This window comes from Rhodnius prolixus, unplaced genomic scaffold, assembly GCF_049639745.1.
Source record: "Rhodnius prolixus isolate KJV_2025 unplaced genomic scaffold, Rpr scaffold_7, whole genome shotgun sequence".
Classification (NCBI taxonomy): Eukaryota; Metazoa; Arthropoda; class Insecta; order Hemiptera; family Reduviidae; genus Rhodnius; species Rhodnius prolixus.
The window spans coordinates 17,044,288-17,260,006 of record NW_027411582.1 but is presented as its reverse complement, the minus strand read 5'-3'; the positions used below and the strand labels follow the sequence as shown (position 1 = coordinate 17,260,006).

The 215,719-nt window shown below is 33.4% G+C and overlaps 3 protein-coding genes and 2 long non-coding RNA genes across 8 annotated transcripts; 4 read left to right on the top strand and 1 right to left on the bottom strand.

Moving 5' to 3' along the window:
* The first annotated feature begins 1,327 nt into the window (after window positions 1-1,327).
* On the top strand, window positions 1,328-3,878 carry LOC141447091 (uncharacterized). Its single transcript, XR_012454137.1, has 2 exons — window positions 1,328-2,300; window positions 3,479-3,878. It is a non-coding gene; the product is annotated as an uncharacterized lncRNA (long non-coding RNA).
* Window positions 3,879-4,299: 421 nt separating this feature from the next.
* Window positions 4,300-191,211, bottom strand: LOC141447079 (protein Skeletor, isoforms B/C). 3 transcript variants are annotated; one of them, XM_074114269.1, is made up of 15 exons: window positions 190,876-191,211; window positions 62,013-62,165; window positions 61,624-61,705; window positions 41,613-41,724; window positions 26,793-27,031; window positions 26,487-26,697; window positions 19,817-19,837; window positions 17,165-17,340; window positions 15,025-15,128; window positions 13,610-13,846; window positions 13,356-13,532; window positions 13,170-13,268; window positions 12,926-13,081; window positions 12,673-12,836; window positions 4,300-7,894 (listed from the first exon to the last, which is right to left on the bottom strand). In XM_074114269.1, exons 1-15 carry the CDS (start codon window positions 190,919-190,921, stop codon window positions 7,742-7,744), a joined length of 2,130 nt encoding a protein of 709 aa, XP_073970370.1. In that variant the 5' UTR covers window positions 190,922-191,211; the 3' UTR covers window positions 4,300-7,741. The 3 variants fall into 3 exon arrangements, with proteins under 3 accessions (XP_073970370.1, XP_073970372.1, XP_073970373.1); XM_074114271.1 differs by having other exon boundaries at window positions 26,517-26,697; XM_074114272.1 differs by lacking the exon at window positions 19,817-19,837 and having other exon boundaries at window positions 26,517-26,697; window positions 190,876-191,210.
* On the top strand, window positions 124,626-127,247 carry LOC141447084 (UPAR/Ly6 domain-containing protein crok-like). Its single transcript, XM_074114278.1, has 3 exons — window positions 124,626-124,784; window positions 125,680-125,865; window positions 126,862-127,247. The coding sequence occupies exons 1-3, from the start codon at window positions 124,736-124,738 to the stop codon at window positions 127,095-127,097; spliced, it is 471 nt and encodes a 156-aa protein (XP_073970379.1). The 5' UTR covers window positions 124,626-124,735; the 3' UTR covers window positions 127,098-127,247.
* LOC141447083 (UPAR/Ly6 domain-containing protein crok-like) lies at window positions 129,252-142,770 on the top strand. Of its 2 annotated transcripts, XM_074114276.1 has the most exons (5): window positions 129,252-129,455; window positions 136,561-136,636; window positions 140,166-140,347; window positions 141,242-141,430; window positions 142,429-142,770. In XM_074114276.1, exons 3-5 carry the CDS (start codon window positions 140,299-140,301, stop codon window positions 142,662-142,664), a joined length of 474 nt encoding a protein of 157 aa, XP_073970377.1. In that variant the 5' UTR covers window positions 129,252-129,455; window positions 136,561-136,636; window positions 140,166-140,298; the 3' UTR covers window positions 142,665-142,770. The 2 variants fall into 2 exon arrangements, with proteins under 2 accessions (XP_073970377.1, XP_073970378.1); XM_074114277.1 differs by lacking the exon at window positions 136,561-136,636.
* Window positions 145,303-212,828, top strand: LOC141447090 (uncharacterized). Its single transcript, XR_012454136.1, has 2 exons — window positions 145,303-145,892; window positions 211,032-212,828. It is a non-coding gene; the product is annotated as an uncharacterized lncRNA (long non-coding RNA).
* Window positions 212,829-215,719: the final 2,891 nt, after the last annotated feature.

Below are 215,719 nucleotides of genomic sequence, written 5' to 3'. Positions count from 1 at the left end.
CGAGAATGCTAGCTGCTGCTGCTAGCTACGGTCTGAACCGCAGCAATGCATAGCAGGGTACAGCTGTTGTCTAATAGCTATGGAAAATATTAACCAGTTAAGCGTGGAATTTAGTTTAAAAAAAAAAAAAAAAAACTCACAGTGTGCGGAATTAAAATCAGACAATGACGTGGCATACACAGTCGAACGCAGGGCAAAAACAACCAAACGTTTACAATAGTCTTAATAGTCACTGCAAGCGACTTTTTCTGCAATCTCTCGGGGCTTAAGATTACCAGAGCATTCTGTGCTCATTCAAAAATCTTGCACCGCTTCACGTCATTGCATTGCTCCTAGTTAACTAGAGACGCAAGAGTTTTTACAAGGAAGAAAAAGAGCTTTGAATTCTTGAGCAAAATTAAATCATGCTCGTACTGAGGTCCTGAACCTCTATCTAAGAGGTAAAAACGGCATTGCACAAGGGTTGAGAGCTTCTATTTGTATGCGGTAATTCCCCAATCTCTAATGCGGAGACCAAACATTGACCAACCACTTATCATTAGGCTGGCTGCCACCGCAGTTCTATTGGTAAGATAAAGGGAAACATCCCACCAAATAATATTCTTATTGTATTTGATTAAAATTTCGAGTTTTTATAGTTAATGACAACTTTATATTTTTTGTAACGTGTATACACGTCAACCACACTGAACAGGTTAATATAAAATTAAAGTAAAACTTTTGCAGTAATATAAATTATATTAATTATAAATTCAGCATACTTTTTCTCCATTTTTTTTTAAAGCAAAAATATATTTTCAGCAGAGAGTGTTATCAAAATCAAAAAAAAATTAATAAAACGGAGATAAAAGAGAAATTCAAATTAAATTGACCAACTGTTATCAAAGAACAAAATATTAGAACAAAATATTGTTCGTTCATTCTAAATCTTTTTTTTTTATTAAAATACAATTTCCAGTAAACAGCAAACAATTTATCTTAATATAGATGAGAGTTTATATAATAGGCCTTTTATTTATTTTATTCTAAACATCAAAAAATGCTCAATTAACTTTTAAGTTCATTAAATTTCCTGCATCAATTAATACAGCATATTAAAAACTCCACGATATATTTTATTAGTTTTTGTTTTTGTTTTTAAAGAAATAAATTTAATATTTTAACTAATAAAAGAAACATAACGTGGAGATTTAATCAGCATTATTGTCACGTTCTTAATGCAGTATATTGGTGATTTTTTAATAATATTATTTATAATATATATTTATTTTTACCAAAAAGGCACTTTTCGAACATCTAAATAATGGACATCTGATAAAATGAAAAATTGAAAATAAAATTAACAATATATTATGTAAAATAATAAAACATAGCTTTAAAAAAATAAGATTTTATTTAATGAACAAATAACTAATCAATTCGTTAAACAAATAACTTAACTGGATTAAAAGTAAACAATCAGTTGATTTTATAAGGTCCTGGATATACTTATCAAGGTGAATTATTATTTTATACATCTGGTTATAATAAAAAAAATATATAAGATTTAACGTGTAAATCAAAATTAATTTTTTAAAATTATGAGGCGAATGAGTGAATACCTATAGATATAAGAGATTGGCACACTTACAAAATTTGCTTCAGTATCGCACAATAACCTGGATCTCTGACAATAATAAATAAGACTGAATTCTAGGAGAATGAAACGAATATTGGAAGTTTTTTGAGTTTTGAAACAACGTATTTCAAAAAAGAAACAAAATGACTTAAGTTTTGGTAGTTATAAAAGCGCAAAGCTAATTTTTTTAAATCTTTACAACTTATTTCATAAACGAAATATGTTTATTTTATTTTTTCGGTAATCCCCCGATTATTGTTGGCCTATAACAAAACAAAATGGATAGCTTGTTTGTGAGAAATTTAGTGTTACAGCAAAACTGTTTAGCTTATTGACAACGATTGGCTTGAATACCTGTACTGATGGTTCTGCTGATGGGGCATTGTTGGGCCTGAATTGAAATGCAGTTCATTATCACCAATCTTTTTTTTGTTTTTTAAAATTTATTTATTAAGTTACACCAGCGCTAGATGCACTATTAGGAACAATGGCTGACACTACTACACTTTACTAACTGTGGTCAGAAGTTACCCAGCAGTAACCTGTCCCTAAATCATCTCCAGGATTAACTACTCTTCAGAAGAAAGAAAATCGTGAGGCCTCTGGCGTTTTAATCGCCTAAGAAGATGTACTGGAATGTGGAGAGATGATAAATGGCGAACAAGAGGATTGGGATGTGACTGTAAGTTCTGATCTAAAGTTTTTATAGAGAATTCGAGTAACTTGATTTACAAATGGAATTTCTAAGACTGTGTAGAAAGTTAACGATGGTGCGGAGAATTTTAGACAGAAGCGATTGAATTCGTTTCGTTGAATACCATAGTTAAATATCGTACGTCAAGGTAGGTTTTAGTATGAAATTGTAAATCAGTCGTTTGTTTTTAAGTGAAAGAATTGATCGTTGGTCTAGTAGTCTTTTAAGTAGTCGATAATGCCTGTTAACTTCAGTTCGTTTAAGTCGAACATAAATCTAAATAGTTTTTGCTTTAAAGCCACATTTTCTTTAGGATTATTCAGCCGTAGGTGATTTGGAAATATTATATTAAAAAACTGGACTTAATTTAATGGAAAAAATTTGCTATTTTTTTTTAAAGAAAATAAATAATCAATTTAGACTTATTTCAGGTATAAAACTTTTTGTTAAATCTAAAACAGTTTTGTGTAATTTTTCTGCACTCAGCTTCTTTTTTTTTCTCACTTTTTGAACAAATAAATTGTTTAGAGATATAACAAAAGGCTGGATATTGATTTCAGAATGAATTGAATAACCATGGCTTCTTACAGTTTGACGTTACACTCTGTCTTTATTTATCTTTTCCTTATTCGTCGTAATAACAAACATTATAGATAATTTGTTTTATTGTTATAAAATTGTTTAATTATATGGATAAACGGAATAATTTTTAAGTGGCAATCCCTTAATTATGATTTTTATGTTTGTAATGTAATTGTTGTCAATGTACTCACGTTTCATCAAAATATTTCGTCGTATCTATGTCTTAATAAATATTATTGGTTTCCTCGATTACTTTGTAAATTGAAGTAAAATTAATAATAAATAAATCGAGGAATATCGTCGTAATAGAAATAATCAGTATATAGTACAATTGTTTTCAATATTAAGTCTCCTATTGCCTCTATCCATTAGTCTTTATAGCAAACTATGGCTGATTATTTATTTCATGGATTGTGAGACTCTGGTCCAAATAGTTCTAGAACTTTTGCTAGAAACATTTTCCCAAGACAATACCTTCTTTAAGGCATTTCTGTAGGAGAGGCGAGGTTACAATTATTGTTACTCATGAAATTGAGATTAGCAATATTTTGTTTTTGTTTTATTCTTTTTTTTTTTATTTTAAGACATTATAGAATCTGAAAGATTTGCACCTGATACCTTTTGAATGCAACTGCCAAGCTCTCAATACTAACTACGATGCCCTTCACTGGAAACAATGAAGTATCCTAGAAAAGGAAAACGTAAGAAATCAAATCCATGATTTCTGAAAGCCAACAAACAAATCTGGATTATCAACTTAAACAAGGCCATATCCAAAAAGAAATTTCTCATATTGCCTTCGCTAGTACCACCAGCAACTTAATGATAACTGCTATTTCACTTAGTATCTGCGCTGAATCAGTAATTTATTTTTATCTTTTAAATAAACTTTTAGGCTGATCAAAGAATAAATGAGTTTTTACTTAATTGGAGGAGACTGAAGCCCATAGTTTTGACGTTTCAATATTTAAAAAATTATAATGAGTTCTGAGAGAAATTCTAATGACTATTAATTACTATGTTTTCTCCTAAAATAATCAACAATATTTTTTAAGAATCACTGAAAGATTTGGATTTTTAAAATAAAATTAAAAATAAATTAATTTACATTTAGAAGATCCAATGAAAACATTTTTTTTTATAAAACCTCGTCTATTTTTTTATGTGTGCCAAACTTCCACATTTTGTACAAGAGCTACACACATTTTGAATATTTCATTACAATTTTTTTTTTATTTAATTTTTTGATTTTTTATGAAAAAGATCTTTTTGACTTAAAGATACAATCAATTAAATGTATTTTTCATATAATTAATAATATATAAAATATGTTATTCATTTTACTTTCTATATAAGTACATATTTTTTATAATATAGAATTAATTTTAAAAAATAAGAACATTAATTTTTTTTCTTTTTTTTTTTTAATTTTTTATTTAAGTACTTTTTGATTACAATTTTATTATTAAATATTAAGCCACTATTTACAATTTTTATTATAATTATTATTGTCTATCGTTAAAATTTTATTGTCAGCACAATCACAAACATTTTGTCACTGTATGAGAGTTTTTCTTTAATCTCTTCTTAAATATATTTACTTACATTTCTTATTTCTTTTATTAAATACAAATTCAGATATTATTTAGTAGAATGAAACGAAAACTTAAAATAACATTTCTAATTTTATTTTATTATTATTTTTAAACAAGAACAAAAGTAAAAAAACAAGTAAATATTCATAAATATTTGGCTACATCATAATCATTTTGTCAAGAAATATGACAAAATAAAAGTATTAGAATCAAAGTACAATTGTTTATTTTTTAAAAAAAGTTAGGTGTTAGGTTAAGTTAAGTGTCGTGAAATTGTGATTATTTTACTTTGAATTGTTTTAATAAACACGTTCAGGAGATTTTTGAAATTAGGAATGCAGCAACAATGTAACAAATGTAACTAAACGCTTTAAAAAAAATAAAATAAAATAAAAAGACTCTCGTTAAATTACCGATTCAATAAATTTATAAGATTATCAACCTAAAGGTTTTATTATTTTTGCACAAAAACGGCAAACATAAATATGCTGTCGATCTTGTAATTGAAACAAATAAAAATATAGATCTAAAATGGGGGGAAAAAAAACTATATATTTCTTTTTAAAAATGATTATGAATTATTGGGCAACAATTAATAAAATCAAGACAATTCTTAATTTATCCTAATAATTAATTCAATAAAGTTATGAGAGATAGAGATAATTTGGGTTACTATTTAAAGTAATGTTATATTGTAAATATACAATACCCTAATTTATTACAGTTTTTAATTTTATTAAAAACTTCTTAATTTAACTTATTTAATTAATTACCGTAAATATCTAATTATTGTCAAAGTTTCCATAAATCTTTGTTTACTTTTTCTGTTTTGATATTTGTTTTCTTTCTTTTATTTTTTATTAAATTTAATTAATTTTTTTTTTTTTTAAATAGTAACTATAAAAATCGAAAATGTGAATGCAAAATGAGCATAGAATTATTGTCAATGTTTTCAAGAAAGATATTTATTTTTTAATGTAAGTAATTAATTGAAAATATTAACTTACAAACTAGAGTTTCTTTTTTTCTTTTTTTTTTAATTGTTACTCAATTAATTATCGCTAATCATTATCATTATTTCTTGGTAAATTTGTTTTTCTTTCAATTTTGTTTGTTCACATTGTAAATCTGACGAATGTATTCACAGTTCTTGGATTTCTGTTAATTTTAACTAGAATTCTTTTATAATTATTAATTTTTAAAGTATTTTGTCCAATTTTTTTTTTGTTTTGTTTTATAAATCTTCAAAAAATATTAGTTTTAAGAAAATTTAAAAAGACGACATAATAACAATCATTCTCCAATGATGCACATCACCCACATTTTTACATTATCACTGATATGTTTTACACTGATATTCTTAACATGAGGTTGTTATTCTTAAAATTCATTTATTAATTTATTTTTATTAATTAAAAAAAGTAATTATTAAATTTGGAAATTAATTTACCAACTATTTATTATAGTCTCAAGGATTTATTTGTATTTCGTAAATTTTTTAAAAAATTAAATATGAATTCTGATGAACATACCTTACTTTACTTTAATTACAAATTCTTATATAAAAATTACATAAGCAACACGCGTACTTTGTATGTTGGTTAATTTGTAGTTCATTTTGTTAGTATTTATGTTTAAACAAATCACAGTTTGATATAGTTTGTTTTTTTTTTATTTCAATATTTGGGTCATTTCAACATTTAATTAAAAGTATTATAAAAACAAATTAATTTATAATCAGTGCGTTTCTTTTGGAAGAATCTAGGTTATAAACGATGACTACTGCTGTAGAGAAGTGATTCTAAACTGAAGGCGATCAATATAACTTTAAAATTTCTCTCGCGCGTCGTTTTTTATTGTCTTCGCTCTTTCCTTCTATGGGAAAGGTATATTTTCTCAAGATTTTTTTAGATCGTAATTCAAAAAACAAATGTATAAGGCCCGGATATTAATTAAAGAATTATTTATATGGGTTGGTACTTTAAGTCGGCCATACATACTTAAGGTAGAGCTACGTCTGATTACTTTTATTGCAAGAAGTTAGGTGACAAAAAAGACTTCATCTTGAAAAAAGGGGATGTCCCGTCTTGAGATTCAGGGGATGTGTTATCAAGGGAATGCTCCTGATTCATCAGCAAAATTCATGCAAGAGCTTAGAATGAATTATGGAAGAAACTGTCGCTATTATTCCCTTACTTTAGGATGTCACAGAATTTTTTTCAATATTAGTACAAATTTGCATCTTGCTTAACTCAGCTTCTACACATGGACAATCTACAAGATAGGCTTGAAGAAAAGTGCACTCTATTTTTTAGGCTAGCGATAGCTTTAAAAAAAAATTGGGACGACCCTCTGAAATTACGTAGTAGTTAGACGAATAACTAACAAAGATTTGTTTTCTATTTCTTTAATTTTTTTTTTATTACAGTGATTTCCAAAGAATCAATCTTAATTCGCTTCAAAAGAAAATAATTTGTAAGCAATCATTCATTTATTCAAAAAATGAACAGTCTTCGAAGTACGAGTATTTAAATACCTCCAATATTTAACATAAATACACTGGTCCCAGTAAAAGATGGGAGATCTTAGAAAAAAATAAGTAATCAAAATGGTGCAAGAATTTAAACGATAAAAAAAGATTCGTTCCATACCTACTTCAAAAAAAAGAAAAATTATCTCTTATCTTCGCGATTCTCATAAAGACTTAAATAAGACTACTTTTTAAAATCAAAACCACTGAATTAAACTTTTTTCATGCTAAGTACTCAACTTATTTGCAGCTGCAACTAATTGAATTACAAATGAAAACTAAAAGGTAAAGGTGAAATGATTAGAAGCACTGATTACAATGGAGGCTAACTAATTTAAAAAAACAAATGACAATGAATTATTTTTAAACAGAAATCTAAACGAAATTACAAATAAACCCTTCAAATATTTTTTATCTTCAACTAAAACACAGGTAAAAATGTTCATTTAATTTTGACTTTTTTTTGAAAAACTTTTCTACAAAAGGACTAGAAAACAGAAAATATTATTTTTATTATGTAGATTTTTTTTAGTCCAATTTAATTAACGCTAAAATGTTTTTTGTATATATTTATATATTTTAAATATATATTTCCCTTTTTTTTTTTATTACTTAATTAATTTTTACCTGTGTTCATCTTGTATTTACAGAGAAAAAATGCTAATTAAAGCATTTGTTTTCGAATTATTATTATTTTTCTTTATTACAAATTACTGTATGGTTCAGCTCAATTCAAAATTTGAATTTAAAATAATTATAGGTAAAATAAGTGTAAGAAACATACCAGTGACTAAAGTTGGACTTGAATTTAATGTAGCTTTATAACCTTGATCGTGTACATGTATTTTCCATCCAAGATTATTATGTGTGTAACACTGCAAAATAAAAAATATTTTATGAATATAGTTCGTGGGAGTAAATACAATCTAATTTTCTTTTAATGAATAATTATTAATATATTTTTGATGTGAATACGTCTTTAAATTTGCTATCATGTGGAGGCAATCCAAAAAACCTAATGATAACAAAATCGGGGGATACAGTTTGGCATTATAGTTTCGAATCTATCGTCTACATCCAAAATTAAATTAGACCACTGGATAGCTAAAGGATCAAAGAATTCATTACGATAAGCGAGGACTGTGACGCATCGCGCGCGGTGGAGGGGAAAGCGCCGCCATTTTGAGATCATTTTGCTGCGTATCGAGATTTGCAATTAGTATAACTTTTGACTCGGAGTAGCTACGATGTTCGTTTAAGTTTTAATCGTCAGCTGTCGTCACAATCTATCGATTGTATATAAAACATTAGTGTAAAATAGTGACAGTGAATATAATAAGGTGTTAGAATAAAAAAATATATAATGTCAGCCTATACGCGTCGAAAAGCCAAAACCAAATACAGAGATCGTATACGGTTGGAAAGGGCTTCTCAGGAACAATCGAATAGTAATATAATAAAACACCATATGACCGAGTCAAGCTGTGCCGGGAACGTAAAAGAATGAATGCGGCCGAGCGGATCAACGACGTGTCCAGTACATCGGCAGCTGGGGCGGTTGAAATTATGCAAGAGGATGATGAAATCGCTTCTACATCGACAACGGACTGTATAGGCATAGATTGTGTTCGAAAAGTAGATTATAAAGACACTTTGGGCAGCAGCTAGTGCACGTTTCACTAAGACGTTTGTCAACAATCCATTCGGACATAAGTGTGATATGTGTGATCGTCTATTGGTTTCTGCGCTGTTTGAAGTTAACAATAGAAAAACGCTTACCGCTGCTTAATAATACTTTCCATGAAGAGCGAGTAGCGGACTTTAAACTGTGCGGTACGTGTAAAAAAATCACTGGATTCGGACAAAGTGCCCACGTTGTCACGTTCGAATGGATTTGTGTATCCACCTAAGCAACACGGGTTGCCCGCTTTAGATCCCATCAGTGCACGTCTAGTATTACCGCAACTGCCATTCATGCAGATACGTAGGTTGCGTTAAGACGGCAGCTATGGTATCATCGGACAAGTCATTAATGTACACGTGGATGTGGACACAATGGTGCAACAGCTACCGCGTCAATTGGACGATGATCAGGCGTTCAATGTTAACATAAAAAAGAGCATGTTTCGTTAGCACTCAGTGTAAGGAACATCGACAGCTTGCCCAGCTGGCGTATCATCGCGGAAAGATCCTTCTTGCGATCCATCCAATACTCCACAGAATTTGGTAAAGCTTTGAGAAATGCAAGGTTCTTATGGACACAGCCACAGTTTTTTTAAATTAAAATTTACGCATAATTTCTTAACCTGTACTATCTCGAGAATCCTAAGATTACGCAATTTACCCCCTCGCCTCCAAAGAGATATTCCTGCTTCTTTGTTTTCTAAATTAGGTTTTTTAATTTACTGGGAACTCAATTTCAAAACAGCAAAATTTCTTATTTTTTTATAATAGTTTTTGTTTTATTTAACTAGCAGTTTATAAAAAAGGTAACAACAACAACAACAACAAGATCAGTTTTTGAAAAAGCCGTTTTTGCTCATTTTCAGCAACTTTTTTCTCAAAATCTATTTAATCTATGTGGTTGCAAAAAAAAATTACAGTTATAAAGGAGGGTTTGCCCTATATTATAAAGAAAATTTGAGAATTTTATCTTTTATAGAAAAAGAGAAAAAAATTGTCAAAGTTGAGTGTATTTCAACGTTACGCTTTTTCGTGCAGTTTTCGACGATCAACCCTTATACAACTGTCCTACCGGACAGTTTTAACCATGGGCTGAAAAGTCCCGGGCCTAACACATAGATGGCGCTAGTTGTATTTTCAGTTAGTACTAACCTTCAAAAGACAGCTGTTAAAATTTCATGATATTCTATTCATTAGTTTGTGAGTTATTACGCTAAGAGTGACGCTACTTTTTTATTTTCAAAACAATGGATCAAAAACAATTACGTGTTTTAATTTTACACTGCTTCTTGATGGGAAAAAAATACCGTTCAAGCGAAGAAGCAATGGCTTGAAAAGTGTTATGGGGACTCTGCTCCATCAGAAACAACAATAAAACGTTGGTTTGCTGACTTCAAACGTGGTTGTATAAACACCAATGATGCAGAACGCAGTGGACGTCCAAATGAGGCGATAACACCAGAAAACAAAAAGAATCCACAAAATCGTTTTGAATGATCGAAAAGTGAAGTTGCGTGAGTTAGCTGACATCGTAAAGATATCAAAAGAACGTGTTGGTTTTATATTGCATGAGCATTTGACTATGAGAAAGCTCTGTTCAAAGTGGGTGCCGAGTTTGCTCACTGTTGACCAAAAACAAGAACGTGTGGGTGATTCTGAGCAGTGTTTGGCCATGTTTAAACGTAACAAACCGGAATTTTTGCGTCGATATGTGACAATGGATGAAACATGGAACCATCACTTCACTCCGGAATCAAAACGATGGTCATCTGAGTGGACAGCAACTGTTGAAGCTCGTCCAAAGCGGCCGAAAGCACAACAGTCGGCTGGAAAGTTATGGCCTCGGTGATTTGGGATGTGCGTGGTGTAATATTCATCGACTATCTTGAGAAGGGAATACCATCAACAGTAAATATTATATAGCGTTATTGGAGCGTTTGAAGGCTGAAATTGCAAAGAAACGACAGCATATGGCAAAGAAAAAAATTTTTGTTTCATCAAGACAACGCACCGTGTCACAAGTCAATCAAAACTACATGAATTGAACTTCGAATTGCTCCCACATCCACCGTATTCGCCAGATTTGGCTCCCAGTGACTACTTTGGCTGTTCGCAGACCTAAAAAAAAAAAAAAAAATGCTCGCCGGTAAGAAATTTCGCTCGAATGAAGAGGTTATCGCTGAAACTGAGGCCTACGAGGGTCGTTTGAAAAGTCCGTGCAAAAATAAAAACTACTTAATTTTTTGGGGTAAACCTTTTTTATTTTTCAACATAGTCTCCTTTTAGGCTTATACACTTCGTCCAACGCTGCTCTAGTTTGTTGATCCCTTCCGAATAATAGGATTTGTCCAAGTCTGAAAAATAGCCATTCGTTTCTGCAATCACCTCCTCGTTTGAATAAAATCTTTTTCCCGCCAGCCATTTCTTCATATTGGGGAACAAATAGTAGTCCGAGGAAGCCAAGTCTGGAGAATAGGGGGGATGTGAAACGAGTTGGAACCCTATTTCCATTAATTTTGCGACCACAACTGCTGAGGTGTGAGCTGATGCGTTGTCGTGATGGAAAAGGAATTTTTTGTGGGCCAATCGTGGGCGTTTTTCTTGCAGCTCGGTTTTCAAACAGTCCAATAACGATGAATAATATGCACCTGTAATAGTTTTACCCTTTTCCAGATAGTCGATGAGGATTATTCCTTGCGAATCCCAAAAGACAGTCGCCATAATCTTTCCGGCCGAAGGAACGGTCTTCGCCTTTTTTGGCGCAGATTCCCCCTTGGTAACCCATTGTTTAGATTGTTCTTTGGTCTCAGGAGTGTAGTGATGTATCCATGTTTCATCCACAGTGACGAAACGACGCTTAAAGTCCTGCGGATTCTTCTGGAACAGCTGCAAACCGTCCTTGCAACACTTCATACGATTCCGTTTTTGGTCAAGCGTGAGCAATCGCGGCACCCATCTTGCGGATAGCTTTGTCATGTCCAAATGTTGATGCAAAATATTATGTACTCGTTCATTCGAGATGCCCACAGCACTAGCAATCTCACGCACCTTCACTCTTCTGTCATCCATCACCATATCATGGATTTTATCAATGATTTCTGGAGTAGTAAGCTCAACAGGGCGTCCAGAACGTTCAGCGTCAATTGTGCCCATATGGCCACTCCGAAAATTTTGAAACCACTTATAAACTGTTCTAATCGAAGGTGCAGTCACCATAATGTTTATCAAGCTTCTCTGTAGTCTCCTGAGGCGTTTTGCCTTTCATAAAGTAGTGTTTAATCAACACACGAAATTCTTTTTCGTCCATTTTTTGAAAATCACTCGACTTCCTCGATTCAAACGAATGCCAAACACAAAGAAATAGACCGATCTGGCTGAAACTTGGTGTGTGTTCTTCCAAGAGATGCTACTAACTAAACATAACCTCGATACGCGCCAGTAGTGCTATCTCTCTGACTTTGCACGGACTTTTCAAACGACCCTCGTATTTTGAGGAAAAAGATAAATCGTTCTACAAAAGTGGTATTGAAATGTTAGAGCGGCGCAATGATTGCGTTGTTCTTGATGGAAATTACGTTGATGAATAAAGCTAATTTTGAAAAAAAAAAAAGAAGTGTTTTCTTTGTTAGGCCCGGGACTTTTCAGCCCATGTTAATAATGTTGCGCTAGACTTGAGGAATTAAAATACATCACCCATGCAAGAGGATGTCTAAAACAGCGGCCCTCGAATTGAATACACAGTCCATCACTGGGCAGTGAACTGTAAGAAGCTCTTAGGAAGAGAGAAAATCTAAGGACCCAGGATCTACGCGTTGGAATCCAGTATACGCTAACCACTGTGCTAATTATTTTTCTACGCAAGCGCATTATTAGAATTTTTCTTAATTTCTGTCAAAGTAATTGCATCAGAAGCAATATTATGCGATAAAACGATTAAATTCAACTAAACAATATTTGCCAACCAATTTACCTGATAGTAAACAATGTCTGGTGTTTCAACTGGTACTGTCCAGTTTAGTAACGTAGCTTCTCCAGGTTCGCATTCCAGTCTTAGTGTTTGGAAAAATTCTGAAAATGTTTCAAATTCTGCTGATCTGTCTATAGTTTTATGCTGCCATTCACAATATCTTCCAGCTAGAAATATCACAGTAAAAATAAAGATTATCGAAAGCGCTTTTTTAAAATTAAAAGATGAATAACAAAATAAAGATTCAACAATTTACCAGCAGTTGGATAAGGATAGCCTTCAGAATCGTAACTAACTCCAGCAAAAACTCTTTGTTTTCTTCTTTCTTCTTGGCTTTTCTGGCCGAAACCTCCTTCACTGCTATCTGTTATATACAAAGGATGATATCTAGCTGGCTGTGTTCGATCGTTTCCTAATATCAAACAACATTTTCAACAATTTTAGCCAAACTCTTCTAAAAATGGAAAATTAATTGCGAATATTCACTAAAAAATTCTTACCTCCTTCAACAATAAATGTATAAGTTTCACCACGGCGGACATAGATTTCTGGTATTAGAAGATCATTGACATAGAAAGCAATACCCCAAGAAGGATGGCCTGCAGAAAGAAAGGATATATCCTTGTAAATAACTGCCGTTTATTTTCTCGACTTTGCTTCTACGCTAAGATGGCGGCTAATAATACCTGTAATCGGGGTATATCCTCTTTTTCCTCCAGTTGGTCCAATTCTGACAGTGAAGACATTTTCATCAAGGATCACAGCAGGTTGCCAAGGATGTAGTGCATCTTCATCGGGCAAATTGTACAAAGAACCGCTACACTGTCCGTCATGCTTACTACTGAAGTCTATACGTACATCATCTGCAATCCCCTTAATTCATTTTCTTCAAATTCAACCAAAAACCGAACAATAAAAATAAAACCATAAAATACAATACCATTAGTCTTATCGTTAACCGCATGCGCATTGGCTTCCATTCTAGCATTTAATGGACCAATGGCGGCCACTACCGATGTCTCGCCTTGTGCTGAAACTGGTCTATCATTTATTGGTTCATTAGTGTGAAGTGGTCTTCGATATGTGACTGTGGTCACGCCGCCACGTCTATCTCCCGATAGTAGTTCTACATCATTTCTTCCTCCAAGTCTTTCATCCGGGCAAACTCCATTTTTTCCTAAAAATTAAAAGCGTAAGCATTTATTTAAATTAGAGGAGCCACGGTAGCCGAGCGGTTAGAGGCGAGACTTGTAAAGCTAATAAGGTATTGTGGTACTGGGTTCGATTCCCCCGGTCTTAGGCCTTGGATTTTATTTAATGGTTAATAAAAACAAATTTACAGTAAAGTATGTTTGTTAGTCGCCTCCGTCCACGACACCTAATTGGTAGTTGGACATTAAGCCCAGCCTGAAAAATAGGCTATTACTTTACTTTACTTTACCTAAAAAGCGATCTCTCGCGGTGCCTCTAGACAAATGTTCTTAGATGCAGGCCAACTTAGTATCTTAAGATCTTTTCCTCTAATCTTCAATAACACACCTCTCCACTAGATTGTTGGGGTTCCTCGCCCAGAACATAGTGTTCCTGGAGAAGATATTTGAGGAGGGAAGAGACAAGATATCTTAAGACTACTGCTTCTCTGGAATATCCAACATTTTTCTAGCTCAATCTAAGACGATTCATGCGAGCTACCACGAAAGATGAATGGCAATGTGGAGGATGGATTATGACTGTGCCAATACTGAGCCTTCGGAGATAACAAACCTCTTCTCAGATGGTAAATTAATGCGCTTGGTAGGACAATTGACCTTCCTAGTAAGACTCCGTAAGTATGGGACAATAGAAAAAAGGTTATACACTATATAAGGGATATAGGAAGAGGGAATTTAGGCTTCAGAGAGTGGTTACTCTAATCTGCAATACTTAGCTGACAATGACCTTAGCTTTAAATACGAATTTCTTTATTCATATACCGTTTCAGGTACTGGTGATGGTCTTCATCAGTAGATTCTTACGGTACGCCGTAACCGTACAGTATACTGAAGAGAATACTGGAAAGAGTATTCAAAAAAGTCTTCCTCTGTCCATTTTACACAAAACTTGTAATTAATAATAAAAACTTTCGAACAAATTTGAAATTTGAAAAGAATCTTGATAACGAGTAAACCAACAAAACTTTCCGAAACAATTTGCATTGTTAAAATGTTTTCTCTGACTTAAAAAATAAAGAAGACTAAAACTGAAGAAGGAACACCACATTTTCTAATAACCTTCCTTTTTCTTAGTTCGCGGAGGTTCTAAAACTTATGATATGAAATAAAAGAGGTAAAAAAACTGATTCACAAATTATATTACCATCACACTGAGCTGTTGCAGTCATATAGTAATCTATTGCTTTAAATTGCCTGTCTTTGGTATCCCAAAATGCAACCACAACATCAGCGCCTACCATTGATGACCTAAAAACAAGACCAAAAATTAATATAAACAAAATCATTAACGAAGGAAAATGCAATTCGTAATTGTTTTTATAACTAGTATAAATATTTATATTACTAGTATATAATGGGATGAAAAAATAATTGCCATTTCAGTCGAGTAAAATTTATTTTGCCGAGCTTTCGACCTAGGGACTAGGTCATCTTCAGGGCTGTAGAACATATTTACAGATTGTTAACAATGATTCTATTAAAATGAATATGTATAATATAACGAAATTTACAAAAATTATTTACCTAGTTTACAAAGTGATATTCTTACATTACAGGGTTGGTGTGTCTTCTGTCTTGTCTGTTCATGGACTGAGTGTGATCGGTCTGTGTTTGATATGTGTTAGGTTGTGTGAAAGTCAGTGTTGCCAATTGTCAAGTATTTTGTAGTAAGTTTACGTATACGAGGGTCGTTTGAAAAGTCCGTGCAAAGTCTGAGAGATAGCACCACTGGCGCGTATCGAGGTTATGTTTAGTTAGTTGCATCTCTTGGAAGAACACACACCAAGTTTCAGCCAGATCGGTCTATTTCTTTGTGTTTGGCATTCGTTTGAATCGAGGAAGTCGAGTGATTTTCAAAAAATGGACGAAAAAGAATTTCGTGTGTTGATTAAACACTACTTTATGAAAGTCAAAACGCCTCAGGAGACTAAAGAGAAGCTTGATAAACATTATGGTGACTCTGCACCTTCGATTAGAACAGTTTATAAGTGGTTTCAAAATTTTCGGAGTGGCCATTTGTCCAGAACGTTCTGGACGCCCTGTTGAGGTTACTACTCCAGAAATCATTGATAAAATCCATGATATGGTGATGGATGACAGAAGAGTGAAGGTGCGTGAGATTGCTAGTGCTGTGGGCATCTCGAATGAACGGGTACATAATATTTTGCATCAACATTTGGACATGACAAAGCTATCCGCAAGATAGGTGCCGCGATTGCTCACGCTTGACCAAAAACAAAATCGTGTGAAGTGTGGCAAGGACGGTTTGCAGCTGTTCCAGAAGTATCCGCAGGCCTTTAAGCGTCGTTTCGTCACTGTGGATGAAACATGGATACATCACTGCACTCCAGAGACCAAAGAACAATCTAAACAATGGGTTACCAATGGGGAATCTGCGCCAAAAAAGGCGAAGACCGTTCCTTCGGCCGGAAAGATTATGGCGACTGTCTTTTGGGATTCGCAAGGAATAATCCTCATCGACTATCTGGAAAAGGGTAAAACTATTACAGGTGCATATTATTCATCGTTATTGGACCGTTTGAAAACCGAGCTGCAAGAAAAACGCCCACGATTGGCCCACAAAAAAGTCCTTTTTCATCACGACAACGCACCAGCTCACACCTCAGCAGTTGTGGTCGCAAAATTAATGGAAATAGGGTTCCAACTCGTTTCACATCCCCCCTATTCTCCACACTTGGCTCCCTCGGACTACTATTTGTTCCCCAATATGAAGAAATGGCTGGCGGGAAAAAGATTTTATTCAAACGAGGAGGTGTTTGCAGAAACGAATGGCTATTTTTCAGACTTGGACAAATCCTATTATTTGGAAGGGATCAACAAACTAGAGCAGCGTTGGACGAAGTGAATAAGCCTAAAAGGAGACTATGTTAAAAAATAAAAAAGGTTTACCCCAAAAAATTAAGTAGTTTTTATTTTTGCACGGACTTTTCAAACGACCCTCGTATGTTGTTTAAATTGTTTGTGTCTGTTTTGAAATTTAAACTGTTCTCTGTCTTAGATATGTATATCATTTCTAGCACTTTCCTTTTTTGTGTGTTGGTTTCTGATTTAAGTATCGATTTCCCAAACACAAAGATACTTAAATGAACCCCGAGTTGACGTTTCCAAACGATTACTGCTGCCTCAATGTAGCTTTCTTAAAATTGCCATTAGTGTACAATACTTGGCGATTGTTTTAAATAGGAGGAGGAAATTAGGCGCAGGGGCGAAATTTGGACACTTCACCCTATTTAAACCTTTTTTGTTTTAAATAATCAACTTACCTGTAATCTTCTCCAGAAATACCAAACGCCATGTATTGATCTTCCCGTATTCTTGCTGAAAGTGTGATCTGCAACCATTCACCTTGTATAAACCATTCAACTTGCATTCTTTCGTCTAATAATTCTCGACAATTTGAAATTGTTTCCATTTCACCATGAGGACTGCTGCTACTTGTCTGTAATACAATTAAATACAATAACAATCATTAAAAAGAGTATCTATATCCGACAGTAACTTAAAGTATATCGTAAATGGTTAACATTACTGGAAACATCTTAAAGGTAACCTTGGCAGGTTATTTTTCCCCCTCAACCTTATTGGTTAGTACAAAACAACAGATTTTTGAATAATGGTTTATTTATGTAATGAAAGGTGCTATTTTGTGAGTACTGTCACCAGAATTATGAAATTCAAAGGTTGGAAAAAGTGGCTATGAAAGTTTAAAAGAGTTAAAGCCAAGGTAGGGCTCAGACCAGACACTAAATCACATCCAGGCATTGCATTCACACTGACGATTCATTCTCTTCATGACGTAACTCTACTTGTCATTCAATTTAGGCAATTCTTTTAGAAATAGTTCTTTAATAATCCAACTAGGCAGTTGGATTCGTAATTTACGTTCATTCACCAGTTAGTGTTAATGCTAGCCATTAAACTATTAGTCTGCAATTTTATCTTTTATTCTAAACCCTTATATCTAGAAAAAGGTTGCCCAAGTCGTACCACTGCCTAAATTGTAACCTATTCTTTACTGAATGAAAAACCGCGACAATAGTTCTATTAGAGAGATTAATATTTACTCTTTACACAACTAAATTCGTTCAGACTATAGGTATCAGTTGCTCACATTTAGCCCTTCTGCCTTCCAAATCAAGTCTAAAATTCTGCTAGTGCTATAAACTAATAGTTTTACTTAAATCTCCCTTTAAGAGGTTCAAGACACAAATCCAAATCTATTTCTAGTTTGTGATCTCTCAAAACCAAAAAAAAGAATCAATAATACACTCTTTCAACTATAAAATATTTGGTTTCATAATTAAAAACAAAAAATGAATAGCTACGATAATTTGTCCTAGCTAAAGGTAACCTAACTGTAACCTTCCTTTATTTCCTTTACTATTACATCAACAATCATCATATTTCACTCAATTGTAGAGACAATTATAGCTAGGGTTGCCAACTGCTCTTTTTTGGTAAGGACAGTCCTTTTTTAACACCTGGTTGTCCTTGCCCTTTCTTAAATTAGGACAGGACGCCTTTTGTCCTTTTTTCAGATATTATTCACACAAATCTAATTTATTTTATTGTATTTTTGATTTAAGTTCTGACTTCCGAGACTTCTTCATTTGGCGTATTGTTTTTCTGTTCTAACTGAACCGAATAGGTCAACAGGTTATTGATGTAACGATGAACAAAATGCAAAAAATGGTACTGGATTTGATGATTCTGATCAGTTATATTCTTGTGGTAGGTAAATTCCATTCATAATGCCGACGCTGTTTTGAGGCCTACTTTTTTGCAATTAATCAGAGATTTCTGCATCAATTTTTAAAAGAACAACTATTCATGGTACACCCTTCGAAAAGTGTTCGTATGTAGATGTTTTTCATGAATAGTCCACGTTTTAAACTTATATAATATTTTTGAGAAAAATGAAGTCAAAGTTTTTGGGAAAAAATTAGAGACTTGCTATTTCTTATGTTTGGGCCACAAAGTAAAATACTTGATATTATTATTTTGGAATATAAATTAGCTTATTTAAAAGGAAATTTGACCTTCTTTCTAATGAGCTTATTGAAATTGCTGTAGCTTTAATAGTTTGAGAAATATAGACAAATGTTTGCTAAAAAGTATTAATACCTTGAAAAAACATAAAATTAAAAATATCTGTAAAATGGAGCCGAATCGCGCCACAGTTTATATAGATTATTTTGTTGCAAATGATGGCCCAGAATCGTCTCCCGAAGTAACCGGTAGTCTTAATGCTGGAACACCCTGTATATTCCCCGGGCCCCAAAATCCTGTCGACGGCCCTGAATGTATCTAATTTTTTTTAGGGTGTCCTTTTTTTGGAATTTTATAGAGTTGGCAACCCTAATTATAGCCTACAATTGTACCAAAATCCATGGAATTCCGTACAATAGAAATGGAGATATTGAATATTGTTAATTCCTGCAGAATTTTAAGAAAAGTATGTAATTGTCCAGTAGAGCGCTCCATGATTCCGACCATGAACGCGAGTGCAGGTTAGAAGACTGTGAAGGTTCTTAGAAACTTAGAGAGTGACGCTTAGTGACTTGATTGTTTACATTGTGTAATTTTTATTTAGTTGGTTGAAACAACTTGTAATTTAATTATTCTTTACAGGTTTGTTTTATTTATGTATATTATATTTTGCAGGATTTATTTGTAACACTATTATAATAATTTGTATCATTCTTTACAGAATAAATAAATCTGTGTTTACCGACTTTTACAAATTAAATTACACAATGTAAACAATCAAGTCACTAAGCGTCACTCTCTAAGTTTCTAAGAACCTTCACAGGCTTCTAACCTGCACTCGCGTTCATGGTCGGGATCGTGGAGCGCTCTACTGGACAATTACAAGTATTATATCAATAAAATTTTTTAATAAAATCCTCACTTACCGGAAAATACCACCACGGTGGCTATTTGAATCCAAAAGTAGTAAATTCCAATGCAGCATAAAATTAGTTACATACATTATGTTCTATAATATTCATATCTATTTAAAATAATATTGTGTATTTTTATGTAAAGGAAATTATATAATGAGAAGTTGTATTGATTTTGTAATTTTTGTGTTGGTAGGAAAGGAGAAAATGGGATATTATGCACAGTTACTACAGTATGATTTATGAGTACAGTTTCATTTTATACTAAATTATAATTTCTAAAAAAAAAGAAGCATAACTAACATGCCCATGATTACAGTATGATAAAAAATTTAAGTCAACCATAAAAGAATTATTTATAATTTTTTTTATGTTATTTATGTAAACAAATGTAAGCCAGTAACGCACATTGTATATCACGGAAGGTTGAATTAGAAGTAATACGAGGGTCGTTTGAAAAGTCCGTGCAAAAATAAAAACTACTTAATTTTTTGGGGTAAACCTTTTTTATTTTTCAACATAGTCTCCTTTTAGGCTTATACACTTCGTCCAACGCTGCTCTAGTTTGTTGATCCCTTCCGAATAATAGGATTTGTCCAAGTCTGAAAAATAGCCATTCGTTTCTGCAATCACCTCCTCGTTTGAATAAAATCATTTTCCCGCCAGCCATTTCGTCATATTGGGGAACAAATAGTAGTACGAGGGAGCCAAGTCTGGAGAATAGGGGGGGATGTGAAACGAGTTGGAACCCTATTTCCATTAATTTTGCGACCACAACTGCTGAGGTGTGAGCTGGTGCGTTGTCGTGATGGAAAAGGACTTTTTTGTGGGCGTTTTTCTTGCAGCTCGGTTTTCAAACGGTCCAATAACGATGAATAATATGCACCTATAATAGTTTTACCCTTTTCCAGATAGTCGATGAGGATTATTCCTTGCGAATCCCAAAAGACAGTCGCCATAATCTTTCCGGCCGAAGGAACGGTCTTCGCCTTTTTTGGCGCAGATTCCCCCTTGGTAACCCATTGTTTAGATTGTTCTTTGGTCTCAGGAGTGTAGTGATGTATCCATGTTTCATCCACAGTGACGAAACGACGCTTAAAGTCCTGCGGATTCTTCTGGAACAGCTGCAAACCGTCCTTGCAACACTTCACACGATTTCGTTTTTGGTCAAGCGTGAGCAATCGCGGCACCCATCTTGCGGATAGCTTTGTCATGTCCAAATGTTGATGCAAAATATTATGTACCCGTTCATTCGAGATAAAAGCTAAACTGAAATATTTGACAAAATGTTTGAGAATATTTTAAACAAGTGCTATTTTTATAATCGAAGGCTAATTTGCTTAGTTTCAAAATCTAACATTTTGATATACCGTTTAAAAGCCCATTAGACAAGGAAACTTTTGTAAAAAGTGCCAGCACTTAGGTCTGATAATGATCACGTAAGGGCCTAATGAGTTTTCTTAAAAATTTCGATTACTTTTATTTTCCTAGGTTCCGGCGGAAGATTAAGGCAGTTTGGAGAATAATTTATGCTTTAAAGTGGTGTCAATTTTTAGGAAATTTATCTGTCATTCTAACCATGTCAACAGAATCGAATTCGGACTAAAACTTTCTGAGTAATAACATTTTTATTGAAAAAAAGTAATGATTTTAGAAAAAAAAATTAAAGTGACGTCACTCAAGAACAGAGGAAAATATGAAGTTGGCCAATACGTCATTGAACTCCACTTTAGATGTACTACACGCAGTAGGCCTATTGACAATACTTACTGGTTCACCCTGTATATCTTCATACCACATAACTGGGATCCCTTTGCTCTTTAAATTCCATTCTGATTGGCCCAGATATCTAATCGCTGACAACCTTATAGTGGACATTACACTTTTATCTTAGAAAAAGGTTGCCCAAGTCTTACCACTGCCTAAATTGTAATCTATTCTTTACTGAATGAAATATCGCGACAATGGCTCTATTAGAGTGATTAATATTTACTCTTTAGTCAACTAAATTCGTTCAGACTGTACGTATCTGTTGCTCATATTTAAAATCTTAACAACAAATACTTTTATCGATTCATTTTTATTTCATGCAAATGTTTAGTAATTTTTTGGTGGCGAATAGAACATTCTTAAATCCTTATTTCTTTCTAAAGTATTTAAAACCAGGGGTGCCAACAAACTTAATTTAAACACGGTCCAATTAATGCTACAGGCAAGATTCACGCGGGCCACATCACGTTCACAAATTTTGTTAAATTTATATTCTGAAATGAGGATTCAGCGATTTCCTCGTACAAATTTTGCTATATCTGGATTCAAAGACTGAGAACGTAAGAATGTATTTTGGGAATTCCTACTTCTTTTTGTATTTTAAAACCTAATCATTCTGGAATACCACTTCGAGTGGCAGACATATCGCTTCCAAACACCGTCGGAACTGAGTCAGCGTGTTTACGAGGGTCGTTTGAAAAGTCCGTGCAAAGTCAGAGAGATAGCACTACTGGCGCGTATCGAGGTTATGTTTAGTTAGTAGCATCTCTTGGAAGAACACACACCAAGTTTCAGCCAGATCGGTCCATTTCTTTGTGTTCGGCATTCGTTTGAATCGAGGAAGTCGAGTGATTTTCAAAAAAATGGACGAAAAAGAATTTCGTGTGTTGATTAAACACTACTTTATGAATGGCAAAACGCCTCAGGAGACTAAAGAGAAGCTTGATAAACATTATGGTGACTCTGCACCTTCGATTAGAACAGTTTATAAGTGGTTTCAAAATTTTCGGAGTGGCCATATGTCCAGAACGTTCTGGACGCCCTGTTGAGGTTACTATTCCAGAAATCATTGAAAAAATCCATGATATAGTGATGGATGACAGAAGAGTGAAGGTGCGTGAGATTGCTAGTGCTGTGGGCATCTCGAATGAACGGGTACATAATATTTTGCATCAACATTTGGACATGACAAAGCTATCCGCAAGATGGGTGCCGCGATTGCTCACGCTTGACCAAAAACGAAATCGTGTGAAGTGTTGCAAGGACGGTTTGCAGCTGTTCCAGAAGAATCCGCAGGACTTTAAGCGTCGTTTCGTCACTGTGGATGAAACATGGATACATCACTATACTCCTGAGACCAAAGAACAATCGAAACAATAGGTTACCAAGGGGGAATCTGCGCCAAAAAAGGCGAAGACCGTTCTTCCTTCGGCCGGAAAGATTATGGCGACTGTCTTTTGGGATTCGCAAGGAATAATCCTCATCGACTATCTGGAAAAGGGTAAAACTATTACTGGTGCATATTATTCATCGTTATTGGACCGTTTGAAAACCGAGCTGCAAGAAAAACGCCCACGATTGGCCCACAAAAAAGTCCTCAACGCACCAGCTGACACCTCAACAGTTGTGGTCGCAAAATTAATGGAAATAGGGTTCCAACTTGTTTCACATCCCCCCTATTCTCCAGACTTGGCTCCCTCGGACTACTATTTGTTCCCCAATATGAAGAAATGGCTGGCGGGAAAAAGATTTTATTCAAACGAGGAGGTGATTGCAGAAACGAATGGCTATTTTTCAGACTTGGACAAATCCTATTATTCGGAATGGATCAACAATCTAGAGCAGCGTTGGACGAAGTGTATAAGCCTAAAAGGAGACTATGTTGAAAAATAAAAAAGGTTTACCCAAAAAAATTAAGTAGTTTTTATTTTTGCACGGACTTTTCAAACGACCCTCGTATACACGCCCGCAGGCCTTCAGGTAAAGTACTGGGGCCACTTGTATACTCGTCTTTAGTAGTTCAAGAGTTAACAGAGGGAAGTATGTGTCTCCCTTAAGCGATTTTTTCCACAAAGAAAATTACCTCGCGGGGCCTCCACTTTGACACTCCTGATTTAAAGGAATCCTACGCTCGAAATTACGTTCTAATAGCTTTATTAACAGCTAACTTGGAATTTAAACCCATGTTTCTCACTTAAGTCGTACCTAAATAAGATTGATACCTAAATCTTACTGTACGATAAAAGCACGAAACTTACAGATAATGTGAAATAAAAATTTAAATAAACCCAAAATAAGAAAAAGTAAAGTAATTGTCTTATTTTTTTTCTGGCGAAGGCTTAACGTCCAACTACCCGATTAGCACTCGCATTTTACATAAATTGCGAGTAAAATTTGTGACAAATTAATTAGAAGAATTTAGTTCCAGTCGCGTATGTTTGTTCGCAAGATTTGTTTATTTTTAATCAACGTTTTTAATTGAAAACAGTTTAGAGGTATATTTATTAGTATTTTTCTTTTTTTTTAAAACAAAAATAATGTTAACACCTTTTTAATACTAATAAGGCAATTGTATTAATATTCAAATATTACAAAGTAAGTACCACAATCATGCTTAAAACTAATGCAAAGCATTGTGAAACTTAATGTCTTCCAAAAAGATATTAAACAGACGATTATCACATCACAATAGTTCGAACATTTATTAGTAGAAATAATTCAACTGTAATTGACATACTTCTAAACTTGCCTTTTGGTTAGTAGTAAATATGTCAGAAAAGAAGAAGTTTTAATAATAATAAAGCTAATACATTAATGGATGTATAAAAAATACAAAAGTATCAAAATTAGAGTTAATAAATACACATGCAACTAACTGATCATGCAAAAAAAGTATAATTTAGTCATAAATAGAATTAATTTAAAAAAAGGTACTTATTTGAAAATGAAATATTCTTATAAATCGTTAATAAGCAACTTTCGTTAATAAAATACATTTTATGAGGTTTGACAATTTAATCTTCAGAATAAATATCTTATGATCTCGTATAAATATATTTTAGATCGCTAAGGAGATCTAAAACTCTGATTATTTTTTTATATAAATCTGGGAAATCCATTGGGCAAATTCGATTACGGTTTGTGAACTATATTCAGTAATGTCCATAAAAATAATGTTATCTTAAACACTTTTTCAAGTTAGAAGTTTACAGAACTAACTAATCTGGTTGCTTCTTCAGTGCCATAAGTTTTCCTGCAATAACTGGAAATGATACCAATTGACTACAATATCGATATTAATCATTTAGGAATGACTCTATACGTAAGTAGAAGACTTAAATCGATGCAAAAACCATACGTTCAAAAAAGACACAAATGCTTAACTGAAGATGCATTTAAATATAAACAACGAAAATGTATCCTGCATTCATCTTCCAGAATTTTGAGGTAGCAAAAGGAGGAATGATGACGTAAAAAAGTTAGCGTATCCATAAGAAGAACAAATTTTTCTTGCCCTGGTGAAGAACAAGGAACAAAAAACTTTAGAAATACTGGCGAAGAATTTGTGGAGTTTATAAACTTCTGTCTTGAGCCTAATAAGGGCTCTCTTTGAATGCACTTCGATATTGCCATAATGTACCAAAACTAAACATAGAGAAATTGAAGGAACATAATCATGCAAACATTTCTTATCTTCTGTAGCCAGAACTAGTGTCCTGCTTAAGCAAATGATCACCGTAATGATGACTATTCTGTCTTTAATTAACAACGTCTTTCATTGGACTAACAAAACGTAACGAAATTGAAGGAACATAATCATGCAAACGTTTCTTATCTTCTGGCTAGTCCTACTTAAGCAAATGATCACCATAATGATGACTATTCTGTCTTTAATTAACGTCTTTCACTGGACTAACAAAACATAACGAAATTGAAGGAACATAATCATGCAAACGTTTCTTATCTTCTGGCTAGTCCTACTTCAGCAAATGATCACCGTAATGATTATTATTTTGTCTTTAATTAACGTCTTTCACTGGACTAACAAAACGTAACGAAATTGAAGGAGCATAATCATGCAAACGTTTCTTATCTTCTGGCTAGTCCTACTTAAGCAAATGATCACCATAATGATGACTATTCTGTCTTTAATTAACGTCTTTCACTGGACTAATAAAACATAACGAAATTGAAGGAACATAATCATGCAAACGTTTCTTATCTTCTAGTTAGTCCTACTTAAGCAAATGACCACCGTAATGATGACCATTCTGTCTTTAATTCACAACGTCTTTCATTGGACTAACAAAACATAACGAAATTGAAGGAACATAATCTTGCAAACGTTTCTTATCTCCTGGCTAGTCCTACTTCAGCAAATGACCACCGTAATGATGACTATTCTGTCTTTAATTCACAACGTCTTTCATTGGACTAACAAAACATAACGAAATTGAAGGAACATAATCTTGCAAACGTTTCTTATCTCCTGGCTAGTCCTACTTCAGCAAATGATCACCGTAATGATTATTATTTTGTCTTTAGTTAACGTCTTACTAAACTACACCAATTCAGCGAAATTTCTAATGATTATTGTAATGATGGACGTTTTTATCTGTCAAGGCGTTCAATTTACTTCTTTCAATTGAACATTACCGAAACTTTTAAAGATTTCATTTCAACTAATTTATCACTGCCTCCACTTCAGGTAATTTCTAATGTGATTGTTTTGTTTCGAGATCTGCGAAGTATTTAAATCGCCATACCTTTTCAAAATTTTAATCCATTTAAGTATCAATAAATTTGTTAAGAAACACTGAAAAAATCTCTAAATTTTTTTCCATGCGATTAAACAACAAAATCACATCAAACTAATCCATCTAAATATCAAAGGTTTCCAATGTAATTTAACCATTTGACTTGAAGAACGTGGTCTACTAACAGTGATCTTAGTCTGTCCCAGCGCTGGTGGTACGTCAAGATCACGTGGTATGTTGACATGGCCAAAATTGTGTTGATACTGGACACACCATACGGCTAACCATTCTATATCGTATACAGTTAGATTTTTGGGTAATTGTATTTCAATATCCTCACCTTGGTAACCACGTAACGGTTCTAAACTATAGATTAATAGATTAATAATAATACAAAAGACAAAAATCATCAAAATTTATTAGAATTCATTTTGATATACACCAAAAAGTATAATGCATACCTTCCCATTTCATTGGGCACTTTCACCCCAATATGCGATGGTTCTGTACCATTTCCAACCCAAAAGTATGCATCCGGCCCAGCGCCGTCATAATGTAGATTTGGTATATAGAATGTTTTTGCATCTAATATGGTCACATTTCCAGATCTAAGTCCATGGGCTAGTCGTCTAAATTCTGGTAAAGTTCTTGCACGAGGAGGTTCTAGATTAGGTGGTATGAATACATCGCCGAAATTTACCTGTAAAACAAAAGGTTAAATGATGGTTATCATCTAATAAAAAAAAGAAAAATATCTATTGTAACGACCGAAGAATTCTATAGGAAATTTGCATTTGCGATCTCTAAAACCATTAAAATAGGAATTTTGGTTAATTAAAGACGATCACTTTAATTTCCATTAAAATCATACTATTACAAGTAAATGCTTTTAAGCCAACTTAATATTTACTAAAAATGTAAATTTCAAAAAAGAATTTTGATAGAAGCCGCTGTCAAAATTATGCAAAACAAACTATAAAGAAGATATTAATTTTTTTAATTATAATAATCTTTACAGAGTTTAATTACCATATTTTTTGAAAGGAGTAGGTGGGGGGGCGCGACAAAATAAAAAACCAAAAAATAGAACTGTGTTTAAAAATTAAAATAAAAATTTGAAGAAACGAGAGAATACCAGCAGTTTAAAGTACGAGGGTCGTTTGAAAAGTCCGTGCAAAAATAAAAACTACTTAATTTTTTGGGGTAAACCTTTTTTATTTTTCAACATAGTCACCTTTTAGGCTTATACACTTCGCCCAACGCTGCTCTAGTTTGTTGATCCCTTCCGAATAATAGGATTTGTCCAAGTCTGAAAAATAGCCATTCGTTTCTGCAATCACCTCCTCGTTTGAATAAAATCTTTTTCCCGCCAGCCATTTCTTCATATTGGGGAACAAATAGTAGTCCGAGGGAGCCAAGTCTGGAGAATAGGGGGGATGTGAAACGAGTTGGAACCCTATTTCCATTAATTTCGCGACCACAACTGCTGAGGTGTGAGCTGGTGCGTTGTCGTGATGGAAAAGGACTTTTTTGTGGGCCAATCGTGGGCGTTTTTCTTGCAGCTCGGTTTTCAAACGGTCCAATAACGATGAATAATATGCACCTGTAATAGTTTTACCCTTTTCCAGATAGTCGATGAGGATTATTCCTTGCGAATCCCAAAAAGTCTTCGCCTTTTTTGGCGCAGATTCCCCTTTGGTAACCCATAGTTTAGATTGTTCTTTGGTCTCAGGAGTGTACCATGTTTCATCCACAGTGACGAAACGACGCTTAAAGTCCTGCGGATTCTTCTGGAACAGCTGCAAACCGTCCTTGCAACACTTCACACGATTTCGTTTTTGGTCAAGCGTGAGCAATCGCGGCACCCATCTTGCGGATAGCTTTGTCATGTCAAATGTTGATGCAAAATATTATGTACCCGTTCATTCGAGATGCCCACAGCACTAGCAATCTCACGCACCTTCACTCTTCTGCCATCCATCACCATATCATGGATTTTATCAATGATTTCTGGAGTAGTAACCTCAACAGGGCGTCCAGAACGTTCAGCGTCACTTGTGCCCATATGGCCACTCCGAAAATTTTGAAACCACTTATAAACTTTTCTAATCGAAGGTGCAGAGTCACCATAATGTTTATCAAGCTTCTCTTTAGTCTCCTGAGGCGTTTTGCCTTTCATAAAGTAGTGTTTAATCAACACACGAAATTCTTTTTCGTCCATTTTTTGAAAATCACTCGACTTCCTCGATTCAAACGAATGCCAAACACAAAGAAATAGACCGATCTGGCTGAAACTTGGTGTGTGTACTTCCAAGAGGTGCTACTAACTAAACATAACCTCGATACGCGCCAGTGGTGCTATCTCTCTGACTTTGCACGGACTTTTCAAACAACCCTCGTATGATAGATATACTTCATTCTGCTACGCAATACGTGCGTGTTATGCCGTTATAGTATAACTACAACGCCAAGTTTCTGATTCCAATATTCTAAAGCAATTATTAATTTAATCTATTACCTACTTCTATACAAAATACGTAATACTTTTATATTTTAATTAATACTATCTCACAAAGATAAATTTTAATAATCATAATTTTGGAGGAGGAATTTAAGACGATTCTAATTTTTCTTTCTATAGGAGTAAGTAAATGAATACAAAGATTATATTTCGGATGTTAAAATATTTTTTGAATAATTACTATTATTATTTAACGGGTTGTCCGGAAAATAATGAAGGATAATGTTTTAAAAGAAAAAAGAAAAATTAATGTTTTATAACTGGAGATATGTGGCCGAGCGTTTTCATGCAACAGAATGGGCCCCTTTCGATTGGCTAAAGATGGCTTCATTATTGCCAATTGCTTGATGCATTTGGTTACAATACGATTCGGCATTGATGGTTTCTGCCAGGATTCAAGAAGCTGTAATCAATCAGACCCACCAAACAGTAACCATCACCTTTTTTTTTTTTTTTTTGATGATTTGGTGACTTTGGAAAATGTCTTGCTGCTCCTCCTTTGTCAAGCCACTGTCCAGAGCGTCTGCTGTTGTCGTAGAGGATCCACTTTTCACAGCAAATCACAATTCTGGACAGAAAAAGGATCGCTGTTGTTTCGGCAAAGAAGTACAGCACAAATTTTATACCGCTGATCATTTTTGGCGCTCGTTTAATGTGTGGAGGAACCCAAAACTTTCAAGCTTTTTTCACCTTCCCAATCGCCTTGAGATGGTCATCAGACGGTTGATTTGCTGACTTTCGAGTTTCCCTGCCAGTTCTCGAACAGTTTTTCTGGGCTTTTCTTCCACCAAAGCTAGGAGAACAACGTTATCAAGGGGAGAATTTCTTCCACGGCCGTTCTTTGTCTTCAAGGCTCCAAGTCTCCCTCTCAAAATCTTCCTCTGGAACCACCGTTGAACAGTGCACTCCTTATACTGCCTTCGCCCCAGACATCGTTGATATTTCTGGCCGTTTGGGCCCCATTTCGGCCGAGTTTTGAACTCGTAAAAACAAAATTATGCGAAAATCACGCTTTGACGTCTTAGTAAAGACTGAATTATTTCCAAGTAGCGAAATGTTAAGGAGGTAAACAAACATTTTTGTTTGAAAGAGGATTAATAAGTGTTTACATTTATAAAAGTCAAAAGTCCAACAAACATAAACAGTTTACTATTTGGAGGGGTATTTTAAAGAAAATATAAAATCCTGCATTATTTTCCGGACAACCCAATCATATAACTAATATATATTACGCTAAATATCGCTGATTTTCTTTATAAATTTTATAAATACCTCCAATTCTAATATATTTATCGTATTGGCTTAAATAAAATAAATAAATCTCTAAATATTGTAATGAGAAATAAATTTGTAAGTAAAGTAATTGCCTATTTTTTCAGGCGAGCTTTACGCCCAACTACCATATTAGATGTCATGGAAGGATGCGGCTAGCAAGCAAAACCTACTTTACTACAAATTCCTTTTATTAACCATTTAAATAAAATCCAAAGGCACTGTCCGAGGGAATCGAACCCAGTACCAACTATTACTTCTAACTTTTTTGCGGGCCTCGCCTCTAAACGCTCAGCTTTTGTAAAGGAAAATAAAGTTAAATGATAATTTTTTAATTTATTTTTTTGATTTTTTTGCAACTTTATGTGAGAATAGAGGCAACTGTAACCTCTCCACTTAGTATAACGATGTTTACAAGGTTGCCAACCTTTGTTTTTTAGTAGAACTGTTTGTTAACGTATAATGTTGTTAAATGCTATTCTGTACTAATCAAACGTGGGCTAAGTTTTTGTCACCTTATTCTCTAGTTGCATACACTTTTAGTAAGCTTCTATCATAGTAAAATAATCAATATATTGTTATGAAGTTTAAAAGAATCACCTGATTTTTAAATTCATATTAGTTGCTTACGCATTCAGTTGCCTACTTTGAGAATTAGTCTTCTGCTTTTATGATCAACTTATTCTGATTTTGTCCAAATTATTTTTTTAATCCTTCAGTTTTCTCATTATCCTTTTGACTTCTAGTCTTTCCTTTAAGATTATTCATTAGTTTCTATATTTCTTGGTATAAGGAAACTTTGAAATTGGACCAATTTCTTTCTAAGAAGAATTTGTGGAAATAAAAGAGGAAAAAAAAGTATCACATTTGCTTTTTCTCTCACTTACACCCTCCCCCTTTTAGAAATATAACAAGGAGGGGCTATAATATCACTACGCATGCGTAAAGTTGTGGGAGTGGCTAAAATAGTGGCGAAGGAAGGGTAAATATAACGAGTCTGTACAACCCTGTTGTGTCTCAACCAGACAGGGGTAGTTTCAGAGAAACAGCTGAAACGGGATTTATTTTTCTTTATTTTTGTTCAACTCTTTCTGGAAAAAAAGGGTACATCGTGTAAACTACCAGACACTATTCACCAAACGGGACATTCTGTTCTCTTCATTAACAAAGCCTGGGTGATGATCATGTCTATTTTGTGAAGCCCAACTGGAGTGCGTTCTTCTTACGTATTCCGCATGTTTCTTTCACAATTTACCTTTCTGAAATAAGTATTTTTGGATCCTTCCAATGTCATTTTGGTACAATAACCTGCCTCTCTTAATCTTCCTCGCACCATTCTAATATAAGTACCAAAATATTAGAATAACCGGATGGACTGATGTTTTTAATCCATTAAATTCTCTTTACCAATAAATGCCCAGTCATAATATTCCTCAGAACTAGATTATTTCAGTTTTCCTATCTTTTTGCTAGGTTTTTTTTGTAAATGTGAAATGATTACCTAGCTTTAGTGTTGTTAGATGAGGTTTTTATCGATGATTACAGCCACAGAAAAGATGGATTTAAGTAGCTGTGGATTTTGTTGGCAGAAATGGGTAATTGTTGATCAAGAAGGCTGAAGGGCTTATTAGAATAAAAGATAAAATTACTGACTCAGAGATTATGGTTAGCATTAAAACTAACTATCTTAGAAATAAGTAAAATTAAGCCCTAAAGACTCACTTAATCCCTAAGTAGAAACTGTTCATAGTAAATAATACATATATTACTAAAAACTGGGTATAATTTTTCTTCACTTTCTGTTAAGTTAGATTATTATTTAATAGTTTCGAATCAGCAAGGTTTCGAACAGCTCCAAAACAGAAGAAGGGCAAAGCCGCGGTATACGGAGCTAATTCGAGGCATGATATTTCTAAGAGGATAAAAAACTAGCTCTCACAGAGTAAATTTTGTACTTCAGTGATTATAAGAGAAGATTGTAGTGTCACAGAATTTGACAAATTTGGAAGTTGGCAATAGTGGATGCCAAAGATTTAAAAGGTTAAAGCCCCCAAATGGGCTAAAAAAAACAATAGAAGCTGCCCAAGAAGGATCAGTGTATATGAAGATGCCAGAACAAACGTTTTTGGACGCTAAATCTCATTTAGGTATTGCCAATTATTCACCGCGAACATGCCAAAAATGTTATGATGTAATGTAGCGATGGCAAGGCTACCTATTGTGAATTTGATGAAAACAATCTTTGCCTCATTTGCAACTCTTTATCTCCTGATTCAGTTGTTAATTTTCTTTTTGAATGTACCTCAGTGTTAACCATTAGAAGTCATTTTCTTAACTCGTATCAGTCTTCAAATGAATCTTTAAAAGATAAGTTTCTCAAGTTGTTAGATATAAATAGTGTGAATCAGATTAATGAAGTTTACAGTTTTATGTACCAAGCTCTGAAGCTCTGAAGTTGTTTGCTCTTAGAGTGATAACTGTTGAGTAAATTATGTCTAACTAATTAAGTTATTTTTCACTTATGTATGACAATGAGTTATGTTTTAGTTTTTCAATTTTGTAACTCATAAAGAATAGTTTCCTTTATTTTACTACTGTATTAATGTAATGTTATTCTTCTTTTTTGTGCAATGTTGTTGCAACTCCCAGCTAAAGGTATTTACCTATAAGCTTGTAAATAAATAATAATAATAATAAATAATAGCAAGGCTAATAAACATGGTGCTAGCAATTATCTTCCTCTTTGTGAAATAGTTTTAACAGGACATCTAGGATAATCAAGCCCATCAAACTATGTTGCAAATAGGCTTATTTCCTATCCTTTTTAAGGCCCGAATTTTCCAGCAGCCAGTTTTGTGTTTTCGTCTCAATCTAGTGCCAGAAGCCTATACGTTGCATCCTGTGAAATGCAATCGGATGAAGTTTTAGAGATATTTTACACCTTTTCATGCCCAAGTCACCGCACAGGCTACTGCAGAACTTTCTGTGTCTAGCTTGCCTCTTAAGATAAGTATGGCTGGCCAGATTAGGGTAGGGCATGTGTTTGAAGACTCCCGACTTGGTGTTGAGAGTATAGAGTTAGGTTTCTACGAGTATGACACATCCTAGCTTCTATGTAACTTATCACACACAAACTCAAAAGCTCCAGTCATCCATTTTGTACACAACAACCTTTTAACCATTTTCAGTAACTTTAGACCAATTGACTGGAACGGAGAACAAAAAGCCAGTGCCAACAATATCTTTTCTTTATGCAATTAATCGATGAGTGACATTCAATTTTTTAAAATGATTTTCTAGGGATAGTTATTCTAAAAATAAAGATGCGATACGTATTATCCATGCTTTATTTATGTAACAACTACACCAAACTATTGTAGTTTGTACACATTTATTTTAGCCACTGACTGAGCTTTCTACTCATCCTAACAAGTTGATCATGACAACCGCCATAACATAAACGGCTACTGGACACCAAACTACTCGCCTGTCTTGTATATCGATTGTTATTATGATTCATTGCTGACAACCATCTACAGTCGAGCCCAAACAGTACAATAACAATGAACTGTTAGCCTCTCTTCAACACTTTAGCCGACATGACGTCATCCTCCAACCACCACTACAGTTCATATTACTGCAGACTATTATGCACTTTTTATTCCTCCCTTACTCGAATAACTTCTCGTTTCCAATCATTACTTGTTGTAATTCTAAAGAACTTTTGGTGGAAAGATTTGTTCTATACCTGCTACAATAGTTTAACTTCCTCAACCCCTTTTGTTCCATTTTAAGTAAGAAGACAAACCCTCCGAAGTAAAAGTTCATTGAGTATAAAATGTAAAGACAAAGTTTATCGAAAATCCTAAGAACCATGTTCGAGTAAATGTCAGCAAATCCATTAGAGAATTAAGGAATCCATTAATCTATTGGGTTGTCCGGAAAATAATGCAGGATTATGATTTTAAAAGAAAACAAAATAAAAAATTAATGATTTATAACTGTTTTTATTAATCAAAATAGTCTCCATTACTTTCTATACTTTTCTGCCAACGTGTGGGTAACGTTTTCCACACCCTCTGTATAGAATTTGGAATCCTTAGAATTTATAAATTCAGAAAACGCATTTTCTAATGTTCTTTGGTCAATAAATTTTTTTATTTTGCGAATAGCGGTCCAGGTGTCTAAAAAAAAGTGGTAATCAGTAGGCGAGAGGTCCGGTGAGTAGGGCGGGTGTGGCAGAGTCTCATAGCCAAGCTCCACAACTTTCGGGAAGTCAAACGTGAGATATGTGGGGCCGAGCGTTGTCATGCAACAGACTGGGCTCCCTTTCGATTGACTAAAGATGGCTTAATTAAATGTATATTTCTTGATGCATTACGTCAATTTGGTTATAATACGATTCGGCATTGATGGTTTCGCGCCATGATTCAAGAAGCTGCAATGAATCAGACCAAATGAAGCCCACCAAACAGTAACCATCACCTTTTTTTTGATGATTTGGGGGCTTTGGAAAATGTCGTGTTGCTTCTCCTTTGTCAAGCCACTGTCCAGAGCGTCTGCTGTTGTCGTAGAGGATCCACTTTTCATCGCAAGTCACAATTCTGGGACAGAAAAAAGATCGCTGTTGTTTCGGCAAAGAAGTGCAGCACAAATTACATACCGCTGATCTTTTTTGGCGGTCGTTTAATGTGTGGGGGAACCCAACTTTCAAGCTTTTTCACCTTCCTAATCGTCTTGAGATGGTCATCGACGGTTGATTTGCTGACTTCCGAGTTTGCCTGCCAGTTCTCGAACAGTTGTTCTGGGATTTTCTTCCACCAAAGCTCGGAGAACAACAGCCATCAAGGGCAGAACTTCTTCCATGGCCTTTCTTTGTCATCAAAGGCTCAAGGTTCCCTCTCGTAATCTCTGGATCCACCGTTGAACATTGCATTCACTTATACTGCCTTCGCCTCAGACATCGTTGATATTTCTGGCCGTTTGGGCTCCGTTTCGGCCGAGTTTTGAACTCGTAAAAGCAAAATTATGCGAAAATAGCGCTTTGACATCTTAGTAAAGACTGAATTATTTTCAAGTAGCAAAAAGTTACAGAGGTAAACAAACATTCTTGTTTGAAAGAGGATTAATAAGTGTTTACATTTATAAAAAATCAAAAGTCCAACAAACATAAACAGTTTACTATTTGAAAGAGTATTTCAAAGATAACATAAAATCCTGCATTATTTCCCGGACAACCCATTAAACGTGAGAAAGAATAATGCCAATTTCAGACATAATTTCTATTTTATTTTATTGCCGAGCTTTCGACCTAGGGACTAGATCTTCTTCAGGGGCTGTTGGAACATATTTTACAAGTAACAGATTACAAATTTTCTGTTTCGGTATTTCAAAATTAGGCCAGCATCGTCTAGGTGCTTGTCACTAAAATATCACTCACTCTCCATTTTTACTTATAAATACATTCGCTTCACACATTCATCCCTCCAACAACTATATACAACTATTTACATAAACCTTACAACTAATGGATGGATTAGTACTCTATATTCCTGCCATCCTTATAGCTTAACCGAAATTAAATTCACGTAATCCTCCTCTAATCATTTTCTTGCATTCATTCTAATCGGCTATAACTTTTAAATACATTCATATTTCATTACTAGCTCTGCTATAGACTTAAGCATATAGATATTGGTGGAGAATACTATGTCTTCGTAGCAAAATGGTGCATCTAAATACCAGTATAGACATAACAATCTTAAAACTGTATCGATAACAACAAAATTTGTAAGAAGAATTAAGCTGAGAGATTAGTGCTCTGTATTCTCATGGGTTCGAATCCAGCTGCCAAGTTCTAGATTTTCTCCTCCTAAGAGTTTCTTACGGTCCTCTCAGTCAATGAAGAACACTTTCAGAGGCCAGTAAAGCAATTAATTACTGAAATCTGGGCGCTAATTACTTCAAAAGTTGATGCGCCTTAAATTAATAAAATAAAATAAATAGACCATTTATTCACGACAAAGTGCGTAATTTTAATCTTAAATAAGGAGCTTCTTTTTTTTTTTGGTGAACTAGGAAATCTTATAAAGTAAAATGAGACTAAGTGCAAATGATATGAAGTTAATATTGTTAGCAACGACTGATGTTCATCATGATCATGATGATGATGATGATGATGGGGGATGTTTAGAAGAAGAAGTCTCCTATTCTTCTTCTTCCTACTACACACAACAGTACACATAGCTTAAGAAGATTGAAAAGGTTTGCTGAAAAGAGAATGAGAGAACTTGCAACAGAGAGAGAGAGAGAGAGAAGGATGATAGACACGGGTAGTTGAGGAACAACAGTTAAGCATGGATGATGATGAGGGTTAGATATCCACCACTAGCAAGAGGATGCAAGGGGTGTCTTGAATAGGGACAATGTAGCGTAAAGGCTGATCAGGAAATGAAAAGGGGATCAAGGGGAAGGCGTGACGTCACGCGAGCGTGCGCACCCTGAATTTACCACCACACATACTCACTAAACATTTATATATATATATATATAACATAAAGAAACTACGCATATTTCTAACCTAACGTACCATTATTTTCTTGAAGGAAGTAGAGATATTCAAATGCTTACCATATGAGTTAATTCATACTTTGGAAACACAAAGGAAATATAAGTGAAACATATTTTATTTATAAGTTCCTTCTTCCTAAATCATCTATAATATCCGGTGCTAGTATGATATCAGGAAAAAGAAGATACGATTTGTCTAGTTAGGGGAGCCCAATCCACGGCTAGCCGAATAATTTTATTACTTCCTCTTTCATTTTTATCCCTACTTGTCCCACAATGGTCTAAGTTGATTTTTCTTTATAAAATTGTTTTGTCCTGCATTACAATTTTTTTTATTGCCAGAATTACAGCAAATAAATGAAGTAATAATTTATTATTGATTTTTTTATTTGTTTTATTGCTTATAAGAAATGATACATTTCTATAGCAAGAGTTTGGCCTCGGCTAGTAATAAAAATTATAAAAAGAAATAGGCACTACCAATTACTTCCACTTGTGAAAGATAAATACAAAATAAAAGTATGAAATACAAAATCAAAATCACCCCTCGTTACAATTATTTCTTAAAAAACAAAGAATAATAATGAAAACTGATATATTTACAAAAAATAACTTAAATTTGATTCTGATAGGAGTTTAATTATTATTCGGCGGCGGAATCCCTTTACAGCTGTTAAATACAATTCTTACAAATCTATACCTCTCTTTTAGAGCACCAGAAATGAAATGGAACAAACTGTTTAATTTATATTTGCTGTCAATATCAAGTAGATTAGTGTAAACCTCAGTGTTATTGGAGCTTATGTACCTACTTAACAATATTTTCCTTAGTGAATTATAGAAAGAACATTCCAGTAGAAGTGATTGATATTGTCTCTTTTTCTTTCAGCACAAACCCTTACATGGACAAATACATGGTTTATTCCTTTATGAAAAATCCTAGGATACTTAGTACTGGCTACCCTAATCTGAGCTATCAGTCTGATTTTTGAAATATTACACTTGAGTTTAACATATGACTTGCCATTGGCCATAGGACATATCAATCTATTGGTATTAAATGAAGTAATACGAGGGTCGTTTGAAAAGTCCGTGCAAAGTCAGAAAGATAGCACTACTGGCGCGTATCGAGGTTATGTTTAGTTAGTAGCATCTCTTGGAAGAACACACACCAAGTTTCAGCCAGATCGGTCTATTTCTTAGTGTTTGGCATTTGTTTGAATCGAGGAAGTCGAGTGATTTTCAAAAAATGGACGAAAAAGAATTTCGTGTGTTGATTAAACACTACTTTATGAAAGGCAAAACGTCTCAGGAGACTAAAGAGAAGCTTGATAAACATTATGGTGACTCTGCACCTTCGATTAGAACAGTTTATAAGTGGTTTCAAAATTTTCGGAGTGGCCATATGGGCACAAGTGACGCTGAACGTTCTGGACGCCCTGTTGAGGTTACTACTCCAGAAATCATTGATAAAATCCATGATATGGTGATGGATGACAGAAGAGTGAAGGTGCGTGAGATTGCTAGTGCTGTGGGCATCTCAAATGAACGGGTACATAATATTTTGCATCAACATTTGGACATGACAAAGCTATCCGCAAGATGGGTGCAGCGATTGCTCACGCTTGACCAAAAACGAAATCGTGTGAAGTGTTGCAAGGACGGTTTGCAGCTGTTCCAGAAGAATCCGCAGGACTTTAAGCGTCGTTTCGTCACTGTGGATGAAACATGGATACATCACTACACTCCTGAGACCAAAGAACAATCTAAACAATGGGTTAACAAGGGGGAATCTGCGCCAAAAAAGGCGAAGACCGTTCTTCCTTCGGCCGGAAAGATTATGGCGACTGTCTTTTGGGATTCGCAAGGAATAATCCTCATCGACTATCTGGAAAAGGGTAAAACTATTACAGGTGCATATTATTCATCGTTATTGGACCGTTTGAAAACCGAGCTGCAAGAAAAACGCCCACGATTGGCCCACAAAAAAGTCCTTTTCCATCACGACAACGCACCAGCTCACACCTAAGCAGTTGTGGTCGCAAAATTAAAGGAAATAGGGTTCCAACTCGTTTCACATTCCCCCTATTCTCCAGACTTGGCTCCCTCGGACTACTATTTGTTCCCCAATATGAAGAAATGGCTGGCGGGAAAAAGATTTTATTCAAACGAGGAGGTGATTGCAGAAACGAATGGCTATTTTTCAGACTTGGACAAATCCTATTATTCGGAAGGGATCAACAAACTAGAGCAGCGTTGGACGAAGTGTATAAGCCTAAAAGGAGACTATGTTGAAAAATAAAAAAGGTTTACCCAAAAAATTAAGTAGTTTTTATTTTTGCACGGACTTTTCAAACGACCCTCGTATACGAGGTGTGGCTATTAAATAAAGAGACAATTGCTGTAAAACATTTTATTTTAAATTAAAACATTTGGTTTTCCTGTGAACTTCAACGGACTGAAATAGTGTTCCTTTTAATGCAGATTTGACTTTGGGGAAACAGATAAAAGTCACATGGGGCCAAGTTAGGCGAATAAGGCGGATGGCCCTAAAACTGGGACTGTTGTACTTGGCTAGAAACGTTTTGACAGACAATGAAGTGTGAGCCGGCGCGTTGTCTTGATGGAGAACCCTGAGGACTTGTTCTTCCACAAATCGGGTCGTTTTTTTCCTTACTCTTTGACGGAGTTGAACAAGCACCTCACGGTAGTAATGTTTGATTAATTATAATCGATATTTTCATCCGTTTTGGACGTGGAAGGGCGAAACCGGGCAGTCATCATCTCCGACGTCTTCTCGGCCATCTTGGAAACGCTTCAACCACTCAAAAACTCGCGTATGTGATACACATTCATCGCCATAAACTTCTTTTAATAAAAGATAAGTTTCAGTAGCGGTTTTACCCAGTACCATGTGAAATTTCAAGGCAATTCGTTGCTCTCCTACAAGTGTAGTATCATGTTTTTACACAAACGACGGTTCCGGTCAGACAGATTTCTCTATAAACACGTGAGACGCTGCAATCGAAAGAGAAGGCTTTACGCTGCACAGCTGTTAAGGCTTTTGAATAAATAGGTTTTTTTTTAAGACAAACTCTTTTACGTAGTTTAGGGATTTACCCTTTATCGAGTTATTTTTGCGACATGATTTACCGTGGTTTCAATCGCTAGAATTCTCGTATCCAAAAAAAAATATTATCTCATGCGATACAAGTAAAAGCTAATAAACATTTCGTGTAAAAGATGTTTTTTTAAAAAAATGCTGAGACAACTCAGTAAAAAACGTGGTCTTAAATTGAACGTTGGGAAATAAAGAAAAACTTTGAATAGGTTTTTCTCTTTTTGGTTCAAAAAATAAATGCATAACCACAGGAAATTAGTTTTACGGAAATGAAAGGACGCAATGGAGAAGTTAGTATTTTTACCAAAGAGTATATAATCTCGTGTGTCCTAGATTTATTAATATTTTAAGAGTTTTTCATTTTTTTTTATTTATTTATTTTTTTTTTACTGAAAAGTTTCTTTTCAAAGAATAAATGAATATTTTTGTAGAAAATGGCCGACAAACTTGAGATGTTTCTGTTATATACTCGTAGTTTTATCTTTGAAGTTGTTTTTTATTCAAATAAGTAGCTGCTCAACTCATTTCTGAAAGATCAGTGCAGTAATTTAGGAATAATATTTTGTGAAGGGAATAATTTTTGGTTGTAGTTATTTTGAATTAAAAAGCTACAATTAATTTGGATGATAAATAGTTTTCTTAACAATTCCTACAAAGAAAAATATGGCTCGTAAGTTGCAACATAATAATTGAAAATAAAGATAAGTCTATCTATAATTTAATCTTCATTATCAAAGAAATTGAATTGAATGGGATTTTAGGACAATTACAATAAATAATCCGGATTGTCTGCTAGTAACCAATGGGAGCACATCTCCAAAATAAACTCTTTTATCTGGATTTAAAAATCAATTAGACTAAAGTCTTAAGGCTTTCTACGTCAGTCGTAATTAATGTCCTTATGGATTTATAACCTTCTTTGTTATTTAATAACTATAACCATAAAGTTATCATATAAACTTCTGCTCTCTTGTTCACTTATATTCACAAATCAGATCAAATAATTTGTTTCTATTAGTCTGGAAACTCATTCAAAACTTTTGAGCTGTTTAAAGAGCCAGCAGAAAATGGAGAGCTCTACTTAAAAATTAACTAGTTTACAAAAATAATTATTATACAATTATACAAAGAAGATAATTATTCAAAAATTAAATTGAAGAATAATTCTGAGTTTATTATGGTAACAATATTTCGTACCAAGTGTTCCATCATTTAATACCCATTTGTAAGTAAGTCTGGTTGAAGAGTGTGTATATATAAACTGTGTGCTATTTCTCGATAGGCTCTTATCAGAGCTGGAACACACACCGCAAGTAACTGGAGCTCCTCTAGTTATAACCAGAATATAACCTTCACTAACGTTGCTAGCTACAAACTAATATCCTTATCTATTACTTTGAGGTTCTTAGTCGCGTCTCATTAAACAGTGAGTGTGATATAGTCTTTTCTGTCCCATAAAACATTGTCTAGCCGTCTATGTTCTATTTACGCCTTTAGAATTTATTTTAAGTTAAGGGTTCTTATTGTTTAGTTTAAATAAAAAGTGATTTCATTAATAATATTCAAAATGTTGACACTAAACGCTACTGTTTGGTTTTTATATTTTTACATGTGGCACAAGCTTTTAATTCAAAATATAACGACTTCTTTGCAGCACATCTTATACTTCATCTTAAATCCAATCTGTCCAATCGCTACTTTAACGTAAGATGACGCATTACATTACAAAATAATTACCAACTAATACAAGTCAGTATATCTACCAAATAAAGTATAAATAGAATTTAGCAAACTTACAGTAAATCTTCTACACCATACAGATAGCCACTTTATATCTCTAATTTTCTTTCCTTGAGGTAACCTTAATATTACGTCAGTCCTATTGTATGCCCTCAGTATTGGAGGATCCCTGCAAATAAATAATACATATATTTATTTAAATATATTCAGATTTTAAGTAATGAAATACATTTTTTTAGAAATAGATTTTAGACCTTTTACAATTCCTTCAAATTTCAAACCTCTATATCTCTATTCCTATTGTTCAGATTTCAATGGTTTTTTTTGCCGAATTTTAGAGAAACGTTACCTTTAAAAACTGATATAAATTGCAATGTTTTAGTGTTAATAGTTATTGAGATACTGAAGGTTATATTTTGGAGGTTTTGCAAAATGGTTCAACTTTTCAAACCACTATATCTCCTTTCCTGTTTTTCCGATTTTAATGATTTTTTTACCAAATCGTAGAGAGAAGTCTACTCTGTAGCTGACATAAATAGCAATGTAATAGTGACAATAGTTAACGAGATATAGAAGGTTAAATTTTGGAGGTTTTGCAAATCATTCAAATTTCAAAACCTCTACATCCTCTGTTTATATTGTTCCGATTTTAATGAATTCTTTGCGGAATAGTAAAGAAAAGTCTTCTCTACAACTGGTATTAATAGCAATGTTTTAATGATAACAGTTATTGAGATATAGAAGGTTAAATTTTGGAGGTTTTCAAATACCTTTAAATTTCAAACGTTTTTATCTCTTTTCCACTAATTCCATAAAACTGAAATATTGTCTACTAATAGTCAAATATCTAAAGAAAACCAATAATAATGACGATTTTACATGGAAACAAACTACAATACCATCTTTGCGTTATTTTAGAGAGTTTTTTTGAGAGGCAATAGATTGAGACATTAGTTCTTTAGGCCAACAGCCAATAGCATAATCATGATCATATCCTATTCTAATATGCAACGTATGCAATCCTACAACATACGAGGGTCGTTTGAAAAGTCCGTGCAAAAATAAAAACTACTTAATTTTTTGGGGTAAACCTTTTTTATTTTTCAACATAGTCTCCTTTTAGGCTTATACACTTCGTCCAACGCTGCTCTAGTTTGTTGATCCCTTCCGAATAATAGGATTTGTCCAAGTCTGAAAAATAGCCATTCGTTTCTGCAATCACCTCCTCGTTTGAATAAAATCTTTTTCCCGCCAGCCATTTCTTCATATTGGGGAACAAATAGTAGTCCGAGGGAGCCAAGTCTGGAGAATAGGGGGGATGTGAAACGAGTTGGAACCCTATTTCCATTAATTTTGCGACCACAACTGCTGAGGTGTGAGCTGGTGCGTTGTCGTGATGGAAAAGGACTTTTTTGTGGGCCAATCGTGGGCGTTTTTCTTGTAGCTCGGTTTTCAAACGGTCCAATAACGATGAATAATATGCACCTGTAATAGTTTTACCCTTTTCCAGATAGTCGATGAGGATTATTCCTTGCGAATCCCAAAAGACAGTCGCCATAATCTTTCCGGCCGAAGGAACGGTCTTCGCCTTTTTTGGCGCAGATTCCCCCTTGGTAACCCATTGTTTAGATTGTTCTTTGGTCTCAGGAGTGTAGTGATGTATCCATGTTTCATCCACAGTGACGAAACGACGCTTAAAGTCCTGCGGATTCTTCTGGAACAGCTGCAAACCGTCCTTGCAACACTTCACACGATTTGAAAATCACTCGACTTCCTCGATTCAAACGAATGCCAAACACAAAGAAATAGACCGATCTGGCTGAAACTTGGTGTGTGTTCTTCCAAGAGATGCTACTAACTAAACATAACCTCGATACGCGCCAGAAGTGCTATCTTTCTGACTTTGCACGGACTTTTCAAACGACCCTCGTACATCTTCAGCACTTCATAATGAATACATCTATTCCACTAACAAGTAAATCTTAAAACAATTTTGTTATTTATCTAAAAGTCACACTCTCAAATTAAACTAAATTTCATTTAAACTATTTTGAATTAAAAAGCTACAATTAATTTGGATGATAAATAGTTTTCTTAACAATTCCTACAAAGAAAAACATGGCTCGCAAGTTGCAACATAATAATTGAAAATAAAGATAAGTCTATCTATAATTTAATCTTCATTATCAAAGAAATTGAATTGAATGGGATTTTAGGACAATTACAATAAATAATCCGGATTGTCTGCTAGTAACCAATGGGAGCACATCTCTAAAATAAACTCTTTTATCTGGATTTAAAAATCAATTAGACTAAAGTCTTAAGGCTTTCTGCGTCAGGCGTAATTAATGTCCTTATGGATTTATAACCTTCTTTGTTATTTAACAACTATGAGGTGTGGCAATTTAATAACGAGACTATTGCTGTAAAACATTTTATTTTAAATTTATACATATTTAGTTATTATCACCTTCAATATACACCCCTCCCCTATCCCTACAACGCTCCATGCGAATTTACCATTGTTCGATACACTGCTGGAAGTCTTTTTACTGTGAGCTCCTGCATGACGCGTGCCGCTTTTTCTTTCACAACTTCAACGGACTGAAATCGTGTTCCTTTTAATGCAGATTTGACTTTGGGGGGAACAGATAAAAGTCACATTAGGCGTGTTTTATGTTTTAGTTATAAAACTAGAATTGTAGGCGCCACGGTAGCCAAGCGGGTTAAGAGGCGAGACTAGTAAAGCTAATATGTATTGTGGTACTGGGTTCGATTCCCGGTTTTGGCCTTGGATTTTATTTAATGGTTAAATGAGAAATAGTAAAGTACGTTTGCTAGTCGCCTCCGTCCACGTCACCTATTGTACAATTCTACAGGTTTTTCTGTCGCGATAGTGGAGTTATTACAGTGGACTACATTGTTTTTCTTAGCTAGCTAAAATTTACGACGTCAAATTTCGACCAAAACTTTGTAAGCAGAGTAGAATTACCTAAATGGAATACTGGACTTTTATCGCTTTTATCATTCGCTAAAACTCAATTTCGATAAAATTATCGGAAAAGATCGTAAAATTCCCTCTTACTAGAGCCGGAAATAGTAGAAAAGAAAAGATGAACTAAATAACTGCAACGATTGTTAAGACTGGACGAGCCAGAAAGCAACTGCCAATCTGGATTTACAAAAGAAGAGGGGTAGGACGATGCTAAGTTATAGCAAACCAACTTGTGACTGGTTTTATGTTGATCTATGGAGGTTGGTACTCCTGAGGAGCCCTGCTTGTACCCACTCTAGTTATATAAGCACCATGCTTTACTTTCTCCAATCAGTATCCAAAAGCCTTAACCCTCTTATACGTATATATACACACAGTATCAATCGCACACATCGATGCTACCCTATCGATCATTTCTACTCTCTAGAGATTTATCTCTTTGACAATGCTTTCTGTTCTTTTTATAATCATATACAAGCCTTGCTCATTATTCTAAGCTTTCGTACGTTCTCATTATTCTGGTTTTATTCAATCTTTTCTAAATACAAACATTTGATAAAATCTACTTGATCAGAAAAAAGTATCTGACAAAAATCACGACTATCTCTTTCTACAAAGCCCTAAACCAAAAATTATTGTCTTGAAACAGCACGGCAAGGTGCGTTGAAATTAAATAAATAATCTCCAATAAAAGTGAAAATAAAATATTATAATTACAAAACAAATACAAAACTATATAAAACTACTATATGTGCCGTTTATTTTGGAAGTGGGGCAAGTCCATTTTCTGTTACTTCGAGATATTTAAGGTTTTGCGTTTCAATAAATTTAAAAATATTGGTAAATATTAATAGACATATTTTTTGCATTTTGTGGTGTTAGATAATGTAAGTTTATAATCCAATAGTGTTTATAGTGCTGGCTAAGAAAAATAAAGGTTTTATTATAACTAAATGGACTTGCCTCACTTTCAAAATTAATGAATTATTGTAATCGTTGATTTAAATGGATAATATATTTCCATATTATTTTTAATATTATTTTTTTGAATCATTTTGGTCCGAATTGCCTTCGTATTCAGATTCTGATTCCAAGATTCTTCTTTTATTACCGATTATCATGGGTCTTATTTCTACAAACATAATAAAATTACTTGGCAAATGAGGATTTCATTGAAATGGCGTTATTACCCAGAAAAGTATTTTTATTTTATTTTTGTTACCTATCAAATTCACTTTCAGATGCATCAGAGTTATAATTACCGTTGTAATCGGTTTCAGCCATTTTTTTCTTTTTATAAAATAAACCACAATCCGTTATTAATTTTCAAATAATGAAACTTTTTCCGTACACCGAGCACAAAACAACACAACTTACTTGATAGACGATAATATAAGTCGAATGTTATACAATTTACAGTTTTTCAGTGTTGCCAATAGTACTAAAATTTCCCGATGTTGGTGTTATTATCGAAACACAAAATTAAGATGTACTTATTATTATTAAATATTGTATAATCACCGATTACCAATACCAAAGATAGATAGATAAGACATGATGTTTAAACCATCACATTTGCTTCACCATTCAGCAACCGGAGTTAAATTTTGCTGTACGGTTAAATAATTTCAACCTAAGATGGACTTGCACCATTTTCAAATTAAACATATTTACAATATTGTTAAGAGCTAAAACTTTCATCTCCCAAATATTAGGTTCTGAATTTTTTTTACCCTAAATTGTTTACAGATAAAAAGATCATACTAAGTTTTATCTATAATTACCATTATCTTCATTTTTTGTCAAAAATGGGCTTGCCCCACTTTCAAAATAAACGTCTCAAATGTCATTTCAAAATAAAAATAGATTTTAATAATAAAAAATTATTAAAACAAAGCGACTGAATAGCTTGTGACCAAAATTAAATGCTGGAAGATTAATATTTTAAATCTATGAATGACTTACAATTTGAGAATTCTGATTTCCATTATTATTAAGCTAATAGATTGAGGCATTGTTTGTAAAAGAATTACCTAATAATAAAAAAAATGAAAAGTTCAACAAACTAAAGTAATATGAGCTACAAAGAGCTATATAGGGGAGTTTTCAATGAAATACCCAAGCAAAAAAAGCAAAACTGAAAAAGAAAATGTAAAATATTTACGCATAAAGCTACCGTACTCATGGGACAACAATAACTAAACTAAAACAAGGTCGCATTAATGACAACAAATATATAAATATGATGCCATCTAGTGAGAAACAAGGCAACTATTCCACTGTAAATCTGGTATAACAAGCACACATCTACCACTAATTTAGCAGGAAAAACAAAAAGTGATAAATTTTTACCCAAACAAAAGAATAGAGAGATAAGAAATAATAATTGCAAGCTAAATGCAGTTTAATGCTTTAAAAAAAAAACATAATTAGAAATAGAATCTGCAATGCAGAATATCACTGAACAGGGTCCAATAGTTTAGGTGAACAGTCCTTGTCGCCGACAACCTACAGAACCCTAACTAATTAAGAACTTCACTTTGTAAGCATTCCCGGCAATAAGCTTTCAATTTTCTCATTAAAGTAAATAGTAAACTGGCCAAAAATTGCATTTATTTATGAACAAAACAGCAATCGATAATTCGATTATTAGTAACTTATTCGATTATTGTGGTAACTTGACAATTGAGTTGTAACTGAATTATTGAGTACTAACACTACTAGTTCAGCTATCGATGGGTTATGAAGTACAGATAAAATCGTTTTCATTTTATTTTTTATGGTTATGAATTATTATATTTTGAAAATACTAGCGAATAGCAGGATTCAAGAGCAAAAACCTTTCATTAGTAATAGTTAAAATTAGTATTTCTCCAACTTGTGACACAAAACCGCAAATTACTAGAAAGTGATTGCAATGGAAAACATAATAGTTTGAAAATAAATTCTATATTCTCTCTTTCTCACAGTCAAAGAAGCTTGTAGACTTTTTTTCTTTGGTTAGATTAAAACAGAATATACATATATAAAAGGAGAGATCCTCAAACGACAGTAAAATGAACCACATCTAAAAGAGGCGTAAAGTTTGGTAGAACTGGCCACCAGCCTGCGCTGAAGACCGCAGACTTGTGGCTTTCTAAAGTGTGCCAGGTAAGAGGGAATCCAAAAATATGTATTATATTAATATTTTACAAAACCTTGCTTAATGTATTGCTTCATAAATTTTTTTTTAATCTTTTATTGCAATTTACCACTGCAACAGTTGTTGCAACAAGCAAATATGGTAAAAGAAAAAAGAAATGAAAGAAAATCATGAGTGGAGAAGGCACCCAGTGGTGCCACTCCAGTAACGTGCTTTGCTCTCACGATAAGAGTAGATCACGAGGCCATCTTCTCTTCAATCTCCTTAGAGGATTACCTGGCGTAATGTGGAGGAAGATAGGTGTTCTATGAGAGGGTTAGGATGAGCTGCTGCAGAGTAGAATGAAATTTTAAGAAAACGAGTGTTAGCAAGATCTGTAATGAAAGGGATTTTGAGGTCATTATGGATGGTGAGGTTAGATACTGCATAGAACGGACCGTTTAAGAAGTTTTCGAAGTATTTTTGGACTGTAATGTCTGGAGGCATAGCGAGTTGGATCGCTTAGTCGATCCCCCATACTTCGATGGCCGTATGACCAAATAGGTCGCAGTAATAGTAGATATAAGAGCCTTTTGTTATGTAGGTTGAGTTTCGAACGTTTCACAAGTAGTCTGGCGAGAAGTTTTGTAGCGTTGGTTAGTTTCTTGTCTTTTCAGTCTAGTCTGAGATGTTCCATGCCCAACCGTTTGTCTAGGTACAGTCCAAGGTAGCGCGTACTTTGTCCACAGTTGGTATAGGAGTTTGGTTCAAGATGATGGGAGGTAGGATTTTCCGCTTGAGAGTAAATACTATAAACTTTGATTTCGTAACGTTGGTTTTGATTCTCCATTTGAAAAGCCAGTCCTGTAAGTGGTTGATGTGTGTTTGTAGAGTTCGTGTAGCGATAAGAGGATCGGAATGAGGAGATAAGATTGCAGTATCGTCAGCAAAAGTAGAAAGAATGGTATTTGGATGATGTATCTAATTATTTTCTAAGCGGCTAGTTCACAATATGTCCACGCTGTTTACTATCGCCACCGATTCTTACTCATTAAAGGAGGAAGGTATTCTTATGGTTTCCAACTTCTGATATTTCATTTATCTCCGTAAACAACACGTACGCCGAATACAAATAACCATTTTAAGACAACAAAATCCATCACCGGAAAGAAGTGAGTACACTAATTTTTGTACTTTACTCTTTTGTATAAATTGGTGCAGAGTTTTTTGATTTTGCTTATAACAGAGTGAAATTAAAGCTTAAATTTTGATTCTAACTTTATAAATTAGTATTTGAATCTAAAATAATTTTGTAACTTGATACCTTGAAAGACAAATTTCTATAAAAATACGAGGGTCGTTTGAAAAATCCTTGCAAAGTCAGAGAGATAGCACTACTGGCGCGTACGTATCGAGGTTATGTTTAGTTAGTAGCATCTCTTGGAAGAACACACACCAAGTTTCAGCCAGATCGGTCTATTTCTTTGTGTTTGGCATTCGTTTGAATCGAGGAAGTCGAGTGATTTTCAAAAAATGGACGAAAAAGAATTTCGTGTGTTGATTAAACACTACTTTATGAAAGGCAAAACGCCTCAGGAGACTAAAGAGAAGCTTGATAAACATTATGGTGACTCTGCACCTTCGATTAGAACAGTTTATAAGTGGTTTCAAAATTTTCGGAGTGGCCATATGTCCAGAACGTTCTGGACGCCCTGTTGAGGTTACTACTCCAGAAATCATTGATAAAATTCATGATATGGTGATGGATGACAGAAGAGTGAAGGTGCGTGAGATTGCTAGCGCTGTGGGCATCTCGAATGAACGGGTACATAATATTTTGCATCAACATTTGGACATGACAAAGCTATCCGCAAGATGGGTGCCGCGATTGCTCACGCTTGACCAAAAACGAAATCGTGTGAAGTGTTGCAAGGACGGTTTGCAGCTGTTCCAGAAGAATCCGCAGGACTTTAAGCGTCGTTTCGTCACTGTGGATGAAACATGGATACATTACTACACTCCTGAGACCAAAGAACAATCTAAACAATGGGTTACCAAGGGGGAATCTGCGCCAAAAAAGGCGAAGACCGTTCCTTCGACCGGAAAGATTATGGCGACTGTCTTTTGGGATTCGCAAGGAATAATCCTCATCGACTATCTGGAAAAGGGTAAAACTATTACAGGTGCATATTATTCATCGTTATTGGACCGTTTGAAAACCGAGCTGCAAGAAAAACGCCCACGATTGGCCCACAAAAAAGTCCTTTTCCATCACGACAACGCACCAGCTCACACCTCAGCAGTTGTGGTCGCAAAATTAATGGAAATAGGGTTCCAACTCGTTTCACATCCCCCCTATTCTCCAGACTTGGCTCCCTCGGACTACTATTTGTTCCCCAATATGAAGAAATGGCTGGCGGGAAAAAGATTTTATTCAAACGAGGAGGTGATTGCAGAAACGAATGGCTATTTTTCAGACTTGGACAAATCCTATTATTCGGAAGGGATCAACAAACTAGAGCAGCGTTGGACGAAGTGTGTAAGCCTAAAAGGAGACTATGTTGAAAAATAAAAAAGGTTTACCCCAAAAAATTAAGTAGTTTTTATTTTTGCACGGACTTTTCAAACGACACTCGTATCTCCTTAAAAGTTTATCGAGAGATTTATATCTGCTGATTTGACTGGCAGTGACAATTTACTTTCCTCATAACTAACTGATCAAAGAGAGCCGACTGAAAAAGGAAAACAAATGAAGTGTGTTTAAAAAATAAATAAAAAAGGAGAGAATACAAAAAACAAAAAAAACATTCTACTGTGTTATTTAGGAGGTGTTGTATCAAAGTGATTCCCAAACGTTCGATCAGGAACGTTAAGAATTTCCTTTTAACCCCCTTGTCCCCCCCGTCATGGGAGAACTGACTAGTCTGGATTCCAGCACAACTTCATTAATGCATTCTTACTATATACCAGCATAGTAGGGAGTAAAGGTTCAATGAACTAAACATACTACTATAAATGTTCATTCATAAAAAGCATGGTATATTACATCATAATCACCTGTTGTCATTATTTACATACAGCTAATTTGAATTGTTTTTTTTTGTTTACTGTTACGCTGTATAATTTTTCTAATATTTAGTTTTTTTTCTAATAGTTGAAATAATTGTGTTTATTAAGTCTTAACTAGCCGCTAAAAGTGTTACTCAATATTCGCCACGGTAGCCGAGCGGTTAAGAGGCGAGACCTGCGATGCTAATATGTATTGTGGTACTGGGTTCGCTTCCCGGTCTAGAGGCCTTGGATTTTATTTAATGGTTAATAAAAATAAATTTACAGTAAAGTATGTTTGCTAGTCGCCTCCGTCCATGACACCTAATTGGTAGTTGTACGTTAAGCCCCGCCTGAAAAAATAGGCGATTACTTTACTTATTGTGTTTTTAACTAAATAAACGGATCAATAATCCAATTGTAAATTTACAAATTACAATTAAAGTTTGAAAATGATTGAATTATAATTATAAATATTATTTATTTGAAATTAACCATGTAATTTGTGCACACTTAAGACGAAATCAAGACTGAAATTTCGTTTTAACTCCTTTATTCAAATTACAGCAATAAAAGACCAACTCCAACTTTCCCTATTTCTTCCTTAATATGCGAGTGAATGTGATGATTATTCAGAATAAAGATAAATCACAAGAATAATTTGGAATAGAGTTAAAATGAAGTGCCTTCTTTAATACTAACTATGATGATGAGATACATCTTTTATTAATCTAACAGAAAAATATTTATGGGTGATAAAAGGCCAGCACAAGGGTCTGTGTGACGTCTAATACATTCTAAAAATTATGATACTTGAAGTATGAAGTTGGGTACTTACTGATTTGTGTACCTTTTGGCGTTTAATCAACCCTTATATTTAACTTTTCAAACTGTAAGTTTTTGTCAAGGAGATTACAAAACAACAAGTAATAATAATAATAATAATATAATTTAACGAATATCTGGTTTTATTTATAAATTTGTCTGTATCAGTGCCAAAGAAATCTAATTCAAAATGATTGGCTGTCCGCAGAAGTACGAAAGATATGGGAGTAAAAAACGTAATTATGTTTGCAGTACGGTACATTGAATGGTGAAGAATGTCGTGTAGTACGGGATGAGATATTAAAAGAAATTAGAGAAAGAAGGTAAGGACAGTCTATTTGAGAATGGAGAAGTTTGCAGAGGAAAGAGATGTCATAATAAATTCTTCTGGTGGCAAGTGGAGGAATATTGAGAGTGAGCTGTAGATCAGAATAGATAAGGGTTTCTTTAGGGGATTTTCAAACGGCAAGCTAACCACCGAAAGAACTTGCCCTGAACAGCCTCAATAGAAGCCATATGTAACTTGTAAAATGGACTCCAAATTATTGGAACCATATTCAAGATGGAGTCTTACAAGAGATTTATATAATTTAACATGACGTCAGAGAGATACCTCGTGTTTCTAAAGACAAATCCAAGATTTGCCTCTGACCCTATTGATGGCCTCAATGATAATTACTTCTTTTTCTAAAAAGCTCTTATCAGCAAAAAGAAACACACAAATACAAATGATGGGAATCATTTGATAAAATTATAACAATCAACTTGTTTATTGTTTGATTGTTAATTAAATAATAGTGACAGATAATCAAACCAATGGTTTATAGTTAACGGTAGTTTATAACTGTTGTAATGAAACTTTAATAGGTGTTGTTTAAATGGACGCTTATCTCTAGGGAATATGACGCTGCTAATGTATATAACGGGCCATCATTTTGGTCGTTATAAACACTATAGTCGTTAAGTTTTAGTCGATAACATTACCTTCTCAATTGGTGACTTATTGTGTATTTCTATTTACTTTTAACTTCTGTAAGATACTTTTTAAATTTTCTCTTACCAACTAATAAGAATAATATATTTGAATCAGTACTCGATGGATGGTAATGGCCTCCACAAAATAGATTCCATTAATGAATTATACAGGGTGATCCATTTAAAAGGCACCAATCGCTAATAACTTTATAGGAAAGCGGAATTTCGAAAAAACCCACGAAGTAAACTACAGGGTGGAACCGGATCAGTGACGAAAAAATTTTTCTGTTAAACTACATTCAAAATGTAGTACAACGCCGCCTCAACGAGTGTCCTATCTCTATCTGTTAGAAAGTTATGATTTTTTCAGGGTTTTTTCGACTAAACCCGACCTTACGTCATAAAAACACTATTTCTCAACTTGTGCCTCATTTATTTACATTTTTCACCTCATTTTCGGATTCGGCATTAAATTTCCTATAATAATAGATCAATTTCGTAGTTATTTAACTTTAATCAGATTCATTTATTACAATAAGAACGTTACTTTTTTTAGGAATTTAGAATTTTCATGAATTTTCAAAAATTAGCCTCTTCGACAAAATTGGTCTTAGAGGCCGTCAAATTTCCCAAAAACTGCTCCTTTTAATACTCTTTCCAATGGTATAATAATCAGTTTCAATAATAGCTGTTTCCTTTGGTCTATTACTGAAAAAGTGCTGAAAAACACGGTGTTAGCGAAGGAAGCAAAGGGGACTGGATGAAGCGTACTCGCATATCAATATTATTATTTATTAACAAAATCATTTCTTTAAGCATGTAAAATACATAATTACTTAGTAATTATTGATGTATCATGTTCTCTAAATGCCGACCTCGATTCCTGACGTATAACCGAGCGCGTTTTCGCATTGCTCCCACTGTTGCTGAAAATGATAATCGTTCTTTCAGTTTTTCTGAAGCAGCAATTACCCGTCTTCTCACCTCTTCTCCACTGTTGACCTTACCCTTGTAGACCTCACTCTTAAGAAAACCCCATACGAAGTGGTCCATAGGGTTGAGGTCAGGAGATCTCGGTGGCCTCGCGGTAGTTCCACCTCGCCCTATCCACTCAGGAAAACATTGCGACAACCATCTTCTGACGTTCACCGAATAATGAGGTGGAGCTCCGTCTTGTTGATAAATTAAATTTCTGCTAACGTTGTGAACTGGTTTTGACAATGATTATGAAAACTACATAAAAAAACTGAGAAAAATGACGTTAACCCTGTTTCGATATCCCTAATATTAGTCGAGATATTTAAGATCAATGTTACAATTTTATCTATTCGTGAACGGTTTTTGATATTAATTTTCCACCAGAAATACACGTTTTGAGAGGTCCTCTGACTATAAAAAATGTTATTTGTGACGCAAAGAACAAAAATAATAATAATTGAAGATTTTAATGAATGTAGTGTAATGTAATGGTTGTGGGTGAATCAGAATAAATTTGTTTTATCATCAAATAAAAGCAATCATCACATCATTTTAATGCACCCAGTATGCAAGACTTCTTGATTTATAATTACGGTAAGATTCTCTTGCCAGGGTTTTGGCCTAGTGGTCAAGAGCGTGGCTTTGTAAGTGGGAGATCCCCAGTTCGAATCCCGCGTGTGACTACACTTTATTAAAAAAAAATATTATGATTTTTTTAAGTAATAAGAATGACTGCATACGTGGGATTCGAACTGGGGGTCTCCCACTTACAAAGCCACGCTCTTGACCACTAAACCAACACTCTGAATAGATAAAATTGTTACTATGATCTTAAATATCACGACTAATATTAGGGATTTCGAGACTTTTCCAGTCTCTGAATTCCACCTGCCATTTATGGATTCCTTAAATAATGGTAGCAAACGTCAAGATTTTAGACCTGACAAGACAGTAGTATATGGATTTCCTTGATGTTCCTTCCTTTTGGAATCCTTGATGTCCCTCCCCAGCAATATCATAATTTGAAACTCACGCCTTCTTACATGGCTATTTAATAACGAGACTATTGCTGTACAACATTTCATTTTAAATTTATACATATTTAGTTATTATCACCTTCAACATACACCCCTCCCCTATCCCTACAACGCTCCATGTGAATTTACCATTGTTCGAAACAGTGCTGGAAGTCTTTTTCTGTGAGCTCCTGCATGACCACGTGCCGCTTTTTCTTTCACAGCTTCAACGGACTGAAATCGTGTTCCTTTTAATGCAGATTTGACTTTGGGGAACAGATAAAAGTCAAACATGGGGCCAGGTCAGGCGAATAAGGCGGATGGCCTAAAACTGGGATGTTGTACTTGACAGACAATGCAGTGTGAGCCGGTCCGTTGTCTTGATAGAGAACCCGTGACTTGTTCTTCCACATATCGGGTCGTTTTTTTTCCTTACTCTTTCACGGAGTTGAGCAAGCACCTTACGGTAGTAATGTTGATTAATTATAATCGATATTTTCATCCGTTTTTGGCCGTGGAAGGGCGACCCGGGCGGTTATCATCTTCGACGTCTTCTCGGTCATCTTGGGAACCACTCAAAAACTTGCGCACGTGATACTTCTTTTAATAACAGATAAGTTTCGGTAGCGGTTTTACCAAGTATCATGTGAAATTTCACTGACAATTCGTTGCTCTAATACATGTGTAGGTATCATGTTTTCGGCAAAACGAAACTAACACCTCTTACACAAACGATGGTTCCGGTCAGACAGATTTCTCTACAAACACGTGAGACGCTGCAATCGAAAGAGAAGGCTTTACGCTGCACAGTTGTCGGTCGTTAGGATTTGACGCATGCATAGTTCTTCTGTAGCAGCATCAGTCTCGTTATATAATATTATTATGCGAATAATCTTTTAAGTAGACAATCTCAAAACATCAGTTTATAAAGGATACTATTAGTGTGCTAACAAGACCTCAATTTCCGATTAAAACGCATATTGAAAGGTTGCAATACTTTATTTTACGAGAGGTTATGTGAATGTTATCATAAATATTTTAAAAAAATCAATGCATCTAGTTTCATTTGGCAATCCTGCAACGCTTTCTAAACGTTACGGAATTTTTCGCCAAATACTGTCATGGTGAAGAAAAAGTCTTTACAGATAACAGATAAAAATCATTGAAAATGACGGCTAGTATAAAATATTATTTTATCTCGGTAATGAGTTGGACAAAAAGAATATATATTCATTTAATAAGAAGATTGAATAAAAAAGATTAAAGGTGCCATTTTAAGGCAGAAAAAAAATGTATAAATATTTAGGAAGTGAATACAGAGACCGGAATATAAAAAGTAAATTAAGATATTAACTCTATCTTAGATGGGGGTACACGGAGGGTTAAAGGGAATATTAAACGGCCTTGTGAGAATGACGAGGGGTGAATTTGATAAAGTGAATGGAACATTTCTATATAGTAGTAGTAAGCTGCAGGGTGAACGATGATGGGGGAGACACTGAAGATCGAACACTGTAAATCGATCTGATGGTATTATCAAGGACAATCAAGAGTCTTTAAAGGAAGGATAAAAAAAGGAAAAGGAGAAGCAAACGGTTGCCGTTAGGGGAAAATACTGCTGAAATCTTCTTTCCATGTTCCTCAATGAGATTTACTGTCATTAAAATATAAATGGCGTGAAATGATTTTAAGAAATTACTGTTTCAATATTTTCTGTTTAGTAAATCCTTCGCCTTAATAGGAAATTAATTTAAAAAAAATACAATTGTTTAGAAAATGGGGAAAATCAAAATGAAAACACAAAAAAAGGGGAAGAATTTAAATTTCCTACTAAAACAAATAAACATTGACCAAGTGATCTATTTACAACAAAATAAGGCACTACGATAGCCGTGGCGGTTAGAGGTGAGGCTGGAAACGTAGTGGAGCGGCGATGATAGCGAAGAGCAAAGCGGCGAAAACAAACGCCATAGTCAACATATGGGACCGCGCATAGCGGGGAGCAAAGCGAAGATAGAGCAACGCTACCAAGAGAGAGTAGAGCAACGTGTTGTGACATGTTTGATTTCTTCGCTCTCATCGCGCTCAATTTTTAAAGGTTAAAATGGATATTGCATTTATTGGTGTAGTTTTTTTTAAAGAAACCTCTGTGGGACCAAAAGGATCCTCTACATCACAACCGATTTGTGTTGGATAAGAAATGGGACTGGATTAATGGGGTTAACATTGAAATTCGTCCTTTTCTTCATTAACATGCCTTCAACTCTGGTTAGTATGTAATCAAATGTTGAAATAGACACTCAAAAATACGCATGAAACTTGCCAGGATCCTCCCGAAGTTGTTGGTACAAGTGATGGAATTCACCAAGTACATGTCTAGTCCTGTTTATATCATGAACACTGCAGCCTCCTGCTACTAAGCTGCTGTAAATACCAAAATTTTCAAGGAAGAATTTTCGTATAGAAATAATTCCTCAATCATGTCTCGTCGAAAGGAGAAACGCGACTTAAACTCGTCACTATGTGCATGCGACTCTTTGCTCGGTGCTCCTCGGTCTCTTTGATTTGAAGCAACTATCATCGCCGCTTTGCTCGCTGCTCCACTATGTTTACAGCCTGAGACGTGCAAAGCTAAGATGTTTTTTTGGTACTGGGTTCGATTCCCCGGTCTAGCTCTTGAATTTTATTTAGATAAATAGATAGATAAAGATGTTTATTATTTTTTCTTATACAGGTTCATAAAGAAACATACAAAACATCACAAGATCACATGATCTTTACGACCGTCTGTCAAGTTTTTATCAAACTAATAATAATAAGAAACGAATATATACATGATTCAGTAAAGAGAAAATAAATGAAAAATTATGCTCCAATTTAAAACAAAAGAAAGGCAAAAAACATACAAAATGAACAAAATGGCCCACTCGTGAAGCCAATAATAATTCTTCCTTTGTAACTAAAAAATTAAATTCTGTAATTAAAAAAAAATTCTGTACGAAGATGCTGTTTTAATAGACTTAATTAAACTTATCTAGTCTCCGCCATTTAAATAAAATAAACATTGCTTTATTTATCCAATTGGCTCCTGTTAAAACAGGTTAGTTTTAAATTCTTTTAAAGTTGGGCACACTGCCAAAAAAAAAAAATAAAATGAAACGTATCTTCAATGAATATATGAATATATACAAAGTATTTGTAATATCCAGGCCCTGAAGAGGACAATATATTTGTCGAAACGTTTGCAAGAAGAGTTTGTTTTTTATTTGACCGATTCCTCACCAATCTTGAATCCTAAGTTTACGTGTCTTCAATAACGTTTAGATTGCACAAGGAACAAACAATGAATTTTAGTTAACAGTTAATAAAAATGAATTTACAGTAAAGTATGGTTTGCTAGTCGCCTCCGTTCACGACATCTACCTTATTTGGTAGTAGGACGTAAAACCTGCCTGAAAAAATAGGCATTACTTTAATTTCAATTTTTGTATTTAAAATAATAATGAAACCGATTTGGACTCGAAACACGGGAATAGCCAAGTATTCGAACATCAATCCTCCACTCTTGTCTCTCCCAAGTCCCGAGCTGAAATTAACAGCCATTCAGTTCTTCATACTGACAACAAATACTCATATTTGTAGTGCAGTTACTATTGCATTCGGATAGTCTATCTGTGATCAGGTTCATGTTACGCATGTTATATAAAACAGCCTTCTAGAACGCCTTAAGGAGGAGCACAAATGTTCTTCCGTCTTTGTAGGAGCGATAACTTAGTGAACGAGTAGAACATTTTTGACTCAAATCTGAGGATTCACCCATCTGATGAATTAGCTTTTCCACTTCTTCCTCGTCAATGAAATATTGCCCAAGATAACGGGTAGATCTTTTCCATTTGTTTCTTCTACATGACATCCACGACTTAAAGGTATTTTATGTTTATAGTTTCCTTAAATAACGCAATGAAATTGAATGAAACACAGAGTTTCCTTTTATATTCCTTGAAATTAGACGCAATGTGACTTAATATTTAATGATTATATTATGAAGTGACAAGAGATTGTCATCAGTGTGACTCTGTGCGAAATTACTAGAGACACGTTGAAGTCTCTTTTTCTAACAGCCTCATAAATCCTGTTTTTACTAATGAATTTATTATAAATATTGTAGCTTAGATTAATTTTTGCGCTACAAGGAAATCGTAAATAGTACTTTTAGGAACATGACTCTTTATTACTTGATTATATGTTTAATTAAAACTGAAGATTTAATGGAGATAAAAAGGAAGTTAACAATTAACTCACTGCTCACTATATCAGTTATCTATGGTTCATCGACCACCCTATTTCCACTTCTGCTCTATACATAAATTTCTTCCCCTAGCTAGCATCAAACTAACACAATTCTTGCTCTCTTTATCATTTTTTTTTATACCATTACTTCTAATAAGATGCAAGGGGGTTAGTTTCCCCTTTATTATAAAGGAGGGTTTGTAATTTATGGGGAACACTTGATGTATTTCGTATTGCCTAGTAACAAATCTGCTACCGATGTAGTTTTTGTACTGTTTCGCTTATTTATACCAAATCATTTGAAGATAGAGAGTGCATCTGGAAGTTTTTCCGGCAAGGATCTTAGTTTAGGAGACAAATGCATTACTTTTATATGCATATAACTCCACTGCCCACTCTACACGAGCAAGAAATTTTTTTTTTTGCGTTTATTGTGCTATAAGTAACAATGATACAATAGAGTAATAAATGATAAGGTAACGAGTGGAAAAGTTACCCCCAGTGGTAACACTCCCAAATATTAGATGGTTAGCTTTTCACTGGAGAGGAGATCACGAGGCCACTGTCTTTTAAGGAGTCTTGTCCGGGTTATCAGGAAGAGTTCTTGAAGAAAGATTTTGTGAGCTAGAGGATTTATATGAGATTGCAGGTTGAAGTGGAGTTTTCTGTATCTTGTTTTAGCAACTTGTGTGACAAAAGGAATGTTAAGGTCAGTGTGTATAGTCCAGGTTGGCAGACTTAAAATGGAGCGTGTCCAATTAGTTCGAAGTATTTTAGATTGTAGAGAATCCTTTGGAGATTGGAGCGATTGGTTGAACCCCATAGCTCTATTCCTTACGCCCAGATAGGTTTCAAAATAGTAGTACAAAAATCAGTCTTTTTGTTGTCCAGAGAGAGTTTTGATCTATCGTCTCGAGAGTCTTTTAAGTAGTCGACAGCGTCTGTTCAGTTCTGTTCTTTTAAGTCCTTGTGTGAGGGTAAGAAAATTATTAAGAAGTTTTTCTTGTTAGAACTCAAAATCAAAAATCTGCTGGATCAAAATATTTCCTCTTAGTTGAAAGTAACAGAAAATAAAAAAAAAAATAAAAAAATAGAAATTAGAAGAATAACAGTATACTTTTAGAAGGATGACTTTCCACCATGTTTAATTAAAAATGTTCAAAAGCTTTAATAAAAAAACACAAAAATTTAAGTATAAACTTAGAAAAGGATGAAAAGATTAATGGATACAAAAAAAAAGGCTTTCATACTGTTTAAATTTCCCTCTCTAGATGATTATCATAACCACATCCAAAAAGAAAATTCGTTACTCCAAAATTCTGTTTTCTATTCAAATAAATTCACTCAATTTATTCAATAAATTTAAAAACATTTCGGTAGTGCTATGAAAATGTAGAAATTCTCTCAGCTGTTGACGCGCCTCAAATTAAGAAAGAAAATAAAATATAGTATTTAATTAGTTACTGAATGGGGCAATATAGTTAGTGGGCTTTAATAATGAGCACAAAATAACACTGTGGTTGTCTTTCTCTTTTCATAAAGTAAAATCAGCATTAACTGCTTATAAAATTTAACAGAGGTTGAAATAAATTCTTTAAATTATACACTATTAAATTAAAACAGAGGTGTAATAATCTCATATTTTCTCCCAAGTTTGGTCATTACAAGAATATAACTTCCAAGGTCTTTCATTACAAGAATATAACTTCCAAGGTCTTTCATTATAAGAATATAACTTCCAAGATCTTTCATTACAAGAATATAACTTCCTAGGTCTTTCATTGCAAGAATATAACTTCCTAGGTCCTTCATTACAAGAATATAACTTCCTAGGTCTTTCATTACAAGAATATAACTTCCTAGGTCTTTCATTACAAGAATATAACTTCCAAAGTCTTTCATTACAAGAATATAACTTCCAAAGTCTTTCATAACAAGAATATAACTTCCAAGGTCTTTCATTACAAGAATATAACTTCCAAGGTCTTTCATTACAAGAATATAACTTCCAAGATCTTTCATTACAAGAATATAACTTCCAAGGTCTTTCATAACAAGAATATAACTTCCAAAGTCTTTCATTACAAGAATATAACTTCCAAGGTCTTTCATTACAAGAATATAACTTCCAAGGTCCTTCATTACAAGAATATAACTTCCTAGGTCTTTCATTACAAGAATATAACTTCCTAGGTCTTTCATTACAAGAATATAACTTCCAAGGTCCTTCATTACAAGAATATAACTTCCAAGATCTTTCATTACAAGAATATAACTTCCAAGATCTTTCATTACAAGAATATAACTTCCAAGATCTTTCATTACAAGAACATAACTTCCATGGTCTTTCATTACAAGAATATAACTCCAAAAAATCTTTCATTACAAGAATATAACTCCAAAAAATCTTTCATTACAAGAATATAACTTCAAGTTCAGTCACTTACTAAGAATATATTTACTCCTAAATTCAGTCATTTATAAGAAAACTCCAAGGTTAGTAAGACCAAAAATATTTATACATTCTGCATTAAAAGTTTTGTCCAACTCTAATGCAGTAATTTTTTCATTAATTCATTTCTTGAAATAAAGATATTAGAAATACACTTAGTACTGGAAAACCATAATAGTATCAATTCACCGATTAGAACAGTTTTCACGACCTTAATTTTACCGTATACAGTACGCTTTTTAGTTAAGTATAACATTTTGGTTGTACAAACTTGCTCTTATTATGTTTATGAATACTGGGCTCTTTATTTTTTAAAGTCTTCTTTCATTATTATAATTATTTTAGAAGAAGTAATGTTTTGCAATTACCTGCTATTGAATTCTTCAGGATATGGAAGTATATAGCCGTCTGGTGATGGTCTTGGAGTATTGCCAACCCAGAAGAAGGCATCTGAAAATGATTGAATTATTAATTAGATATTGCATGGACAAACAGCAATTGATATTCTTTTATTTTGTAAATCTCGGTCAATATAATATAGTCTTCTAAAATCTTTTGGATACACGAAATTTATATGATCATAAAACAGTTCGCTGTTGTTGCACAATAATTTGGCCAAAAAGCTAACTACCATTTCTCAGTTTAACAGGCTGACTTACAGAGATTAGAATTTGGCGACCAATTATTGTACTAATTATTAATTTTCTCAGGTATAGATTTAACATCTATCATAAATGAAAACAATAAAGAAGTTCACCTGGTCCAGTGCCATCATAAGAGAATCCTTTGACGAAAATAGTTGATTCATCTACCGCATAGGCTGTGCCACGAATACCGTGCGCATATTCTTGTAAAGTTCCAATCAGTCTACCGTAATAATCACCAACTGGTGGTCTACTACGACATTCCCCTAGAACAAGAAAATTGAAACAAAATATTAGTTTAGTTGCCATTAAAAAAAAAGGTTTACAATGGTTAACATGATTTTTGGTTGTGTTTTTTTAAGGGAATTGATGTTTAACCAAAAATATTCATGACAGTTTACGATTATAAAGGCCAGCCAGGGCCGGATTTTCCTATAGGCTAACTAGGCATCAGCCTAGGGCCTCAATATCAAGAGGGGCCTACATTCAAATTGTTAGCAAATATAAAATTACACTATTCTAAAAACATAACATATTATATATTAACATTTAACATATTGGTGTACAGGGTGAACGAGTATACCTTCGATTATAAAAATAGTAATTGATTAAAATATTTCTAACATTTTCTCAAATATTTCAGAGAGTTTAGAAGTATTTTTTTTTTTTTTTTAAAGTGCAATTTGTAACCTTTGACTTCCCTAATTTAAGACAATCTAATTTAAAAATTGACTACTGGTCCATCTAAAAGAGTTTTCAATGAATTACACAACTTGATAAACTAACAGTGTTGGTGTGCTCGTGAACACGTTTTCTTGCAAAACAAACGTAATTTCTCATACGAAGATAAAAGGAATCCTGGAAAATGATATACCGTTTGAAAGCCCATTAGACAAGGAAACTTTTACAAAAAAAGTGCCAGCACCTAGGTCTGATAATGATCACGTAAGAGCCTACTGACTTTTCTTAAAAATTTCGATTACTTTTATTTTCCCAGTTTCCAGAGGAAGAGTGAGGCTGTTTGGAGAATAACTTATGCTTCAAAATGGTATCAATTTTTAGAAAATTTATCTGTCTTTCTAACCGTGTCATCAGAATCGAATTCAGACCTTAACTTTCTCAGTAATAACATTTTTATTAGAAAAAAGTAATGATTTTAGAAAAAAATTTAAAGTGACGTCACTCAAGAACAATGGAAAATATGAAGTTGACCAATACGTCATTGAACTCCACTTCAGATGTACTACGCACAGTAGGCCTATGGACAATACTTACTGGTTCACCCTGTATATCACAATAGTGATGTATTTTATTATCTCTCATGTAATTTACAAACTTAAAAATGGGAGGTGAAAGGGCCACATAAGTGGAATAGCCTAGGGCCTCTTTTCATCTAAATCCGGCCCTGAGGATTTTCAATCAATTCAAACTCCTGTCCAGATCACTTTCATTCAACTTGCACACTGTACTAAATTGAATACAGTATTAACAACCTAGGAGTTAGAAGGATGGTTAGAATCAAAGAATATTCGAGAAGCAAATAACCAAGGCATTAGTTATCTCTTCAAATAAAATGCAACTCTATTTTGTATAGAGAACAAATATTGAAAAGTAGCTTTAGTATAAGTGTTTCAGATCTTTTAAGAGGTTCCAAAATATGTTGATAAGGGAGTCAATATCTTTTATGTCAAGGTAAAATTTAAAGATAATAGTGTCTAGGAAGAAAAAGATTTGTACAATAAGAAATATAAGAAGATTTTATTGCACTTTATTTGTATAAACACAGAGTAGGTTACGTTACTTCATACTAAGAACATTTTGTCTAAGATTATTTAATTAAACGAAGGATGAGATTTTAACGATCAACTAAAGATTACAAATGAAAAACGAGGAAAATTAGAATAAAAGAAATCATATAAGAGTGGATGTTGATAGCTCGGATGTTCGACTAATTCTGCCAAGTTAAAAGGGCTTTTTGCAATCTCCTGCAACTACTGGATAAAGAGTCAACACTTGTACTCGTATGACGTAGTATTGACATGTGTTATTACCAGGAGATCCCTTAACACGGCTCAACATTTTGTGATACAGTTATTATCACTGAAAGTGAAGTAACATTTAAATTGCTGTTAAAAGTTAATATTTTTTTTTTTTTAATTGAACAGATTAAACAAAATATAAGTAGACTAGCAGCTAGAGGGATTCTTGTCCAAGTGGTCTAAGTAAAAGCCCATTCCGGGATTGAGGGCAACAAAATGGCGGATATCAATGCTAAGAGTGCTGCTTTGGATGATCTTCTATTTCCTGTAGAATACAGGGTGAACCAGTAAGTCATGTCCATAGGCCTACTGTGTGTAGTACATCTGAAGTGGAGTTCAATGACGTATTGGCTAACTTCATATTTTCCACTGTTCTTGAGTGACGTATCTTAATTATTATTTTTGTCTAAAAACATTACTTTTTTGCAATAAAAATGTTATTACTCAGAAAATTTTAGTCCGAATTCTATTCTGATGACACGATTAGAAAGACAGATAAATTTTCTAAAAATTGATACCATTTCGAAGCATAAGCTATTCTCCAAACAGCCTCAATCTTCCTCCGGAAACTGGGAAAATAAAAGTAATCGAAATTTTTAAGAAAACTCATTAGGCCCTTATGTGATCATTATCAGACCTAGGTGCTGGCACTTTTTATAAAAGTATTCTTGCCTAATGGGCTTTCAAACGGTATATCATTTTCCAGCATTCCTTTTATATTCGTATGCGAAACTTACGTTTGTTTTACAAGAAAACGTGTTTACGAGCACTCAACAGTGTTAGTTTATCAAGTTGTTTAATTCATTGAAAATATTTCCTAACATTTTCTCAAATATTTCAGATAGATCAGAAGTAAATGTTTAAAGTGCAATTTGTAACCTTTAACTTCCTTATTTTAAGACAATCTACTTTAAAAATTGACTACTGGTCCATCTAAAAGAGTTTTTAATGAATTAAACAACTTGATAAATTAACCCTCTTGAGTGCTCGTGAACACGTTTTCTTGCAAAACAAACGTAATTTCTCATACGAAGATAAAAGGAATCCAGGAAAATGATATACCGTTAGAAAGCCCATTAAACAAGGAAACTTTTATAAAAAGTGCCAGCACCTAGGTCTGATAATGATCACGTAAGAGCCTAATGAGTTTTCTTAAAAATTTCGATTACTTTCGTTTTTTCAGTATTCGGAGGAAGATTGAGGCTGTTTGGAGAATAATTTATGCTTCAAAATGGTGACAATTTTTAGAAAATTTATCTGTCTTTCTAACCGTGTCATCCAGAATCGAATTTGGACTAAAACTTTCTGAGTAATAACATTTTTATCGGAAAAAAGTAATGATTTTAGCACAAAAAAAAATTAAAGTGACGTCACACAGTAGGTCTATGGACATTACTTACTGGTTCACCCCTGTGAATTTCCCACTTCTTACCTAAAGAAAGTACTACGTGAAAACACCCTAACATTGTGGGAACAGTTATGGAGCAACAGCCCAAAAACTGTTGTTACAAGAAAATACTTATCCCTCTGTGAGAAGTAGATTGCAAGCACTGCACTACAAATCTGATTACATTATAACACAATATGTAAACCGGACACGGTACATTCAGTAAATATCTGTTCAGGCTACAACTATTTCGTTTTCCTTGCGCTTGTTCTTGCGGCAATGAAAATGTTAAGTCTCCGAACCACATTCTGTTTCACTGCAGGCTCTGGGAACAAAAAATGGTCACCACTAATTAGAGAAAGATATCACTAGAAGGAGGTAGATTGGCCAACTGAACACAGTACTTTATTACGCAGAGACTGTTACGAGGATTTTAAAAAATTCTTTTTTTAGTATTTCACCGCAAAATTATTAACCATTAATCATAGTAAATTGTGCTTTTCGTATTTGTATGTATAATTATTAATAAGGCTAGAAACATAGTGGAGCGGCGAGCAAAGCGGCGATGATAGCGAAGAGCAAAGCGGCGAAATCAAACACAAGTAAACATATGGGACCGCGCATAGTGGCGAGCAAAGCGAAGATAGAGCAACGCTATCTCTAGAGAGTAGAGCGAAGCGTTATGACATGTTTGATTTCTTCGCTCTCATCGCGCTCAATTTGTAAAGGTTATTTTTCAAAGGTTATGGATATTGATACATTTATTGGTTTAGTTTGTTTAAAGAAACCTCTGTGGGGCCATAGTATTTGTGAAGCTACAATAGTTTTTAATAATTAATAGTTTAAATTAATTAACAATTAGTAGTTAATGGAGAATTCAGGTAATTTTTGCTACATTTAATTTGGTTCTCAATCCCTTAATGCTAACTTTCATCTAAATACTAGGCAAAATTAAATTACATTTTCACGTCCTACTACTTCTGATCAGGACGAATTCTCCAATCCTTCTTCTGTAGCGTCGTACTACTCCAGTTTTTCAGATTAACAACATTAATTTACGACAAATCATGGTGTAGTGATTTAATAAAATTATTGTTTTTTTTTTAATTGACTAATTTCTTTTTATCTGCATATATTTCTATTTTGTTTTTATTTATTCTTTTCTAACCTTAAAGTAACTGCTAGGATTAATGGGGTTACACAGATTTGTATTTAGTAAATAACCTACATAGTTAATTTTTCTACATTGTGCCTAACTCTTGTTATGAGCTGTATTACTCAAAAACAATAAAATTTGATTTTGATTCATGGGCTAGTATGTAATCAAATGTTGATATAGACATTCGAAAATATGCATGAAACTTGCCAGGATGCTCCCGAAGTTGTTGGTACAAGTGATGAAATTCACCAAGTTCATTTCTAGACTTATTTATGTCATGTACACTGCAGCTCCTACTACTAAGCTGCTGCAAATACCAGTTTCAACGAAGAATTTTCATATAAAAATATTTCCTCCATCTTGTTTTGTCAAAAGGAGAACGCGACTAAGCTCGTCACTATGTGCATGCGAATCTTTGCTCGCTGCTCGTCGCTCTCTTTGATCTGAAGTAGCTATCATCGCCGCTTTGCCCGCCGCTCCACTATGTTTCCAGCCTAAGTACAAATAATAATAATAATGCATTTTTGAAAAATGTATACCTTTCATTTACAAAGGATGGACATTGAAATAATTAATGTTACTAAGACTGGATTGTACATCGTCACTGATTCTTCACCAAAAGTATTAATTTCAAAAATAAAAATAAAAAAACTCGTAAAATTTTAAGCCAAATGTTTCCAAAAAAAAATTGAAGAAGGACATTGTTAGATTTAGTCTTGATGTTTACTTAAACTGTAATTTTACAATTATAATTTATATGTAAGCTATAATCATATGATCGATGTGGAATCATTAAATCGCTAAAAAATAAATTAATAAATAAAAAATGAGTTGGAAATGTCGTATGAATAAATTAGGGCCGAAAATCTGCGGGATGAAGTTGTCGGCTTGTTGTACCCTGATCAATGCATGGGGAATAATTCAGCTGGGCTTTTTGGGCTATTTTTTCAGCGTAAAGAGTGTTGTACTATTAAAAAGCATTATAAACAATGGGGCACATGATCCAGAATTAAGTTTCCATAATGCCTCTAAAACTGTAGATAAACTTTACAAACAATTCAGTGAAATGTAAGTATCAATTATTTGCATAATTAACATGTACTACTATTTCTTGAAAATATTAACTTATTAGAGGAGAAGGTGGTAATTTGGGACACCTTCGTTTTTGTGAAACCAGTAGTGGCTATCTGTTAGTTTTTGGTGCCTTACTACTCTTTTGGGATAGGCTTTGTCTGCTGCAGAAGGCAGCGCCGTCAATCGAGTGGCAGCTTTGTCCAAGAGAGGACCATGTTGATTGTGTCAATGCTAAACAAGTTTTCTTAAGGTTGATTTTCCTCTGCTTTTGGTTAATACCGAGGAAAGTTAGAATAATTTCCCTTAGACATTAAAAATGTAGAAAGGAGAGAGTTTTAATTGCCAGTATTATTTCGGTAAATGTAAAGAATAGTTACCCGGAGGTGTGGCCTAATTCGAAGTGATTCTGATTCGCTGTTACTATATAACCCGCCATATTCAAATATAAATATAAAACTATTTCTTTATTTTATATTTACATTTAAATCTGGCGGGTTATATGGTAACAGCGAATCAGAATCACTTCGATTTATTTGTTTAAGATTGATAATTTTATTTAAACCCCCCTTTATGTGGGGGCTTTGCCCCCACACCCCGTGATTTATTTATTTCTTAATGGGGGGCTTTGCCCCCACACCCCCTTCTAACCTACCTAATTACCCTCAATTTTTTAATTTGAGTCACAAGATTCATTACATTAATTACACAGAACAACACAAAAGAAACTTACCTTATTCTGTGGAGTCCTTTTCCTGAGGAGGGTATACTTGGCGGACTCCCTCCAGAAAATCCAAACCAACATCCATACAAAATTTTAAAACATTCATTACTCCATCCTCACTCACACTACATTCATGCTTTAATTTTAAAAAAAAACGGCAAATTTAAAACGCTCATGCTCATAAAGTTACAAAAAAAAAGGCACCTCAAGTCACAAACAGGGCACTCGCGGGAACTGATAATACATTAAAAAGGAAGCAGTTGCTATGCAGTAAGTGTACTGCGCATGCGCGCGAAACATAAGAAGTAAGAAATTCAAACAAATTATATACAGTACATTGGCGGGAAGTAGTTTAAAAACTCAACGGTAAGTGTGCTGTACTGCGCATGCCCTAAAAATAATCAGGCCACACCTCCGGGTAAATATTCTTTACATTAGCCTGGATTTCAAATATGAATGAATATTGGAAAAAAAATGAGGTTATATTGTACGCGGTGTATGGTGGTATTATGGGACAGCGTTGTCCCATGTAACAACCACGTTAATCGACTGCCGAACAAGTGTGAAAAGTGGCACTGAGGACGAAACTAGTGTCTTATAAATATTTCTTTTTCAACAGTGTACTATAAAGGGTCTAAAAAGATATGCCTAGAACAAAATTAGGACCATCGCCAAAAGGCAAACGTAAAAACTTGGTAAAAAAACGACATGATTGATGCTATTAAAGCTGTAAGGGAGAAAAAACATGGTATTCGAGAAGCTGCACTTCACTTCAGGGACCCAAAGTCAAAATTGCGTCGCCTATTATCAAAACAAACAGATTCTGAAGACGATTCTGATGTTTCAGTTTCATCAGGTGAATCGGATTTGTCCACTCCACCCCAAAATTCGACACCAGATAAAGAAGATGCGGATTGCATTTTTTTGCGGAGAAAAGTTCAAGAACTCAAAAAGCCCGGAGAAATGTGGATTGAGTGCATTGGTTGTCGTTGGGCTCATATGGAATGCACTGCCTATGAAAAGGAGTCATTTGTTTGTGATTTTTTGTGTCCAGTCCACACCTATCATGTCTTGGACATTTCTCTAAGAAAACTGATTACACCCTAATTTTTATCCTTAATGTACGAGAATTGTATAAAATATAGTTTTGTGGCATATTTAAGGCTTATTTTTACAATTCATGGAGAAACGAGAACATTAACTATAATTATTATGTGTGTCCCATATTACGGACCACACTTTCTGAAAACCCAATATGGCACCACGACAGACTTTTTCAGTGTAACTCCAGACTCCTTGTTTGTAATCCACTCAGGACTCCATATTTACAAAGTCAAATAATGTTATGTCTATGATTTTACTTCAGAGTAGATTTTAAATTCTGTAGGGTTCAAAATATGCAAGGTAAAAAAAGACTGTCCCATATTACCACCTTTTCCTCTATTATTACTTACCAAAACTAATGCAATAAGAGAATTTGATAAGATGCATTTGTCTTTAAACTGCCCTGAGTGAAGGTAGCCACCATCACCTTCTTCTGGCAGGAGTTCTTTAATCTAACATCGTATCAAACCGACTGGAGGATTCCCTGAGATAATCAGTGAGGACAAGTTTGTGAGCCTAGTTACTTGTGGAAACTTCTGTAAAGTCGTTGGTTTTTTGGTTTCTTACGAATGAATGATGTTTACGTTAAAATGTTAAAAGTCCAATTTTGTAACACAGTTATTCTTCTTCATGTTGTGTTTTATGCATTTAGGTTATGTCGGTCTGAAAATTGAAGACCGTAAGTCCAAATTGGTCTAATTATGGCTTAGCGCCATTGGGTATACGAGGTCTGTAAATTAAGTAATGAGACTGATTTTTTTAAAAAATTTTATTCAAAAAGAATTACATTCTATATTGTCACCTTCAAAGTAACTTCCTTCTGAAGCCACACAGCGCTGGAGACGATTATTCCACTCCTCATAGCAGTGCTCGAACTCCGATACTGGAATAGCCTTCAGCCGTTTGAATGTTTTTGACTGTCCCAAAATGAGTTCCCTTGAGGTGATTTTTCAACTTCGGGAAGAGAAAAAAGTCACAAGGACTGTCAAGGCAGGCGAATAAGGAGGCTGAGGAGCCACAGGAATGTTTTCACTGGCCAAAAACTCTGTTTATCGAGATTGCTGTGTGACAAGGAGCATGCTGATTTGTTTTTTCGATATCCACGGAATCGTCCACAAAGAGTTTCTACCTCAAGATCAAACGGTCAATCAACACTTTTACTGAGAGGTTCTTGAAAAAACTTCGAAAAAGGGTCATTCGTGTGAGACCAAACATCAAGAACAAGTGGGTGTTGCATCACGATAATGCTCCTTGTCACACAGCAATTTCAATAAACCAGAGTTTTTGGCCAGTAAAAACATTCCTGTGGCTCCTCAGCCTCCTTATTCGCCTGACTTGAGTCCTTGTGACTTTTTTTCTCTTCCCGAAGTTGAAAAATCACCTCAAGGGAATCCCATTTTGGGATAGTCGAAAACTTTCAAACGGCTGTAACCGACCAGCTGAAGGCTATTCCAGTATCGGAGTTCGAGCACTGCTATGAGGAGTGGAAGAAACGTCCCCAGCGCTGTGTGGCTTCAGAAGGAAGCTATTTTGAAGGTGACAATATAGAATTGTAATTCTTTATGAATAATTTTTTTTTTTAAAATCAGTCTCATTACTTAATTTACAGACCTCGTACATTCTCAGTTTTCATTCTATGTCTTCCATTATGTTACTCGTCTAACCAAGAAAGAGTCCAGGGTAGCGAATTTTTTTCTGGTGTGTTATGGTTGATGTAGACACTCGTGGCCAGTATAAACCCCTAAGAGAAAATTTCTTTTTTTAATTAATTTTGATCATCCAAAGTTCGTAATGTTACTGAACGAGGTCTTATAACTATTGGAGATGCTCACGTAACATCTTTGTAAATTGAAAGCATTTTGTTGATAACATTTGCATAAGTTGTGATCAGCAGTGTGTCAATTGATGGATTATAGACTTAATCCAAGAATGTTTCCTTGCAAAACTCCTACTTTGATGGGGCAAAATGGGATAGAATATTCATTTGCCATCTTTAACAGGAAAGTATCTGATTGATGGATAAATTTTGAATTACTTGGTAATATAAGTTAGTTAGAATTTGTTTCTTCTGAAAAAGAGGAGTGCCAGTCTGAAGGAAGCCACCAGTAAGAAGTACTAGCAACAAGATGACACGCCATTACTGTGCCATTGATGCACAAGTTGAGTGTCTAAAGCCATACTCAGAACATAGCCAGTATCACCAAATCCTTAAAGGAGTATTTGGCAGTAAATTTGTATTTAAAGTAATAACAAGAATATTTTCCTTTTTGTTTTTTACAGATGCTATCATGCATGTATAATGGCCGCATTCATTTTTGTAATAAGTATTTGGCAATTTTTCGTTAATCTATTCCCTAAAAACATAACAGTTAAAGGACCAACTAAATTGGAAAAGAAACAGGATTATTCTAGAGCACTTAGAATGAGCCTGACGAAGCGTTTAACGAAAGCAGAAAGTGCAAAGCAACCTGATTCCACTTTGAAATACATTCATACTCATTAATTTATTAATTTTGTAATTTGTAATTGTTTTGTAAAAATAATTTTTATTATTTTTTGTAAAAGAAAATTGTAATATTTTCATACTCATTAATTTATTAATTTTGTAATTTGTAATTGTTTTGTAAAAATAATTTTTATTATTTTTTGTAAAAGAAAATTGTAATATTTTCATACTCATTAATTTATTAATTTTGTAATTTGTAATTGTTTTGTAAAAATAATTTTTATTATTTTTTGTAAAAGAAAATGTAAACAGATAGTTGCAAAATAAAAAATAATCGCTTTTTATATTTTGTTTAGTTGTATTTTTAATGATTATGGCGCTTTAACAGCTGAGGTTATTGGCGCCCAGAGCTTTTTTCTCTTTGCCTGCCTGTCTCTGGACAGTGTTCTCTCGTTACGGACAGCAATTTCCATCAGCGGAAAGTGTAATTTAAGTGGCAATATGGTGGAGCGTAGTATCCAGCAACGCTGGTAGCTTTTCAGTGAATTCAAATGAAGATTTGGACTAATATTCTTTGTTACTCCGAATCAAAGCATTCCTCTTTTGGACCGCAACTCTAGCATCAACCATCTTAATAAAAAACTAATCCATTATCTTTATATCCGTTCCGTACTCCTATATGCAGCCCCTGTGTGGTCCAATACTTGTAGCACCAACTACGGGAAGTTACAATAGAGTCCAAAACAAACGGCTTAAGACTAGTTGGGTCCTATCCCCGGTGGACACCCATAGATTATATACATGTAGCACTTGATATTGCCAGCTTGTCTACATTTATCTGTAGCGCCACGGAAAAATTTGTAACTTCTTGTGCACATAGTCTTTATCTTCATGTGAAGAGTATTGTAGACTATAACTTGAGTTCTCTTGGTTATACAAAATACTAGAACAAGCACAAAAGGCTAAAGCATATCTTGTTTTAATAACTCTACTTAGTTAAGGTTTTTTTTTTTGCCTTAGTATGCAAGTTTAGACCATTTATAAATTTGGACCAAATATTAAGGTTGTGGAGTGTACATTAATTTGAAATGAAACCTCCTTTTGTACAATTTGTATCTTTCTTTTAAGTTGTAAATAAATTCTCATTTCAATTCCAATTCAATTCCGAATCAGCATCAACGAACCATGTCAAAAACAAATAGAATCAACTTGCTAAATAGTCCAATAAAATCTAGTAATTTTCAAATGCATACCACTGATTAAAACGATTCTTGAAACTCACTGCTCTTTTCTCGCTTCCATTACTAATTCTTTTCATTGTCTTTCCAAATTGCTATTAACAAAGTTTTTATTAAAAATAGCGAGTGTTACCAACCTAATGAAAATAATTATCATTATTTTGTTATAATAATACAATAATTATTATTATTGAACTTTCTAAAGTGCATTTTAGAAAATAGTATTTCCTCTTCGTCATGCCCTCTCGAACCAAACACGGCCACAAGTGCCTGGTTACCGCAAAACCAAGCTGACGACGTCACGCTTTCTCCTTAGCATTCCTTACAAGGCAAGTAGTGGCAGCACTGCATTACCATTCACGATCGATACATCAAGTATAAAGTTATTTTAATCATAGTGTATCTAGTTTGCAGTTTCCATCTTGCTAAAGCAAGATGTAAAATATTTAGGGCGGGGCAGAGGGGAAACTCAAAAAAGTGCCCACTCTAAAGTGTAATTCCTCTTTTAATGCAATAAGTGGCTTCATGTATTAAAATCTGCAGTATTTTGACGGAATTCTGAATAAAAAAGTTTATAAAAATGTATAACGCAAGCATTTTATGTTTCTAAAATCTTTTAACTAGATTATTTATTTTTTATTTTGCATTGTTCTTAATAATGAAAAAATAATTTTATGTCATAGTAATTCCTGAAATCGCCTATTCTGTGCGTCGTAACATTCAAGTTTATGGTGTCCTGAGCGGTTAGTCCATTAACAATCTTAGATAAACTTAGATCTTAGATTCTAGACGTTTAAAGGATTTGACTTCTCTTAAGTTTTCGTATCACACAACAGATTTCTCTCATAAAGAAGCGTGCAAGTTGTGCAAAGTGTAAAGTCGAAGGGTCAAGTAGATAATAGTGTCAGGAATCTCTGATAGAAATCTGAATGAGTATTTGTAATATAGAAAGAGCATGCAAGGGATGTAAAAAAAGGCAAATGCTCAGGAAGATAGTAGTGTCAGGAAACTCTGATAGAAATCTGACAGGATTTATAATATAGAAAGAGCATGCAAGGTATGCAAAAAAAGGCAAATGCTCAGGTAGATAGTAGTGTCAGGAAACTCTGAGAGAAATCTGACAGGATTTATAATATAGAAAAAGTATGCAAGGTATGCAGAAAAAAGGCAAATGCTCAGGTAGATAGTAGTGTCAGGAAACTCTGATAGAAATCTGACAGGATTTGTAATACAGAAAAAAAAAACGTGCACGGCATAATTAAGGCATAACTCTACCCGTTATTTACAGTGTAGCCATGTTTTTCTTAATTTTAGATTGTCTTTTAGTTCCCTAATTAGTTATTGTAATTGTAACTTATTTTTAAGTTAGATCGGCGGGTTTTTCATTGAACTACTACTATTTACTACTTAATTTATTCGTTATGTCTACTAGCCCTTTTTCTTTTAAATTATTCCTCGTGATTATAAGGAGACTCTTCAGGAATATGTTAACAATAAAAATTATCAAGACTATACCCGTTGCATAATAGAAGTTAAAAAAATAATAGTAGAGAAACTGCACTATAATAGTTGAAATAATGTAAACACTAGCGCATCTAATGAATTGAAGGGTGAAAATCGTTAACTAGGGATAACTCACTCAGCACCCTGTATATAGATTCTATCCCCTCACCCTGTTGTCTTATCGATGTTTAATTCAGTACGTGCATTATAACCAGCAATGTGTAGGGGGAGACGGATCTCCACCAGTAGTTCGTGTTATGGTCTACCCTTCCAGTTTGGGTTCTGCACGTTTATGAGACCGGTTTAGAAAATCCTCTTACCGCTCTTTTAGTCCTCAATACAATGATGTGATCGAGAAGGGAACTGAGTATAGATAAGGGGGTTTGGGCGGGTTGTGACTGGTTGCGCTACTAAAAACCCTACTCAACTTACACACTATACACTTCTGTTCTTCCACCACTTCGATACCCTCTCGCAGGTTCAACCCTCCTAAATACCGGATTTATATTCCCTAAGGAACGACGATGACACGTTCCGCTGGTTGTCGTAATAATGAAGAGAGAAGTTGTTTGCTGATGTTTTTTTTTCCTCACTTACTGCTGTAAGAGAAAGTGTAACGCCATTTTTTTTTATCTTACAACCTTCTAGAAATAATGTTTAACCTGTCCAGTTTAATGATGCTTCCTTATAATCTTATGATTCACCTTTCATTTCAGCATTTATTTATAGTTCTTCAAACTTGTTTTATGAATAAGAAAAATTTAAACATTTTTTCGAAAACTCGGAATTTGAAGGAAATGTAACTTATTTTTCGAAAAAAGTAGGCTTTAGAATTCATCTAGTAAAATAAAGTAATAATTATTTATAAATAATTATAAATACAAAATATTATAATAAATAATTTGTAGGGAAAGGATTATTAACTTGGTTGTTATCGTATAGTGGATTTCAATGCGGAGATTACTGGTTCGAATCCAGCTGTTGACCCTTTACTTTTTCTCTTTCTAGGAGCTTCACTGTCCTATATGTTGTCTGTATCAGGAGGCCAGCTGTGTACTGAAAAAGGAGCTCCTTTCGTTGTCAATAAACTCACATTTTCACGCGCCTTAAATTAAAAATAAATAATTATTATAAAAGCAGGCCATGTAAGTGTTCTTGTCAAAATTTTTAAAATTTATTAAATTCTTTTAAAATACAAGGGTGAATTGAAGAAAAGAAAAAAAATTGTTGGTGATGCAAAAGAGTCCAATAATTTTATTTATACGTATTTTTATAATAGTTTTGTAATAATTAAAAAAAAAATAATTAAAATAAATAAATAAATAAAAATAATTAGAAAAGATGTTAGAGTTAATCAGAGTTTATAGACTTTAAGGTAAGAAATAAAGTTTGGTCTGAACAAAATGGGATAGCAAATGAATGGTTCAAAATGGTGAAAGAGTTAGTTGCTTAATGAGAAATCTTTTCAATGTAGCAGCAGCAGCCCAACCTGGCTATTTTGTGCCTTCCCATAGACATTAAGGAAGTGACGATTGAAGTCTCCTAATTTCATCTCCTCCATTTTAATGGACAGAGATGTTTCACTCTAGCCCCTCTTTCTCTCTCTGATCTACAGGTTGTGCCAGTAACTAAACCCCAAAGAGTTTAGCTTAGAAATCGGAAAAAGGAGCTAAGCAACAGTATTGATCAATAACTAATATATTCTTTCCTTAAAGTTTATAAAATAGCTGTAACTCCAGGGGAATAAGTCCAGCTTATAAAAATGTGAAGTTGGTTAATACAAAAAAATTGTAGCAGCCACAATGTTTAAAGAATAACACAAAAAAAAGGGAAGGGGATTAACTATGTGGTTAGCGTACTGGACTCCCACGCGGAGGACCCGGGTTCGAATCCAGCGACTGACCCTTAGATTTTCTCTTCCTAGGAGCTTCTTACAGCGCACTGTCCGGTGATGGACAGTGTTGTCTGTAACGAGAGAACACTGTCCGGAGGCCGGCAGTGCACTGAAAAAAGTTCCGGGCGCAAATGACCTTAGATGTTGACGCGCCTTAAATCATTAAAAAAAATTAAAAAAACAAAGCGAATTTTACTTCTAGCAATTATAAGGGTTTATTTCACAAAATACTTTTTCTCATTTCAAGTAAGACAAAAGAATCGTTTTAAATTTTAAACTTAACTGAAAATACTCGTAAAATTGAAACCTTACTTCCTGGATTTGATGACTTGGGTGGTTCGCAGAATATTCAAACCAGTCACATTAATCGATTATACGTGGATTTGATTTATTACTTGCTTATTACAACGATCATAATATCAAGAATAATGATATTTCAGAAAAAAATCAATATAAAATAAAGTAATCGCTCATTTTTTTTTTTTTTTTGAGGCGGAGAATTAGGTAAACGGAAGCAAATACTTTACAAATAAAAAGTAGCTACACCCAGGATCTGAACCGGGGATTTCCCACTTACAAAACCACGTTCGTGACTACTTCACATTTTATACTTAACAATTGAAGTATTAAACAAAACAAAAAATCTAAGTTACCACATTAATTTAAGATTAATTAAGAAGTACGCTTTAAATTTTTATGACCTAACAAATAATAAAAGAAATAACCTAATTAATATCTAAATGGTTGACATATTTTTATTTAAGGACAAGGATCACTTGATATAAGTGTTGAAAATTCATTTTACATTTAAATATTAATTTGCATTTAAATACAAGAGGTCACGATATTAAAAGAGACAATAAGGATGTTTTCATGGCCAACTTAATTGTACACTTATACCAGTTTCTAATATTCAGATGGCATATCTTTTAAATATTTTGTTTATTTCTACAATTACGCTATTGCAATTTGTAAATTATTACTGTTTAATTGCATTTATTACTTGTGTTGTACATTGTTTTTGGTGACTGATAGATTAATCTAAAAGGAAGAAAGAATGTCAAGTCTTCGTGAGCAGAACAGGACAGAAGAAAACCAATTTTAGAATAACAATTTAAAAATATTGTATTGTCAATAAGCCCTGAAGATGACCTTTATTTGTCGGCTGATTTAGTTGGTATAACTGCAACATAGCGGTACGAGGGCAAAGGAGTCACTATTTGAATAAACGAAGCAAGAAAATTCATGAACTAGCTTTCCCTGAGTCCAAAACCAGTCAGGGATACAACAAGTGTGTTACAATCGATAAAATCAACGATTTTCAAACTTCAATGTGGAATCTGGAATATATTTTTGGACTTAGTCGCCTAAAAAGAGCGTATCTGGGGTCCAAGTAAATACGGAGGCCAATTTTCGGTTCGATGTTCACATTAAATTTAAAAAAAAACTGTGGCAGTGTCATGGACACGGCCGTGTGTTGTACGTGAATACGTTTACGGTAACGGGTTATATTTTGAATATAAAATATTTTTATTTATGTATTTAGGATGAAATCAAGGAAACAAAAAGCAGCGGTAAGTGTTTTTCTTTTGTTAGCTTCAATGAGCGCAGAAACCATAGACGATCACACACATCACACTTATGTCTGAATGGATTGTTGACAAACGTCGTAGTGAAACGTGCACTAGCTGCTGCCCAATGTGTCTTTATAATCGACGATCGAACACAATCTATGCCTATACAATCCGTTGTCGATGTAGAAGCGATTTCATTATCCACTTGCATAATTTCAACCGCCCCAGCTGTAGATGTACTGGACACCGTCGTTGATCCGCTCGGGCGCATTTATTCTTTTACGTTTCTAGGCACAGCTTGACTCGGTCATATGGTGTTTTAATATTACCATTCGATTGTTCTTGAGAAGCCCTTTCCAACCGTATACGATCTCTGTATTTGGTTTTGACTTTTCGACGCGTGTAGGCCGACATTATATATTTTTGATAATATTTTTTTTATTCTAACACCTTATTATATTCACTGTCACTATTTTACACTAATGTTTTATATACAATCGATAGATTGTGACGACAGCTGACGATTAAAACTGAAACGAACATCGTAGCTTCTCCGAGTCAAAAGTTATACTAATTGCAAATCTCGATACGCAGCAAAATGATCTCAAAATGGCAGCGTTTCCCCCTCCACACTCCTCACTTATCGTAATGAATTCTTTGATCCTTTAGCTATCCAGTGGTATAATTTAATTTTGGATGTAGACGATAGATTCGAAACTATAATGCCAAACTGTATCCCCCGATTTTGTTATCATTAGGTTTTTTGTATTGCCTCCATATGATAGCAAATTTAAAGACGTATTCACGTCAAAACCAGCGACATAAATGAAGGGGAGAAGAGAAAAATCGATAACAAATTATTTCCTAAGCCATGAATGAACTTCTAATAGAAATATTATAACTATCACTATGCTAGCACATCCGGAGATACCACTAATCACGCTAATATTGGGTTGTAGAGGTCACCGCTGGTATATTGCCACTAATGCTAGCATTGAAGATTAGTTTTACTGGTGCAAGGGGGAAAGAGATATTTGTCGACAAGAGGGAAGCGGACTTAGAACATTTGTAATAGTTGAAGAGTTTGGTAGAATATGACTCATGAGGTGACATTCACTCCCTACACTTCTAATTCTGTTGGGAAAGGGAAGTTAAAGGCACACAGACAACGGTTTTGGAAAGCTGCTGGGATGATGTATATGGTTTTTGGTAAAGTGGAGAAGGGATAGCTGCTGTGTGAGATAGAGGATAGATATAACGGTTATTTGATCTGACATTCTGTTGTGGGTATATACTACAGGAGACCCAAGCTGAAGAACTGAGTGGTATGAGTGAACCCACTTTAGTGAAGATTGCTCTTCTACTCCAACCAGCTTCTCCCTTCATCGTCCAGAAAGGAGACAGTGACAGAGGGATATTCCCTTCCCTTTATCTTTCTAACTGCTGTCTCATTATATTTGAGACGTACGATTTATTATATGACCGTCATGTCCATACTCTTTTCTACCTAATTTCTTGGCATCCACTTTATCTTTCTTTCTTTACTTTCTAATCTAATATAAATTAAAGTCGAAGTGCAATGAACCATACTTAATAAGGAAGAAAATGTTAATGATATAAGAATCTCAAATCCTTGATAAGATTTATGCAACATAGCCTATCTTTGTTTCGAAATTCTGATAATAATCTGAAAAGGCTGATATGAATTCCTCCCCAAGGTAAGAAATGACAAAAATATTTCGGAAAATGTTTTAACGATCAACGTAAAACACTGGAGTTCCCTTTCAATGCAAGGAAGTCATTCAGTTTAAGAGAATTTAGGAAACTGTCTCTTAGTGAAATTAAATACGTAAAAAGGGTTTAAGCAAAGCTGAACCACTAATTTCGTTGAAGCGTGCAAAAGTTAATAAGAGATTGCTAGGGAATAGATTAGCTGAATGGTTAGGGAATACTGGTTTCCAACGCGGAGATCACTGGTTCGAATCAATTGTCTCCCTTTATCTCTGTAGTCCATCTAGTTTGCATTTGTACTCCTTTTAAGAGATTAGGTAACAAGGAACGACATATGAATCTTTTAAGGGTCGTAGAGGATATCATGGCCCACCTATTTCCATTCTGAACTATACATTCTAACTTATAATCTATTAAAAAACCTTAGTACTTAGAAGGTAAGGAAACCTCAATGAATTAGTAAAGTAATTCGCCTATCTTTTTCAGGCCAGGTTTAACGTCCAACTACTAATTAGGCTTCGTGGACGAAGGCAGAAGCTCATACTTTACTATAAACAATTTTTTTCTAATAAATAAAAAGTAGTCATACACGGGATTCGATCTAGCGATCTCCTGCACATAAAGTCAAGCTCTTGACCACTAGACCAGCACTCGCCCATCAACCTGAATGAATTATAGAACATACTTTTTTCTATAAATCCAAAAACATCAAACAAATAACTTTAAAAATATATATAGATACATCTATATTATTTCTAGCAAGTGTGAAAGTAAGCAGACTCTTAGGATGATTCATTTTGTTCTAAGCAATGTAAGAAGAGAAGAAGTAATTTGTGTAAGTGGTATAGTACAGAGTGGTGTGCGCACGTTAGAGAAGATGTTAAGGTCTTTTTCCATTCACTATGTTCGCCCACATATCCTTACATGTAGCTGGGGGTTATCCAACCTCATCTGCACCCCCATTTCTACACGCAGACGCGCGCACACATACCTCCTCTACCCGTAACACATACTAAAACTTCTTCTTCCCCAGGGAAAACAATTGTCTTCCTTAATCCCTGTAATCCCCGCTAGCTTGCATTACTCCTTTTAAGTCTAAACCATCATTGAATTGTGCCAACATATAATCACGAAATTTCCCTTCTTACACTGCCTCTTAAAACTAACCAAAATTAATTATTTGTACATCTATCAATATTTTTTGGAAATAATAATTGTTACTAGAAACATCTAGAATATTTTTTGTTTTTCCTTGTTATTGGCCTCTTGAGTTTAACAAATCAGCCATTTAAATTCTTCTTTCGAAGCTTCTTTAGTGTTCTGAATATTCACAGAGTTATCCTGTTGTTTTTTATGAACTCGAGTTCTGTGTTAATGCTGCCTTCATCAGAACAGTAGTTATATTGGCAGGTAAAACGGACATCCAGTTGCTGTAACAGCCCTCCACAACCATTCTCTTCCTTTAGTGTTGTTAGCACATTCCAGGAATAGATGGTTGGCGACTGCTATTATTCCAGAAGTACTTGAACATTTGTCCGTTGTTTCCAAACCAATTCTGGCTAGATGGTGCGGCGAATAATTGTGATTAAACCGCATTCTAATGACTGAGCTAACAAACTTCATATTGTTGTTCTTATATCTGAAAAACCATGGTCTTTTGGGAGACACTAGATTGGATGGATGTGTAAAATTGGGCCTTTTCTCGCCTTTGACAATTCGTATATCCGCTGCCATTCTGTGTAGCACTCCGCTTTTGCATAATTTTTAATATCGGAGACTAACATTGAGTATGGAGATGTATGTTGTAGGGAGATCGCTTCCTTGGCTTCATCCATCCACAATTTCATTTCCTCTCAGATCTGTGTGGCCACTTAATCCAGATTAAATGTATCGATTTGCCTTTTCTTAGAATACCATTTTAATAATTGGGAAGTTTCTAAGATTAAAGCGGGTGCATTATTTCCGAAATTTTATAGTTTTTTGGAGAACACTTTTGCTGTCGGTGAGAATTAAAACAAGAGATTTGTCTATTGAAATTTGTTTAGAGATTTGTAAATACGTTCAAATTTCAAACCTTTATATCTCATTTCGTATTCATTAGATTTCAATGAATTTTGTACCAAATTGTAGAGGAAAGTTAGCTCTATAACTGGTATGAATCGCAATGTTTTAGTTCTAATAGTTAATGCGATATAGAAGATTAAAGTTTAGAGGTTTGTAAATACGTTCAAATTTCAAACCTTTATATCTCATTTCGTATTCATTAGATTTCAATGATTTTTGTACCAATATACTTTAAACATTGATATACGAGGGTCGTTTGAAAAGTCCGTGCAAAAATAAAAACTACTTAATGTTTTGGGGTAAACCTTTTTTATTTTTCAACATAGTCTCCTTTTAGGCTTATACACTTCGTCCAACGCTGCTCTAGTTTGTTGATCCCTTCCGAATAATAGGATTTGTCCAAGTCTGAAAAATAGCCATTCGTTTCTGCAATCACCTCCTCGTTTGAATAAAATCTTTTTCCCGCCAGCCATTTCTTCATATTGGGGAACAAATAGTAGTCCGAGGGAGCCAAGTCTGGAGAATAGGGGGGATGTGAAACGAGTTGGAACCCTATTTCCATTAATTTTGCGACCACAACTGCTGAGGTGTGAGCTGGTGCGTTGTCGTGATGGAAAAGGACTTTTTTGTGGGCCAATCGTGGGCGTTTTTCTTGCAGCTCGGTTTTCAAACGGTCCAATAACGATGAAAAATATGCACCTGTAATAGTTTTACCCTTTTCCAGATAGTCGATGAGGATTATTCCTTGCGAATCCCAAAAGACAGTCGCCATAATCTTTCCGGCCGAAGGAACGGTCTTCGCCTTTTTTGGCGCAGATTCCCCCTTGGTAACCCATTGTTTAGATTGTTCTTTGGTCTCAGGAGTGTAGTGATGTATCCATGTTTCATCCACAGTGACGAAACGACGCTTAAAGTCCTGCGGATTCTTCTGGAACAGCTGCAAACCGTCCTTGCAACACTTCACACGATTTCGTTTTTGGTCAAGCGTGAGCAATCGCGGGACCCATCTTGCGGATAGCTTTGTCATGACCAAATGTTGATGCAAAATATTATGTACCCGTTCATTCGAGATGCCCACAGCACTAGCAATCTCACGCACCTTCACTCTTCTGTCATCCATCACCATATCATGGATTTTATCAATGATTTTTGGAGTAGTAACCTCAACAGGGCGTCCAGAACGTTCAGCGTCACTTGTGCCCATATGGCCATTCCGAAAATTTTGAAACCACTTATAAACTGTTCTAATCGAAGGTGCAGAGTCACCATAATGTTTATCAAGCTTCTCTTTAGTCTCCTGAGGCGTTTTGCCTTTCATAAAGTAGTGTTTAATCAGCACACGAAATTCTTTTTCGTCCATTTTTTGAAAATCACTCGACTTCCTCGATTCAAACGAATGCCAAACACAAAGAAATAGACCGATCTGGCTGAAACTTGGTGTGTGTTCTTCCAAGAGATGCTACTAACTAAAAATAACCTCGATACGCGCCAGTGGTGCTATCTCTCTGACTTTGCACGGACTTTTCAAACGACCCTCGTATGTATGTATGTAAAAACCCAAAATATGGTGCAATTCAAAGAGTAAAAATCAAAAATGATCCAAATATTTGTTTTCTTTTTTATAAAAAAAACAAAAACTGACGTAGAGAATTTTCCCTATTGTTACGCTGGTTAAATTTTCCTATATTGATGCTAACATATTGTAGATAAGTTTTATACTCGTAGAACTAGCAGTAAATGTTTAACTTGAAAAGCTAGTCGGGAAGTTGGTATATACCACGGTTAAAACAGTGTGTTTGAGTTTTAGTTCCGGTTACGCGGCTAGTAGATGGCCCCTCCGGACATCAGTTATTCACTTTGAACTGGTACGCTAACTACTGAGTACAACGCCATCATGAGATTGTTAAAACCATCGTTCCTCTTCTATATCCTCGGAACGGTCACTTATCTCTATAAAACTTTTTCACAATCTCGTATTTTTTTGTCGTTTTATCGTTTTAAATATATATGTATATAAATATGAATAGAAATAAACAAAAATCCATACTGTTCATTATTTTTGGTGATTGATTCATAGTTTTAATAGGATGACAAAAATAATTGCCATTTCAGACTTTTCAATCATTTGCTAGAAATGATATACATATCTAAGACGGAAAACAGTTTAAATTTCAAAACAGACACGAACAATTTAAACAACATATACGCAAACTTACTACAAAATACTTGACAATTGGCAACACTGACCTTACAACCAAACACAATTTTCATAGGTTAAATTGGATATTGCTGCATTTATTGGTATAGTTTTTTTAAAGGAACCTCTGTGGGACCAAAAGGATCTTCTACATCAGGATTTGTGTTGGATAAGAAATGGGACAGGATTAATGGGGTTAACACTGAAATTCGTCCTTTTCTTGATTAAAATGCCTTCAACACTGGTGAGTATGTAATCAAATGTTGAAATAGACATTCAAAAATACGCATGAAACTTGCCAGGATGCTCCCGAAGTTGTTGGTACTAGTGATGGAATTCACCAAGTTCATGTCTAGTCCTGTTTACATCATGAACACTGCAGCTCCTGCTTTAAACTGCTGTAAATACCAAATTTTCATGGAAGAATTTTCGTACAGAAATAATTCCTCCATCATGTCTCGTCGAAAGGAGAAACGCGACTTAAACTCGTAACTATGTGCATGCGACTCTTTGCTCACCGCTCCACTATGATTCCAGCCTTATTCTCCACTTCCGGTACTATGGTTCCAGGATGCAAAGATAGGATTGGAGATGGCGAATAGCCATGACGGGGATCTTTACTACGAGGGAAGGATAGCTGTATTGTCAGCCTAGGTAAAGGTAGATGGTGTTTAGGATGAAGTGGGATATCTGCCGTGTACATTTAACATAAAAGCGGAGAAATATTGCTTCCTTGAGGTATGTTTTTGAGCTTAGTTGCTGGACGCAGCACATTCGCTGAAAAATATTTTACAAAATTACATTTAGTCTCACAAATCTACGAAAAATATATTTCCTATTAAAACACCTCATCAAATATTTAACACGACACATTGTAGAATATCTCCTCTTTTTGGGGAAAATTAGAGAGTAAAAAATACAAAATAATTCAACTCCTCAAACTGGAATATATTTTGGAAACATAATTAACAAAGAAATTTTAATAAAATTTGATACAAGTTATTCGTTTTAATGTTAAAACATAGGAAATTTAATTGCAACGAGAATAATGAAATATGTAGGAGATATAAACGTTCACCATTATTTGTGAATACTTCTTTGTTTGTCAAACTTATCTAAAGAAACTCTATGTGTAGGTTGAATTAATGAAATGTGAACTATAAATGTCAAAGGGTAACCGTTATAATTTAAGTTTGATGCAATATTTACATATTTGACTTTAGCAAAAGTAAGAATAGTAATATAATGTAACAAATTACAACTTAGCGCACTAACTTTGTGCAAGTTCATAACTAAAAAAAAAAAAAATTACATTGCACAACTACATGTTAAAGATGCTCTTCACTCGCTGTAAGAAGTTCCAAGGAAGAGAAAATCTATAATGGCCGGAAATAAAAAGAAATTTCCACGTTGAAATCCACCGGATTTACATTTTAATTGAGTGAAATTTCAGTATCCCCCTAAACTTTAGAAGCGAAAAATTGTAACACTAAATTCTCCCACACCATTGTACCAAATTAGCTAAAATTTATCTTAATTAGTTATAAAGTTACAAAATTGTTTTTCAATTGAACAAAATTTCATGGAATTCTGTTCAACACAAAGCTAGAAATTACGTTCTAAATTTTGAATGTAACGTATGACTGTTAAATTTCAAAATGTGAACTATAAAGGTCAAATGGTAACCGTTATAATTTAAGTTTGATGCAATATTTACTTAATTGACTTTAGCAAAAGTAAGAATAGTAATATAATGTAACAAATTACAACTTAGCGAGATTAAAATTTGAGAGATAGAAATTGTTTTCAATTGAGCAAAATTTCATGGAATTCTATTCAACACAAAACTAGAAATTACGACCTAAATTTTGAATGCAACGTACAGTGGCTACAAAAAGTATTTGCACACCTACGATTTTTGTTATTTCCAAAAGGCAAATGAAATAAATTATATCGTACTGTCTTATATTTTTTTGTTAGTCATTTTAGATACATATTTTATAGAAAAAATTATTTAATTATATTTATGTTTGCCAAAAAAAATTAAAAACTACATTTTAAAACACAAAAAGTATTTGCACACCAAACAATATTCTTGTTTGTTTAATTAATAAATCCGTTCAAAGGTTGATTTAAAATTTTAAATTAGAAATAATTATGTTTTGGTTCCAATTCAGTTGTTAGCAAGATTAACATGGCAAAAACAGCAGAAATTTCAAACACAATTCGCTTTAAGGTAATTAAATTGCGGAATAACAAAAAAAGTTATCGGCAAATCGCTAGTATCTTAAATATGAACATGTCCACGGTGCGATACATCATTAAAAGGTACGAAGATAGGGGAACTATTGAAAATAAACGAAGAACCGGTAGACCTAAAGTGTTAAATGAAAGACAAAGAAGAGGCATTGTTCGTCAGGTAAGGGCCAATCCATTCACAAGTGCGGGCGAGTTGGCGAATATGGTCGCGACAACATCTCAGCGAGTGAGTGAAAGCACTATAAGGAATGTTTTGCACTTGACAAATTATTACGGTAGAACTGCTAGGAAAAAGCCATTCATTAGTGAGAAGAATAGAAAAAAAAGACTAGAGTTCGCAAAGAAATATTCAGGCAAGTCAATAGAATTTTGGGAGAATGTGCTCTTCACTGACGAAAGTAAATATAACATTTTTGGAAGTGATGGCCGGCAATATGTTTGGCGAAAGGTAAATGAGGAATTTAATCAAAATATAATTCCGACAGTGAAACATGGGGGAGGCAACGTGATGGTTTGGGGCTGTGTTTCTGCAAAAGGTGTGGGTAAACTTGTGTTTATTGAAAAAAATATGAATGCTCGAATGTATGTAGATATTCTGCGCCAAAATTTGGGCCAAAGTGTTCGTAAGTTGGGTATGGAAAATTCATTTTTATTCCAACACGACAATGATCCGAAACACACAGCGAGAGTTACAGAGGAGTGGATGCTCTATAATGTGCCAAGGAGACTTCACACACCTCCTCAATCTCCAGATGTGAACATCATTGAACATATTTGGCAAATGCTACACGTTAGAATACGAAAACATACAATTTCTAATAAAGATTCACTGAAAAAGGCTTTACTAGAGGAATGGGATAAAATAAGCCTTGATGATATTAAACCATTAATTTGTTCGATGCCTAACAGACTCAAGGCTATAATAGAAGCCCAGGGATTAAATACTAAATATTAAAATTAATTTTTTTATTAAATTTTATATAGAATCAAGATGTGTGCAAATACTTTTTGTGTTTTAAAATGTAGTTTTTAATTTTTTTTGGCAAACATAAATATAATTAAATAATTTTTTCTATAAAATATGTATCAAAAATGACTAATAAAAAGATATAAGACAGTACGATATAATTTATTTCATTTGCCTTTTGGAAATAACAAAAATCGTAGGTGTGCAAATACTTTTTGTAGCCACAGTATGACTGTTAAATTTCAAAATGTGAACTATAAAGGTCAAAGGGTAACCGTTATAATTTAAGTTTGATGCAATATTTACTTATTTGACTTTAGCAAAAGTAAGAATAGTAATATAATGTATCAAATTACAACTTAGCGAGATTAAAATGTGAGAGATAGAAATTGTTTTCAATTGAGCAAAATTTCATGGAATTCTATTCAACACAAATCTAGAAATTACGACCTAAATTTTGAATGCAACGTATGACTGTTAAATTTCAAAATGTGAACTATAAAGGTCAAAGGGTAACCGTTATAATTTAAGTTTGATGCAATATTTACTTATTTGACTAGCAAAAGTAAGAATAGTAATATAATGTAACAAATTACATCTTAGCGAGATTAAAATTTGAGAGATAGAAATTGTTTTCAATTGAGCAAAATTTCATGGAATTCTATTCAACACAAAACTAGAAATTACGACCTAAATTTTGAATGCAACGTATGACTGTTAAATTTCAAAATGTGATCTATAAAGGTCAAAGGGTAACCGTTATAATTTAAGTTTGATGCAATATTTACTTATTTGACTTTAGCAAAAGTAAGAATAGTAATATAATGTAACAAATTACAACTTAGCGAGATTAAAATGTGAGAGATTGAAATTGTTTTCAATTGAGCAAAATTTCATAGAATTCTATTCATCACAAAGCTAGATATTAAGGACCCAAATTTTGAATTTTTCATTGTTAAAACTCTTTTTTTTTTAATCACTTATTTAGTTACAATCAACACATTTTGCGTTATAAGCAACAATGATAACAATAAATAACATTCACTCATATCAGAGTGGAGAAGTTACCCAGCGGTAACACTAAAACATTCTAAATTCTACTGACTCTCTACTTCAGAGAGGAGATCGCGAGCCCACTGTCTTTTAAGACGTCTGGAAGGTTGTCTGAAAAAGTTCTTGAAGATAGTTGCTGTACAAGTGGATTGTGATGAGATTGAATGTTAAGATGGAATTTTCTGTATCGTGTTTTCAGCCACTTGTGTTGCACGAAAGGAATGTTGAAGTTTGTGTGAATGGTTTGATTGGTGACATAGAAAGGAACGTTTACTATAGAGCGAAGAATTTTAGACTGCAAGGCCTGGGATCCTTTGCAAATTTGAGCGTTTGGTCGATGCCATAAGCCCAGCCTGGCTTTAATATACTTACATATATAAGTCTTTTGTTGTCCCAGAGTGAGTTTTGATCTGTTGACGAGTAGTCTTTTCAGTTGTCGGAAGCGTCTGTTGAGTTCTGTTCTCTTAAGTCGAGTATGAGGATTCCATGTAAGTCTTCTGTCAAGGTAAAGCCCGAGGTAGCGGACTACGTTGACTACTGGTAAAGGAATTAAATTGTAAAAGATAGGAGGAAGAGTGTTGCGTCTAAGAGTGAAGGTGATATTTTGAGATTTAGTTTCGTTCAATTTGATAGCCCATTTTTTGAACCAATTTTCTAAGGAGGTGAGGTGAGACTGAAGGTTTCTATGAGCTATTATTGGGTCTTTGTTAGTAGATAAGATGGCAGTATCGTCAGCATAGATGAGAAGAGTAGTTTGAGGATGAGTAGGTATGTCTGAGGAGTAGATTCGTTAAAACTCAAAATACTACATCTTCTCCATTTATTGTACCATCAATATCGATAATTTTCTTTATTATTGAATTCCAAGTAGGCTTTCAAAGTAGATTTTTTTAGAGTTCTTAAATGGAGCTCAAGATTTTGTTTTTGTTTTTCGGTTAATTTGACGGAGATAATGTTACAGATATATTTTATTTTCCATGTTCGATATTTTGTAATTTGATGAGCTCTAAAAGTTTTATTTACTTAATTTTTTTTCAAAGAAAAAATATTCAAAATTTAGGTCCGCAATAACTAACAATTTGTAATGAAATTTCGCTATCTCAACAATTGAGAGAAATTTCAGCTTTTTAGGTGCAATGATGTGGAAGGAATTTTGAAATTTAACCGTCATACTTTTACATTCAAAATTTAGGTTGTAATTTCATTTTTTAATTTTTACATTTCTCACTTATCATTTGTTATAACTAAAAATTTGCATTTGGTTGTTTTAAATTTCTCAATTTTAACCATTCTTCTTCAGTTTCATTGATAAAAATGGGGGAAAAAACGCACAAGTTGAGTGGTAGGCGGATGTTCTTATTTTTCGACAGGATTCTAGTTTCATTTTAAGGTTAATCTTGTTAAGCGATCCTGAAAATGGACGCATACAAATAGATGTATGACTTTAAAAATGGAGCTAACTCCAATGTTCTATCTCTTCAAGAATAGTACATCAAACGAATATGTTCATTGAGTCAAGTTTTAAGATTAAAACCAGTAAAAAGCACACCTTTTATTAGATTAAATTCACCAATCGAATTAAATAATTTTGTTTAACATTCTCCTACTTTTTTCGACCAAGAATTATTGAACTAAAAGTTTTAAGAAGTAACATACTGTGAATAAGATAGAAGTCTTGTATTTGGGAATTAAACTTACCATATTTAGTAAACTAACTTGCAAGTTTCATATTATCAGCGACTAACTTTATATATTCGTGTAGAGTTCGGTTGACTGATGACATATATGTGCCCTAAAGGAAATATTACAAACTAATTTGAAACTTATCAACACTTTAAACAAGTATTATAAGCCATATTTTATTATGAGGTTATTTTGTTTTGAGGAAATAATTTAGTTATTTTTCTATTTTATGGTAGGTTTCAAAGAAAGGTTAGGTAATGGGTCAGGAAGCGATTATTCTCCTTTCTTTTGGATTAAAAATGGAAATTGGTAAGAGTTGAAAACAAATTATTTTTGGATTTTTTATTGGGAAAGATCAATTTTCAATTTTTAACAATTCCTCAGGAAAGACAGGTCTTCTTTATCCCGCTCAAACTTTCTTTAAAAAAAAATCAATCTTCCTTAAAATCCTAGGATTGACTCACTTAAAAGATATACATTATTCAACAAGCATTATAGTTAAGGGAATTCCAGTAGTTTATGCACAATTGCAGTTTTAAGTAGATCAAGGTAAAAAGAAAAGGTAAACTGGATTAAATGCAGTTTAAGGTTAAATTAGTCATCCTTAGACATAGAAAATTTTAAATTTATATAAAATAGCCTCGATTAACCGGGCTGACCTCCGGAAAACTGAAATCCCGGTTAAAAACCGAATACAAAGCATTAGTGTTTCGATGTGGATTTTATCTTCGTTAGTTAAACAAAAATACGTTTACGTTTAGCACCAGTTTTCTTAACGGATTCCATTGCGTAAGTGAAATAAAAATTCGACCGAAAGGGGGCAAACGAAAGATGTTTTCTTGTAGGACGAAACACTGAAGACTAGCTTGAGAATTAGGCTGCTCTCTGGGAATATTAAAAATAATGCCGGTAATTATCCATAAAAATATTACATATAACAGCGAATTTGAAAATCAACCATTTACAACACGTAAATCCCATAGTCTTTTGTAAGACCTTGGTAAATCCCTTCGAAATTCAGTACTAATTGCACCATATTTTGGGTTTTTACATACATACATACGAGGGTCGTTTGAAAAGTCCGTGCAAAGTCAGAGAGATAGCACCACTGGCGCGTATCGAGGTTATTTTTAGTTAGTAGCATCTCTTGGAAGAACACACACCAAGTTTCAGCCAGATCGGTCTATTTCTTTGTGTTTGGCATTCGTTTGAATCGAGGAAGTCGAGTGATTTTCAAAAAATGGACGAAAAAGAATTTCGTGCGTTGATTAAACACTACTTTATGAAAGGCAAAACGCCTCAGGAGACTAAAGAGAAGCTTGATAAACATTATGGTGACTCTGCACCTTCGATTAGAACAGTTTATAAGTGGTTTCAAAATTTTCGGAGTGGCCATATGGGCACAAGTGACGCTGAACGTTCTGGACGCCCTGTTGAGGTTACTACTCCAGAAATCATTGAAAAAATCCATGATATGGTGATGGATGACAGAAGAGTGAAGGTGCGTGAGATTGCTAGTGCTGTGGGTATCTCGAATGAACGGGTACATAATATTTTGCATCAACATTTGGACATGACAAAGCTATCCGCAAGATGGGTGCCGCGATTGCTCACGCTTGACCAAAAACGAAATGGTGTGAAGTGTTGCAAGGACGGTTTGCAGCTGTTCCAGAAGAATCCGCAGGACTTTAAGCGTCGTTTCGTCTCTGTGGATGAAACATGGATACATCACTACACTCCTGAGACCAAAGAACAATCTAAACAATGGGTTACCAAGGGGGAATCTGCGCCAAAAAAGGCGAAGACCGTTCCTTCGGCCGGAAAGATTATGGCGACTGTCTTTTGGGATTCGCAAGGAATAATCCTCATCGACTATCTGGAAAAGGGTAAAACTATTACAGGTGCATATTATTCATCGTTATTGGACCGTTTGAAAACCGAGCTGCAAGAAAAACGCCCACGATTGGCCCACAAAAAAGTCCTTTTCCATCACGACAACGCACCAGCTCACACCTCAGCAGTTGTGGTCGCAAAATTAATGGAAATAGGGTTCCAACTCGTTTCACATCCCCCCTATTCTCCAGACTTGGCTCCCTCGGACTACTATTTGTTCCCCAATATGAAGAAATGGCTGGCGGGAAAAAGATTTTATTCAAACGAGGAGGTGATTGCAGAAACGAATGGCTATTTTTCAGACAAATCCTATTATTCGGAAGGGATCAACAAACTAGAGCAGCGTTGGACGAAGTGTATAAGCCTAAAAGGAGACTATGTTGAAAAATAAAAAAGGTTTACCCCAAAAAATTAAGTAGTTTTTATTTTTGCACGGACTTTTCAAACGACCCTCGTACATAATGACCCTTCAAAAAAATCAGGTATAAAAGAGTTGCTGCCACGCCTACAATTATGTTACAATTGGAAGACAAAAATTTTTCCTGTCGCCACCGAAAATTAACTTTTGTTCCGGCGCCGATCCAGGTGTTCTTATGATGACTCAATATGATCTCGGTTATTCCGAATCCCGGTTAATCGAGGTTGTACTGAATTTTGTAATTTTTGCTTCGTAAAAATCAATTTGAATTTAAACATAATTGCACATTTAACTAGGAATTAATTAATAATCTTCAGTAATACAACTTTAGTATACGTAAGTTTATTTCATTTAAAAACTCACCAATCCTTTGAATTAGTTCCTAATTAAAAGAAGTTCCTAAATCATAACTAATTTATTGAACTCTTTTAAAGAACATTTGCCAGTTACTACTGAGAGAAATGTCAGTACTTTCTAATTAGGACAGTAGCATATTCGACATTTTTAAACAATACAATCAATCAAAAACCAGCAAAATTAGTGTTGTGATTAAAACGTGATTTTGAATCCAAATCCTCTTCACCAAACTAACGAATCAAACTCTGTTAAAAGAGGAAAATCCGAAATAGGTTAGAAACAAGAAAAAACATGCATACTACCACTAAATAATTTTTGTTTTTCAAAGTTTTTCAAAGTCTTCTAGGTTTTTAAATACAAGTTTGGATGTATTAATAGATATTTAGTTTGGTTCCTCGTTCGTGGCAACGGTTAAAGAAGCTGTATTGCCGTGACGTTTTCAACTAACAGCAGTTTCAAAAGATAGCAGAACTTCTATCGCCAAAACAAGAACAAAAAATCTACCACGATTTGTACAATAATTTCATTTTTTTTTTTAAATTAGGTATCATTTATTTAAAGCGCATAAACATCTGAGATTATTAGCATTCACAGCATTTTTCAGAGCATTGCAATGCTTCGAACAATTATAGAATGTGCATCACTGACAGTAACTTGGCTCACTACAAAAAGGAACGTAAAATCCAATGCACAGAGCTAATCTCTTCTCTGGATCCAAATTGTGTTGCCACAAGTTTTAGCTTACTGAATTTGGATACATTTCAAATTGTGGAGAAGGAAACAGGACATCCATCTTTAAATCAATTCAAATTCTTGCATCATAGATGCGGTACATGTATTGAACAAATTTCTTGAATAAATTATTCTGTTCCATTTTCTTGAGCTATAATTTTTAAATAAAGATAACCTACTACACATTGTACAATAAAGCAGCAATCTTCCTACGTAACGATTCTCATAGCATGCAGTAGAAAATATAATACAGGAAATAAAATGCACTCTCACAAATAATCGGTTACTTCCTTAAAACAATCACAATATCTTGAAATCTGGTAAATTAAGACACAATAGATTCAACCAGTTCTTTCTTCCAGAACGTTTACTGTGTTGCACCTATTGTCATGCTTGCGGTTTCTAAATTACATTTTGCTTATTTCCTTATTTTATACTTTGCATTCGTGAGGGGGGAAAAAAATGCCCCTGAATTAGGGATTTGGCTAACCTGTTTTTTGGGAAACTACATTGTCTAGCGATTACACATCTAGGTATCGATATATACTTGTAAGAGAATTGAATCGATATCATTCAGTTACATATTATCAAGTTTAACCAACACAGATCATCAGTTTATCGCAATATTTATAGCCGCTTACAGATTTATGAATAAGAATGCAATACGAGGTGTTTGTGTTGCAACCAATAGGAGCGTAATTTCTAACTTGACACATTTCGATTGGTTAATGCAATATTGGCTGATATTTCCGGAGCTATTGTTGGCTTCAACTGGCAATAGACAATTCTAGATTGGCAATTTGAAGGTAAACACAGTTATTGCATTTAAGTAAAGTAATTTTGTTTGTTTAAGTACTTTGACTTTAAACATTAAACTGTTAAATAAATCTCCTTAACAAAAACTTACAGTTTAAATTGTTAAGTATAAGGGTTGATTAAACGCCAAAAGGTACACAAATCAGCAGTTCCCAACATTTCATTAATACTTCATTGATATAATTTAAGTAATTTTACTGCATTAATTTTCATTAATATTTTTTAGAATTTATAAGATGTCACAGACCCTTATGCTGGCCACTTCATTTATAATATTTTTTTGTTATAATTATGATAAATCACATATACGTATTTAGTAAAAATCTATCGAGCAGAAAACGAGATATATAGTGTTTAATTTTATTTCCGTTCTATAAAGTAAAAACTATAACTTCAAATATCTCGAAAACTACTCGATAGATTTTTACTAAATACGTATATGTGATTTATCATAATTATAACAAAAAAATATTATAAATGAAGTGGCCAGCATAAGGGTCTGTGACATCTAATAAATTCTAAAAAATAACTTATTAATGAAAATTAATGCAGTAGAATTACTCAACTATTAATGAAGTATTAATGAAATGTTGGGTACTCACTGATTTGTGTACCTTTTGGCATTTAATCAACCCTTATACTTAACATTTTAAACTGTAAGTTTTTGTTAAGGAGATTTTTGTACCTTTTGGATAGATTTTTCTTTTTGTCTATTTTGCAAAGTTACATATCTGCTTTACAGATTTTTTTAAAATTTGGAATAAGCAATTCTATCATTATAACCTGATAAGGTGTTAAGTCGGAACCGTAACTACCGCTGGAGAGGTTTTTTTAAAGAATGATTATAGTTGCGGTCCCCAAACCATTCTCAATAACAAATTTTTTTTTGAGAAAACGTTTTGAATAACATAGGAAGGTATTTGTACGTTAATAGCAAAATTAAACTGCGATTTCAGTACTTCCTTTTAAAAGGAGTAAGAAAAATAAACTACGATTGCAGTACTTCTCCCTAAAAGGCAAAGAGGCAAAGATTTTTTAATCGAACGACAATTCATTGATTTAAATCGGTTCACTCATTGATAATTTAAACGATTGCAGTGCTTCCTCTTAGTAGGTGCAAGAGCATCAGCAACGTAGAGGAGCTTTAACCACTTATTTGAGCTGAATTTTATCAAAATCGGACTAAGCGTTATAGAAATATTGGTAGTAATAGTTTTAGAAAGGGCCTTACTTGGGTAGGGCAAACTCCCCTCCTTATGAGGCACAGCGTCGAGACCTCTAAAATGCAAATCTACATAAAATTTTGAATAATATGACGCTTCATTCATGAAAATCGGTTCACGCGGTGATAATTTGAAACGATTGCTATACTTCCCCTTAACAAGTGTAAGAGCAGACCGTCGCTTTATTGTTACAAAGGGGAGCCTTAACCCTAACATCCTACCAAATTTTATCAAAATCAGGCCAAGATTTACAGAGTAATTAGTAATAATAATTTTGGAAGGGGCCTTACATAAAGGGGGCTAACTCCTCTCTCATTCGATGTACAGCGTCGAGACCCCCAAAAGGCACATCTACATAAAATTCCGAATTGAATGACACCTCATTCATGAAAATCGGTTGGCGCGTTTAGGCGCTACGCAGTTTACAAAAAAGGTAACAAGAACAAGAACAACAACAAGAAGAAGAACAACAAGAATTTTTGAAAATGTTGTTTTTGCGCAATTTTCACATTGCTTTTCTCGAAAACTAATAAATCTATGTTATTACGAAAAAATTGCAGTTATAAAGGAGGATTCGCACTATATTTTAAAGAAAGTTTGGGAATTTTATCTTTTATAGAAAAAGAGAAAAAAATGTCAAAGTTGGGTGCTTTTTCGTGCAGTTTTTGACGATCAACCCTTATACAACTGTCCTACCGGACAGTTTTAATACACATTAAGCAAAATTTTCTGAAAAACTAAAAATCTACAAAAATTGAGGTTAACGTACTTTAAAAAAGTGGTAAAAACTAAAATGGCATACTAAAGGTCATACCCAATATACTTATTTCTCTTTGGTACCAATTTTAAATTAGCAATTATCGTGCTCAGTTTCAAGAAGCTAACTGTGTACTTTTCTTTTTTAGAAAATTACGGAAAGTTAAAAAAAAAATACCTTTAGAAAATTCTTACATTGTAATTGAATTGAATTTTCTTAATCATAGATATTAAATCTTGGCTGATAATTGGGAATAGCATTTTTAGAAAGAAGATTGCAACACCTATCCTTTACCTGAAATGAAGTTTTTCGGTTAAAATGCATCAAATTATTTTACAGATAAGCAATTAGTATTCAAAGTTTAATTTAAATTTTAGGGAGCCATTTTTTGGAGGGGAAATATTTCTCAAATAACTGAAGTATCCAAATTAGTAAATACGTAATTCCGGTTAGTAGGTTACTGTCAGGTTTATAACCTTTCTTTCGGTATCAGAAAATTTTAAATTGTGTACATTAGGTGGAAACAACAATTATTTGGTACGATCACGTTACTTCTATTTTATTGTATCATGCTTATTTTTACTAAGCATTTACAGAAAGCCAAAAAATTATTGTTACGTCTTAAAACCACTGAAATCGTCCAATCACAGATTCATCTGAATTCATTTCTTCACTCATGTATTCTTTGTTCTATTTTTTCCCCATCCTGGTCTGTCTGCCAATCCTCCGAAGTTCATTCATTTCTTCTTCTTCTTCCCATGGTGCTACAGTCCTATAGTAGGACCTGGACCTCATTCAAGTGAGAGTGTCACTCTTCCCTGTCTTCAGCTTTTATGCACCATCTTCAAACACCCACCTTTCGCAGATCTCTTTCTGCATCATCCAACCATCTTATTCTGGGACATACTCTAGGTCTTGCGCCCTCCTGGATGTCCATATAATTACTTTTCTTGGAACTCGATGATCGGGCATCCTTTCAACATGACCGAAGCCAAAAAGCCACCTCAGCCTGCCTTTTTTTATTGATACAAGAAACTATAGTCGGGTTCTTCGTATAGTTTTTTGAGTTCTTCGTTCTTTCGGAGCCACCCATTCACCGTCAAGGTACATCGGGCCGTGGATTTTTCGCAACACATTCATTTCTACAGCCTATAATTGGAACTTCTTTGGAACCGTCTAGTGTCCAATACAAATGCAAACGCTAGACAATGTACTAATTTTACCCACTGCTTAGAGGGTTATCTTCTACAATTGTCTGGAGATTACCCAGGACCAGATAATACTGCTCACAACTAATCACCTGTACGTTCTTTTAGAATTAAATTTTTTATTCAAATTAATCTTTAAACACAGATTACATAATTGCCAAAATCTGTTCTTTTCTGTTTTTTGTAATCAAAATGAAAAATACGAGCTTCAAGCAAAAAAATATATATACATTTTGATTATAAGAAATCTTCCATTTTAATACTGACATTAGAAATTCTTGTTATTTCTTCCCCGAACTAAGTAATATATTTCAATAACACAAAATCCCTTCCAGATTTAAATATTTCATGTCAAGAAGAGAAATCTCGTAACAAAGTAAGCTAAGTCACCAGTAAAGTTGTAACAATGTCTCAAGCATCAAAAACTTAATTGCTTCTCTGCTATTACTTTCCTATTCCTCGAACTTCAATGCATTACTTTATTGCTTAGAGTTGAAACATTTAATATGTTACTAACATTAACAAACTAACTTACTTACCGATTACTTAAAGATGTTAGTCTTTTCCCTTAACTTTTCAGAACTTCTATTAAGTGAAATACTGTAGTCCTTCTTAAAAGTCTTGTTTCGAATTTGGATGAGTTCTCAAGCTTTAGGTCCTTCTTATAAAAAATACAAGATTGGTCACAAAACTCATGGTGTTCCGCTGAAGTTGATTCGACAAGACCATACGGCAAGTAGTCTCTAAAATCTAGAATTCATCAGTGTCTGATGAAGCCTCTGGTGACTCAAGACCAGAAGAAACAACTTCTTAAAGCTACAGGAGAGGAATCCAGGACTTTGTTTAATAAAAAGGCAAGGTTTTTTTCCATCTAGAAACTATAAGAAAACGTTACTAGCCCCTTTTCTTTGCAGGATAGAGTTGAATTACTTACAAGCTCTTGGCAAACTGTGCTAGAAAGAGTTCGCTACGTTGAAATATGGAATTTTTTTTGGCGATTTGAGACTTGAGTACATCATGCTTCACTAGTGGATAGAACCCAGGATCGTAAAGGTTGGATCCTAGTTTTACTAAAACTGCAAGGAGATGTACTGTGGTCAAAAAAAGTATTCATACACTAAGTTTTCTTACTTTATCTACTGAACTTTTGTTTCTAGGATGACTATTTCTTCAGCACTGAAATCGAAGATAGAAACAATGAATTTAATGCTCTCATTTTCTTTAATAAACATAAAGAATTACGAACAATTTGGGAAGAATTAAAAAGCTGTTCATTGGCAAACTTTTGTGTGAAATCCAGTCTCTTAATCCCATTGATTTCACTAATAAATGGTTTCTTCCTTGCAGTTCTACCTTTGTAGCTCGCTGCATTCAGGCGATTTCGGATGGTCTGTGGCGTAACAAGGGTCCCTGAAGTTGACGCGAGCCTTACCGAGAGTTGGCGTGCTCATCGGTAGCGCATACTTCTTTCAACAGGATAACGATCCCAAACGTACAGCCCAAAAAACGAAGGAATGGCTGCTTTATAATGCCCGGAAACAACTTGTCACTCCTCCACAGTCTCCGTATATAAACCCTATTGAAAATTTATTGTCTTATTTGGAGCGAAAAATTCGAAAATTGAAATGTTCTTCCAGAAAAGAGGTCATAACCAATTTAAAGAAATCATGGGCAGAAATCACTTCTCAAGAGACACTAAACCAGGTGGAATCTATGCCAAGGAGGCTTCAAGCAATAACAAATGCAAAGGGATTGCATACAAAATATTAGGTCTTTAGTTTTGCGTTAATTATAACATTCAGACTGAGTGTATGAATACTTATTTTGCTTACAATAAATTATTTTTCTGCTTTTTAATCAATTCTTTATGTTTATAAAAGAAAATGAGTGCATTAAATTCATTGTTACTATCTTCGGTTTCAGTGCTGAAGAAATAGTCATCCTAGAAACAAAAGTTCAGTAGATAAAGTAAAAAAACTTAGTGTATGAATACTTTTTTTGATCACTGTACATCCTTGGAGATCAAGTTCCCACATTGCTTCCCAACAATAATAATTGATAGAGGAGGGATTAGCCTCAATGAGTTAGCTTATTGGATTTACAGATCCCGGATTCGAATCCCAGCTGCTGCCCAATTGATTTTTTTTCTCTTCCCAGAATTATTCTCTCACTGTAACGAGAGAACCCTGCCCGATAGCCTGCATTACATTAAAAAATAAAAGCTCCGGTAGCTCTCTCTGATATTGACTCGCCTTAAATAAACATTAATAATAATAATTGACATATACGAGTATGTAATTTCTAATAATATGTTTGATTCGCGCACAATTTTGAAGCTATTACGGCTTCAATGTATTACACTCAATTTTCACAGCAATATCAATAATGAAATACAAAATACAGTATCATCCTCAAAGTATAATTACTTTACCTTTCAGTGTTGCCAACATTGTGCCTAGACTTTACTAAAAACAAGCTTAATATGATGTAAAAGAACTAAAAAGTCAACATGTAAGCCGTTCACGTGTATAAAACCATTCCTACCATTTGCAACAATATTTAATTATTGCCAGGAAGCAATCAGCAATATTTTCAAATGAAAAATTGTGATATGATTCTCGATTATGTAATGGAGGACAAACAAATTTGGTAGACAGATTTTTTTTTCGAGTTAAAATGGTGAGGAATTATCTCCGAGAATGTGAACAAGAAGAAGTACCAAAAAAAGAAGTGATTTTGTCAACGAATTGAGCCGACTTAGACTTTTATATATGTACAATACTTATAGGTAAATATATATATATATATATATATAGTTATGTGTATATTGGTTTGGATGCTGGCTGCTCGTATGTACTGTAGCAGCGCAGGGTTGCCCGCCGGTGGGTGGGGCCTTCTACGGGCATCGATCCGCAGTCAACAAATCCAACATGGCTGCTGAGAACGAAGCGCGGGCCAGCTACCCTCCAAGACGATACACTTTATCACTAGCGACTCTACCTCATTCCCAATTTCTACCCTAGTCCTCTAGGGTTTACCGTACATCCAGCCAGCCAGCCCCAAGCTTTCTTGCGCAAGAGGAAGAAGGTATCCTCAATTTTTACCCCAAAGAAAAGGATAAAACAAAAGCTACCATTCTCTTTCTCTATCTCAAAAAGTACAACGTTATGTACAGTTTGTAAAAATGTATATATTATGCAGCACGATCTATGCCTTCATTTAAGAAACATTAGATTGAAGGACCAGTAAAAGGACCATCGTACTATCTTGTAACATATGACGTACATAAAATTAGAATTATTTAGAGAATTCCTGGTTGGTAAAAGAGGCGACAAACTTGTATGTTAAAAACCACTAAGAAATTAAACTTTTGAACGCGTTGATTGCAGCAGGTTACAACAATCAAGAGAAGGTTTAAAACATTTGCTGAGAAAATTTTATAGGATTACCAATCATGATTTTAGAACTGAAAGATCCATAATTCCATAATATATGTCTCGGTGAGAATGAAAGTGGCGTTAAGTCCATTTTGAGCAGTTTTGAGATAAAACGAGTTTTGTGTTTTGCTCTGTAAAAAAATGCAGATAATAAAAATAGCTTTATTGGTTTTGTTTTTGTTTTTATTATTATTGCACAGAATCAAATTTTTTTTGGTGCTTATTAGAATGGGATTTTAAATTACTTTAGAAAATGCAAAATTGTGTCCTTATTTCATTGTCATTTTCAACATATCTGGCGCAAGGATAAACAAAGCGGCATTTAAAACCATTTTTAAGGGTTTTTATTCCATAAACTAATGCTTCAAAATGCAGAAGACTCATCACAGAGACTCATTTTACCAGCAGATCTCACTACACTATCCACAGAACTGATCACCCTGATGACACTGCCCATAGAGGGCGCTGCGATTCTAATAAAAAAACTGTCTTTAACACAAACTGATCCCAACTAATCCTACCAATTCTCTTCAATCAACAGTCATCTCTCTCCCAATAAACTGAACAGACGATTCAAACTTCTCTCTAGACTTCTCGACAAGCGATGTAAACTCTTACTACAGAATAAATGACTTATCTACACTATGATACTGAAACCTGCCCTTGGACTTACTGAATGGAACTTTGGGGCTCAGCCAAAGCTTCCAGTATCTACAAAATCCAATCCTCCCAGTCAAAAACACTCCATAGAATCGTTAATGCTCCTTTACTATTCCCTAACTCTACCTTGCACAGAGATTTCCTTGTTCCCCTATGTTTCAGAAGCTGTAAGATCCCGTTATATTAAATTCCACACGTCAATCACCTCACATCCTAATTCACTAGTATCCCTTTGGATAAATTTATAAAAGTAACATGACTACGGTGTTCAACTGCATAAACTCTTCTATTCGTACGCAGCAAACTTATGACAATCAACTTTGAAGATAAATGTTACTGGTGATTTGTTTGTGGGGCGCCTAAAAAAAAAAATTAATTTTGTCTAGCTAGATCTTAGAAAGTTCTGTGTTTCATAGTAGTTTTTAGATCTAAAGACAGTCGGTACAGTTAATGCATTGTTCAAGCATAATGCAAGGTGCATTCACCACTAACTCCTGTAGTTTTTGGTCGCAATATTAGCGCGCTCCAAGTAGCAGTGAAAGAGTTCAACAACTACTAAAAAAACCAATGAGATCTTAAGTGAATTAATAGAAAACTAATTTCTACTACGATTTGCAGGGAATGCCATGAATAAACTGCAAAGAACCTGAAGTTAGAATAGAAATCAGGCCGAGAAAGTTGAAATATATGTTACTATTCTTGTTACAAAAGGTCAATTCGTACACCTGAAGAAGCAATTTAACTTTTCTTCAATTATTTAATGGGTAACAGAATTAAATATTAAAGATAGGCGATAGTTCCAACAAAATTGGTAACTCTCGTCTACAGTCTACCCACATAAGTTAAACACGCTACGCAACTGCATGCAATCTTGAAAAATAAAGTGAGATTACTCTCGCAGATCTGTGGTAATCGTTCCTTCTAGTTTAGCTTCTACTCAGACACCCATGATTTATGGGTAACATTTGATTAATTTGATAGATCATCAGGGAAGTAAAATATTAACATATGGTAATTACAAATTGTAATTTAGTCACTAAAATTATTTATTTAGTTCTACAAGTGAACAAAGTAATTAGGTAACAATTAGTAGTATTTTACTTGTACAATAAAGATTTGGTGCAAAGAATTTTGGCGGCCCCCTCAAAAAAAAAAAATAAAATAAAATAAAGATCCAAAAAATGAATGAAAAAAATGTAAATTCAGATAATGAAAATTATAATCCAAAAAAAGAAGGTAATAAAAATTTATTAAAACGTTTTTATTTGTGGTTGGGAATGGATAATGTTTGGTACATTATGGGAATTGGTTTCATTATCAGCTTAACAGTGGCTGCACTGTTTACTACTAATAATGCACTGAAATCAACTCCATATCATGCTTTAGTAAAAGAACAAGGTGCCATAACGCAAGAAACTGTCATGGAAGCCTATAGATATTTGCCATATTAAGTTTTATCTTATGTGGAAAGTAATTCTAATAAAAATATGGCAAAAGATGCTAGTAAAAAATATATAATTATTTAAAAAATTAAATAAAATAATAAAAATTATATTTCTGAGATAACATCATGAAAACTTTTGATTTATGAAGTCTTTTAACTAAAAATGTGTGTCACATATTATCATGTATTTAATAATGAAAAAAAGTAACTGAAAACTGAAAAGAAAACTAAATGTATTTAGGTTTTGAAATAAAATGTAATTTTTCGCAATGATTGATTTTTTTCAAAGGTCACTAGTGTTTTAAAAGTAAAACTATACCAATAAATATTTTCAAAATCTTCATTTAACTGCAATTATTTGCATTCATTCAAGTTGAATTAAAACAAAACAATGGAGCCAAAAAGGATTATGACTAGAATTCTAGATTAAATTAGATTTGAAGTGGACGTTAAATTTTCTAAATGCAACAAAACTCTACCTTGTTTTCTTCGTCATCTAAAAATAACCTCCACGGAGCAGCTTTCACAAATATTCAGCTAGCAAAAGGAAACCTCAGTTTGCGGTTTTCAAAGTACTTCCTCAAGAAAAAGAAAAATATTGTTTCCATATTTTAAATTCTTGAAATCAAAATAGTACGTCCATATTTAATTAGGCCAAATTTTTCTAGCTAAATATGAATTAGTAAAGTTTCCCTAAGTGAATGTTCTATTACATCTTCGGTTCCACAAATTTCAATAAAAGACAAACACTAAAAAAACAAAACAGTGAACTTACAGTTCTGAATAAATTCACGAAATAAGCAGTAAGAACAGATGAAACTGTTCGTATTCGTTGACATACGACATACTTCCATATTAAAGAACTTTAAAAAAAAAAAACTAGAAAGATTCTAAGTACCTTGCCTGTCGAGTAACCAGGATAATGAACACCCTCCAGGCTATGGGCGGAACCCATAAGGCGCAACCTTGACAGAAATTGGTCCAAGGATAGCCAGTTAAAATTTTACTATGTAATGACATAGTCAATCATTTGATGATGTGTCAAAAGACTTGAATCATTACTAGAGCACATTTTCGTAAGGCTATAAAGCGATTGTACAGGATCTGTTGGGAGATTAAAATGGCTACTTATTGTAGGACATCTCCTGCAACATAAGATAAACTTATTGAATTTTTAACTATTCCAATGAAGAACCAATTACTCAGACTCTGAGATTAAATCGCCAATATGTTATGGGCCAGAGTTTTTTTCGTCATTTCTTCAGTTTTAAAAGAACTGGATAAACCAGCGATCTTTCAGGAAGTGGGGACCTGAGGAATCTGTGAGCACTGAAAAAGCCGGTGGAAACTGAAGGCAGAAAACTCTTGAGGATATCCGTCTCTTTCTATCGTCGCTTTGCTCAACTAGGCATTGTCGTAAATATCGCTTCAGAAAATTCTGAAAGTGGATTTAAAAATGTTTCTATTTAAATGATCCAAATTTGTTGTAGAATAATGAATTAAAACTAAGTTGTAGTCAAAGAATAATTTTAAAATATTATGAATACATTTGGCTTTTCGTTGGCCGTTCCAGGAGTGGAAAAAAAAAGCGATTCAAGAGCTTAAGAAAGACATTCGATCCTGAATCCGATTTTTAGGAACTGAAACCTTGTCTTGGAAAATGCTGTGGAAATTATATTTGTTACCAAGAAAATTTTGGTCATTTTGGGGACGTCTCAGTAATGGCGAAAAATATCTATTAATTACAATTAAAATAAAAAAAATGTGTTTATTTTATTTTTGTTTTATATCGTTTGTTTTATTTTTGTTTTATATCGTTTGTTTTATTTTTGTTTTATATCATTTGTTTTATTTTTGTTTTATATCGTTCGTTTTATTTTTGTTTTATATCGTTTGTTTTATTTTTGTTTTATATCGTTTGTTTTATTTTTGTTTTATATCGTTCGTTTTATTTTTGTTTTATATCGTTTGTTTTATTATTGTTTTATATCGTTTGTTTTATATCATTTGTTTTATTTTTGTTTTATATCGTTTGTTTTATTTTTGTTTTATATCGTTTGTTTTATTTTTGTTTTATATCGTCCAATCTTCCAGTGGTGTAACAATCTCCACCATTTTAAGTAATGCTGTGTAGTTAGAACTCTTCTTCAAGAAGTAGAATTACTTATCGAAGAAGGCAGCTCTGCAAATAGTAGTTCATCAGTAACTGATGTAAACTATAACTCTTCAGTTAGCTGCGGTTTTGCTCTACTCAGGCACCCACCTGTTTAAGGTGATAAGATGAAGCCAGCAATAGTAACTCCTAGCTGCTGTATTCAATCAGCTAATATTTGAGTAGTTTTATCTTAAAAACTAGCAAACACGTTGCATGATCGTCGTTATTAATTCCTGTTCTCTCGGTTTTTAAATAATATTAAAACATTTATAAAACAACCCTTATACAACTGTCCTACCGGACAGTTTTAACATGAAATATATTTGTGAATCTTGAATAGATAATTTCAGACGTCCATTAAAATGCAATTATTTTCTCTTATTGGGCAAGGAAATAAGGGCGAATCATTTCAAAAATTTTCGTTATTAAGTTTAGTTTTTTAATTTTTAAGTTACGAGCTTCAGTAAGACCAAACTTTTGTTCGTTTTCAAAAATGTCTTTTTTAAGAAATGGAATAATCAAATGTAATCTCACTAAAATCTCAATTTCTAAGCGGGCAAACATAAAAAGGAAAAGATAAATTTAAATTCAATACATGTAGATATTAACATATTCATGTACTCAACATATTTATTTAGACAGTGTGGAAAATGAAAAGGCAGCATGCTAAATGGTGACAGATATAGAGAGAGGTTAAACAGTAATGAAATGAAAAGCGCCAGAATGAAGCGCATTTCACTTAAAAGTTAACTTAAATAAATAACTAGCGAAGATCTCTCAGTTTTATTCACAAAGATTCGCAACATTGGCCAAGCAACTTTAATATACTTAGTTTTGTATTCCATTGCTGTAGTCGCATACAGTAAAATATTAGAAGAAGGAATCAATATCAAACATTTGGCGTTTTTTGTTTATTTACTACAACCTAAAGAAAAAATGGCGGAAATTCCATTAAATTCTGGAAGAGAAGGTTATTTATGTTTCCCTCTAAATGGCTATTTCTGCTTATTGTACCGGCTTGCCACCTAGATAATATTAGTAATAATCAAATTTAGAACCGAATTTCTAAATTTACTGAAAATCAGCTACATCAAAAAGTGCCACATCACCGTATAGAACCTTCCGTTTTTTAAAATTGCCTCGCTAACAGCACCCTCGATTTTATACTTACATTTTATTGTGATTAAAAACAAATAATTTTTTCTGCAACCATGTAGGGAGGTTCTCATTACTCAATTAAAATCAGCTGTGTAATGCCCAACTTCCCACACTAGTGGGGAAAAATTCCCATTAGTGTCACTTTCCGCACTAGTGTGTGGAAAAACTTTATTGTGCTTCCTTGATATAAGAAGTTTTGTTATTAACATAAATATTTTCTGTAAAACTTTAATAAGCTTATTTAACGTAACTAAATAATTAAAAAACGAATATTAAAAAATAAAATAAAAATTGAAAGGAATATAGAAATAAAAATAATACTTTAATAAATAATTAGATATTTTTAATTATAACAGTTAAAAAGGTTATAGTGTTAACTTAAAGAAATTTAAAATGGATTCTAGTGATTCCTGTTTAGAAAACACTCCTCCATCAATAAAAGAAACAGCAGAAAATGTAATAAGTAATGTAAACAATTGTAATATAACAATAAATGTTTATAATAAATAAATTACTTTTTGTAGACTGTAAAAATGAAATTTTTAATTTTTTTAGTTAATAAATCTAATGGTTGCAGAAAAAATATAATATTTAACTCGAGTGTAAAGTATTTTCCTCACACTCGGCAATTTGCACTCGCCTCGCTTCGCTCGCTCGTGCGTGCAAACCCTGCCTCGCGTGAGGAAAAGTACTACTTTCCACACTTGTTAAATAAATAACTATTATTAAACATTTTTTTTTAGCAGTGATGAAGTGATTTCTTTTTTATGTGACAACAATAAAACAAGAACCAAACGTTCAGAGTTTGTAACATTTGAGAGTATTTGATAGTGAAATTCTTGTAATTGTTCTTACCAGATTTTTAGCACCATAGATTCATTAAAATATATATTAGAATCACTTTTAGGAATCGAATTAAAAATTAAAATCTATTTATATTGCGAAACACTATCTACAAATCTCTTTATTCTTAGCATATAATTTTTTTTTTTTTTTTTTTCACTTTATTAGCCATATTATCTACAACTACAACAAATGTTGCATCAAGTAAATTTGATCATACAGGTTAAATTCACATGAAAGTCATGATAAGAGTAATCACACATTGGTGAAACTCTTTCTCGGTGGATATTCACAGCAATAGTTCCCTAGGCCACTTCCGCTTTAAGCCTTCGAGGAGGATTGCCTGGAAGGTGTATAGAGGAGAGTTGTTGCACAAGAGAATTAGGATGGAGAGAGCTAGGAGGCTGTGAAAGTTGCGGTAGTGAGACTTTATTAGATCAGAGACCAAAGGGATGTGAAGGTCAGTGTGTATGGTAAGGTTAGAAATGTAGGATGGAGCATTAAGGATTTTAGACTGTAGTGTCTGCAGGCGTTTGGAGTTACGTGGGTTTGGTAGTGCCCCATACTTCTGCTCCGTTTGTCCATATGGGTCTTAATAGTGTCTTGTAAATGGTCAGCTTGTAAATTCAAGTCGAATTTGGATCTGCGGTCAATTAGTCTAGTAAGTAGCTTGTAGCGTCTGTTCACGTTCTTGTCGTTTCAGTCGAGTATGTGGGTTCCAGGTGAGTCTCTTGTCAAATGTACAGTCCTAAGTATCGTACTACGGTCAGCTGGAGGAATCGTTACACCGTTCAGTTGAACTGGTGGACTCGCAGATTTTCGTAAAGTAAAAGTAATGTGCACTGATTTTTGTTCATTAATTTTTATTTTCCATTTTCGGAACCAGGTTTCGAGAAGATTTAAATGGATTTGAATGTTCTGGCTGGCTTGTACCGGATCGGAGTGGGATGAAAGTACAGCAGTATCGTCGGCGAATGTTGAAACTACTGTATTTTGGGATAGACGTAAGTCAGCAGTGTATATTAGAAAAATGAAAGGGCCCAGAACATAATTAATAGTTATTTATTTAACAAGTGAGGAAAGTAGTACTTTTCCTCACGCGAGGCAGGGTTTGCCCCTGTGTGAAGAAAATACTTGACACTCGAGTTAAATATTATATTTTTTCTGCAACCATTAGATTTATTAACTAAAAAAATTAAAAATTTCATTTTTACAGTCTACAAAAAGTAATTTATTTATTATAAACATTTATTGTTATATTACAATTATTTACATTACTTACGTATTTACATTACTTGTTACATTTTCTGCTGTTTCTTTTATTGATGGAGGAGTGTTTTCTAAACAGGAATCACTAGAATCCATTTTAAATTTCTCTAAGGTAACACTATAACCTTTTTAACTGTTACAATTAAAAATATCTAATTATTTATTAAAGTATTATTTTTATTTCTATATTCCTTTCAATTTTTATTTTATTTTTTAATATTCGTTTTTTAATTATTTAGTTACGTTAAATAAGCTTATTAAAGTTTTACAGAAAATATTTATGTTAATAACAAAACTTCTTATATCAAGGAAGCACAATAAAGTTTTTCCACTCACTAGTGAGGAAAGTGACACTAATGGGAATCTTTCCCCACTAGTGAGGTAAAGTTGGGCATTACACAGCTGATTTTAATTGAGTAATGAGAACATTCCTACATGGTTGCAGAAAAAATTAATTCTATTTTTCATAACCTACTAAATAACGGACTGACTTAATAGTTGAAAAAAAACGCTAGGCACAAATTTAATCTGTTACAATTCCAATCAGAAAGTGGCTACTGTCCACCACAATGTATTTACTAATAGAGATCCTTAATTAAATCAGTTAAAAACGTGGGCTGCCATTTTGTGTTCATTGCGTCCGTCCACATTGTATAGCTACGATTTATTTAATTGAAATATGCAAAGGGCTAATTTAAAGTGTTATTCTGTGTCAACTTCTCACTGAGTAACCTATTAATTATTTAAAAATTTAAAAAAGTCAGTTTTTTATTACGATTATTTCAACTTAAAGGAAGTCGCATATAATTAAATATTTTGTAAAAATTACGTAATAGAAGCTGTTCATTTTGGAGGAAGTCCAACATTAAAAAAACAAAAATCTGGTTCAAAATTTGTAAATAACTAAAAAATAAATGGTTCTCTGAACGGTTGCACATCCTGAATTTTAATTTCATAAATTTAATCATTATTTTTTGTTTCTGGTGAAGGAACCATAAAACAATTTCAATTGAATCAATTGTAACAACCTGATAAATTGAAAAATATTTGCTGCGAAGATTCAGACGAATTACTCTTTCAGTCATCACAATTCAATTAGATGAAATGTTCTAAGGAATCTGGTCAGAATTAGGCTGAAGTCTCTATGTATACAGGGTGTCCCAAGCTATATGGATAACGACTTTTTCTCAGAAACTAAGATAGCTAGAAAAAAACTAAAAAATACGTGTTCCCTTAGTTTTTTGTTAGGAATCCAAATTTACTTTGTAAATTTTTTTCGGTGCTTCCAGAAGCGAGATACAGGCACCAACTTCATTTTTTCAAATGGGAAGGTGCGGTTTTTATTTCAGAAATAGATTCCTCTATTTTTTTAAAGAAAAATTTACTTGTACGGTTTTTTTCTGTGAGCGATATTTTAGAAGTTATGAATGAAAACATGATTCTTATAAGAAATGTCAAAATGATAATATTATAACGGTATTTTGATTGAATAAGAAGAAAAGTACTATTTTATTATAAATTTTACTCCTCATTAATATTACAGATCATGCTCGAACTGGCCTCCACCATTAGAGTTGCATAGACATGCTGTTTCTTGCTAATTGTCCCTTGCTGCCAAAGAAATAGATTCGGCTTTAACCGAGTTACTGGCATCTATTTTTCTCTGCATTAGTTCATCTACAGATGCGATTCCGGCTTGATTCTGATGCACCTAGATTTAGAAATGCTTTTAGATAAGCAGAAATAAGGAAAGAAAGAAAAAAGTTATGAACAATCACCTTGTTTTTCGGGTATCTCCAAAGGAAATAGTTCATAGGTGTCAAGTCCGGTGAACGAGGTGGCCACTGAATCGTCCCCCGTGTCGATATAACAATAAATAGTATAATAAAATAGTACTTTTCTTCTTATTCAATCAAAAAACCGTTATAATATTATCATTTTGACATTTCTTATAAGAATCATGTTTTCATTCATAACTTCTAAAATATCGCTCACAGAAAAAAACCGTACAAGTAAATTTTTCTTTAAAAAAATAGAGGAATCTATTTCTGAAATAAAAACCGCACCTTCCCATTTGAAAAAATGAAGTTGGTGCCTGTATCTCGCTTCTGGAAGCACCGAAAAAAATTTACAAAGTAAATTTGGATTCCTAACAAAAAACTAAGGGAACACGTATTTTTTAGTTTTTTTCTAGCTATCTTAGTTTCTGAGAAAAAGTCGTTATCCATATAGCTTGGGACACCCTGTATATGAGCCGTTTATTTATTTTTTGAAAGTGGGGCAAGTCCATTTTTGAAAAAATGAAGATAATGGTAATTATAGATAAAACTTAGTATGATCTTTTTATCTGTAAACAATTTAGAGTCAAAAAAAAATTCAGAATCCTAATATTTGGGAGATTGAAGTTTTAGCTCTTAACAATATTGTAAATATGTTTAATTTGAAAATGGTGCAAGTCCATCTTAGGTTGAAATTATTTAACCGTACAGCAAAATTTAACTCCTGTTGCTGTATGGTGAAGCAGATGTGATGGTTTAACATCATGTCTGAATAATGTAGGGTGTTTTTATCTATCTTTGATATTGGTAATCGGTGATTGTACAATATTTCATAAAATATAATAAGTACATCTTAATTTTGTGTTTCAATAATAACACCAACATCCGGGAAATCTTAGTACTACTGGCTCTGAAAAACTGTAAATTGTATAACATTCGACTTATATTATCGGCTACCAAGTAAGTTGTGTAGTTTTGTGCTCGGTGTACGAAAAGAAGTTTCATTATTTGAAAATTAATAACGGATTGTGGTTTATTTTATAAAAAGAAAAAAAATGGCTGAAACCGATTACAAAAGGTAATTATAACTCTGATGCATCTGAAAGTGAATTTGGTAGGTAACAAAAATAAAATAAAAATACTTTTCTGGGTAATAACGCCATTTCAATAAAATCCTCATTTGCAAGTAATTTTATTATGTTTGTAGAAATAAGACCCATGACAATCGGTAATAAAAGAAGAATCTTGGAATCAGAATCTGAATACGAAGGCAATTCGGACCAAAATGATTCCAAAAAAAGAAGAAGAATAGTTGAACTATTGATTAGTATTTTGTTTTTATTGTTAAAAAAAGACTGATGCGACTGAAATATTATCCATTTAAATCAACGATTACAATAATTCATTAATTTTGAAAGTGAGGCAAGTCCATTTAGTTATAATAAATCTTTATTTTTCTTAGCCAGCACTATAAACACTATTGGATTATAAACTTACATTGTCTAACACCACAAAATACAAAAAATATGTCTGTTAATATTTACCAATATCTTTAAATTTATTGAAACGCAAAACCTTAAATATCTCGAAATAACAAAAGAATGGACTTGCCCCACTTTCAAAATAAACGGAACATATTATTATAAGGGCAAAAAATATAGCATTACATCGTTGGTAATTGAAATGCAATTTATTCTTTAAGATGTTACAGGAAATTACTATAAATTACTTTTAGAATCTCTCAGATATTTTCAGGCGGAATTTTGCTCCATGATTTACAATTAAAAGTTTGTGTATTTGAAAAAGAGTATGGATTTTAATGAAAATGGATTTGATCGTCAAAAAAAATGCACGTTTGATAAAAAAAAACGCCCAAGAAAATCATTTTTTTTCCTCTTTTCCTTAAAAGATAAAATTTCCAAATTTTAAATGAGTATTTATGGAGTAGAGTTGTTGGATGTTAATAGGCTTAGTCGGGGTCGTCCATCCCCACGATGAGAACTTTAAGGATAGGTAAGAGAGAGATGATGACAAAGAAGAGTATGATAGAAGAGACCTATAGAGGCAGAAGATACAGAACTGACACTTCAAAGAGTTCTTCCATTTCAGTCAGTGGGAGAATAAATAGCTTGTCCATTCCTCTATGTTCTTCACAGAATGAAGAAGGCAACAAGAACTATGGTAATAATGAACTGAAAAGGGCCTGAAATCTAGGTTTACAAAATATGCCATGCTGATGATAGACATGGCAGAACTGAACCTTTGCCCAGTTTCATAATAGAAGAATTGCCGACAATCTCTAACTTCTATAATAAAAACATAACCTACTGTTATGCAATAATACAGTATTTCACAAAATATATAATAATGAATAGTTATTAATAATAGTGTAATAGATTTCTAAACTCGTCTGACTACTGCTAAATAACATCTAATTTTATTGCTAATTATAGTAATTATTTCGTTGAAAAATTACAAAATACCTGTTATATAGCTTACTAAATTTGTACTAAAAAAATGTAATTCTCTCTAGTGAAGCACATAAACATTTTACACGAAAACAAATTTATGAGATTTTAAAATATTGAAGTCTAAAAGTAAGTATCTCTTTATTCAATAGATTTTTGTTTTTCACTTTTTTGAAATTTTCATGAAAGATGGTCGGCGATATTGTTTTAATTATTATATAAATACATTCTTCACATTTCTCATAAAGAAATTGCTACATACCTATACTCGAATATAGATAAATACCATCCACTTTTATTCGAAACATTTTATCAAGAAAAACCTTTCTTTGAAGTTCTTTGGAGACAGCAACTTGTAAAGAACATTAAACAAAAAAAAAAAAAAACTCTCTAGTAGCAGATTAAGTTCCATTGGTACACAATATCAAGCCAAAGTGGGCGTGGCATGACATATATGAAAGGTAGGCGTGGTTTAATAAATAGTTCTCGCTTCTGATTGGCTCTGCAACCAAAACTACTTTTCACACTTCCATTCTTTGCTGTGGTTGGCCAATTCTTTATTGGGATTTATTTCTATGAAAAATACATGTTTAAATTTTTTTCACTAATTTTTGCCTCCGTAGGTATTTAATGAAGAGTCAAATTATGCAATAAAAAAATTTTCTCAATTAAAACATAAAATATAAAAGATTTTTCTAGCTTAATGTCTGGTTATCTATAATAATAATGTAAGGGTAAACAGAAACTTGGGAATAATGGTTATTTTATGGAGTAGGAAGTAAAATAAAATTATTGGTCATGATTGACCTAACTTGATACCTCCTACTACGGTCAATCTAACTTAAATAGTGTGCTACTCCTTAGTAAACAAATACTTTGTATATGAAAATGGCTAGCACAAGGGTCTATTTGACATCTAATAAATTCTTAACCATATTAATGAAAAATAAGCTTTTTCTGAACGTTTCTAAATGGATGAAGCATTAATAAAATGTTGGGTACTTGCTAATTCGTGTACATTTTGGCATTTAATCAACCCATTATACTTAATTGTTCAAACTGTTAGTTTTTGTTTAGATTTCAAATTTTGTTACATAAAAATTCGAGTTATAAGAAAATGCCTGAGTTAAAACTCGAAGTATTTGTAGCAAAATAAATAAAATAAATATAATAAAAGACGATTGAAGTTTAATTTGTTTTTCAAGCTGAATTGTGAACATAAACTAATCACTTAGATTAAAAAAAACATTGGTATTATTATACAAACAAGCAATTATTATAAACTAAGAGCCACATTTCAGCTATTTCCTAAGCTGTGGATGTAGTTTAAGCTCAGATGTAGCTTAAGTGAACCTAGTAACATGTTTTGCTCAGAATCGTAATCACCCGTCACATCATTTAAACTTAATATTGAATTCTATAAACGTCAATCTATTATATATAGTTATATATTTATATATATCTCTCCCAATAACACTTATCTTATATAAATAAACACAAATAGAAAACTTAATTCAGCTTTCTCGCGTAATGTTAAAAAAACTTTAGATTATTATCACAAATAGATGAAAGTAAATTGAATTATGCCTTTGGTACATAAATTTTGTTGAATTCTGGTTCTTTTATAAAAGAAAGGATTAAATTCTGAAAGCGATTAATTGAATTTAAATTCTCAAGATATCTTAATACTTGAAATTTCAAGTTTACTTTTTTTCTAAAAGTAGGGGGGGCCCACTATAAAACTAGGTTACTTTAAAGAGATAATTCATCTTTTAAAATAAGAGCAACGGATACGTTAGACGTCTAAGAGGAGTGTTTCTCGCCTGTTGTTCGCAATAATTTAATTTGGTCCACTTTTCAGACTGGTTAGCATGAACGGTATAATTAAGATAATTTTATTCAAATACCTTTAACAGTAAATCGATATTGACAAATCGTTAGCTATAAACATGCTGAGGTTATATTCTTCTTTTATTTATCTTTCTAATACTACTAAGGGAGGTTATTGTAACCGTGCTGGTTTTTCCATTTTAGTTTTACGCCAAAGTAGGAAAAAATTAGTGTTTTAACAAATTGGTCTTCGTGTTCCGAGTGTTACACAAAATGACAAAACAAAATCGCAAAAAAATGTGGAAATTTGTTATCTTTTCTTAACTTTTCACAATAAGCTTTTGGGTCAAAATCGATCTCGTTTTTTTCTTCCCAATATTTTGAGATTTTTCACACCCCCCAAAAAAAAACAACATTCATTTGATTTTCTTTGACTTGTCAATTTATTTTTCGTGCATTTCTGGGACAAAATGGTACATTCCATCTTAAAAAGTGCTATTTCTTACTAATTTACGGTATTATCACTTCTTCTTTTTTTTTAACTGTTAAAAATGGTTAAAATTTTGGCTAAAATCTAGTTTTAAGGTGTATTCTCATCCAGAAAAATCATTAGCATCAGTATTTTTCATTTTTTAAGGTTTTAAAAGTACTTAATTTTTATAGTAGAATAATCCTAAGTCCGCGATAAGTCTCCAGTAATGATCAAAGTGGTTTTTATAGAGAGAACCCAAAAATCAATGCAAAAATTTGAGCACATTATATTTACAGATAAAGATAGTTTAATTTCCACTAAATATTTATAGTTAACACCAATTTAATTTATTATGAAAGAAAAAAACAATTAGAGAATTGTATTTTTACCTCATAAAAATGTATGACGTCTACTAGTCGTCCCTTATAAAACTGTTAACACTTGATATATAGCATGATTTGCTTAACAATGTAACTCTGGGGGATTCGTATCACCCCCCATTGTATAGCGATAACATCAAGGGATATATGTACATCTTTCATCTTCTTCTAAACCCTAAAGATTTACAGAAGCAAGAAAATATTAGGGAAAGTTATTATTCCTTGTTATTGTGGCAAAGTTATTTATAATGTTGGAAGAAAACAATATTATTAAATATAAGTGAACATTTTTTTAGTTTTATGAAATGTATCGTAACTAAATTATAGGAAATAAATAAAACTTCAATTTCGTTTTAAACAGTATTTACTTTAAACAGTAAAAGAATTACTATCAGTGATGGCAACCTAAATTTTAAGGAACAGACTGCATAAAGTCAAGTGATATCTAGGAACCAATTCTTTATATTTTTGTAAGAGTAAAAACAAATCACTTTTAGCCTCACTTTGCATTAAAAATACCATTTTTCTCACACAACATATCATTTGATTTGGGGCGCTAATGACCGCAGTAGACGGTGCGCCAAAAAGGAAAAAAAAATTAAAATATAGAATCATATTACAAAAATAACGTTTTAGAACCACTGACATTTGTAGTTCAAATTTTTTTGACTAGAGATGATTGACAGGGTCTCTAATTTCCACATTTAGCCAAAATTTAATGGTAAAACATGACTTGAAATCGAAACTAAATAACCACAGACTCCGATCTCCATGGGCCATTACAAGTTTGAAACAGTTCGTAGCTTCGTTTATCTAGGATCCCAGGTGAATTCTAAGAACGATATTTCTGCAGAAATAGCAAGTAGGATCGTAGCAGCGAATAAGTGCTATTTCGGCCTAAAACGGCAGTTAGGTACCCGCTTTGCTTCCAGGAAGACTAAATGCCTACTCTACAAAACTATAATCCGTCCCGTCCTTACCTACTGCTCAGAAGCATGGTGTCTCACCAGAGCGGATGAGAACAAATTGTTAGTGTTCGAGCGCAAAATTCTCCGACGCATCTACGGACCAGTTCGTTCCGACGATGGCGAATGGAGAAGGCGGACGAACGCAGAGTTAGCCACCCTCTACAAGGAGATAGATATTGTTAAATGGATCAAGTTGGGTCGGCTTAGATGGGCAGGACACGTGGCCAGAATGAACAATGATGAACTGCCTAAGAAGTTGATGCTGGCGCGACCTGATAGAGTTAGGCGGGTAGGCAGGCCCAGGCTACGATGGGAGGACTGCGTTAGTGAAGATTGTCGAGCCATTTTGCGGGTAGCTAATTGGAGGACGGCTGCACAAGAGAGACAAACATGGACGAGACTGATTGAGGAGGCCAGGACTCAGCAATGAGTTGTAGCGCCCATGATGATGATGATGATGAGCCAAAATTTAATGGTAAAACATGACTTGAAATCGAAACTAAATAAAAAAAAAAGTTATTCTTTCATAACGAAATCTCACGAGCACGAACGAAAGATAAATAATAAGTCGAAAACAAAACTAAGGGATATTTCTTCATCTTTTTCGATCCGTTGAGAACTTTCGCCCTAACCACTACCTCTCCAGTGTTCAACTATTGCGACCCAGAATTACGGCATGGTTGCAATTTTTGTACGGCTCCCTGACTTAGACAGCCAGCCTTACAGTTCCGACCCTGCAAGGCATGGCGTACGATTTAAAACTGAAGTCAGAGTAAACGATTCACGTGAACCGGTAGGACGCTGTCACTGATAACCGTTACTTAGACCGAAGACTTTCTACACTAGACTAAAAAGAACAGAACTAAACAGACGCTATCGGCTACTTAAAAGCCTCTTAGACGAAAGATCAAAACTCTTTCTAGACAAAAAGAGACTAATTTATACTTCTATTTTGAAACCCATCTAGGCGTATGGAATAGAGCTGTGAGGTTCAACTAAACGCTCCAATCTCCAAAGGATTCAATCTCTTCAATCTAAAATACTTCGAACTATTGTACACGCTCCATTTTATGTCTCCCAACCTGGACTATACACACTGACCTTAACATTTCTTTTGTCACACGATACAGAAAACTCCACTTCAACTTGCAATCTCATATAAATCCTATAGCTCAAAATCTTTCTTCTAGAACTCTTCCTGATAACCCGGACAAGACGCCTTAAAAGACAGTGGCCTCGTGATCTCCTCTTCAGTGAAGAGAGTGACTAATAGCCTAGTGTTTTGGAGTGTTACCGCTGGGTAACTTCTCCACTCGTTTACTTCTACCTGCAATCACACGCGAATCCTCCAGCTCAAAATCTTTCTTCTAGAACTCTTCCTGATTACCCGACTGGACGCCTTAAGAGACAGTGGCCTCGTGATCTCCTCTCAAGTGAAGAGAGTGACTAACAGTCTAATGTTTTGGAGTGTTACCACTGGGTAACTTCTCTACTCGTTTACTTCTACCTGCAATCTTACGCAAATCCTCTAGTTCAAAATCTTTCTTAAAGAACTCTTCCTGATAACCCGGACAAGACGCCTTAAGAGACAGTGGCCTCGTGATCTCCTCTCAAGTGAAGAGAGTGACTAATAGCCTAATGTTTTGGAGTGTTACCACTGGGTAACTTCTCCACTCGTTTACTTCTACTGTCCACTGTTTCTTCTACAACCCTTCTTGGCAACCCGACGAGACGCCTTAAAAGACAGTGGCCTCGTGATCTCCTCTCCAGTGAAGAGAGCGACTAACAGTCTAATATTTTGAAGTGTTACCACTGGGTAACTTCTCCACTCGTTTACTTCTATAATTCATAGTTACTTATTGCACCAACGCGCTGATTGTAGCATAAATAAACGCCAAAAAAGAAAAATCCCCAAAATCCAGAAAATCAAATCCTTTTAATCCAAAGTAGTATGCCAAATTGATAATGAATCCAGCTAAAAATAAGAACTAAATAAGATCTGTAACCTTTCATAATTTCTACAATAGTCTAGTGACTCGTATCATTCCTCTGATGCAAATTGTATCTACATCCTACCCATGCCTATAATGATGTTAACTACGCAACATCCTAATCACTTCGCTCCCCCAATTCATGTGTTTAATGTTGGGAGCACTGGGGCTGACTGCTCCACAACTGCGTCTCTCTGATTGTGGCACCGGGATCTAGAAGAATCAGTGCACAAGTTACATCATTGACATTTACAGAAAAAGAAAAATGTATGTGATTGAGTGGTCTAAATGCATGAATTGTAATAAAAAGTAATTAAAACTTATACATAAGAAATAAATTAAACTTAATTTCCATTACATTGAAAATTACTAACAATGTAACTAACTCTACAATGATTTTTTTAAGTTTTTGTTTTTTCTGTTTTGTTTCGAAATACGCCTCATAACCAAGAATAACTATTTACAGTTATAAACGCAATCAATTCACCTTACAATGTGGACATCAAAACTATTTTTATAAACATTTTGCAATTTAGTTTTCATAACATTTATAAAACAATTTACATGCTTTGAAAAAAAAAGTGAACACACCACCTTGACCCTGATTAAACAATACTTAGCAATAAATAATACCTTTTTTTAAAAAAATGTTAACTCAACTGAAAACTAATTAGTATTTTCTTTAGATTATTTTCATTTTAAAAAACACTTTACTTTCTTTTTCTGATCAGGAAGTAAATTATCCTGAAGAGGTAATGTTTTCTTTCCCTTTATTATTTATTATTTCTTAGACTAGAATTCTGACAAGAGGCTTTCCTCTTATTGCGGTGATTGCATTTTAATTTTCTCATAACATTACTTTAAAAAACAAAAATGAAATGCACTAATCCTGAATTAACTGATTGGTGAGGAGCCCGTCGTGTCCTACAGGTTTTTGCCAGACATTCCTTGTTTGTAATTATTTGCAATTAGAAATATGCCCTGTAATAAATAGTTAGTGGCTTCTAGTAAATGAATTCAATTCATACATAATGTAATGCTACAATGTACAGTGGTCAAAAAAAGTATTCATACACTTAAGTTTTCATACTTTATCTACTAAACTTTTGTTTCTAGGATGACTATTTCTTCAGCACTGAAATCGAAGATAGTAACAATGAATTTAATGCTCTCATTTTCTTTTATAAACATAAAGAATTCATTAAAAAGCAGAAAAATAATTTACGAGTATACATTCTGAGGCAACTGTTGGCCTCTAAGAATAACCAAAACAGACTGAGTGGGTATTAATTTAACCTCGTTTGTATCTTTGTCCACTATTTTCCGTTTTAATCTTCGTAAATCAGTTATTTCAAAAATTTACCCCAGGTGGACCCCTTATAACATCCTTAATTTCATTTTCAGTTAGCTCAGTATCTACGCCCCTTATCACTTCTCTCCTTTGTAATAAATAACTAGGAAAATAAGCATCTAGATTTGTATGCAAAATAAGTATTCATAAACTCAGTCTGAATGTTATAATTAAAGCAAAACTAAAGACCTAATATTTTGTAAGCAATCCCTTTGTTATTGCCTGAAGCCTCCTTGGCATAGATTCCACCAGGTTTAGTGTCTCCTGAGATGTGATTTCTGCCCATGATTTCTTTAAATTGGTTATGAGCTCTTTTCTGGAAGAACAGTTCAATTTTCGAATTTTCCTCTCCAAACTAGACCATGAATTTTCAATAGGGTTTGATTTTTCTACTTTATAATCAATACTTTATGTTTATAAAAACAAAAAAACTTATTCGGGACTTTTATTATACTTGAACTAATTAAAAAAAAAGATGATATTATCTGGTACATCGGTGGCTAAAAGTAAAATCCAGATTACTCGTATATACTTACAACTACTTGGGTTATAAGGTTTGCAATTGTCGTGCAAACTGTTTGGTGCCTACCGTTTAAATCATTGTACGAGTATGTTAGTTATGAATACCCGAACTGCTGTTTAAGGCAGCTTTAGTCTAGAGGTTACGAAACGTGGGTTTCTAAATGGATCGATTACTACTTCCTCAAATTTGTTATAAATTTATTCATACACAATTGATTCTCATTTAGGGTTGCCAACTCTTAAAAGTTCCCCCCCCAAAAAAGGACACCCTAAAAAAAATTATAGGTACATTCAGGGCCGTCGACAGGATTTTGGGGCCCAGAAATATACAGGGTGTTCCAGCATTAAGACTACCGTTACTTCTAGAGGTGATTCTGGGCATCATTTGCGACAAAAAATTCTATATAAACTATGGCTCAATTCGGCTCAGTTTTATAGATATTTTTAATTTTATGTTTTTTTCAAGGTATTACTACCTTTTAGCAAACAGTTGTCTATATTTCACAAACTATTAAAGCTACAGTTATTTCAATAAGCTCATTGGAAAGAAGGTTAAATTTCCTTTTAAATAAGATAATTTGTATTCCAAAATAATAATATCAAGTATTTCACTTTGTGGCCCAAACATAAGAAATAGCAGCAAGTTTCTAATTTTATCCAAAAAACTTTGACTTCATTTTTCTCAAAAGTATTATATAAGTTTAAAACGTGCACTACTCATGAAAAAACGTCTACATACAAACACCTTTCTAAAGGTACACCATGAATAGTGGTTCTTTTAAAAACTGATGCAGAAATCTCTTATTAATTGCAAAAAAGTAGGCCTCAAAACAGCGTCGGCATTATGAAAGGAATTCACCTATCATAAGAATATAATTGATCAGAAACATCAAATCCTGTATCATTTTTTTGTTCATCGTTACATCAATAAACCTGTTGACCTATTCAGTTCAGTTAGAACAGAAAAACAACACGCCAAATGAAGAAGTCTCGGAAATCAGAACTTAAATCAAAAAATACAATAAAATAAATTAGATTTGTGTGAATTATATCTGAAAAAAGGACAAAAGGCGTCCTTTCCTAATTTAAGAAAGGACAAGGACAACCAGGTGATAAAAAAAAGAGACTGTCCTTTCCAAAAATGGGCAGTTGGCAACCCTATTCTCATTAGAAGTTTTGACTTATGGGATTTCTGTAAATAATAATATAGCCTTCTAGGAAGGTTTCAGCACCAGTATAACCTACCTTTGAAGTTATATTCTAAATAGAAAAATAGGGATTTTTTAAACAACTTGTTGCCAAATTAGTTTTACTTTTTTTTCACAGAGCTTTTACGAGAATATTAGAAAGAAAACTATTTATCCAAAGCTGTGTTGCTGATCTAAAGTTGGTAACAATGAAAGTTAGTATTTTATTGAAGGTAGTGACCTAGAACGGATAAAATTATGAGTCCACTTCTCTTATAATCTAGTGTAAATCTTATCTCTTAAGGGGCAATCTTTGGCAAGCCTTTCTTTCTCTAAGGATATCTAATTTTAGCTGGGGAGTGAAAGGTGAAAGGATGAAGAAAGTTGTAGATCTTGTTTACAAATACTACGAGTATGTATGTAAACAGTGTATGTAGCTGTATGTGGAGCTATGGTTAGCAATCTTCGTCTAGAACAGGGGTCGGCAACCCGCGCCTCTTTATCCAAATTTTGTGACTCTTTAGCCTGTCCAAAAATAAATTGTATATTTTAATTTTATTGGAAAAAATGAAAATTTCATTTATTAAAGTAAAGATATTTTTTCAAAAAGAATTTTAAATGTAATAGGTTTGAAACTGAATAGAGTTATCTTAAAATAAAGTACATAATTATACAGGGTGTTCATTTTAAGACGGAATTTCATGCTTAAACGGTTGAACTGAGCGAAAAAATGGTAGAGGAAAAATTTGTTGCCCGTCAACTCTAGTTTCAGAATATGTAACTTAATTTTAGATTACTGCCCGCATACGCGGCTGATGCATGTACTGTGCCTTTGAAGGTGCCTCCTCAGATACAAAGAGCAGTTGATAACCTCCAGGTTAACCTGGCTTGCGAGCCAGAGGAGGCACCTTTTAAGACACAGTACATGCTTCACAAGTTGAGTAAAGTGCATTATTTGATAAATTAAGGAATAAGTTTGATCCTTTACATGAAAGATATTGATCACTTAAATATGTGACAGGAGGTTTCCAATTTTTTTGGCAATTAAACGCAACTCTCCCAAAATTACCAAATAATTATTAAACCTTGTTTGTAACAGATGTAAAATTAATTTTTAGCCATTTTGTGTATGCTTGAGAACATCTAAAGCTCTTAACATTTGATTTTTCTTAGAAAAATCACTCGGAAAACGACTTATTTCCCGATATTCAGAAAAATACTAGCTTTACTGCCTTGGCAATATTTTTAGTAAAAAGGGGATGAAAAAATACATAAAAATGACCTATCGTGTGCACTTCTTTCTCTTTGATAACAAGTTAAAAAAATTGAAATATGATTAAAAATACCAGTTTTTGAAATGGCCTAGCACCATTAATTTTGAAGATATCAAATTGCGGTTTCCGGTTTCTTTCATAACTTTTTATACTCTTTAAAACTGTGTATATGAAAATGGGGGTCAACTGCAAACCCTCACTTTTGGACGCGCGTCAGCCGCGTATGCGAGCAGGAATCTAAAATCAAGTCACATATTCTGAAACTAGAGGCGACGGGCAACAAATTTTTCCTCTACCATTTTTCGCTCAGATCAACCGTTTAAGCATGAAATGCATTTGAGCCGACTTAAAATGAACACCCTGTAAAATACTTTCATTCAAACACAGGTTTAGTTATTATTTATTTGTTTATTTACTTTGCAACATGTGAAAATAAATCTATAAAACATTTAAATGTTATTGAATATCGCAAAATAATAATTTGTGAATACAAATGATCTACAGAGTTTTTTACTCTATCATCCTTGCGGATATTGGTAAGATTTATTAAAATTATTTAAGAAGAAATGGCTCTCTACTTGAAATAGGTTGCCGACCCCTGCCCAAATTTGTGTATTTGTTTTCGTTATTCTTAATCGCCTAATTACCGTTTATTACATGAACCCACATAGATACCGCGACTTCCTTACAGTCTGAAGAGACCATAGTAATCATCATTGTCAGGGATATCCTGTAGTCTAGAGACTGCTTCTCCTGCATTACACGCATCTATTTATCTTTCGTGATTTCTAATTTACATATTGTATATGTTTATAAAGATTGTAAATTACTAAATAAATAATGAAAAAAAGGTTGGACCATATGGAAGTTGTATTGAAGGATATATTTGTTCAAAAGTAAATTGATTACATTCGCATAGAATATGTAAACATAATATTAACCAATAAATAAAATCCAAGGCCTAGACCTGGGAACGCAAAGTCCACGTTACATATTGGATGTGGAAAAGTTAATTATCTAGTTTCCCTTTCGTCCTTAGATTGTTTTTATTTGATAAGTTTTTATTGAAATTACCAGCACTTATTAACTTGCCAAATATAACATGCACGCAACTAATTTCGAATTGGTATTTTACCACGAGTCTGGAATTGCTTTTAAAATATTCTAGGGCTTTTACAGTTATCGAAAATGAGAGCAAAAATAAAGTAATTGGTTAGTCATTGTAACCAATATTTTCTAATTTTCTATTGGTTTCTGAAGTTAATTCTTATGAATAAGAGCAACCCAACTTGTATATTTTCTTAAAAAACTTACATTTTAAAAAGTTAAGCGCGTTCGACTGTTGTGAAAAATATAAAATGGCCATTAACTATAAAAACTCGAAATTTTAATAAAATACTATAAGAATATTGTTTGGTGGGATGTTTCCTTAATATTACTAATAGAACTACGGTGGTAGTCAGCCAAATGATAAGTGGTTGGTACATGTTTTGGTCTCCGCATTAGAGCTTGGGAATTACGCACACAAATAGAAGCTCTCAACCCTTGTGCAAAGCCCGTTTTTACCTTTTAGATAGAGGTTCAGGACCTCAGTACGAGCATGATTTCATTTTTCACAGAATTCAGGGTCTCTTTTCTTCCTTGTAAAAGCACTTGCGTCCTCCCTAGTTAACTAGAGCAATGCATTCGTGAAGTGGTGCAAGATTTTTTGAAAGAGCATAGAATGCTCTGGTAATCTAAAGCTCTAGAAATTGCAGAAAAAGTGATTGCAATGACTATTATGACGTTGTAAAACGTTTGGTTGTTTTGCCCTGCGTTCGACGTGTATACACTGTGGGGGGGGGGTTTAAAACTAAATTCCACGCTTAACTGGTTAAAAAGTTTTGTATTAGGGTTGTTTAGAGTACAAAAAATACGAGTACACAAATCAAGTACCTTTTGAGGTTTAATCAACCCACATACTTTTAACTTTTAAAACTCATTTTTGTTTTTCAATTGTTAATAAATCTTATTTTACAGATGCACTCCTAACAACCCTTCCCATATGTCGTTTATTTCTATTTAATTGCCTTTCAATCATATGTATGCATATTTTGTACGACATTAGTCAAGAAACTTAAGCATTAGCAAGATTAACTAACATACACTCGCAATGTACGCCTTTATCTTGTTTGTCATCGTAGCATTCACCATAAATACTGGTAATATATTTTTTAATTTAAACTTGCAAATATATGTATATATTCTTACAAGCCAATGTATAAGAGGTTTGAGGTTTATGAGGTAAAAGTATACTTCAGAAAATTAACAATTTTAATTCAAGAGATGCATTTTCGCTTGGACCAGTCGATATCTATAGCTGAGCTAGATTATGCAAATAGCCATAATTGGGGGAAAGACAACTTCAAAAACAAAGAGAACTGAGGGAAATATTTGCTGAAATGAGCACCAACTTACTTTATTTTGGCAAATCAAAACAAAGAAATAATTGCTGGAATGACATAGAATTGATTTTGGCACTCAACCGATATATTTATACAAGTACTGGTACACTACGAAATTGATAGAGTATCTTAAAGCATCATACTCAGGGGCGGCTTAACCTATAGTGCAGGGTGTGCAATGCACAAGGGCGCCGCCGTCTCAGGGGGCGCCGCGGCGCTCCCTGAGACAGCTAAGAGCATCGTCTTGGACCATCATGGTACAACAATGATATGACAGAAGCGGCCAGCCAGCGCGGTGGCGGCAGTTATCAAACGCGATAACTTAGTTAATAGTTATAGCCGCGGGGTGGGGGGGTCAGGCCTAGGGGGCGCCAGGGTTTCATTGCACACGGGCGCTACACGAACTAGAGCCGCCCCTGATCATACTCAAATATCCTTTTTCAGGATTAAGTTCATAGTCTTTGCGAAAAGGTACGGGTAGCTAGGTAGCCTTGTTATTTGTGCCATGAATGGCGTACTATTATGGAGAATTATTGTGTGACATATGTAGATGAGTTAAAGAATTTACGTATTTGGGAATCTATGTAATTTCTTTCATATTTTGTTGCTTAGTATGTGCACATATATCTTTTTGTTTTTTTAAATTTTGCAGGATGCTGTATTAAATGCTACGATTGTAGTACTGAAAGGAACAAGAAATGCTTCGATCCATTTGTAAAAAATGATATGGGTCAAACAGAGTGTTCTAGTTCTATTACCGCGAAGCTGACGGACGTATTTGGTCCAATAACTGGGGGAGCTCCCAACGAATATGTCTGTGTTAAAACCAACACTAGCAGTAAGAAATTTGTAAAATATAATTTCAATTTAGTTTATAAAAAGAGGAAAGTAATGATTTTATACTGTAATGATTTAATATTTTTGTTTTATTTATTTATTTCAAATATTTATTTAATTTATTCTTATTTTACCAGATTGTTTCCCTTAAAAAGATTTGCTCAATTCAGGTCGCTCAGCCCTGTCCTCCTGGGGACGATCATTTTAATCCAAAACGTTCCTGTATTGCCTTCGATGGTTACCATCTGACAAGTGCTCCATCTCCTCATGCCCCTTGTTCTTTTGTTTTTGAGCCGTTTGTATATCTTCTAACCATTTCAACGGCGGCTAACTTCAGAACCTAGTATTCTCTTAAGTCCAGGTGTCTCTCTTCCTATTTTGACCCTTTACTCTCCTCATCTGTTGATAATTTTTTCTTTAAGTTTGTTTTTAACCTAGAGTTGAGGAAACAATCCTCTTTAATCGACTTTGGCATTGAATTCTACATTCTTATATGATATACTCTTTAAGAAGAAGTAGCAAATTGAAAGTTTGTTCTATTTCTTTATCCCAATCCCTGATTGAAAATGAAGGTGCTCTCGGTCAGGTATGTAAAATCCACTACCGTAGAGACTGTCTGTCGCACTTCATTTCCAATTCCCAGGTACTTTTGCAAAGTCTAACCTATAGAACTAGGCTAACCAACAGAACTTTGGACTAGAAAAGGTAACATCGCTTTGATAGTGCTTTCAATCAGTACGTGATGCCCGTTTTACTTACTCCAGCTGTACAGTGTTCGTGAAGATTGCAAAGAGAACCGAGCAATTATGGGTTTTCCCCTGTAAAATCCGTTTGTTCGTCTTACGAAGAATGAAAATATGGTTTCAACCAATTGGTGTCTCTCTCTCTCTGATGGTGTAAACGAAAAATTGAAAAAATAAGATAAAAAATTTTATCTTTCACTTCTTACACAGGTGGTAAATAATATTTATAAATTCCATAAATTCTTGTGTTTCAGCTGCTGGATCAACAAAAATAGTACGTAGCTGTGTTGATAAATTAGAAAAAAACAACTATTGCGAAGAGCTGAAAAAATCATGGTTGACTGGCACTGTACACTTCTGTGGAACGTGTGAAAGTGATGGTTGTAATGGTGCTGGGAAATTAAAAGAAATATGGTTAGCGATAATTGTGGCTAGCTTAGTTTGCGTTTTCCAAAACTTTTACCAAATTTGTGGTGAAATTTGGATATGAAGCCTTTACGCAGCCCTATTGTGCCCAAAATTTCTCGTCTTTTTTGTTTATCGAAATTTGCCTCAATTCTTTGTTCTAAAATTAAAGATTAATTTTATTACTAAAATATATTATTTTTTGTAAAATGTTCAATGTTCAATATAATTGATAAAACAAGTTTTTATTATTTCTGAACTACTGGACTTTAATTAAGAATTAAAATTTATAATATTTATAACAAAATATCTAAATACATTTGTAATAACTTTGTAGACTTTGAAGGAATCAGAGACACAGTCAATATGTTTGCTATTTATAGACTAATAACTTATACTTTACTGATGGACAAACATACATAATAATAAACTAGACCTGAACAGAATTTCAACATAAAACACTTGAATGAACTAAAACAGTAACAAAAAGTACAACTCTAAATAAGGAAAGATATTAAATGAACTGAGACGCTTTTCACAATAAAAGTAATGAAAATTAAAATCTGAATACACAATAAAGTGGGAGTCTTGCTTGTTTCAGTATTGTTGATGTAATTAATTGGCAGTTAAATCAAAATTCATTAACTATCTTGGTGAAAGCATTTTTTTTTTTAAGTTTTGAATTCGTTTCATTAAAAAACTGTGTATTAATAGATAGTTTGATAACTCGTTTTAAAATCAATGTAAATAAGTGATTAGGGCTTCTCTTCGCTGCAAAAAAAACCAGCGTAAGGCTGGAAACATAGTGGAGCGGCGAGCAAAGCGGCGATGATAGCGAAGAGCAAAGCGGCGAAATCAAACACAGGTAAACATATGGGACCGCTCATAGTGGCGAGCAAAGCGAAGATAGAGCAACGCTATCTCTAGAGAGTAGAGCAAAGCGTTATGACATGTTTGATTACTTCGTTCTCATCACGCTCAATTTGTAAAGGTTATTTTTCAAAGGTTATGGATATTGATACATTATTGGTTTAGTTTGTTTAAAGAAACCTCTGTGGGGCCATAGTATTTGTGAAGCTACAATAGTTTTTAATAATTAATAGTTTAAATTAATTAACAATTAGTAGTTAATGGAGAATTCAGGTAATTTTTGCTACATTTAATTTGGTTCTCATTCCCTTAATGCTAACTTTCATCTAAGTACTAGGCAAAATTAAATTACATTTTCACGTCCTACTACTTCTGATCAGGACGAATTCTCCAATCCTTCTTCTGTAGCGTCGTACTACTCCAGTTTTTCAGATGAACAACATTAATTTACGACAAATCATGGGGTAGTGATTTAATAAAATTATTGTGTTTTTTTAATTGACTAATTTCTTTTTATCTGCATATATTTCTATTTATTTTGATTTTCTTATCTTAAAGTAACTGATAGGATTAATGGGGTTACACAGATTTGTATTTAGTTAATTTTTCTATATTGTGCCTAACTTTTGTTGTGAGTTGTATTATTCAAAAACAATAAAATTTGATTTTGATTAATGGGGTTACACTGGGCTAGTATGTAATCAAATGTTGTTAAGACATTCGAAAATACGCATGAAACTTGCCAGGATGCTCCCGAAGTTGTTGGTACAAGTGATGAAATTCACCAAGTTCATTTCTAAACTTATTTATGTCATGTACACAGCAGCTCCTACTACTAAGCTGCTGCAAATACCAAAGTTTCAACGAAGAATTTTCATATAAAAATAGTTCCTCCATCTTGTTTTGTCAAAAGGAGAACGCGACTAAGCTCGTCACTATGTGCATGCGAATCTTTGCTCGCTGCTCGTCGCTCTCTTTGATCTGAAGCAGCTATCATCGCCGCTCAACTCGCCGCTCCACTATGTTTCCAGCCTAAAGGTATCTAAGAAATTCTAAAAAAATATTAATTACAAGTTAATGCTGTGAAATTGCTTAAATGATATCAATTAAAAATGAATGAATTAACTAACCAGAACATACGAGTCAAGACAAAACAGTAATATTCATTTTTAAGTAATTATGAAATAATAAAATTTGCATGCAAGAATAATAAAAATATAATTGAAATTTAAAATTAACAATTAATAATCCCTAAATCGCTAATTACATATTTACTAATAACATTTTATTTTTGGTTATCAAAAAATTAATGAATACTTTGGTCACTCTGCTTAGATAACCTTCCTTTACCAGCTGAGCTGCCATCTTTAACTCGTTACTCGTGTCTCTTTATTAAGGTGATTCTTTTAAGTGAAGTTTTATTTCTAAATTGTGTTTAAGTTATACTTAGTGCGTGATATACAGTTTTAGTGCGAATGGTGTTATGAATTATTTTAAATTGTGTCAAGTGTCAAGTGCTATTGGGCTGGTAATCTAGTGAGATGCTGATGAACTTGGATATTTTTTAAACCAGGTAAGACTTTATTATCAAATATTTAATTTACATTTATATCATGGTTACATGATAATATGTAGCATTTTGTCATTTATTACCTACAAATTAATATTGATGCTACGTCATGACCACTTACAGTGTTGGGTTTATTCTTTTTAATTTTGAATGTAACAAAAAGTGTTTAAATGGATTTCTAAACGTGTCGATGTATTCTTTAATCTTTTCTGTTTAACTATCAGTTTAAAAACAGCATTGTTAAAAACAGCTGGGTTATGATTGTTGCAGTTTTGTGTTTATGTGTCGACGACCTGAGTTACGTCGAGCTAAAACACTCCTTGATCTTCTTGATTCTAAGAGACTTTTCGGTTGTTTAAACGGATCTTGGATTTTCATAACCTTCTAAGAGGGAAGATTGCATCAGCAACGTAGAGGAGCTTTAACCACTTATTCGAGCTGAATTTTATCAAAATCGGACTAAGCGTTATAGAAATATTGGTAATAATAGTTTTAGAAAGGGCCTTATTTGGGTGGCGCAAACTCCCCTCCTTATGAGGCACGGCTCGAGACTTTTAAAGTGCAAATCTGTACGAAATTTCGATTCGAATGACACTTCATTCATGAAAATCAGTTCACGTGTCGATAATTTGCAACGATTGCTATACTTCCCCTTAACAAGTGTAAGAGCTGATCGCCGCTTTAATATTACGTAGGGGAGCCCTAACCCTATCATCCTACCAAATTTTAACAAAATCGGGCCAAGATTTACAGAGTAATTAGTAATAATAATTTTGGAGGGGGCCTTACATTAAGGGGGCTAACTCCTCCCCCATTCGATGTACAGCGTCGGGACCCCCAAAAGGCACATCTACATAAAATATTGAATCGAATGACACCTCATTCATGAAAATCGGTTCACGCGTTTAGGCGCTACGTTGTTTACAAAAAAGGTAACAACAAGAACAAGAACAAGAACATTTTTTGAAAAAGCCGTTTTTGCTCATTTTCGGCAACTTTTTTCTCGAAACCTATTAGATCTGGGTGGTTGCAAAAAAATTACAGTTATAAAGGAGGGTTTGGAGTAAGATTTAAAGAAAGTTTGGGAATTTTATCTTTTATAGAAAAAGAGAAAAAAATTGTCAAAGTTGGGTGTTTTTCAACGTTACGCTTTTTCGTGCAGTTTTTGATGGTCAACCCTTATACAACTGTCCTACCGGACAGTTTTAATAGGAAGGTATTTGTACGTAAAAAGCAAATTTAAACTGCGATTTCAGACCTTCCTTTTAAGAGGAGTAATCAACCCTTATATAAAATAGGAAGGTATTTGTACGTAAAAAGCAAATTTAAACTGCGATTTCAGACCTTCCTTTTAAGAGGAGTAAGAAAAATAAACGGGCGATTACAGTACTTCTCCCTAAAAGGCAAAGAGGCAAAGATTTTGAATCGAACGACAATTCATTGATTTAAATCGGTTCACTCATTGATAATTTTAACGATTTCAGTACTTCCTCTTAGTAGGTGTAAGAGCATGATGGCACTTCACAGCCATGTAGAGGAGCTTTAATCACTTCTTCGTGCTAAATTTTATCAAAATCGGACAAAGCGTTATAGAAATATTGGTAATAATAGTTTTAGAAACGGCCTTACTTGGGTGGGGCAAACTCCCCTCCATATGAGGCGTAGCGACGAGACTTTTAAAGTGCAAATCAGTACAAAATTTCGATTCGATTGACACTTCATTCATGAAAATCAGTTCACTTGTCGATAATTTGAAACGATTGCTATACTTCCCCTTAACTAGTGTAAGAGCAGATCGCCGCTTTAATGTTACGTAGGGGAGCCCTAACTCTATCATCCTACCAAATTTTATCAAAATCGGGCTAAGATTTACAGAGTAATTAGTAATAATAATTTTGAAGGGGGCCTTACATAAAGGGTGCTAACTCCTTTCTAATTCGGTGTACAGCGTCGAGACCCCCAAAAGGCACATCTACATAAAATTCCGAATCGAATGTCACCTCATTCATGAAAATCGGTTCTCGCGTTTAGGCGCTACGTAGTTTACAAAAAAGGTAACAACAACAACAACAACAAGAAGAAGAAGAAGAAGAAGAAGAAGAAGAAGAACAACAATTTCTGAAAATGCCGTTTTTGCTCATTTTCGGCAACTTTTTTCTCGAAATCTATTAGCTCTGGGGGGTTGCAAAAAAATTACAGTTATAAAGGAGGGTTGCCCTATATTTTAAAGAAAATTTGGGAATTTTATCTTTTATAGAAAAAGAGAAAAAAATTGTCAAAGTTGGGTGTTTTTTAACGTTACGCTTTTTCGTGCACTTTTTGACGATCAATCCTTATACAACTGTCCTACCGGACAGTTTTAATTATTTGCAATAGAATTCTGACAGGAGACTTCCTCTTATTGCGGTGATTGCATTTTAATTTTCTCATAACATTACTTTAAAAAACAAAAATGAAATGCACTAATCCTGAATTAACTGATTGGTGAGGAGCCCGTCGTGTCCTACAGGTTTTTGCCAGACATTCCTTGTTTGTAATTATTTGCAATAGAATTCTGACAGGAGACTTCCTCTTATTGCGGTGATTGCATTTTAATTTTTTCATAACATTACTTTAAAAAACAAAAATGAAATGCACTAATCCTGAATTAACTGATTGGTGAGGAGCCCGTCGTGTCCTACAGGTTTTTGCCAGACATTCCTTGTTTGTAATTATTTGCAATAGAATTCTGACAGGAGACTTCCTCTTATTGCGGTGATTGCATTTTAATTTTTTCATAACATTACTTTAAAAAACAAAAATGAAATGCACTAATCCTGAATTAACTGATTGGTGAGGAGCCCGTCGTGTCCTACAGGTTTTTGCCAGACATTCCTTGTTTGTAATTATTTGCAATTAGAAATATGTCTTGTAATAAATAGTTAGTGACTTCTATTGAATGAATTCAATTCATACATAATGTAATGCTACAATGTACAGTGGTCAAAAAAAGTATTCATACACTTAAGTTTTCATATTTTATCTACTGAACTATTGTTTCTAGGATGACTATTTCTTCAGCACTGAAATCGAAGATAGTAACAATGAATTTAATGCTCTCATTTTCTTTTATAAACATAAAGAATTGATTAAAAAGCAGAAAAATAATTTATTGTATGCAAAATAAGTATTCATACACTCAGTCTGAATGTTATAATTAAAGCAAAACTAAAGATCTAATATTTTGTAAGCAATCCCTTTGTTATTGCCTGAAGCCTCCTTGGCATAGATTCCACCAGGTTTATTGTCTCTTGAGATGTGATTTCTGCCCATGATTTCTTTAAATTGGTTCTGAGCTCTTTTCTGGAAGAACAGTTCAATTTTCGAATTTTCCTCTCCAAACTAGACCATGAATTTTCAATAGGGTTTGATTTTTCTACTTTTTAATCAATACTATATGTTTATAAAAGAAAATGAGAGCATTAAATTCATTGTTACTATCTTCGATTTCAGTGCTGAACAAGTAGTCATCCTAAAAACAAAAGTTCAGTAGATAAGTAAAAAAACTTAGTGTATGAATACTTTTTTTGACCACTGTATTTAAGTTGCATTCAATGCACGAACTTTGTAACCATAAAGTTGTTTTCTTTAATTTCAAATTGACATAAAGAGCAATAAACTGAATAAGTTGAAAACTAATTGCTGCAAATTATAAGCATTACTAAAACTTATTCGGGACTTTTATTATACTTGAACTAATTAAAAAAAAAAGATGATATTATCTGGTACATCGGTGGCTAAAAGTAAAATCCAGATTATATACTTACAACTACTTGGGTTATAACGTTATAAGGTTCGCAATTGTCGTGCAAACTGTTTGGTGCCTACCGTTTAAATCATTGTACGAGTATGTTAGTTATGAATACCCGAACTGCTGTTTAAGGCAGCTTTAGTCTAGAGGTTACGAAACGTGGGTTTCTAAATGGATCGATTACTACTTCCTCAAATTTGTTATAAATTTACTCATACACAATTGATTCTCATTTAGAGTTGCCAACTCTTAAAAGTTCCCCCCCAAAAAAAGGACACCCTAAAAAAAATTATAGGTACATTCAGGGCCGTCGACAGGATTTTGGGGCCCAGAAATATACAGGGTGTTCCAGCATTAAGACTACCAGGTTACTTCTAGAGGTGATTCTGGGCATCATTTGCGACAAAAAATTCTATATAAACTATGGCTCAATTCGGCTCAGTTTTATAGATATTTTTAATTTTATGTTTTTTCAAGGTGTTACTACTTTTTAGCAAACATTTGTCTATATTTCACAAACTATTAAAGCTACAGTTATTTCAATAAGCTCTTTGGAAAGAAGGTTAAATTTCCTTTTAAATAAGCTAATTTGTATACCAAAATAATAATATCAAGTATTTCACTTTGTGGCCCAAACATAAGAAATAGCAGCAAGTTTCTAATTTTATCCAAAAACTTTGACTTCATTTTTCTCAAAAGTATTATGGGTCATTCCATGTCAAATCAACACGGGGTCTGAACCTCACCATCTCCGATTTTCTTGAAATTTGGCACATGTGTACTATTGGTATGGACTTGGAAAAATATGAAATTTTACTGTGATATGTCAACTGGTTTATGAGTTACAGGGCTGTAAAGTTGCCAGAAATGGGCTGAAAAACAGGGAACCCCGTGTTTTTGAATTACTGTGGAAGCTTTCCTAATTGAGCTACAGACTTGGGATTGGTGTCATTTTGTAGCATATATAATGCCCTTTCCTGTAATATGCGACACCATATGGGTTAGGATAAATAAAGTTTGTTAAATTTAAATTTAAAATTTAAATTTTTTAAAAGGTATATAATTTAAAATTTTAAAATTAATTCTATGAATAGCTAGTAGTGTTATGAATCACTGGGCAAAATATTAATTTGGGACGATAATGGCGTCATTGTTAAAAAAATTTAAGACTAAAGCTCCAATCCGATTAATTCAACTCTGAATTCATGTTAATACAATAATGCTAATAATAATTCCACTAATAAGTCCCAAGTAAAACATACTGTTAAGTAATAGGATCTCTTTATTATTTTAAGCTTGAAAAGGCTTCATTTGTTCGACATGCATCACTTTCTAGTAGGACATATGTAAGTTCTTCCTGTCAGAGTCACAGGATCAATTTTTATCAAAACATCCACTACTGAGACCCAAATAATATCGGCATTTCTTGGATGCGAGATGATTTAGAGGGTCCAGCTGGATGAAGAAAAGTTACTTTTACTTCATCAAGTTCTTCATTTTTCTCTAAAACATATCCAAGCCACCAGTTTCTTTATAGACTACACTGATATAACCTGATATGTCGGCTAATTTTAGTTTATCAGGGAATTTTGAAACTTCCATTTCGCAAGCTTCTGATTTCATAGAAACGTTTTTAACCAATATTTTGGATTGACTTCTGGGAATGAAAGCATGGTATTGCTGTGTTCCTTTAATAGCCAATGCTTGAGCAAACCGATTTTTTAAAAAACACTCAGATTCAACATAGTCTTCCTGGGTTGAATATGCAGTCTATGTTGGTGATGTTTTCTACTGCCCACTCAAAAAGTTGTAGTGAAGTTTGGATTTGATTTTCATAGGGTCGTTGCAAACTGGCACGAGCTGCCAGTCTCTTTACCGAAACCCCTACGCCATCACAAGGCCCTTTGCCGACTTAAACCAACTTAAAGAGGCTGTTATCTGAGCCAAAGAAGACTGTTCTTGAACAAAGATATTGAATTGAATTATTTTTGTATAATTTGATTAACTGCATAATTTCATTAAAATAATATATTATAATTAATATGAATAATTACTGTAATCATAATTATTAATTCTAAAAATGATTTCAAAATCAATATTTTAAATCTTAATAATTATTAATTATGATTCATTGATTCATTATTACTATTTTCAATTTATTTATTACTTTAATTTTATTAAAATATATTTTCCATGAAAAGGAGCTTAAGTCTTAATTTTTTTTAACAATGAAGCCATTGTCGTCCCAAATTAATATTTTGCCCAGTGATTCATAACACTACTAGCTATTCATAGAATTAATTTTAAAATTTTAAAATATGTACTTTATAAAAAATTTAAATTTTAAATTTAAATTTAACAAACTTTTATATCCTAACCCATACGGTTTCGCATATCACAGGAAAGAGCATTATATATGCTATAAAATGACACCAATCCCAAGTCTGTAGCTCAATTAGGAAAGCTTCTACAGTAATTCAAAAACACTGGGTTCCCTGTTTTTCAGCCCATTTTTGGCAACTTTACAGCCCTGTAACTCATAAACCAGTTGACATATCACAGTAAAATTTCATTTTTTTCCAAGTCTATACCAATAGTACACATGTGCCAAATTTCAAGAAAATCCGAGATGGTGAGGTCAAAAATGGTCTTTTTTTGTGTTGATTTGACATGGAATGACCCTTATATAAGTTTAAAACGTGCACTATTCATGAAAAAACGTCTACATACAAACACCTTTCTAAAGGTACACCATGAATAGTGGTTCTTTTAAAAATTGATGCAGAAATCTCTTATTAATTGCAAAAAAGTAGGCCTCAAAACAGCGTCGGCATTATGAAAGGAATTCACCTATCATAAGAATATAATTGATCAGAAACATCAAATCCTGTATCATTTTTTTGTTCATCGTTACATCAATAAACCTGTTGACCTATTCAGTTCAGTTAGAACAGAAAAACAACACGCCAAATGAAGAAGTCTCGGAAATCAGAACTTAAATAAAAAAATACAATAAAATAAATTAGATTTGTGTGAATTATATCTGAAAAAAGGACAAAAGGCGTCCTTTCCTAATTTAAGAAAGGACAAGGACAACCAGGTGATAAAAAAAAAGGGACTGTCCTTTCCAAAAATGGGCAGTTGGCAACCCTATTCTCATTAGAAGTTTTGACTTATGGGATTTCTGTAAATAATAATATAGCCTTCTAGGAAGGTTTCAGCACCAGTATAACCTACCTTTGAAGTTATATTCTAAATAGAAAAATAGGGATTTTTTTAAACAACTTGTTGCCAAATTTGTTTTACTTTTTTTTACAGAGCTTTTACGAGAATATTAGAAAGAAAACTATTTATCCAAAGCTGTGTTGTTGATCTAAAGTTGGTAACAATGAAAGTTAGTATTTTATTGAAGGTAGTGACCTAGAACGGATAAAATTATGAGTCCACTTCGCTTATAATCTAGTGTAAATCTTATCTCTTAAGGGGCAATCTTCGGCAAGCCTTTCTTTCTCTAAGGATATCTAATTTTAGCTGGGGAGTGAAAGGTGAAAGGATGAAGAAAGTTGTAGATCTTGTTTACAAATACTACGAGTATGTATGTAAACAGTGTATGTAGCTGTATGTGGAGCTATGGTTAGCAATCTTCGTCTAGAACAGGGGTCGGCAACCCGCGCCTCTTTATCCAAATTTTGTGACTCTTTAGCCTGTCCAAAAATAAATTGTATATTTTAATTTTATTGGAAAAAAATGAAAATTTCATTTATTAAAGTAAAGATATTTTTTCAAAAAGAATTTTAAATGTAATAGGTTTGAAACTGAATAGAGTTATCTTAAAATAAAGTACATAATTATACAGGGTGTTCATTTTAAGACGGAATTTCATGCTTAAACGGTTGAACTGAGCGAAAAAATGGTAGAGGAAAAATTTGTTGCCGGTCAACTCTAGTTTCAGAATATGTAACTTAATTTTAGATTACTGCCCGCATACGCGGCTGATGCATGTACTGTGCCTTTGAAGGTGCTTCCTCAGATACAGAGAGCAGTTGATAACCTCCAGGTTAACCTGGCTTGCGAGCCAGAGGAGGCACCTTTTAAGACACAGTACATGCTTCAGAAGTTGAGTAAAGTGCATTATTTGATAAATTAAGGAATAAGATTGATCCTTTAAATGAAAGATATTAATACTTAAATATGGAGGCAGGAGGTTTCCGATTTTTTTGGTAATTAAACGCCTCTCTCTCAAAATTACCAAATAATTATTAAACCTTCTTGTTTGTAACAGATGTAAAATTAATTTTTAGCCATTTTGTGTATGCTTGAGAACATCTAAAGCTCTTAACATTTGATTTTTCTTAGAAAAATCACTCGGAAAACGACTTATTTCCCGATATTCAGAAAAATACTAGCTTTACTGCCTTGGCAATATTTTTAGTAAAAAGGGGATGAAAAAATACATAAAAATGACCTATCGTGTGCTCTTCTTTCTCTTTGATAACAAGTTAAAAAAAATTGAAATATGATTAAAAATACCAGATTTTGAAATGGCCTAGCACCATTAATTTTGAAGATATCAAATTGCGGTTTCCGGTTTCTTTCATAACTTTTTATACTCTTTAAAACTGTGTATATGAAAATGGGGGTCAACTGCAAACCCTCACTTTTGGACGCGCGTCAGCCGCGTATGCGAGCAGGAATCTAAAATCAAGTCACATATTCTGAAACTAGAGGCGACGGGCAACAAATTTTTCCTCTACCATTTTTCGCTCAGATCAACCGTTTAAGCATGAAATGCATTTGAGCCGACTTAAAATGAACACCCTGTAAAATACTTTCATTCAAACACAGGTTTAGCTATTATTTATTTGTTTATTTACTTTGCAATATGTGAAAATAAATATATAAAACATTTAAATGTTATTGAATATCATAAAATCATAATTTGTGAAAATACAAATGATCTACAGAGTTTTTTACTCTATCATCCTTGCGGATATTGGTAAGATTTATTAAAATTATTTAAGAAGAAATGGCTCTCTACTTGAAATAGGTTGCCGACCCCTGCCCAAATTTGTGTATTTGTTTTCGTTATTCTTAATCGCCTAATTACCGTTTATTACATGAACCCACATAGATGCCGCGACTTCCTTACAGTCTGAAGAGACCATAGTAATCATCATTGTCAGGGATATCCTCAGGGGCGGCTTAACCTATAGTGCAGGGTGTGCAATGCACACGGGCGCCGCGGCGCTCCCTGAGACAGCTAAGAGCATCGTCTTGGACCATCATGGTACAACAATGATATGACAGAAGCGGCCAGCCAGCGCGGTGGCGGCAGTTATCAAACGCGAGCGCCCTATGGGCGGCTTCTTTTTCGAACATTTTGTTTCAACTCGAAATAAACCTTATTTCACGTATTTAAAATTTAGAAGCGGCCAGACAGCGCGGCGCCGGTAGTGCGGCGGTGTCAACCGCGAGCGGCTCCTTTTTCGACCATTTTGTTCAACTTAAAATCAACCTTATTTCACGTAATTAAAGTTTATACTATTAAGCGGGGGGGGGGTCAGGCCTAGGGGCGCCAGGGTTTCATTGCACACGGGCGCTACACGAGCTAGAGCCGCCCCTGGATATCCTGTAGTCTAGAGACTGCTTCTCCTGCATTACACGCATCTATTTATCTTTCGTGATTTCTAATTTACATATTGTATATGTTTATAAAGATTGTAAATTACTAAATAAATAATGAAAAAAAGGTTGGACCATATGGAAGTTGTATTGAAGGATATATTTGTTCAAAAGTAAATTGATTACATTCGCATAGAATACGTAAACATAATATTAACCAATAAATAAAATCCAAGGCCTAGACCTGGGAACGCAAAGTCCACGTTACATATTGGATGTGGAAAAGTTAATTATCTAGTTTCCCTTTCGTCCTTAGATTGTTTTTATTTGGTAAGTTTTTATTGAAATTACCAGCACTTATTAACTTGCCAAATATAACATGCACGCAACTAATTTCGAATTGGTATTTTACCACGAGTCTGGAATTGCTTTTAAAATATTGTAGGGCTTTTACAGTTATCGAAAATGAGAGCAAAAATAAAGTAATTGGTTAGTCATTGTAACCAATATTTTCTAATTTTCTATTGGTTTCTGAAGTTAATTCTTATGAATAAGAGCAACCCAACTTGTATATTTTCTTAAAAAACTTACATTTTAAAAAGTTAAGCGCGTTCGACTGTTGTGAAAAATATAAAATGGCCATTAACTATAAAAACTCGAAATTTTAATAAAATACAATATGAATATTATTTGGTGGGATGTTTCCTTAATATTACTAATAGAACTACGTTGGTAGTCAGCCAAATGATAAGTGGTTGGTACATGTTTTGGTCTTCGCATTAGAGCTTGGGAATTACGCACACAAATAGAAGCTCTCAACCCTTGTGCAAAGCCCGTTTTTACCTTTTAGATAGAGGTTCAGGACCTCAGTACGAGCATGATTTCATTTTGCACAGAATTCAGGGTCTCTTTTCTTCCTTGTAAAAGCACTTGCGTCCTCCCTAGTTAACTAGAGCAATGCATTCGTGAAGTGGTGCAAGATTTTTTGAAAGAGCATAGAATGCTCTGGTAATCTAAAGCTCTAGAAATTGCAGAAAAAGTGATTGCAATGACTATTATGACGTTGTAAAACGTTTGGTTGTTTTGCCCTGCGTTCGACGTGTATACACTGTGTGGGGGGGGGGGGGGTTAAAACTAAATTCCACGCTTAACTGGTTAAAAAGTTTTGTATTAGGGTTGTTTAGAGTACAAAAAATACGAGTACACAAATCAAGTACCTTTTGAGGTTTAATCAACCCACATACTTTTAACTTTTAAAACTCATTTTTGTTTTTCAATTGTTAATAAATCTTATTTTACAGATGCACTCCTAACAACCCTTCCCATATGTCGTTTATTTCTATTTAATTGCCTTTCAATCATATGTATGCATATTTTGTACGACATTAGTCAAGAAACTTAAGCATTAGCAAGATTAACTAACATACACTTGCAATGTACGCCTTTATCTTGTTTGTCATCGTAGCATTCACCATAAATACTGGTAATATATTTTTTAATTTAAACTTGCAAATATATGTATATATTCTTACAAGCCAATGTATAAGAGGTTTGAGGTTTATGAGGTAAAAGTATACTTCAGAAAATTAACAATTTTAATTCAAGAGATGCATTTTCGCTTGGACCAGTCGATATCTATAGCTGAGCTAGATTATGCAAATAGCCATAATTGGGGGAAAGACAACTTCAAAAACAAAGAGAACTGAGGGAAATATTTGCTGAAATGAGCACCAACTTACTTTATTTTGGCAAATCAAAACAAAGAAATAATTGCTGGAATGACATAGAATTGATTTTGGCACTCAACCGATATATTTACACAAGTACTGGTACACTACGAAATTGATAGAGTATCTTAAAGCATCATACTCAGGGGCGGCTTAACCTATAGTGCAGGGTGTGCAATGCACAAGGGCGCCGCCGTCTCAGGGGGCGCCGCGGCGCTCCCTGAGACAGCTAAGAGCATCGTCTTGGACCATCATGGTACAACAATGATATGACAGAAGCGGCCAGCCAGCGCGGTGGCGGCAGTTATCAAACGCGATAACTTAGTTAATAGTTATAGCCGCGGGGTGGGGGGGGGGTCAGGCCTAGGGGGCGCCAGGGTTTCATTGCACACGGGCGCTACACGAGCTAGAGCCGCCCCTGATCATACTCAAATATCCTTTTTCAGGATTAAGTTCATAGTCTTTGCGAAAAGGTACGGGTAGCTAGGTAGCCATGTTATTTGTGCCATGAATGGCGTACTATTGTGGAGAATTATTGTGTGACATAGATGAGTTAAAGAATTTACTTATTTGGGAATCTATGTAATTTCTTTCATATTTTGTTGCTTAGTATGTGCACATATATCTTTTTGTTTTTTTAAATTTTGCAGGATGCTGTATTAAATGCTACGATTGTGATAGTGTTTTCAGCAAGAAATGCTTAGATCCATTTGTAAAAAATGAGATGGGTCAAACAGATTGTTCTAGTACTCTTACCTCGAAGGTAACGAACTTATTTGGTAAACTACCTGGGGTAGTTGCAACCAACGAATTTATCTGTGTTAAAACCAACACTAGCAGTAAGAAATTTATAAAATATAATTTCAATTTAGTTTATAAAAAGAGGAAAGTAATGATTTTACTGTAATGATTTAATATTTTTGTTTTATTTATTTATTTCAAATATTTATTTAATTTATTCTTATTTTACCAGATTGTTTCCCTTAAAAAGATTTGCTCAATTCAGGTCGCTCAGCCCTGTCCTCCTGGGGACGATCATTTTAATCCAAAACGTTCCTGTATTGCCTTCGATGGTTACCATCTGACAAGTGCTCCATCTCCTCATGCCTCTTGATCTTTTGTTTTTGAGCCGTTTGTATATCTTCTAACCATTTCAACGGCGGCTAACTTCAGAACCTAGTATTCTCTTAAGTCCAGGTGTCTCTCTTCCTATTTTAACCCTTTACTCTCCTCATCTGTTGATAATTTTTTCTTTAAGTTTGTTTTTAACCTAGAGTTGAGGAAACAATCCTCTTTAATCGACTTTGGCATTGAATTCTACATTCTTATATGATATACCATCCTCTTTAAGAAGAAGTAGCAAATTGAAAGTTTGTTCTATTTCTTTATCCCAATCCCTGATTGAAAATGAAGGTGCTCTCGGTCAGGTATGTAAAATCCACTACCGTAGAGACTGTCTGTCGCACTTCATTTCCAATACCCAGGTACTTTTGCAAAGTCTAACCTATAGAACTAGGCTAACTAACAAAACTTTGGACTAGAAAAGGTAACATCGCTTTGATAGTGCTTTCAATCAGTACGTGATGCCCGTTTTACTTACTCCAACTGTACAGTGTTCGTGAAGATTGCAAAGAGAACCGAGCAATTATGGGTTTTCCCCTGTAAAATCCGTTTGTTCGTCTTACGAAGAATGAAAATATGGTTTCAACCAATTGGTGTCTCTCTCTCTCTGATGGTGTAAACGAAAAATTGAAAAAATAAGATAAAAAATTTTATCTTTCACTTCTTACACAGGTGGTAAATAATATTTATAAATTCCATAAATTCTGTGTTTCAGCTGTTCTATCAACAAAAATAGTACGTAGCTGTGTTTTGAAACCAGAAAAAAACAACTATTGCGAAGAGGTGAAAAAAAAATGGTTGGCTGGCACTGTACATTTCTGTGGAACGTGTGAAAGTGATGGTTGTAATGGTGCTGGGAAATTAAAAGAAATATGGTTAGCGATAATTGTGGCTAGCTTAGTTTGCGTTTTCCAAAACTTTTACCAAATTTGTGGTGAAATTTGGATATGAAGCCTTTACGCAGCCCTATTGTGCCCAATATTTCTCGTCTTTTTTGTTTATCGAAATTTGCCTCAATTCTTTGTTCTAAAATTAAAGATTAATTTTATTACTAAAATATATTATTTTTTGTAAAATGTTCAATGTTCAATATAATTGATAAAACAAGTTTTTATTATTTCTGAACTACTGGACTTTAATTAAGAATTAAAATTTATAATATTTATAACAAAATATCTAAATACATTTGTAATAACTTTGTAGACTTTGAAGGAATCAGAGACACAGTCAATATGTTTGCTATTTATTGACTAATAAGTTATACTTTACTGATGGACAAACATACATAATAATAAACTAGACCTGAACAGAATTTCAGCATAAAACACTTGAATGAACTAAAACAGTAACAAAAAGTACAACTCTAAATAAGGAAAGATATTAAATGAACTGAGACGCTTTTCACAATAAAAGTAATGAAAAGTAAAATCTGAATACACAATAAAGTGGGAGTCTTGCTTGTTTCAGTATTGTTGATGTAATTAATTGGCAGTTAAATCAAAATTCATTAACTATCTTGGTGAAAGCATTTTTTTTTTTAAGTTTTGAATTCGTTTCATTAAAAAACTGTGTATTAATAGATAGTTTGATAACTCGTTTTAAAATCAATGTAAATAAGTGATTAGGGCTTCTCTTCGCTGCAAAAAAAGCCAGCGTAAGGCTGGAAACATAGTGGAGCGGCGAGCAAAGCGGCGATGATAGCGAAGAGCAAAGCGGCGAAATCAAACACAAGTAAACATATGGGACCGCGAATAGTGGCGAGCAAAGCGAAGATAGAGCAACGCTATCTCTAGAGAGTAGAGCAAAGCGTTATGACATGTTTGATTTCTTCGCTCTCATCGCGCTCAATTTGTAAAGGTTATGGATATTGATACATTATTGGTTTAGTTTGTTTAAAGAAACCTCTGTGAGGCCATAGTATTTGTGAAGCTACAATAGTTTTTAATAATTAATAGTTTAAATTAATTAACAATTAGTAGTTAATGGAGAATTCAGGTAATTTTTGCTACATTTAATTTGGTTCTCAATCCCTTAATGCTAACTTTCATCTAAATACTAGGTAAAATTAAATTACATTTTCACGTCCTACTACTTCTGATCAGGGCGAATTCTCCAATCCTTCTGTAGCGTCGTACTACTCCAGTTTTTCAGATGAACAACATTAATTTACGACAAATCATGGTGTAGTGATTTAATAAAATTATTGTGTTTTTTTAATTGACTAATTTCTTTTTATCTGTATATATTTCTATTTATTTTGATTTTCTAACCTTAAAGTAACTGCTAGGATTAATGGGGTTACACAGATTTGTATTTAGTTAATCTTTCTATATTGTGCCTAACTTTTGTTATGAGTTGTATTACTCAAAAACAATAAAATTTGATTTTGATTAATGGGGTTACACTGGGCTAGTATGTAATCAAATGTTGATATAGACATTCGAAAATACGCATGAAACTTGCCAGGATGCTCCCGAAGTTGATGGTACAAGTGATGAAATTCACCAAGTTCATTTCTAGACTTATTTATGTCATGTACACTGCAGCTCCTACTACTAAGCTGCTGCAAATACCAAAGTTTCAACGAAGAATTTTCATATAAAAATAGTTCCTCCATCTTGTTTTGTCAAAAGGAGAACGCTTCTAAACTCTTCACTATGTGCATGCGAATCTTTGCTCGCTGCTCGTCGCTCTCTTTGATCTGAAGCAGCTATCATCGCCGCTTTGCCCGCCGCTCCACTATGTTTCCAGCCTAAGGCTGGAACCTCTGTGGGGCCATAGTATTTGCGAAGCTACAATAGTTTTTAATAATTAATAGTTAAAATTAATTAACAATTAGTAGTTAATGGAGAATTCAGGTAATTTTTGCTACATTTAATTTGGTTCTCAATCCCTTAATGCTAACTTTCATCTAAATATTTGGCAAAATTAAATTACATTTTCACGTCCTACTACTTCTGATCAGGGCGAATTCTCCAATCCTTCTGTAGCGTCGTACTACTCCAGTTTTTCAGCTGAATAACATTAATTTACGACTGATTTAATAATTATTAGTAATAATAAAGTGATTTTAATTGACTAATTTCTTTTTATCTGCATATATTTCTATTTTGTTTTTATTTATTCTTTTCTAACCTTAAAGTAACTGCTAGGATTAATGGGGTTACACAGATTTGTATTTAGTTAATTTTTCTATATTGTGCCTAACTTTTGTTGTGAGTTGTATTATTCAAAAACAATAAAATTCGATTTTGATTAATGGGGTTACACTGGGCTAGTATGTAATCAAATGTTGTTAAGACATTCGAAAATACGCACGAAACTTGCCAGGATGCTCCCGAAGTTGATGGTACAAGTGATGAAATTCACCAAGTTCATTTCTAAACTTATTTATGTCATGTACACTGCAGCTCCTACTACTAAGCTGCTGCTAATACCAAAGTTTCAACGAAGAATTTTCATATAAAAATAGTTCCTCCATCTTGTTTTGTCAAAAGGAGAACGCGACTAAGCTCGTCACTATGTGCATGCGAATCTTTGCTCGCTGCTCGTCGCTCTCTTTGATCTGAAGCAGCTATCATCGCCGCTTTGCTCGCCGCTCCACTATGTTTCCAGCCTAAAGGTATCTAAGAAATTCTAAAAAAATATTAATTACAAGTTAATGCTGTGAAATTACTTAAATGATATCAATTAAAAATGAATGAATTAACTAACCAGAACATACGAGTCAAGACAAAACAGTAATATTCATTTTTAAGTAATAATGAAATAATAAAATTTGCATGCAAGAATAATAAAAATATAATTGAAATTTAAAATTAACAATTAATAATCCCTAAATCGCTAATTAAATATTTACTAATAACATTTTATTTTTGGTTATCAAAAAATTAATGAATACTTTGGTCACTCTGCTTAGATAACCTTCCTTTACCAGCTGAGCTGCCATCTTTAACTCGTTACTCGTGTCTCTTTATTAAGGTGATTCTTTTAAGTGAATATTAGTGCGAGTTAAAGTGAAGTTTTATTTCTAAATTGTGTTTAAGTTATACTTAGTGCGTGATATACAGTTTTAGTGCGAATGGTGTTATGAATTATTTTAAATTGTGTCAAGTGCCAAGTGCTATTGGGCTGGTAATCTAGTGAGATGCTGATGAACTTGGATATTTTTTAAACCAGGTAAGACTTTATTATCAAATATTTAATTTACATTTATATCATGGTTACATGATAATATGTAGCATTTTGTCATTTATTACCTACAAATTAATATTGATGCTACGTCATGACCACTTACAGTGTTGGGTTTATTCTTTTTAATTTTGAATGTAACAAAAAGTGTTTAAATGGATTTCTAAACGTGTCGATGTATTCTTTAATCTTTTCTGTTTAACTGACTATCAGTTTAAAAACAGCATTGTTTGTTTCCACAAATGGTATTTGGAATTGATTTACAAATCTTTTTGATGGATTTAAGTCATAAGTAACAAGTCGAAAATTCTTATCATGTGCTCACCTTTAACTTTACAAGTAGAAGTAACTTTTATACTAACAACAAGTCAATTATTTGGTACCAATGACCATATTAATTTAGTTTTTCTCAAGTGTAATGGTTCTCCAAATGCATCAATTATATTGTTAGGAGACTTTTGTATTTTATATTACAAGAAATCCATTGTACTATATTGTATGACTTAGTGTGTTCTTGGTGAACGAAGTGTGTTCAGTGAATTATTTTCTGTAATCTCTTCAGTTGTTTGATCAATCGTTCACTGTTATCCAGCTTTGATAGAGCTGAATTAGAATAGTGTCTTATAGATTATTGTTGGTGTTTTTATGTTAATAAGTGGGGCTATAACTGTCTCAGCTGGGTTATGATTATTGCAGTTTTGTGTTTATGTGTCGACGACCTGAGTTACGTCGAGCTAAAACACTCCTTGATCTTCTTGATTCTAAGAGACTTTTCGGTTGTTTAAACAGATCTTAGATTTTCATAACCTTCTAAGAGGGAAAATTGTGTGTTAGGTTTAAAATCATTGAATTTTCTTTTGCTTTTTTTTTTAATATATGGACCTAGATTGTTATAAGTTGATGTCTGTAAGCCGGTGATGGTTTTGTTAATGGTAATGTCAACTTTGGTTTATGACATTGTGTTGTAAGTAAATACCATCGTAATGCTAGGTTTAAGGGGTTATAGGCAGCCGGAAATTTGAAAAAAATAGATTTTTTTATATTAAAGTATAGTATCTCAGGAATGTTGTCCTAAAATTTCAAGTCGATCCGAGCAAAATTGTAAGAGTGAAAGTGTTTACAAGCCCCGACCGAGTTTGCAAGCTGAGCACAGAGCGCAACTTGCTACGAAGGAGGGAAGAATCCTACGCAGACAGCAGAAATCGGAAAACTTGGACATTTTGGAAGACATGGAGGACTTATTTTATGGGCCTGGAATCGATGACACTGTCTAAGTTGAAAACAAACTATCCTTTGTTTCCTTCGCATCTTGGAAAATTGAAATAATTTCTGCATAAAATCCCCAGGAATAACATTTTTCTTTTCTTTCTACCTTTTTTTGTCCAGATAAAAATTCGGCGAAACTGTGCTCAAGGAAAAAGAGTACTGCTTAGTATGAACTGGAGTAATACGAGGGTCGTTTGAAAAGTCCGTGCAAAGTCAGAGAGATAGCACTACTGGCGCGTATCGAGGTTATGTTTAGTTAGTAGCATCTCTTGGAAGAACACACACCAAGTTTCAGCCAGATCGGTCTATTTCTTTGTGTTTGGCATTCGTTTGAATCGAGGAAGTCGAGTGATTTTCAAAAAATGGACGAAAAAGAATTTCTTGTGTTGATTAAACACTACTTTATGAAAGGCAAAACGCCTCAGGAGACTAAAGAGAAGCTTGATAAACATTATGGTGACTCTGCACCTTCGATTAGAACAGTTTATAAGTGGTTTCAAAATTTTCGGAGTGGCCATATGGGCACAAGTGACGCTGAACGTTCTGGACGCCCTGTTGAGGTTACTACTCCAGAAATCATTGATAAAATCCATGATATGGTGATGGATGACAGAAGAATGAAGGTGCGTGAGATTTGCTAGTGCTGTGGGCTTCTCGAATGAACGGGTACATAATATTTTGCATCAACATTTGGACCATGACAAAGCTATCCGCAAGATGGGTGCCGCGATTGCTCACGCTTGACCAAAAACGAAATCGTGTGAAGTGTTGCAAGGACGGTTTGCAGCTGTTCCAGAAGAATCCGTAGGACTTTAAGCGTCGTTTCGTCACTGTGGATGAAACATGGATACATCACTACACTCCTGAGACCAAAGAACAATCTAAACAATGGGTTAACAAGGGGGAATCTGCGCCAAAAAAGGCGAAGACCGTTCCTTCGGCCGGAAAGATTATGGCGACTGTCTTTTGGGATTCGCAAGGAATAATCCTCATCGACTATCTGGAAAAGGGTAAAACTATTACAGGTGCATATTATTCATCGTTATTGGACCGTTTGAAAACCGAGCTGCAAGAAAAACGCCCACGATTGTCCCACAAAAAAGTCCTTTTCCATCACGACAACGCACCAGCTCACACCTCAGCAGTTGTGGTCGCAAAATTAATGGAAATAGGGTTCCAACTCGTTTCACATCCCCCCTATTCTCCAGACTTGGCTCCCTCGGACTACTATTTGTTCCCCAATATGAAGAAATGGCTGGCAGGAAAAAGATTTTATTCAAACGAGGAGGTGATTGCAGAAACGAATGGCTATTTTTCAGACTTGGACAAATCCTATTATTCGGAAGGGATCAACAAACAGCAGCGTTGGACGAAGTGTATAAGCCTAAAAGGAGACTATGTTGAATAATAAAAAAGGTTTACCCCGAAAAATTAAGTAGTTTTTATTTTTGCACGGACTTTTCAAACGACCCTCGTATAACTATTTCCAGCTGCTGACCCTTAGATTTTCTCTTCCTAGGGAGCTTCTTACAGGTCACTGGCCGGTGATGGACAGTGTTGTCTGTAACGAGAGAACACTGTCCGGAGGCCCGCAGTGCACTGAAAAAAGCTCCGGGCGCCAATAACCTAAGATGTTGACGTGCTTTAAATCATTAAAAAAAAAAATTATAACTATTGTAGGAAGTCCTTACCCAAGAATAGAAAAGGAAATGGTACTAAGTTGGCTGGTGGCAAGAAGTAAAATTCATCGTCTAATAAATAAAGTACCCAACTTGTGTGTAGTGTGGCTCATGTATACATATGGGAGGCTACCAACTCAGATGTTGTAATCTTTCCTTGCTTTAAACTATTTCTACAACTGCATTAATGCTCCTAGTTAACCTACTTTTCACTATATATTTAATTTGGTGTTCCTGAGAAGGATAGCTCCTTTTTTTATTCTACTTTTTTACGTCGGGAAAGGAGTGCTCCTTCCTGCAAGTACCCCCTTCTTGTTAGCCCTTTACCCTAGAAGATTTCATTTTACATCTATGAAGACATTCATTTAGATTTTTTTTTTTTTGTTAATTTGATTACTTATTTTACAACCGTATCCTAGTACAATAGGCAAAAGTGATGAGAGATAGGAATGGCGCAAATACACATCCACGTGTATATATGTGTGTACATACATTCACGCGCACATGCATTTGCGCCAAGGGCCACTCTCTTACTCAAGAGAGCCACGACCATCCAGTGATGGAAGCTGTTAGATCGCCAGATTGGCATGCTTACACAGCAACCATTCTAGGAGGTCGGAGTTATGTGTTGAGATGGTCGCATGGCCACCGCCGCTTTAGTCTGCGCTGTAGATTTGAAGGAAGTGTTGTTGTAGACATGTTGTGGATCAGAGGGTTGTAATGACTGTGTAGATTTGAGTGGAGTTTTGTGTATCGAGATTGGGGCTATTTCCAGAGACGAGAGGAATATTTAGATCAGAGTGTATAGTATGATTGGGGACGTAGAAGGGAGCGTTAATTATTGTTCTTAGAATTTTTGATTGTAAGGTCTGAAGTCGGTTATTGTTCGATTTTTTGGCGCTTCCGTAGAGCTGTATTCCGTACGTCCATATTGGGGCAAATAGAGCGGTATATAGTGTTCGTTTGTTCGTCAGGGTCAGTTTTGATCGTCTGTCGAGTAGTCTTTTCAACATTTTATACCTCAGATTGAGGTCAGTTCGTTTGAGTCTCGTGTGGGGGTTCCAAGTTAGTCGTTTGTCAAGATGTAGTCCGAGATACCGTACTTGGTTAGTAATTGGTGCAGAAGTATTGTTGAAGGAGAGAGGAGGGAGAGTTTTCTTGTTTAAGGTGAATACTATGTATTTAGATTTCAATTCATTCACTTTTGCAGCCAAGGCTCGAGAAGATTTAGGTGTGATTGGAGTGCACGGCTTGCTATTACAGGATCTAGATGAGGAGAAAGAATTGCAGTGTCGTGAATGTGAAAGTGATTGTAGTCGGGTTAGTTGGTAAGTCGGCAGTATAGAGAATATAAATTAAGGGGGGCTAGAATGCTTCCTCGAGGAACTCCAGCGAGTATTGGAACGATAAGAGAAGAAGAAGAAGAGCCTTGTTTGACTTGGAAGAAACGGTCGGAGAGATAGGACTTGAGAATGAGGTAAAAGGTAGAAGACAGTAGGCGTTTGAGTTTATAAAGCAGTCCCGTGTGCCCATACCCGGTCGAATGCCTGAGATATGTCAAGGAAGAGACTCGGGCAATACTGCTTTAATTCAGGGGAAGTAGCAATCACATCCACCACTCGATGTGCTTGGAGAACAGTCGAGTGGCAACTCCGAAAACCGAACTGATGGTCAGGAATTATTTAGATTATTACTTATTTATTATTTTTTTAGCTAAATCTGAACGATTTTCGGGAAAGGAGATAATACCTAGCTTTCTGAAGCAGGATCGTTTAAAGAAGAGGATTCTTTGTTCTGTAGTGGGGGACACGTGAATTTAAGCAGATAGTCTTACCCAGCGGGAATACGCTCTGGTTAATCTCTTAAAAATGGAACTTTTTTTAGTCCATTGCAAGTATCTGGATAGTGTCCTCTTGTTTTAGTAAATATAGTCCATTAAAGAAATTGCGTATTGTCAAGGTTACAATATAGAAAATAAACTATGGCTAGCAAGGCCTGGGGACTAAGTCTGGCGCTGCCATTAAGCTAATTCACTTCTTCTAAATATGTTATAATAAGAAATTTTTAGCATGCACTAAAAGTAAAAGAAGTTTGACTTTCTGGGCACAACTGTTCATGGCAAAAAAACAAAAAAAGTGATGGGTTACACTTACATGAGGAAAGCGGCTAAATCGCAGAGGATTTCACAATCAACGGCTAGCTTTTCACGTAAAATGTGGTCTTAGATGCTTGAGTAGCGATAACTTTTCACCTTCTGGAATTACTGACAGATAATTTGTCGGGCATTAGAAAAAAATTGAGGGAGCTATCCAAGGAAATGAAATAATCAACATGGTATATCTAAGATAATTAAAGGTCAACTTTAAGTAAAGCGAGACTTGAAACAGCAGAAACTAGTTGGTTATGATGATAGAGCTAAATAGATCGGGAGCTATCAAATCTAAGTTAGCAAGCCCTATTCCCAAATCCACCTAAAAGAGCAAAGCTACCCAAAAAAACTTCATTATATCTTTTTTATTAACTTCTAATACGCAATAATTTTATACTTTCAGGAAGTGAGTAATCTAGCAGGAAAAAAAAGACGGAAAAACAAGTCGAAAATTACAGGAAAATAGTAAGCAATTTCCGCTAAAGGCAGCTGTTGATGTCCAGACTGCTCTTCATCGATTACAAACCTAATTGCTGCGAACAAAACATAAAAAATCTTGTTTTTCAAATTTAATAGGGTACGGCTTTTCCTTCAAAAAATTTAAATGGTTCCTTTTATTTTCAACTCTAAGAAGGAAAAGATCGGAATTACTTTTAACTCTAAATTGAAAAACATAGATATATTTATTTATGTCTATACTTTTATATTAAACTATTAGTTCCGATTTTAAAAAATTCTTCTCTATAACAGGCATAAAGAGCAAAGTTTTAGTGATGATGGTTATTGAAATATAGAAGGTTATATTTTGGAGGCTTTGTAAATCGTTCAAATTTCAAACCTCTATATCTCTCTTAGCATTCTTCCGATATTAATGAAATCTTTACCCAATTGTAGAGAAGAGAGTTCTCTATAAATGATATAAATAGCAATGTTTTAGTGATAATGGTTATTGAGATATTGAAGGTTATATTTTGGAGGCTTTGTAAATCGTTCAAATTTCAAACCTCTATATCTCTCTTAGCATTCTTCCGATATTAATGAAATCTTTACCCAATTGTAGAGAAGAGAGTTCTCTATAAATGATATAAATAGCAATGTTTTAGTGATAATGGTTATTGAGATATAAAAGGTTATATTTTGGAGGCTTTGTACATCGTTCAAATTTCAAACCTCTATATCTATCTTCGTATTGTTCCGATTTTAATGAAATCTTTTCCGAATTGTAGAGAAAAGAGTTCTCTATAAATGACATAAATAGCAATGTTTTAGTGATGATGGTTATTGAAATATAGAAGGTTATATTTTGGAGGCTTGGTAAATCGTTCAAATTTCAAACCTCTATATCTCTCTTAGCATTCTTCCGATATTAATGAAATCTTTACCCAATTGTAGAGAAGAGAGTTCTCTATAAATGACATAAATAGCAATGTTTTAGTAATGATAGTTATTGAGCTATTGAAAGTTATATTTTGGAGGCTTTGTAAATCGTTCAAATTTCAAACCTCTATATCTCTCTTAGCATTCTTCCGATATTAATGAAATCTTTACCCAATTGTAGAGAAGAGAGTTCTCTATAAATGATATAAATAGCAATGTTTTAGTGATGATGGTTATTGAAATATAAAAGGTTATATTTTGGAGGCTTTGTACATCGTTCAAATTTCAAACCTCTATATCTATCTTCGTATTGTTCCGATTTTAATGAAATCTTTTCCGAATTGTAGAGAAAAGAGTTCTCTATAAATGACATAAATAGCAATGTTTTAGTGATGATGGTTATTGAAATATAGAAGGTTATATTTTGGAGGCTTGGTAAATCGTTCAAATTTCAAACCTCTATATCTCTCTTAGCATTCTTCCGATATTAATGAAATCTTTACCCAATTGTAGAGAAGAGAGTTCTCTATAAATGACATAAATAGCAATGTTTTAGTAATGATAGTTATTGAGCTATTGAAAGTTATATATTTAGAGGCTTTGTAAATCGTTCAAATTTCAAACCTCTATATCTCTCTTAGCATTCTTCCGATATTAATGAAATCTTTACCCAATTGTAGAGAAGAGAGTTCTCTATAAATGATATAAATAGCAATGTTTTAGTGATGATGGTTATTGAAATATAAAAGGTTATATTTTGGAGGCTTTGTACATCGTTCAAATTTCAAACCTCTATATCTATCTTCGTATTGTTCTGATTTTAATGAAATCTTTTCCGAATTGTAGAGAAAAGAGTTCTCTATAAATGACATAAATAGCAATGTTTTAGTGATGATGGTTATTGAAATATAGAAGGTTATATTTTGGAGGCTTGGTAAATCGTTCAAATTTCAAACCTCTATATCTCTCTTAGTATTGTTCCGATTTTAATGAAATCTTTACCCAATTGTAGAGAATAGAGTTCTCTATAAATGATATAAATAGCAATGTTTTAGTGATGATGGTTATTGAAATATAAAAGGTTATATTTTGGAGGCTTTGTACATCGTTCAAATTTCAAACCTCTATATCTATCTTCGTATTGTTCCGATTTTAATGAAATCTTTTCCGAATTGTAGAGAAAAGAGTTCTCTATAAATGACATAAATAGCAATGTTTTAGTGATGATGGTTATTGAAATATAGAAGGTTATATTTTGGAGGCTTGGTAAATCGTTCAAATTTCAAACCTCTATATCTCTCTTAGCATTCTTCCGATATTAATGAAATCTTTACCCAATTGTAGAGAAGAGAGTTCTCTATAAATGACATAAATAGCAATGTTTTAGTAATGATAGTTATTGAGCTATTGAAAGTTATATTTTGGAGGCTTTGTAAATCGTTCAAATTTCAAACCTCTATATCTCTCTTAGCATTCTTCCGATATTAATGAAATCTTTACCCAATTGTAGAGAAGAGAGTTCTCTATAAATGATATAAATAGCAATGTTTTAGTGATGATGGTTATTGAAATATAAAAGGTTATATTTTGGAGGCTTTGTACATCGTTCAAATTTCAAACCTCTATATCTATCTTCGTATTGTTCTGATTTTAATGAAATCTTTTCCGAATTGTAGAGAAAAGAGTTCTCTATAAATGACATAAATAGCAATGTTTTAGTGATGATGGTTATTGAAATATAGAAGGTTATATTTTGGAGGCTTGGTAAATCGTTCAAATTTCAAACCTCTATATCTCTCTTAGTATTGTTCCGATTTTAATGAAATCTTTACCAAATTGTAGAGAATAGAGTTCTCTATAACTGACATAAATAGCAATGTTTTAGTGATGATGGTTATTGAAATATAGAAGGTTATATTTTGGAGGCTTGGTAAATCGTTCAAATTTCAAACCTCTATATCTCTCTTAGCATTCTTCCAATATTAATGAAATCTTTACCCAATTGTAGAGAAGAGAGTTCTCTATAAATGATATAAATAGCAATGTTTTAGTGATAATGGTTATTGAGATATAAAAGGTTATATTTTGGAGGCTTTGTACATCGTTCAAATTTCAAACCTCTATATCTATCTTCGTATTGTTCCGATTTTAATGAAATCTTTTCCGAATTGTAGAGAAAAGAGTTCTCTATAAATGACATAAATAGCAATGTTTTAGTGATGATGGTTATTGAAATATAGAAGGTTATATTTTGGAGGCTTGGTAAATCGTTCAAATTTCAAACCTCTATATCTCTCTTAGCATTCTTCCGATATTAATGAAATCTTTACCCAATTGTAGAGAAGAGAGTTCTCTATAACTGACATAAATAGCAATGTTTTAGTGATGATAGTTATTGAACTACAGATGGTTATATGTTGGAGGCTTTATAAATCGTTCATAATTCAAACCTCTATATCTCTCTTAGTATTGTTCCGATTTTAATGAAATCTTGACCGAATTGTAAAGAAAGGAGTTCTCTATAATTGACATAAATAGCAATCTTTTAGTAATCATAGTTATTGAGATATAAAAGGTTATATTTTAGTAAATCGTTCAAATTTCAAACCTCTATATCTCTCCTAGTATTGTTCCGATTTTAATGAAATCTTTACCTAATTGTAAAGAAAACAGTTCTCTCTATCTGACATAAATTGCAATGTTCTACTGATGATAGGTATTAAGATATAAAAGGTTATATTTTGGAGGCTTTGTAAATCGCTTAAATTTCAAACCTCTATATCTCTCTTAATATTGTTCCGATTTTAATGAAATCTTGACCGAATTGTAAAGAAACGAGTTCTCTATAAAAGACATAAATAGCAATTTTTTAGTAATCATAGTTATTGAGATATAAAAGGTTATATTTTGGAGTCTTTGTAAATTGTTCAAATTTCAAACCTCTATGTCTCTCTTAGTATTGTTCCGATTTTAATGAAATCTTTACCCAATTGTTGAGAAAAGAGTTCTCTATAACTGACATAAATAGTAATGTTTTAGTAATGACAGTTATTGAGATATTGAAGGTTATATTTTGGAGGCTTTGTAAATCGTTCAAATTTCAAACCTCTATATTTCTCTCTAAGTATTGTTATGATTTTAATGAAATCTTTACCCAATTGTAGAGAAAAGAATTCTCTATAACTGACATAAATAGCAGTATTCTAGTGATGATAGTTATTGAGATATAAAAGGTTATATTTTGGAGGCTTAGTAAATCGTTCAAATTTCAAACCTCTATATCTCTCCTAGTATTGTTCCGATTTTAATGAAATCTTTACCTAATTGTAGAGAAAACAGTTCTCTTTATCTGACATAAATTGCAATGTTCTAGTGATGATAGGTATTGAGATATAAAAGGTTATATTTTGGAGGCTTTGTAAATCGTTCAAATTTCAAACCCTGTATATCTTACATTAGTATTGTTCCGATTTTAATGAAATCTTTACCTAATTGTAGAGAAAACAGTTCTCTATAACTGACATAAATAGCAATGTTCTAGTGATGATGGTTATTGAGATATTGTAGGTTATATTTTGGAGGCTTTGTAAATCGCTTAAATTTCAAACCTCTATATCTCTCTTAATATTGTTATGATTTTAATGAAATCTTTACCTAATTGTAGAAAAAAGAGTTCTCTATAAGTGACATAAATAGCATTGTTTTAGTGATAATGGTTATTGAGATATAGAAGATTATATTTTGGAGGCTTTGTAACTCGTTCAAATTTCAAACCTCTACATCTCCCTTAGTATTGTTCCGATTTTAATGAAATCTTTACCCAATTGTAAAGAAACGAGTTCTCTATAACTGACATAAATAGCAATCTTTTAGTAATCATAGTTATTATGATATAAAAGGTTAAATTTTGGAGGCTTTGTAAATCGTTCAAATTTCAAACCTCTATATCTCTCTTAGTATTGTTCAGATTTTAATGAAATCTTGACCGAATTGTAAAGAAACGAGTTCTCTATAACAGACATAAATAGTAATTTTTTAGTAATCATAGTTATTGAGATAAAGAAGGTTAAATTTTGGAGGCTTTCTAAATCGTTCAAATTTCAAACCTCTATATCTCTCTTAGTGTTGTTCAGATTTTAATGAAATCTTTATCCAATTGTAAAGAAAACAGTTCTCTATAACTCACATAAATAGCAATGTTTTAGTAATGACAGTTATTGAGATATTGAAGGTTATATTTTGGAGGCTTTGTAAATCGTTCAAATTTCAAACCTCTATATTTCTCTCTAAGTATTGTTATGATTTTAATGAAATCTTTACCCAATTGTAGAGAAAACAGTTCTCTATAACTGACATAAATAGCAATGTTCTAGTGATGATGGTTATTGAGATATTGTAGGTTATATTTTGGAGGCTTTGTAAATCGCTTAAATTTCAAACCTCTATATCTCTCTTAATATTGTTATGATTTTAATGAAATCTTTACCCAATTGTAGAGAATAGAGTTCTCTATAACTGACATAGGGTGAAGGGACCAGTAATTGACTGCTTAAGAAAAAATTCGAGTTTAAGATAGAATAACTTCCGTTATTTTGGCTCCAGGTGAAGGTTGTAAAATTGTACCGCTCCAGTAGGATGTACTTTATTTTATTAATATTTTAAATGCAGTAAATTCGATCTTTATGTGAACCAAAAATGACTTTATTTGTAAGTATGTCAGTGACCCAGTAATTGACATACCGAATTTTCGGTGGAACCAGTGTTTGACATGGGGTGGGACCAGTAATTGACATACAAATATATTCATGAAACGACATAAGGTATGCATTCAAAATCACTTTTAAATCTAAATAAATCACTTAAATCACCTAAATCACTTTTTCAATTGGATTTATAACAAAAATTAGTCTTATTCATAATTAATTACAATCAGTTTTTAAATAGGCAAACCTAAATAATCTAATATTTTTTCAACATTGCCCTTTTTTATGCAGTTTTTGACGATCAACCCTTACACAACTGTCCTACCGGACAATTTTAATTAAGTCTAAACCAAGACAGGTAATTTGAAGAACAGCCCTTACTTTCAATAGTACCAAGGAGATATTAGCTAAAATGCTTGTTAGATCGTACACAATGTCTGTCGGCTCGCTTTTATCTCTTTCTCTCAACTCTTCCGCTCTCTTATCCTTTCAAGTTTCCGCTAAATATTTTGTTACTTAAACCCTTTTTTGGGAACTTTTTTGGTTCTCACTTTACCAAACTACCCTCTCTACTTCCGATTAGACTATGTGGTCATATCCTTGTTTCATTCATTCCGCCTATAACGCTGCTACCGATGGCATCTACGCGTCTTTGGGTTCGAGTTGTTGGTGCTTTCTAGTGAACCAAATTTCTCCTAGCTTCCCTTCTTTTGGAGCGCTTCGCTAATATTTTCCACAATCTGTGCTGCCAGTGTCATTTGCTTCGAAACCAAACTATCTGAATGTAATTCATTCTTACTTTCTGCATCTATTCAGTATTTTATTGTTTATTATTACTGAGTTACCTCTTGGGCACATGTATATATACATTGTGTGCACGTTCATCGCGTCCCGCCACAGGTTGTAAGCATTCGCACTTATAACAGTAATAAATAAATGAAACGTCAATGAAGAAACAACTAGATTAAAAAATATATATCTGTTATTGACTCTTTAACTTGGAAAGGATAGGTATTAATATACACATACCTACAAATAAACCACTGATATTCACATAACTAGGTAACCAATTGACAAAAATATGTGTTATTAAAATAGGCACACCATAAAAGAAAAAATGAATGAAAAAACAAAATATTCTTTCGGAATACATAGGAAATGAACATCATAATATATCTTATGTAATTGATAATTAGCCACTTGAAATCACAAGCCATTTGAAAACCTCACACATCAACGGTTTTATTAAATTGGTAACGTTCTCCATAAAGTAGTAAAGGGCGATCCAACCTTCACCTATTTAGGAATTAAAAATGGTTTTCATACCGATTTCATTTTTTTTTAATACAGTTTAGCCTATTTAGCCTATGGGATGCTAAATATTCGTCTTCGGTCAACATGTCTGTTAATTGGTAAATACAATAGATCTTACAAACATTTTTATGTTATTAATGTGTAACATCACAAAGTCACCAACTCTCCACGTATGTTTGATTTCGCACCTGGTACTTCTCTTGAGGGAGCTTCATTTTTCCCCTGGCCGTTTTATTTGATGGAATTCTATGGTTCAGCCATTTCCTCCCTTTCTTCTTTGTCATGTGGCTAGGACCCAAAACTGAGGGAGAATGAGAGATTTTCCAACTCCGATAAGTGGGCGTCGTTTTTATCAATCACGTAGGTCTCGTGAAGCTGTTCGGCGATCACGATTATTCCAGTTTGTAGTCCATATATTGTTGTTCTCTACAGAATAATCATTCTGCATGCCCTCTTGAAATAAGGCGTACATTTGCTAATTCATTAATTTAAACATATTTTGTTGGAAGTTTTACTATTTATTTTGCCGATTTTTATCAATGATTTTATTTTACAATGATTGAATTTTTAATTATAATAAAATTTATCAACCTATCTTATCATTTTCCCAGGATGTCAATCACTGGTCTCAAACAAAAAAGCTGTAGGACTAGTAATTGACATACATGTCAATTACTGGGCAGATTGCCGTTTCAAGGACCAGTGATTGACAGCCCCAGTTTAATCCTCAATGCTTCTTATAATTAAAAAAAAAACTACATAAATGAAATCTACAAGTAATACTAATTATAACAGAACTTTGATAACCACACGAATATATGAACAAATAAACGAAAAATAAGAAAAAAGGAAAATTGTTTTCTTATCAATCCTCCTTAGCAACGGCTTGTTTTTTCCTTGATTTTGAACTTTTACCACAAATAACCTTCCACTGATACCAAGGAACCTTCCAATAATTAATATTTTTCTGGAACTGCTGCCCAAAGGCTTCTCAATAACGAAATTGAAAGAATCACCACTAAAAACGGCTCATATCCCTTATAACACCAGTTTATTTCTGGTATGTCAATTACTGGTGCCCGGTCAATTACTGGTCCCTTCACCCTAAATAGCAATATTTTAGTGATGATGGTTATTGAGATATAGAAGATTATATTTTGGAGGCTTTGTAAATCGTTCAAATTTCAAACCTCTATATCTCTCTTAGTATTATTCTTATTTTAATGAAATCTTTACCCAATTGTAGAGAAGAGAGTTCTCTATAACTGACATAAATAGCAATGTTTTAGTGATAATGGTTATTGAGATATAGAAGATTATATTTCGGAGGCTTTGTAACTCGTTCAAATTTCAAACCTCTATATCTCTCTTAGTATTGTTCCGATTTTAATGAAATCTTTACCCAATTGTAGAGAAACGAGTTCTCTATAACTGACATAATTAGCAATGTTTTGGTGATAATGGTTATTGAAATATAGAAGATTATATTTTGGAGGCTTTGTAACTCGTTAAAATTTCAAACCTCTATATCTCTTTTAGTATTGTTTCGATTTTAATGAAATCTTTACCCAATTGTAGAGAAACGAGTTCTCTATTAATGACATAAATATCAATGTTTTAGTAATGATAGTTATTGAGCTATTGAAAGTTATATTTTGGAGGCTTTGTAAATCGTTCAAATTTCAAACCTCTATATCTCTCTTAGTATTGTTCCGATTTTAATGAAATCTTTACCCAATTGTAGAGAAACGTGTTCTCTATAACTGACATAAATAGCAATGTTTTAGTAATGATAGTTTTAGAGATATAGAAGGTTAAATATTGAAGGCTTCTTAAATCGTTCAAATTTCAAACCTCTATATCTCTCTTAGTATTGTTCCGATTTTAATGAAATCTTTACCTAATTGTAGAGAAAAGTGTTCTTTATAACTGACATAAATAGCAATGTTTTAGTAATCATAGTTATTGAGATATAAAAGGTTATATTTTGGAGCCTTTGTAAATCTTTCAAATTTCAAACCTGTTTATCTCTCTTAGTATTGTTCCGATTTTAATGGAATCTTTACCCAATTGTAGAGAAAAGAGTTCTCTATAACTGACATTAATAGCAAAGGTTTAGAGATGATGGTTACTGAGATAAAGATGGTTAAATATTGGAGGCTTTGTAAATCGTTCAAATTTCAAACCTCCATATCTCTCTTAGTATTGTTCCGATTTTAATGGAATCTTTACCCAATTGTAGAGAAAAGAGTTCTCTATAACTGACATTAATAGCAAAGGTTTAGAGATGATGGTTACTGAGATAAAAATGGTTAAATATTGGAGGCTTTGTAAATCGTTCAAATTTCAAACCTCTATATCTCTCTTAATATTGTTCCGATTTTAATGAAATCTTTACCTAATTGTAGAGAAAAGTGTTCTTTATAACTGACATAAATAGCAATGTTTTAGTAATCATAGTTATTGAGATATAAAAGGTTATATTTTGGAGCCTTTGTAAATCTTTCAAATTTCAAACCTGTTTATCTCTCTTAGTATTGTTCCGATTTTAATGGAATCTTTACCCAATTGTAGAGAAAAGAGTTCTCTATAACTGACATTAATAGCAAAGGTTTAGAGATGATGGTTACTGAGATAAAGATGGTTAAATATTGGAGGCTTTGTAAATCGTTCAAATTTCAAACCTCCATATCTCTCTTAGTATTGTTCCGATTTTAATGGAATCTTTACCCAATTGTAGAGAAAAGAGTTCTCTATAACTGACATTAATAGCAAAGGTTTAGAGATGATGGTTACTGAGATAAAGATGGTTAAATATTGGAGGCTTTGTAAATCGTTCAAATTTCAAACCTGTTTATCTCTCTTAGTATTGTTCCGATTTTAATGGAATCTTTACCCAATTGTAGAGAAAAGAGTTCTCTATAACTGACATTAATAGCAAAGGTTTAGAGATGATGGTTTCTGAGATAAAGATGGTTAAATATTGGAGGCTTTGTAAATCGTTAAAATTTTAAACCTCCATATCTCTCTTAGTATTGTTCCGATTTTAATGGAATCTTTACCCAATTGTAGAGAAAAGAGTTCTCTATAACTGACATTAATAGCAAAGGTTTAGAGATGATGGTTACTGAGATAAAGATGGTTAAATATTGGAGGCTTTGTAAATCGTTCAAATTTCAAACCTCTATATCTCTCTTAGTATTGTTTCGATTTTAATGAAATCTTTACCCAATTGTAGAGAAACGAGTTCTCTATAACTGACATAAATAGCAATGTTTTAGTGATGATGGTTATTGAAATGTAGAAGGTTATATTTTGGAGTCTTTGTAAATCGTTCAAATTTCAAACCTCTATATCTCTCTTAGCATTGTTCCGATTTTAATAAATTCTTTACCCAATTGTAGAGAAGAGAGTTCTCTATTAATGACATAAATATCAATGTTTTAGTAATGATAGTTATTGAGCTATTGAAAGTTATATTTTGGAGCCTTTGTAAATCTTTCAAATTTCAAACCTGTTTATCTCTCTTAGTATTGTTCCGATTTTAATGGAATCTTTACCCAATTGTAGAGAAAAGAGTTCTCTATAACTGACATTAATAGCAAAGGTTTAGAGATGATTTTTACTGAGATAAAGATGGTTAAATATTGGAGGCTTTGTAAATCGTTCAAATTTCAAACCTCCATATCTCTCTTAGTATTGTTCCGATTTTAATGGAATCTTTACCCAATTGTAGAGAAAAGAGTTCTCTATAACTGACATTAATAGCAAAGGTTTAGAGATGATGGTTACTGAGATAAAAATGGTTAAATATTGGAGGCTTTGTAAATCGTTCAAATTTCAAACCTCTATATCTCTCTTAATATTGTTCCGATTTTAATGAAATCTTTACCTAATTGTAGAGAAAAGTGTTCTTTATAACTGACATAAATAGCAATGTTTTAGTAATCATAGTTATTGAGATATAAAAGGTTATATTTTGGAGCCTTTGTAAATCTTTCAAATTTCAAACCTGTTTATCTCTCTTAGTATTGTTCCGATTTTAATGGAATCTTTACCCAATTGTAGAGAAAAGAGTTCTCTATAACTGACATTAATAGCAAAGGTTTAGAGATGATGGTTACTGAGATAAAGATGGTTAAATATTGGAGGCTTTGTAAATCGTTCAAATTTCAAACCTCCATATCTCTCTTAGTATTGTTCCGATTTTAATGGAATCTTTACCCAATTGTAGAGAAAAGAGTTCTCTATAACTGACATTAATAGCAAAGGTTTAGAGATGATGGTTACTGAGATAAAGATGGTTAAATATTGGAGGCTTTGTAAATCGTTCAAATTTCAAACCTGTTTATCTCTCTTAGTATTGTTCCGATTTTAATGGAATCTTTACCCAATTGTAGAGAAAAGAGTTCTCTATAACTGACATTAATAGCAAAGGTTTAGAGATGATGGTTTCTGAGATAAAGATGGTTAAATATTGGAGGCTTTGTAAATCGTTCAAATTTCAAACCTCCATATCTCTCTTAGTATTGTTCCGATTTTAATGGAATCTTTACCCAATTGTAGAGAAAAGAGTTCTCTATAACTGACATTAATAGCAAAGGTTTAGAGATGATGGTTACTGAGATAAAGATGGTTAAATATTGGAGGCTTTGTAAATCGTTCAAATTTCAAACCTCTATATCTCTCTTAGTATTGTTTCGATTTTAATGAAATCTTTACCCAATTGTAGAGAAACGAGTTCTCTATAACTGACATAAATAGCAATGTTTTAGTGATGATGGTTATTGAAATGTAGAAGGTTATATTTTGGAGTCTTTGTAAATCGTTCAAATTTCAAACCTCTATATCTCTCTTAGCATTGTTCCGATTTTAATAAATTCTTTACCCAATTGTAGAGAAGAGAGTTCTCTATTAATGACATAAATATCAATGTTTTAGTAATGATAGTTATTGAGCTATTGAAAGTTATATTTTGGAGGCTTTGTAAATCGTTCAAATTTCAAACCTCTATATCTCTCTTAGTATTGTTCCGATTTTAATGAAATCTTTACCCAATTGTAGAGAAACGTGTTCTCTATAACTGACATAAATAGCAATGTTTTAGTAATGATAGTTTTAGAGATATAGAAGGTTAAATATTGAACGCTTCTTAAATCGTTCAAATTTCAAACCTCTATATCTCTCTTAGTATTGTTCCGATTTTAATGAAATCTTTACCTAATTGTAGAGAAAAGTGTTCTTTATAACTGACATAAATAGCAATGTTTTAGTAATCATAGTTATTGAGATATAAAAGGTTATATTTTGGAGCCTTTGTAAATCTTTCAAATTTCAAACCTGTTTATCTCTCTTAGTATTGTTCCGATTTTAATGGAATCTTTACCCAATTGTAGAGAAAAGAGTTCTCTATAACTGACATTAATAGCAAAGGTTTAGAGATGATGGTTACTGAGATAAAGATGGTTAAATATTGGAGGCTTTGTAAATCGTTCAAATTTCAAACCTCCATATCTCTCTTAGTATTGTTCCGATTTTAATGGAATCTTTACCCAATTGTAGAGAAAAGAGTTCTCTATAACTGACATTAATAGCAAAGGTTTAGAGATGATGGTTACTGAGATAAAGATGGTTAAATATTGGAGGCTTTGTAAATCGTTCAAATTTCAAACCTCTATATCTCTCTTAATATTGTTCCGATTTTAATGAAATCTTTACCTAATTGTAGAGAAAAGTGTTCTTTATAACTGACATAAATAGCAATGTTTTAGTGATAATGGTTATTGAGATATAGAAGATTATGTTTTGGAGGCTTTGTAACTCGTTCAAATTTCAAACCTCTATATCTCTCTTAGTATTGTTCCGATTTTAATGAAATCTTTACCCAATTGTAGAGAAACGAGTTCTCTATAACTGACATTAATAGCAAAGGTTTAGAGATGATGGTTACTGAGATAAAGATGGTTAAATATTGGAGGCTTTGTAAATCGTTCAAATTTCAAACCTCCATATCTCTCTTAGTATTGTTCAGATTTTAATGAAATTGCAAAACATAGGTATTTATTTATATCTATACTTTTATACAAAACTATTAGTTAGTTATTATCCTTATTTTAAGAATGAAAGTAGGGAAAGGTCGAATTTAATTAAGATTTTTCTATCTACACTTTGGCAATTCTCCTTAAATAGCATACGTAAACCTTACAAAAAATCTTAAAGGAATTTGTTGAGGTAACCCTATCTGGTCATTAATGGGGTTGCTTAGTTAGCTCTTCAATTCTCCAGAAATCCTCAAAAAACATTTAATTTTCTGGAAAATAAATTATGAGAACTGTGATGAGGGTTACGTTGTGATGAAATTCGGTAATACAATGTACATCAATGTATATTAATTTTGGCCTCTGATTTAGATGGATATCGAAATCCTAAAGAACTTAAATAAACTTTAAACCAAATTTTCGTAGTTAATTTTTGTCATACCGTTCTCAATAATATAAAAAATATGTACGTTATTAGACAGTAATTATGCAGTTAAAGGATGCAGTATCCTTATATAATCGATATTGATGTTTACAATTCGAGAAGAAGTACTAACAAAATTAGTGGCGTAGGTGGTTGAAATGTGGGCGTGTCGTGCAATATAAAATTAAATTTACTCGCCATGTTTTTTTGTTATACTATTTTTATCCATTCAACTTTATTCTAAATGAAGAACCTCTATTTCCATTGAAGACGGATTGAAAATGTGTGTGGGACGAAGTAAATATAAATAAAAATCTAGACCAACATGAAGAATCTAATAAAACTTTATTGGCAGGATATTCGATAGAGAAGTAATTTAAGTGAACAATGTAGGTTGTTCATAGGAGTAGCTACAATTTCTTGCTCATAAAATGAATTAACAAATTCATTGTTAAATCTATGATTTTTCACTAATAATCTAATCTAAACGGGTTAAGGAGCATCTCGATCGAAAAAGTTGCAAATTCGATTAGGTACGCAGTGCTAGGTAACATCTTAGATGTTATTCGTTGTACCACCTATGTTTAGGTTAGAGATAGATTATTATTAGGGTAGATTAATAAATTTTGTGTAGAGATTTCGACATCACTTGTATCCGTCTAAGTAACCGTCTTGCAATACACTAGCTGACTATGAGTCTATTTAGTTATCTTTTTTAAAAAAACAAGTTGTTGGTCACTTCAATGATAATTCATTTTGTCTTATACCTGAAATCAAACATGCTCTTCTTTTCATATCATCGACATTCATTACTCACTTGTAATACATTCAAAATACAAGTCCTCTTGCAAATTCTGAGACTTAAGCAGTCTAAATTTACTTCTTCTTAAGAAACTATGCTACACATTCCCCGCTGATCAAAAAAAAAAAGTAGTGGAGAGGGGGCCCTTTTGAACAGTTTTAATTTCTCGCCAAATATTTAAAAATCTATGATTGGTAATTTTCTCCATATGTTGTGGTAGACCTGTTGTATAATTAACAGAGTTTCCCTTCGTTTTCATTGTTTGGTAAAATCAGAATTGAGGAATGGTTATATTTTGTAAGGTGGAAGTAAAATTTTGTGTTGCAGCTTTGGAAGTGTATTGTGAAGTGGACTAGGTGTAAGTATTGTTAGTCCATATTAATTACCATTTGGAATTCGTATTTTTAAATCTAGTATTTACAAAAGGTCTATTTGCTTGCAAAAAGTGTTGGATATTTTATATTTTCTCTTATGGAAGGAGAGGGGCCACATTTCAACATCACAGTTACAATGTGCCGCCCTACCGACCTGCAAGTTTGTGACTTTTTTTTTTTTGGTTTAATCGCAGAGAAGGGGAAAGTGGTCCGAACCTACATTAAGAAGCGCAACAAACCGAATATTTTGTTCAAACTTCCTGAACCCATCACTTCTCGAGTACAACAATCCCGAACTGAGTCATTCTTGATTTTTGGGACTAGATTTCAGTGGTTTAAAAGAGAAAGTAATGTAGTAGTGAGAGAAATAACTGATAGAAGGTAGATTCAGAGTAAAGTAATATCATTTCTTTCTATTTTATATTGTGTTCAAAGGTACCCCACCAGTGGGGCAGATATTAACATTTGACACAAAATGTTTAAGTTAAAAAAATATAGATATGTATGTAAAGTACCAACTGTTTATTGATATAGATCTGTTCAGAAGACTTGAAAGTTGTAGAAAACAAAATGAAAAGGTTCAATAATACGATTCTGTGCACTCTGTAACAGAAAATGTAAATTCTGTTCAAATGTGCCCCCCTCACCCCTACATTGTTCTGAGTATGACAGTACCCTGTAAACTAATTATAATTTGATAAAATGTAAAATAAAATTAAAACAATGGCTGAAACTGTGCATTTCCCTAAGAAATAGAACGAACTGATTATAGGAACTCCATATAGCCGTCAGAAATATACAAAGTTATAGTCTTATCTTATATAGAAATCTTTCCTCGATATAAAATTATATCTTCATATGAAGAAAAGAATGGATATGTAAGCTAGATAGAAAAGCACGTACTGCTCAGAAATATGTGTGAAAAATTTGTATTCATTGATATCATCTTATATATTTTATGCAATGGCTGTCGTGTTTAAGGCGGAAAAACAAAAAAAAATGGAAAAGAAATATTTTTTACCCTGAATATGGTCTTCTGTGGATAATATTGTATTCTAGGAGACGAAAGAATTCTTGAGTGAAACCCTGAAGCGACTTCCTTGTAACTATTTTGAGGTTATTAATAATAAAAACAGCAGCTAGTCCTAAATTCATCTTCACAAATGGGAAGAATTTAATATCTATTCTCCACATAAATAATTGTTGCAACTAGTTTAATTATTGAGAATTCCCTTTGTTAATATACAGGGTATGTGGAGGAGTAGTCGAAACTTCGGGAGGTGATTCAGCAGCTCAAATGCAACAAAAAATATTCTATTAATTGTGGCCCTATTCTCAATAGTGTCCAAGATATTTGCATTTTTAACTTTTCCATCGATATTCGCGTTTTTCGCCATAAAAACGGCCGTAACTTTTCTATCCTTTATCCTACAACAAATCTGCTTATTCCAAACGAAAGAGCATTAAATTTCCTATAAATTTGCTTGGTACAGAGCCTCAAAACGATTCTAATAACAATGAAATTTTTACTTGAATGTCTAAAAATTTCGTTCTCGATGATTTTTGTTAAAATTTTCAACTGCATTTTCTCAATGGTTAATGAATCAAGGAATCACATAATTTCAGAAAAAGTTGCGCATTTATTGAGCTTCAAGATCATATGGATTTTTTTGGTTTTTAATAAAACCCTACCCCGAACAGAGGGGTGTAAATGCAGAAAACTGGGATTTTGCGTAACTGACTTTTCACCACTAATTTACTCAAATGTCAATTTTTACCATTTTAGTAACCATTTTAGTATAGAACAATTATTATTTTATAAAACGATATAAAAAAATAAAGTAGCAATAAAACACAGAAGTGAAAAAGTACAATAGGCAGGTGCCTAGTTAAAATTGCTACAAAAATCGTTCGAACTATTCAAACAAGGAAGTGGGAAAGAATTGTGGCAAATTTTTAGTTTCTTGACTACAATTGTTTGTGCAACTTATTTTAACGACATAATGGAGGTTTTTTTCACCAAAGTTAATTAATAATAATTCAAAACTAATCACTTTTTGGAGAAGGAGCAAAAAGAAAATAACCATTTTATTTTTGAATCATTATTAATTAACTATGATCAAAAAACCTCCATTATGTCATTAAAATAAGTTGCACCAACAATTGTAGTGAACTACTACAATTAGTAGTGAAAAGTCGGTTCGCAAAATCCCAGTTTTCTGCATTTACACCCCTCTGTTCGGGGTAGGGTTTTATTAAAAACCAAAAAAATCCATATGATCTTGAAGCTCAATAAATGCGCAACTTTTTCTGAAATTATGTGATTCCTTGATTCATTATTCAAAGAGAAAATGCAGTTGAAAATTTTAACAAAAGTCAATGAGAACGAAATTTTTAGACATTCAAGTAAAAATTTCATTGTTATTAGAATCGTTTTTAGGCTCTGCGCCAAGCAAATTTATAGGAAATTTAATGCTCTTTCGTTTGGAATAAGCAGATTTGTTGTAGGATAAAGGATAGAAAAGTTACGGCCGTTTTTATGGTGGAAAACGCGAATATCGACGGAAAAGTTAAAAATGCAAAATATCTTGGACACTATTGAGAATCGGGCCAAAGTGAAGAGAATATTTTTTGTTGCATTTGAACTGCTGAATCACCTCCCGAAGTTTCGACCACTCCTCCGTATACACCCTGTATAAAACTCTTCAAAAACACTCCTAATTAATCCAGTTTCTTGAAACTCACAATTTCATCAATTAGTAGCAAATTTCAGTGGTTTCATTTTCAAAAATAAAACCAGAGAGAATTCGAAAAGCAACCTTTTTAAAATACTTCTACGAAGGAAATCAAAATGGCACTAATAATATGCGTAAATAAAAATATTTGGGCATCCAAATGGATTTGAAGTTAGCAAATCAAGTTTGGGAAACAAGTTAGGTTATTAATAAGCAATACCTTGACATTTTTGCTGTGGAAGAAGAACTTTTATTTTATTATAAATCTTGCTACAAATAATTCTATATTATTACACTGTATTTAAAACCATTTGATCAGATGATAAGGAACTTTCATTTCACATAATAACGTACAACCTACTTTTACTTTCCGAACTAACTTTTGTTCTTGCTAATTAAAACTGTCCGGTAGGACAGTTGTATAAGGGTTGATGGTCAAAAACTGCACGAAAAAGCGTAACGTTGAAAAACACCCAACTTTGACAATTTTTTTCTCTTTTTCTATAAAAGATAAAATTCCCAAATTTTCTTTAAAATAAAGGGCAAATCCTCCTTTATGACTGTAATTTTTTGCAACAACCCAGATCTAATAGGTTTTGAGAAAAAAGTTGCTGAAAATGAGCAAAAACGGCTTTTTCAAAAATTGTTGTTGTTCTTGTTCTTGTTGTTCTTCTTCTTCTTCTTGTTGTTGTTACCTTTTTTGTAAACAACGTAGCGCCTAAACGCGTGAACCGATTTTCATGAATGAGGTGTCATTCGATTCGGAATTTTATGTAGATGTGCCTTTTGGGGGTCTCGGCCCTGTACATTGAATGGGAGAGGAGTTAGCCCCCTTTATGTAAGGCCCCCTCCAAAATTATTATTACTAATTACTCTGTAAATCTTGGCCCGATTTTGATAAAATTTGGTAGGATGATAGGGTTAGGGCTCCCCTACCTAACAATAAAGCGACGATCTGCTCTTACACTTGTTAAGGGGAAGTATAGCAATCGTTTCAAATTATCGACACGTGAACCGATTTTCATGAATGAAGTGTCATTCGAATCGAAATTTTGTACAGATTTGTACTTTAAAAGTCTCGACGCTATGCCTCATAAGGAGGGGAGTTCGCCCCACCCAAATAAGGCCCTTTCTGAAACTATTATTACCAATATTTCTACAAAGCTTAGTCCGATTTTGATAAAATTTAGCACGAAGAAGTGATTAAAGCTCCTCTATGTGGCTGTGAAGTGCCATCATGCTCTTACACCTACTAAGAGGAAGTACTGCAATCGTTAAAATTATCAATGAGTGAACCGATTTACATCAATGAATTGTCGTTCGATTCAAAATCTTTGCCTTTTAGGGAGAAGTACTGTAATCGCAGTTTATTTTTCTTGCTCCTCTTAAAAGGAAGTACTGAAATCGCAGTTTAATTTTGCTATTTACGTACAAATACCTTCCTATTTTATTCAAAACGCTTTCTCAAAAAAATGGTTATTGAGGATGGTTTGGGGACCGTAACTATAATCATTCTTTAAAAAGATCTCTCCAGTGGTAGTTACGGTTCCGATTTAACACCTTATCAGGTTATAATGATAGAATACCTTATTCCAAATTTTAAAAAATCTGTAAAGCAGACGTAACTTTGCAAATAGACAAAAAGGAAAATCTATCCAAAAGGTACAAAAATCTCCTTAACAAAAACTTACAGTTTTAAAAGTTAAGTATAAGGGTTGATTAAACGCCAAAAGGTACACAAATCAGCAGTTCCCAACATTTCATTAATACTTCATTGATATAATTTAAGTAATTTTACTGCATTAACTTTTCCTTCACATTTTTTAGAATTTATTAGATGTCACAGACCCTTATGCTGGCCAGTTCATTCATAATATTTTTTTATTATAATTATGATAAAATGAGTGATGAATTATTCTGAGTAGTCACATATACATGCATGTTAAAGTAGAAAAAAACAAAGTTAGAGTCGGCCACTTTTTAAATTTCAATCACGGAGGATTCAAAACAATATTTCAGTCTTAAATTCGTCTTACCGAAATATTCGTGAGCACAAATAACATACATTTAATAACAAGTAGATTATTCAACAATATTTACTCATTTCTCAATTGTAATTTAATTTAGTCCCCCTAATTTTACTTATGGTAAAATACTGGAATAATTAGCTGTCCTAAAAATATGCATATCTTTATTTTCTTTATTTTATATTACATATATATAACATTGTGGGAAGAACACCTAGATTGAGAATGTAATTGAAGAAAACTATATTATTTGCGATAAAGCCAGATTATTTATTACTTATTATTACAAACGTTTGACTACAACATAAAATAACAATTACTTTAATCGAAGAATGAACTTAAACCAATGATTTTTATTTAAAAATAAAAATAAATGCATAAAATTATTGATGTAAAAAAAGTTTATGAATTTTTTAGCCTCTTATTTTTTTTATATTTTTTATAACGTTTTCTTTTTCACCTGTGATTAATAGTTTGATTATTATAGATAAATAGATATTACAGTCAATCTAAGTTAAATGGTGTGCTACTTGAGTAAATATTTTGTAGACGAAAATGGCCAGCATAAGGGTCTGTGACATCTAATAAATTCTAAAAAATGTGAAGGAAAAGTTAATGCAGTAAAATTACTTAAATTATATCAATGAAGTATTAATGAAATGTTGGGAACTGCTGATTTGTGTACCTTTTGGCGTTTAATCAACCCTTATACTTAACTTTTAAAACTGTAAGTTTTTGTTAAGGATTAACTATTATAGTTTGACCGAGAATTCACTTAGAACTAAAACGAAAGTATAAATGTTTTAGTTACTTTGTACGAGGAGCCTAATAATAAAAAAAACAGTAATTTGTCATTGAAATGACTTTATTGTTTTTCAAAATATTCTCCTTTATGATCTATACACTTCTACATGCGTTCGAACCACTGGTCAAAGCATTTTTTCCATCTCAAAAACATGGTTTTTGAATGCATCAACGGCTTCTTCTGCCGACGAAAATCGTTGTCCACGTAATTTATTCTTGACGTTCGGAAACATAAAGAAGTCATTTGGTGCCAAATCAGGACTGTACGGCGGATGACCCCATTAATTCGATTTTTTGAGTGCTCAAATAGTCGGTTGTTAGACGAGATGTGTGTGACAGCTGGCATTGTCTGGATGAAGAATGATCCGACGGCGCTTGTTTGTTTTCCTTATTTCATCGAAGACTTCCGGCAAACAAATGGTTGTGTACCATTCAGAATTGACCGTTCTACGTTTCTCTAAAGGCACTGTTGCCACATGTCTAGTTTTTCCGAAAAAAACAGGCGACCGTTTGTTTCGAAGTGCTTCGAGCGCGAACATCTTTTGTTGGATTTGGTTCATCTTGAAACACCCATACAGTCGACTGCTGTTTAATTTCCGGCTCATACGCATATATCCATGATTCGTCACCTGTTACAATCTTATACACGTCTTTTGAAGCACCGCCATTGTATTTCATAAGCATTTATTTGCACCAATCGACACGAGCATCTTTTTTTGAGATTTTGTCAGATTATGTGGGATCCAACGAGAACAAACCTTTTTTCCCGGCTAAATGATCATGCAATATTTTATATATGCTGGTGGAACTAATGCCTACGGTTGCCTCAATCTCACAGTATGTCACATGACGATCTTGCATTATTAGTTTTTGCACAGCATCAATGTTTTCTGACATAACAACTGATTTTGGACGACCTTCACCTACTTTTTGGTCGTTAAGCGAACGACGACCACGATTGAATTCGTTATACCAGCGTTTCACAGTGGCAAAAGATGGGGCTTTATCGTCAAAAGTGAAAGTAAGTTGATCGCTGCACTCCTGTCCTGATAATCCACGTCGAAAGTCGTAATAAATCAATGCAGGAAAATTTTCACGAGTTAATTCCATTTTTTCGCTGAGACACAATTTTCAAGTGACTGTAAACAACACAAATCGCGCCCAAATAACAAAACGTTCTGAAGAAGGTTATGGTCAAAAATGTCGAAACTTTCAAGTGGAAACGTCAGATAGCTCCTGACAACACTCAGTGTTGCCAAGGCTCAAAATATAAGTAGTGCCCCTCGTATTAGTGGTACTTATTATTAGAGTTAATTTTTTGAAGTAATTGTCATTCAAAAATAAAAAATAAAAATAATTTCAGTTACAATTTTTTTTTTTTTGAAAAAGATTAACTCAAACGTCTCCTCAAAAGGTTAGGAGTGAACTAAGAGTTTTAGTTGCAACAAAATAATAGAACAATGATATAGATATAGATGGCTTAAAAGTTCAAAGAACATCGAAGAAACCATAAATGAATTTGTTAATGAAAGAAACGCGCTTCTTTCTCATCATTATGGGCTGTGGCAAGCAGAAGTGTAGCATCTCGAATCCATCTACAGCAAGAGTAATCTCTTGAGATTCTATCAAAGAAGTTCAGCGAACAGCTTCTAAAGTTTATCATGCTCATTACTTGAACTCGAATCGGCAAGATGATCAAGTTGTTGTTAGTTTTCGAAAATTAGAATAGTGTGGATCCTGTCTTCTAATGAACTTTAACAGATATTTCTACTTTTAGTAGAAGGGAGGTTTCTGTCAGGGAGGTTCATATTCTCTTTCTTTCATCTATTGTTGGCTGTGTTGTTACCCTCGTGAACATTCTTGGACCAATTTTACTTCATCACATACTTGCCGACATTACCACGCATTCACTTACCATAACTTTCATTTATGCAGATGACATGGACATTCTTTCTCCGCCTAATGACTCATAACTTACAACTTCACTCTCTCTTTTGAGTAATAGTTTTAATGGAAAATTGTAAATTAATATTCAAAAGTGCCAAAATATGTCGTTCACTCTTACACAAACCTTCAGCCATCTTGTATCGTTTAAGTCTACTGCACTTTCTTTTACTTTGAAAGTCAATTATATAATCCAACTCAGCGGGCCTAACCATTCTAATATTTGTTGTCTTCAATCTTTACAGTCTTAAAATTATTGATGAATAACGTTCCTCACCAGATGTCCCCAATAGAAGCTTTCAAAACAACATAAAGAATGATGTGTATTTGCGAACCATCAAAAAGTAATCCTTAATGAATTCGTTCCCCATAACTCTAGACATTCATGGGCAGAGTTATCCCAGTTTTTCATAATTACGCAAGTTTGGTTCTGTCAAAACAATGTAGAGTTGCGCTTGTCATGAAAAGAAATAAAGGGTTTAATAACATTAATTTCCTTATGACTTAGATTTCAATTATTTCTTTACCAAATTGTAGAGAAATGTTAGCTCTGTAAGAGATATTAATTGCAATGTTCTAGTTATAATATGTAACGATAAGTACTAGAAGGTTAAATTTTGGAGGTTTTACAAATCCTTCAAATTTCAAACCTCTATATCTCTCTTTGTATTGTTCCGATTTTAATGAATTCTTTACCGAATTGTAGAGAAAACTCTTCTCTATAACTGATATTAATAGCAATGTTCTAGTTTTAATATGTTATGAGAAATAGAAGGTTAAATTTTGGAGGCTTTCAAATCGTCCAAATTCCAAAATATCCATCAAACTCTCCATCAGTTCGTCAAACTTTTCTATGATAAACATGCCTATCATTCACAAATTTCGAATAAGAAATTTCTAATAATAGATTATGCTGGAAAGTAGCCTTTCTCTCGCATAATTTGACCTCAATCTTTACCACAGTACACGCCTTAAATCTTGTTCTTTAATTTTAGATCCTTCACAAAATATCAAGGGTCACATTGTAAAGGTATTTCTTCTTTTTTGTTTTCTCTGATACATAGCAAGTGGATGTTCCGTGGTCGTGTGACTAGTTATTTAGTTATAGAAGGTTAAATTTTCGAGGTTTTGCAAATCGTTAGTTTAATTGCAAATGAATTACTCTCTATTCACCTTATAAGAGGAAATTTTGCTTTCTCTCTGATTTTCTATTTTAATTTTCACCTAAAATACACTTTTATCGCTTTCTGAGAATGAGAAAATGCTTTTGTCGTCCTCTGAGAGTGAAAAAATGCTTTTGTCGTCCTCTGAGAGTGAAAAAAAAGCTTTTGCCGTCCTCTGAGAGTGAAAAAAATGCTTTTGTCGTCTTCTGAGAGTAAAAAAAGAAGCTTTTGTCGTCCTCTGAGAGTGAAAAAATGCTTTTTTCGTCTTCTGAAAGTAAAAAAAAAGGCTTTTGTCGTCCTCTGAGAGTGAAAAGAAAGCTTTTGTCGCCCTCTGAGAATGAAAAAGTGCTTTTGGCGTCCTCTGAGAATGAAAAAGTGCTTTTGTCGTCCTCTGAGAGCGAAAAAATTGCTTTTGTCGTCCTCTGAGAGTGAAAAATCGCTTTTGTCGTCCTCTGAGAGTGAGAAAAAAAACGTTTTTAATTGATCCCGTAAAAGAGATATGCCGCCTCATTGCCATCTTCTGGAGATAATCCTGGCTACTTACCAGACTAGACAGACTTTGGCTAACAATGCTCATCAGGATGCAAATACAAGACTACCACTTCCTTTTACTTGTTAGGCTATTGCATGATTTAATTACCGCAAAGGGGGGAGAAAAAATAAATAGAACAAGGAAGTCGTCAGAGTGTTTACATAATTTTCTTTTATGATCTGCTCTCATATCCTAAAAAAGACTACATTCTAAAATATTTCTTTTTAGTGCTGAATTAGAGATTTTCAAAACACGTACACCCGTTGAAAACTTAATTCAAAACAAATAATTTGTAAAAGTAAGTATTTTAAAAAAGAAACAAACTAACCAACAAATAAGAACAAAAACAAAAACAAAATACAGTGAAATCAAACGCTTCACTAAGAGAATGAAGCGTAGACGTAATTAAGTAAAACACATACGAACATAATATGTTCGTGTAGATGAAGAAGGAGAAAGCGTATTGGTTGAGTTCAAGGTAGATTAGATACGCAAACAGAATACAATTATGTATATGTGTTGGTACAAAAACCATCTTAGAAAGTAAGCATACTTGAGTGTGCTAATTTTAGCCCTTCCTTATTAATTTAATTTATTTACTTTTATGCTATAAAAGTAAATAAATACTTATATATGAAGGCTAACAAAATTGATTATCAATGCTAAAAATCAATAAAATTTCTATTAAATGATTTTATTCGTTGAGTACATTAAATGAAGACCTTGTCGTGAATAAGGTTTTTACACAGACAATTTTTAAGGACAGCTCACCAAGAATTGGTAAATTTAGTAAGAGAAAGTGTGTCATATATCGTTAAGATTTCATTCTTGAAAATGAAACTTGTTGAAATACATAAATAAACTTTAGGCGTTTTAATCGCCTACGGGAATGGTACCCAAAACTTTTTTGAATGTACAGCCGGCCTCCAGTCAGTGTTCACTCGTTGTAAACGGAGAAGAACCGCCCATGAAGAAGAAAAAAAAAATTCTAGATTTGAATCAGGAATCATTAAAATGCAATAATGAATAGTACATCCAAATATACCAAAGTAGGTGTTCGCGGACATTAAATTGCCATAAAAATCATTAAATAAAAATCCAAGGCCAAGACAGTGGGAATCGAACCTACTAAACCAACATTACTTCTTCTTAAATGCTTTGCGGGTCTAGTCTCTTAACCGTTCGGCTACCGTGGCGCGTCTAGTATACAATGTTCAATATGGTAGTCGTCCTTATTGTTACCGTTTTTACCGAAATGAGCAAATAGAATATAATTAGTTTGTGATTAAAAAAAAAAAAAAAATCATGTTTACCTAAATTTTACAAAATATTCTAGAAATAAAATATAAAATTACTAAAACAAAATTAAAATGAGTGCATAGTATGAATAAAAAAAAGATGTTTAAAAATTTTAAAAGAACATACTCACTTTAGAAAGTGGCAACAAAATTCTAAATTAAATACACACAAAAGTGTTACAAATTTGGAATTAATTACCATTACTTAGGTGGCTTTACAGAAAAGTACAGACTAGTGAAAGTTTTTAAGAAGAATTTATTTAAATGCTTCTATACACAAATGAATAAATAAACATTGATGATTACAGTTACTCTGTTATGGCCGTTATTAATGATTTAATCAATAGATCTGAATCATAATATACTCCATTCATCCAACAATATGCCAACGTAATCAGAAATACATCCTTCGCCTAGACTACACATATACAAATCTAATACACCGGAAATCAATTAAATTATACGTTAAATAATAAATTTATTGTTTCCTGTTAAAAGGAAAGTTATACATTAAACTGATGATTAGTTTAATAGCAAATGAATTACTCCCTATTCGCCTTATAAGAGGAAATCATGCTTTCTTGCTGATTTTCTATTTTAATTGACACCTAAATTACACTTTAATCGCCTTCAGAGAATGAGAAAATGCTTTTGTCGTCCTCTGAGAGTGAAAAAGTGCTTTTGTCGGCCTCTGAGAGTGAAAAAGTGCTTTTGTCGGCCTCTGAGAGTGAAAAAGAAGCTTTTGTCGTCCTCTGAGAGTGAAAAAGTGCTTTTGTCGCCCTCTGAGAGTGAAAAAGAAGCTTTTGTCGTCCTCTGAGAGTGAAAAAGTGCTTTTGTTGTCTTCTGAGAGGGCTTTTGTCGCCTTCTGAGATCGAAAAATTACTTTGGTCACCCTCTGAGAGTAAAAAAAGTGCTTTTGACGTCCCCTGAGAATGAAAAAGTGTTTTTGTGATCCTCTGAGAGTTAAAAAAAAAATGCTTTTGTTGTCCTCTGAGAGTGAAAAAGTGCTTTTGTCGTCCTCTGAGAGTGAAAAAATGCTTTTGTCGACCTCTGAGAGTAAAAAAGTGCTCTTGTCGTCCTCTGAGAGTGAAAAAAAATTGCTTTTGTCGTCCTCTGAGAGTGAAAAAAAAGTTTTTAATTGATCCCGTAAAAGTGATATGCCGCCTCATCGCCATCTTCTGGAGATAATCCTGACTACTTACCAGCCTAGACAGACTTTGGCTAACAATGCTCATCAGGATGCAAATACAAGACTGCCACTTCCTTTTACTTGTTAGGCTATTGCATGATTTAATTACCACAAAGGGGAGAGAAAAAATAAATAGAACAAGGAAGTCGTCAGAGTGTTTACATAATTTTCTTTTATGAGCTGCTCTCATATCCTAACAAAAACTACATTCTAAAATATTTCTCTCATTTTTTTTAGAGATTATCTTATGGAACTTAGAGTACCTTAAAACCTGTAATATCCAAATCTAAAAATTCCAATTTTTGGTACGAGCGCAGTACACCATCTTACTTAGAACTAACTAAAAGTAATAATAGAAGTAATCTAATATAGATATTATAAGGTACGATTCATTCTATTCATTTAGAACAAAGAAAAAGATTTCATTTAAGGAAAAGCATGAAAAGAATAGAGTGAGCGACTGGAAATTTAAGAACCTGTGTAAGATGGATATTGTGAGTCAAAGCGGGGAAAATACAGAGGAAGAAGAGAGCACAATGTCCAAATAACGTTGTTAAGACATTACCAAAAAATAATAAAAAACAAGGTAGTTTGTTTTAAAGATGTTTTCATTCAATTAAGAACTCATTAAAGAGAAGATAAAGAAGATCCATTTCTGGTCAATGTAATTAATTAATAGCGGCAGAATAAGAAAGGGAAAATTTTTTTTTAAGATAATTTTTAAAAATAATTAAATCTCTGTTTTACTACATCCTTTAAAATGGACCCTTGTAACAGTATATGTGAGGAAGAAAAACTTAACATGAGAGAGGAGCTTAATTTACAAAGCAGAAAACGAAAGAAAGTTTAAAAATTTCGTCATTTCGACTAAATGGTCTTCGACAATAAAGTTTTTAGGCAAAAACGAGCAACCGAAAGTGCCAATTTTCATTAACTTAACCCGAAAATGGGGCTTCACATTGCTTACGTACTATAAACTTTTATTCTGAAAAAAATCTGTAGAGTATTTCTGGTGGAGAACAGTTATGGAAATATTATTTTAAAAATAATGTATGGTTCCTTTGGGTAAGCAAGGGACAATGAAAGTGATAGTAAGTACGGTCTGTGAATTTCTCGTACTCTTAAGTTGATCCTTGTACAACAATGATCAAATACTATATTTTTCTATAAAGGTACTTTAAAAAATATATAACGTTATTTTGAAGCATATTAATTGTAGACGCCACGATAGCCGAGTGGGTTAGAAGCGATACCTGCAAAGCTGTGAGATGTGTATTGTTGTTTTAGTGGATTCAATTCCCCCAGTCAAGACTTTGGATTTTATTTAATGTTTAAAATGAGAACTTTATAGTAAAGAATGTTTGGTAGTAGCTTCCGCCCATTATAGCTAATTTGGTAGTTAGTTGTAAAGCTCGCCTGATAAAATATATACTACTTTACTTTCAATTGCATTAATTGCATTTTGATGAGTAAAAAATAAAAGTAAAGTAATTGCCTATTTTTGCAGGTGGGCTTTACGTCCAACTACAAAGTTCTCATATTAAACATTAAATAAAATCCAAAAGCTAAACCGGGAATCGAACCCAGTACCACAATATATATTATTAGCTTTGCAGATCTCGCCTCTAACCGCTCGGCTACCGTGGCGCCTAAGTAAATAATAATAATAATTTACAGAGTGGAGAATATCTCAATAGTTAGCTAATTTGGAAAAGAAGCGGCAGATTTATTGGCCTGGGAAGGCTCTGCGGGACGCTTCGTTGGCCCGGAGCCCTGTTTTGGGGGTTTCGAAGTGTGTGAAGACTGCGGCCATTAAGTTATAGGTGTAGAGTGGGACTCAAGAGTGGTGGCTTGCCACCATCGGGCAGAGACAGGCAAAGGAGTTCATTAAAGGCTATTCGCCGAGGCTGACTGCAGAATTAATCCGTCAAGGCCGACTGGGGCTATAAGGATAATTGTAGGACTATTAACTGGGCCACTGCAGGTTCAGGAAACACATGCATCGCATGGGCCTGGCAGATCATAGCCTTTGCAGATTCTGTCAGGAAGAGGTGGAAACGGGACTGCACGTGTTGGTGTCAGTGCAAGGGGCTCGTGTGGCTAAGGATGTTACTTCTCGGGGAGGAAAAACCAAGGTCCTGTGAGCTTTACCCAAGAGCCGCTCTCCTGCATCAAGAGTCTGATTATAAGGACAGGTCTGGAGGGTGAGCTTTAGAGTGAGGGGAGCCACAATAGATCCAAAGGCATCGCAGTGGCGAAGGCCTTGAGGCCGCCCTAGTTTAATCTAATCTAATCTAGCTAATTGGAATCCCAGGCTGAGATCCCGGGTTCGCATCCAGCTGCTGCCCCATTGATTTTTCTCTTCCTAGGAGATTTCTCTCATTGTAACGAGAGAACTCTTCTGCCCGGTAGCCTGCAGTACTCTAAAAATAGCTCCGGGCGCCTATGATCTCTGATATTGACGCGCCTTACATAAAAAATAATAATATAATAATAATAACAACTGACATATAACCTCGAAAAATATGTTTAATTCCCACACCAATTTGAAACCATTATGATAAGTATAGAAATGATTAAATTAATAGTTAAACAAAAAATCAGTAAAGTTCAACAATTTTTTAATGAACATGAAGCAGGTGGCTATACAGCAAGTTTTAAAAACACTCTTCTATATGGTATTTTAAATTTAAAAATATAATTATTGTTAGAGAAAGAATGAAAATCAACAATACCTACTTCAACAATACCCAAAAGTATTCAGAACTCAGAACTCAAAAGTCATGGGTTTTGAAAACCAGCTGCTGCCTCTGGATTTTCTTTTTTTTTCCTACCAAGAGGCTCTACAGGCCTTCTTCGGTGATGGACAGGGTTAACTGTAAACAGAGAGTACCCAGTCCAGAGGCCGGCAGTGCTTTGCATAAGGCTCCAAGCGACAATGATCTCAAATGTTGAACGCGCCTTAAAAATTGAAATAAATTAACCAAAAACGAACATAATTTTCTTTTGTTTGCAGATAATCTGTTCACACCAAGACAGACAAAAATTCAGACTAAATGATAAAAACATTCTTTTTAGGAGTAGTTAAATTTGTATTTCCACGTTAAAAAGCATTTGCGAAGGACAGAGAAAGTAATTAATAAAATTGCGTTTTTTCACTGATGAATTTTAAGTATTAAAATTATGACTAAAGTTTAAGGATTTTTTTCATAATTCAGTCGCTAAAGAACAATGTTTTCTAATTACTTTTACAGCAGCAACAGAAAATAAAGATAAAACAATAAACTATGAGTTGAACAAAGAAAACGCATATCAGCCATTAAGCATTTTAAAAGTAATCATGCACAACTTTCTCCATTTTATAAAGTTATATCATGCACAAAATTGTTATTTCTTCATTACTTTTAAGTTTTAACATTCATATCAAACAACAATAATTTTAAAAAAGCAAAAAAAAAAACAATGCTTTATTATAAAGTTTTAAAACTGTCATCATACTGAATAGTAACTAATGACGTAACATTCGTGTTTTATCAGTCACTTGTAATCATATCATGTAATATTCCTTCGTAAGCTGCAAAACAATACTCCATTTGCCACATACTGCCATTATTTGTCCTGTTTGCAAACGTTCTGCTTGTTGAATAATTTAGATATTAATATTCATTGCGACTTTATTGGATCTATTTATTCTAATCTTAGATTAATAATCTTTAAAGAAGTCTTATTTAATAATTAATTTGTTTTATAGCTTAACGACTTGAATTATAATTATGACTTAAAAATATTGGTTCAATTTTCTATTCTTGTCTTTAAAAAAAAAAATATATAAACATTGATTTAATGAGCAAAAAATTGTTAAAACTTTTCGTGGTGTTACAGATAATACCAACAATAGTAAAAATATTATTTCAGACTTAATGGCTATTTAGACAGATCGCAGTTAGTCTTTTAAACTATTAAAAAAAACCACTTATATGACTCTGAGTACCTTATAAAAAGGAATCTGTTAAATATCTATTTTTTTAGTGCATTAATAATAATAATAACAATAATAATACGAGGCGCCAAAAAAAACAACAATAATAATAATAAGAATAATAATAATACGATGCGCCAAAAAAAAAACAACAATAATAATAATAACAATAATAATACGATGCGCCAAAAAAAACAACAATAATAATAATAACAATAATAATACGATGCGCCAAAAAAAAAAAAAAACAAAAAAAACAACAATAATAATAATAACAATAATAATACGATGCGCCAAAAAAAAAAACAACAATAATAATAATAACAATAATAATACGATGCGCCAAAAAAAAAAAACAAAAAAAACAACAATAATAATTATAAGTATGGAGCATTAGCGATTCGATGGATTGTTTTTGATTGAAAAGATTTGGATTCTGTAGATATAGGAAGCATTGGCTGCCTCGTAAAGTTCCACTCGGCATGTCCAGACAGGTTTGTGTATCATGGTGTAGATAAGTCGTTTGTTGAGAAGTCTACAGAGAAAATATTTTAATGATATTTAAAAAAAAAGAAATAAAAATAATTCAACCAAAACTTTATTAAACTTAAAAGTGAAAACTATTCCACTACAGCATTGCAGGTAAGTAAAACTACGATAGTATAAATACTTGGGTTACATAACATTAAAAGAAAAAAACAGAATCTATTTCACAAACATGTCCAGACATGTTGATAATATTGTTTATGAGAAAGTAGGTGAAACAAACTATTACACCTAACTAGGCACACAAATGAAAGTGATGAAACTACCAGCATAGTATTTACGTATATACGTACAATAATAAAATAATTCACTTTTAAATTGTCTTATTTTAGTCTTTTAGAATTATAAGTTTTTTTTTGTATAATAATATATTTGTAATTATGTTTATGGTGTTAATAACTTACATTAATTTTCTCTTACTTAAATCATTTTAATTTTCAATGTTTATATTGTATTTTTTGGTACACGCCAAAAAGTAGGTATTTGATATAGATCGATTTCTGGTTCGATTTATCGTTTTTAAAAGGTATTTTTTATTTATAATATCAAATTATAAAGTTTATTTTTATTTATTAGGGAATTTAAATTAATATTTGAAAGTTAAAATTTCTTCACTAAATTTATTAATATAATGGACGATATTATTAAATGATTGTGAAACAAAAATAAATAAATAAATAATGAAAGGAAATAAAAGAAACCCAGCAAGGAGTTGAAGGCAATTAACACACACAGCCAGTGTTACCTTAAGTACCGTCTGTCAACCTTGAAATAATAACGTAGAGATGTTAGAACAGAAATCAGAATTCTTTTTTCTTATCACTAGCATCCTTACAAAAACAATCTTTATTTAATTTTATAAAATCCCGTTAAAAATTGCAATAGATGGTACGAAAAAATGTTGGGGAAAAAAATGAACTAACTTCCTATTGTTTAATACTATTTGGGAGGCATTAGTCTGTAAAGTACTATGAGAGAGAGAAAAAAAAGAAGAAAAATCTATTATAACGGACATGATCACAATGGCACTGTTTTTTTTTTGTTTTTTTTTTATAGAAGTCTCATTTTTGTGTTATTTCTTTGGCCACCTCCATTACATAACAAGAGAAGCACTGCAAACTCAAGGCAGCATACGCAGAATTAATTTTTTTGTTTTATTTATTTTGGTTTTTTTCTCTGTTTACTATATCTTTTGTTGGTTTACACGTCCTCCTTTCAACAATTGTTCCGTTTTTTTTCTGGTAAAAATGAAGGTTTACCCACAAAAATTCTCGCCAAGGAGTAATCTAGTTCAAGCTTCTATGCAAAATAAGTTTGTTTGTAATTTAAAACTACTGTCCTTAACTTTACTAAATTCCAAATTCATATATTTAATAAATTCGTTACTTTTATTTATATTTTCTCTTAGTAGTAATCACCTATTTTTACAGGCGGAGCTTAACGTCCAACTACCAATTAGTGGTCGAGGACAGGGGGTTGGAAGCTCAAACTTTACTATAAACAATTTTTTTTCTAACAAATAAAAAGTAGTCTACTAACACGGGATTCGATCCGGTGATCTCTCACACACAAAGCCAAGCTCTTGACCACTAGACCAACGTCGACTGGTATTCATTTGTACTTCTATTGAAGTAAAAACTTCATTAATTCTTAATTATATTTTCTCTTAGTTGTAGGCCACTTTTTTGTAAATTAGTCCCAGCTCCATATTTCACAAATTGAGTGGTATATCTTACCTTATCACTTGTTTAAAGAAAAAATTAGACTCCGATTTTATTCTTCGAAGGTCTTGATGCTAGCTAGCTCAGTCATAAGTGTAAACTAATTTCTTCTTTGAAGACTGATAACTTGTGACGTATCCTTCACCTATTTCAAGAATTGTAGCCTGTACTCTGAAGGTTCATTTTTAAGAGAGAACTTAACAGAGATCATAATAAAGGCAAGGAGTAGTCAAATTTGAGATGAAAAATTGACACATTCAAATAAAATCCAAAAACCAAGCCCAGGAATCGAACCAAGCACCTCAAAATAGATCATAATTTTACAGGCCACTCTTTTAACCAGCTCGGCTACTATGGTACCTGTGAACAAGACAGTGTGGTCCACTAAGGTTACTGCGCGCGCATTACTAAGTTGATCACCTTAATGTTTGACAACAGATGTACAACTATTATGACTTTCAATAGTCGTTTATAGTGTCAAGGTCGCGAGAGATATCGGTGCCCCAGTTCATTTTGTTTTTGATTACTACCTGTAACATTCATTCAAATCCGAAACTTAAAAACGAATAGTCCCAAATTAAGTTAATTAATACCCCCCAAATTATACAGACTTTTTAGAGCCGTACTTAAAGCTCAATTTAGAAAAGAACTTTCACTTAAACAGAGTTTTTTTGGAATAATATTTTGAATTAAATATAATAGATCTAGAAATTTATAGCAAAGTTTACACAAAATGTTTGGAATTTTCTTAATAATCGTTAAAAACTAGCGAAATCATTGAATAAAATTGCACTTCAAGATCTAATGATATTCTATTTTACTCTAAAAAATTTACCATTTTGTTTAAATATTTAATTTCCATTAATACTGTAAATTAAATAAGACCAAAGATTCGAGAAAAATGCTATGTACATCGCAGTTTTTTGGATTTAGATTAAAAAAAAATAAGTGAGTTTAATATTAATTCTTATTTTCCATTTATTGCTACGTTGCGTTTTAATTACCTTCTCGAATGGTGTTAAAACGGGTATCCGCGTAAGGCCATTTAATACATTAATAATCAATACCATTTTTAATTAGGTAATAAAGTTAGATAAAAATGTATTCATAATTAGTAACATTTAATCAATACTATTCGCACATTTTATTTGTTAATAAATATAATAATAAAAGCAATTAACCAATCAACAATTCTAGTGAATGTAGTTTGATTGCTTTCACCGATGCAACAAAGAGAAAGTAATGATATTTTAACCTCATTTATACCGTGCCAGCCAGCATCTACGAGTAAGTAAAATATACTATACCTGTATATTATACACAGGAAAAATAATCAAATAGTTTGTTTAAATTCAGTTCGTTCATTACAAATTACCATTTATTTTATTGAAAAGTAACATTTGAGCATTTTAAAAGCTTATTATGTAAGCTTAAGGAAGGTTAATAATTACAATATTTCTTGTAAAGTTAACATCAAAGGTTTGGTGTGTCTTTTGGTGTGCCTATTTAGGTATTTAGAGTACCTAAAATACCTAAACTTAGATAAATACACGTACTTGCCTTAAGTACGAGGGTCGTTTGAAAAGTCCGTGCAAAGTCAGAGAGATAGCACTACTGGCGCGTATCGAGGTTATGTTTAGTTAGTAGCATCTCTTGGAAGAACACACACCAAGTTTCAGCCAGATCGGTCTATTTCTTTGTGTTTGGCATTCGTTTAAATCGAGAAAGTCGAGTGATTTTCAAAAAATGGACGAAAGAGAATTTCGTGTGTTGATTAAACACTACTTTATGAAAGGCAAAACGCCTCAGGAGACTAAAGAGAAGCTTGATAAACATTATGGTGACTCTGCACCTTCGATTAGAACAGTTTATAAGTGGTTTCAAAATTTTCGGAGTGGCCATATGGGCAAAAGTGACGCTGAACGTTCTGGACGCCCTGTTGAGGTTACTACTCCAGAAATCATTGATAAAATCCATGATATGGTGATGGATGACAGAAGAGTGAAGGTGCGTGAGATTGCTAGTGCTGTGGGCATCTCGAATGAACGGGTACATAATATTTTGCATCAACATTTGGACATGACAAAGCTATCGGCAAGATGGGTGCCGCGATTGCTCACGCTTGACCAAAAACGAAATCGTGTGAAGTGTTGCAAGGACGGTTTGCAGCTGTTCCAGAAGAATCCGCAGGACTTTAAGCGTCGTTTCGTCACTGTGGATGAAACATGGATACATCACTACACTCCTGAGACCAAAGAACAATCTAAACAATGGGTTACCAAGGGGGAATCTGCGCCAAAAAAGGCGAAGACCGTTCCTTCGGCCGGAAAGATTATGGCGACTGTCTTTTGGGATTCGCAAGGAATAATCCTCATCGACTATCTGGAAAAGGGTAAAACTATTACAGGTGCATATTATTCATCGTTATTAGACCGTTTGAAAACCGAGCTGCAAGAAAAACGCCCACGATTGGCCCACAAAAAAGTCCTTTTCCATCACGACAACGCTCCAGCTCACACCTTAGCAGTTGTGGTCGCAAAATTAATGGAAATAGGGTTCCAACTCGTTCCACATCCCCCCTATTCTCCAGACTTGGCTCCCTCGGACTACTATTTGTTCCCCAAAATGAAGAAATGGCTGGCGGGAAAAAGATTTTATTCAAACGAGGAGGTGATTGCAGAAACGAATGGCTATTTTTCAGACTTGGACTAATCCTATTATTCGGAAGGGATCAACAAACTAGAGCAGCGTTGGACGAAGTGTATAAGCCTAAAAGGAGACTATGTTAAAAAATAAAAAAGGTTTACCCCAAAAAATTAAGTAGTTTTTATTTTTGCACGGACTTTTCAAACGACCCTCGTACCTAAAAAGTTAGAAGACGCACTAAACTTTTATGTTAACATTGTAAAAAAATATTATAATTGTCAAGAAGCATAAGCCCTGAATATTAACTAGTTGCTTGGCAAAAAAAAACTAAAAATTATTACTAAAATTGGCATTATTCTATCTTACTTTTAAAGATGTACTTCGCTTAAGAGAAATTGACCAATTAGGATCACACTGGGAAAGCTAACCGAAATATAAATTATTCACAAAAAGACGTACACACAATTACTAAAAAAAACAGGAATACGGAAAACCTCAAATGTACTTCCAATGGAATCATAAATTAAAAAACTTTAAACAAACACAATTTATCCATGAACTGTAATTTAAAAGAAGTAATTATTTAATTATTACTTCTTTCTGAATGCCTACAAAGAAAATACTGCAAGGAATATCACGTAAACATTACAGAATGAGATCTTTAGATCTTTCTTCTGTTTGTTTATAATTTTTCTTATTTAATTTTCTATTCTCAATGGCTGTAACCTACTTATTTAACTAACTTATAAATGGAGACATCGATTAGAAGTTTAAATATCGATAAATAGTTAAAAACTCTTTTCGATAGTGTGAGATGAAATTATTTTTTCGTTACATTTATATTCCTCATTATTTTTTAAGGACACATTTGGCCAAATAAATAACAATACTAACGATCAAATATTAAATTTAGTTTGCAATATAAATCTGGTATAAACATATACAAACGTAAATTTTAGCAATGATTTCTCAGAATGAAATAGTATCGATATTATTTAATCTCATATTTACAGCAAAATAACTATTTATTTTTAAATATTGATGATTAAAGAGACGATCAATATAAATGAATCCATTTTGAACTTTTTTTTTTTTTGTATTGAGGTCAAAACGTTTAAAGAGATATTCTCGGTGAAAGGACCTGTACGATTTTAAAGAAACCTACAAAAAATCATATGGCCTCCGATCTAAATTAAAATCAATGAAAGGTTACTGACCTTTTTATTTTCTTCCTTACTTTTTAGTAAAATGTTCATTAAACAGTTCGAATAATAACCTCATAACTGTTATATGTAGATACAATCATTCATTAAATCGATATTTTATAATCAAATTTTGGGCCTATAAAAAATGTTTTATATCTGAATAAAACTGTAAATAGCTGAATGCTGAAAGTTGGTGACTTATTGATACTACTAACCCATTTAAGGTTTCAGCCAGAATTTGTCAACGGGTGAATGGGTGAGACTTAACTGATGTGATTTCTTTTTAGAATTCTTTATTTTTCGATAATATGTACAATAAAGGTGTTTTAAGAGGTGTAATTTCAATGTAAATGTTTAATGTTTTGAGGCTTAGAGGTTTCAAAATGGACTATTTCGGTTTTCAAAAAGATTTCAATTTTGAATTTGATAAGATTGTAATGCTTTTTTCTTTTTTTTTTCTTAGTTTAGTCAGATAAGTAGAAAAAGCTATTCGCCATCTAATCATGCAATCAAAACTAGATCTTTAAGTGCCCATAAAAATGCATCGAATAAAATTTGTCGCTAGTGCCAACATCCTTTTAGAAATACATTTTGAGTTCTATTGAAAAACTCAATTCTTAAATATCTGACATCATCGCATTACTTCTCCTTTAGAGCGGAGGAAGATCAAATGGAATTAGAGAAATACAAGAAAAAGGTACAAAGTTAATCTTCTTAAGTTAAGATCAGCAGAGTAGACTTGAGAAAAGATCTTCCCAAGGGATCCTAAAACTGTACAAGAATTGACCGAGTTTTCTGAAAGTCTTTAAAAGTAGAACAGGAAAAAAAAGTGTTTTACAAATATAGGTGCAAATTATGCAATAAGGAAACATTGTGTCCATACTTCGAAACTCATCAAAACGAAAACACGATTTCTTTTTTGTTGTAAAAACTGGTGAAGGGATTCCTCAGTCATACTTCTAAATTGGCAAATTTTGCCTCAAGCACTACACACTGGAAATTCATATTTGTGGATTTCTAAATTACGAAATCATTTTTACATTTTCTTATTTATTGCAAAAGATGTGTTATTGTCTTCGTGCTAATTTTTAATATAGCTTCCAACTGGAACTCTTGATTTTTTAGGTTCTGAGAACGCGAAAAAGCGTTTCTTTTTATTATTATAATTATTTTTGGAATGAGTGATTCTGTGCTTCTAAATTATTTTCGAGTTCAGGAAATCTCAAATGTAAATAAAATAAAATAAAAAGTGATATGAATAGTCACCATTTTCTAACTCGCAAATTCTTCAAAAACTCGAATTAGTTTACCATACTTAATTTTTATTACCATTATAGGTACTGCTGTTTTTACAGTAAAGTTTTTACTTCATATTTTCGTCTAATTTGAATTTTTTATTTGCCTGGATATTTTTATTTTACTTTTTTGGTATTTAAGACGCGTAAATATCTGAGCTTTTTTTCTGTTGCACTGTCATTCAGGCAACACTGTTCCCATCACAGCGACAAGTGAGCTGTAAGAAGCTGCTAGTAAGAAAAAAAAAAAAAAAATTAAGGGCTCAGCAGCTGGATTCGAACCTGTGTTCTCTGCGTTGGAATCCCGATTCGCTAACCACTCAGCTAATCCTATTCCTTTTACTGAATGTTAATTTTAATTAATATTGTGGAAATAATTTATTAAAAAATGGCTCTTTCAAATTGGTTTCCTAACAGCTCCCTCATCAAATAATTAAACCAAGTTTTTGAGAAGTACTCAGAAAATTATTTTTAATTAATTCTTTTCTATACCGATTTTGTTCAAATTTGAAATCCTTATATTATATTACGCTATCTTGAATGCTAAAAAAATGCTATAAATTAGCATATCATGCTGCACTGATTATGAGAATGGATTTATAAATAGGAGTGTCATCATTTTCAGAACTGCAAATAATAAAATTTAAATTTGAATCTCAGATTATCGTACTTAATAATTTAATAGTTTTTTTTTTTTTTAAAGTAAGTACAGTTCAGACAGCTCTACTATTTCCTTCATTTTTGATTCATTTCTTCTTCCTTTTTTAAGTTCCCAAATTTTTTTTGTAAGTGTAATAGTGAAACAATTGAAAAATCCAGTTTGTACTTTGTTTTAATTTTACATGAAATAGTTTAAACTGTAAACTTACTTAGTTCAAGATTTTCTCAATAAAATTGAAAACATTGTTGAAGATTTTGAATGTAGCGTCTCCAGAAATCCCTTTTTTAATATTCAATTTCCACTTGATCACATGTTTCATACACAAATTAATTTCGAAAAGCCTATTTTAAGACTATTAACTGGACAATGCGGTTAGTAGATTTGGCTAGAATTCTCTTTTATGGCTTCATCGATATCTTAAGTAACAAGTTAGGGTATATCCGGCGTTATTTATTTATTTATTTACTTGTACTCCACATAACATTCACTAGGATTAGATTTAACGCTAGAAATAGGTTATTTTATGTTTATTTTTTAATCGATTTTGACAAATCGATTTAGTTCCCCCAATACTTCCCTTTTTTTACCATTATTAGTCATTAAATAGCGTAAATCTCTATAGAAAAAATGTGGATTTTTTTTTTTACACAAATAAGTCAGCCATATTGGTTTATTTGCTGGATTTGTAGCGCAAATGGAATTCCAGGAGCTTCCGCCCCCCCCCCCCACAATTAAAAAAAAAAAAACGAAATTAGCTAATTAATAAGTTTTGTTTTCAAAGAACAAAAAAAAGACTTTTTTAAATGTATTCCAATCTTTTCTTTGAACTTTTTCAAATAATTAAGAACAATAATTTTAAATAAAGTATACTTGATTTCCTGTTTATAATTTCTGAAGGAAGTTTTTTCTGTTTTTTTTTTATATATAATTCTCACTTAAAGAATTTTTTCAACGGGGGAAAAAAATTAAGAGGTAATTAACCTGTTGATTTTAAGCACTTTTAAGCCCTCTTTCGGTATTATTTATTAATTTCTTGGTTAAATTGTTTTATTCAATTAATTTTCAATTTGTAAAGAACAAAAAAAAATTATGATACTTACCTAGTTGGAGCACAATTGCCGTAATGAGTAGCAAAGGTCCGCGCATAATACTGAGGGCATACAATCAGAAAGTATTTTATATGTAAATAAACTAAATTTAAATTGAGAAAACACAATTTAAAATCACTATTATCGTGTTGAAAGAAATGCTTTTTTTTCACAATTTAATGTCTAAAACATGAAAACTTCGTCGTTTTACTTTATTTTTCCCTTTAGCTTGTAAAATTAATTATTTGTGTTGTTTAGTGGCTTTAGTGTGAAGATATTGGTGAACTTGTGTGGGGAGGTTTTGGTGAATATGTTGCCGATAGGACGGCCGAATCGTGACTGTCGGAGCCCCGCTGTCTGGCCCGGGGACTACGCCCCCCTCTCTCTCACGCCAAAGCCACCCACCCGACAGTAGTCCGCGGACAACGCCCGCCATTTTCACTCTACTACTTGCCCACCCCGTGCGCGCGTGCGGCTGCTTTCACCACCCCCGGCTGGCCAACTACTACTACTCTTTCACTTTCTACTTGCCGCCTCCACAGTGGCGGCAGCGGCTACACACCAGAAAGAAAAAAAAAAGAAAGAAGACAAGGATGGCTATATAGTTTATTCCTTCCCTTTTTCACGAAGTGGCTACAGGCTGCTCCATTCTCTCTTTTCTCTTTGTTAGCCGTCTCTAGTGGCGATCCTCTCTCCCGCCACCTCCCTCCCCTTATACCAATCATTCCCTCTTTATTTCGGTTCCAGGCGGCTACCCTACTCAGAGAAATGTTAGGTATGTGTCTGGGAAGAGAATGAGACTCTGGTTTGGTTTCTCACTTTGGCCACTCTATCTGTCCTTTTCTAAGATATTCTCTTTTTTTTTTCTCCTTTCTCTATCGCCCTTCATCTGTACCCAGCTTCCGAACGAATTCTCACATTGAGAAAAAGTTGTTTTCTCTTTATACCTTCACTACACCACCACACACACACTGCCAAACAAACACACAAGCTAATTTTTCCTGTCTCCCTCCTTTTCTCACCCTATTCTTCACAATAATTCTCTTATCTTTTATTTTTTCTTTTTCTCCTAATTTCTCATCCTCTTTTCCTGAAATTCAAGAAATAGGAAATAAAGAAATCCTTTTTCTCTAGGATGCTATAAAATTTATTTTTTCATTTTTAACTTCATTAAAAGAAAATATTCTATCATTTCGCAAAGAAAGATGAAAAACCATGCCGTTACTACTCGTACGAACTTCTTTCAGTACTGCTTTCACAGTTCTAACAGTCATATTCTTTTCAGGGTCTAAACATTAGTGTAACATTTAACTCGAAGAACTTCAAATTAAGTAGTTAAGATTCGTTAGCCAGAAAATGTTAAAATAACATTTGTTTTTATTAATATTGTACAAGTGGTAAGCCATTACAATTAATAATAATGTCACTATAAAGGAAAACCTGAATACTCATCCCCTTAATCAATTCTCTTGGAATAATGTTCTTTAGATCTGAATAAGTTAATTAATTAGTAATCGCCTATTTTTTCCAGGCGTGGCTTAACGTCCAACTACCAATTAGGTGTCACGGGCGGGGCGGCTGAAGCTCATACTTTACTGTAAACAATTTTTTTCTATCAAATAAAAAGTTAGCCATACACGGGATTCGAACTGGCGACCTCTCACACACAAAGCCTACGCTCTTGACCACTAGACCACAGCACCCACCTCTAACAGAGACTGCAGAGATAATGTAGAGACATTTTTGCGGACTTCGGGGAAAACGGATATTTCTGGTAAATATTCAAAATTGAAAATCTGTATTATTAGATTACAGTTAATACTATCTCGGTAATGGCAAGGTTAATTGTACATTACTGTTGTGAAGATTAAATCTTCTTCAAAAAGTTATTTTTTGTTATTATTTATTCGATAAAATCATAAAAAAATTTTTAAATTCAACTCTTAATCTGCTATTAATGAGTATAGTCATTTCATCATTTCTTGTATTTTTTCTTACCTTCTCATTGTAAATTGATGACTTATTTCATTTAGTTTTGGATTTTTTTAGAATAAGGGTTGACTATCGAAAACTGCCCAAAAAAGCGGAGTTTTAAAGTTTAAAAATTAAAGTAAATTAAAGTTTTACAATTTTTGCCTTTTTACTTAACAAAAAATATTAGTTGAAATTCTCAAATTTTCGTTCACGATAGAAGGCATATCCTCGTTTATATAACTGTATTTTTTTTTTTATTTTTTAATAATCGCAGATCAAATAGAAATGTTAAAATAAGATCGATAGTTCTATAAAAGTAAATGCCCTGCCTGGTTGGTGTAGAATATAACCAATTACAGCCAGCAACAGCTTGTCAATACCTGTACAAATCTGTTAAACTGCGCTGATTAGCCAATAAAATTGAAATAAAAAGTTTAAAATTACAAATCTCACCGATTGCGGTGCTACCTCTTATAAGTGTTAAGAGATAAGTAACACATAAAGTTGAATGGTAAAGCAATTAAGGGTAATAAATTTTGATTCAGTGATTAAGTAATAAAAAATGAATATTTTAATGCACCAATGATAAAACAAACAGCTCAATAATATAGTAGTATTGGCAATGATACAGTAGTAACATTGTTCACCAGTTGCTGGGTACTATGCTACCCACTAAAACCCACCCAAACCCATAGCCATAGCAGCCGCCCACCCATATAACCCAGTCCATCTTACAATGTCCTATTGACGACATGCTAATATAGAGAAATGGGGTGGCCTACAGAAGCCAGGCACAACTGTCGTCGTCATCCTTCTATAGTATGGGGAAGCGATGAAGGGTATATTGCGTCATTTCTTCTCTCTCTCTCTCTCTTCCTGCTTACGCACACAACAGTCCACACGCACACACATACGCGCACACCGTTGCAAAGAGGGAGGCAAGTCTATCTGAGGATATAATTAAGGGGGTAGATTGTAATCAGAGTGGCTAAAGATGAACCTGTTGCCATATGCTTGTGTGTATATACACACTATGCTGTATCATGATGCTAATATTATACTACTGCTCCACTGTTGTTCATGCTTCATGATGATGATGATTGGTTTGGGTAATCATAATAATACTAAAGCTATGGGATTCCAGTTGTATCAGTTTCAATTTCCCGCTGGTAGTTTTGCTAGCTAACCCTAATGCATATGGGGTTATACCAGACCCTATTCCCTTGTGGGGCGATCTCAATATTTATCTTTTAATAAATAATAAATACTAATAAAGAAATTGCTGCCTTCAAGTTATCAAATCCATATTTATCTCTTGAATTAAAAAAAAAAGACAGTGTACATATCTGTCTCATCTCTCCATGTTAGAAGTAGAGAAAAATTGCATTTTAAAACAGATCTAAAGTATTTGAGTTTAGAAAGATAAAGAAAGGACAGTTTTTCTACCATTGATGCTGACACCAATCGCGAGTGAGGTTAGTAAACAACAAAATATAAAAGTGGAGATGTATCCCCAGCTCAACGGGTCAGACATCAAGTAACTCGTAGATAGGCCACGGCCAGTAAGTTCCGGAGTTAAGTAGGTAAAATTCTATTAAATGATCTCTGATCTTTCAAACAGTCTAGGTTTTGATGTGTATCTATTTTGATGTACCTTCTTCATTTTGCTTTAAAACTATCAAACTTTAATAATTGTAATATTCTATCCTTTGAGTAATTAATCACTAAGATGGCCCTTAGTGTCTCCCAATTTTGATTTCAGAAAATCATTAACTATCGCAAATTCATTGTTACAAACTCCATACTGTCTGTTGAAGGAAAAAATTTGCCTGTTCATTTGGTGTATCTAACTTCTTATTTTCATTGCTGCATAAACTATACACTGAATTGTCATTTCATTCTACTACACTCTTTGCTTCTTAAAACTTGCAGACTCTCAATAAATACTATTTAAACTAATTATACTAATTAAACTAGACAACCAAACGACAAAGTAAGTAGACCTAAGGCTACGCTACAAATCCCTTTACAACATAATAACTAAACCATCCTATTCATTCAAATGGTTCTATAACAAATTAATGATCTTTAAATTTAAAATTCGTATTACATTGTTTATTTCCTATTAATATTTACAGAAACGGGTGATGAGGCTTAAAATTCAATAAAAAGTACTAAACATGGTCCTTTAATGGAAAGACTGCTTCTCACCTCTCCCAAAAGTGTCTTTAAATGAATTTTCTAGGTAAAAATTGTATGTCAAAATTATGGATCTATTCTTGTACGCAACAAATAAACCACATTTAAGAACTCTTTCTGGAACATGCCTAAAAACAAAAAGTTTGTTTAATAAAATGTAATATTAGGGCAACAGCTGCCAAAGGTTAAGACTTAATACATTTATTTACAGTGACTGCCATTAACATTGGGACAGTACATACAGAAGTTAAAAATTGACGAAAATTAAAAGTGGCACCCATTTATTCAAATTTTTATAAATTCATTTCATTTTATAATTACTATTAATTAAATAAAAACTATTTAAATAAGTACATAAAAATGTTTTGGTAGATTCAAAAAAATATATATACCTAATAATAAGAGCAAATTCTACCTCTCATAAATATTGGGACACTATTATAATTTATAGTTTGTCCAAGGTTTTGCCAATATTTATACAATTTGTAAATACATACCTTAAGCATATATTCAATATGAAATTAATAATTAAATTAGTTTATATAAATCAAGCCAGGTGTAACATGTCGCGCAAAAATACAAATACAACGATTGAACAAAGAAATATTATAATTTCTTTGCACAAAGACAATAAAAAGTGTTAGAGAGACGGAAAAACTGATCGGACCTAAAACATCTACTGCGTGGAACATCATTCAGCGTTACCAAAAAGAAAAAAGAATTGTTTCAACCCCACAAAAAGGCCGTCCTCAACTGCTCTCTGAGAGAGAGCAGCGTTATATATTAAAAGAATTAAAAAAGATCACCGACTTAGTGCTCCAAAACTTCAGTGTGAAATTTTTGACATGTTTAGAGAGCAAAAAAAGAGCAGAAACAGTTCCGAGAGTGCTAAGAAAACTCGTCTATCATGGTAGAGTAGCCTGGAAGAATCCTTTTGTCAGTAAGATAAATCGTGTTAAGAGAGTGAAATTTGCCGAAAAATATTCCAATGTAAATAGTGACTTTTGGAATGATATACTCTAGCGATGAATCAAAATTTAATGTTTTTCAGTCAGATGGAAGGGTTATGGTCTGGAGGAAAGCGAATGCTGAACTCGAAAAGAAGAATTTACAGCCAACTTTAAAGGGTTTTAAAGCTGCACCTCCGAGTGGAGGTGGGTTAGTTCTGGTTTGGGGCTGGATGTCCGCATCAGGATTTGGAGAATTAGTGTTTATTGATGGAATGATGCACAAAATGGTTTATAGTAATATATTAAAATATAATTTGAAAAAAGTGCCCAAACATTTGGTATTTTAGGGTCTTCTAAATTCTACCAAGACAACGACCCCAAACCTACGGCTTGGAACATACATCAGTGACTGTTATACAATTGCCCAAAAGTATTCTAAACCTCTCCGCAGTCACCAGATCTTAATCCCATTGAACATTTATGGCAATATTTAGCTAGTGCTTTAAGTAAACGAGTAATATCTAACAAAAATGAATTAAAACGATGTTTCCTGGAAGAATGGGAAAAAAACACCACCTGAATTAACCAAAAACTTGTTTCACCTATGCCTGATCGTTTGAGGGCTATTGTAAGTCAAAAAGCAATTATTAAATTATTACCAACCAATTATTAAATAGTAGGAGATTTTAAATATTGAACATTTAAACTCTAGCACTTCTGGTGTCCCAATATTTTTGAGAGCCTTATTTTACACTTTTTCAAAAAGTACTACCTAACAGTTTGGAATTTCATCGATTTATACTTATATATAATTTCTACAGATGTTGCTAATGTAATTTAAAAAAAAAAAATTCCAAACTTTTGTATGTTGTTTTCATTTTCCTTTTAAATCATTTTGTAATAGGTGTCCCAATATTAATGGGAGTTTCTGTATGTATTCACTGGTAGTGACAGGTGAAACAAATTTAAAAAATAATAAAACTAATATCTCAAATAGTCAAGATGATCTGCTACATAAATACAAATACAATAAGTTGAAGCCGAATTTACCTCTTCATTGGTGTACTCGTAAAAATAAAAAGAAATACCTTTGACAAAAAAAAAATGTTATTAAAATAAAGTAAACATAAAAAGTATATTTTGGTGAAATTAAACAAATAATTTTTTTGCCTGCATTTAAAAAATAAAATAAATACTATTTTTATTTACTCAGAGCAAATGGTTTTTACAAATTTTGTCGACAAGGAAATTCCATTTCAACTTATTGACTTCTCTCAAATTTTAACTTTACTTTACTACTAAGTATTTTTATATGAATATTATTAAGAGAATTATTATTATCATCGATATTATGAATATTCCCAATTACCTTTAAAATTATTAAGTAAGATTCCTGATTACATTAAGTGGGATCAAGAAGGATCATCTGTACGAGAGTCGTTTGAAAAGTCCGTGCAAAGTCAGAGAGATAGCACCACTGGCGCGTATCGAGGTTATGTTTAGTTAGTAGCATCTCTTGGAAGAACACACACCAAGTTTCAGCCAGATCGGTCTATTTCTTTGTGTTTGGCATTCGTTTGAATCGAGGAAGTCGAGTGATTTTCAAAAAATGGACGAAAAAGAATTTCGTGTGTTGATTAAACACTACTTTATGAAAGGCAAAACGCCTCAGGAGACTAAAGAGAAGCTTGATAAACATTATGGTGACTCTGCACCTTCGATTAGAACAGTTTATAAGTGGTTTCAAAATTTTCGGAGTGGCCATATGGGCACAAGTGACGCTGAACGTTCTGGACGCCCTGTTGAGGTTACTACTCCAGAAATCATTGATAAAATCCATGATATGGTGATGGATGACAGAAGAGTGAAGGTGCGTGAGATTGCTAGTGCTGTGGGCATCTCGAATGAACGGGTACATAATATTTTGCATCAACATTTGGACATGACAAAGCTATCGGCAAGATGGGTGCCGCGATTGCTCACGCTTGACCAAAAACAAAATCGTGTGAAGTGTTGCAAGGACGGTTTGCAGCTGTTCCAGAAGAATCCGCAGGACTTTAAGCGTCGTTTCGTCACTGTGGATGAAACATGGATACATCACTACACTCCTGAGACCAAAGAACAATCTAAAGAACGTTATTGGACCGTTTGAAAACCGAGCTGCAAGAAAAACGCCCACGATTGGCCCACAAAAAAGTCCTTTTCCATCACGACAACACACCAGCTCATACCTCAGCAGTTGTGGTCGCAAAATTAATGGAAATAGGGTTCCAACTCGTTTCACATCCCCCCTATTCTCCAGACTTGGCTCCCTCGGACTACTATTTGTTCCCCAATATGAAGAAATGGCTGGCGGGAGAAAGATTTTATTCAAACGAGGAGGTGATTTGCAGAAACGAATGGCTATTTTTCAGACTTGGACAAATCCTATTATTCGGAAGGGATCAACAAACTAGAGCAGCGTTGGACGAAGTGTATAAGCCTAAAAGGAGACTATGTTGAAAAATAAAAAAGGTTTACCCCAAAAAATTAAGTAGTTTTTATTTTTGCACGGACTTTTCAAACGACCCTCGTAACATTGACAGTTTAATAGGAGACTTGTGTCTGTGGAAGTATAAGTTAACCTAACCTTTTGAAGATAAATAACTTACATATTGATTTTATACTTGTTAACCAAGCTGCTCATTTCGCTGGACCTATCATAGGCTTGCTCTTAGAGCTATAGATTGGCTGCTTAAGATGAAAGACCCATCGAAGCGATGTTTTTTCTTATAAAGCTCTTCTCTTAATATCTTTGTACAATGTAGACAAAGCAATCTCTTGAAATCAGGCTGTGTTCAGTGTAGTTAGGTACTGCACAAATATTTTTCGCTCAAGCTGCTAAGTACGGATAAAGCTACAACATGATAACATTTGTTAGAAAATATGGCCGAATGGTTGCTGTCAATTCCCTTAGGTGATTACAGCCCTCGAATCGGAACACTTTAGGTATTTTTTTTTTTAAAGGATTCGTGTAACAAAACACAGAATCTGTGAAATTCTACAGTCAATATTTTGTTCCCCCAACGTGAAAGTATCTAATTATATTTTCAAACAGACTTTTGAGCATGGCCATCAGATGTAATACAAAAAAAAAAAAAGGTAGATATAAAATGTGCATTATTTTTCACATCTTCAAGTGTCCTCTGACCAACATTATGAGAAAATTTTTGCCCAATTCAATGTAAACTTTTCTTTGGAATAAACGTCCAAAAAGAAGCCTTGAACTACCTATGGTGGTCTTTTGGTTTTTCTGTTATCATCTAAGATCTTTCTGGAAAGACCTGATCACTTTGTCCATGGAATTTCCAGCTCCTTAAACTGCACCATGTTAGATTTCTCTTAAAATCAACAACAACGACAAAACTAATGAATAAAATAAATAGAGTAAATAAATGCTTTAAGAAATGTTTTCGAATCGCTCTTCTGGTTGTTGATCTGAATACATTTTACCAGAATACAATGGTCAAGGAAGGAAATAAAAATTACTATAAGTATGTTTGATAATTTATTTTGTTTACACTTAAAAAACAAAGCAAGAAAAATACCCAAAGGTAAAGTACTCGTATAGACACTCAAGTTCTAAAGAAGATGTAGTTATTGCGGATTAGAAGATTTAGGTCCTCTTAGAGTAAGTAGTGTCAAACTGCCTTCAACTTGAGTATATAAGCTGCTGTCGATTAGTTGGAAGATTGGGCGACGTGTTAAAGGATTCTTTTTTTTTCAATTTTTAAGGTTACTTTTTTTAAGTTTAACTCTAATTGTATTACTTTACTTTGACTTCTTCTTTAAGATAGAATATTTTTAGGAAATATCCCTATTCATTTAATTTGATACTCAGAAAATAATTCTACTTTTAATGATGATGATGATGGTGTTCCTCAGAGCAGTGTCCTAGGTCCTTTACTCCTTATATACAGCAGACATACCTCAATATCCAAATACCATCCTCTCCACTTTTGCTGACGATACTGCTATCTTATCTCCACATTCCGATCCTCTTATCGCTACACAAACTCTACAAACACACATCAACCACTTACAGGACTGGCTTTTCAAATGGAGAATCAAAACCAACGTTACGAAGTCAAAGTTTATAGTATTTACTCTTAGACGGAAAATCCTACCTCCTGTCATCTTGAACCAAACTCCTGTATACTAACTGTGGACAAAGTACGCTACCTTGGACTGCACCTAGACAAACGGTTGACATGGAATCCCCCATACTAGACTAAAAAAAACAAGAAACTAACCAGCGCTACAAAACTTCTCGCCAGACTACTTGACAAACGATCGAAACTTAACCTAGATAACAAAAGACTCTTATATCTAATGTTACTGCGACCCATTTGGTCATACGGCATCGAAGTATGGGGATCGACTAAGCGTTCCAACTCACTACGCCTCCCAGACATTACAGTCCAAAAATACTTCGAAAACTTCTTAACGCTCCGTTCTATGTATCTAACCTCACCATCCATAATGACCTCAAAATCCCTTTCATTACAGGATCTTGCTAACACTCGTTTCTTCAAATTTCATTCCTCTACAGCAGCTCATCCTAATCCTCTCATAGAACACCTATCTTCCTCCACATTACCAGGTAATCCTCTAAGGAGATTGAAGAGAAGATGGCCTCGTGATCTTCTCTTATCGTGAGAGCAAAGCAGGTTACTGGAGCGGCACCACTGGGTGCCTTCTCCACTCATGATTTTCTTTTATTTCTTTTCTCTTTCACCATATTTGCTTGTTGCAACAACTGTTGCAGTGGTAAATTGCAATAAAAGATTTAAAAAAAAAAAAACTTTTAATGATTAAAGAATGTTCTCTTTTTGTAAGAGAAACCTGAGTATTGAAAATCTTTTTTGGAATTCCAAGACTTAAGGCTGGGTCTTTTTGATTACCGAATATGAATATAACAGATCTTGACTGTTATAATCTAATAATAATGTTATCTAATTCATAAATTACCTAGCTCTGATCTCCAATTGAACCGCAAGCACTCTCTTTTGCAAAGTGTGAGCCTACTTAGTTGCAATTTATCTAATTTCATCTTTTCTTGACAGTCATGAACTATTTTTTGTAAATAGAATTATCCTCACTCATGAGATACGAGGTGTGTTCAAAAAGTAACGGGAATTTTTAAATTTCGCGGGTTTGGAGAGTCTGATTGTAAAATTTTTTTATTATGTTGGTACACATACCCCTGAAGTATGATAAAATTTTCAGTAATATTCATTGTTTACTTCTTAAGTGGCAGCCGTTAAGGTTAGACGTGTTTTTCGAGCTTGGCGATTTTTGTTTGTTAAAAAAAATGGATCAAAGAATTTGTATTAAATTTTGCGTAAAAAATGAAATAAAATGTGTGAAATGTTAATAAAGGCATATGGTGAGTCTGCTATGAGTAAAACAAGGATTTACGAGTGGTATAAGCGTTTCCAAGATGGCCGCGAAAACGTTGAAGATGACGAACGACCTGGACGTTCAAGCACATCAACAACCGATGAAAACGTGAAAAAAGTGAAAGAAATGGTTATGAACGATCGCCGAATCACAATCAGAGAAGTCGCTGATGATGTTGCCATATCAATTGGCTCATGCCATGAAATTTTTTCGGATGGTTTGGGTATGAAACGTGTGGCAGCAAAATTTGTTCCAAAATTGTTGAATTTCGAACAAAAACAGCGGAGAATGGAAGTTGCTCAAGAGTCACTCAATGAAGTCGACAACGATGCGGATCTACTGAAACGTGTTATAACAGGTGACGAAACTTGGGTTTACGGATATGATGTCGAAACTAAGGCTCAATCGTCCCAGTGGAGGCATTCTGGATCGCCAAGACCGAAAAAGGCTCGACAAGTGCGGTCGAATGTGAAGGTTATGCTCACTGTGTTCTTCGATTTTAATGGCATAGTGCATCATGAATTCTTGCCACAAGGTCAAACAATCAATAAGGAGTACTACCTACAAGTTCAACGCGTTTGCGTGAAGCAATCCGAAAAAAACGCCCGGATATGTGGCAAAACAATTCATGGATTTTGCACCACGATAATGCACCTGCTCACACTTCATTGCTTGTTCGTGAATTTTTGGCCAAAAACAAAACTTTAACGATGTCCCAGCCTCCATATTCGCCAGACATGGCTCCATGTGACTTTTTTCTATTTCCAAACATAAAGAGAACATTAAAAGGCCGTCGTTTTACAAGCATAAATGACATTAAAAGCGAATCGCTGAAAGAGCTGAAAGCTATCACAAAGATCGAGTTTCAGAAGTGTTTCGAGGATTGGAAAAAGCGCTGGCACAAGTGTATTGTATGCGAAGGGGACTACTTTGAAGGCGACAATATTAATGTAGATGAATAAATAAATATTTTTTTCAAAAAACGAAAATTCCCGTTACTTTTTGAACACACCTCGTATCTTGTCCAAGTTTCTTTAAATTACTAAAGATTAAGTACATTACAACTTTAACAAATTAAATAATTATAAAAGGTCAACAACAATTATAAAAACTAACAGTAAATACCACACGACACAAACGATAAAAAATGATTAAATAAATATCAATGAAACTTTAAAATATTTTCAAATTTAGGAAGCAACGACGATCCACACTGCACTAATTTACCAAAACCCATCACAGCTTCACCTTTCCACTGTATCTTGCTTAGACAATTCTCTAACAGCCAGAATTTCCTCAATGCCACTGAGATAGTTTATCTCTTGGCCTTACGTTGGAAAATACTATTGTCTTCCTCTTCGTTCGATTGATCTTATGACTAGTTTTTCATCCCAGTAAATTTTCTGAATACTTGTAACTTTTAATCGCCTCCCTTACCTAATAAGGCCGTCAGGGATGAGCTGCTAATCGCTCTGACACCTCTAAAAAAATAATTTCTTCATTATACTTTGAGTTAAATGTACCTAATTATTCGTTGTAATTCGATAATTTTCTTTGTCTATTGATCTCAGCTGTTTTTATTAATTTTCTTTACTCTTTACATTCTTAAAGTCAATGGTTCTCAAGAATGCTCGAACCTTGGACGTTATCAAGAGTATAAATATTACTAGAAGGAAGTGATATAAACTTTTCAAATCAAACTTACGAATCAAGAATTAAAAATAGTAGAACATATAATAAAGGGTGACCCAGTGAAAATGACCACATTTATTTCTTTAATAACAACAAAAGTATTATAGATATAAAAGTAACAAAAAAATCTTTGAAAAGTAGAAACATGGGAGATTATTTGTGGAATATTACATCCTTCAAATGATGACCGTTCTGGGCTTTACATTCTTCCAATCGTTAAACGAAGTTTTTGAATACTTTCTTCAGCATGGAAGCCGAAATTTTTGCGAATTCGGCTCTAATCCTCGATTTTAAATCCTCTAGATCACGGGGCTTGGTTTCATAAACACGACTTTTCAAATACCCCCACAGAAAAAAAATCTGGAACCGTCAAATCTGGCGAGCGAGGCGGCCAAGCGAAATCTGAAGAACGTGACAATAAACGAATTCCAAACGTTTCTTTCAACAACGCAAGTGTAAGAGCGGCGGTGTGACAAGTTGCCCCGTCTTGCTGGAACCAGGTTCGATTCAAACGACGTTTACGGCGGAGTTGGGGGATGAGGAACAAGTTTAACATCTCCCTGTACCTCTCTCCATTGACGGTTCCGTCGAAAAAATACGGTCCGATAATTCCCCACGACGCTACACCGGCCCATACTGTAACTCGTTGGCTATGTAACGGTTTTTCTGGAATGAATTGGGGATTACCACTTGCCCAGTACCGAAAGTTTTTTTTATTTACCGATCCAGAGAGTTCGAAATGAGCTTCATCGCTCATTAAAAGATTATTTAAATCAATCTCACCATCGTCCAATTTCTTTAGCATGTTTTCGGCGAAAAGTAATCTCTGTCGGTAATCAGTTTCTTTCAACTCTTGAGTGATCACCAACTTATATGGATGGTGGTTCAAGTCTGAGGTTAGAATTCGACGCACAGATTCCCTTGATAACTTTAAAGAAGCTGCGTGACGGCGAGCGGAACGAGTTGGACTAATTTTTATTGCTTGGCAAACTTTTCCGATGTTTTCCGGTGTACTAACTGTTCTTTTGGCACCTGGATGAATCTTATCAGTCGTCTTGCCACTTTCACGGAAGTTTTCAACCCACCTGAGGATCGATTTTCGCATAGGAACAGATTCATTACTTTTAACTTTGAACTGTTTACGAAACGCTCTATGAACTTTCACAACCGATTTATCTCGAAAATATGCTTCTACACAAAATGCTCGTTCTTTTGCAGTGTAACGTTCCATGATTACTAAAATGTTGATAACAGGAATCTCCCAGGAGCGCGCGTTCGTCCCTGTAGCAGTGTTACCACCACAGTTATTCAAAAAAGAAATGTGGTCATTTTCACTGGGTCACCCTGTACATATAAATAAATATAGAAAACATTAGTATTTTTCCAGTCCAAAGTATACAGATAAATTTTTATCTATCAAATTAAATGAAAATATATGTTTCGATTTTTAATATGCATTACAAGTGGTATTAATTAATATTAAAATATGTGAAAAATTGTAAACAAAGTGTTTAAATTTAATTATAATGTTAGTTGCTCCTCACCAATTTATTATTCAAGAAGAAAAAAAAAAGAAGAATTCTTTTAACGGTACAAGCAACAGTTGTTTAAAATGGCTGTATTAAGGAGCAAGCTTGTATAATATCCAGGACACGTTTCCACGTTGGGCCAAGTCCAAAGCCCATTTCAATTCAGATTCTATTAACCTGACCTCTAGTAAATAATAATGTTTTAATAAAGCACCCGGTTATTAATATGGAATTTTTTAAAGGTTTTTTTTTTTAAACTAGGAATTGTTGCTAAATGCTTGATGGTCTTTAACCCGAAAGAGGTGTCTCCGTCTCATACAGAATTAAATTTGCTAGTAATTAATTGTAGTTAAATTGGTGTCTAACTGAACTAGATACTTTAGATTTTCAAAATACACTTCCCTTTCTTTTAAATTGTTCATGTACGAGGGTCGTTTGAAAAGTCCGTGCAAAAATAAAAACTACTTAATTTTTTGGGGTAAACCTTTTTTATTTTTCAACATAGTCTCCTTTTAGGCTTATACACTTCGTCCAACACTGCTCTAGTTTGTTGATCCCTTCCGAATAATAGGATTTGTCCAAGTCTGAAAAATAGCCATTCGTTTCTGCAATCACCTCCTCGTTTGAATAAAATCTTTTTCCCGCCAGCCATTTCTTCATATTGGGGAACAAATAGTAGTCCGAGGGAGCCAAGTCTGGAGAATAGGGGGATGTGAAACGAGTTGGAACCCTATTTCCATTAATTTTGCGACCACAACTGCTGAGGTGTGAGCTGGTGTGTTGTCGTGATGGAAAAGGACTTTTTTGTGGGCCAATCGTGGGCGTTTTTCTTGCAGCTCGGTTTTCAAGCGGTCCAATAACGATGAATAATATGCACCTGCAATAGTTTTACCCTTTTACAGATAGTCGATGAGGATTATTCCTTGCGAATCCCAAAAGACAGTCGCCATAATCTTTCCGGCCGAAGGAACGGTCTTCGCCTTTTTTGGCGCAGATTCCCCCTTGGCAACCCATTGTTTAGATTGTTCTTTGGTCTCAGGAGTGTAGTGATGTATCCATGTTTCATCCACAGTGACGAAACGACGCTTAAAGTCCTGCGGATTCTTCTGGAACAGCTGCAAACCGTCCTTGCAACACTTCACACGATTTCGTTTTTGGTCAAGCGTGAGCAATCGCGGCACCCATCTTGCGGATAGCTTTGTCATGTCCAAATGTAGATGCAAAATATTATGTACCCGTTCATTCGAGATGCCCACAGCACTAGCAATCTCACGCACCTTCACTCTTCTGTCATCCATCACCATATCATGGATATTATCAATGATTTCTGGAGTAGTAACCTCAACAGGGCGTCCAGAACGTTCAGCGTCACTTGTGCCCATATGGCCACTCCGAAAATTTTGAAACCACTTATAAACTGTTCTAATCGAAGGTGCAGAGTCACCATAATGTTTATCAAGCTTCTCTTTAGTCTCCTGAGGCGTTTTGCCTTTCATAAAGTAGTGTTTAATCAACACACGAAATTCTTTTTCGTCCATTTTTTGAAAATCAATCGACTTCCTCGATTCAAACGAATGCTAAACACAAAGAAATAGACCGATCTGGCTGAAACTTGGTGTGTGTTCTTCCAAGAGATGCTACTAACTAAACATAACCTCGATACGCGCCAGTGGTGCTATCTCTCTGACTTTGCACGGACTTTTCAAACGACCCTCGTATAATTTAAAGTGCATCATCCCGTTTCCCTCTATCCTGGACATCCCTTATCTCTTAGACCTCAAACTACCATTTCCTCTTCCAAACCATTCCTTTACTGCTAACTCGAGCCACCTAACTTCCTTCGTACTGGGATATCCAACATAACCATTTCTTGAAAAGTCTTGAGCTCATCCTTTGCAAGTGACCAACATCTCATCTTAGCTTTTTTTTTTATTGCTTGAAGACGTATCTTGTATTTTTGAAATATATGTTAGCAAAATGAATAAAGTCAAATTTGGGCAGCTTTAACCAAGTTCTTTTCGGTACAAATTAAAATTAAAAGCTTAACATATTGTAGAATAGAATATATTATATTTTGCCTGTACATACGAGTATGTGTTTCACATACAATAGGCTCGTCATAATAATCATAATAAACTAGTTATAATAAACATTGGACTGATCCGTCAATGTTAGTACACTTAACTTTGAAATGAGTAACATTCTATTTACTGGTCAAGAAGTCCTCTATTTTATAAAATGTATTATTCAATAAAAAGTCTTTAATAATTTTCTGAAATGCCTTATTTTCTGTATTTCTTATTGATTGATGAATTTTCTTGAACATCCTGGCGGCCATCATGCCCGGCGCCTTGTCGGACCTACACAATCTCCTTCTAGGCAAATGTAAGTCATTTTTGCTTCTTAAATTGTAGGAATGTTCATCAGTTCTTAAAACATTTTTTTCGTTGTTTTTTATATGCATTATATTAGCATACATAAATAACGACGGTAATGTTAATATCCTATTCTCCTTAAATAATGGTTTACAGCTGTCCATTTTTCTGCTGTGAAACATGATCCGTAAGGCCTTTTTCTGCATTTTAAATATGATTTTTGCATCTGAGGCTGCTCCCCATAGTAACAGTGAATAACTCAACTTGGATTGGAACAATCCGAAATACGCTGTTTTCAGAACCTCCAGAGATATCACATCTCTCAGCTTTTTAAATAGGTAAATCAATCGTGCCAGCTTACCACTCAGCACCTGTATGTGATGACCTTTCCAGGAGAGATTTGAATCTATAGTAATGCCTAAAAACTTGACAGGTGGGTCATTTTGTTCTTGAATTAGATTAAAAACCTTTGTTGTGGTTTTCCCTTTATTCAAAGATAACTTATTTAGTATTAACCATTTTTCCAGAAACATCAGGCCATTAGCGATACTTTTCTGAACATTATAATAAATTTTATCTTATTGTACGTCATGATGGTGTATCATATGCTTTTTCCAAATCTATAAAGGACAGTTTCTTGTACTCTTTAGCATCATATTCGCACATACCATCATCATGCTTATGGCCTTCTATATGGTCATCTATGCTGATGTGGTGAAATGCTTTTCCTTTAGATTGACTGAATCATCTCAGAGGAAACTTCGACTGGTAGAAAGAAACAAGCAGAGAAAAGTATTAAAGAAGAAAGTAAAGTGCCTAATTGTCGATTAGAGAACGAAATGCAGATTAGAGAAAAAGTGAATCTGATAATTCTATTAATTTAAAATACATTATGGTTGGTTATTGAAAGAAAGAATAAGTTAATTTTATTTAATAAATAGTCAAAAGCAGACATTGTAAAATCTACATTCAGGATTAATCTTTGCTTCAGCTAATATGAAATAAAGACGATTGGCTTGTTTAATATGAAAATAAGTAGGACTTTATTATCATTAAATTTAGAAGCAAAAGGAAAAAGAACATTGAAGGGATATACTCGAATACAGTTGAGGGTGGTACGTTAAACAGCGTGACATTGTAAGGCACGCGTACCCAGGACAGGGAACTTCAGCCAACCCTTGCCAATCCTCCTCCCTTTGGGATATCGCCGCTCTTGCTTATGCTGCTGACTAGGCTATGCAAGCAAGACGGGGAGGGAAGAGAACCTCTCCCCTATATTCATTCTTCATTCGCACTAACAGCTCTTTTTGTTATCCACATTCACCAACTCCCTTGTTAAGTTCATTTTCGCTCCAATGCGTACTTATAGTAGATTCAATAGACATTCTGTCAACTCAATAACATATATGTACTACTAAACAGTTATTGATCTAGTTTTGCATTTGTACAACTACTTTATAACCATTAAATTTCATTTAAAAGCATTGCCAATAAAATGAATGGAATCTTTTCCTTTTTCAATTTAACAGATTTGAAGCTTTTTACTTTGTGGAAGCATAAAAAGTATTAAGTTAGACTTCAAATATTTATTTATTTGAATACTCTTTCCTATCCTTTACATTTAAGATAGATGGCAGTCTTTTAACCAATAACAACAGCATCACATAAAAGAGGATTTTCCAGTTGAATGTATTTTTCTCAGTTAAAGCAATCCTTTAACGCTGTTAGCAAAGCCTAGGTATGATATAAGGTTTTTAAAAAATAACCTATCCCCAACTGCTCAAGTATAGCATCGTCTTAACTAATTTAGAATTACTCTCAACTCTCTCGCTTATATAATTTATTTTTCTTCATTGGCAAAAAAAAACACGGATCTTCTAAAAACTGGCCTAAATCTGTCTACTTCGATAAGAAATGCTTAAAGTGTCGCTTCAAACATAGTATAATAATGATATGACCACGTTATGCAGTAGAAAGGAAACGAATGTTTTTGACGACATAACTATACAGGTATTTAGATGCACATTTCGCTACGAAGACATAGTATTCTCCACCAACATCTATGTGCTTAATGTGTTAAGCAATGGAATTTGGAGAATGGAAGTTGCTCAAGAGTCACTCAATGAAGTCGACAACGATGCGGATCTACTGAAACGTGTTATAACAGGTGACGAAACATGGGTTTACGGATATGATGTCGAAACTAAGGCTCAATCGTCCCAGTGGAGGCATTCTGGATCGCCAAGACCGAAAAAGGCTCGACAAGTGCGGTCGAATGTGAAGGTTATGCTCACTGTGTTTTTCGATTTTAATGGCATAGTGCATCATGAATTCTTGCCACAAGGTCAAACAATCAATAAGAAGTACTACCTACAAGTTCAACGCCGTTTGCGTGAAGCAATCCGAAAAAAACGCCCGGATTTGTGGCAAAACAATTCATGGATTTTGCACCACGATAATGCACCTGCTCACACTTCATTGCTTGTTCGTGAATTTTTGGCCAAAAACAAAACTTTAACGATGCCCCAGCCTCCATATTCGCCAGACATGGCTCCATGTGACTTTTTTCTATTTCCAAACATAAAGAGAACATTAAAAGGCCGTCGTTTTACAAGCATAGATGACATTAAAAGCGAATCGCTGAAAGAGCTGAAAGCTATCACAAAGATCGAGTTTCAGAAGTGTTTCGAGGATTGGAAAAAGCGCTGGCACAAGTGTATTGTATGCGAAGGGGACTACTTTGAAGGCGACAATATTAATGTAGATGAATAAATAAATATTTTTTCAAAAAACGAAAATTCCCGTTACTTTTTGAACACACCTCGTATGTGCTTAAGTCTATAGAGGAGCTAGCAATGAAATATGAATATATTTAAAAGTTATAGCCGATTAGAATGAATGCAAGAAAATGATTACAGAAGGATTACGTGATTTTAATTTCGGTTAAGCTATAAGGATGGCAGGAATATAGAGTACTGATCCATCCATTAGTTGTAAGGTTCATGTAAATAGTTGTATATAGTAGAGGGATGAATGTGTGAAGAGAATGTATTTATAAGTATGAATGGAGAGTGAGTGACATTCTAGTGATAAGCACCTAGACGATGCTGGCTGTACGGCGAAAGCCAATCAAAAAAAAGTGTCGCCGCTTCTAGATGGGCATACAACACTATTGGCACTCGCGATGATGAGAACGTGTAAGCTCAGCAAGATTATACGTACCATTTAATATGATTGTCGCTTGTCAGAGCATGCACTTTCGTAGATTCTGTCCAAAACAGGACAACGCTGGACTTTGAGGAATATTCTATGAACTTAAGAAGCCAAAATTGCGCCTCAGATAGATATAGTCCTTTAGTCTTAGACAGGAGTGTCCAATCAAACCTAGCTCTGAAGAAATACTAAGTGCATCAGCGAATACTAGTGTTAGAAATAGAAAGTGTTTTAGCCAGTATTTTTAAAGAGAGGCCGGCACTACTATTCTTCACCTCCGTAGAAAAAAAGAGTTAATTTCACAAAATACAGTATCTTTCTATTCTAGCGTTTAGTTAGCGAACACTGGTTAACTCCAAAAACAAATATCTGCCAACTTTCTATTGTGCTACTCAGTCATGAGTATTTATAACAGATGTTATTGTACCAATTAAATAAATAAATAATCTCTTCAGTAAAAATATAAGTTGTGAATAAACAACGTCACCTTTACCATTATCTTAAAAGAAAATCAGTCTAATGAGGCGACTGCAATTATCTTAATTGCTAAGTATTTAAACGTTCCAATACAAGAAATTTATTATCAATAATAAACAAGTTCTAGAATTCTGTTTCATTTTTTCCATGAAATAACTTTATTTAAAATTTTCTGCTTTTTTTTCTTTTTAAATTTGATATAAATATGAATAAGAATCCAATTTCATTTAAACCTTTTTATCTAGTTTAATCCAACAGTTGTGAACAATTAAATAATAAATGAATAACATCTGTAAAATTTTGTTTTATAATTCTAGGAGCCATCTTGGTGTTTAATTAAGAGAAGATAAGATGAGGATCCATGCGATATTCTCAGCCAACTTAGAAAGCTGCGAAAGTAATGGAGATTTGGGAAGGATAATATGTAAGATCAAGATGTATTAAAGAATGTTTGACCAAGCACACTGCTTTAAATGTGGGAATTATGGTAAAAATCAGGAAGAAATAAGTTTTCTTTTTTAGTATAAAGAAGTTAAGGCAATTATAATTAATAAAGTCAGATTTAAGAAGATAAAATATGTAAACTTAGAAGAGATAAGCGAAGTGAATTAGATTACCAAGCGGAGAGATATCCAAGTTCGAGTACAGACTGTCCTAGAATTTTCTTTATTAACACCTCTAGGAAGCTGGCCGCCTATTGATGGATAGTAAACATTGGATACTGTTGTTTTTAATAAAAGAGCAACGTCCGGAAGCCGGCACAGAACTGATAGAGGTTTCGGGCACTACAATTTAACAAATATTCCTCTATTTAGTGGTTTTAATGACAAACGCAGACCTTAAAATTAAAATCCTGTAGTACCTTCATTCTATAAAGCATAAAATGTACTGGTGGATAAAACCATCTTCAGCTTTTCAATTATATCATGGTCTTTTGACTAATTTAGAATTTCTCTCTCTCTAGCTTACTTATTTTTCTTCACCATTCATAAAAATGGTTCTTATTAGCTTTAGATCTAGTAAATATTAAATCTAATTACTACTTAATAAGTCAAAGTTCTGGAGGAACTTTCAGTCATTACCTGTAATTTTTTTAGTAAACTATTTAGAGGTGTAAAGTAAGGCAGTGTAATAGAAAAAGTGTAATATGCTTTTAAATTTCTACATCTTTTTCTTAAGTTGTATTCCCTTCGTTAGATTTGTACTAATGTCAACAAATAATCCTTACGCTACAACAAATTACGTAAATAATTAAAATAATTTAATTTGTTTTAACTTTATTTATTTTTAAAACTGCAGTACATTTCTGCAACAAGTGAAGCTGTTAAAACATAGTTCATAGTTGAGTAGCATGAGGGGAGAATCCAACTAATTTTTTAATACTTTGTACTGGCACTTACTTCATTTAGATCACTTGGTCATCGGCGCTTCAACTGTTTTGCAAGATTTCCTGGTAATGCAATCAGTCACAAGAGGGTTAGAATGTGAGGAAATCGAGGCATGGAACTTGGCATAGCTTTTGTTACACAGGGAACTTAGAAATTTGGTGCAATAGTAGAGTTAGAGACAAAGTAAAGAAAATTAAGCGATTCGATGGGGCGTTTTTAATTGAAAAATTAACTTCTGTAGATATTGGAAGTTTTGGCTGAGCGCTAAAGTTCCATTCCGCATGTCTAGAAAGCAGGGCCGGATTTAGATGAAAAGAGGACCTAGGCTATACCACTTATGAGGCTCTTTCACCTCCCATTTTTAAGTTTGTAAATTACATGAGAGATAATAAAATACATCACTACTGTGATATATATCAATATGTTAAATGAAACATGTTGTTATTGGTACTGCTTTTAGAATAGTGTAATTTTAATTTTGCTAACAATTTGAATGAAGGCACCTCTTGATCTTGAGGTTAGCCTGTAGGAAAATCCATCCCTGCTAGACAGGTTTGAGTATCATGGTGCAGATAAGTCGTTTGTTGTTTAATGAAAGCTCCGATGTTAATTCTCCATTAAATTTAATGTATTAATTGAAAATTGTTAATGATCTTATTTAAAAAAACAATAATTAAAGTAGTTTTGATCTCAGGCAGTGTTATTGCTTGAAAGAAGCTTAAGTAACATAACAATGCTGTTTTTAGCTACATGTGTCTCTTGTTAAATTAATTATTTATAAGATTGATGTATTGTACAAATCTGAGCAATCATTATTGTTTAGAACAAAAACGTTAACTTAGTTGACAAGAAAACTTTATGGAAGTGTAGAGTGAATATAAAATCAATAAAAACAATCAAAATTTTTTTAATGTTCAGGAATTTTTCAAAAGACTCTTCAGTGTACATATTTTCTTCTTTGTTTCCTGAGCTAAAAGTATTAATTTTCACAATCCCAAACATCAACTACATAATGTAAGTTAATATTTATTCCTTGAAAGGTTGGCTAGACTTTTACATATCATGTTAGTACAGGGCATGCGGAGTAGGAATTAAAAGAATTTAAAAAGTACTCATCATCATTATTTTAATTTACTCTTTAACAAAAGTGACCAAGTGTACATGTTAAAATTATTCTAATAGGTTCATTAAAAAAGTAACAAATAAAATTAAAAGTAAAACCATCGACCCTCAAATAATTAATCAGCAATAAGTTGTTTAGGGTTGGTCAAGTATTAAGATCAAAAAATTAAAGGTTATTTAAAATATACCTATTATTTATCCAGTATTTCAAACCAGCATCTTTTTTTTTATAAACTATCACAATGTGTGTGTGTTTTTTACTAAATTCATCTCGGCGAAAATTTTCTAAAATTTTTCTATAACATTAATGGTTCTCCTAAATTGCCAGGGATATCATTCATTGTTGATCTTAAGTATTTCTTAATTTTCTTTATATCAACTGAAAAATGTTTATAAATTCTTTAGGTAACTTTTAAGAAGATACTTTTAAGGAAACTCTCTTTTCCTTGTGTATTTAATGCTTGGGAGAAAACTGGTCTCATATATACCAAAAAAATGTGTGAAAATGTCATCTCTTACGGATCAAAGGGCTTTTCTTAGGCTATAAAAAATACTTTCTTTTTTTTTGCCTTAGCCTGAAGAGAATTTGGAATCCACTGCAACAAAATCATTAACCTTTTCTTAAATCTAATTCGGATGTAGGAAACTTACACCACCTTAAAAAAAAAAGAGGAGATATTGACAATTTTAAAAACATGATAATTCAAAAAATATCAGTGTTTTTCCTACTTGGCTGTGGATATCTACTCTGACTGCTGATAAATAACTAATCAGTAAAATACATCAATTCTGATGTTTAAAACATTCTGCAAAAAAATTAAAATTATTCCTTTTTTTTAAAAAAAATATACTGAAGTTAAGTGAAAAATGAATCTTTAAAGATAAGTTACTTACAACATTTCGATAATAGTTGTCAAGAAAATTAGCGATGGTTCTGTTTGAAATATCGACTTTTTATTTATTGATGTAATAAAAAAGGTAAGTAAAACATGTAGGTTAATTAAATTATCAGTATTGCTTAAATGATAACCAATCATTTTTATAGTTCGTAAACCGTGGATAACTTCCACGATAAAGACATCAATTTTGGTGAAACGTACATAACAAAAAAAAGCTATTGAAATGTGATTCTTAAAACATAATGCTGTAAACTTTAAAATGTAATCCTTAGTGCTAAAGCTGAATACTGATCAAAATCTTAGGATAAAAGACCAAGTAATCTTTTTTTTTTTTTTTAATTGTTGCCTTCAAACAATAATTATTTCAACCTTTGTATTAATTTCGCATATGAATATGTTTGGAATAAATCACGTTAAATCCTTCATTTACAAGTTAACAATTCACAAACAGTTAACATTCCAATAAACTACTTAAAGTAAATAGATACATTAAAACTACTTATCAAATACTTTACCTAACTTAAATGAAAAGAGAAAAAATAAATAATCCATAAATTTTGATATTTATTTATAAAATTTTGAATCAATATAATGAGATTTTTTTTTAATTGTCAAACGAGAGTTTAATAAAATAGTTAGAAATCTTTAAATTGCTTTTGAATGTTCTCTGCAATATTTAATATTGCTAAAAAAAACTTCTATCGCTGTTACATAACTCAAGCAATAAGAGAAATTTTAATATAAAATAGATAATAAAATCATGTCAAAAATAGATCAAAAAAGTAAGTTCAAGTAGCCTTTAGCCATGTTACAAACTATTATTTTAATAAAGCAAAAAAAATCACAGAATATTAGGGTGTTTGTAACTTAACATAAAAAATAATTTTAACTCAAAGTTATTTATTCTTCTTTAATCACTCACTTTTTTCTTTTCTTCATTAGAAGCAGATGTTATTCCAAGATCACCTGTTGAATTTGTATTGGTGGTATATGATGATGGTGATGATGATGTGGTTTGAATTGGGGCAAATGTATCATCAGTTAACTTATTTCTTTTCTTATTTAAAGCTTTATAACGTCCAGATTTTGACCTATAAAATTTTTGTTCATTAAATTCCGTGACCTTTACTTCTGAATCATTATTTGAATCTTTTTTTTCATTATTCTTCTTTGTGAAGAAATGAATAAAATTTGTAAAACTACTTGACATCATAAAACTTGAAACAAAATAAAACTTTCAAAAACAAAAGAGATCAATATAGGAATGCACAATCTATTGTTCTAATGCAACAGTCTTTACAATACATAATTTTATATTAAAACACTTCATTTCACTCTATAAGAAAAACAATAAATTAAAAAGAAACATATAAGGCTTTATCTTATCAAAAAGTGCTTATTAATTTATCTTTAAAGATAGGAACAGTTGCACCTTGCTAAAGGTAATAAAACAAAAATTATTACATGTACAATAAAAAACTAGTTGCCTTTCATGTCTTCAATTTTAATATAAATAAAATTTATACGCCTACGTTATTTTCGTACGTCCGGTCAGCTGCAGTAATGAGGAAATCTTTTTTGGCAACATATCACTTC

Excerpts from the sequence above, each read along its gene's own strand:
- LOC141447084 (XM_074114278.1), top strand. The coding sequence starts at position 124,736 with ATGTACGCCTTTATCTTGTTTGTCATCGTAGCATTCACCATAAATACT. Across the intron at positions 124,785-125,679 it reads AGCATTCACCATAAATACTG|GATGCTGTATTAAATGCTAC; the intron begins GTAATATATTTT and ends TAAATTTTGCAG. Across the intron at positions 125,866-126,861 it reads TGTTAAAACCAACACTAGCA|CTGCTGGATCAACAAAAATA; the intron begins GTAAGAAATTTG and ends CTTGTGTTTCAG.
- LOC141447083 (XM_074114277.1), top strand. The coding sequence starts at position 140,299 with ATGTACGCCTTTATCTTGTTTGTCATCGTAGCATTCACCATAAATACT. Across the intron at positions 140,348-141,241 it reads AGCATTCACCATAAATACTG|GATGCTGTATTAAATGCTAC; the intron begins GTAATATATTTT and ends TAAATTTTGCAG. Across the intron at positions 141,431-142,428 it reads TGTTAAAACCAACACTAGCA|CTGTTCTATCAACAAAAATA; the intron begins GTAAGAAATTTA and ends TCTGTGTTTCAG.
- LOC141447079 (XM_074114269.1), bottom strand. The coding sequence starts at position 190,921 with ATGCGCGGACCTTTGCTACTCATTACGGCAATTGTGCTCCAACTAG. Across the intron at positions 41,725-61,623 it reads CCTGAAGAATTCAATAGCAG|GGATCCTCCAATACTGAGGG; the intron begins GTAATTGCAAAA and ends ATTTATTTGCAG. Across the intron at positions 13,082-13,169 it reads TACATTTATTGTTGAAGGAG|GAAACGATCGAACACAGCCA; the intron begins GTAAGAATTTTT and ends GTTTGATATTAG.